Raw genomic sequence first — 223607 nt, 5'->3', positions numbered from 1 at the left:
CGCCGCACTTGATGCCAGCGACGTGGGCTCGGGACACAAAGGCAAGCTCAGTGCAGATGTCAAAGCCACACACACACACACACACACACACACACACACGCACACACACACACACACACACACACACACACACACACACACACACACGCACACACACACACACACACACAGATGTTGAATCAAAAGTGTGTTGTCTATTCTTGGTCATTTCAGGACAGCAGCTGTTTATGAAGCGTCCAATTTGTTCACAACACAGGCCTGGTATTATATCATATCATTAAAGACATTTGGAATTGTTTATATCTAATTTGTAGATTTCATTTGATAACTGATTCATCGCCGTAGCATAAATGCCGATAGCTTTTATAGATATGATATATTTCACGTTGAACACACAAAGCTCAGTAAAAAAGTCTCGGGCAGTGCAGATAACCTGGAAATGTAATCTGCAAAGTTCAAACTCAAACTTTAGATTTAATTACATCCGCTTTAAGCTTCTTCTACGCGGCGGCTGGAGACGTAAACGTGACCTTTAGAGGAGGAGCTGTCCGTCACAGCTGAGAGGCGGGACGTCAGAAGCAGCTCTGGCTTAGCATGATGCTAATGTACAGTGAGTGGATGATGGTATTTATGGAGTACAATGTGGAGTACTCTCTGTGGACAAGAACTTCATTCCAACGAGAGCAACAGTTTTGACCGTAACCGTCATGAAAACTCCTCCTGTGATCTATGGAACGCTGAAATGCCGTTATAAAAACTAAAACTATAATTATATGTGTTATACAATGAACTACTCAGTCTTATTAGTTACTAGAAGACAGGTTGTGTTTTAATTTCAACTGTTGGAAGGACGTCTCAAGACTCCAGGAACATGTGACAAGAATCTCTTAAAAAAAAAAAAACTTTTTATAGACCGATGAATGAAAGTAAATAATCTGCAGATGGATTGATAATGATATTAATAACTATCAGCTGCAGCCCTAGAGCTGTAAAGCGCTGATGCAATGAGTCAGTAAAGAAAAAATAAATAAATGTCAGAATAACAAATTATATAAACGTTCAGATGGAGACTGGAGGACGATGCTTAATGGACGTGTGCGTCTGTAATGTTTCTATTTCATCAGTTTATCCTTTATTTCGTCAGATGCCACTCTGTCCATCCATCAGTTTTTGCGCCCCGTGCAGGGGTCGTTTGAGGTCACCAAGCCGTCCATTCTGGTCATTTCTGGGTGTCATCACAAAAGGCTCAACAGCCAAATGGGCACCGGTACGCCAACAAAAGGAAGCCATTGTTATGCAGCGTACTGATGCTGCTGCTGCTGACAATGACAGAGGGGCGAGGAAGAGCTGCAGGGGATGAAGATGAGAAGCTTCGCGCCTTGGATGAGCCGTGGGAGCTAAACTGCCCACGAGCTGCACCGAGAAGATTTTCTGTACTTCAGTGCAGATCTCCATTCACATTTAGACCAATGACGGCAGAGGAGACCCCTTGTGTTTTGGTGTGTTTTTTGGGGCGTGCCAGCTCATGGGGGGGGGGGGGGGGGGGGGGGGGGGTCCCCACCTCTCTAGAAAATACAGATTATGTTTGATGTTTGTTAAAAAAAAAAAGCCTGAAATTGATCTGAATGGACAACGTGTTTAAATCACCTGCAAAGCATGACTCATTGTGCACAAATGGTTCTCTTTGATGCTACATGCAAGTCCTGCCTTTGAAGTCCTGCCCGGGCCTGCAACTCCCTGATCACTCCTGTGTGTATCAATCAAGACAAGCATGATCAATAATCAATGAACTGCACCGAGTGCGTGACTTGACAGAAGCATCTGTAAATGTTTTTTTGAGGGGCGGGGCGAATCGTTTCCCACCTGCTGACTGGCACCGGGTGGCAGAATGACGTCAGCGCCTCAACACGCACGAGGGCTTCAGGGCGTCCAGTGCGCGCGCACACGCACGCACGCTTGTTTCTGTGAACCAGGTCACGCAGTGGCGCGCTTCAGCCACCACAGGGCACAGGCGGCGGGGATGCCCGCGCACCAGCGGCGCTAAATCACGCGCGCACGTGGACGCGCCACCCACACTGAAAACATCTGCAACGACTTTCACAGATCGATGACAATCGGGTGGATGCCGTCAGAGTTTATGATCGCATCAGCGAACCGCGCGCGATAACCCGCATTGATTGCCAATGACGCGCACGGTTTGTGTGGCGCACGGAAGAATCCACTCCAGGACGTGACAACCGTGGAACATATATTTAACAGAAGCACACAAACGCGCACATCGTGCGCGTATAGGCTACCTGCAGTCTCCTATTAAAAGTTGCGTTAAAGTGCGTGGCGCGGTTCATGGATAGGCTGGCACAGCGTCATAACGCGACATGACAATGACGCGTGACAAGAACAACAACAACAACAACAACAACAACAACAACAAACTGCAGCGCCGCGACAGACAAGGCAGGAAATCGGGTTACCTTTGTAGCAAAGAAAAGCGGATCCACGCAGCGAGGAGAATGACGCACCTTCGCGTTCCTCGTGGCAGTGCCAACGTTATAACTCCGGGCGCATTCCGATCTGTCTCTGTCTCTGTCTGTCTCTCTGTGTGTCTCTCTGTCCCTCTGTCTCTCTCTCTCTGTCTCTCTGTCTCTGTCTCTCTCTCTGTCTCTCCGTCTCCGTCTCTCTGTCCCTCTGTGTGTGTGTGTGTCTGTCTCTGTCTCTCTCTCTCTCTGTCTCTCTGCCTCCGTCTCTCTGGCCCCCGGTAAGTCCTGGAGAGACGTAATGTTTTGACGCGCTATGATGCCCAGCAGAGATGATAAAACGACCAGCCGGTGAAAGAGCGTTCCCTGCCACGCACTTCCGTGTTCGTGTTTAAAAGCTCTCCGGTCGGGTTCTTCGTTGTAGAGAAGAGACAGTTGGAGTCTCCTCAGTGAATATCTGTTAGTTTCATTGAGGGTGATTTAGAACCTCTCTTGCAGTACTACAGATATTATCGAGTACCAGGAACTTCCGCAACTGTACCTCAATTAATATACAAGTAAGCTTTTTCTACGATTTGAAAATACCAAAATTAAAATAGTATTTTAATTATGTGGTTGTTCGTACATGTGACTAAAACTAGTGGCAGAAACTATTAAATCACAACAGGTCCAAAAAAAAAAAGCGAAAACTCATGATGGCGTGAACCCTCTGAGATCAAAATGAGAATATTTGGCAAAGTTTGATCGATAAATGACAGGTGTATAAACCAATCAGAAAACCGCTACGGCATAGCAACACTGACCTTATTGGTCGAGGGTGTAAACTACTACCCAATAAGATTACTGGAGCAGAGCTCGCTTTTTATTTTTTTTTACCTTATATTTTTGATCTGTGTGTTTGTTAAGCAGGATTATGGAAAAACTATAAGACTAATTTAGATCCCATTTAATTTTGAATTTAATTTGATTTAATTTTGAGAGCGATCCGGATACCCGTTTGGGTAAAAAAAAAAAAGAAGAAAAAAAATCCCAAGTTTTTGTATCCAGATACCCGGTCAGAGACCAAAAATAGCACCAAAAAAGTGTTCAATCACAGTTATATATATATATATATATATATATATATATAGTTGTAAAGCCAATTACGAGCGGGATTAATTGCTTGACGGACGATTGTGCTCTTCGAGTGTTTTTCTAGTTGTTTCTAGTTTAAAGAAAAAAGAAAAATCCTAAAATGTTCACTTTTGACCATTTGTAATTGTGTTGTTATGATAGAAGATAAAGCAGGATAATTAGTCGAATAATATTTTAAATAATTAAAAGGAAATTATACGGAATATTTATTTCATGCAACAAAACGTAATCAAATCTTCCTTTAGTCTTCAGCGCCACCTGCTGTCAGTCAACACGTCTGAAAGTAATTCGATAAATGGTTAAATGTGACGTGGCTGTTAAATGGGTCGATATATGCGGTTAGAAACAGTGTTATAAATGCATTCAATTCTAATATTGTAGTATAAATACACACGATTCAAATTGCATTATTTTGGAGTTTATTATTGATAAAAACGTCACCTTTAAACCATCAACAGAATCTCAGAGAATTAATTCATATGTAGTTTCATAGGAGCAGTAAGAGTTTACAATAGATCAAACAATTTCCTATAGTATTCTGGTTTTGTAAAAGTCAGAGCACATTCCAAAAATAATATCTTAACAAATGTCAATTTTGGCATTAACAAATTACTGCACAGACAATAAAGTCAACATATTCTACAGCACCTTCATTTATATCAGCCCTGTAATAATGTTGGACAATCACAAGCATTATGATTTTGAATGTGCAGGTATTCAGTCAAAATAAAACATGGAAATCATTCAGATGGTACAGAAACTAAATATCCAGTGGGATAAAAATAAAAGTTTTACAGTGATTTTGACCCAAACTCCACCAATTACTGACTCACAAGTTTGAGTTAGAGAACATTGGTGGTACGAGCATCCATCCATCCTCCATCACTCAAATCAGTACTCACACAGCTCAACTGACATCTGATATTATATATGGGAAAACACTTTAAAGATAAGGTGACTGAAAATTTCTCAACTGATATTGATGGATTTTGTGAAACTGCCACCAATATAAAGCTGAAATAATGTAGATAACAAACAAAAAATGATTTGTTACATATAGACAAAAAATAGATGCGGATCCACCGTTACAGACAAAAAAAACCACATTTTGTTTATATTAATGAAACCAGTGACGACAAAGAAATGCTATGAGCAGGTTTCCAGCGTCAAGGTGGTATTTCTGAGGAAGACAGCATCATCATGGTGACATCATAACAGTGTGTGCAATATCCTACATACAACAATATAACAGGTGACTAGTGAAACCCGTGTTGGGGGACGTATTTGCTCTCCAAGTAGGTTCCATATTTTTTGAAAAGTAAAAAATATATATATATTCTGCATCTGTTACAAAAACAAACTGTTAGTCTCTTACAGCCTTAAATTACTTCTGGTGAATTAATATGACATTTCAACATCACAGTATAACAGTACCTGATATTATTTTTTATTGCACAATACCTGAATGAAGTTTCAGAAAACCTGCGATTTAAAAATCTAAAACAGCATCTTCACATTGCAAAAAAGACAAAAGCCATCAATCTGTCACTGACAGGACTGTAAACAACGCATTCAATGTTTTTTAATTTCTATCAATAAATACTTTTTTTTGCTAGTTTACCATTGCCAGACAGGGAAAATTACTGAATGAATGTACTTCGTGAGTTTTTGTGTGTGATTTAAACACAGATGTATTTATAGGGCAGAGGGTGGAAGGTGAGGTCGATTTAAGGTCACTGGGGCTTGGAAATGCCATTCCGGTCCATGAAGTCTTTAAGCCTGCTGGGAAAATCCGTCATAACTCCTGTGGCTCCCAAATCAAACGCCCTCTGGAAGTCCTCGTCATCGTTCAGCACCCAAATGTAGACCTGAAATGAGTTACACACACACACACACACACACACACACATCACACACTCCGGCCTATTTTTGAACTTCTACAAACAGCGCGCCGCTGCCGCCACAACAAAAGAGATCCGAGGATGCCAGCAGGCTTAACTTTGATATTTCACAATCCAGAAAAGTAGTTCCTGGAATTAAAGGCGGCGCAGATCAAGCGATTTAACCGTGACACAATTCTGCGTATGCCGTGAGTCGCTTTTAATTACATTTAAGTCAACCTTGAATGCGCCGCCGTTTAAAAGAGGCTCAATGAATCGAATGAATCAGGTCTGGATCAGCGAGAAAAACTGCTCTGGCACAATGTTCATTGATCAGCTCATATCTACCGCCTATTTTTATCGTGCTTACGTAGAACGGTTGCGTTCATGAGGACTGCTATAGAGAGTGGGTAACAGCGTTTACCTGAATTCCCCGGGCGGTTAGATGCTCAAACAGAGCTTTCCTCATCAGAAGACTATAAGAGAGGGACGTATTAAAAAAACGCCACAAATAAAGAGAATATAGGTGCATTTGAAGTCATCTAAAAACATCGCTGATTTACCTGTCGGCGAGCCAGGCGATAAATCGTAGACTCCGATCAAATCCATGAGCATCAATGAGTCTGAAAGCAAAGAGAATATGTGACCCTGAGCTTTACATGAGAGCATTCTGTCCTCGAAGGTTCTTTATTCACTGGTTTACCGTGTGAGATTACAGATTAGATCACCAGCAGACAACAGATTTTAAGTCTTATTTGAACAACAACGAAGAAAATTAAAGTAAACGTTGAGTGTAACTAAAAAGCCACTCAGATATCCCCATCAAGGCAAAGATTGGATCCTCTTTTCACAAAGTTAAACTCAAGATCCATTTCCAGGAATATTTCATGAGTCAGCAACTTCCCTTGGCAAGTCATCAACTAATCGAGCCGCGTCATGCGGCTGAGTATTGAACAGGATTACCTGAATTGCCTCCCAGTTAATAGATAGTGTGCTACAATGTATTTTTTATTTTTTTTGCTTTGATAAGGAACTTATTTCCACCATAATTAAGGATCGAGGTGTTAATTTCCAGTAAATTAACTTCCAGTCTTTACGAATAATTGCTTTCACAACTGTTTGCTTCCTACTTATGTGACTTTTAAAAACGTTGTTCATTTAGCAGCTGCTTTTTCCTCCCGGTTCTGAGTGTCTGGGGCAGAATCCCAGTTCAATGGTGACCTTTGACCCTTTAAAACCTATGACTGACACCGATAACCTCTAGCTGAGTGTAGGATTAGTGCCACCTCAATGTAGACAGTCTTCTGAATCTTTAAAAAAAAAACAAATTATCCCATTTGTGTTTTTATATTTAAGTGTGTACACCTACTTGTTAACAATGGAGGGCATGGGGATCTCCAGAAAATGCTCCTTGAGGGGAACAAAGGGCAGCAGGCCGGTGTAATAGAGGCCCAACAGCTGCAGCACTCTGGGAAGGCTGAACAAGACCGGAATGCGAGGATTCTGCAAAACACAAATATAGAGCGTCAAGATAAACGTAGATGGAAGCAATTCAAGGACCAGCAGCAGCCGTTGTAATTTAAGATTCACATTTTAGCAAACGTACCTCTTTGTAACACTTCTTTACAATCTGGTTCCTGTGGTTTCCCCAGACAGTCAGATGCTCTCTGTCGTACTTCACCACCAACTCAGAGACCTGTGACAATTAAATCAAAAGACAAATAACTATTTATAAGACAGGAAACCCCTCAGGATCCCCGATGAACATAGTTCATCCACACGGTCGCTACAGTCTCACACAGCAACGCAGCGATTTCCTTGTCTATAAATACCACCCACGGTATTTCTATAAGCAGATACGATACGAGATAATCAAATACTAACGGTGCTTTTAACATCATACAAAGACCAATACCAAAAGAAGACACACACACACACCTTTCTGATGAGCTTGTCGTTGTTGACCTTGACGTCTATGTTGACAGGGGTATTAGGAAAGGCATCAAAAACGTCCCTGAGGAGAGGCATTCGTTTGTCTTCCCCCCCTTCACAGAAACACTCTGCAGGGGGCGGGGATAAGCACAAGCGGCTTCAGGTTATACCAGTTATCGGCAGCCGACGAGCGCAATTGTTGTGCAAATGAATGGCCAACCGCCAATAAACCATTAGTAACACATTATCGATGTGTTTATGCAGACACAAGACAATCCACATGCTGAACAACCGCCAATAAACCATTAGTAACACATTATCGATGTGTTTATGCAGACACAAGACAATCCACATGCTGAAAAGCCACCTGAGTTACACAAAAGGGCGGCGTTGGATTCGCCGTCGCCACACCGCTCGTGTGTGTCTGCAATGCTCACCCTTCTCAAAGGAAACGCCCAGCTTGCAGGAGTACGGCGGGAGCGCCTGCAAAAAAAAAAGCAAACGACGGTGACGTGTGACACAGCCGATCGTCGGTCAGCGTGGTCAGAGCGGGTCAGGCAAGACCACGTGTGAGCGGAGCGTCTTTATTCAGACCAGTTTATACTAAAAACACAACATGGACCTGCCCTTTGAAGTTTGACACATATTCTTAGCTTCGTGCTCTTGATTGTTTGGATACTTGTGGACGCTGACCCAGCGGTAACTCACATCGTACGCCGTGTCGGCGATGCAGGCGTTGATGCCCGTGGACCTCCGCAAGTTGCCGTCGTGCGAAACGACGACCTGCTCATCCTTCGTCAGATGGCAGTCCAACTCCAGCATGTCCGTACCGACGTCCACGGCGCTATGGCAACAGGCAATTACATATTTATTTTTTTTTGCTCTTATATAAATGGGTATCTATATCAGTTTTATCTTATCACAGGTAAGACGTTTGGCAAATATTAACTAACAGGGATTATTTTAGACGCTATGGCGACAGGCAATTACATTTTTTTTTTTTTTTGCTCTTATATAAATGGGTATCTATATCAGTTTTATCTTATCACAGGTAAGACGTTTGGCAAATATTAACTAACAGGGATGATTTTAGACACAACATATAAATGCTATTTTTGTGTACATGACCTTTGGCGTTTGTCTTGGACATATTTATTGGGTTTATGGTCGAAATATGGTTTCTTGTACACGAAAAGGTATTATTTATTTATTTATTTATTTTTATTCTGCTTGAAACAAACAATAAACTAAACTAAACATATAAATGTTACATCAAACAACACCTTCATTCACTTCCCACTCCATTCATATGTGAATCAGCAGTTTATCCCCCCGAGGCTTTAATATGAACAGACAGGGAACAACAATGGGCATTAACATGTGAATAAAAAGACCAAACAGACCCGGGGCCACGAGTGAGCTCAAAGGACACACATCACCACGATCACACGCACAAGCAGCGGTTATCACCACAAAAAGCAAAGCAACAATTGTGATTCGAGTTTCTACTCACTGCCTGAAAGCTGCCATGGTATTTTCCAGGTTTTCAGCTGCTCCTAAGGGGACGACAACAAAAACTCCACAGGCTTTTCTTCATTTTTACATTTCTATAAACGAGTCTGCGATTTCATTTTATTTAATGTTTTTGTTCGAGTGTTTTTCATTTGTGTGTTTTTTTTTATTTATGGAAATGTACACACACGATTGTGATATTGTGCTGTCTTTATAGCAGTGGCCTAAACATGAAGAGGAATTGAGAGAGGAACTGGGACTAAAATGTCATCTTGCAATTTTTTTTTTTACTCGGGGGATCTTGAAAATGAGTGATGCTGACTGACCTCCACGATGGGAGATGTGTCTGCTGAAAAACGTTCCTCGTTTCCTCCGATGCAAAAGAGACGGGCATCTCAGCAGCAGGGCAGAGGTCAGCACATAGCCAGTTACCGTTGACAGGACATACACGGCAGCACACATCTCCTACCAGGCAACCGGAAAGCAAACACACCAAGCTAGTGACAACAAGGAAGAAGGATCTGAACAAATAAAAACACAATTAATCAATAAAATATTTTGACTCCCTATATTCCTTTAAATTGTCCTAATCATGCTGATGATAATCCTCAACTTTATTTATTCTATTTTATCCTACCATCTTTATTTATGACTGTTTTTTCATACTTTTATTTTTAATGAGTTTAGTGTCTTGAAATATACATATTATTAAAATGTGAAAATTATTATTATTATTATTACTATTATAAAACAGGGGGTAAATCTTGACTGGATTAAAAAATACTTGGTGTGGTGTAAAAAAAAAAAAAAACTTTTCCTAGTTAAAAGCAAAAATAGAAAAACAGAAATATATATAAATAAAGTTATGATAGAGCCTCTAGCAATCATTTAAACATTTAGCAAGCCGGATTTCCTCAGGCAGTCTAAAGGCTTTAAAGGCCCTTAATAACTCAGGAACCTGAACAGTGAGCGTGCTTTTCTTTTTCTAGAGAAATACAAAGATATTATTTACATGTATATACTGCGATAATAGATAAAAAAAATGTTTTTGAAATATCCTGCTTAATTAACTGTGAACAATCATTTATTAGTTATAACCACAATCACTTCTTTCAGTCGCCTCCGTTGCTCCTCGGCCAACCGATGACAGCACGAATCGATTCAGCTTCGATCGGCGATCCCTAATTAATAATTATTGTTCACATTTTAACATTAAATATCTCCATTTCTTCCCGAGAATAAATAACAACAATGTTGTTGACTACTTTCCTGGCTGAAACAACGGTCGATCTCCGAAGATTAAATCTTACCTTTGTCATCAAATAAATGTTTGTTTGTTTTCTTTATTGTAGCGACAGATCCGGTAGAAGAGTGTCCGATAAATGAAGGGCGATCTACCGCGTACGAAGCCGGGGCTCTGTTAGTACACCGAAACTCTAGTCCCACAAAACACCGGAAGCAGTCACCGATTTAGCGCATGCGCAGTTGTGTACTTCCGTCTTTATGTTTCAAAATAAAAGCTAACAATGTAATTCACAATTAAAGAGGAATGTTGTCTGTCTCTATCTATCTATCTATCTATCTATCTATCTATCTATCTATCTATCTATCTATCTATCTCAGCAGCTACTATTGGTTACTTTTATCATTTAAAAAGACATAGGTATTGTAAATTCATATCATATCTTCTTTTTATAAATTATTTTTTAATTAAGTGTAAGTGTGAATTTGTCTTTTGTGGCATCAAACTTTAACAGCCAAAACCACGAAGACCAAAAAACACACACACACACACACACGAAAGAATCAACTGGACCTTCCCTGGCTAAAGCCTGGACAGCTAGGAGGGACCATCCTTGAACAGAGGAGGAGGAGGATTACTGTAAGACACCATCTATCCGCAACATACATGAACAAATATCATATGGAGAGATTTAAAATGCTCAAAAGCAACTTCTACCTAACAGGGAGCACGATAGGTGAGGCATAAAAGATAAAACCCAGACCTACAGGCCTTGCATATTCTATAATTTGGTCAACAAACATATCACCAAGAACTAAACCAAAGACTTTCAACAGAACAATGTCCAAGTCAAAATCTTCCTTATTTGTTCCAGTCAAAGTTCACTTCATGTCATAAACCGTTTGTGGAAAGGCTTCAACATAGCACTATGCGCTAATCATTTACTGAGGTTCAAACGAGCAAAAAGGTCTTGCTGGGTTTTCTTTTCAGTGTGTAGGTTTGAGTTTTAACAAAATGCCTCAAAGTTTAACAGTCATTCTGGAGGAGTGGAAATGTCTGGAAGAAGAGTATAAAAAGCTTCAGGTAAGAGATTGACTGTTTGCAGGGGAATCAAATTGCACGGAGAAATGTTTTCCACAAGTTAACCTTTGATTAAAATTATAATTTTTCTGCTCAGATTGATATCAAATAACCCAGTTCGTCTCTCGATTGTCATATACCATGCACCAAAATACGTAGATCTTCAATATGTACTTCTTTTTTGTTGATATCAATGCATTTTCTCATTCAGGAGACGCACAAAATGTACTTACAGAAACTGGATGAGATATCCGAATTACAAACCAGCTGCTCTTCCTCCATTTCCAGTCACCACAAAAGATTCATGGAGGTATCACACCTAGTGAACAAGTACGGTTACACATGCAAATGAAGTATATGCCCCCAAAGTAAGATGTTTCCACTCAGTTGAGCGCAGATGTGTGACTGACACAGACAATGGTGTCTACACTCATTTCATCCAGCAGGTGGCGCACAGGACCATCGGTGGAAGATGCTAAAACTTTGAGTGAAATCAAAGAGAAAATAAAGACACGACCAAATGCCTTCTTTGAAATGGAAGCTTTCCTTCCCAAGAAAAATGGGTGAGGAGTTTTTAATCCAAAAAGCAGAACAAAACAATATTACTGAAATTATGTAAAGTTAAGTTAGAGAAAATATAATTTTATTATATTGCAGATTATACCTCAGTCTGGTTCTGGGAAATGTGAATGTGACTCTTTTCAGCAAGCAGTCAAAGTAGGTGATGACTATCATGTAATCTGAATATCAGTCCTGTGTCTTGTTGCCTGGCAATATTAATCTAAATGAAAATATTTTTCATCCAATTAATCTTTATCTTTATTTTACTTCTGTTCAGGGATTTATCACCGAATCCTAATTCAATCACTGACGAGCAAATAAAATAAGATCTTTTAACTTGATTTTTAAAAAAAGTTATTTTATCCCCTTAGCTGGCATTTCATTGGCTCATGAATTTCTGCTGTTTTATTTTTTTAACATATATATGCACAGATATTTAACAGTGCAACCTGAATCTGTTGCATCCTTTCTAGATTTGCTTACAAAGATGAATATGAGAAGTTCAAGCTGTACCTTACAGTCATCCTGCTGCTGCTCTCCTTTGTGTGCTATTTCTTTTTCGGCTACAGGTGAGCGTCATCATCTTATCAGCAATCATTTCAATATGTGGACACTGAGTGCACTTTATGTCTTAATTAAAAGCTCGTCTTGTGTCTCTGACTTTAGATTTCTTGATGCAATCCTCAATTTCCTGCTGGTATGGTACTATTGTACATTAACTATCAGGGAAAGTATCCTCATCACCAATGGTTCCAGGTCAGCCGCATTCCTATAGCACAAATATCCAATCAAAATACTGAAGAAGAAGAAATGCCCTGAGTGCTGATTTTGTGTATAATAAGAGAATAAAGTATTGTGACAACCATCTTTAAACATGTAAAATGCATATAAATAATCTAATAAAAAGTGTTCTGCATAATAGAATCAAAGGCTGGTGGGTTTTCCATCACTATGTCTCGGCTTTCCTGTCTGGCGTGATGCTAACATGGTGAGTAGAGGAGGTTAAAATGTATACACCTAAAAATGCAGACAATGTAATTTACATTTCCCATTTTTTCTTGTTCACATCTCTGTTTGCTTTTTTGGGAAAAAAAACAAATCTATTTTTCCTGCTCTCTTTCACATCCAAGGCCAGACGGGAACCAGTACAAAGTATTCCGAAACCAGTTCCTTGCATACTCGCTGTATCAAAGTAAGATCAACATATTTAAAACACTTTTATAGTTCAAATGTATTTTTTTTGTAATCGGCATTTCTTCAATCTCAAATGCAGGTTTTGTTCAGTGTCTGCAGTGTTATTATCAGAGTGGGTGTCTGTACAGACTGAGAGCTCTGGGAGAAAGACACAACATGGACCTGACCGTCGGTGAGACAAGGACACAGAAAATAGACGCGCTCATTCAGCCATGTCACAATCAAATATTTTGAAAACAAAATATTGTTTTCTAAAACCCAATAATGGTTGATCAGGCATATCTATGGCTGCAGATCATCGTCGCTGCTGCTCATAAACAGGCTTTGGTGAAGGAAGTTAAATCCATGTCTGCACTATTTTCAGAGGGATTTCAGTCGTGGATGTGGAAAGGGCTGTCCTTCCTTTTGCCCTTCCTCTTTTTTGGTCATGTGAGTGAAATCCAAATTGTATGTCAAATTGCATGGTTAATGTTTTTCCAATCTGACTTGCAAAAGAAGTTGAGAAATGTTCCCTAACTGCTGCTTAGTTGGCAAAAAGAAATCCCGCTTTGTCACGGCTTAAACCGGAAGACACAGACTTGCTGATGAAAAAAGTAGTCATGATTTGGCAGCTTATCCTCAGACATGATTATGCATTGCCCACTACAGCATATTCATTCCGTTTTCACATAATAAACTTTTAACTCGTGTCTTGTCTTGTAGTTCTGGCAGCTCTTCAACAGCGTGTCGCTCTTCAGGATGGCTCGGTTCCCAGACTGCAAAGAATGGCAGGTCGTCAAACACGACCAAGTCCACAGTTATTTATTCAATGACAGTTAAATATTTACTGTATCAATTACTAACTGATTTTTGCCAGTTTTAAGCGTTAACATTTCTAAACTGCTAATAATATATTTGAAGAGCTTTCACATTTTATAGACTTTATATTACTGACATCAGAATATTACGTTTCGCATTACTTATTTTTTGCATTACATAATTATCCGCCCTTTGCAAAAATAATTTCTATATCTGATCAATTCCACAGACCAAGAAGTTGATCATGGACGGATGATTATTCACCTGTCGTCTTTCCATGTTCCGTGCGATGACAGGTCTCGATGTGTGGCCTCTGCTTCCTGATTCTATTCATGGGAAACTTCTTCACCACCGTCGCTGTGGTCCGCCAGAAAGTCAAGAGCCGGAATCAGAAGGCAAAGACACGTGACGCGTGATCCCAGACAACATGAAGAGAAATCATCTTTTGTCTTCCTCCAAATGAAAATATTATTCTACTGCTGCGTTTGCATAATTTGAAATGCTACTACACTATTAGATATTATAACTGCGTGTTCTGACTATTATTTTAACATTTATGAAAATACAAATAATACTCGTCAATCAGGTGAAAATGTACCTTGCAATGATGATGATAATGAATATATTTATTAGATAGAATGTTAGGGTACAAGTACAGTCACACAGTAGCATGTATTACAGTACAAATACAGTCAAACATCCTGTCTAAGAGGAGCATTTCAAAAAAGCCCTTGCGGTCTTGTTTCCGTTGAAAGTCCTTCGTACATAAATCATCGACAATACTGCCATGTTCTTATTTTTGTATCGTTGGTCAAATGAAAATGACTCACATGAAAACACAGTGAATAAAATCTTCTATTACATTCTTTACTCTTCACCTTCATCTCTAGCAGCATATATGTTAGCATAGATTTTGCTTTCCATCCTTAATGGCATTCGTTTTGCCAACCTCAAAATACTTTAAATATCTGTACTCCCAACACATCTCAACTGTGGCCGTCTGTAAGAGCACAGGCTTTATTAACATGCAGTATATTAAAAATGTCAATATGGAAAATAAATGTAGCTTTAAAAGTTCATTAATTCCTGACTGTATTAAAACAGCCCTTTTGATAGAGGCTAAAATTTGTTATCAAGAAGGGCATTTATATAGTGCTGAATTTCGTTTGACGTTTACTTGTAGTGGAGTATTATCAATAAAGCAGTATCAATACTTCACTTAAGAGTCTGCACGGCCGCTAATCGCGTCTATATAAACATAATTTAAGCAACGGAAGACATGTTCAATGCGTCTGTCTGATAGTCCAGCAGGGACGTCATTCTGTTCGTCACATTATATAACCATGACCCTTTACTCTGAACACCGCGGACAAGGGTTATTATTGCGTGTCTCACCCGCACGCTCTCATTAGGTAATACCTTTGTAAGACCAGTCCAAGTTAGACACGTGACCAAATTAAATTGAAATAGTGACGCTTTAATCTTAACAATCAACATTATTAGGTGTCTTCTATAAAACAAACAAACAAACACATTTTATTTCAGAATTAAAAACATTTTTGGCGAGGGGGGGGAAATAGTTTTTGATACGATTTATTTTTGTGTCGGAAGTGCAACAATCGCACCCCCGCGGCCACGACCGTTTTGGTTTGGTCCCCCGTCGCGTAAATCTCCTTCCGCGTTGGGCTCTGTGCGTGTGAGAGCGTGACACAAAGAAGAGCGACCAGGGTAAGTGCCTGACCAGAACTCTCTTCTTGAACTAGTTGTGCATCGAGCCGGGGGTCTGTGGCAGTCCGCGACAACAACACGGCAGCCGCGATGGATTCGGCATTAGAGCTGAACACTTAGCAAACAGATAAATATGTTTATTTTCAAGCGTTAAGCTCAAGCACTGACTTCTGTTACGCGACCTGAGGCTAACTGTGGAGGAAACTCTGTTGGGTTAAGAATGTTAGACTTTGTTTTGAGCAGGCCATGTTTAAGTCAACAATGTTATGTCTCCTGGATGCACCTGTAGCTCCGACAGGGTTATGTTTTCGTTGCAGCATTATCATGGTCCAGGTAATAGCCTGGGCCCTAAATTCCATCCCTACTGGCTGTTTTGTTCAGCTTTGCTGTCCGCCGATGGGATTTCCTCAGTCGGGGAGGACTTTTCTCAATAGTCGTGGTATTGCATTTGCTGTAATCTCTGACTTTTACAGTGTCTGCCACCATTTAGATGCGTATCAGCTATAATCACGTGAGGCGGGTTGAGGGTTGAACTTTGACCATGGCTCATTCATTGATTAGTTTCATACTCCATTTTACACTTGAGCAAATAGTGCGTAAAGTGTTCCTGGACAGATAATGGAATATAATTCCTTATGTGTCAGAGGCATTTGAACTGTTATTCAATCTTCTGTGCTTTTTGTATAGGTTTAAGTGTTTTATAAATTGTATGTCCGAGCAGCTGTCATTAACAAAAGCAAACATTATCATTAAAATCAAGTAACGCAGCTAAATTCAATGAAGTTGGAAAAAGCACCCGTCGCTTGCTCAATCGTGTATTTATCCTTGTTTGAATGACCCTGCATTGGCTCGTCCTCCCCCCACCACCAGCCGCTCGCATCATGAGACTGGCTGGTGTTGGGGGGCCTGGAGGACGATGCAAAGGGCAGGGTGAAGTGGCGAAGGCTGATTTGCAGTGGCGATCCCTCACGGGACAAGTCGAAAGTACAGTCGTAGTAGAAGCTAAAGCGTTTCGTGAGTCTATGTCTATTTATTGTGATTGACCTATAATGGCGTTGTTATTACACCAGCCAAAATGTTGTCCTGGGTCCCGTCTCAAATTGGTTAAAAATGGCAGAGACGCGTATTCTGGATCAGTCTTGAGATTGTACCCACTCTGGGTCTGAATTGAGGGTTGTGAATGAGAGGCCAAATTGTAAAGCGCTTTGTCCACCGTGAAGGTGGCGGAGAAAATAAAAGCGCGATATAAGTTCAGTCCATTTGCCACTGCTCTTCCTTGACCCCAAACCCGCCCATTAACACAATCTCACCGACAACTTTTGCCGACTTTTTGAAATATCTTACGGACTCTCAAACAAACGTGCGATCCCAAGATGCCCCCCCCCCCCCCCCCAGATTACACACTATGAAACTGAGATGGGAGGTTCTTTGTGGTTTCAGTCGGGGTCACTTCAGCCACGTTTCACCAAAGTGCTTTCAGTATCGTAGCCTTGGAAACTCCACAATAATAGAAGCCGCTCGTATGTCAGAGAGCCTTGTAGCTGTGGTTTCAGGGGTAGCCTTGAACGTCCCAGCAGTTTGGAAACTCATGTATCTTTCCTTTTAGTGTCTTTGTCAAGGACACTTTTCTGTGACACTTTGGAGAGTGGGGATCAAATCACCAGCCTTCCGGTTAGCCGGCGACTGCTTCCTCAGCCACGCTACGAGATTCTTTCTCAAAGATGATTGTTCTTCGTCTGACAGGACTGTTAATTTTCCAATGATAAAGTGTTCTGGTCAATAAAATCTCACTTTTAGTTCTTTAATAATTACTGTGATGTAGATTATTAAAATGTAATAGTAATGTCAAAAATACAAGTATTGGCTAACATATTGTTGGTAAACTATTGAAAGAAAATTTGTTCTCAATCATCTTTAAAGCAAACATCAAACATCCTTTTTTGAATGTCAGTTGCTGTAACGCTGGCAGGACAAGATCATCTTATTTGTTTCATGTCTTTAACCAAACAGACACCGGAGTGGGAAGTTCTTTCACGCTTTGTGTGAATGAAGCCGCTCTCAATGAGCAGGGAAGCCAGACGTGGCACAATGTGTTGCGTAACGCTTTGCTTTGTGCGTTAGCAGTCGTGTAGATCTGGGCACAAGTTTTGTTCTGATGGAAATCTCAACAAAGACTGTAGCACTGAGACTTAGTTTAACAAATGCCGACTCCTAAAATACAGGTAAATAAGAACTCGTGGTATGTTTGGGGAGAAGTACACAGAGTTTGATTTACATTGATTATAAATACAGAGAAACAAGTTTCTGTTTTTGTCTTTAAAGTAGTTAAACAGAAAGAAATGACTTCCCTTACCCAAGTTGGATTCCTTTGTCTTCGCTCATAACTAGTTTGAAACGTCACTATTAAATATGTTTTATATTTATTAATCGGATTGAATAACCTTTTCTTTGTTTTCATTGTAAATTGGTCTGACGTTTTATTCTTTTACCGCAGTGTCTCAACAAGATGGACATGGACGCCGAGACCACCACCCACACTGAGCCCATGGTGGATGAAGAGGAGCATCTTTTCAGCAACCTGGACCTCTTCCTCTTCTCCCTCATTATCGGAGTTGTCATTTACTGGTTCATGTCCCGCAAGAAGCCTGAACCCATCCCTGAATTCAAGAAGCTTGACGCACCGTGAGTGTCCATTGTTTTCGTCGGCTGGGTTATCTTCCTATTCAGGTCTCTCTTAAGTCTCACTGCTAGTTTTTAACATCAGACAGATTATTACATCCGATCTCATCACATGCAGATAAGACAATGCTACGCTAGCTCCTGCTACCCACGAGGCTGCATGGAGCAATAATCCCGTTCAAACTTTCATGCATGTTTCAATATTCTAGAATTTTCAGATATAATTTTAAATGCCAGTATCGAGACTACACTTTGCTTTTAGGGAGGTGGACATTCAAATTTTCAATTTCTTTGTTAATCTTGATGTTTGCCTGTTTTCAATATGTGGGGGCACGGTGGCGCATTGGTAAGTGCTGTTGCCTCACAGCAAAGAAGGTCACAGGTTCGAATCCGACTTGCAGGCTTTCTATGAGGCGTTTGCATGTTCTCTCCTCGTGTCTGCATCTCTCCGGGTTCTCCGGTTTCCTCCCGCCACCAAAAAGCATGTTACATAGGTTTCTGTGTGTGGCCCTGCGATGAACTGGCGGCTTGTCCAGGGTGTACCCCGCCTCTCGCCCGTTGACGGCTGGGATAGGCTCCGGCGCGACCCGGTAACGGACACAGCGGTTCGGAAATGAATTATGTTTTCAATTTCCTGACAAATAATTTAAAAAAAAACATTCAAAAACAAGGTGGTCAGGACAGATTTTTATAAATCTACTGCAAAGGGTAACTGGATTGTGTTTTTTTACTCTGTGGGGGGGGGGGGGGGGTTCTTGGGATCCATGATTCCTTTTATTATCAAATAACATGCAGAAAGTATTGCACGGTGAACGTGGAGGTTGGCGACACCTATTAAGGGATGATGACGCATTCACAATGATAAAGTGGAGATTTACGTTTTATTGGACACATTTTGCAACGCTGTCGTCAGGGAGAAATAGGCCGTCGCTTCAGAAAGGCCTTGAAGGCCACCGGCTGTGACCTTCGTTTCCCCTTTCCCTGCACTCCTCTTTTACCCAGACTCTCTCTGATCCGCCTTTGCCTGCTTCTCTTTTTGAGGACACAAGCCGCTCCTTACCCGCGCCCTCCCCTCATCACGTATTGGCGGCGTTGTGGAGGTTTGGCTTCCTTTTCAATGGACTCTACTTCTATTGGACACGTTTGTAGCCCCTCCCCAACCACAACAGAATCTCTTTAGTCACCCGAGTTAAAGACGTGGGCCAGGTCTTGTGTAAATGGAAACAGTGTTGGGGGCCGTGTGTGTGTGTGTGGGGGGGGGGGGCATTGGCCTGAAGGGAGCGCGTTCCCTGTCCAGCATGTGTGACCTGAGCAGGACCGAGTAACTGCAGAGTAATCCAGGAGGGGAGCACAGAGCTGCACCCCCCAGGCTGGGCTTTCCTCCCCTTAAAGGGAGCAGCGATGACCTAACTGTTATGAAGGGGGGGGGGGGGGGGGGGTGTAGTCTTCCATGTATTTCCTGTGCTTTTGTTTTTGGCTCCGAACCCATTTTAAAAGTTCCCTGGAGAGTGAAAGAGGAGCGCGAGCCAAGCTCCTTTTGTGAGACTTGTAAAGGTGGAAAGTTGAGGCTAAAGACAAGAACCCCCCCCCCCGCCCCTCCTGGGATTTCCTTTTCTGCGTGCGCATGAGGGTCTGTCACAAATGAAATCCGTTTATGATAAATGAGGTTGCCATAGCAGTGACATTCTCCCCTCTCCTCCAATAAGATGGGGCGGAGACTTGAGGGGGGGGGGGGGGGCTTTCACAGCCCCCTCCTCTTCAGCAGTCCACCGTAGGGCTGCGCTAATAACTAGCTAAATGCTCAGAATGGATCTTATTGTTTCCCGTACCTTCCACGCCAGAGAGGAATAGGAACGGGGATGAGGAGCGAGGCGTTTTCAGCCTGAGCGTTTCCTCTGCACGCGCCTGCGAGGCAAAATTGTGGGTCTGCAACTCGGCTGCATTTTATTGGGAAGTCAGTTTCCCACCATTGTGTCTTCAGTGGTTACTGACGAGGCTTGTGTGTGTGTGTGTGTGTGGTGAAGTTCTGTGTATGTGGAGAGCAGACGCCGCTGTTTCAGAGAGCAGCACAGCAAGAGGCACGACTCGGATCGCGTCGGTGCCTCCGTGCTCGAAGGCAGGAAGCTCTCCCAAACCTGAGAGCGTCTGGCTGCCTTTCTGGACTGGTTTAGATTTGTTTCTTTTTTATTTTTCTCCGTCTCCTGGCTGCGGAGGGGAGACGTCCTGCTTTCTGGGTTTGGCCGTGGCGGTTCCCGGCGTGGTAAGCCGCAGGGTTGCATGCCATGGGCTGCGTGTTCTCTCTACCAGAGGACAGAAGAGATGCTGCTGAAAGGTCAGTGAGAGTTTTATACCGAGAGCACAGGAAAAGGGGCTTCAGGGTTTCAGAACCAGGGTGTGTTTAACCCTCCTGGTTGGCGTGATGGGGCAGGTCACAGGTGGAAGCGATCCTTGTGCTCAGAGAACCGCAAAAAAAACAACATTTGTGAACGCTAAATGTGTTTCGGCAGAAGTTACCGGTGTGACCTTTTCAAAATAAAGACCGTTCAGTCCGGCCATCATGCTTATTATTTTACCATCTTTAATTGTGGCCAGATGCTATTGATTATAGTATTTTAAGATTATACCTCCAAGTCTGAATGAGCCTGCGCCAGACCGGCTCCGTTTGGGCAGGAAGCGTTCCTGCGTGGATTCACGAGGTGAAATCTTACTGTGTGTATAAATGATTAACTCTAAACTGTTTATGCTGACCATCAAAATGTCCAAACCGTGTCAAAGGGTTCAATCATGAAGGCGCTCGTTTCAATGTGGAACAGATCGACAACCTTATCTTTAAAAAAACAAAAACACAACTTTGTGTCGCACAAAAGGTCCGTTTCAGGTCTGGTCTTTCCTTCAGAACTTGCTACGATACTTGGTACCTTTTTGCGCCTCTGATACTTGAGGGGGGGGCAGCAGCAGTCTCCCTTCCTTCCTTCTGCACGCTGCTGTTGTGTGGATTCCTGCCTCTGTTTACAAGCTTTCTGAATGTGTGTCGGGCTAAATGGAATCAGATGCTCTTCGTACTTCGGTCTGGCTCAAACGGAGTTAACGAACACGTTGTCTTCTCCTTCTCTCTCGCGGTTTTGTTGCAGCCTTGAGTTTCCGGGTACATAAAGTCTCAACGTGTTCATCTGGAATAACATTTACGCTTTTGTCTGACCTTTTTATTCCCTGTTTGGTGCAGCTGTCCACTCAGACGTCTCATGCTGAGCGAGGCGGCATTGCCTTTTATTTGCCCCCCCCCCGTTTTTCATTTGTAGTTTTTAATCTCTCATTACTTCCTGGACAAATCTGAATTGGGGAGGTTGAACCCCTGGTTATTAGGTGGCAGCCAATTTACCCCCATTTAATTTCTCTTTTCAAAAACTGTAAATACAGTCCCTTTCCCGTAGAAGATTATTTAAAAAAATAATCTGTTCACGCCGTGCTTTATTGTGACTTAAGTTCTGAGATGTTGTGCAGAACAAACATTTTAAAGGTTGCTAAACCCTTTTTTTTTTTTTTTGTCTCTTCCCAGAGCGCCGACAACGAGGGAGACCAGTTTCATCGAGAAAATGAAGAAGACTGTGAGTGAACTTCAGTCTTTGCCCTTTCTATTAGTTCTGCCTCAGTCATTCTCTGTCAAGGTTTCAGGCTCTCCAATACAATAAAGCCATTGTTTGAGTCTTCCAGGCAGAGTCGTTGACATACGTTAAACAGTGTTCCCGTTTCCCTCGGAGAACCTTTTATCATTCTGACTCTCACCAGGGAAAGAACATCATCGTGTTCTACGGCTCCCAGACGGGGACAGCAGAGGAATTTACCAACAGACTGTCCAAAGACGCTCAGCGATACGGAATGAAGGGGATGGCAGCCGATCCAGAGGAGTATGAAATGGTAAGGGGGGGGGGGGGGGGATTTGTTCTTTTTCACACAACTCTGCATTTGTAGGTGTTGTTCTAGCTCAAATACCTCTGGGCCAGTGAGTCATGAATATTTTATGGATTTCAGTCACGCCAGTACAAAATGCAAATTTTATCACCTCAGGCTTTATCAGACAATTTTCTCCAACACAAGAATCGCTAGGGGCCATAGATAAGAGTAGTATTTATTGATTTTATTATTTCTGATATCATGAACGCTGCTGATGTCCGGTCGTTAAAGTGTCTGCTGTCTGACCCCTCTGTGTGGCGTTTCAGGCGGAGCTGCCCCGGCTCTCTGAGATTAGAAACTCCCTCGCTATATTTTGCATGGCCACCTATGGCGAAGGAGACCCGACGGATAACGCTCAGGACTTCTATGACTGGCTTCAGGAGAACGACGACGAAGACCTGTCTGGACTAAACTACACAGTGAGTCGTAGTTTAGGGCTTTGTGCACATCGTGACAGAAAGTACTTTGTTTGTTTGTTTGTTCTGTTTTCCGATCATTGTTGGAGAGCAGCGTCTCCGGCCTCATTTGGTGTAGAATTCAACTGTGGAAAACCTTTTTACTTTGTTCGGCATATCCTCTGGCCTTCCTCTGCTCTTTTTCATCTAGAACTTTCAAGTACAGCATGTTTATTTTTAGATGCGACTGAACCGAGTACTGATGCTCTGTCCCCGTGTCCTGTCTTCAGGTGTTTGCATTGGGCAACAAGACTTATGAACACTACAATGCCATGGGAAAATATGTTGATAAAAGGCTGGAAGAACTTGGTGCCAAGCGCATCTTTGACCTTGGTTTAGGAGACGATGATGGCAAGTAAGTGAGCTGTAAATTAAATGTTCCGGTTTTTCAAAAGTTCCTTTATGTCACCGGGATAAACGTAACATTTTTGCAGGAACTAATGTGAAGACAATTCATCACATATTTGTGTTACTCTGTCGCTATTTATGAAATGAGTACAGTGGAGTCTCGTCTCTTTTCTCTTCAGCTCAGTTTTCTAAAGAGAAGTCTAAATCGTTGATTTCTCCGTACCGTACTGCAGCAAGATCCCAGACACGGATGCCATTTATGTATTTGGCGATTATTTCCTTCTTGAATTCAACAGTTCTCACTGCGTTCCTCTTTTCTTTCCCAGTAGTATTACTGCTGCCTTTCTTTGGATCCATGACTAAGAGTTAAAGAAAGCGAAAAAACACGCACACAGAGCGAAACGTTAGCACACAGTCTTTATCCTATGGCAGGTCGACTCAAAAAAATGTGCTCGACCACGGAGTCGTTCGATAACTGAAGTTCCGCCGTATTAAGATTTTGAATTTGAATGTTTAATTTTTGTCTTTCAGTCTAGAAGAAGACTTCATTTCATGGAGGGAACAGTTCTGGCCAGCGGTTTGTGAGCACTTTGGCGTGGAAGCCTTAGGAGATGAATCAAGGTTCATTCCACGACCTGCTTCTCATCCTTTAATGCTCTCTAGTTACCATATGTTTGATAACTTTGTTTTCATGTCAGCTTCACGTGGGTCGTGTTGAGACTCCACCCAGATAGTTTCCTTGCTTGAAATGTCTGTATCTTTACTTGGATTAAAGAAAGCCGGATCAGGACCTATCCTGAAGTCTATCTGTATGTGAAATGAACGAGGACTACGTGTGATTCTGAGTCTGAAGCAGCTAACAGCCATCTCCTCTCTCAGTATTCGGCAGTACGAGCTGAAGGAGCACGCCGACATCAACATGAATAAAGTGTACACGGGAGAGATCGGCCGCCTGAAGAGCTTCGAGGCTCAAAAGCCGTAAGTGCTGTAACGGAGCTCATCGGTGCGCTGCTCTCTGCGCGGCCGTTGCTTAAAGTTCACTTCAGATCACTTTTCAATAAGTGACGCGTCTTGCCCTCTGGTGGACGCTGGTGACATCTTGTCCCTGGTGGAGTATATAACTGATGTATTGATGAAGAGTCTTTGAGTTCCCCCTTTTTTGTACTTGTGTTATAATGTTTAAGTGTTCTTTGTTTGCTTTTAGACCCTTTGACTCCAAAAACCCCTTCCTCGCCCCGGTCACCGTCAACCGGCGACTCAACAAGGCCGGCGACAGACATCTCATGCACCTAGAATTAGACGTAACAGGCTCCAAGATCAGGTGGGACCGGTTGGATATGCCTCTGTGCAGGCCCGGAGCCGTATGAATAGACTGCTTTCGGTGCTGCTTTACGATGTCGGGTGGAGAGTCTAATTTGCTCGCGCGGTGCGTTTTCAGATACGAGTCGGGAGACCATGTTGCTGTTTTCCCAACTAATGACGTTGCGTTGGTGAACAAGTTGGAGCAAGTCCTTGACGTGGACCTCGACGTGGTTATCTCTCTAAACAACCTTGACGGTATGGCATTGAGCGCGTGACACACCTTGAATGTACTAGTCGTCTGTCACGGCACCCCCCCCCCCCCCCCCCCCCCCTCGTATCTAGTCTTGCCTCACTTCATGCGTGCGATTCTGGCATTGATATATGATGGCAATTAGGAGTTATTGCTGTAATGAGAGTTTTGTGTCATCACCAAGGCCGAGCAGCCCTTATTAAGTGTCTATTATCTCATTTTACGGTCGCACTTTACGTTTTTTGGGACCTCAGGACGACCATAAATGGATAAAACATCACTACGTGATGATGGCGTTATGATTATCCGTTGGTCGTGACGTGTTGCAATCGTTCTAGGTGCCAGCATGATTTCCGCTGTTTTATTTTTCAGAGGAATCCAACAAGAAGCACCCCTTCCCCTGCCCGACGACCTACCGCACAGCCCTCACCCACTACCTGGACATCACACACCCTCCTCGCACCAACGTCCTGTATGAGCTGGCGCAGTACGCCTCTGACGCCAAAGACCAGGAGAACATGCGGAAGATGGCCTCTTCCTCGCCCGAGGGAAAGGTCAGTGACGGACTCGTTGATTACAGAAGCACGGCTGCAGCTACTTGAAATGAACTCGGTGCGCCTAACGTGTTTGCTGCTGCTTCTCCACAGGCTCTGTACCAGAGTTGGGTGTTGGACGCCAGTAGAAACATCCTCGCCATCCTGGAGGACATGCCCTCTTTGAGGCCTCCCGTTGACCACCTGTGTGAGCTGCTCCCTCGTCTCCAGGCTCGCTATTATTCCATCGCCTCTTCCTCTAAGGTATTTCCCCCCCCCCCGGTTTGGAAACTATAGCTGCCAGTCGCAATCGCAGTTGTTTTTAAAGTTGTCTTGTTCAGATCTGAGTTAAAGTCGAGGCTTGTGGGTAACCCCCCCCCACCCGTGTCGTGTAGGTTCACCCAAACCACATCCACATCTGTGCAGTAGTGGTGGAATACAAAACCAAGACTAACCGCATTAACAAAGGAGTCGCCACCAACTGGCTGAAGAGCAAACTGGTCACCGACAACAGCCACAAATCCACAGTTCCCATGTACATCCGGAAGTCTCAGTTCCGCCTCCCCTTCAAAGCCACCAACCCTGTGATCATGATCGGCCCCGGGACAGGAATCGCTCCCTTTATGGGCTTCATCCAAGAGAGGGGCTGGCTCAAGCAGCAAGGTACTGACATTGTGTGTGTGTGTGTGTGTTTTATTTGCTATTTGAAGTTATAGAAACTTCCATCATCCATTCATCTTTAAATTGAAGACTTGAAGGCATTTGTGTCTGGTATTATAGGAATACTCGTAATGTGTTAGTTTGTCAGGGAAACTGTGAAGAGGATTGCTTTTTTTTTATACATCCACTCAACTTGTAACAAACGTCGGATGAACCTCTCACATCCGACGTCGAACCTCATCACTGAGCGGGTTGACTTCAGGCGCACGTGACGAATGCGTGTGCGTTTTGAGGCTAAGAGTTACAAATCAGAAATCTCGATGGAATTCCAAATAACCTGTTTCGTTTCGTTTCCTCATGATAGGAAAGGAGGTTGGAGAGACGATGATGTATTTTGGCTGCAGACATAAGAACGAGGACTACATCTACCAGGAGGAGCTGGAGGACGCCGAGGAGAAGCAGGTTCTAACGCAGCTGAACGTTGCCTTCTCCAGGGACCAGGAGCACAAGGTACTCGGCGCTCTCTCCTCTCCTCGCCGCGGCTTCCGTCCTTTTGTGCTTGTTGAACTGTGAGATGCAGATTGAGGGTTTGAGATTAGATGAATCGCTATTTTCATTGGCTGTTCATCAACATTTTCTGTGAATATTTACGTACTTTTTTTTTTTAAATGTGCAGCATAGTGTCGATGGACTTGTATGTGTGTGTTTTCTTTAAAAAAATAAAGGTGTACGTGCAGCATCTGCTAAAGCTAAATAAAGAGAACATCTGGAAGCTGATTCACTCGGATAACGCTCACATCTACATCTGCGGGTAGGTTGACCAGAAAAACCTCCGCATTAATCGCCATTTATTCAAATGGAATTAATTCTTGCATTTAATTGTGAAGGAATCCCATTCCTAAAGCTATATGCATGCGTTTCCTAATTCCAGCGACGCGAGGAACATGGCTAAGGACGTGCAGACGGCCTTGTACGAGATAGCGGAAGAGCAGGGCGCCATGACGCGCACCCAGGCCACAGATTACATCAAGAAACTTATGACCAAGGGACGCTACTCGCAAGATGTCTGGAGTTAAAGAACCACGGCGTGCGCGCGTGGTGGTTTTCAGTGTTCTACTTTTAACTCTGTCTTGTGTTTTCAGGAGCGAATGTAGAAACGTTAGATGCCAGTCAATCACCTTGGTTCATTAAAGCTATAGGTAGCAGAATATCATGAGGCAAACTCTACCTCAGCAGGTTTGGTTCATTAACTCGTTCAGTAATTTCCTGTTATGTACGTGGACCCGCCGCCACACACACACACACACACACACACACACACCTGAGGTGGTGTTGGTCTGTCTGCTTTGCGAAGTCTCTGACGTAAATGAATGAATCTGTGTGACTCGGGTTTTGGCTGCAGCTTCGGGTACTGTAAGGTGGGGGTCGAAGTCCCTGGCTTGAAACTCGACAGATCACGTAACTTCCATTCCAAATACTGAATTCAACTTCATTTCAGATTTAATTTTGAATGGAATAAAGTCATGAGCCCAAAGCAGCCTTCTGAACTGATGAAGGGTCAGAGTTTTTTTCCTCCAACCTCTGGATGTACAGATGAGATTCCCACTGAACACGCATTAAAGTCAAATTGCATAAAGCGCATTCACATCGGCCATCTAGGAACGCTTTTAACCGCGTCTAAATGATAATCGGATTGTAATTGTAACGCGACTGCAGGTAGGATTGTATTATACACAAAGTCAACGTTAAGCTTTTGCCGTGAATGGAGCTGATCTAGAGGTGCTTTGGAGAAGTACTGAAAACATTAAATGTAATAGAAAACGTGAAGCTTTTTTTTAGGAACTTGTTTGGTGTAACAAACATGCGTCATAGGTAAAGTTACCTTTTTACCGTTGTATTTTTACAAGGGATTTTTCCTCTTATGAAGAAGCTTCTGTTCATTAATCAGTAGCAGAAACCTTTTTTTTTTTTTTTGAGATGCAAAAATGAATGCAAGGGGGCGGGACAACAGAAAAATGAGATTATGTGAATTTATCTTTCCTGTAAAAGCTTCGTCTTTGAACGTCACTACGTCGTTATCTTCGTCACTACGTCGACCAGACGTACCAAACGCCAGTCCTTTGAATGACTATGGGGCGGGGGACTTGACGAAAGCAGCCAACCAGTTCGTGCAGCCTGTGCCTTTTTAACACTGCCTTATACGTTGCATTAAAACTGCTTCACTGTCGGTGGAGGAGATTCCTATTTTTCCATGCTTGCCTTTTGATTGTCACTTTACTCAGTAATGTCACTTTCTAATCCCATTTTTCTGATGTCATTATTCACTTTTATCAAGGCATGCATTTTATTTTTTTAATGAATAGAATTGTAATGATTTGTCATTAAACTTTTAATGTTTATGCTTTGTGTTTTTTTTTTTACAAATGCATGCACAGAATGAATTCACACTTGAAACAGCAGCAGAGCGATTACGTCTGTCAAAGAACAGGCCTTTTTATAATTGGGGTTTCAGATTGCAGAAAATAGAAGAATAGAATAGAAGAAGCGTTTTTAAATGTATATATATATATATTTAGGAAAACTTGTAAAAACTGTTGCTTCAATTGAAGTGTTCTGATTTGGTCAGGGCAAATAGTAATGAAATGTCACTTTTATGAGGTTGCTTAATTTTCCTTCTGACTCTTCAGTGATCTATGAATTCTTGCAATCATCCATCTGTTTACCATCCGTCATAAGATTTCAGGTCCAGTGAGACTGTCACAAGACACAAAAAGGAATGATCAATATCCCACAGAACTGGTCAGCGGCTTCTTCAAAGAGGAAGAGGTTTTTTTTATACTTTTATGTATTCCTTAAAAAAATAATAGTCCATACATAATATTTAATTGTCCAGTAGATCTTTTCCATGGACATTTGAGCAGGAGGAGCACAGAATGTAGTAAATTGGTTACTGATGATAATTTCAGATGCAAGAAATTTGAGAACAACAAATGACAGATCCCTTCACCTCAGGATTGCATGTCTCAACATTTGAACTTTGATTTCAAGAATAAATACACATAATTAATGTAGCACATAAGAGAGTCTCGTTTAATTAGTTTTCAAATAAAAATGGAATGTGGACAAAGTTGACTTTCCCCCAGAGAAGTGAGCACCTAAATCGGATGGTGAATTCAGTTATGTTGGGTCAGTGCTTATAAGTCTATCTCATGTCATAATTATATTTTAAATGTAAGTAATAATCCAACAAATTGCATTTGAGTTCCTGAAGGTCTCTGCTTTCTCTGTGTGGAAATGCATATGTTTGTGATATGATTGCAAAGCATGGCTCACCATTTTGCAGGAAGTGACACACATTTTGCCAATATAGTTATATTTAAACAAAAACAAAAATGAATTTAGGCAACACAAATATAAAGAAAAATCTCAGATGTGGTCGAATTTTCAATAAATAGCGCAGAGTGTGAATATGAATTCATATTTATGCTTTCAAATACCAATTTAAACGTATTTTATACTAAGGGGCGCGCGCTCAACTCTGCGTAAGAGGGGATGGTGTAGTACTCGAATGTCGCCAACAGGTGGCAGTAATGCGACTCCCTGGATGTCAGCTGCGCTTAAACACCACAGAAGAAAGAAGAAGACGCTGCATAAAGGAAGTGTCGCAGTGTGTATTCTACGGTTTACTGTCGCTGTGTCAACTTGTGATTTTAATCAGAAAAGAAAGCGCTTTTTGTTATTTTAAAGTCATTAGATAATAGTGGAAAATGGCCACTGGTAAGTCTATGTCTTTTTCACATTGTTTGCTTATTTTCTGTTCCTACGTAAAATGAGAAGTAGGTCGACTAGCATCGGAGCTACATTATAGCGGACAACCTCGAGGCCAGAAGATGGGGATGGGCTATGTCTATTTCATGGAATATAATTTAGACGGTCCTGATTAGCATAAACATATTAGCTATCTGGAAAACAACTTGTTAGGTTAATTTATTGTTCTGAATACAGTTTACTTAATTGTTTTTGCTATATTTTAAACCCGTAAACGTCGAAATCGCGCAGATTCGGCAGGGCCTCGTCGCGGCTAGCTAATCAGCTAGCTAACATGAATGCTTCTTTGTTGTTGCCGATGCGATTGTTTTCCCGTTCACCGGCGAATCTGATGCGCTGTAGAGAATAGTCTAATTTTAGAGCAAGTTGTTTGTATACACGCTTTTAAATTGTTTGTTGAAATGTGTTTGCGTTTGTTGGTAGGATTTCTAAGCGGTGGTAAAGTGCTTCAAGAATTAGCTCGAGCCGAAATTCGCCGCCATTTTTGGCGGATTGCGAGTTGACTTGCCCGTCGGCGTTAGCTGTCATTTAAATCGAGTTTTTCTGCCTTCAATATTACGGTACATGATTGCTTAGTCACTTTAATTAGGGCACTGTTAAACAAACATGTTTCTCATTCACTATCTTCGCTTTGTTTTCAGATTCAGGCTACGGCGGTTCTCAAAGGTAACGGATAAACCTTTCAGTTGAATATCTCGTGTTAATGTCGTTAAACCATCACGCACACTCATTCAGATCTTTATTTGTAATTTGGTCACACGGAACTAATTTGACTCATTTCATGTCATTTCTGTAGCTATGGATCATATGGCGGCCAGCAGAGTGGACAGGTAAAGGGAATTCTTCTTTTTAATTACTGTTAGCTTTGATCAAGGATTTATTTTTTGTTTGATTAAATATCCAATCTGTCATTGGTTGTCAGGGCTATGGCCAAGGAAATGGAAGCAGTTCCTACGGTGGGCAGAGTTACGGTGGTAGCTATGGACAGCAAGGTGCAGCTCCAAATCAGGGTATGTTGTTTCTACAGACTCTGCTTGATGCGATGCACTTTATTCATCCGTACAGCTGATGGTCCTTGAGATGAACTTGAATACAGTTTAAGGACGTGCCAGTTTTATTTAAAAAAATTGTTTTAAATTAAAGCCATTTTCTGTTTATTGATGAAACTACTACTAAATATAATCATCAATGAGCAAACGCGTTGTGTGACGAATGTCGTATTCCCTCTTTTGTTTGACCAGTCATTGGATCTTTCTTTATTTTGTGAGCTCTGTTTGACTTGCCTGTATTTTCAGAGGGTTTTGGCCAGCAGCAGCAGCAGCAGCCCCAGCCGCAGCAGCCCCCGCCGCAGCAGCCCCCGCCACAGCAGCCGCAGCAACAAAGCCAAGGCTACGGAGGACAGGATTCGGGGTAAGGGGCTTATGTTACATCTACATTTTTGCATATGTGCATATTCTCTTATTTTAGGTCTGTCCCCGGCATAACATTTAATGGCGAATGTTGGGGAAATTCTAACGTGTCTTGTGATCCAAGTCCAAATTAATCATATGTGAAAAGACAAAAGCCAGTATAGAGTTAATCACTATCTGCTTGATGTTATGGTTGAAAGGTTTTCCTTCTGCTAAAACCACTTCAAGGTATGGGGACAAACCATCTTTTGGGCAGCAAAGTTCCTATGGTAGCCAGGGGCCAGGTGGAGACGGCTACGGACAGCGTGGATCCTACGGTGGCCAGGGGCAAGATGGATATGGACAGCAAAGCTCCTATGGTGGACAGGGAGGTGGAGGTGGTTATGGAAGATGGAGTGATGGTACTAATAAACTGGCCTCAAATTCATACAAAGTTCTCCCTATGTGGAGAACTTGACGCTGAGTCGGGTTGTGGAGTCAATCGAGCCTTGATGTCCAACAGCGGATGGTGGCGGTGGTCAGGGCGGGAGATTTGGGCGTGACCAAGGAGATCGCTCGGACGGAGGAGGCTACAGAGGTCGAGGTCGTGGTGGCTACGATCGTGGTGGAAGATCTGGACCTCCTGGTATGGGGTAAGTTGCATAGTGCCACTGCCCCCAAGGTACCACTTATACACTGAAATATGAACCGTCACTTATTGCCCATGACCTGAGGAGCTTTCACCTTCACCCGTTAGCCGCTTCCCTGCTCCAGAGCCTTAGATTGTGGGGTTTCTTTTCTCCAAAACGCTAAACCATAGATCACATGGGTAATATTCATCATTCTGCATTGAGCTCCAGGTTTGTGATTCTTGTATCTAAAGTTAAGCCCGACACTCCTAAAGTTGACATAAGAGACATGCTGGTGTGAAAATCGGCTTTGCTGTCGCGGTCAAATGGTGGGTGCGGTACTCGCACGCAAGTGGTGGTTGGAATGGGTTTGGGTTTTTGACCTTTTTTAGGATCCACTTATTTAGGTCCAAAGTAAAGAACTGGGCCGTGAACAGGCCTGCCTAAATGGGGGCTTTAAAGGTGTCAGTGAGCCAGTATCCACAACACTGACCGGGTCTGTCAGTCCTGAAACGAATGACGTTTTTATCCCCCGATAAACCGGGAAGGGCCATCTTAAAAAAACTGCAATAAGTAAAGCTGACTTTGGTAGTCTGACTATGCCACAACAGTGCCATCTTTAATTGTGCTTTTTAAACATGTACACTTCCGTTGTGTATGGCCACATTTCTCCTTTTATATCTGCTCTGCCCCCCCCCGCCCCTTTTTTTTTTTTGGGTTGAAGCGCTAGAGTTGCATCTTTATCCAGGTCTGCGGAACACTTTTATCCCAGGAACGACCTTTTTTTTATGGAAATGAAATCTTCTTTCTGTTGACTCTTTCCACCCTGGTGTTAAGACCTGTAAAGATGAAGCAAGATCTCCGCCGCCGTCTAACAGCCACGGATGTTTGTACGTCATCATTCTGCACAACCGCAAAACATTTGTGCTTTGCCGTTGATCCAACTATTGTAGTCTCGTTTAACTCTGCCGTGTCAAAACCTGAGTAGCTGTAAAAAGATGGCAGATGTTAAGTGTAGTAATCGTTATAAAACCTGACCCTTGCGGCCGCGGAATATCCTTCGAACGTTGCTTGAAGCTCCAGCAGCCGTGCTGAACACATTTTTGTTCCTTGAGATCCGAGGACCACAAGACTTTAAACGACGAATCTCCACTGAAATTATGTCTTTAAACCTGGAGCCCACATCTTCAGCTGCTTCACTTCCAACAGGTTTCATTCAAGTCTTGTGTATTTGACAATGGCGAGCATGTGTGTTGTGTTAACATGGATCTACGTTTCATACTACAGGTATTCAGAGTGATTGAACTAGAACTTGGACCTCAGTTAAAAATCGCTCTCAGTGGAAGATCGCGTATCGGTCGCTGCGCCCCGTTCACACCAATTTGACTCGACAAAGGTCTAAATTCAGCTCTCGGTATACAATCTGGTCCTGTGCAGAAGATTTACCAAATTGTGTTTTCACGTGGAGACTCTTCACTGTCGAGTCCTCTGTTCATTGATCTCTAATGTCAAACACTAACGCATTCCCCGTGTGAGACATTTCCACCATAGTTGCACACCCTGGCAGGAGTGCATACTGATGGGGGATGTAGGGGAGCTTTGAGCTCTCAGTTGGGACAAAGGAAAAGCCATCATATCTCCAATGTTTCCTCTGCAGAGGTGGTGACCGTGGTGGCTACAAAAATTACGGTGGTAAGTGACGAGCATCAGATCTGTGTCGGTGGGGGAGGAAAGAAGTTAAGACAACAAAATAGGGGATTAAAAAAAAAAAAAAAAAAAACCTCAGTGAATGCCACCATTTTCATGTCCTGATCCCGTGGGAATCCACCGATTAGTCTTAGCACGATTTCTCATACGTGGTAAAGAACGTGGAGCCTGAATTCTAAGATATGGTATTGTTGCATGAAGATGAAGGCTGATTGTAAATGAGACGAGTTCCAGGATGAAGAAGGAAAACTTTCTAAAACTGGTGACATTCTGGTGGTTTTCATTTCTGGTGTAAACTCGATGCAAAGAACGATTCTGGTCTCGCTGCGAGGTGTTGGTACGGTACGAAACGGTATGAGAACACCCGTCAGATCTGTAGACGAGAACATTCTGTGTAATTTTATTGATCATTATGCGACGTTAGGCATGAAGTTGAATAACTCTGTGAATCAATCTGGACTCTTGAGACTCTTTGCTCAAGTGTCGCCTTCGATCCTCTCGTCTGTTTTCCAGGCCCTCGAGACTACGGGTCAAGGGATGAACCATGTAAGACCGACTGGCAGCACAGAATCATAAGAGTGGCGTCTCTGCCCAGATTGTTGCTGATGCCCCCCCCCCCCCTCTGATCATTTCCACAGCTGGTGAGCAGGACAACTCCGACAACAACACCATTTTTGTCCAGGGACTGGGAGACGATGCCACAGTTCAGGAAGTTGGGGATTACTTCAAGCAAATTGGAATCATTAAGGTATCGGACTCGCAACCAAACTTGAGCTGAGCTGGGTTGTCACTTACGGAATAACGTGCAAATGCGTGTTTGGGCTTTTACAGGTGCTGCACTTCCTGTTTTTATTTATTTATTTTACCGGATAAACAATTGTGATTAATCTTTTACAATTGAGACCTGGCCAAGAAGGCAGCAAAGTTACACATTGAATTGTTCATGTATAAATAAGAAAACAAACAAGAACACATATCCTACGATATAGGCAACAAGGATTTCTGAGATTCTTTGGCTAAAATTAGTTAAAGAAATGATGGAAACTAACTTGAGTTGAATCTGCAGCTCATTCCAGGACCAAGGACCAAAATAGGAGACTCTTCTTTCCCGTCTGTCTGTTGAATGGTTTGCATTCATTTGGTGTCCTTTTTTTTTTTTTAGATCAACAAGAAGACTGGACAACCAATGATCAACTTGTACTCCGACAAGGCCACTGGCCAGCCAAAGGGAGAAGCTACAGTGTCGTTTGATGACCCGCCCTCTGCCAAAGCTGCGATCGATTGGTTTGACGGTAGTTACTGTCCCGGCGCTTCACATTGTGTAGTAATACTTACTTGGTGTCCTTTTTTTTCCAAGTCTTTTTTTCTTTTTCTTTCAGGCAAGGAGTTCAAGGGCAAACCCATCCAAGTATCATTTGCCACACGCAGAGCTGAGTTCTCACAGAAAGGAGGAGGAGGAGGCGGAGGAGGAGGAGGAGGAGGTAGAGGAAGCCGAGGAGGTGAGGATGGAGCTGACGTGTATTCTGATGATCGTGTTGATGATGCAGCGTACATGAACGGCGGTGTCTCTGTTAGGCTTCAGGGGGCGTGGCGGCGGCGGCGGAGGAGGAGGAGGACCCAACTTTGACATTAAGGGAGGCGACTGGCCCTGCCCCAACAGGTTCGTAGTAGGAAGTCACGTTCTCTGCAGCTGAAGACTTTTGAGTCTAAATCTTATTTCTTTCCTTTAGTTCTTGTGGAAACATGAATTTTGCAAGGCGGCAAGAGTGCAACAAGTGCGGCGCGCCCAAGCCAGGCGAGGGAGGATTCGGAGGCGAGTGCCTCAACTTCACTGTCGCGTGTCCTCAAGCGTGCACGTCTGACCAGTCGTCGTTGGTGGTTTGTGTAATTATCCACCCTTTTTGTTTGCAGATCGTGGCAGCAGGGGCGGTTTCGGAGGAGACCGGGGCGGCGGCTTCAGGGGACGTGGAGGTTTCCGTGGGGGAGACCGCGGCAGCTATGGAGGAGGCGCCGGCGGCGGATATGGAGGAGGCTACAAGATGGGAGGAAGGTTTGTAAAAGCTTTTTTTTTTTTTTTAAGCGCTTGTCTGCGTTTAACGGGATGGCATCATCTCAAACGGCTGAAGGGCTTCATCGGATCTGAGTGCATACAATTATTTTTCACACCAGGCCTCTCTCATCCATCCATGATGGAGGTCGTCTATCCGCATAACCACAGACATCCCGACTTCGTAGTTTGTCTTTGTTTTTTTAGTGACCTTCTGCTGATGTAGTTTTATTTTATGACCACAAGAGGGCGCCGGACAGTCTTTATCATGTACTTTGTGCAGAAAGTAAACAACTTTTTTTTTTTTTTTTTTTACTTTGCTAATGCATTCAGATGTAGATCTACTGAAAACCAAAATGGCTTTTCGGCACGCAAACCTCCACCAAGGCTCCGAGGAATGTCCGTCATCCGGATCTGCCTCAAATCTGATCACTTTCTCCGTTTCATTTAAATCCACGGGGAGCAATTTGAAAACGCATCGTCTGGCGGCGTGGACAAAGGGCGCTTGTCTCCGCCCCCCCCCCCCCCCCCCCCCTGCAATTGGTTTATTTTTCAACTGAGCCGTGCTGTTTCCTGCATACGTTTCTTTGTGATTGCAACACAATCAAAGAAGTTTCTTATGCAGACTTTAATTCTATTTAACTCTTAAAGCTCTTAAAATGATGATTAGCTGTGAAGCGTGTCGGGGGTCTTTACGCATTCGTGCTACGCTCTTGTTTCCGTGCCGTCGGGGGGTCTTTGGCGTTTTACTATCCTGATATTTTTCCGCTCGACTGAAGGTGAAACGCCACATTAGAGGAAGGACGTTCGCCCCAGAGCAAGTGATCTTATCCGTTTAAAGATTTAAAACACGAAGGGGCGGGGTTACACCGGTGTCAGTTTGTCTCCGCTGCTGGCGGTTAATGAAAGGCCGTTAACGTGGGGGGGGGGCGGTCCTCTTTGTCTTTCTACCCACAGAGGTGATCGTAGAGACGATAGAAGAGACAGGCCATACTAAACGCGGAGCAGATGGAAACCATTCCAGCCCTGGAGTTCACCGTGGACGGATTCGTTTGGGAGGGGGGACCGATCAGACGTCCCGTCTGTCTCCCCGTCTCCAGTGCGTCCCCGTCTCCAGTGTGTCCCGGCTATTGCTGCTCGTCTGAGGGGAGGAACTGCAGATACTGTGACGGGACTTTGGGGCTGATTGGCATGTCGGTGTCATGTTTGTTTGTTTGTTTGTTTTTTATTTTGTTTTCTTTGTACATCTTTTTAATTTCCTCTCAGATTCTAGCTGCAGATGTTTCGTGACGTAGACTTCGAACTATTGTTTTGTATGAATGGAATAAAATGTTTTACTTTTTTTCCAAAATGATATTAAACGCTGGTTTCTTCTCTGTTCCGAGTTTCGCTCTGAATCATTCGACAACGTGCAGATAATTCAGAGTAGCTTCCATTCGTTGATGTTTACGCCCCGTCGGGCTGGGAGGGGCGGTGTCTGCCCTCCTCCTAATACTCCAGATGCGCGACCGAGCGCAGCCACTCCTCGCAGGGATGGAAGCGGACGCGCGGCGGCGCGCCGGAGCTCAACAGGCTGTCCCGCAATGACGCGCGGAGCCGGACGGGCCATGGGAGCGGCGTGGGTCCTGACCGTCAGCGTCATCAGCGCCGCCCCGCTGCTGCTGGAGCCCGAGGTGAGGCAGCCGGACCCCGGAGGAGCCGCGTCCCCGCTGCGTAACGATCTAATCGTGATCGATCTCCCGCATTTGTTTTGGGGTATCTAATGGTTTTGATCCTGATTTAGGGATTGTTTTTCTGCGCCAAACCTCATTCTGGATATTTGTTATTTTGCGTTATTGTTTTGCGCGTCCGCGAGCGACGCACGGGTCGGTCCGTCCGTATAATAAAGGTGTGCGTGTTTCAAAGGGGCGCATTCCTGTCTCTGTCTCTCCGCTCCTGAACGGATTTCCACCCACTTGGAGCTGATCTGTGATCAGTTCTGTCTGAACACGAGAGGTTCGTAATAAAGCAGCATCAGCGTGTCTGGAACAAGACCCGAGGAAATGGGGGGGGGGGTCCCCGAATCCCAGAACGGATCCGCCTCAAAGCCGAATCAACACCTCCTTCATTCGGGATCCGCTCCCACACAAAGTTCCACCAGAGCGAAGTGGACCAATCAAACGGGAGGGGTCTGATCAGAGCCCGCCTTAATGAGTTCTGTCACCTGCAGGTGTTCCTGGAGAAGTACGGCTACCTGCATCAGGACGGCCAGGCTCCCAACGCGGTGGCGCTGCGGTCGGCGGTGTGGTAGGTGTTTAATGCCTCACCGGGTCACACCGTCTCTACTGTCAGTCCCCCCCCAATGTATCTTCTCCTGGGTCGGCCTCCTACCGATAGTCCCCATCTCTCCTCTGGACGTGTCCAACCCGAAGTCCCCCCCCCCCCCTTACCTCTGCTTTGCCCCCTGATGACTGTAGTTCTGTGGCAAATGATTGATCATCACTCAAATGTTTCCTCCTTTCTCTGCAGCACGTTCCAGTGGTTGTCTCGACTTCCTGTCACAGGTGAGCTGGACGGCGCCACCTTGAGGCAGATGTCGACGCCCCGCTGCGGCGTGTCGGACGAGGGCAGCCAGCAGATCTGGGCGCAGAGGGTGAACGCCGTCTTCACGGGGGAGGGAGGATCACGGCGCCGCAGGAGGCGCTCGGCTCTTCGAGGTATTTGGATTTGACTGTCCAGACTGACCTGAGGAGCTCGGGGGGGGGGGGGGGGGGGGGGTCTGTCCTGTCATAAAGATCCAACAGTTAACTGGGAGGGTCCACCTCTGTAAACTAAATCAGTAAATGGGGGGGGGGGGGTGTCTGGATGATTCCAGATGTTAGAGGTTATTCTGTTTCAGTTTGTGTCTCTTATTCACGAATCAAACGCTCCCGATGTGGGTTGAGAGTCGCTTGAGGCGAGAAGACTCCAGCTGCCCCCCCCCCCCCAAGTTTGTGAAGTAATTTACTTATCTGGATCCTTTGTTTGTCATTAATAAACGGATTGCTGCGATTTAAGCTGCCTAAAGTCTTCCTGCCATCGAGCACGGCGTCCTCGCCGCTTTGCAGAAAGCCCCCCCCCCCCGAGCATCACCGGGAGGGGCCGTACCTCCGCTCTAATAGACTCGAGGTTTCTGAGGGAGCTGGAGGTGAAACCCTTTGAAGTCTGAAGGATGTTTTTGTCATATCCCGTCTATTAAGACGTCTCTGTCTTGTCCGAGACCTTCAGTCGTTGCTGACGGAAGACAAACGGCTCGGGGGGAACGTCAAGATCCAAACGAATGTCAGTGGAAATTGGAAGTGAGTCACGAGTAAATGATTGTTTTCTCGTCTGGCCGTGGAGCCGCAGGATGCGTCTTGATTTCCTCTGTGACGTGCGTCTTCACACCTTTTGTTGCTGCCGGTCCCTGGTCGGTCCCTGGTCGGTTCTGGCCCTGTTCCTCCTTTGTGAAGCAGCAGCAGCCTGGTGCCGGCGGCCTGCCGATGTGGAAAGACTCTGCATTCCTTCCTGTCACTGACGACGTTGGCTGATGTTCAGGGAATGCAGCGGAGGCTTCGTGTCGGTACCTGACACGCTCCTTGCTGTAAACACGTCCACGACTGACTGACTGCATTCCGTTGCCTCGGCGACCAGATCTGACTGACTGTTTGGATGGATGACAGCCTGGTTTTTATATTTTATTGAAAACATCCTTCATTACCGGTGAATTGAGGAGTCTAAATTGACCATAGGTTTAAATGTGAGTACGGATGGTCCATGTTGGCCCTCTGATGGACCCTGATGGACCCTGATGGACCCTCTGATGGACCCTCTGATGGACCCTGATGGACCCTGATGGGCCCCATTGCTGGCCCAGGGACATGTATGTTGTTTCCTAAGAATAAATCCTTTCATGATCCCTGACCTTTCTTCCAACTCCCTCGAGTTGATATTTGAAACGATTTGGATTCCATGGAGTCCAGTGTAAATGAGGCTGAACTGCTCCTTCATCATCAGATCAAACTCACAACTGGTGCGTTGCTTTATTTTGTTGCCGCATGCACTCTGAAGCCACTCTGAAGCCACCCTGAAGCCGGGCGGCTGCACACTGGGGGCGACCGGGGGGGGTGAAGGCGTTCGAACCGGTGGACCGGCTGAACTAAACCGTGACGCCGTGCACCCGAGTGGGCGTGTCTGTTCCGTGTGGTTCTGTTTTCGTGTGAACGCGGCCGCCTCTCTGCTTCCTGACGATCTGAAAACAGACCTCGACTGGAGGTTGAACCTGATGGTCGTTCCGACTGATATTTACTGAGCTGACATTCCACCGCCCTTGTCTGAGATAAGAGCTGCAAGCGTAAAAGGTGTGTGTGCGTGTGTGTGTGCGTGCCCAGCCTGTGTGTATGGGCACATATGTGATAATTTTACACTATTTCACGGCTTTGCTCGCTAGAATTTTTTGTTAGATGACTGAAGGAAAAGGAACCGGATCGATCATTTCGATCAATCGTCGTTTATTCTGTCGCTACAGAACGACCAGTTCTCACCTATACATAGGATTCCATTGAGATAGGACGTAAAACACAAAAAAAGGGACTTCAGCCCCCCCCCACCCGTACTGCTTCCACCGTGCTAATTGCTGCCATAAGGGAAGTCGGGGAATGTCTTGCGTATCTGACTTCCTGGCTTCGCTGCCGTCCGTGGGGAGCTCTGACACTGAGGCGGTCTGAGAGGCTGAACTACACATCATGTACCAACAAGCCTGCCGCATATTATTCCAGGTCGGGAAGGACCTGGAACCCCCCCCGCCCCCCCCTTAAGGGAGGCATGTGAGCAGACCTCCCACTCATATTTGGCCTTCGCTTTGGACGATCATACGATCGGGCCACATGTTTAAATATTTGGGAGAGTGCTTGAGCTGCTTGAGCACTTTCTAATCTAGATCAACTTCAATTCCAACAGTATGCAAATGTGTACATCTCTTAATCTCAGTTGCTCCACCTCTCCCAGTGAAGTCTGCACACGTTCAGAACTCCAGGCTCAGACCTGGACCTGGACCCTCAGAGTGAGCGTCCATCCTCTCCGGCGCCTCTCCCTGCAGCTTCATGTCATCTAATGACTGTTTCCTTTGCAGCAGCCGCTCTGTCGGGCCTGACGAGACCTTTGTGTGTGTGTTTGCGGTGTCCAGATTGCTTACTTGTTATCTTACTGTTTTGTAATTTAAAGCACGGCTGTATTTTATTCCCCTCCTCCCGATGTCTCAGAACAAATGCGAGACTTTGAAGTTTGCACAGCGTGTGCAATTATGCGTAAGCCGAGAAACCACACGAAGCACGCTGAAGTAAACTTTAGCCGAGCGTGCGCTCAAAGTGCTGGCCGGGTTCCCCGGCCGACGGCGAACATCCCATCATTCTGGGTTGGTTTGGTGCGTCGGATGCAGAGAGGCTCTAAAGGAACATTCATAATATAGACACACTAGATGCAAATACATGGCTACTATGGTAGGTAATGATACATGGCTACTATGGTAGGTAATGTGAACTGTTTGTCAAACATTTTTTTGTATATCCCTTCATAGATCAGTTGTTTTATGAGATTTTATTTGAGATTTTAGCCCCGACCATAGTTAGACTTACAAATGACCTGAAATTAATGAATTAAAATGAGTTAAGTTAATCAATAAATAAATATGACGTGTAAAAAAACGTCTCTAAATATTAACAATAATGGTTTTAAGCTTTCTCCCAAATTAATTTTCACCTCGTGCAGTAAAACAAATACAGGTTGTACCTGAGCGTGGTATGAGCTTGATTTTTGTACCAGCGTGTCTCATGTTTCTCTCTCTCTCTCTCTCTCTTTCTCGCTCTCTCGTTCTCCAGCTGAGAAGTGGTACAAACGCCACCTCACCTACCAGATGGTGAACTGGCCCCGCCACCTGTCCCTGGGTTCGGTGCAGCTGGCGGTCCGCGCCGCCTTCCAGCTGTGGAGCAACGTGTCGGGCCTGGTGTTCCAGGAGGCCCCTGAAGGGCCCGCTGACATCCGGCTGGCCTTTTATGAGGGGGATCACAACGACGGGGCGAGCAATGCCTTTGACGGGCCAGGTCGGGGATCGCCCTGCGTTTAAATCTGCACTTTAATCTGCACGTGCGCTTCATGGGCAACAAATTAGTGTTTGTACGACAGACGTGTGATTAGCAAAACGCATCTTGATCCAGAATGACTGAATCAGTAAATCCCGGCGGTTCTGTGCACACAGTGAGCAGTAAGTCAACCAGGGCAAGATAACAGTTAGATTACACACGAGGCTGCAAACACGTGCTACTCATGAAGGATCGCCTGCAGGGAACGTATTTGTACCACAACTGGAGGCGATCTGTAGCTGGACTCACAAAAGGCGCTGTAGCCTCGTGAGAATGTCACGAGGCTACAGCGAAATTCTATTTCTGTTGCAATTTTTCTCAATATTTAGGATTATTCACGTGTTAAAATGCAATTCATTGTCGAGCCATCCACCTAAATGGTGTACACTAATCATAATCCATCAATCCTGGATGGACACCTGATGGATTGACTGGCTATTTTTAGGGACTTTTTTGGGAACTGATGGAGTTGTTTTTGCATAATAACCTAAAACCTAATAACCATAATAACCTAACCCTAACCCTAACACCTGGATCTGCCTTTTAAAACGGGCGTGCAATGCTTTAAGGCTTTTAATGGCTTCTTTCCTGGCTCGTCCAGTAGTTTTTGTAATCCTGCCTTAAAAAATATAAAGAAATTCACAAAGAGGGTTATAAATGAAAAATAAAATGCAATAAAAACAACCCTCACCTCTAACTTTGATGCTCTCTGTACGAGGCAAGATTCAGAGTAAAGCCTCAACTCGACATTCATGACATCCCTTTGACCTTTGACCTCTGAGCCGACTCCGATGCTGTAACCCCCCCCCCCCCTCTGACCCCACAGGGGGAACCCTGGCTCACGCCTTCCTGCCTCGCAGGGGGGAGGCCCACTTCGACAGGGCGGAGCGTTGGACGCTGAACGGACACAAGGGACACAACCTGTTCATGGTGACGGCCCACGAGATCGGACACACTCTGGGACTGGAGCATTCCCCCGTCCGCCACGCCCTGATGTCGCCGTACTACAGGAAGCTGGGCCGCCGGCTGCTGCTGAGCTGGGACGACATCATCGCGGTGCAGCAGCTCTACGGTGAGGTGACGGTACTTTCTATTTCATCATGGAACTCCATTCACGGATTCAAAAACCAGTAAAAAAAAATACACAAATCAACTCTGATTCACGTTTACTTTTCATGGTTGGTGTTTAAAGATGCCGAGAACCATTTAGAACCTTTTGTTGATGATCCAGATCACCGTGTGGACGGTTGTAAATCCAATCAGGAGGGGAATGAGCCGCTCGGCGGAGGTCTGCGCTCTCTGAGCGCTTTTCTCGTTTAACACTTAAAGGTTGAGGGAAACAAACACACTTTAGTGGACAGATGGCAAAAGTCTCACCGTCTGGCCTCAGGAAGGCGGAGTTACGACCGGTGGAATGAGGCTGCCATTATTGGAGTACGTAGAAAACAATTGGCTGACTCGATCCCAGGCTGTCTTTGAGGAAACGGAGAGGTGGAATGGTTTTCGCTCTGTTGCTCATTAAGCTGGGCGGAGGCCTCCAAGGCCGCAAGCTGCAAACACAGATTGAGGATGAGTGGAGCGGCAAAGCCTCCTGCTGAGCGCGCCCACAGGTCGTTAAAATGTGACCTTGACATTGGCCAAAAATAGACCGAGATCGCATCGAATACACATTTTTTTCCTTTCTTCCCATAGCTTCATGGATGTTTGTCTTTTATCTGCGGAGCACATTCAGTTTGGATTAAAGGACCGTGTCGACTGTTTTGTACGTTTTTAATTATAAGCCAGAGAGAGAAGGAACAGATGAGTTTTTACCTCCCATTTTAGTCGTGGAAAAATACAAGAGATTAGGCAGAGTGAAAAGGACTTTTAGTTCCGTTGCTTCAGAGAGCTGCTGCTCGGAGAAGCAGGACGGTGTGGCGTGTGTGTCCAAAACAATCCGGCCAGCGTGACCCCATCACCGACAGCAGGGCGCCGGATTCCGCTCCGCACTCCGCGACCCGTTTGTGCGTCGCCATCCTGCCTGTCGGTGGGAGCGTTTCGTGCGTCTTTGTGTTTGATAAATATACGGTAGCAGGTTCTGTTTACTTCCGTCTCCGTCCTGGCGAGGCGAGGCAGGTTCCCGCACGCACAGAGATTTCTTATTGTGTTTTTTCTCTGCTAACTTTATAACATTTCGCTGCAGCAGCTGGTGGAAACGTCTCCCTTCTTCTCACCTATACTTACCTGACTTATTTGAAGCGGAACACAGCAGGGTGCCTCATAAATGTAAACGGTGGCGCGCTCTATCATCGGATGTCAGGTATCAACCGGGGGGGGAATCCCAAGGAGACCGTGTGCTCTCATGCTTTCACGTTCTCCGAGCCTCACTCTCACCACGTGCAGCTTCTGCAGCCGCTCTGCCTCGATCCTGACGTGAGGAGTGAGCGAGTGAAGACACGGCGTTCTGCAGGAATGCTCGCATGGCTGCAGGACAGTCTCACAATTCAACACAGACCTTCAGCTCTGCAGACGCTTGCAGGCAGACTGCCGACATTTGCCTCCTCTCCTGATTAATGTCTGTAAAGGCCCATCTGCTCTGCCTCCAGACACATTCTGGCCTCCGTCTCCTAAAATGGGATTTGCCAGTTTTTTTTACTCCTCTCAGACCTCCTTAAAAAAAAAAACAGCAACAACAATCCTGCCGAACCACCGTTCAGACACGTATTTCATTTTCAGCTCAACCGGCAGCACTTCATGCAGCTTAGATGAACCTTTTTTGCCTTTAAGTCTGTAAACTCAATCTAAGTTGTCTCACTCTGTTAACATCCAGGATTCTATAGTTGCCTCTCAGGATGAGTTCAACGTGTCTTTTTTTTTAAATCCGTCTCCTTATCGACATGATTTCTGCTCTTATCAATAATTTTACTCCCACGTGAATGTCAACGGGATGAGAACTGCGAGGCGGTGTGTGTGTGTGTGTTGTTCATGGACTTGCATCATCTCATCTCATTGCTGGCCTCAGGTAAACCGGTGGGCGATCACCCCGTGAGGCTGCCGGCTCAGGTTTTGCACGCAACGCTGCAGGAGTGGGAATTCACGGAGCTGCACAACGAGCGCCGGACCGCAGGGCAGCCTCTCTACTGCCGGGGCGTTTTCGACGCCATCACTATGGGTGAGGTCCGAACGAAACAATGCATCAACCAAAGCGCCTCCATTCATCGCGTTCTTCTCTGTTTGTGTGCGTCCAGACCAGAATAGGACGGTGCTGGTGTTTCGGGGCAGTGTGTACTGGACGGTGTCGGCTGACGGAGATGTGAGCGGCCCGCTGGCCCTCCGTCAGCGCTGGGCTGACCTCCCTCTGGCCATCGAGGCCGCCTCCTTCTCCCCACTGGACTCCAAGTGGTATTTTTTCAAAGGTACTTAACTTAACTCATTAATTCCAAAATCTATTACCTGACTTCACATATCTATTAAAGCTAAAATAGATTGTATGGTGTCTGTTTAAAGCAGGGGTCCCCAAACTACGGCCCGCCTCCAAATTTAGCCCCCTGAACAATATACCAGAGACCAAAATGTAGCTTCTTTTTTTTATTTTCCTTTCCATATAACATGAGTAGCCAGTGGGGGATCAATAATGGTATTTGGTGCATTTAAGAAGGGTCATTAATTCAATCTTTTGTTTCCTAAAAATAATATTGATAGTAAAGAATATATTAATATTATGAAGAAAAGCATCCTTCCTTTCGTTTGGGACAATTTTAATGATGATCACCAGAAAGGTAATGTTCCATAGACTTTTTTTCTGTGTTGAACCCAGAAATGGTTATTTAGTTATTATTTATTTTATTAATAGTGTTATTTATTTCCTGACTTTTTTTTTATGTGACAAAGGGGTTATTTGATGGCTGTCTGAAAAACAATAAATGCTTAGGCACCCCTGTGTCACACTTTTCCTGTACAAACTGACCCCGGCCCCCCATCAGCGAAGGGAAACGTTATGTGGCCCTCACAGGAAAACGTTTGGGGACCCCTGGTTTAAAGCGTGCACAGCCCTGGTCTTAAAAGTCTCTTGTTTAAAGTTATTGCTCAACTATTTAACCTGTCAGAGGCAGTTTTATGCAAGTAAAACCTTTTACTTGACCAGTTATAGTGTTTAAAGTTACGCACAGGAGGACTTTTTGGAGATGAGTTGCTCAAATATAATGCTTTTAAGATTATTTCTGGAAAAACGACAACACCTCATTTGATGGTTTCCAGGGAAGCGGATGTGGCGGTACGCCGGCAACACGCTGGACCCCGGCTTCCCCAGGCAGAGCAGCGATTTGGGGCTGCCCCGCCACCCCGACTGCGCCTTCTATTACGCGCCTCTGGGCCACATGGTCATCGTCAAGGGCTCCCGTTACTCTGTGCTCAACCTGAGAAGCCTCCATCAGGAGCCCTACTACCCCCGCAGGCTGGCGGACTGGACCGGCGTGCCGCAGGGGACCAACGGGGCGCTGACCCGTCCGGATGGGCGCCTCTACCTGTTCAGAGAACAACGCTTCTGGAGATTTGACCCAGTCAAGGTGCGAGTCACCGGTGAGGGACAATGGGCGAAGGATTTGAGCTGGACTGGGTGCAGTGGAGCTCCTCGGAGTAATAACATCCTTTGACCAGCAGGGGGCGCGCTAAGCTTGGATAAAGTGCAATTCGTCGACGTCTTCTTCATCATGAAGGTGCTGTAACGCGTTTAAATGTGTGTGTGTAGCTCAGAAAACTCGTCGTGAAGCGATGAAACAAAGTCATTGTTTTAAATGTATTTATTTATAATGCAGGGAAATGGATATTGGCGTGTTTGGATCCTCATTAGTGAGAACTGAACACCAGAACCATGATTCCTCCTGGACCGTCACTAGATAAACACGTTAACGACTAACCAGCTGATCTTCCAGGCTGCAGCTGATTCGCTTTGATCGAGCCTCCTGATGCCGACAGTTGTGTGAGCGTCGTGAGGCTTTTTATTATTATTATTAAACAGTTGTAGAAGGACAACAATTTAAAACCTCCATCTCTAACTCAGTGATTTTTCATTAATTACCCCGGTCGCTGTAGATTACACTGATCCTACAGCCAATTCATCCTGACATCTTGAAAGCTTCTGTCATATGGAGACATCGCTCTCTTTCACACACACACACACACACACACACACACACACACACACACACACACACACACACACACACACACACACACACTTTACCCTTATAATCTGAACCAAACAGGAGGCGGCTGCTCATGCCAGACACTAAGGGATCTTACAATGCTTCCTCTGTTTCCAGTTACACAACTATTGAGTGCAGCGATACTAAAATATTAGGAAAGGTATTAAGACTGAGTTTGTACTGCATCGGTCAGACTTTTCTCTGATTGGCTCCTGATAGCAGAAATGTGACCCTAACCCAACACAGTATGATGTATTCCCTCCGTTTTCACTACTGTCTGTTGATCCTCAGTTTACTGGAGCTTTTTAGTAATTAACATTTCTGATGTCTCGGGAATCACGACACTTCAGATTAAGACCTTTACGTAATTAGGTACAAATAATCAAGCCTAGTCGTTACTATAATTTTGGGAGAATTATCAAACAATCCGAAACCACAAATCTGGAATCCAAACAAATAAGACAGAGAAGTTGTAGAGAAGTCTCGACCAGCGCTAGTGTCCCGAAAGTAGCACCGAAAACAGCCCAATGAGATCTAAATGAAAAGGGAACGTAAACATCCAACAGCATTCTCATCACCTACAGAACGATATCAATCTGCTTCTACTTCTCTTTCGGCAGCTTTGCTGGGTCTGGAGATTTGAAATGAATTTGACAAAGACTCGAGACACTCCTGTGTTAAATGTCTTCCCTGTGTATTCCTGCTCTTCTGAGATGAACGTCTGACTTCATTTCCTCCGTTAAGGGTTTCCTCGTCTTGTCCAATCTCTCTGGACGTCGGTTATCATCGCAGCGGCAGGGATTTAGATGAAGAACTCGTCCACTGGCTCCTCATTGTGTGTTGCCCTCCTGCCCTCCACCAGGGGGCTCTGTCCTGCTGCCCCCGTCCTGCTGCCACAGCCCTTACCGGCTGCTTCTGTGCAGCTCGGGGGTCCCCGCGTCCTGGAGGGACCCTCGGGGTGAACCTCCTTGTCCAGATCCTCTCCGGCTGAAGCCCCGACGGCTGCAGGTCTCTCGCAGTGGAGAGTCATCAGGTCTGTGGAGGGAGAGCGAGTCACTGGAGTGGGACAGCGTGGCAGCGAGACAGGGACTCCCGTGTCCACGTTCGTCTCTGGCTCCTCCTCCTCCTCCTCTTCCAGAAGAAGGTGGGAGAGGGATCGGGTGATGGAGGGGCGCAGGGGAGAGTCGGGGTGATTGGGGGCCGGGAGCAGGGCTGGGCTGCTGCGCTGGGATGAGTAGCAGGAGCTTCCTGGGGGGGTGCTGCAGCAGCTCCCGGATCCCAGGCTCTCTGCGCCCGCACTTCCCCCGTGGAGCCTCTCCAGAACCGGGTCGCTGCGCGGCCTGAGGGCTGAACCGGAGAACGCACGGAAGGCGTGTCAGAAATGTTCAATTTATTAGGACGGCAATTGAGCATTTATTGATGTTTAAAAAAGAGGAAAAGTCTTTTTCTATGGTGAGCCGAGTCAGATCTGAGCCGACTCCCGGGTTCTTCTGATCTTAGAGGCTTGTCCTCTCCTTTCTGGGGCTCGTGATGAAAGGCTCCACCAGTCTCACCTTGTTTGTGTGTTGCGCCGCTACAGGGCGACGGGCTGCGTCCCTGTCCTGAGCTCCTGAGCTGCGTTCCTCGAGAGGATGCGCCGGGGCAGGTCGGAGGGAAAGCACAGGTCAAAGGTCGCTGGGGTTGAGCTGAGGTCTTCACCTGCATTACAGGAGGACAGAGAGAGTCAGCATGTTACGTAACTTTGATAGAATTAACACACACGCATATAACACATGGCTCCTGAGTGTGATGCAGTAATCTATTACATTTTGATGGTTGGTTGTAATAGATTAACACCAAATTAAGACTAGATTGTCTTCCTGTGGTGTCAACAGACTGAAGTGTTTTGACTCTGTTGATTTGATCAGATTGCCTTTTATCCGGTTTTGTACAAAAAAGCTAACCCTGGCATTAAATCAGCAACAATTACGAAACCTGAAAACAACGAACGGTTCCCACGCAGATTTGTCAGAGTACTTTGACCACTAGATGGTAGCGTCGTTGTCGGTGGCAGGGGTCCCCAACCACCGGTCCACGAAGCATTTGTTACAGAAAGAATAAATCATTTATATACTTTCTGTGGTATTGATTATTAGAGTCTGATGTAACATTGTCTGTGAACGGTCACACGTCAAGATGTTTAAAAATAAACTATTAAATGAGTGAAAAACAAACGTCTTCTCGAGCTTCATTTCAAAGGGTAAAGGTCAAGTGAGGAGCCAGAAGAGGAACGACGACCTCCAGGAAAAGAGAGCTTCTTTCAACAGACAATACCCGGAACGATACCGGTACTTGGAATGTGGGTTTATTTACTGCTTTATTTACAAGCTTCCTGTAAACGTAGCGCCAGCGACTTTAAACGGCGCTTACTTGGAACAGAACCTTGTTGCCGTCCAGGTCTTCCGTCTGCCAGCGCGTGGTGCTGATGGGGGTGCAGGGGTTGGGCAACAGGGGGACCAGCTGACCGATTTCTTCCACACTGAACTGCAGCACGGCGGAGCTGCAGGGCTCCCCCCGAACCCCCGGCGACAACTGCTTCAAAGCCAGCTGCAGGCTCAGGCCCGGTTCTGTGAGGAGCAGAAGTACAGTCGAAGAGGATGAAGAGGAGGAGCCAGTTTCACACAGCTGAAACTCTGAATCCACTCGAGAGTTAAACGCGGATCCCAACGCAAAGGAACAACGGACCTCCTGTAACCTCAGCTTCCTGCCTACGTGCTCTCTTGTATGGAAAGATAAATCTTTTAGCTGAACCTGAGATGTTTCACTTCTACGTTACAAGAACCGAAGCGGCGTTGCCCTTCGTAGACGTACCGGTATGGAGGGTGAACCAGCAGAATCCCGTCTTCTGCTCCTCGGCCTGCCGCTGCAGCACCGTCTCGTAAAACCGCACGGCGTCCTCATAGTTGTCGTGTCCACTGAAGAGAGTCACTCGGAGTATTTCCCCTCCGCAGTGGACCGGTCGAACCCCCCACACGGGCATCCCTGCCCCCAAACTGTAGAAGTCCCTGCTGGGAAGGAGGTAGGGCCTCATCGAGGCGTTGGTGGGGGAGCTGCTGGAGGCGACGTGCACGCTCTCCGTGTGGTGGTACCGCCACGGCGGGCGCTGAAAGAAGTCCAGCGCTTTCAGGATCCGGTCCTCTCCATAGGCCTCGTGGAGGAAGAACGTGATGGCCACAGAAGGGTAGCCTGGAAATGTTTTTGGGGTAGAGCTCATGAGGGAGGATCATTCTGGGATGGCACGTTTACAGCATACACACCGTTAATGTAGCGTTCACTAAGAAACAGACCCTTTATTAAGTTCGTTGGCATGAATGGAAAGCTAAATGGCTTAAATCCCAGGAAGCAGGTCTTGTTTTCACATATGGAAATTATTACGATTATTATTTTCCTCCTAGCGAAGGAAAAAAAATAAAACCACAAAATGTGCAAGGAGGTTAAAACTCACAGGCACGACATGGGTTTGTCTCTCCGCCTCTGAAATCCCTGGCCCAACGCTACAACAAATAAAGTATGTGTAAAAAAAAAAAAAAAACGTCCTCACCTGCCGCAGGAGAGAGGCGGGCGTGGCTCCTGAAGGGGGCGGCCCTCTCCGACACGTGGAGGATGCAGAGGCTCGGGCAGAGCCAGCGGACGAGGCGGTCCAGGGTGTGCTGCAGCAGCAGCGAGTCTCCGGGGTCGGCCAGAAGATGCAAGTTAATGAGCAGGAGCTGCTGCCTGACCCGGCCGGTCATGAGCTCTGTGCACAGACACGCACACGCACGCACGCACACACACACACACACACACACACACACGCGCACACACACGCGCACACGCACACGCACGCGCACACACACACGCACACACACACGCACACGCACACGCACACGCACACGCACACACACACGCACACGCACACACACACACACGCACACGCACGCACGCACACACACGCACACACACACACACACACACACGCACACACACTCGCACACACACACACGCACACGCACACGCACGCACACACACGCACACACGCACACGCACACACACACACGCACAAATGACAACACACTCCTGCGTAATTACGACTCCTTTGCGAGACCGATTGGTCGAGATCATTTTTGCACCTTTCACAGTTTTAGATGTTAATTCTAGCAGCTTCCGCAGTAATCGGCGCGTTCTACCTGCGTCACAGTTCACTCGCTGCCATCGTTATAAAAGCGCTAAACTAATGTAGGAGAGGAGGAATAGTTACTGTTCGATGACGACATCCTGCTGCAGTCAGAGCTGAATGAAAAACAACAAAACAAAGATGATTAGTTTCCACTGAGTGGAGGAACGAGGACACGAATCTGTCTCCATCTTGTGGCAGTGGGTTTGGAAACATTGCCCTTCACGTCGGTCACCATGACAACCCATTTTTTTTTGGGCATAAGCTAACAGAAGCGTAAAAAGTCAATTTGTGAGGGGGGGGGAAACACCTTAAATAATCATAAATGACTGGGGGGGGGGGGGGGGGGGCAAGCACCAGGAGCGCATCATAAGCTACGTTTCTGCTTTCAGTTGTCAGCTTCTTTATAATTTCCCGACTTGGACAAAGTTAATTTCCATTTGTGGCTAAGGCTAACAAGGCGAAGTTGTGCTAGCGAGCGTTAGCTCGAAGCTAACGCAGGAGCAACAATTGACTCACTCGGCAGTTTCAGTCCCGGAATCCACGCACTCATCGTGGGCTCTTTTTAGACACCGCCACACTTCGAGACAGAGTCCAGAACCGTCTACCTCTGGTCGGCCCACCGGGCCAGACAGTTTGTGCGGCGTTTGTCCGGGCCGAGAGCGGAAAGCATCCCGGCTGACTTCTGCGTGCCCCACAAAAAGACGGCCCGCTGACGTCACCAGGCACCCACAGACGGTCCAGACGGGCCGGGCGGATTTAAAAGTGTGGGGGGGGGGCACCTCTGGAGGGGGGGCTCTAAAGCCCATTGTTTGTTAAGAGAATTAAAGTCAACAGCTTTGAGAAGCGAATTCCCAGGAAAGTCACACACATGCAAATAATAATAATGATAATGTTTAAATAAAAATATTAAAGCGCTTTACGAGTACAGAGTGTGAATAAAGTTTTATGATCGTTTTTGAATTAGGGGAAACAATGCTGATGAAAAGTTCCCATAGAAAAAAAACACACGACCAATATTTATTTGGTTGTGTGTAGAAAGTTTTGTGGGAAAAAAAAGTGTTTGGTCATATTTTATGTTTTAGGACTCAATTTAATAAAAAAAAAAAGCAGTCTTGAGTTTTGATTTTTTTTATTTCACACGTGTATTTTTGTGTGTGAAGGAACTGCTTTAAAAAAAGTGTTAAAAGTTTGACTTATTTTATATCAGAAGATAAATCTAAGAAAAATCTGAACTGAACTACAGATTGTTATAGACTGTTTTAAAAAAAACCTAAACATTTGAACTGTTCTGTAATGAAACAAGTTTCATTTAAATCTGAGGAAGTTAACAATGAACTTTAAAAGCAATGCTCATGTGAACACAGATTTTTGGCTGTGGCTTTGCATTTATATTAACCTTTAATTATGGTTAGGGGCAAGTATTTCAGAGGCTTGCAGAGGCCTTCTCGTGTAAAACGTAAAAAAAAGAAAAACCCATCTCTTCATGTTTTATTCTACATTTAATATGATGAAAACAAGGCCCTGTACAATCCACCTTTGCAGTAAGTACAATAATTATTTTACAATTTGTACACATTAGAACATGGCGTGAGGCTCATCCACCTGTTCAAAATGCAATCGAGAATGGAAAAAAAAAAAATCCTTTCTGAAACTTGCACCATGAGGCGCCGTCTTATCCAAGAGATTAGGCCTGAATGGATTGACCCATTAGATAAAAGCATGCTGTGAAGCTGCAGCTCTTAACCCCTTCAACCACCAGCACAGACCTAACCAGAATATTGAAATGGGACATTTCAATTATGAGAGAAATTAAAATAACCAGAAAGAAGACGTATTTGCAACATGGTTTAAGCATTCTCTGTGTTTATATGAGCTGTATTTTGCGATGAACACCAGTGCTGTACCAGTTAACACCATATTTGTTGTCGGTAAATGTAAAATCCTCTGGGACGAAAAAGCCAAGAGTATCCCGTCGACCTGTACAGCCAGCAATGTGTCACAAAAACAAACATAACACACTGACATCAACATTTAAAACAGGGGAGCGAATTTCAGTATTTTCCTCGTCTCGCTTGCTTTAACACGTTAATGCTCAACATTACTAATTGGCAAACAGGCTAGCCCAATTCTCTCCAAAGGCCACGAGATTTTATACAAAACGAAACCCTCAATTTCTCTCAGCAGAAGAAATGTAATTTGCATGAAGACTTCTCCGTCGTTTTTGTTTTTAAACACATTGTATGGAAGAAAAATTAAGCTTCCCAGTGTTTCCCAGAATCAAGGATGAACGAGCTTCCGAGTTCATCCGAATGCATTGCAGTCCACAAAACAAAAACAAAAAAAAAGGCTCAGAGTTCTGTCAAGCTTTCGTTCATTTCAATTGTTTTATGCCACGTAAGTGTACACTTTGCGGTCCTCTGGTGTTCGTGCCAAATATTCCCTCTCAATGAGTCCTTCAATGCGCTGCTTGATGACTACAGGACTAGGGAAGAATCGTGCTCGCAACTGCTGAGTGACCTGTGGAGAAACGGGGGGAATAAAAATCAGTTCAGTGCTCCTTTTATCATTACCACCTTGTTTTACAGATTCTGCATTCATCATCTGCTCTTTTCATACATTTCTTTATTATTATTTTATTGTTTACATTTTTATGATTATGTACAGCACTTTGGTTGTTTAAAGGGGTTTATAAATAAAGTTGAGCTGAGAGTCTGTCCTATGAGCTAACGTTAAAAAGAAAGAACGGACATGAAATAAGTATCCATCTCTAGGAGGATCAGTGAATGGCGTCAACACGTAAACGATGCAAACACATGACCATGCCAGATGACTGACCTCTGCTACTAGAACATTGTGCTGCATCTTCTTTCTGGACTTCATGATGCGAACAATGGCGGCTTCTATCTCGTGTTTCCTGTCGTCGTCCACTTTCTGTCTCGTCTCCTTCCTCTCCGGGTCCGACTCTCCCTGTTTGGCGGCCACTATGTGGAAGTAAAGGAAAATAAGAGCCAAGCAGGGAGAGAGAATAAAGAAACAGTCTTAGACTGCGATGAGGTGAACGCTATAATTTCCAGCTGTTCACGTGATGATTTTTCAGACCTGTCTGGATCTTGACACGGTGCAGTTTGGATGTAAACTGATCGTTGACGGTAAACACATGGCCGTTTTCTATTTCCTTGGACTTGGGCTCCTTGGTCAGGACTCTCTGTGTGGGTTTCCCACAGGCGAGCGACTGCAGCGCTCGCACTAAATCCCTTTCTGGGATGTCCGTCTCCTGTTGGATCTCCTACAGGGAGGATAAATCAAGCCTGGGGTTTTAATCATGCAAAAACTAAGACATAATTAGAGCAAAGCAGCAATGTGGAATTGCCATATGTTTTATCAGATTCCACTAGAAATCACCAGGCTGTTGGGTTTGTGCTGCTGCAGGTAATATAACGTAGCTTTTCTGTTCAACAGTGTCGGGCCGTTTGCCGCGTACCTCAAAGGTGGACTTCTCTCTGTTGTTGAAAAGCATGAGGATGGTCATTTGAAAGGTCGAGACCTGCAGGATGTGCTTTCTTGTGTTGGAGCCGGTTACCTGGGCTCCTCCTACTCCGACCTCTGACCCGTCCTCCTTTTGGGTTGAAAGATTCAAATCTAAAAACACGATTCAGAATGCCCTCCCACAAGAAATTGCATTTCTTGTCATTGAAGATCCTTAAGCATTATTTAAAACACGATGAAAATGATTACTTAAAGTGACCTAGAACGTCTAAACGTGGAAAGAAATAAACTGCAGTATCGATAATAAAAAACTTTATTTTCCACTGTCCATTTATGAACCTACGATTGTATTACCGTATACTCAGAAATCCTTTCAACCCACAAGCTGTCGTATCAAAATTATTTGTGAAACTGTTATTACTACGAAATGGACCTTTTTGATGTGTCCGTAGAAGGTGGCGTTGAGATCTGCAGAACCCATATGGTGCTGCAGAGTGAGTTGCCTGCCGCTGTGCTTGCCAAGATAAAACCTACAAGCAGAGAGAAGCCAGTCCAGGTTAACGTGGAAGAATAGTCGGCGTTAATCTAACTGCAACAGGCCCGAGGAGAAGGAAATGACAACGCAGTACATACGCCATAATTATACTCTTGGGGGGAAAAAGTACATTTTAAGAATGAGCCAGGAGCTAAAAAAAAAGCACTTATCTTTCAATGTAAAAAATAAAATGTGGTTTTATGTCTCTTTCAAATTACTCGTTTCAGAAATCCGTGGGCTGAAAAACAATCAAAAGAGCAACATGACTGTGCAGATGACTCACCGTCTAAAGACTTCAAATGCATGTCGCGGCGAAGGGGGGATGTTGCACTTTCGTGTTGCCGATTGTGTCGGCCAGTATCCTGTGGTCAGGACTCTCACAGTGAGATCGACTCCTCCGAGTGACACCTGGATGTAGATGCACGACGACTCTGACTCAACTCCATACACTGGTTCTTATTTGTGCAATTAGAGGGTTCTCCACAGATAAAACAAACAACACCGATGATGTCTTTAAACTGTTTATCTAAACTGGATCACCTTCTTGCATCAAAACAAAGTCACAAAAAAGTCGGTTTGATTACTTTAAAAAGGGAATTTTTAGATATTGACTATCTATCTGGTAAACATGAATCACATTTGCTTTGGTGCGTTACATATCGGATCAGAGACGCTGGTGTGAAATTAGCATTTCCATGGTACACACAGTTACATGCATAGTTGTTTTCATGCACCAGAACAATGCAACACACTGGCAGCCATGCAGCCGCGTGCTGATTGCGGACAGGAAAGTGGGCTCATTATTTCTGACGGTTGTGTTGTGCAGCGTCTGCTCACCCCAGTAGTCTGTAGATGTTGTCTAAACTCATCCATGGTGGTGTTGGAGATGCTCATGTCCCGGAACATGCCCTCCAGCTTGGAGGTGAACTGACAGCCGCACTCGGTCTGAGCAATGAAGACCATGGCAAGAAAGCTATTCCATGTTACGATAAATGAAGCCTAAACCCTTACAATGGCGTTGGGATACTTCTTGACTAAAACATCTTTTTTTTTTTTTACTCCATCTCACTCCACACTGACCTTCAGCTTTGAGATCATGTTCTTCTCAGAGTCATCAGAGACGCTCTTGTTTGTGAGCAGCCGGCGGGCGAGGTGCTGCTTATAATACCTCTCAAACACATCCTTCTCCTGCATGAAACGGAACAGCACCATGGCTTTGTCCAGTATAGTCTCCACCTCCTGCTCTGTCAACTAGACAAAGAGCAAAGCGACGCAGGTTATAAAGGATGGTGACGAATAATTAGTACGTGATGTTTGGTTTGGTTTGGCATCAAATCAAAATAGCTCCATGGCGGATTACGGTATCAAATAAGAGCATGGATCCACTTGTGGGCTCACCCCTTTTACTCCTTTCTTCAGCTTGTCATCGATAAAGAGTGAGAGGTACTCCGGCGAGCGGGAGTTGAGGTTAAGGAAGTACTCAAAGTCGCCAGCTATGGTTTGCTTGAAGAGCCGGTCATTATTGAAGGACTCCTGGAGGAAACGATCAAACCGCGATTTCAGGTCCAGCAGACCCTGGAGAAAAGGAGACGAGGATGAATGGAGATGAAACAGCAGCAGCAGATTAATGCAGCAATTATAGCTCTCATCGGGCTTCTTCTTGAAAGACATAGCGGTCTAAACAGCGAAGCCGCGCGGCGCTATCAGCGAGCCCTCCATGAGCGGCGGCCATTAAGGCCAGAGGTTAGGGAATGAGTCTCACCAGGTTAGATCTTTTCCTCATTCAGCTACAATACGCTTGGTTAGAGGCTATCAAGCGCCTCAATCGCTGTTAAATCTGCCTTCCCTTTCAGAAGTAAAGACACTCCTGCAGCATCACACTGCACCAGCTTACCTGGATGTAATCTACGGGGTTCTTTCCCTCGCCCTCCTCAGACACGAGAGCCTTGCCTTGCTCCCGCAGGTATGAGCTCATGCATTCGCACATGGTCTTCAGCCCATTGGGAACCCGGCTGAACAGCTTGTACATGCACGCCAAGTCTGTGAGAAACAGACACACCAACACAAATATAAGGGCAGTTACCAAACAGGAAAAAGGACTTCGCTGTGTGCTGAAAAATGTGTGTAGTTAACAAAAAGACCTCCGAGTGTAGCAACGCTCTATCGAAATATAATCATGTATAATGCATCCCTTTTATTGTACCGTGATATAAGAAAAGGAAACACTGTCTACAATATTGATCCAACAAAATATATATTTTGCAAGACATATTTACGTAGTTTATTAAGGTTTGGGAATTCATCTTTTCCGATTTGAATGGCATTAAGAGCACTGCCTACAATACGGTCAACACAAGACTGCAAAGTTCTTACCGTCTGTCTTGCCATTTTTGAGCATGTGAACCAGGCCAGAGTTCTCCATCTCCACGATGGTCTTCATGTGTTTGGAGATGAGCTCCCGTTCAACCACTTTGACAATAGGCTCCTCGGTAGATTTGTCCAGGCAGTGCATCACTCGCTCTATCTCCTCGTTGATTCTGGCTTCAACCTTCTTTATGTACACGCTGGCACTGTTTTCTGCAAGGAACTTTTGGCTCTCCATCTAAATGAAAAGAAGAAACATTGAGAAGGTGGTACTGCTTTTTCATTTGTCATCATTCTTATTTGACCGAAATTACCTACAGCGTATATAAATAATATATTGTGTTATTTCAGAGACTCTTCAAGGATCAGCTATTTTTACAGTTCCCAGAAAAAGCAACAACAACAACTATTCAAATATAATGATGGCATTTCTCTTACGAACCTGGAAAAATTCTGCAGACATTTCTAAGAACGGCGCCTCAAAGTCTTCTTCATAAACAGATCTCCCCTCCAGGCCGAGGATCATTAGCATTTGGCAGGCATTTCTAATGGCCCCCCTGGTGGAGATGAGAAACAGACCGAATGCTGAAGGCACAATCAGTGATGCAAAAAAACCCTTCAATGTTACAAGGAAAAACAAAAAACAGAAGAAAAAAAGTAAATATATATATATATATATACACGGTATATGCTAATTTCACAATTACTATGGTAACCAAATATCTTTTGATTAAAAGAAAATACCACAGAGCACGAGGTGCACAAAAGCCAGTTTTAAAACTCAGCGCCTGTTCGGCAGGCTTAATTATAGCAGACGCCCCTCACAGCTATCTCACTGTTCACAGGAGGCAGCCTGTCAGTTAACGAATGATTTTACACACTCCAGAGTTTTAATAAGTATGAAAGAAACATATGATGTGCTGCCGATTTAAAAAACAAACAAACATTAACTAGCAAGTCATCAGCTTGTCCAATCAGTGAATCTTGGGATACCTGTCTACCACCTCCCCCTTCCTCTCGCGTGCGATCATGTCCAGTAGCGTCTGCTGGAGGTGGTCTCTGATGCAGCCGTAACGAACTACCTGATCTCTAAAGATGATAAGACCCAGGTTGTAAACATTCTCTACGTTGTTCTGCTGTACATAAACCCGGTCCTGTTGGGGGGAAAACAGAAAAGGGAGAATTAAGGCCAGATTTTAGACAGTCCTTTAAAGGCCATACACTGTATGGCTGCATTGATCTAACTGGAACACTGCTGTCCATTGTTTATTCTGCAGCACTTGTTCTTCATGAGTAAATGATGCAATGCTTCCAAAATGGTTGCAGGTTTCTACTCGTCTGTGTTGGCACATGGGCAAATACAACCACGGTGCATGTCTGCACTATTTCTGGCACTGATAACATTAGCACCACCACAGTGCATCCCTCTACAGAGAGCTCAGGCCTGCACGGACCTGTTAGCATGATCTGAAAATGAGGCAGGAGTGGACTGCTTAGTTTGTTTACACACAGGTTAATCCAGTCACAGTTAAAGGCTGGCAGGATTGCTCCTAGCGGCGTTACAGCAAAGTAATTGACAGACTAGTAACTGCTAATATTTGCGACATTTGTTGCAGGAGAAAATTGAAATAACGTGATATCACTCCCAGTCACCCAAGAATAAGTAAATCTAGACCGACTTAGTATCATATTAAAGCTATAAACCTCATTAACGGCTGAACTGGACATGCAAGTCAAAATAACAGATACTGTAAGAATCATCCATCATCAAGCTCAGAGGAATAGATAGAGAGAAAACTGATCAAGCTCAAGGTGGATGTGATTTTTATCTCATTTTCACAGCCAATAAATGTTTCTGAATATTTAAAATCAACACGGGCAACAGTACGACGACAGCAGACATTCCTCCTTTACCAGCGCACACCTGAAGTACTCACCATATACATTAAAATGTCTCTGATCATCACCATCGCCGTTTGATGGTCATTCCAGGCTTGATTTAATGTTTGAAGGAAATTGTTGTTCAGGGAATTGAGGACATCTTCTCTTACCTTTGGGGGGAGACAAACACAAGCGCATGAAGTGTCTACAGCGTTAGACACCTTTCCATGAGAAGAAAATGCTTCTGCATCCAAGCGGACACCTTTCATGCATCTTATAAACCTCTTGCTTTGCCGTGTTTTTAATGCCGTCTCTCTACGAGTCAGACAAAAACAGTTCGATAACAGTCACCCTGCAGCATGACTCAGCACTGGAGTAACAGTCTTCGGGGCGCGCCGAGCTCACCTTTCGTTTCCTCCTGGACATGATGAATCATCACCTCTACTCTTCATGTACTGGATGAAGACTTATAGATGCCCAAAACGTTTCTCACACACAACCAGAATGAACATTAAACTTCAGGATGGAGGTCATTCCTCACTTTTGAACAGGACGTTAACTCCTAGCGCTGTGCGCAAACGTAGCTTACTTAAAAGAAGAAACTATGAGGTTACTCGTGGCGCTTGGTGCTGATTTGTGGCTCTAATGTCCAATGCTGTCTGTCCACCAGACTGGACACCTACAAGACAGCATTATAATTTTTACTGACTTTATGACTAATGTACAAAAATAGAAATGATCTTTAACTTACACTCATTGTAATAACTATTCAAAGACAGTTTAAATCTCCACATAAACAAGTTTTAATAGCAGCTGGTCTTACAGTGAATACAGACACAATGCAAAACACAACTGCCTCTCCATGAAAGGAATGATTATTAGATAATAAAAACATACTCTGGTATTAGACCTCTCTTCTTTGAAGTGTTGCTTGTTAACATTACCTGACAGCTCATTTACTAATCCTGCCAAGTGGAGAATGTGCATTTAATTACGCCGTAAACCCATTTGGCTGCTATTCAACAGCAGGCTGCTGAAATATTGCTCAGTGGGCGCTTGCATATTGCAAGCAGAGAAGAAACATTCAATACAGATAAAACGAGCATAATTAATTTGCTACTAATCATACGCAAACAAAAATGTGACTTAAGAGAATCCTTCACTGACTTGTCAGCATTTAGAATCTTTTTAACGTGTTGGCATTCAGATGCAATTTTTGTAAACAGCCTGCAGAAAAAATAATAATAATTCATTCAAATGTGACATTCAGCCTTACGATGGTATTAACTTTGTTTGGCAAGGACGACGCACAGGCCAAGAAGCAATGTGAGAGTTAATACAAAACTTGTGATGGATTCAATTGAGAACCAAGCAGGCGACTTCGATGATGTTTGTCTTACATTTCGCTCCATAATTCAAAGGAAACCCCATCGAGTTGGACTGTTTGCAAAGATGTATGAAAGAAAATTATGCAGCAATTAGCCTTTTAGAAGCGTGCCTGAAATAAGAGTTAAAACTATATAAACATTATAGTAAATAGGAGCATAATGCATGTTTTACCACTTAACTTTAAAAAATTAGTGCGTCATAATTTTCTTATTATATGGGGATAACCCCCCCCCCCCAAAGGCCCTCAATCAAATTAAATAATTTTAGGGGAGTTCAAGGAAATACAAACTTGTTTAATATAAGAAATGACATGCCAACATCTGTGTTGCCTGATGTTTTGCAAACGCCAGCCGTCTGTGCTGGTCTTACCTTGTTGATTAGGTGTTCAGTGACGACCTCCCTCAGGCCTGTGTACAGCTTCTCTCCATGCTTGTGGAGAACCATTGTGTAGGCATTTCTGTACAATTCCTCAAAGCTCAGGCCGCTGTTATTCTTCCTCTGAATCTCCTGGATGGCATTCTTCAACAGGTCCCAGATATTGTTGACATACTTCTCATCCATAGTCATCTACAAAAGGTAAAGAGTTAAGTAAGATGGTGATTATTTCCACTAACACTTCAAGCAGAAGAGCATCTTTCTAAACAAACTCTTTTGATGCAGACTATGGTTGGGTGTCTTCTGGATTTCAACGCGTCCAGCTTTGGTTCCATCATACGGCCCCGGTTTTTCACGTTTTTTTGATTCTCATTCCAACCTTGTTTCTCTCTGCGACACGTTCTCCTAATATTCTAAGATGCTCAAATATTCTGCCTCTCAAACATTAAGATTCTTCCCAATATTTGATTCAATTCTTTTTGCATGGAAGAAAATGTATTTAATAAATGAATATATTATTAAAAAAAGAATAATAACACGTGGCCGCTGGTGAATCAATTGATGATCAGCTAGCGTCGCCTGCATGGACGTTCCATTGTGCTCGCTATTATCATGCAAATAAAATATGACACTAATTTAATTTATATATAATTTATTTGACGCTTTTGTACTTTATGTCTGGATGTAGCGTGTTTATATAATAAATTCTGCATTATTTGTAGATATCACAAGTATTCAAGCTTCACATATCAGACATTTTTAACTGTGGCAAAAAGTTCAAGTTCAAGACTGAAAAAAACATCCAGCTGTCATTTGCATATCGAAATCCAGAGCAGCTTTATTTGTTTAAAAGTGCAGTTGATTTGTCAAAATTTCGTGTTGGAGTTTAACTGACTATCCAAGAAAAACACGTCATTAAAGAGCGAAATACTAACTGTGTTGCATCGTTACAACCTAAAACAATGGACGACCTACAGCGTGTGGTTCTCAATAGATGAGCCCAGACACATGCACGCCAAGCAGCCTTGCTCTGCCAACAGAAGTGGGTCACATTCAATGGTCACCCAAAAAAGTACCACAAGGAAGCAGGGAGACTGACACTAGCACACGACCAGAAAGTACTCACACAGGTGTATCCGAACCAGGTGATGTGCAGTCAGACACAGCCGGCCACGGACAGACATACCGGCTAGGCGGTTATTATTATTACAATCTGTTTTGGGCAGCATCCTTCAACTGCACTCGCGTAGAGTTTGCGTACAAATAGAAACGTAGAATCAAATCTGCAGCCAAGACATCACGACATCAGTGCCATTGATGAAGACAACAAGTGTCGGGAGCCTGGGCTAACCTCTATGTCGACAAATCTTTGCTGACTAACGTTTGAGTAGTTGGGACGACAATAAAGTCATTCTTCAAAGTTCATATTAAACTCATAAAATAAGAGAATGGCCACCTAAACAGCCGAGGAGCGGGGGTAACTTCACATCTTTTCGACCCGGCAGTTTGTTTACGGTCAGGCAACTCGTATCTGGTGCCCAACTGGTTAGCCTGTTAGCCAGTAGCCCAAACCACGGCGATCGAGTCACCGTCTGCCGGCCGGGCAGGGCACCTACTGCGGCGGACACTCACAGGAAAGGCCCGTATCCTCATTTTGGTGTCCTTCTTGGTGCCGCCTTTGCTGAGATTGGACATAACTGCCTCGTCCGTTGGCTCCGTATTCACATGAAAATGATCTCTAGGGAGGGACCTGGATGACAACTAATTAAAGGAGCGGCCGCCGAGCTTTCACTCGAACTCGTAGCTCCGCGGTCCCGGCTCCGCAAGTTTATTGTTGACAGCCAAACGCCAAACCCGATAGTTCTTCACACAGCAATGGCGGACGACCTGCTGTTCTCATTGCGCAGAGCTCGCGCAGTCTAAATCTCGCGAGAATTGAAACAGTAGTCATGACACCTGGCAGAAACGTTTGACAGGCGAGAAAGGACTACCGGTACGTTTGAGGGCCTGAATAAAAGGGGCGACTCCGACCGACCCCCCCACGACCTTTAACATTCTAAAGGACCTCCCCCCCCCCCCCCACACACAATTATCAAATATGCAGCGACTACTTGATTTTAGTGAAACTTGGTCTGAGAGCAAAGGCTCACACCAAAAATTTATGAATTTTAGATTAGATCCAGATCAAAGGGTGGATCCATTATTATTTTTATTATTTTTATTTACTTTCCTGGAACAACTGTTAGTGCACGTGTTTTGTTGGAATTCATATCAAGGTTTTAACTTAATTTAAAGTGATTGTTGTCCTTTTTGCAGGTATACACTGACTCGACTCGTCACATATTTCAATAGGAATACTTTCATTAAAGGGAATTGGTAGTACTGTATATCGGTTGATGGGTTTTGATGGGATCATTACCTTCCCACATAATTGTTGGTTGATTTGAAGAGCTTATGAAAAATAACTATTTGGACAAACAAGGAATGATTATTTTACTTCATGAGAGACATCGCTGTTTCATGGATTTTAGTCCCCAGTGCTTTAATATGGCTGTGCACCAATAATATGTGGGTTAGAGTTAGACCATAAGGATCAACAGAGATGCCACTGATGACTCAACTTCTGTGGCTTCATGTCACCCGATTGTTTTCCAGGTACACCTTCATGCTGAAGGGGGATTTCAGGACTAGCGTGAAGCTATACTGTATGTAATGCAATTTCAGGAAGAGCCACCAAGAAGCTTTTCATCATATTTATTTCAAGAAAGAAAAAAATAATCAAACTTTCACCCATTTGTCTTGTCAAAATGTCCTTATTCACTACATCTGAAGAGGAACAAGACCACCAGCACTCATGACCAAAAAGAAAAACTACCAGACGATTTGATTTAGTCTGCAGAATAAGCATCATGAATACATTTCATATTAGTTTGGATTCTCATTTGTAGCAGAATATCATATGTATATCCTAAATACATTATCTTTAATCCCCTCTGTCTAAAAGTCTAAAAGTTTGGGATTGTTCAAAAATGGCATGAAAAAAAAATAAGAAAAGGATGCAGCTGCTTTAAATACATTACAGAATCGAAATACTTCTCATTGTTTTAACAACAGACAATCAAGAAACAATTTCTTTTAAAAGTCTGATATTTACAGCAATTCTACTTTTTGCCACTCTTAATTATGTCACTCGTGATGTTTACCATGACATTATACCACAGATTAGAATCCTGCTGTTTTGTGATGAGATTGAGTGAGATCATACTTTTTTGAATGAGTCCCAATTTCAAAACTGGCCATGATGTATCAGAAAGTTTTACGTGGACACAGCTGTCGACTTCAGTCCATCAATAGAGAACAAAAACTACAATAGGTACGACAGGTTTCACTTTGCAACAAGGCCAGGAAGTTGACGATGTTTGCTTGGCACATTTTACCCTGCCTTTCTAAAACAAACATAAAGGGTCAGATAGTAGCTAATAGCTTTTTGGAATTAAAACCATGGCATTTTATTTTCTTTTTTTAATTGAAACATCCTGATCAAATGCCTTTTGGAACTCAGAATGTAATGATTTAACAAGAGGGATATTTACATATAGGAATCTATGCAACTTCATCGATGCAGACACTTCATATTGCACAATCAAAAGGCAGTTATGTATGAAAGAGTGGCTTGAAATAATAAAATTTGAAAACCAATGTGAGAGAAAGAGAGAAGCTGTTCTCCAAACATCTCCATTTGCCCTTTGAGAAAATTCGCTTCAAAAAATAGTTGGTATAGTTGGCATATCAAACAAATTCATACAATCATTCTAATGCATCCCCCATAGGCACAAACACAAACCAAACCACTGATACTAACCAATTAACCTTCCCCAGGAGAACTCCTGAGACCCTTTCAAAATAAAAAATAAAAAATGAAAAAAATGTAATCCTATGGCTGCAATATTTTTGCTTTCATCCACCTCCACTTACTCATGTTGTACAAAAGAGGACGTAATTAAAGTAGTTCTAGGAGATTATTTGAGGTTGCATCTGCATCATTCAATGCCAGCTTTGCAAGGGCCGGATATAAAACATCTCTTAAATCCGACTATGTTCACTCCTTTCTTTCGTCCATCTCCCTCACCTTTCCGCCTACACACAGGAGGTTATCAAATCAGTCAGGTTTCTCTTTTCCTATCTATTTTGCAGTCTCTCCTATTTTAAACGCAAGTTAAAACTGAATATGGCATATTGTTACACACAACCTCTCCTCTCCCACCCCTCTATGGTTTTGAAATGAGGCACAATCTGAGGGATCATTTTTTGGGATGCAGCAATTGTTATCCGTTGATGCTTTCAGGAAAAAGTCATATGATAGCTACATCTCTAGTTCCTTCTTCAAAACAATTTCCTAGAGCACTGATAAATGAAAAAAACAAACAAACGCTGTTGTATCTACTCAATATCCACTGGTGCTTATCTCATTTTTCTATAAGTTAACATAGGTGTGAAATGACATGAGATCTGAGGTCTCCACACAGGTATATCACAAATATACATATTGGTGATCATTCATTGTCAACAAACAGATGTTCAAATTATGTCAATAACAAATACAACATACATACCAAACAGATTGTTTATTTAAATTTTTATATATTAAAAGCTCTAAAAAAGGCAGCAAAGATGCGCAATAAGGCAGATCCATATGACACGGTCAATGACACACTCCATATAACGCGCTGTAGTCTGGCACATTTACACTAACAGATGAGATGGATCGTTTAAAGGGCTTCGGTTATTATCTATCTAAAGTTTAAGTAAGGAATTCAGTGAACTTATATATCAAAGTGAGGAAGGTGCAAATGAATGAGGAGGATGTCAAAAATAAAATTGACAAAATGTACGTTTTAGGTCATAATTGGCTTTTGTTTAAGGGGTGGATGCACATTTGGTGCACGAATATGCAAAGAGTGTTTGATCAGTGATTGTCTAATTGTCCCATAAACACCCCAAAAATGAGGTAAAATGAATGAACACAGATGAGTATTATAATGCGGTATAAGTACACAAACTGAATATCTCCTGTACAACTTCACTGATGCAATGAATAAAACAAATACACAGAGTGAAACACACAACTCTTCTCTGATGGCACAGTATAAAAATGGACCGTCATGGAGAAAGCAACGATTATAAAGAAAGGAATATGACATGAGGCGGCCGTACAGCATGCTTCATAATCATCACGTGAAGGACAATGGCAGCTGCTTGGAAGTGAACGAAGCTGAGCCATTGAAATCAACATAAGCAAGTATGAAACATTTTACAGCAAGTATAGCACTTTATCTCACTGTTACACGATGTAGTCTTTTTTCACAACGGCTATTTTCTGTGTCGTGTGTCTAAACAGTATGTGCATGTACATGTGTGTGACGCTGTGCGTGTGTTTTTACAATCTTAATCCTGATCAGTGCTGTATGAACATACACATGACTCTTGGCAAAAACGTATATTTCCCAGTGTAGCTTCTGGAAAAGGGTCGAGTTGCCACCTCCTGCCTTCCTGAACTGGTAACACAACATGTAGCGCTGAATCACGTAACCAGCTCTGATGGATCACATGTTTCGAACCACTTCTGATTCCAACAGTTGTCCTCTCCCTTCTGATTGGCCTGCTAAGTCATTGAAGACAGCCGGAAAGATCCCTCCCTCTTTGGCCGTCGTAAAGATATCCTCAGCCTCTTTGGACCACAAAAGATTTCATGAATCAATCAGCAGGCCGCTGGTGTCAGTGACCCCTCCCTCCTTCTGCATCTTCAAGGCAACCGTTGAGGAATTGGTCATCGCTCCCGAATGCACCCTGGGACTGCAGCAGCTCGTATTCCCGGTCAAGGAAGTCTAGGCTGTTGTTGCTAGGCAACCCACGGATGGAGCACTTGTCGGACACTTTGGTCCACTGCTCCCGATTTGCCGCCACTCTCTCGTACAACTCAGTGGCCCCAGGTAACAGTTCAGAAAGCAGCCTGACAGGATGGAGGGAAGATGTGTTTGTGACACGAGTTTGATAAGGTGATACTTTATGAAGCGCGGCTTCCATGTTATTATTTTATAGTACAGGATCCTTAACATCCCAGCCTGAAGAATGCACAATTTTTCTCAGTCCAAAATGAAGATGAATCTAAACAGATTTAGACTTCATTTATTTTCTATATTTTTTCCTGTTTCAGTTTCAAAACTAGTTTTTAAAAAAAACCAGATTTCATGTACCGGTAATTGAACCCGCCATAACTGAATTTTCTTTGGCCACTAGGGGGTATTGCAACAAAATGCAAGCACAAAATGTTGATTACAAATACCGTACATTCAGCAGAGAATAGGAAATATTTCACCAATTCCCGACAAGCTGCTAAATGCTGCACTAGCCTAATGGATGCTAACTGTTTTTGCTTTTTGATATTGGTAAGGTGAGGTGTTCAGAACCTCTGCCAATCAGAGTAAACCAGAAAGCGACTTCAAGGTGCTAAACTGCAATATTAAGTTTAGGGGTACTACATAACTGATTATTTTTATTTAAGCTTTTAAGCATTTTATCCATTGTTAATACAAAACATCCACAAAAGCAGATTTGAATAATTAAAAACAAAATGCTGAACAAAATCTGAAATCTGTGTTGCACATAAATCAATTCTTGGGAGCAACATAAAACAACAAAGTGGTTTCACAGGGTTCAGACCAGCCAGGATGAGACGGATTGTACGCACTTGTAAATGGGCATGGCGATATGTTCCATGAAGCTTATCTGTAGTTCTGGGATATATGCTTTCTCTCTGTCCATCATCTCACTGGGCCTGTTCCCCATGGCTTTTTCCTGCACACACACAAATATGATAGAGATCGAGTAATGAGCTCACTGTATTGGGAAAGGACACACACTTCATCCACTTGCTAAATAATTTCACATGCCATTTAACAGGTAGTGCACACTGACGCATACCAGATCTCCTTGAGAGAAGAACTCTTTATAGATCAGCTCCTGTTGACAGAGAGACAGGCATCTGTTACCGTTCACAGTGGCACCACTCAGCATTTATTTAGTGACGACAAAAAGCAAATAGAATTTGCTAGAAATTTGGAACAGCTATTAGGACTTCTTTTTTGAGATGGGCAAATAAACAGTTAGTGAGGATGTTTAGCTTTTTATATGTTTAAAATGAGCAGAATAATCTTCTCATTAAAACAGAAATATGAAATGTCACATGTTTTATCATAAACTATCAGGATATTTTACTTGATTCAGAACTGGTTTATCTCTGCAGTCATATTTGCAAAATTATTACTGTAATTTGATTGTACTCAATCACATGAATGCCATTGCCTAAATAAAGTCCACTCAAATGTTATTACATTTCAATATTTTAGATATTCTGACCAGCTAGAAAGCCAGACCCAAATGGAAATTTATTTTCTGTTTTGGGAGCGAGGATTATAATTCATTTGCTATAGGTGTGAAGTGTTTGTAGATTTAAGATGCTTGATTTGGGACAAGGGTCAGGGGTTTGTTGTGAAAAAGAGGGGCAGACCAAGATTAAACTAATCCCAACATGAAGTGCCATTTCACAATATGCAATATAAGGAATATAATGGCAGGCAGACTGAAGAGCTTTTTCCTGCTGCATAGCTAAATGTTTTATTTGGAATGCAAACCTTTGTGTGTAGCTGCTTAATTATTATCTACCTATTACTAAATAGTAATAATGTTGTTAGTATAAGCGTGATAAGGCAAACACTATATTTAGATGAATAAAAATAATGCACCACATTTGTCAAAGGAAGCATCACAGCGCCAACTGAGGTGGTTCACAGCAGCAGGATATAAATATCTGTGTGCGGATATTTCTTAAAGTGGTGAGAAGTGGGCGGATGTGTTTACATAAGAGCTACAAGTTCAATTAAAATCCCATTTGGCTAGATTTGTAGTACATAAAGAGCATTAGCATAGACTTGGAACTGACAGCAATCTTCCTTGTAGTTTTCCAACCCTTGGTTTGGTCTGACAGGTCACATGACGTCATCAACAGGCACAGCAGCATGGAGCGGTGGGTATGATTCTTAGGATTGTATCCGTCTAAAACACATCAACATATATGTTTTCAGTAAATGACAGTCTTATTGCTGGTTAAAAATACTTCAGTCATTTCAGATTGAAGCATTTAGCTGATTGATAACAGTATTGATAGATAGCGATGATCATTATTTTTGTCCATGGCTGAAAGTTACACACTTCGGAGACAGTGGCTTAACTCATTTAGACATTTTTAATGCCCTTGAATTGGTGAACAGAACAAAATTGATTTCCACTAAGGAGACATCCCCTTTGGGCAACTTATAATTGGTTGCATTCACGCATATCAAACAGCCAGACAGGACGTTACAGGCCATTACATTACCTAACAGTGCAGTAAGCGTCTGTCTCCTCCAAAGAGTAAATAGTCCAATCATGGAGAGGACAAATAAGATTGTGTGGAATTAAAAATCAATGCTTGAACTTAGATATCTGCAAAATAAGTAGCACAAGGAATTTTTTTTTTCACTGCTCACAAGGGAGAATTCTGATATCCATTTTCCTTGAGAAGTAAGTTTGTTCGAATTTAAGGAAAAGTATTTGAACAAGTCTCTATTTGCTGCTCGGGGTCGTGGGAATAGAGTAAAAGTGGAGACATGGCTGTGAATAATCCACATCTGATAAACGTACCATCAGCCATTTTCTGCAGGTCCTTGAAAATACGAAGGTGGTGCGCCAGGTCGGTGGCCAGAATGATGTCTCTGATCAAATCTAGCATGCGCTGGTAATCCTTAAAATACATTAAAAAACAACAACTTTAGTCGGCAAACGCAGAAATAAAAAGCACATAAAGAGAGAAAGACAGAAGATTAAAGGTAAAATATGTGAATCACTTTTATATCTCACCTTCCTGGAGAACTTTTCAAAGATATTGCAGCCAAAAGTGTTCAGAATGGCGATGGCTTGGGCGAAGTGATGTCTCTGTCATTGCAAACAAAGCGTGAAGGGAACATGAACGAGCACATCTGGAAGTTGCTTCCATAGCAACAAATAAAACTTTTAACAATATATAGGGCAGAACTGTTGCTCTGAAATGTAAAAGATTGTGCAGGCGTACCTATAGCCCCAGAGTGCACATGCAATATATATATTGATAAAGGCACACATCTTCAATGACGTTTAAAGCTCTTGCACACCCCTGTGATGTGATGCAAGTGGTTGAGAGTTTACCTCCATCACAGATCCCTCTGAGCTGTAGAGAGCAGCAAGCACAGATTGCTGAAAATAGAAGCAGATAGAATAAAAACAGACAAATGAAACAGCATCCTTGCAGTTTACATGTTCTATTGATTCAAATGGAGCAACATCCTTTTGACAAAAGGCTTTTGACTTCTTTTTAACCGGGCTTGTCGGCTTTAATGTGAATTTTCAAATAGAAAACATAAAATAAGCCAATAGAACGAGGCTGTTTGATTCATAATGAAAGCTGCGTGTGCCATTTAGGTGCTGCAGGTTTATGCTTCATTAGGGTGCAGCAGGGGAACATGCTTCTAATCACAATGACATATAGTGTCCCTCTGGGGCAACTTCAAAGACGAGGAGCCACAACCACAGATTCTGATTTCACCACAACACACTTTGAAGGCGGCTCCTCATCCGAAAGCCAATTTCAGCCTGCATCTCTAAAGTGCAGACGCGGGGCTGTTTGCATATACTCTACGTGTTTGGGGGGTTTAATCTTACCATCGCCCCCTTTTCTACTCCATTCACTCCAGATGCCTATCTATATGTCCTCTTAAATGGCAGAGGCAAAAATTTGTTTGCTCACTGAGGCGACTTGGAAAGAATTGTTTGTGCCACGGTGGTCCAGGTCATGGCACATGCAGGAGACGAAGAGAGCCAGAATCTCTATTTCCCTAAAAGAGAAGGGCTACACGTTAGCCCAGATTCAGTTCAAAGTGTCATTTCATGAATGCATAGTGGAGCACAGTGTAATGCATGTCCTCACTCGAGGTAGTTGGACAGCCCTGCTTTCTTGTAGAGCAGGTAGCAGAAATGTGTGACAGAGAAGGCGTGCATCCAGTTGTGGTAGGGAGGATCTCTGTAGCCTCTCTTCACCATCAGACAGAACCTGACAGGAAAGCAGCAGTTTGGTCATCATCTCAAACGCAACAGGTCTATTATTTACCTCTGCCATAGAGGTCATTACCTCCTCAATATCTCGGTTGATTATTTACCCATGTATATGGAATTTGACACAGTCATGTAGGGTGGAGCCCTCTATGTTACCACCTAATTTCATCTGGATTGGATCTGGATTGCGGATATATAGCAATTTCTCCTAAAATGGCGGTAGTGCTTGCATTCCGGCCTACTGTGCATTTTACGAGAGACAGAGATTTCTAACAAGCGTCGTCTTGTAGCTGAGTCGATTCCACATCGCAGCATGTCAACAGATTTGATCTATCTTTAATACCTGAGGAAACAGATCCAGTTTAAACCTGGGTAAATTTTAACAACAAAACAATGTTGTTTTTGGACCCTTTCAATAATATCTCTTCACAAAGGAGGTTCTGTTTCTGCTGGCCTTTACCAAGACACTGTGGAATTAGTAGTGGACAAACTGATTTGCTGCATCTTTAAAAGCTACGGCTCTAGATCCAGAAGAATCCGCCATGACTGAAAGTGTGATTTTTTCTTTTAATAACTTCTAACCTAATAATGACATCAATGTGAATCCAAGGTTTGTTTTCATGGTTAAGGAATCTAGAAATATAGATAAAATAAATGTAGGGCAATAATTTGGTGTAAATCACAGTATAGGAGGATTGGTGCAGGTCTGCGCTCTCTGTTTTTTCAGTATTCAGTATGTGAATGATGACGTTACCTGGCAAGAGTGTGCCGGTCCATCTTGTATGTGTTGATGAAACCCATGTCTTCAAACATGCTGAGGATGCACTGCAGACACACAAAGCACTGTCCTTTACGACGCCTCCGCTCCCGACTCCTCCACCCCTGTAATCTTTTTCTGCTCCATCATCAGGCTGGAATTTCAGTTCCTGTGAACCTCCGGTCCTTACCATGGGCGTGTCGTCATCAGGCAGCGATCGAGGTGTGTAAGTGAACTCGGCGAAGCAGGAGTGTATCTCCCTCACCGGCTCAATGCCTACGATCAGCAGCTTAGTCACCTCTTCCTCTGAAACCTGCAATATACACATACTGAATCATACGGAGTAAATAATATTGACAGTGTCAGGAATTGCAATTTTCCTGTGTATCAGGGTGAGTGCGATCCACAAATGTGATTTTACCTTCATGTGGTACATCATCATTTCATTGGCCAGGTGGGACCTGAACTGAGCTTCATGGACTCTCTTGTAGAGCAGAGACTAGGGAAACAAATACATGAGGAAATCAATAGCTGTAAATAATGCATTCACAGTGACCAGTCCACAACACGGTGTACAGTTCTGTTAAGTGATAAGAACCATCTTCTTTCTTCTTAGTGAATTAGTGGACTTAAATTGCTATTGATCTTTTGGCATCCCCTTAGATGCTTTGTGACATCTTCACAAAGTCCATTAGCACCAGTTGCATTCCTATTCCCTTCCTGCTTATTATGTCATCTGGTGGAGCTCGTTTCCAGCCCTTGTGTTAATTCCTCTAATCGCACAAGCTAGAAATACATTGCTGTGCACAAATGATTGTAAGTCAAAGTGACTGCTGCTTACATTTCAGTCTTGAGGAAGGTGCTTCTTGGAACCGGCAGCAAACAGACTTATAAATAATGCATTTGCTCGTGTTTACATGATTAATGAGATACCTAGAAAGCAATTATTTTCCCAATCTAATATATTATTTGGTCAATAAACGATGGATTTCCTGCAGCCACCGAAAGGTCAGATGCCACAGCGGATTAATGTGTAGGTGAATCAGAACGGAACACTGTGACTCACTCAGCTGTGTCTCTGTTCAGCGGCTGCAGCAGCAGGTCTCCATCACAAATTGAATCCCTTTAAAGTCCCTCTGAGACTTTGCTCTATGCTCTTCCCACTGAAGTCCTCCCAATTTGCCAGATCAATCCCCAACAATAGATCTAACACAGCTTCAAGGAAAGCAACCTTTTCAGCTTGCTGACACAGTTCAGAGCAAATCGCTATTCACTAGTCACTTTTAAGATCCCTAGAGTTTTTTTTATTTGTAATTTATGTGTGGATTTTAATTTAATTTAATTTAATTTAAACACCATTAAATGATAATACACTGTATATAGTATAACAATACAGTTATTTAAGGACAGAACTGACTGGTTGTGTTCAGAATACATAATTAGATTTTTTTTTCTAGTAAAGTGATATACTGTAATTAATGCATATACAAAAAAGCAGTTTGCAGGTGAATTGTTTTATATATAATTGTTCAAATTAAAATTAAAATTATATATGAATAATTCTCTATATGAAACTATATATATATATATATATATATATATATATATATATATATATATGGTATAGATGTAGCTTGTTATTTTAACTGATTGAGTATTTACTCCCATTTAATATTTTCTCCCTTTCACTGAGATATAGTTGGTGCACACAAGATACACCTGAGTGCTTTGTCTCTGACCATGAGCTTATTCAACTTAAAGAAACAGGACATTTAGAGGTCAACATTCATGTCTTCCTGTGGGATGAGGGCCTTACATGGGCTATACTGATCCCACAGTAGATGGAGAAAGCTGTGGCCAGGTCCTCGTCGAAACGGTTGAACCACGGCCCGTTCATTTTATTCACCAACTCCGCCACGCCGATGACCTCTAGATGGAGGAAGATCAGACAGGTGAGACATTGAGGGAGGCGATGAAAAATGGACGGAGGAGGAGAAAGTTGATGAAGAAAAATAGAGAGTGCACAACAGACGTTGAATCAAATAGGTTTGCTCATTTCAATTCCTTTCACCCTGGAGCTGGATGTAATTGCACAAAAAGAAAGATCTGAAATGAAACTTTAATCTGAGCTGCAAAATCACAGAATCTACAGTATATCTGCTTGGATACAGAAAGAGCTCTGCTATTTCTAAGTATGGAACACACTGAGGATGGGTGCATCCCCAAAGTGCACTTTATCATTTAGGGGCATTTAGAATGTGATGTAAGAACTCTTATGCTATTCTGAGAATGAGTACATGTGTGCAAATTAGGGTCAGGCTGTAGGAAACAGAAGAACACATGAACAACATTACATTATCCCTTTCAGTTTTTAGTTATTGGACTCTGAAGTGGTAACTGGGCACCTCCATTTACAGAGAATTATCGGCACCACACTTTGCTAAAACAGCTGGAAAAAAACACTTTGCTCAGCATTTAGATTTTCTGCTGTGAGTGGGTGAAACAGCAGCTGAATGTGTAATCTATCTAAACCAAGAATAATCACCTCTGCCGAGGGGATAATGTTTTCTCCACCATTGCTTTGTTTGTTAGAAGGATTACCTAAAACCTGTTCCTGAATTATCACAACACTGACTGAAGGCGGTGGGACAAGAATCCAGCATATTTTGTAGTAGATCTGGATCTACTGTATTTGATCAGTTTGTCTTGACAGGTTTTCATAAAACTTGGAATTTAATTTAGAATTTAATGGATTTGAAGGATTCTGTTAGTTATATTGAGAATATAAAATATTCTCAATCTTTTTCTCCTTGATTTAGTTTTTTACATATTTTGGTGAGATTTAATGTTCAGTTTGGGTAATTACTCATATGGGCCAATGACAATATTCTATCCGATTATCTGACTGAGAATGAAACAGCATGGTGGCCGATGCTTTTTGATGTCGGGGTCACCAATACCGTTGTTCTCGTCTTTGATGGGGAAGCAGAGGATGTTACGGGTTCTGAAGCCGGTGCTGTCGTCCACGCCTCGGTAGAAGAGAGGATGGGAGTAGGCGTCCTTAATGTTCAAGATCTGACCCGTGGTCGCCACGTGACCGGCGATGCCCTGATCTGCTGGGATGCGAAACTCCTTCTGCACTCACGCACACAAACACAGCCATATCAGTATGCATTCATTCATTCATTCATTTTCCAATCGCTTTATCTGTGACCGGGTCACAGGCAGTGCCAGAGCCTATCCCAACAGTCCACGGGCGAGAGGCAGGGTACACCCTGGACAAGCCGCCAGTTCATTGCAGGGCGGTGATCATTATATCATGGATAAATATCAATGCATGTGGATTAAAGATGTGCCCGGGTGTCCTACCTCCTCATCACTGACCACGCCCCCGTCAAACACCTTCGCCACCAACTCATGACTGACTCGATCGAGCAGGAACACCGAACAGCTGGAGAAACGCACGGACAGGGGGAAGTAGAGAGATGAACAGGAGCTGGCAAGTCAGTTAAGAGCAAATCGCCAAGGCAACCAGGCACAGGTGAATGAACCTGAACCATCCCTTTGCAGATAAAACACAGGGCTTACATCTCTGCGTCACTGAGGTTCCTGGCCTCCACTATAATTTCCTGTAACAGTACCGACACATCATCTGAAAGAATGAGAGAGAGTGAGAGGGGGAGAAAGAGGGTGGGAGAGGAAATGAAGGAAAATATAGCTATTCTCAGATGTGGTAGAAAGAAACAAGGGTGAGCAGCAGCACGTCATCTGTCCAAGCTGATAGATGAGCCAATTTGCTTTACCAGTGGATCAATTTTTTTCGACCGCAATAATGATGAGCCATCAGTGAATTTATCCTGTTGGTACTTACAGTAAGATAAAAATCTAAATGCCTCAGTGTAATTGTAGTATAGAGAAGTGCCATCATTTTAATTTTATGGTGATGATCCTGGGTGCAATCACCTTTTGATTTGAGAGTATCTCACTCACTTACGTGCGCTATTCATTTCACTATGCGGTCATTTAAATATCGGCCATTGAATGCAAATGGTCTCACAAGCATTCCTTCTTCAAGGAGGCAGACCGATAAAACTCACCCAAGTGTGTGAAGAGATTCTTGGCAACTTGTAGGAGCGCCTGTGAAAGGGAACAATGCACTCAAAGCGCTGATTAAAAGGGAGATTTGTGTTTACAAATAAATGCATATAGGTGTGTGTGTGTGTGTGTGTGTGCATGTGTGTGTGTGTGCAGTACCTGGCACTCCACTTTGAGTTTCTGTTCTTTCTGGAAGGCCAAAGTTGAAGTGAGGACAGTTGAAGTGTAACAGAAACAGTGCTGGATTGCATGCTCATCTGCCTTTGTGTGTCTGCATTGGGACACACACACAGAAGATGAATCTTAAGCAGGCTATTACATTTCAGGTTATCTATTCGTTATGCTCCATTTCATGTCATTGTTTTTTGTCTTTTTTTTTTTTTAATAATAAATAAATTCCCCTTTTGGGACAATAAAGCGGATCATTTCTTTCATTCATCGCTTTGGGGTTGATAACGCACCGCTACAATTAAACTAAGAATGTAGAAAAAGTAGTAGTTTTCATTCATCCAGGTCATGGTGATCCTCAAGGGCTGAATCAGAAGCAGCTGGACTCCTAGTTGGGTTTAATAAAAGTCAAATTGCTTCTGATTCAAACTTTTAGGATTCATTGAAATTGAATACACCAATTAGGTACATATATATTCTCTAGTCCTGGTTTCTCATTGGAGAGAAATTTGGCATGTTTTTCCTGACTAATTTTTGGTTTTGGATACATTTTTTATAATTTTTTTAAATACATGAAACATGGATAATTATGAAAAAAAAAGAAATTTCCTGCAGGTGGTGAATTAGCCTCCTTAAAATGAAGCGTGAGAAGCTCGCAGAGTCAACAGCGTCGGCTGCAGCTACCGATCTTTGCCTACAGAGGGCAGCACCACCTTGTTGTGTTGATGTAAGGAGCGGTTCGTCGCTTCGGGGTGTTTTGCCCTGAGCTTAGACTCCCAGGAATCCTTTTCAAAGAGGTGCGATTTAAACAAAGCTTGAAAAAGAAACGTTCATCATGATTGGCATCAGAAGCGACACACAAAGTTGTCGTCTTTCATGCTGGATGAATCACTTTTCGAGGTAAACACTATTCATACATGCTCACAAAACAGAAAATTGACTGTCTCTGCAGCGAGAATGAAAAGCAGCAGTAGTCCATCTCCAAAGACCAGAAGTCAAATGCACAGTGTGAAAGCATATAGCACTCACTGCGCACAATGGAATTAATGTGTGTAGCCTCAGAAATAAATCCTGACATACAAATAATTTGGTTTGTCAAAGCAGCTCTAACTTGTTTTGCCTTATCCTAAACAGCATGAGGTCATCAGGCTGTACACATCATCTTTAGTCTGCCATATTGTGCAATCTTCTGCACCCACAGGATAAGATTAAATGCTATCTTGTGATGTTTGTATGCGCTATTCTTATTTTATTCCACCAAATCTAAATAATGGACCTCTTTTCGTGCACCTACTGCAAATCCTGCACTTTGAGAAGCTCCCATGGAGCTATGCATATAAATATTCCATCTATTTGATGAGGAAATTTCTCTTTAAGAAGTAGAGAATGTTTCTACTAAAATCAAAATGACTGCGCTTGGAGCAAAGGATGCATTTATCACTTTATGCAAAGTTGTGACCGTAATCCTGCCGCTGCTACTATGCTAATGACGTGTCATTGCCACCGGCAGGAGCAGAAATGATAGGACATGATCCCTTTTCATCTATGCTAGTCTTCAGAGAGCGAGAGAGAATTGGGATAAAAAACAGATCGATGGGAACATGATAAAAATCTCAGCAGCAGATGGTTAAAAATAATAAAACAGGACACTAGAATAATACAAAATAATTTTCCTCAGTGTCTTTCTTTCTCCACCACATGGACGGAGTGATTTCACACGGCATCACAAGGCAGCATGCGTCACACGCTGCTGGTTGGCAGCAGATTGCAGTCGAAACAGCAGGACACACAGCAAACTCAACAAATCTGAGCTGTTGAGCACAACCAATCAGGCCATCCATCCCAACATCACTGTAAGCCGCTGCCAGCTAAATCTTTCAGTCTAACGTGACTCAGCGCTTCAGGGATTAGGCAAAGCCAAATCATAACCTGACCGACATTCCAATATTTCATATATACTCCAGTCGTAATTCACCAGCGGCCGGGAGGAGGTAGGAGGGCGAAGTGGCTCAGTGTGATCTTTTTCACAATAAGAAAATGGCACGCCATCACAAATTCATAGCATGAACACATCATACGCACCGCTGCCCACCCTGCTTGTTAAAGGCGCATGCCAGAGCCACGACCTGACCGGTGGCCCTGCTGGCCACGGGCACACAAAGCATGGAGGAGATCTCACAGCCCAACATGCTGGACAGCTGCCGCCGCTCCTCCTGGTAGGGAGACAGAAAAATGAGTTCAGCATAGACACAAAGGTGATAGATATGGCAGAGTGAAAAATTAAAATGGCCTTACAGTACTGATGTCCTGAAGGCTAATCGACTTCTTCTTCTCAACGACCTGACCAAAGCGTCCGAACATCAGCTGAATGAATGGAGAAGGGAAAACAGGAAAGAGAAAACACAACTGCTGAATAAGTCTTGAGTTTCTGCTTGAACCTCATGGGACCTGGTGTCCACATATGAGGACATCGGGTGTGAGGTCGTCCAGAACCCAATTTCAAATTCTGGCACCAAATAAAGAGTTTTCGCAGATCATTCCTCAGGTTATTTTTATGTTTATTACATATATTCTGAGTGAAATCCATCACATTCCAAACAGACCATCCACAAAGTGTTTATTTGTGTTCTAATGTTCCTCTCCACCAACTATTTCAAACATTATTTAGCCTGGGAACACAGTGCACTCAAAATTACTACATCTGCATCACATCCATGGGAAGAAGACTGAAAGGAAGTCATTACTTCTCGGTCAAAAGTGTTTTGAGCATAACCGCTGCAGGGCATTATAAGGGATTACATGTGGGAGATGAGTCAGTCAAAGACATGCATAGATAGATAGAAAATAGAAAATAAATAGAAAATAGAAATAGAAATATTTTATTGTCATTGTACAACAAAATTAAAATAGCATACAATCCCTGGCAGTCCCTTACAGCACCTGCATTTAAAGCTTCCTTGTTGAATCAATTGCAACAACCTGCTTGATTTGATTTCAGAGAGTCACATCAATAACGGGAAATTATGAACGTGCAAATGAATTTTTTCTATGAATATATCAACGTGTTTGCCGGCCTCACCGGGAAGCTGATCTCCTCCTCCAGGACTTTATCGCCAACTACCTGAAGGTCAAATAGATTGTTATACAATTGTTAATGTCGAAATTACGCTTTTGTCATAAGAGACACTTGTGAAATGGAACATTTATATGTCTTTGTTCATACCTGGCAGAAGAGCTGGTGGTTGTCCTCGGAGACCAGGAGCAAACAACAACACTGCGAATGAGTCTGCTGCTGCAGCTGAAAGAGTCCACAGATAAAAAAAAAAAAAAAGACATCAGTTCTGATATACGTCATCACAAATTTCTGCCTTTATCGGACTCAGTCAGGTTGAGTTTGAAGTCAGGTTAAGAGTGATAAGCTTTAATTATTGAAATATGTTCCAGCACAAAATCAAATGAAGTTATCATACTTTATGAAGGATGACAGAATTATTGTATGTACCAAATCTCATTTGATCAGATTCACACATAATCTCTTTACACATTTTTCTCTAATCCACAGAGTTGCCGCCTCCCCACCACAAACACCATACTTACAATACAGCACACACAAACGTAAAGCTGCACACGCATACAATAAATCATTTCCCAAATGCTGTTAATCCCATAAGAGTCACTTCAAGCACTTCCCACCCAACCGACGGTTGTTGAGAAGCAACAATCTCCAGCTCTATTCCTTCCTTTCCTTCTCCACTCCTCAACCCCCTCCCCACCGTTGTTTTTTTTTTACGACTACAACAATGCACAAGCAAAACAAATCACGTCAGATTCAAAATACATCTTAACACCCCTGCAGCCTTTTCAGCACCGCAACTCCCCCTCCTGCTTTCTTACACATGCAGGAAAAGAAAATAATCAAATGCAGGTTAGAGGCCTCGAAAGCGGATATTTAACATGCAGGCTGCTCTGCTGCAGCTGCACCAACGTACACAAGGACAGGAAAATCAGGGAGCTGATTTTCACGTAAATAATTGAAGGTTAAGATTGCTTTAACCATCTGGGGTCAGAGGTCACATCAGAACTCCGATCCTGACCCCACATCCTGCATTATTGGAGGTCAGTATGTTAGAGAGACAAAATAATTGTCATGTCATAGAGGCAATGTTGATCTGAAAAAAGATACCAAACATATATCATGTTAAACATTATTTAATGATAAATGGAAGAAGGAAGAAAATTAAAATTAAGCTGATTTATGCATCATTTTCCTTTCATTTATAATAAAAAAAGGGTTTAAGACACAAATATTATCCATTAAATCTGATTGTCATATTTTTAAAATCATATTGAAACAGGTTTATGTCTCTTAAGCAGGCCTAACCCTAACCCTAACCCTTTTCTGCATGGTCATCAAGTGGGCATGAGATCTCACTTATTCACAATCAATTCATCTTTGGCTTCGATTATTGTGTGCTTTGTTCCTGTATGGTGATACTATAGAATTAAGACACAATTATCTCATCAGCCGCTTTCTGATGATTGATGTTTTGGCTTATCAGCAAATTAGAAAAAAGTGATAATTTCTTACAGTCTAATAAGACATTTTCAAAAGGCATCATTAGCGACATTTGAATAAAACCCACAGACATTCAGTTTAATTTGACAAAAGTCAAGTCGCAGAAAATCGCACATTTGAGATAGAGGCAATGAATTCCATTTATGTTTTGAGACAAACATTGATATGAACGTTGAAAAGAAGTCCTTCGTGCTCAATTACCAGTACGTATACAATACATCCACCAGGATGCTCGCCAGCTCTGATCGACTTTGTCCCTTTGATGCCCAATAACCTTCAACTCTCTTGCTGCCTCCCTCACTCTCATATTTTCTGCAACTCTGAATAATTCTATACATTAAAATTGTTGCCTGGTTCCTGCTGAAGCTGGCCATCGTCTCTCTCTTCCTCTTCCTCATCAATCTTTACACTTTTCCCACTGCTTCCATTTCTTCTTTTTTTACAAAGAATTTAGACGGCAGAGCAGCTGATGAAATGTGTGTATGATGAAAATCCAGTGGTATAGGCAGTGGCAGGAAGACAGGAACTATGAGTCTTTATCAGTGTGTGTGTGTGTGAGAGCGATCTGGACCACTTACATAATTGATGACTTTGAGCTGGAGAGATGCTGCATCAAGGTCAAAGAGCTCACCTGAGAGAGAAAAGCAAGATAGATTGGGAGTAAAATCCAGAGAGGAGTGAAGGTAGATTGGCATTGAGGAGGACAGGGAACAGACAGCATATACATTAAGTATGCATGCATGTGGACAGAAAGCAGTCCGAGGAGGGATGCTCTGAGACAGCGAGGTCGGAAAAGGGTGAAACTAACAGAGCGTCTAATAATGAAGACAACCCAAGGGATGGAAGGCTGCTGGGAATGAGCCGGAAGCAGAGGCTGGGAGGAAAACACAGAGGAGAGTAAAGTCTATCTGGGAGTAAATAAGGTTCATGCATGAGCATGTATTTGCCAGTCCATTTTGATTATGCTGGAAATTTCAAGCAGATCTTGAAAAGCGTTTCCACACTTCATTTGTGCTGTTGACAAAGTCCATCTAAATTCATGGAGCTGTTTATTTAGATAGGCTTCCTCTATTAACGCACATCAACTCACAAACAGCAGTGCATGTGTGGACTGAGAATGTAATTACATTTGATTGCTTCGTGTTTGCATACTGTGTGAGGTGTTGAAACTGTTAGACGTGCTTGCAGAGTTTATTCAAAGTGCTTCTCATGTACGTTATAGACCGTCTATCCTCTGTGTGTGTGTGTGTGCGCGTGCATACCGCATAGCTGCAGGATGTTGCGATCCAGTTCGCAGTAGTCCTGGTCTGAGACATTGAGGTGCAGCAGTGCATTATGGGACTGCATGGGAGAAGGGCTGAGAGGAGGCCTCTGGTAGGACATCTGTACTGCGTGGACTCGGACGCATGCCACTGAGGCCTGTGACGTCATACATGTATATAAAAAAAAAACCCCACACACACACAGTTGAGATTAAAGACATAGAAAGAAGAGTTTAGTTTCGTTTAGTGAAAGTTCAGTCAGGAAGATCGTCATTGGCGCACTGAAGGAGAAGGATATTTTTCTCTTGGATGCTCATTCATAATCTCATCGCCTTGGGGGCATCAATCGTGATAGCAGCTGTTCAAATCAGCTGTTCGCATCACCACGCTGCTTCCTGTTGTAATGTGTCCCTGTCCCCGTCTAGTTTGCTCACGCTGTCACCTCCTGAACACTCCACCGCCCCATCATCATCCCTCTTCACATATTTTTCAGTTCACATATTTTTCGGACTGGGCCTGGGTCGAGGTTATGGGTTCTACTGAGTCTTTCTAAGGTTGAGGGTGTAAAACATCCTTGAAGTAAAAAAATAGGAACTTGATGAAATTATTTTCCGATGAACTTTCAGCTTACGGTCTTTCTTCTCACATTTGTGACCAAAACACAGAAAGAGGGTGCTTACATGCTTTTCCATCGTGCTAAGATGCAGTTCATCCTGATCAGATAGTGGATTACAACCCACCTGTAAAACACACACACGCACACACACGCGCACACACACACACTTCAGTCCAGTGTAGTCATGAAGTTGTCGTAGGTTCTGTTGCTTCATCCTTGAAGGTAACCTAAAGGTAAATGAATACTTGTGCATACGTATCTTATTTGGTTACATATTTCCTTTACTAATAAAGAAGAACCTCAAAAATCATTGGTGAGAACTTTTGCAATTTACGGCCTAAAACCTTTTTTCTATGCCTTTGAATGCGAGGACTCACCAATAAGACAGCAATGGCCTTGTGCCGCTCCTGGTTGAGAATAGGAATGACAAGAGCTAAAAAAAGAAAAAGAAAAGAAGCATTCATAATGAAGAGCATTTGGTCCTGTAATTTTCTTTCCGTGTCCTTGTCTGGGTTTGAATCTTATTTGTTCTCACTTCATGTTCCAATATCAAGGAAATTTTGGAGTGGAAATGAGCGGAACAAATAAAATCCACCGTCCTCGCATAACGGCATTCATTTGCTGCTCTTATCGATGTGGTGGAGACGGCGACTGAGAGAACTCATTTTAAGACAATAGGGAGATCTTGTTGCATGCGTGCACAACTGTGAGCAGAATGATTTGTTTACTACCAATCTAACATCTGCCGCATCATTAAATCATTCAGCGGAAGTTATTGATCCGCAGTGTGCAGAGCAGCCATGCATGTGTACTTTAGGATTCCTCCATGACTACAATTCTCCAGTTTACTCTCTCATATCTAATTTAAAAAACAAAAGAAAAGCCCATTCATAGAGGAATGCGGCAGCTTTTCATCCTAAACCATTTCAGCTTTTGCATGTTTTAGTCATCATAAACCTTTGATTGCTCTTGTTCAATTTTTCAGCCCACACAGCGCCATACCTCTCCCGAGGCAATCATCATCTCTTGTTCAATACTTCTGCTTCTCTGTACTTCCTCCCCCCCGCACACACAAAGACACACACACACCTCTTTTGTGCGTTGGTAGCGGTGCAGCAAGGCAGATTCTGTATGTCTCAGGCAGTTCGGGCAGAGGAAGGCCTGCGCACTGGCATCGCTTCAGCTGGTCCACAATACTCCTGGGACAGAAAAACACAAGTTTGACTCAGGTTTGAGGAAAACAATTACCTGCAACGCATTAGTCAGGGTGAGAAACAGAGAGACGGTCTGTCCGTCAGACACACGGCGGGGACGTGGAGGAAGACAACTGCAGCGAATGGGGAAATAATCAGAAGTGTTATAAAAGCAGACGTGTCGATACTGGCCGACAACATGCAAATTCATTCAGTGTGTCTGTTACACACGCACACACACACACACACACACACACACAGCAGCTTGTCCATGACATGATCTTTAATCCCCTTCAGACCAGTACCGCCAAAGCCCTACATGGTGCATTGATTTTAAAAGTGTGCATTCAGCTCACCGAGGAATAGGTACCTCACTCAAAAACAGTCTGAGCGTGGTTTACGGCTGTGGCAAATATATCATTGTGAAAAGCTGCTTTTCTGCTTGATCATGAAGTCAATTTCTAGCGGACATGGCAGAGGGGGAAAAAAAAGAATTGCCCTGAGGTGTGAGGAAAAATACAGTTATTTGGTTTTCTCTGCAAAAAAATCGATAAGATGAAAACAAAAGCGTGCAATGTGCAGCGGTTGGCGACAGATTTAAGGTCAGCTGCACAACAGCTGCAACAACAGCGCAAATCGAATGATGACAACTACAATACGCTAACAACTCAGTGATTGTATGAGCTTAAATTTAAATAAAATAATAATTGTTAATCATATTATAGTAAAAACTCTAATATTTTGTCATGGGCATAAAAAACAAGTGTCTCGGACTTCTGGACTGTACATCTTTCTAACAATAGATTGTTGTGCTACAAGCTATCTTCTGCACAACCAATGGTAGACAGGTTCAATGATCATGGGAGGTGAACTTGTTTGTGCCTTTATCTGAGTGTGTGTGTGTGTGTGAGTGAAACTCCTGTAAATGAACTCGTATGGTTTAAAAGTGGACTGAAATGCGGCACAAACACATTGGCCTTTTGCCTCTCAGATGGGTTCAATGAGAGTGTTTGTGCAGCTCTGTGTGTGTGTGTGTGCCAATATCTTGAAAACAGGCTTATATAATCAGGTGAGGGAAACAAAATAACAAAGTGCCCTGTAGTTCTTTTAATAGCCACTGCCTTTAGCCTGCATGCAGCTGCTCTGGCAAACGTGTACATCACTCTGTGTGTGTGTGTGTACATACATGGGCTCTATGCTCATACCCTTGCAGGTCTGTGTGTGGAAATCCGGTGTGGTTCAAAGGTTGTTGTCTGACAGACGGTGCCATTTATAATGTAGTGTTGTCTAGCCTTTAGCTGGAGCCAGGACTGCAGCCACACAGCAGCACACAGCATTGAAAAGCTTTAGAGGGCACTTAAGAGAGGAGAGGATCGCTCCATTTCGCTGAGGGCGCCATCAGCTCGGCTTATAAACCCCGCAAATCTTCCAAGGGAAGAATGATGAAAGGTGAAAGAGGTAGGCGGAGGAGTGAGGAAAGATGGGTAGAAGTGTTGGAGAGACCAAAACACAGATGCCCTACAGGGTGGTGGCTCTTGTGGGAGAGGGCACGCTAAAAGAGCACAAAGGGGAAGGATCGACTTGTGATGTGAGAAGGTGGAAGAGCAGATGAAGAGCGGGGAAAGGGTTTTTCAGATAAACAGAGATGCGGCATAAAAGGGAAAAGCGTGAACTCAAGGGTGAGTTTAAATGAAAAAGTGTGCAATAAAAACAAGAAAAGAAAGATATACTGAAAATGAGAGGGGCGGAGGAAGTCCTTGCATCTTGATGAGGTTTCAGGTGGAGGAAGGTGACACCTACACTTTCAAACAGAGAACACCTTTCACCAGCTCCCCTCTCCGCCTTCCTCTTGTTTCACTCAACATGCAACAGAAATACAAACCTGATCTTTCCCTCCGGTGGCAGTTCATGTGGCGGGTCGTCAGATAGCAGCCTCGAGTCGCCCTCCAGCATGTACACACACACGCACTCCTGGAATGAATCACACACACACACACACATGGGTACGTGCACATTTGCAATGCTAATCATATCACAATCACTGGAATGAATGATGATGAGTTTGGGACTCCCTGGTCTTGGATCAGGATGTGGGCAAGATTACCCTCAGAGCACCAACAGGAAGCCTTACTTCAGGTAATAATTCAAGGAAATGCCTATTAAGTTCTACGGCTAAGCAATTGTAAGTGTGTGTGTGTGTGTGTGAATACCGTGCTGGGTAGCAGCTCCCGTATACTGTCTTGAAGGGCCGCTCGCAGCGAGCGCGCATCGACAACCGCCGCCAGTCGCAGCAAAGCATCCTGGGGAGGGAGACAAACAGATGCCCTGATGTCTGTTTTGCTCTTTGTTTACGGTCCCAGTGTGCAGCTCCAATAACCCGAGGCCTTAGCTCTAGTGATTTTTGTTGCGAGTGCAATGTTTGTGTTGCCGCAGCTCGTCCCTCGATATTTAGCCTGGCAGACTCGGAAACAATATTTCAACTGTGCCAAGCTCGCTAAATGCATCGCGGTGTGTGCCTGTCGCATGGTACAAGTGAGGCGCTTCACAATGAACCCAGGCCTCATCGGGGATTACTGGAGTTTGTTTAACTCTTGAGGACACTCGATGCTTTTGTTTCGGTTCGGCTCTGAACAACCGAGCACTTTGCTAATTACTTGGGGTGCTCGTTCACTGATTATTCATGAGGTGGATCTACAGGAGAAGAGCTCGTGGCTCACACATTACAAAACAGATTTAAAGCCTTATCAGACTGGATAGACACGCTTAACTCAAAGTGGTGGTGGCGATCTTAATCACAGTCTGCCTCCTCTCAATCTGATCAGATTCAACATTGGCAGTGCTAAAACATTCCACATCAACATTCACTACAAATGAATCGTACAGACAGCAAGGCACGACTGTCGGAATGATCCGCATGGGGATGACTTCTCTTCCGAGTAAAACTTGGAGTGCTAAGAACATAAATTGGTCCTTGCTTTTGCAAATCACGGGACACATAGCCTTGAAAAAGCACTTCGGAACATAAAACGGACATCAAGATAAAAGCAGTTTGGTTTCTATTAGGCCTAATTTGAAGTCTTCTGAAAACAACAGTTTGGGAAGAAGATGGACAAGCAGAGGGATGAGAAAGCAGGAAAGCCGCTCTCAGATAAGAACTTCTATTGAAATATAAGATGATGCAAGTTTGGGATTGTACCTCAATATTTTGACATTTAAAAAAACAAATACTCCCAGGTGATGGCTATAATTTCCTACCAAGAGAAGAATATGATATCTGTGTGCTGTCTGTTCAGTTCTCCCGTCCGCACACTGCTTTATTAGGACATGGAAGCGTAGTCTGAAGGGAAAATCTTTACAGAACTCTGAGATTGGTTCAAAGCGCAGAAAAACACGGATTGAAATCGTGACGGTTTAAGATGCTGCATCTCGTAAAACCGTGCGCTGAATCTAAATTATTGGCTGTGACTACCAAATCATCCCTAAGCTTCCATCCACACAGCGAGAAAGTGGATTCCTCCTCCTTTATGCACACAGTTTAATACCACAAAGGACAGTGAGCTGTGGCTTCATGTTCAACTAACGGCGTCCATCTGTCACCCTTTCTTCAGCCTTTAATTATTTTTCATATATCCTTTCTAGCCGTTTCTCCAGCGTCACTCCATCCCATTCAGTCTTGTTTTCGACAGAGTCAACATTGAAGACAAAGGAGTTGTTCATGGCGGGATGAGGAGGAGAGGAATATCAAGGAGAGGAAGAGGAAAAAGAGAGGGAAAGGGACGCGGGGCGAGCCTTGTGATGATCATTGTTGGCTATAATGTTTGATCAGATATGATTAAAAGCGATTAGCTGCGATCGCTCAATCAGCCGGGCAGAGTGCTGCTGTGAAGTTGAAGCTCGGCCAGCTCGTGTGTTTGTCTGTGTGTGTGGACCTGAAAGTGTGTTTCATCTTAAGCTGTGGATCTTCAAATGTTTGTGTAAATCTTTGCAAGTTGTGTTTAATGGAAAGTAGATCAGAGCAGCAAACAACAAATGTCTGTCGTCCTCCGGCTCGAAACCCATCCTGTTCAAGATTCTGTGTTTTGACTGGAAAAGCAAATATATGTGGCTTTTATTGGGACTTTGTCATTACTGATCAATGAAACTTAATGTCAACACTTTTCCAACTTCATTTTTCAATATCACCAGAGCTGGCTGGGGTCACAGAAAGCCCCCGACAGCAGGGAGAACTAGACAGGACGATGTCATCCTATCAGAACTGAAGAATACTTTTAATGTAAATATTAACAGGATTTCATTAGAATAACAGTTTGTTTTCCTCTCAAGCAATTTCATTTGAAGTGAATTTGAATGAAGCTTTTATCGGAATTGACTTGACGCCATGGCAACACACAGTGTTTAATACAGGAGCCGACAAAACCCTCCCTTGACAACGGAGATCCAAAACAGCATGCCAGGACAATGTGAAAGTCCTTTATGATAATGAGCTTTATATATTCATTTGATTATTTCTATTGAATTTTAGAACTAACTCGATAGATTATTCCATTACTGTCAGTCCTTCATAATTTGTCACGGCAATTTTCTTATCCAAAGCGGGAGGTATTGTCCTGTAGATGTGACATGAATGTAGAGAGAAGTAAACGACATTGATTATGCTTGTCTCTTCCTCCAATCTACACCTCCAAGCCTCTATTTGAACTTCTATGTCGCTATTGATTCCCAGGTTCCTCTTCCCATTGCTCCGTTCATCAGATTATCGTGCTGTTGTCTTTATCTGCAGCTTTCCTCATCACCCAAAGCACCATGAAGGGCATCGGTGATCAGCATAACCAAACTGAAATTCCTCTCTCTGTCTTAATCAGATGCAACCTCGCACAGCACGCACGCACATTTACACGTAGCTCCACTGCTGACCAGCTGAAATTTTGTTCACGTGCACATTTGCCCAGATAACCTGTGCAAGCAGACACACAACGCAATCATGAAGTCAGCTAAACCAGAACATAGAAATGTAGGTTGTGTTAAAACCATTTCCATTGATTTCAGCTGCCTTTTATAGGACAAATTCAGATCATTCCAACCTTACACATCAACCATTACCGGACATTACCATGCGAGTAAGTGACACTGTAAAATATACAAATGAGGATCTTTACATTTTCTAGTCCTCTATCTTATTTTCCACTTTTCATTGAATCTTTCCTCACAACTACCGGCATAGTAGTCACAAATCTGAGTTAATCGAGTGTGAGGCAGACATTTGGAGAAGAACTCCAGGAGGACGGCTTAATAAAAAGCTTAATTAAGTCTGCATGGACAAAGCTGCAGGCAGCAGGATGGAGTAAGGCATCTCTGCAAATATCAAGACCGAAATAAACAGAACGGAAATATAACATCGTCACACATTATAATGTTTGTTTAAGGTTTCTTCGGCTGCCTTGTAGGCAGGCTTTTTGAAGAACACACTGTAAACATATTTTTATTGCCGAATTGTGTTTCTATAGGAATGAAAACTTACATGAAAGTGCCGTATTTGTCTACATTTTAAAATCCTCAAGTATAAAAACTGATTTAAAATATTCAAAGCTAACAGACTCAGCCCTGCAGTCTGGACGTCATGCTTGAGTTTTTGTTCTTTAATGGCGAAAACATAATTGCACAGTTGTAGTTGTAGTAATTGTCACCACTACCAGTTCACAACCATGTGGCTGATAAGAGTAGCTAAACAGAGTAGCGTGTCCAATTGTCTTATATTTAGCAGAACTGAACTGGATTAGGACAAGTTTAAATAAAAAAACAACCTGATGTTCCTGTTGTCTCCATAAATCCCAGCGTCACATTACATTAAATAGCCCTTATCTCTAAACATTTAAACTGGGAGAATAACTGGGAGCCTATACTGCAATAAAAAAAAAAAACCCCGCTGTGACATGCATGAATTACAGCCGTTTGTTTTTTATTGGCCGTAAACACTTTTAGTCTTGCGTATTCCCATCGAAATTCAAAAACTGCCATCATCGTAAAAATAAATCATAAATGTCCCCCCTTTCTATTCATCAGTAATATAGCCATTAAAATATATTACCCAGTATCACAACTACATGAATAAAGTCATTCTTAGAAGGACAGACAGAAATTTCTCATTGAAATAATTGTCATACAAAATACCACAGCGATAGTTTAGACACTATTCTTTAACGAGAACAGCGTATAAGTACGTAATCCAAGTACCGACACGCTCTGAAAAACCTGGTGAAAGATGCTACAGATTTCACAACATCCATTGAGTAATTGAATCAAATCGCAGTTGTAAATCAATTTCAATCAGTTATTGAGTATGGGACGCTTTGAATGACTTAAACTAATGCAATGCATACAGCTTATTTTACCATTATTCAATACAACCAAAACGTCTGCAACAGCTTTCTTTCATTTCAATGTTTACTCATTTGTAACAATTATGCAAAATAGCGTGAAAAAAAACACGGTCACATTATTATTCTAATGCTTGATTGTATTGCTGATAACACGTTGAGAGGATAATCACAGTAGATTAGCGAGTTCAATGAAATGGAATATTCTAACCTGACAATATCAGGTAAAGACTTAGGTCTGGACTGGGAGGATTGATTTATGGGGACTAATTAGAGCCTTTTGGGTAACTGCCATATTTTCTATCTGTTGCATTGTTCACTGCAAATCGAGCAATCTGCATTTCATGAGCTTTTGCTGTTCGACCTTGATCCAACAGCAAGAGGATCAAGCATAATGGCGTCACACTAGAAGATGATTAAACAAGTACACCCTCAAGCCTATAGATTTTCATGTAAAATCAACTATCTGCATGCTCCCTCGGTGTGTTTCAGCAACTTACTCCTTCACTTGCTGGAGGTCTAAGAAAAGGTATGTGTCGTACACTTGTTAACATTTCAGTCGAGTGGCTTTCTGATGCAGATGGATGTTTCCAGGACAGTAAAGGGAGAGAGGAGTGATGAAGAATGGTGATGGGGGAAGACTCACATGCACATAATATATATATACACACATGCACACACACACACACACACACGTCATGCACATAGCAAGTAGGCTGGTAGTGTTGCGGTGGGTCCTGGTTGTTATTCCAACAGAGCTGGGTCTCCAGTAGCATCACTAACATACTGGAGACACATGCACTGTAGAATACAGCCAAGCCATGAAGATAGGCCCCGCCTCGCTCTCTCTCTCTCTCTCTCACTCACATACACACACCACTGTTTCTATAGGTGTGAGCTAAAATAGCTCTAATCAAACTGTGGAGAGGGTAAAAGACCGTATTTTTGAATGGAAGTTATTAAACCAACTTGCCAACAGGCAAAGCCGTAAATATTTCCTCACTTTGACTCGAAAGGAGGAAGATGACAAGCCAGGCACATGCAGTATATTCAGATTTGAAAGAAGAGCTATGTAAGCAGGAGCTGACAGCCTAAACAAGGAGACTTTAACCCTTAATGACAGAAACCTGCATGGTGATGAAATCCACATGTGATTTAGAGGAGAGAAACAGGTGGTGAGTTATTGCAACAAACACACACATAGGCAAACCTCATAACCTCCGACCGTCGTTAGTGGTGAGGAACATTACAGTGTAGCATAGCAGACATTTTTCCATTATAATTGAACGCCCTTGTGTGAGTAAAATAATGAGCTCTTCTCGTGTGTCACACGTCTCCTCTCGTTTCAGACAGTGACTAAACAGCATCGTTATCTTTTGTCTTGTGGGATTGCTTCCTCATCACCGTTTTTGACACTTGTTTGTTATATTCCTTGACCTTGCGTACACAAATAAAACCATACAAAGTCTTGTCACATTTTGGGTGTTCTAAGCGATCAGTCCACACTTTGTACTGTGGTCCATAATGGACTCGTTGGTTCCCAGCTAATGTGTTTTATTGTAATCTTTTTGTAGTTTTGATTGAGAAATGTGTTTTCTTTCTATGCCCAAGTCTTTAACATAACTTTTATCCCTCTAGGATGATGATGAGTGACATAAATGCATTGATAGTACAAAACAATGGCTTATAATTCTTTGTTGCTACAGATACCCCTCCCTTTATTTTAAATCAAATACTCTGGAGGATGCATGCAGAAGGAATTCTGTTCCTGTGGACTCGTGTGAGATAACTGTCTGCTTGAGCATCTTTTAAACTGCATTTATTCATGTTGCCACTTTTATATTATAAGGTTAAGCAACATTTTCTCTGCAACTATGGAAACAAACCCAAAAGGTTCTAACCTATTGTGATGGAGATGCAATGTGTGTGTGTTTTAAACTTTTGAATATTACACTCATCCAGCCTCTGTGCTTGAGTCATGATGCAATAAAATGCTAAGCACCTTGTCCATTTTAAACTATGTCATCGACACTCGAGTAGCCTCTTCTCAAATATCAACAACCTCCAACCAGGTTTTTTTTTCTTTTAAATATCATGGGCACCCAAAAACCACCGTGTGAAAAGAGAGATGATGATACCTCAGCCTCAGTCTCACGACTCACAATGTCTAACCCCACCTGTTTCTCTGTGTTTTCCTTACGTCTCATTACGACCTTCTTTTTCTCCATTGCAGGTGTTTGACATTCTGACTGTCATCATATAGCTGCTCTATTTTAATCCGACTCTTCCATTCAGGAACAGTCACCCACATGCTCTCACCATCCTTGGCTTCATTTCACTTTTTGCTCACTATTTTTCCAATCCACTGGGCTGCAACGCAACTTGAGAACACCAAATTTCATTTCTCTCCAATCATCTTCCTACATCCCCTCCTCCCTACCTACGTTCTCACCCACCCATACATCTTTACGACTATCAGTCCGACACGATTGAAATTAAATGGCTGGAAAAACTTTTTTCCAAACAAGGTAACAATCAAGGCTGCCTAGGAAATTGCTTATGTATTTGACAACCATGGTCACTGATACAGTTGGCACGTAGGTCACAACGCAGCGCTGATAATGACACACTACATATCACTAGTTATTTTTGCATCGCTCGTTAAAAGTCTGGTTCTGCTGTAACTTTAAAAACATGAGCAATAAGAACATGGTGCATATCTCGCCCCTGGGGTCCACAAAATGAATTGCTATTGTGTTGTGTATTGGCATTAGTACAAGCTTTCGGTTGAGCACTCATAAATGTCAAAACTGTACCAATGAAAAATACTGCTATGTGTGATAGCGAGGCAGAGACCCATGCCACACTGTTGCCATGGAAACACAAAAATTAAGATGTTTGCAACATGTGGTTCAGAAAAGAACCTCACTCTTTTGTTAAGAAGCACAAGTTGTTGCCATAGAAATAAAAAAATGAACAAATAAATAAATAAAAGATGGTTCATGGAAGGAAAAATACGGAACTGTTTTTGAGTTACATCCCCAGACAATAAATATTTACAGACAGATGGAGAGGAAGACAGTTATATCTCCCAGCAGTTAATTTGTGGACAATTAATTTAAAAAGAGTTAGAGGATTTTTTCCTTGGGAGAAAGTCTGAATTTAAAACCTAGAAATAATTAAATTTGAGAATGCCATTCTAATAAAAACAAAGATCAGCAGCAAATGACCCTGAACAAGATATTTAGCTCAGTTAAAAAGCTCCCCAGTTGCTGTTGAATTAATAAGATAAGGGCTGAGAAATAGGTCCAGCGAGGCACTGATGGAACAGTTAAACAGCCATCCACTGAACAACTGTGTTTTTATTTACACAATGACCATGACTGGAGCAAAAATAATGTTTTCCTTGCATGTAATTGGAATCCTGCCGATGATGTTGACTTCAACATCTCCTGCTCTTTTTGCTGTTGTCTCTGCTTTCATGCTTTCTCCTTATTCCATAAGTGACATTAACTGCTGGTGGCCAGAAGTAGTATCTTTGAAAATAGTTGCAGTCGATTTAAATGTGTTTAAATAATTCATTTTAGGTTCACAGGGACATGGGGGACTTCGGCACCTCTATAGAGCACCCATGGGATCCAGCTGGCAACAAGATAAAGCGTGTCATCTGGAGCCGCCTCCGAGGCTGCGGTCTGTCGCGAGCACCTTAGCTTGAAAACGGAAAAGAGTGCAGCTTGCAGGTCCCTCCCCATCCTCCCCCCTCCGTGCTGGCCTCCAGCCATACTTACTAAGCTCCTCATGCAGAGAAGCCTGCCCTGATATGCTTGACCAAGTGGGAGCACAAGCGTGCTGAGGTGGCTGCCCACAGTGTACGCAGAAAAGTGATTGGCACTCTGCGAGACACGCCCCCTGGCTCAGATCTCAAACTCAAATTTATTTATAGAGCACTTTAAGGCAACCGTAGCCGGCACAAAGTGCTGTGCATGTGCAAGATTAAAGCATAAATAAGTGGAACAAACGAACAAGAAATCAAAAATGGGAAACAGAAGTATTTTTATTATTGTATGGGAGGCTTATATTCGCAGCTATCTATAGATTCATAGTTACAATATATACATATATATATGCACATATGAGAGCCGGGTCGTGTACTTGGGCTTATATTAGTATGTTCACATGAACCTTGCTACCAGGTCACACATGGCTACCAACTGCTTCTTGTACCACAGAGAAATCTGAAAGTTAAATTAAAAGTCAAGATTGACAGCTGTTTCTTTCAAAGGCCTGTGAAGTATTGAGCCTTTATACGCCTGCAGCCATATTGTCAGTCGCTCTCCACAATGGCTGTCAGAAGATTTGTGAAGCAACTTCATATGCACCCTCCCTCTGAGCGTGTCTCGCACTTTAATTGTCAACAACAAGTTCCTTCTTGGACAAGCAACAGGAAGTAAGTAATACCTACACGCTTGCACAAAGAGGAAGGTGCATTCCCATACTTCTTGCTTTGAACGCAGAATCTCTCACCCGGGAGTGCTCCTAGCCTTCTGTTTAATACATCGCTGCTGCGAAAGGCTTTGTGTGCGTGCGAACGTGAGATGCCGCTTCACAGAGTACACCTGGGGCAGCGACTGGACATGAATGCAGCCAATTAAAAATGTATTACATTTAATTTGTGACATGGTTCGATTAGTTCGCCAACCAGTGGAATTTATGCACAGCTGCAATGCTCACAGAAAAGGATTTTAAGGATCGAACCACTAACAAAAGCATGAAAATAAATAGAGTAAAAATGAACACGAGCAGATTTTAAGAACACGTATGCTCTACAGAAACACACACACACACACACACAGGGAAGCACATACTGTCCAAGGTGAGTGGTTTGATTGATGCAAATGTTTTTCTGTTCCTAACGAGACTCAGCGGCTTTGTGAGTGTGTGTTTGTGTGTGCACTCTGTTTTTGTCCGTTTGTGTGTGTGTGTGTGTGCGTTATGCCATTGTTTTGGGGTAGAATGAACTTCCTGTTGGATCAGGATGGACTCCCCTCCGGGAGCTTCCCTGTTTATCTGCTCAGGAACACATTTCTACGCGGGGCTGTGTAACGCCTCGCTCTGTTGCCGCTACCTCCAAGTCTCCTTGACATTTTGCTCACCTCTCCCTTTCCTTTCCGCTTTCTGACCCACCGCCTCCCTTCAATGCCATTTCCTCCGCAGGGTCATCTCATGTACATTAACTCACTTGCTGTCTTTCCCATGACCTCTTTTCCTCGAGTTCATCTTTCTCCTTTAACAAACTTTAAGTCACCTTCATCAGCATTTGTGCAGTTGAAGAGGCCCCACGGAGTACTGACTGCACACTCCCCTTTAGCAAAACCTGTAAGAGCCTTTTGAGATTTTCTGATAAAAAAATAAAAGTGGACAGACTGCAATGAAAACATGTTTGGTCGAGATAAAATCCTGGAAGGGTGTGAATGTGTGTTTAGGTTGTTGTATTTTTGTGAATTGCTTCACTCCTGTGTCCCGAAGAAGGAACTAGCCTCCGGGATTAATGTGTAAGACGAGGAGGAAACGAATGACTGATGGATGGCTTTGAGGAAGAGGCAGGCACCTGACGGCAGAGACAGGAACTATCCTCGCTCTTACCAGAGGACACTTTCCTCAGGTTGTAAACGGAAGAGTTTCAGATCACAGATATATTATTCATGCCAGTGAGCTGTGTTGTCCTATTGGGTGTACAAGAATTCGTCGTCTGATGAGACGTTGTGAAGTCGCTCTGATGGTCTCATAGTGATGCAGATGTATCATCCAGACACACAGAGGTACCTCCTGCATCTGGACGAGACCCAGAGGGATGTGCCAAAATGGCCCTGGGAATGAGACCGGGCTCAAGAATAATTATTAAGTCAGCAGAATTCTGGCTCAGTGGTTAGCGCTTTCCTCTGGATTCATGTGGATTTCAGTTCTCCGCCACCGACCGAGACAAGCAGGCCACTTGAATCGGAAACTCTGGATGTGAATCTGTGTTTTTTTTTACATAGCAATGGACTGGGCAGGTTCCCGCTTTCCTTCTTTCATGCTTTTATCTCATCGTGTCAGGTCTTTGGTGTTGGCTGGTTTTCCTGCTTCAGTCAGTCACAATGAACAGGCTGCAGCCATCGCAGGACGCTGCTGCCAGTTTTATCTGACAAATACTCTCATATCATCCTCATGACTGGCTGCCTTCCACTGGCTCCCGGTGAAATGCAGATTGGATTTCAAAATCTTTTTCCACTTCATATAAAGATAACATAATGAGGCTCGGACATTGCATTCACTGATTTATCGAGCCAACCATAAAGCACCCATCAACGTTTTGTGTATTTATGACTGACATCCAAATTAACCCTCATCTTCATAATTCAGCACCATGTTATGTAATTTGTATTACTGATTGATTGATTGGATCTATGCTGTGTTATAATACATCACCTCTTGAAAGACGCTTCTGTGAGTCAATTCAAATTGAAATTTCACTCTGCATCATCTTTCCAAAGAAATCTCCCACCTTTTGGCTGAAGTTGCATAAAAACGCCCCTCCCCCGAGGTAAAACTAGCATGCAGTCCAGATACAAATAGACAAAATCTTAAAAGACAAGTAAAACCCCTACAGCACTGAACTGCAGCATTTTAACTTTACTCCTGGTGTGCACACTGGATTAAATTAGACGCTCTGTGCTGTTTCACAATGTTAAATTCAGTATTCTCCTGCTGTTGCTCAAGGTGAAAAGATGCTTTTCTGCCAATAATTACACAAAATAGTATTTTGTTTAAATAATCCTCCATTTATCACAGCGTATTATTAGGTTTTCCCGGTCGAGTCTAGCGGCAAACTTCCAATACTCACGACAACAGTACCGATGCATCACCTGTTTTGAAAGGAGTCTTTAAGGGTGATGGTGGTGGAGGAAAAGGATGTGATGAAGATGTGTGAGGAGGAAAAGGAGAGGACACACACACACACACACACACACACACTGTGACATCGTGTAGCTTCTGCCTGAGGCCATCACTCTGACTAAAGGATTCCTGCCACAGACACACACAGCCAGTCGACTGGACAGGAAGCCCGCTGTGGCAGAACATAAATTACTGATAAAACACTCACACACACACACACACACACACACACACACACACTAAAATAAAAAGTTAGGAGCGATTGAGCTGAACCAACCCTGTGTTCAATAAACATTCAGCATCCTGTCTAATGAACGTGACGTCCTGTCATGACATTGGAGTCTCTGTCGCCATCTCCCCGAGTAATTTGCAGCAAGACCAGACTAGAAGATGGGTGAGTAAAAACTAAAGGTCCAGTGCCAGTCGATATCTCAAATTTACTTGACAAATGGATCTACTCTTATGAACATGGGGCTTGAAGTTCTGGCACTGCGATACTATAATTTTAACAGTTTAAATACATATCAGTGTAATTATCGAGGCTGCAATAAACGCATAATTCAATATTTAGTCTTTTATACTCTATTGATGAGACCAAAAGATTCAATAAGCTGCCTAAACCGTACATAAAGGCATCCGTATCTTAAGTATACCTGCTTCTTTTGGTCACGTTATCTCACTTTGAGCAAAAAGCAAGAGAAATGTTATTCTGTCTGCTGACTAAACAGAAAAAACTAAATACATTAGAATGAATTAAGTGAAGTCAAACGCATTTCACATAGCAGCACAAAACCCACGAGATCCACTTAGCTGATTGGACAAGAAATGATTGATAGATGTTGGCCACACACACACACACACACACACACACACAAATCTGAATATTTTCTGGATATTGCCCAAGGCTGTGTTATCTCAGACTTGCAGAAGTCTACTTTGAATTTCAAAATAACCATATCTCCTGCGTGCACAGGTGTGTGTGTGTAGACATTGTGTTAAATACATGTTTAATTTATAGGGGCCATACAAAATTATTCCATGTCAATGTCTATAAATCACAGCAACATTTGAGCTGACATCAACAGTGGAACTGCACACTTCATGACAGAAAGCAGCTGCACAGGGATTTCCAGACCTGAGCAGTTTTTGGACAGATTCATTTTTCTGTGTTCAAATTATTAGGAGGTTGAACTGAAAAAGGACACACAAACAGAAAACAAACATATCTCACTATTTAGCAATTCAGTAGCTTTAAGAGAGCGTATACTGACCAGACTTTCTCCACACGCGTGTGTATGTGTGTGTGTGTGGTGGCACTTGTGTTGACCACAAAAAAACACAGATTATAGGGTTACAGTGAATGAGTGAACCTTGCTTGGTTGGATCGTAGCAGAATTACATAAAAAAGGATGAATGGATTTCCATGAGGCTTGAAGAGCAGACCATGTAAAGTTCTAAAAGAAGCAGATCCATGAATTGTTTTCTTTAATATGATCAGATTTCATCAGGACTACAGTACGATTTTGGATAAGATTTGGGCTTTGGGTGAAGATGTGAGCTCAATTCAGCGTTATTCCAGTGTGATCTTGAAGAAGAAGAACATTAGGCCGGAGTTTAACTCTTCTTACATGAACACATTGCACACAGCTAACCAGGTGTAAAATCAGTCACAGGGGAAAACAGCAATAGTGAAACAGAAGGAGAGTGATTTTGACAGAATAATGACTGCGAGATTAATGACTGAGAAAGAGTAATTGCTTCAGGCAGCGAGGCGGGGATACACACAACGGGAGGGGAGATAACCATGAGGTTATTATTTTCTGTTCATCCGTTGTATTTTAACTGAACTCTTTTGCTGGAACCAAAAAGAGTAGTTATGACAATGATGTGTGCATTGTGACATCTTTTATTTGAAGGGAAGGATGGATAGAAACAGCATGAAGCATCCGCCTCCACATCCAAGTGCATTAATGTACCTGTATTGCATTTATAGAGAAAACCAACAGTTTTTTTTTACCCTACAGGACGTACTTTATGGTTCTCATATAAAGAGGTAAACTTTTGTCGTTGTTGTTTACTTGTTGCAGCTAAAAATGCGAATATCAGAATATCTTTTCCCCATTTTTACCGGTTGTCATCAGAAGTGCCGTTTCTTCAGTTTCAGAAATGTCAAGCTGACCTGTGAGCGCTCTGATCTCCCTAACCCCCATGAACTAACCATTGGCCTCAGTTTGTGTAGCTAAAAGGCACATTGCTATGCTTTTGAACTTCTGAGCAAAAGATTTATAGTTACAGAAGTACTAATTTATTGTTGCAGCTTAGCAAACGCAGATAATTGTTTTTGCTTTAAAAAAAAACACCATCATCAATCATTTTAAGCAGTTAGAAAAAAAATAAAGTATAAAAAAAAACAAAAAAAACCACACGCATCTACGTTGTGCAGCATGCATTTGCTCTAACAGTAAAACTTAACAGACCACAATGACATGGTCGACGTAATTTTCCTCTCTGCAGGGATGTGCAGCTGGTGTGTGACAGCGCTGTCATAGCAACAGAGGAAAGCCATCACAGTCGAAATGTCTGCAAGTAGACTTGTAGATGTGATGTCTAGATAAGTCCTTCTGTTTACCTCCTTATGTTTCGGTTTCTTCCCTCATCTATTTCTGTCTTTGTAATAATTAATGAATCTTAGCCTTATTAAAATACGCAGCCTATCTGACAGTCTGTCGATCCGTCTCCCTGGTTACCAACCTTTTCATTGATCCATTCTCATCTTAATGCTTTATCAGTCTTCTTGTTTATCACCAATCTCTTCCATCTAGCTATCCCTCACATTGATGACCTTCAGTGTTGTGATAGAGTACGTCGGCGTCTTACCTTCGAGAAGAACATCAGGGATTGTCAATGAAAGGGATGGAGGGAGAGCGATAGAGAGGAAGAGAGAGAGAGAGAAAAAAAGAGTTACTATCCAAGAATGTAATTGAAAAAATGTGAATACTACTTTTAATTCTACCTGATTTGGTGTATTTGTTTGACTTCTATTTACATTTAAAACACATCACATATACAACAGGACCTCATGATTTAAAGCGGCCCCCGTAGACACTTTTAATTAAAGGTCAAAGGAAACAGAGTGGCACAGACGGCGAGGTCATCATGTCATCACACACATTTCCACATTGGAGGGAACGCCACCCACTTCCTTTTGACTCCGTGACATCCATGCACACACTAAACAAACCCACTCACGCGTACGCACGCACGCACGCACACACACACGCGTATTAACAGCTGTGTGGATAATTACACTCAACACGTGATGAGGTGGTAATTATCATCATAAAAGCCAAATGTGGGCACATGGTTCTGAAGAACCGTAGTTCTCTCGGGCGGATATGCGTGTGTGCGTTTGTGTGTGTATAAGGTTTGTGTTTCTGTGTGTTTTAACACGTGTGCGCATGCGCTTGCTTTCATAATAATCTTTTTGTGTCTGTGCGCACATATCACTTCTGTATCCTGTTTCTAAACGTCTCATTGCAGCCCTATCATTTAAAGGCTGTTGTGTGTGTGCGTGTGTGTGCGTGTGCGTGTGTGTGCGCGTGTGTGTGCACTCCTCTACAGAAATTCAATATGGCAGGGTCAGCTCTGCAGAAAATGGTCCATTGAGCAGCAATTGTATTCTCCTGCCAAGGACTCTCTGCCTGACTCTAGATTCTCTATCGAGCTTTACATAAAACTGGTGAGCCCACACACACACAACACAAAACTCACACGCGTGTGCACAGACACACAAACACACTAATACACACTTAGGGAAGATGGAATAAAGGGAGAGACTGGGAGTAAGAGTGGAGGAGGTGTGACTAATCTTCTCTTCCTCTGTTCGGAAATACTGGAGGAGATGAGCGAGGGTTGTAAAATCATTTTGACGGGCAGGATTAAGACACCCGCGCCCGTGAACACACACCAACACAGAGGTGTGCATGTATTTGTTACACCCACACAAGATGAAACTCTCACATGGTGAGCTGGAGTCACATTTTCTCTCCAAATGTATTAAAATGAAACACATTTAGGCGCCGAGATGCTCACACTGTCCCGATGCGAACACATTTACAGAAGCGCTCTTTAGAGCTGGCCTTAACATGCATCTCCTCTCCAGATTGTGTTGTGATGATCTGATGCTGCAGTATTATAATTACATTCATGGAACGCAGCCGAGGGTATGTGATCTTTCCCCCGCCACACTGCAGTCTGTCACAAAATCATTACTTTGCCTTGTAATAATAACAACACCCTTAAACAGTCCATGTCATTCCAGTTTCACGCCATCAAACGCAGCTTGCCGCAGGATCAGACTAACATTTATTCGTGTAAATGGGGCTGGATATAAAAACTCGTTTGAAGCAGTTAAAGCAAATACATTTGGAGTCTCAACAGAACCAAATAGAACCGACTCAAAGATGGTTCACATTTTGTCCGACAGCAGCAGCTATTTGAAATCAAACTGATGACGCGACAGGCTTGCAAGAAGAGATGGGTTTCAGTAATTGTTTGGTAAAGCCAGGTTTTGATGAGGTCGCTGCTGTCAGAAACAATCTAGAAATATAAGTGATAAAACGGATCGGAACGAATAGAAATGTGACAATTTGATAAATTGCTTTTACAGCTTTTACATTTGGTGCAGAATTTCCAAAATTCAGCTCGAAAACTTTCCAAGAATTGAAAAAGATCTGTGAATCTGAACTTTTGGCTTCACAATATGATGTCATGGATGGACTGCTGACAGCCGACAGAACACACACGTATATTCACAGTCCGTTATTCACACACAAGCACACAGACACAGAAATACACAAGCACACACCATCTTGGATCCTGTTTCTCTCTCTCGATTACACAGAAAGCTGTTGCCAGGATACGGTCTGTGTGTCTGTTTCCTGTCGGATCACTCAAGAGAAACAGGCATAAAACTTTTGGATCAAGCTGTCACTTACCAGCCATTCTGCAGCCTTTGATATTCCATCTTTGTGTCTGTGTGTGTGTGTGTGCGTGCGTGGGAGTGATCTAGCTCCTCCTTCCACCTCACATTAGGAAAAGGCCAAATACATAATGAACATTTGTTCTACGTTCACTTGCATTGCGTAACATAATTCCACTGGCATTTACCCCACAAATCATCATTTCATTAATTTTCAGTTCTTGTGTGGCTCTTTTTGTGCGTTCTCTGCAACCTATGAAAATGATCTCGAGGAAAGAATTCCAGAATTAACAGAAGGTGATCAAAAAGTTGGAATATGCATCTTCTTTTGTAAAGGATTAGAAAAATAGGAGACATTCCTGCTCTTAGATCAAGATAAAATAAGTTTGTCACCTTCAGCGAACAACCTTTTCCAGACCTCTCACTTTCGGTCAGACCTCAACTCATTCATAAATGATATATTATTTTGGAGCTTATTTGGAATCTAACCCGGCTTGGCCTGAGATAGATGATGGAAAAGGAAAGAGATGATCGAGGGATCAGAAAAGAGGAATGCAGGATCAAGTCTGCTGCTCTCATTAGTGAAAACAATATGGTTTTATATGAAAACAAATATTCATTTCAAAAAGCAAAAGAAAGGATATGCAAATATCCCAACAAGTATTTCGTTCTCCGCAGACCGAAAAAGAACTCAAGTACTTGTACTCTCTGACACTCTCGTCTCTGCTGTACCAGGACAATCTGTTCATTTGTTGCTGGCTTTTCATCTGCGTGCATCACTTTGCTCCCCATATGTTGCTGCTAACCTGCGAGGCAGTGCGAGGGTGAAAGCGAACACTTGTGGGCTGCGTTCTCTCGCCACTCGTTTTCCAAACGCTGCACAACTCAGAAAAATATTTCACTCAAAATGTAATGCATAGTGTAATTGGGGAGGTTTGACGTACCTGTTTAAGGAATACACATGAATAAATGAGAACACAATATGTAATAGTTCTTTAGTAGACTTTATAGTGTTTAGACAGACATCTCAATATTCCTTTTGCACCAGAAACAGAACAATTACAAGATGGAACAACAGACTCGTATTTTGGGAGAATCCTTCAAGCAAATTACTTTGTGACTTATGAAGAATAATAATCCACCTTCACCTCGCAATAATCGCCAGAAAGTATCAAATCAACTATCACCATGACAACGCTCCAGCAGTAAACTCTCGCCTCATCTGTGCTGCGCTTTGGTGTCTGATAAGCCTCAGATTTATGAAGCTGCCGCTCGTACCTGCCTTCGATGGGTGCGTTTCATCATTTTACCTGAAATAACACGCCCACCACAGATGCCCCCCTCCAAGCAGGGGTTGTGGTCTGAATGTAAATTTTCAGATGTGAGCTCCTTGTTATTTTTGTGAGTGAGGAGAAAAGACAGATAAAGCTTGTTTTTGCACCAGTTGTTTGAAGAAGTGCTGAACTCCAGAGTTATGAAGCTGTCTTTTGTGCAGGCTCGGGGGGGGGGGGGGTCTTCCCAAACCGAGTCTGCAGTCTGTTTTTGGGGCATTCCTCCAAACTCCAAAATATATTGTTAGTGAACTTTTGCAGAGTTCTGCATTTAAAAGGATTATAGTAGCGACAGGAATTTTTTTGAAACAAGTGTTAACAAGTGGTTTAGATTAGCATAGAAAATCTCTGGGAGCCTGGTTTCAACCTGTAGTGGAAGTATAGCTCCATAGACTCAGAGGTCAGTGTAGATCACTCCTCTCATAAGGGAGCTGCTACTAAAACTTTACACCCACAGACTCTCCCCCCCCCCCCAAACTCAGATCTGCGAGTGCAGGAGAGCTGCAAGACAGAAAGCAAAATTAGGAACTGCAAATCAGACGTACGAACAATAACTTCCATAAGAACCGTATCCATCTGGGGGCTCTGCTGAAAGGATGAGGAGTACCTATTAATCCCCCCCCTACAGGTTAATTTCACCTTGATTTTGTCTTTGTTTGAATGACACCCACTCTTTCTTTCTCTCTTACACCTTATTATGCAAAGTACAACCTGTCAAAATGACATCAATCCTGGCATGGCCCGTGCCATGGATTTCTTCCATCGTGCTCTCTGCATCCCATTCTGTTCCCAAGGTGACAGTAATTCCACGAGCCGTTTCTACGGTTACTGAGAAATGAGACGGTACATGTGCCATCTTCTATCACAACTCTTTCCTTATTGCCTCCCCGTCCTCTTTAGCTTGGTATTATTACACTGCTGTGCTGATACTCTGAGTAAGTGTTATCAGGCCAGGGAAACGTACCGCAGCACACAACACACGTCAGTCGAAATCACAGGCGCCCTGAGAAAAACGTGAAAAAGGCAGGACTTATGTTTGTAATATGCGTGAAGTTTGGAGAAGGACACAATTTGAAAGATAGATCAAAATAATGATGATTATAGAATTGGGATATAGTTGTTATATAAATAGGTAAAAAAAAGAATCTGAAAAATCACAATTCTGAAGGTATTATGTGCTGGAAAGGCTTCTGAAGAGACTATTTCTGTCATTTCTAGTTAAATAAATACATTTCCTAAACTGGAGAGAAAATATTTGCAGAATAGCTGAAAAAGAGTCCGAAACTAAAAAGCATTTCTGAAGTTATAATTCCTCATTCCAGCATTTCAACAGGTTTCCTCAGTTTTACGAGCGAAACGTGAAATGTGAGAATTGGCTGTTTGTTATTATTGGATTAAGCCGAAGCAGAACATCCTCTATTTCCGACCGTACCGAGCATTCCGCTTTTGGATGTCGCATTCCTCCCTCATCTCTCTGACTGATAATTAAATGAATCTCATGTGTGTGCGTGCGTTATGAGCCGAGGGGCTCTAATGCTGTGCAGACTTTCCTTACTGTGGACCTATGCCATGAATCTACCGCGAGCACGTTGTCTCTTCTCCCCCTGCCCCGCCCTCCCTCCCTCACGCTCTCGTTCACCCACTCGCTGCCACTCACACTGATGGATGCGGGAAAAACATGAAGAGAATAGAAAAAATAACAAGAGGATGAGATGAAGGACGCAGAAGGTCCGGTCCAAGTATGCGGATTGGACCAGCTTGGACCTGATTCGGATGCTCTCTCTCTGACACACCTGGACATTCTCACTTCTTCTGTTTGCCTTTCCTCATAAAAAACACACACACATAATGCACTATATACACAAAGACTGTTTCACGCTCCAGAACGCCTCCCCTCAAGTAAAGTTCATTGTTGTATCTCTGCTCCGTGACCTTCCTCTCCCATAGCTCTTACAGAATATATTTTTATTGCCCGTCTTCTGTGTCCTTAGGAAGCACTTAGAGCTATAAAGGAAAAAGCAAAGAAAGGAAAAAACCGCATTCAAGAGAAATGGCCTATTCTCTCCTCGTTGTGGGGTGGAGTTTGTGCCAAATGGTGATGAATATTCACGCCTGCAGGCCTTTGTTTGAAGCGGATTGTGCTGAACTCGTGCCCTGGTTTTCCTGTGGGCTGCAGTTTTACTTTCACTTTGATCAGTGTCGGCGTGTATCATTAGGGAACAGCGAACAATGAACCCCGAGGTTAGGCGACTATTAAGAATCTGACAAAATAATTACATTGTAATTTCTCCGATGCCCACTTTCTGTCAGGCCATTTCCTCGTTGGATAAAGACGTACCTTTCTTACACTTGTGCTGCCGATGCTATCCGCGAATGTTCTATTATTTTCTGTGTCAAAGAAGTTGGAATAAGACTGGAGTCAAAGCTGCCATCAAAAACCACGAGAAGTCGGCTGGAAATGATGACACCCAGTTGTTGAGATCCGTTGAGCCTTACGTTCAGGATTTAAATAGGAAGACGACAGAATCATTGCCATCTTCAGGGCTCAATAACATTCTGGATTGTCCAGCAATCAGCTCTGTAAGGCTGCGGATAGCATTTTATTCTAACTGGCACAGCGCATGAAAATCTGCAGAGGCTGAGGAAAAGCTATTACTACAATTTAAACTTGCTTTCATGAAGAAAAAAAGAAAGAATTTGACTTGATGCTGATGTTAGATGTTAAATTATGGGATCAACAAAGCTACTTTTCAGAGAGACCGAATTCTGCAGCAATCTTTTAAATCATAAATAATTCATCAAAAGTATAAAAGGACTTTGGATTTTGATTTTTTTTTGTCCCAATTCATCAATTATTCATTGAGATATTTTATTGGATAATTAAAACTTGCTGGTGGTGAAATGAACATACTTCTGAAAATGACATAAAAAGTCGTGCCAAACCGTTCAGTAGGTGTTGATATTTCTGTTTGGACAAATTCAACAGATGTAACTTGTTTGTTTTTTAACCAGTGCAGGGATTTTTACTCATCTTTTTCAATATTTACCAGCCCTTCACAGCTGCACATTTTTCTCAAGGAGTCGAGGAAAAACAGTTAAATGAACCTCAACGATAATCGCATTCTTTTTTTATCCGCTTCCTCCCGAAGCAGCTGCTTCTCCTCAAGGTCTCCCAGCGAGGGGTGGATGGATGCACTGGAGGCAGAGGGAGACGCAGAGAGGCAGCAGAAAACAGCAGAGATTCAGGAAAGAGACGGCAGCGAGCAGATCAAACGGCTCATTGTCATCTAAAAAGCTTTAAAAGCTTTTAATTTCCTGGTCAAACAGAGTCAAGACATTTAGTCGCCAGGGACGCCACACCAAAGATGATATCTCAGCAGCTTCAATAACCAAAACAAACACTGCATGTAGGGCGAGCAAAACGACCTTTAAAATGATTTCCGAGACAATGCAGCTCCCACTTTTCAAAAGCTGAGCTAAAGCAGCTAATATTTCTTAATGCACACAGTCGATGTCTTCCTCGCTCACCAGAAATACTCTAAACTTTCAGGGAGCGCCTCTCTTTTACACAAATGATCCAAGCACCCGGCAGGTGTTGCTGAACAACGTGATTTTTACACAGCTGGTATTTATAACTCGTAACTTGGACCCATGTTGGACAGAGTTCTGCCGTTAACTGAACGGATGGAATGATTATCTTCACAGGAGGAAAGACCGTTGCATTAATATTTTCATGAAGCTCGTAAATTAGTTTCAGTTTCTCTACTACCTCAGACGGGCGTGTCTGTTTTCAGGAAGTTAAATTAATTTGTTCAATAGGCCTTTTTTTTTTTTTTGCGGCGTCTCAGTTCAGGGGCCACATCCTTCGAGGGATAAGAACACCGAATGCGTCACGGTGGCACGATAAGGCCATCAAAATTTGATGGCTGCTTCCCCCCATGGGACCGTGAAGGCACCACCCCATATCGGAGGGTTCACTGCACACTGGAGATAAAAAGAGTATCTTCTAAGAACACACCATCGCAGCGTGTGCTCCTCAGCAGGTGAGAAGTTAACTGCAGCATCCATCTTTCCTACAATACGGTACACACACATTACATTTAATTAATGTTGCTTCCATCGGTTCCATTTGGCTTCTTGAGACGACTTCTATGTCTTGACCGTCTCATCTAAAACCTCTGAAGTGGTTCAGTTCTTGTGGATCCATAAATCTGAAACCCAGTACATGTTTGTTAACTAAATGCAACACGTCCATTATCACAACGGGATAAAAAAAAAAAAAAAATTTTTATCCAGACATTGTCTGCAGTTGATTTGACATCCTCCCGTGAGCGCAGCGTTCAGCGAATACACCTCCTTACATTTCTAAACGGAATACACACTGCTTACCCACACACACACACACACACTGAATACCCACTGACACCCACGCACAAAATGCTTTGCAGCACTTACCCCTCTCTCCTCGAACAAACCAACAATTTGGCTCTGTCATTTCCATGGTAACACCAAAGAGGAGTGCTTGTCGACGCAACTGAATATAATTGCACGCGCGCACACAAAGATATACATATATATGTTCCCACTTAAAATGAAGAGTAGATTTGAGAAGAATTCTCACAGAAGAAGAGAACAACTGATGAAGGTTGCAATTTGTCGTTTGAACATCTCTATATTGTGTGTGTGTGTGTGTGTGCGCGTGTGTCAGTGGTATCCTATTAGGAAAGGCCATTATCTTGTTTGTTATTCACAAAATTTCTCATTACTGACTGAAAATTAAACTTGAAAAGGTTTGGTTTGTCGTTCAATGTCATTCACCTGAAGGATTCAAATTAATTCTCAGTGAATTAACGTCACAGGAGCTCAGAAAAAAAAGCACACGCAGTAATGTCTTTGTTGTGAGTACGTTTCCAGATTCATTAAGGCGATAAAGTTAGATGCTTTAAATCAGAGTCATTAGTCTTTCAAATCCGAGGTGCATTCCTGCGTCTGTGGACAGCACTGAGAACCTTTAAACAACGCATTCAGAATCAGACAAACAGCAACACGCCGCTGCCTTCCTCTTTACCTTCTTCTTCCAGCACCTGTCAGGAATCATGCTTTTCTTCCCTCCATATGTCTTTGATTCTTTTCTTTTTTTCATGACTTTAATTAAAAAGTCGATTTGATCCCTAAGGGGACGACTTAACCTCTCCTCTTTTCCCTATTTATCTCCCATCCTCCTCCTCCTCCTACCTTCATCAAATACCAAATAAGAGGAACCAGAACATTTTTAAGTACCACTTAATATGTTAATATCTAAAACCGAATCCCTTAATTTCAACGGTGTCCTGTCTTTAAAGTGCAGCGAGGAATTATTCGGCGTCAGCTGTGCAGTAAAAGTGCGGCCTACATTTAAACTGGAGAAACCGGTTGAAAAAAACAAGTTATGCATGCAGTGTCTTGAAAAATTACTGCCTGAAAGTCCATCCTAATTTCTCCTTTCGTTTCATCCTGCAATGCATAAATGTGGATTAAATGTCAGACTTCGCTTGCAGCTTCTTCTGGAACAGATAAAAAGTTTGAGGATGGAAAAGTAAAACGGTTAAATCAGTTAAACGCACACAGATTATACGCTGCTTTTAATTACATCACCTGTGTTTAATCCCCATATTCTGTTGAGTTACAATACTGGAAAATAAGAATAATCTAAAAGAAGCTGAAAATGGCATTATCATCTATCGGTGTGTGAGATGGGAGGTGGCTGCAACGTCATTAAGCGGCCCCTGTGATTAAATCAAATAATTGCCTTAGCTCAGAAGCCCTGAGCTAAGGCATGAGTTCAGATGCAGCAGGTGAGCAGACTCGGGTAAATCTTTCTCCAGCTCTTCCTCTCCTGCGTAAATCGAAGCCGGACTTGCGCTTCAGGCAGAGACAAGCGCGGTCGACTGGAATCACGCAACGGATGCAGCTGAGAAATTACAATGCTTTGGTTTGGTTTGGTTTTCCTCTGTCAGTAACTCTAAAAGTCGTCTCTTTGCTGCGACTCTCGGTTCACTGGAATGCAATCATCATGAGTACGGGAAAATCTGAATACTTTAGTGGGCGGATTGGTGGCAAGTCGGCGCTGAGAGTTTGAGCCAGTCGAACCACAAACAAAATACAGAACAAGGCATCAAACAGAGTTGTGTGAAAGCGAACCCTTCCTTGCTCCCCACATTACAAGCCTCACATGCAGCCGTCGAACACTGAAACGCCAGCCGGCGGGCAAATGCTGAAACATCTGCAGTGTTTCTTGTCATGCTCTTTTTGTTGTGAAGTTTCTCAATGTGACACTTCTGTTATCGCCCTAAACTTACAGTCTCTTCTCAGTGTTTATTGTCGCCTCTCCTGCTTCTTCTGGTGTTAACAAGCCTGTCACTTTCTTTGCGCCTCCGCTCTTCTGCTGACTGTGCAAGGAAGCATCGCCCTGCACTTTTTTACTTTTCTCTACCCCCCCCCCGTGCACATTCCTCCTCCATCTCTCCTCTGCTCCCTTCTTCTCCAGCTCTCCCTTTTCCTTGTTCCATCCTTCGTGTCCCTTCATCTCTGCCTGTTCTCTTTCAGGGCTATGGTAATCTCATAAATCTAATCTTAATTTATCAGGTCTACGTTTATTCCTGCAGGGAAAACTAACACGTACTTTAGTAGATATAGTTCTGTGTGTATATATAGACATAATAATTTCAAAGTTTTACATCCTATTATATTTGCATTCATTCACAAGCTGCACACATGAAGGCTTTCTCTCTCATAAACGCATCCCTAAATAGATTATGCAAAACCACTTATCCCAATACCGATGCTTTACCAGTTCCATTCTAATCGTGGTGAAGTATGGATAAAGTCAGGGAGGTATGGCAAATGTATTAATAAACATGACGTGCAAGGATCAAAATTTGTATATTGTATTTTTTCAGAAATGTGAATGTTTTATTAGAGAGGAATCAATCAACCAGTCTCCCTGATGTAAGGATACAACGCCCCGAAAACAAAACGTTATTGACTCAAAGACACTAACCTCATAAAAATACCAATCAAGCAGGAGAAAATTTTGAACAAAACAAACCCAGTGAACGTTGCAAAGACCATTTTGGAGACGGCGCTAACGGATGGAACAAAAGCCTGGAGACGGTCTTTGAGCGGCGGAGTGCACAAACAGAAAGACACAGACACTCACGCCGCCAAATCATCTTAGCGAGACACCGGCTCTGCCCGTTGAGCTCCCCTCTCATCCACGCACCGACACACACAAACACAATGGAAGCGTCTAATCTGACACGAGGGACGCGAGTGGACCCAAAAGGGAATGAAGTTATTGTTCCTGCACCAAGACAGAGAAATATATCACCAAGCGCTTCATCTTGCTGCTAGTGATGGAGGCAGGAGATACAGGAGAAAGTAATCGAGGTCCAGTGTCTCTGATGTGAGGAGTCACTGGGGAGCAGAGCCGGAGGTGAAACCTTCCGTGTTTCAATCTTACAGATATTACAAGGTGCTCCCAGAAGAGGCTCGCTTGGCTTGTAAAATGACAGACAAAAAGGTAAGACAGGAGGAGAGCAAAGCTCCCATTCACATCCTGGACACAACCAGGGTCTTTTAGAAGTAATTGTAATGGTGTTTTTATGTGTGTGTGTGTGTGTGTGGGGGGGGGGGGTTCTGCTTCACACATTAGAATCAAGAGCCCCAGAACTTTACTTGATGGATTGTCCACTTTCCAGGCAACAACTGGCACCTTTTATTTCAGCACATTTCACTGCAAACTTATACCGAGAGCCGTCACGCGAAGCATTTACACCACAACTTTTTGGCTAAAATAAAACTTTCAGTGAAATGTAAATAAGCCTCACACTTCATTGGAGGCTCTCCGAATTCATTTTTTGTTGTGATTGGCTCAGTTTCTATAGGGGGAAATGTGCAGTTAAGATTTTGAACACATGTAAGATGGCTGTAGAAATCTGTGTAAACGCAACTACATGCGTGTTTTCATGAATTCTGGCTAATTTGACTCATCTTGTGAAGATCAGGTGGAGCCATGTTGGGCGTTTGCTGAACCGTGAATGAGAACGTGCCTTTTCCATGAAATAAGGAAGCACAAGGGGTAAGAATGCCAGAGAGTGCCACAGTCGATCTTACCCTCTAGTTTCAGGGTCCTTCTGAATAGGAAGGGGAGTAATCAGAAAGCAGCGCTCCACAATCCCACTGAGCACAGCTGCTTGCGTTCCGGATGGGACGCAGTTTTGTTCCGTTCTCCACACAGCTTCAATTTCCAGAAGGAGGCTTCCTGAAGCGGAGCGCTGAGTTGATTTGTTCTCGTCCTCGCTGAAGTTGGATTGATGTTTCTGATTCTCTATTAAGAAAAACCTGCTTGACGATTTTTTTTCCTTTTAATAAAACTTTGGAACACGACGGAAGAACCCTTTAAGTTTCGACATAAGGAGCGGCACATCCAGGATTTTATAAAACTATTTAACTTTGCAATATAGTGACCCCCCCCCAACAATCTGTTGCACAAAAACAACGGATTTTGATGAAAGTTCAATGGATGGAAGATTCTGGGATTGCTATGGACAAAAGGGGCGGAGTCAGGAACAACAAAACATTTTCTCTTATTTGGGGTATCAAAGTTACAATAGTTTCACAACACTTTTCCTCGCCTGCAGACGCATAAAGTGATTCTGACAGTAATAAACACGCCGACGAGGCTACACGTTCACTGTGACGGATAAACTATGCGAGTTTCTCTGCTCTGATTTTCCTAACATGACCTGAAAGCAGCTGCTGCCTTTAAGGTGCTGCATCAATCTTTGGGAGAATATAACGCATACATCTTAGCGTCTGCACTTTATGCAACAAAATATGCAAAACCGTCGAGTTTCTTCACACCCGAATGACATTTCCATTTATAAACACTACGCAATGAATATGAAATATTACATTAGCTAAGTAGCGGTTCCCAGCTCACCGCCCGCGTCTCAATTGTCGTCGAGCATAAAATTATTTCCCGACACATCTGTTTCACTTTATCTGCATATTTATGACAGGTATTTACAAAGAGAAATCAGCAGAGGAGAATGTTTTACCTGTTTCAGCTCATTTATTCAGTCGTTAAGAAGAAGCGTCTGATAATCATAACAATAAAGTACATTCATTCGGCTACAGCTCATTACCTTCCAAGAGACACTTCTTAAGGGTTTTCCAACTTCCAAAGTTGCATCTGCGCTTTAAAGAATTACCTTCGGTTGCCATTACATTATCAACAAGAAGGGCCCCTGGAAAGTCTCCGCTTCAGTCCCGGTTCAGCAAACCCAAAAGGGCCGAAAATGTTCTGATTCCACACTTCATTAGTCTTTTAAAGCATTTTCCCTTTATACCAATTAGAAGTCAAGAAAAGTACGGAAAATACATGAAACGGAAATTAGAATGGAGGCAGCATAAAGAAAAGTACCACTTCCAACATTAATATTATTAACCCCTGTGTCACAAAATGCCTTCAATCCTTTCACAACTCTCCAATTCACTTTTCTCCATCCTTCTTTCCTCACAGCTGCTCCATGCCCCCCCCCCCCCCCCTCCCCCCCCTCTCTTGCTCCCTTTGCTCCACGGCAGAAAAGAGATTGACTCAATGTGGCAACTTGGTAGGAATTCTGGATCACCCTCACCATACTGGCAAAGACCACCTCAACAAAAGACCTCATTAACCCTGGCAACACACACACACACACACAAACACACACACAAACCAACACGCACTGCTCAGCTGCATGAAGGACCGCTGATGTATTGAAGGAGTCAATACTATACGTCTGCTGCAGGTTCTATGTTGTGTGTTAGTGTGTGCCTTTTTAAAATCCTCTATTGCAGGGGAACATCTTTGCACCCCCGATCTGACAGATGCCATGGAAGCTGAGAATGGGCAACGACTCTTTGCACACACTAATTTGTGCCTCATAATTCATACGACCAACAGCCAAAGGGATAGACCTGGGACTGAGGAGGCAGATGACAGAAACGCCAGGATGGAGGGAATGGAAAGAAAATGGAGTGAGGCTACTAAAAAGAAGTGCATTTTCTGGGATATAATTGTCACCTGAGGTTTCACTTTATTGATCTGCCCTCCTGTTTTCACCGCCTTCCTTCTTTCTCTCTTTTCTATGATGCCTGTTTGAGTTGTGGTGTCAGATCCCTCATCCATATTCAGCACAGAGGCCATCTGTGCACCTCCAATTTGCATGGACCAGCCCGTTGGAGTGTCGCTGCCAAGCTCCGCACCAGCCAGCGTCAGAAGAGAAACCTGTTGTCATTTGGAGTCAAAGTGCAGCCCATTTACTTCTCTCTATGCAGTCTGAAACGTGCGTCACGTTTAATGACATTTGGTTTTACTGCTCTTGTCAAACGCGACGTGAAACCGCCGGAGCTGCTCCCATCGGAAATGCCGCCTTGAAAAAAGATGTGAGAAAAATTTGCAAAGTGTTGTGTGAATTCTTTTGCGACTCTTGTGTGAGGTGCTGACGTGTCAGAGGGCCACAGCAAGTGGTGCAAAGTTTTGCAAAAAAAACAAAAAGGAAACCTTCCCGACATCACCCTGCAGCATCTTTCACTGGAATAAAGAAATATGATTTGGTCCAGAGCCTTAAGACAGTGACTCTAGGGCTGTAAGTAAGGTGTAATAGAGGCAAATTGGTCTTTCTGAGTGAGGGGAAAACAACCCTGACATCTCCTGTGTGTGGAGATATCAAGGTATCTGCGGAGCACACACTTACAGACACACAAATCCAACGAAAGAGTTGCAGGACAGATGCCTCAAGGGATTAGTTGGACAATTTGATAAAAACCTGCAGTCAAAGTACTGCCTCGCTACTCATTTTTCCAAATCTCTCTTCCATTCCAAGGTTGTCACGATGCCAGGATTTAAAATGTATTACACATATTTTGTAAAACATAATAAAAGAGTCCCTGGTACAAAGAGCAGGATGATTTTTCTCTTTAAGAACAGCCTACACACAGCGCTGGCGCGCTGAAAGTCAGTAACCATCACATCACATTTGTAATAACGCCATTATCTGTGCAGCCTTGGGTTGAAAATCTGACGGCACTTTATTTCTTTTACAGCTTCCGTAGTTTCGACATTATGAAACATGGTCAGTCTATACTCGTAAATATGTGGTATTGAAAAGGCATCGATGCATGGATATTTTTGAGGTGGTTCCTAAAACCAGGAAAACATCTCCGGCCCCGTTGCCATCTCTCTGCTAGTTCGACACGTACCCACTTCTCCTTGTTATGAAGCCAATTAGTGTAACTGAAATAGTTTCCATGGCGACAGGGGTGCTAATAATAACAGACACCCCCACAGCAAGCGCTCGCGAAGAACACACGCACGCAAATATGATGCACACACGTAGGCACGCACACACAGATACCCACACACACACACATCAACACATTACTCAAAGAATCAAAGGAAATAGTGGAAAACAACCAATTCAAATCCGTTACCAATTTAACGTGCGCAAAATAAATCTGAATGCACCAGAATCTACAAGTATTAATGTCTGCATGATTAAACAAAGTGATACAAATAAGTATTCGTTCACGTTTCTAGTTGGCGAGCCGCAACACTAATGGTACGATCTGATGCTGAGCTGACTTGTCGAGCATAGGAATAGTTTATATACGATCTGACAGCTCATTCAGACGTCAATCAGTCCTGCAAGGGAATATAAAGCACAAACTCCAGTGCTCATTGGTGTTTTTTATAAGGCCGCAGCACACAAAGTTGAATTAAAAATGTCTGATTTTTTAAATCATTACCCAAGAGATCTTCTCAAAGTAAGTAAAAAAAAATTGCGCTGAAGAAAATGGCTACAGCTGATTGGTTTGTTCCCAACAAGCTAAAACATTTGCGCTGCTGGTGGAAAATCAAATTAGCTGCTCAATATTAGTCTTCTGCACGAACAAATCTTTCTCATGCGACAGTGAACCTAAATACAGCCAGAGTAAAACCTTGGACTGTGTCTGGGAGAGAATTTTGTTGTTCAGGTTGGCTTGTTTTGTTTCAAGATGGGCAGAACAACAAGGAATCAGTAATTCCGCGGTCCGATCCGTCAGACAGGTCTGTTCTCACATCAGTATAGTGAGTCTGCTACCAATGCCTGGTGACGTCTTGCATGATTGACTCTGCCATCAGTGTGTGAATATGCGTGTGTGTGTGTGTGCGCGCGAGTGTGTGTTTTCGTGTGAATGACTCCAATACAAGCTGGCTTTCATCCAGTCAGACTAGAAAGCTGCTACAGTCCATTTAGCAATAAAGGTCATCCGACTATTCCCAGTGGTGCCAAACGCATCTAAATCTACTGGTGATGCAGCTCCGGGTTCTGTCAGGAGATCGAAAATGGGACTAAAATTCCACTCCTGTGATTTAATCTGTATTCGACACCAGCCTACGGGGACACTTCTCTTCAGCTCTATTAGGAGTGCCAAGAACTATAAGGCTTAAAGAAAAGTATTGATTCAAGAAACTCACCCGTTTTGGAACTCAATCTTTTAAAGGCAGCAGCTGATCATATTGTTGAAGCCAGTGCTTGTATTTTTTAACCAAAGACTTTAGACCAATTTCTTTTCCATTTCTTTTTGGCTCCTTTATTATGATAGTGGGAGAATACAACCCTGTAGATGAAATGGACAGAGAGCGAAGGGCTGGGCTGTCAAGGTTTAGAAAAGAAAATCCTCAGATGACTTCAAATCTATACTTATACTGGACCACTCCAGCAGTTCTTCTCAAACACACAGACACACACACACACACACACACACACACACACACACACACACGGAGACATGATGGCCGTGTTGATTTACTGAGGATGAAGAAAGTTGGAACTTTCTAAACTCGCACTGAAAATAGACCCACACGCCTACATGCAATCAATGCATTTCCCTCAAAACCATCCCTCTCAGCATAAACTCCTTGCTTGTGTGTGTGTGTGTGTGTGTGTGTGTGTGTGTGTGTGTGTGTCCATGCGTGTGTATCGGTGTGAGTGGGCGAGTACATGATCTCTGACACTAAACACCGAAAAGAATCTCATAATGAAAAAGCTCGCGAACTCGAAAAGAAAAGCAGACGCTTCACATGCACGCCCACCACGCGGCGCACACAGTCGTTACCTTCACATGCACACAAACACACGCACACACAGGCTTTACACACAAGCTCAGGTACACGCGGCAGCGTTAATAGAAAGACAGATGAAGAATCATCCAATTGCCTCTGGGTACCATCAGGAAAATACCAGACACTATTATGTGTGATGCTGCATTATGTACGGCGGCGCGTCAAAGGGCCACTGCACACTTTAATTATTAAAACATCAGCTTCCAATCCAGCTGAATTATATGCTTCTGGTGGATTGCACTTGATTTGACAACACAACGATTCACACACACACCTTCCTCATTCAGCTTAATAAATACATTTCTGTCATTTGATTAATATTATTTTGACCCTTCTTTAAAAATAATTTGATTTCTGTGGTAAAAACAAAAACACCCGGCGGGATAATCTCTACAGGTGGAAGTGAAACAGAAATATTCAGTCCACCATGACGATTATTAAGCATTTCCACATGATTAATCTGGATCCACCTTCTGACCTATAATTTAAATAACACACCTTCACTTCCTGTCGGCCTCACATCTCACTGACAGTTGCCAGAGTGCTAAACGGAAAGCTGCTAAAAAAAATGAATAGAAACAGTACAATGTGCCTCGTCCCCCCCCCCCCCCATTTCCATCGGTCTTATCATCTACATTTATTTATGTTATCTATGTTGCTGCAGCAATCTTAACATTTATTTAACTTTATTTCCATCCCTTCAGCTTCTGCCACCCACGTTCTGTCTTTAAAGTTTTGTTGGAGTCCAGGATTTTGCTGAGGAATGGTGTGTTTCGTCTCTATTTGCATGCGTCTGCTAGAGGGCAGAGATGTTTCAGTGATTTCAAGGGGTCTAAAGGCTAATGAAGGGGCAGCATGGATGTTAAACGGGGACCTCCTGTGTGGGTCTGGGCTATAATGATGGGATGTAATGACGACTCAGACTAAAATGTACCACACTGCACCCACACTTCCATGCGCCAACAAACCCAGTAAGGACATTTAAAATAATAGGGGACAAGGATTAAAGAGGACAGATTAGAAAAGTCCAAATGAATCACTTTACAAGCAGTTTAGAAGATTACATCAGAAGGTGACAAAAGAAACGAGATGCAATGGATGCTGTTCTGAAGGAATGTGTGAAGAGATGATGAGAGAATGTGTGGGAAAACACACAACAATGTGTCTCTGCTCCACAGTAATGTAGAGATTTAATTATTGGACAGAAGAAGAAGCCCGTGAACAAAGTGATATGGGAAGAGCTCCTAAATACAACATCACCCAGAGGATGAATCACGAGTCTAACAGTCACTCCTGTAGCTCCGTTTTGTTTCTCCAGTAACAACTGAGGAAATATTTGGCTTGTTATAGTTGCCACCATGTTAACCAGCTAGTTGCTATAGTAACTGTGTCTGCTGTTTAGTGCCGTTCAGATTTGGTGTACTGAAGCATTCTGAGTGGGTTTGTAAAAATCATGCCTGCTGTGGCCAGAAAGGTAGGGAGTGTAATGAGAGACAAATTTAGAACTGGATGTGCATCATTAGTTAAATTATTGCAAGAAAATATTCCCCTCTAGTCTTTTAAATATCGTCCCAAACCTGTGCTATTATGGAAAAACAAATCTTTATGAAAATATACAGATTTTATACTAATGGTGTGTAATAAGCTCTTTTTTACATTAGCAAATAATTTCCTCTCAATGAACTGATGAGACATTATATATTATTATTTTCATTTCTATTATGGTTGTCAAGCCTCTCTCCCCGCTGCCTCATGGAGCCGTTTGATATATATTGAGATTTATGCGCACTTATGTTTTACAATCTATATTTATCTCTATTTCTGTTATCAAAAATTGCATGTATAAGGATATAAATATAATGTACACTATAAATAATAAATGGGGCATCTTACAGTTGGAACATCAGGTCAGTACTGCTGTGGAAAATGATGCTATATGGTGACATTACTGCAATTACTTGTTACACATCAGAAGACATACTCACCAATAATGAGCTGCAATAAACTAATATTAGACTGCCTAATCGATCATATATCAGCTTTAATGAACTAATCTGTCAATTAGAGAGACAAACCTGCGAGGGTTATTTTTGAATCAAGGCAATTACAAAGGGTTAAACAGATTTTAAGAAATCAAATCCCTCGTCCCTCTAGAGAATTCTAAGAGTGTTTCATCTGTGCAGTGATGTTTTATTACCGCCGCCATGGAGGTCATGTTTTTGGACTGCATTGGTTTGTTGAATTGTTTGTTGGCATGATGAATACGGAAAAACTGCTGGTTGGATCTTGATAGAAAAAATAATAATAATCTGAATATGAGTCTTGGTCTAACTTAGATCCCATCAAATTCTGAGTGCGATCTTGTTACCCGTCTGGATACAAAAAAATAATAAAAATCAGGATTTTTCCATTTACTTATAATGGAGGCTTTAAAAAAAATCATATCATGGAAAATATGCATTCAATTCATTCACCAAAAATCACAGTCCTAAAGGTGTCTGATATGAACCATCATGCAAAAGGTCTTCTGGATCTGATCCAGAATGAGATCAGGAAAAGAATATTACATTTTAACATTGAAAACTCCATTTATGGATTAAAAAATCTGCTAAAAATAAAAATAAACCCAGATTCACTTTAGCTTTTCATGGTTGTTGTATAAAGGTACCAAGAACAATTTAGAACCCTTTCATGATGATCCAGATCACCATGTGGACGGCGTAAATCCAATTACCAGGCCAATAAACTGATTTTCGGAGGCTTACGCTCTTTTGAGTGCTTTTCTAGTTCACTGTGTAAAATATTTCTTCATGAAACTCAAAATCTCCACTGGAGTTTTGTTCCATCACAACTGGTGGTACAGGTAATTCCAGCCCATTTCCACCCCTGATAAAACTGCTGTTGCACTATAAAGATTAAAATTGTCCATTAAAATGTGACAAGCAAACAAAGCTGCATGTTCTGATAGTCTCACACTGGCAGGTTAAAATAATCTGCTTCGATCTGGTGGGGCAGCAAAAACAGTGCACCTTTGTTATTGGCTGCTTGATGTCGGATCTTATGGAAAACATAACCTGAAGGCAGAAGGAAGCGGAATACAATAGCCATTGGCACAATATTGTGTGTGACGTCATTGAGGTCTGTGCTTGAAGCTGAAACAGGCAAAGAAGGCTCTCGGTGCCAACAGGGAACGTTTGAGGTGAATACATGTTGACTGTTTAAATTGTTGTTGGCATTGAGGCAAAACAGGGATTAAGAAAGTGACAGGAAGCTCATTTTATCAGAGGGTTCAGTGCACGTGAATAGATAAGAAACAAAAGACGAACGGAACGGAGCAGAAGGATGGAGAGGAGCAGATTTAAAGATGAGAGCAGGAAAGTTGGACAGATGCTGGGTAAAAAAAACAAGCGATGGGACAGATGGAGGGAGAAGCAGACGAATCACTCAGGAGGAAGAGTAGAAGAGGAGGGAGGGGAAGTAAGGAAAGGCTTCAAACCCATGCAGAGACATTTGGGTGGGATTTCAAGATAAATAGGTTCAGAGGAAGCGGGAGAATCTGGAATGTCAGGTGATGGAGGTAGAAAGGAGAGAACTGGAAAGAAAGAAAGAAAGAAGAATGAAAAACTTAGAAGAAAAAGTGCAGGAATAGCAGATGATGGGAAAAGGCAGTGATGGGAGGAGTGATCAGGGGAAGTATTGTAGTCCTGATTGATAAGCAATGTCAGCTTCATTTCCTGAGAAGCAGAACAAGACGAAGCTCATTTAATAACTGACCCCCCCCCCCCCCCACATACACACACACACACACACACGCAGCATGCTACAAAGCAAGCCTGATGAGAATGTGACATTTGATCTATTCTAGCCGCAATCTGAAATCTTAACACAATACACCTAACGCGCCATACACTTCCAGTGTGTGTGTGTGTGTTCACTCTATTAAGCACAGGTGCCAGCAGGTTTGTGTGCATTTGATTTGATGCATAAATGTGATTTTGCTGGCATAGTAATAAGGTGCTGTGACAAAATAGCATCATAAAACAACTTAATTTGATCACGATTATTATATTGCAGGACGCCTCTGTCGGCTTCGTCTGCGTCTTCCTGTTTTATTGTGATCGGTGCATGCAGCCTGCAGCCCGGCTGTCTGACTTTCTTCCTGCATACATATGTATTTAATAATGCTTACAACTGTCCTCGAGCCCAGCTCTCCAGAGGGCAACACAGCTGGCGCTTTCCACCAATGGCCTTTCTGCTACCGGCTAATTAACGCCAGGATAAACGTTAAGATAAGCCTTTTCAGGAAAATACAGATAACAGCCTACAGGCTCGACGGGCGGGTGACGCAAAGTGTTAATGCATGCTGGGAGAAGGGTAGAGAGAGAGAGAGAGAGAGATGTAGAGCATCAGATGAAGAAATGGATGAAACAGACTTCAATGGAGGAAGTGAAAGAGGAACTGGTGTGACAGGAAAGAACGGTGAAAGACGACAGATCTCAGATTAGGCAAGAAAAGGTTCATTGACCTATGTGATTACTCAACACTTAATAAACTACTAAATACTTAGCAGGAAATCGACTGCTCCGTAATAAGGTTGCAGCTGCAGCTGCTGGAATAACAGAGCTCCTTTTCTACTGATACCGATGAAACGGTGGCGGATGGATCCAGATCCAGATCGATATAATTAGAAGGGGACAATATTGAGTCACAGAAACTGTAGCTAATGTTGCTAATAATGCATAGTGGATTTCATTATTCAGTGAAAGAGAATAATTTATTATCTACTGTAGATGAAAAACGGATCCGGATCCAGCATTATGGAATATCAGTTTTATCGATCGCTCAACAAGCGTGTCACGGAAAGCAATGACTCCGATCCGCAGCAAGGAGAAGGAAATGAGGATGAGGAGCAGTGCCATTTGCTCCGCCCCTATTGTTTTATTGGCAAGCCTGCTGAGTGTGTACTTTTTTAACGCCTGCAGACACTCAACATTGAGTTTTCACTTAGAGTCTTATCTGATTTTCACGCTCAAACTGAGCAGACATCACATGGGTTTAAACAAATTTTATATTTATTGATTTTGTGTGGCGAAGCCCACATGGTGAGATTTCCTTGTGCGACAATCTTCAGAACATTTTCAGGCCGTCTTGTATGGCTTCCGGAAAATAAATGACAGCTCTGTGACGGCTCTCGTCACAAAATGCAAATTCACAGTTTTAATTAGATGCAGAAATAGGTCAGAAAAAATGAATAAAGGCAAACTTAACCAGCCAGCGTTGGCTTCTTGTTCAGCCGTTCATACACACTTTTTACGTTATTGTATAGAAGAAAAAACATATTAGCTGAAATATGCATGAAATATGCTTCATGGAGGAAATTCATGTCACTTTTAAAATGAATCTTAATTTTGCAATGCCGTTAATGCTACAATTAAATAAAATAATTATTGCAGGCGCCACAGAGAAGGCTTTTACTTGATGTAATTTGATTATTTGTCAGGCATTTCTGACTTTATTAGATCGCATAAAGAACAGAGATTGACATTATTAAATTTCATGGCTAGAATTAAATGGGATATACTGCAGTTCAGTGATATTCACCCCCCCGAAAATGAGAACTTTATTGGTTTATTGCCAATAAAGTTCTCTTGCATGGAACAATAAGGCAGAGCGACAATTTTTATGCATATCAATATTCATAAAGTGCTTTTCATTAAGTTTTAATAGTTTCTTGTGTAAGTTAACAGGGAGGATAATGTTCAAGTGTTTGCACAGATATTTATTGTTATTTATATTTAGAGCACATGGAGTTTTAAAGTGAAGATATTGATGCTTGGCCAACACCTCAAATGCAGCTGAAATTGCAACTGCATTTGCAGTCTGAGATATATAAGCTCAGTTAACTGTCTCCCCATGGGGAAGTTCTAAAGCCCCTCACATGCCTCAATGTGCCCTCAGGATGCAGCTGCACTTTTAGTGTAAAAGGTACATATTCCAGAGGGATGCTGACCTCTGTGCCAGTGGAAGTGCACATCTGAGTGCCTGCATGTGTCGACTTGTGAGGGCCGGTGTGTTGCAGTGGAGAATGGAAGGGGATCAATGTCCATTATTTGTGTGAATTGGATCGAGAAGGACATCCCGACATCGAACAAGATGAGTAAGAAGTGGAAAAGTAAGGCATGCGCAAAAGAGATGTATGCATTTGACACACACTAGTGAGGGAGCCAGAGAGAAAAGGACACCCCCCCCCCCCCCCCCACCCCCCCCCGCCCTCTTTTGCTTCCATTCCTCAGGGAAATCACACATCTGAAACCTCTTCTCTCGCTGTTCTTTCACCCAATTCTTTGACTCTTTCTTCTCTGCCTTTTATTCGAGTCTCCATTCAGTCATGCTCTATTACCATCGAAGACCTCAAATTGAATGGGCCAGAAATAGAATGGAGAAGAAAAAAAATGTGCAAACATATAATACGATCTAATACAATGGCGCAGAGTTATTAAAAGGAATTACGAGTCAAACCCAAAAGGGCCGCTTTGACGCCTACCTAGCTTCTCTAGAGAAAAACACAGCTACTCTTAGAAAGAGGAGTGTGGGCAGGCCACCCAACTTAGGTTTTAAAGTTTAAATCATTAAGTGTGGAGTAATAAAAGTCTTTCTGTGGCATTGGAAATGGTAATAAAGGATATGGAAGAAATATTTTTACTACTCTTAATTTTCTGTCAAATGAAACACATTTACATTAAATTCAAAATATTTTACATTTTGTTTTTGCCTCAACTGAATTTCTTTTAAAGAAATGTAGAGTCAATGATGCGCATGCTCTGTCACCCCACATTTCTCAGGGAGTCAACATGACAATGATTCTGTGTTTTAAAGGAAACTGTTGACCTACGTTGAGATATTTTAACATAAAAGGAGATAAAAAGAATGACTAAAGAATTTATAATAATTGTTATACAGGCTATTCTCTGACCATTAAATTGGCTTGTGTCTGCATTTCAGATCTGTTCCACTTTTACTGTGACTCTTTTGATCCCAATCTTTAAAGGCGTAAGAGAACTTTGAGAAGACCGAAAACGTGGGTAAGACTTTGTCTTACTCTTTGGGAAAAAGATGAAAAATATTCCTTTTCAAACAGGAAACAGTAAATAAGCAAACTGGAGACTGAATTTAGAACATTCAGTTATCAAGACCTTCTCCTGTGGAACCATCTTTCAGCTCAGTCCAGGATGCAGACACTCCTGGCTTGTTGAGGAGGCTCTCCCTCCCCTCCTCTACCCATTCATTCATGTTACTAGTGATCTACACGAGGCCTGGATCCCTATAAATGCAGCGCTGGATCTATATCTGCTCTTTCATTAGACCTTTTGTTGTGATTTGGTGACTCGAGCTCTGACAGATTGTCTCTCCACACACTTTTTATGTAGATTAACGGGTCAAGGTGACCACACGGTGAGAAGAAACTTTTTTTTATGGCTGCTTCACCTTTCAAGCTGACAGAGGCATTTGTGATGCTCAGAATAGATTTGGGGGAGTATCGTCTTGGGACCGAGTTGCAGAAGATGTCTCTCTGCCTACATGAGATGAACAATGACTCATCTGCCGTTTCTCTCCTCTGACTTTACGTGGTGTGTTTTCTCTCTGTCATGACGTGGCCACCGCACCATTTCCTTATTGTCGTTGCATTTAGGCAACAGATTAATTAGCTTACGACAGACGCTTCACTGTAAAGCAGTGAGACATTTGTCCTTCACCTTGAAGACCTAATCTACAATTTCGGGATTTTAATTGGGAGTTAATCTCACTTTTAAACGTAGTAAAACAACTGTTTTAGAAAAGTTTGTTAAAGTTCTCCCAAACTACAATCTGGGAAAAACGATATTGCCGAGTTTCAACTGTTCTTTATGAGGCTTGTAGGTCTCAAGATGTGACAAGTTACATCATGCAGCAAAGGCAGGTTTAAATGCCCTCTGTATTAAATCATTTACTAGTGGTTAGACAGGGAGATTTTACTTCATCTTCATGTGGGCCAATTAGGTAGTCAGATACGCTGAAAGACTAAAGTTAATGGGTGATATCCATGCGCAAGGATTTTACAGAGCAAAGTTGACATTTATAGCCACAGGAAATGTATGTAGTTACCTTTTGCAGAATGCGAAACTGAGAGGGGCAAAAAAAAGGTAATGGAAATTTTACCTTGGAATGTGTATCGTGCAAAGAAAAAGCCAAGCAAATGAGCGTGTGACTCATCCATTCAGAGACAGTTACACGCTTACACAAAGCAAGCTACAATGCAAGGTAATAACTGGACCACTGGGAGCCATTTGGATTTCTGTCTTCTTAAGTATTACTTGGACTTGCAGGAGAGAAGAAGAGAGGATATGGGTCCACAAACAGTCCAATTCATCTATGATCCATCCTCCTCCAGGGCACACAGCGGCCGAAACAAACGCAGGTCTGCGTTACGACACCAAATGGAAATGGATCACTTAGCTCAGCTAATAAGCGTGATCCACGAAGTGGATATGGAGCAATCGCAGTCAAAGTATGGCAAATAAGCAAGAAGGTTTTTCATTATCGAATATACAACTGCACCGTACGTAGCTGCAGACGGATGTGCAGGGTAGCGGAATGTGTAGGCACGGACGCACAAAAAGGTGAAAGCTTGTTTGATAGCCTGAAGGCATCCACTTAAAATAAAATTCAGCATCAGTGAATAATACATTCCATTTAGCAAGGAGAAAACACTGACCCCGACAAACGCACACCCATTTTATATATATCATATATCCACATGCACACACACACACACACACACACACACGTGTTCAGCAGCACCCTCAGAGTGCTGCTGGGAGTGAAGGTGTCCTTGTGTCGACGGTCATTTATCAAACTGTGCATTTCAAACTGCTGTGGCAGATGAAACCACCGGTCCCGCTTTGTGTGAATCTCCTCCCGTTGCTTTGAACTCCACAGCAGAGAACGCAACACGTGCGCGCCTGCATAATGTGCAGCACTGTGCTGTCTGTGTCTGCATTTGCATCAGTGCAACATGCAGCAGGAAGGTGGGTGGTGTTTTATCGGCCACATTCAGCTCTCCCATCATCACATGGAAGGAAAAATGTGAGAGACCTCTCAGTCGAAAAGAAATGTGAACTCCTTCAGATCAAAACACAAAATCAAACACCCTGGAAGCGAATTTCACACACAAGCAGTCAACAAGTCATCGCTGCGCTGACACAATGATCCCCCCGAAGGTTAGAGCTGTCAACTCAGCACAAATTCTCTGCTGCTGTGGCGAGTACTCCGGCGTGTCACGCCTCATCTCTAATCGAGCGCCCCGCCATTGGAAATTGAGGAACGAACAGAGATTAAATGTATGAACGAAAGTGAGAGAGCATTTTGGAGCTCTATATGATCAACAGGAAAAGTGCACGGTTTGGTGCAACACTTGGACCTCCAAGGAAACACTGCTTCTGCGTGTTTGCATATAATAATGGTTAATTGGTTGTGCAAAATTAATTACAAAACATTTCCCCTGTAGTGGCGTCTCCATCGCTTGTCTTGTTCAGCTATTGTTGATATTTTTTAGTCTTAAGCACCGAGTATTCACATAAAAAACGCTCCCCTGTTGTGCCTGCTTTATTAAAAGTGCTGAAAGTCATCATCTATATTTGCTGCTTACTGACGCATATCAGACTGCTGACGCTCCCATTTAGGATAAAAGCAGACTAGACAAGACGCAATAAACACTAAACACTCTTTAAACAACTTAACATAAGGCGGAAATGACAAAGTTACACCTTCTGAGGACAATGCTGCATTTCTTCATGTCTTAAAGTTGGATATCGGTGGAAGTTCCAGGTTCGTGTCACCAAAAAATAGATTTTTCGGGGGAGTATCACCTTGGGAGAAAGTTGCAGGAGAAGTCGCTCTGCCTACATGAGGTGAAAGATGACTCATCTGTATCTTTCTTCTCTTCAAATTTAAGTGGTGAATTTTTTTTTTCTTCAGGATGGCACTTCACTTCTCATGTTGGTTCGGCATGGCAATGACAAGAAGAAATCCATAATAATAGAGAAAGAAAAAAAAGACGTTGGGTTATGCAAGGCTGGACTCCAGAGAATGTTGCAGAATTCCTTCACGTCTTCACACGTTGGGATTGGTGGGAGTCGAAGGTGCTGTTATTTAGATTTTTGGCAACCTTGGAAATAAGTTTTCCTTTTCAACATGATTTCAAATAAATATCTGAAAGGATATCTGTTTGACTTTCATTTAAAGATCCTTCTCTTTGATGCAGCAGCTTAGAATGTGCAGTTTTGCCCTTGAGCGAAAGAATGAACGCCTACCTGCTCATATAAGTGCATATATCGATAAAAGGAAACACCTGCTGGGTGCACTGCAGAAGAACGGATAAATCAAACGGATGCGATGATGAAGCGTCACATAGTGCGGAAGACCAAATAAATGATCTTACAACACAATCTGAAATGCTCGTGGAGAGAGAAGCGTGAGGACACGCAAAGAAGGTAGCTGTAAAGACACAAACATGCCACACATACAGTGTGTATATATATATATACACAATAGTGTATATTTTTTGTTGGTTATGTCCCGATGCCCCCCCCCCCAATGCTTTCACCAAAGCAGCATTTTAAAATCAGCAGTGTGGAAATGTGCAGAAAAATGATAAGAGACGGCGAATGAACGCACCTGCCTCCAAGTGTTGCTTGGAATTTTAATGTCCACACTTGTTGCTTCAGAGATATTACATCGGTGAGGTCTCAGGCTGTGTGTGTGAACGTGAACAATTGTGAAACAGAGAACACATTTGCATTGACACACGAATACTCAGAACAGCAGAGCTTATAAAATATGTACATGAGAACCACGCAACGACTCGTTTCGTTGCATTTTTAGTGGAGCTAGGTGGTTTCTACCTCACCACAAGCATCACCCTCGATTCCCTGACAAAGTAATCCTCGCATCTGTTCTGCTGGATACTGAGAGCGGATTAACCTGCAGCTTTTACAGCCTTACGGACTCACATGCATGAACAAAGGAACACACGCTCGCACACGCTTGCATAGAGCTGTACAAATTGTACAAAAGCATGGGTTCACACAATTATATTCTTTTACATTCATTTACATAAGACACCTCCGATCACAAAGATGCTGGTAAATGCGATCTTTCATATCAAAGGATAAGAGCCTAGACGGCAATAAAAGCTTCTAATGGTAACCGAGAGAAGACCTCTTTGAGCGATGCACGAAGAGAAAGGCTTCTTCCAAGATGCACCTTTGAGATTGGAACAAATTATTTCAGGCAGCTCCTGCAGGTGGCACTGCACATGCTGCACAAGCACCAGCAGTCACATTACAGAGAGCGCGACGGTTCTGGTGCGACTGGTGAGACTGATAATGAGTCATCACCAACAACCACAGAGAGGGTGTAAGAGGAATGCAGTTAGGCAAGACTTTTCACAATGCAACCGGACTGACTTTGCACGCTGAGGGCTGATGCGCTGCAACAGACACACACTGCAAGTGTGCGCGTGTGTGTGTGTGTCTGGTATGTTTAGAGTGTTTATTGTCAAGTCTCATTCATATTGAATGGAATTAGATACTTTGTGTAAAGGAACAAATGCCACACTGTCCCCTTTTACAGGTGAAAATTATTACCTGTCAAATATGTAAACATAAGCAAAGTGATGGAACCAACAACCTGAGATGATCTTTAGAACTCTTACAAAGCATCTGTGAAATTAAACTCAGTTCTGTACATCAGTTTTTGAGGCGATATGGAAAGATGATAGATCCAGGTAACTCTGTTATCCCCTTTGGTCTGGGCATAAAGATTTGTGAATGTGGGACTGTGTCGTGAATGTAAGCTCACCTGAGCCCAGGTTAATGTGGCTGAATTAATGCAGGAGAAAATGTCTCGTTTGCTTTCAGAAAAAGACCAAACGAAACAAAGAAGCTGCATTTTTACATCCCCTGTATCTCTGCCAGTGTTGCCACAAATCATCCAAAAGATGGAGCGAGACACAGCAAAACGACATTTAGTGAAAAAAACAAACAAACAGAACACAATAAGACACACTGCTCTGGGGACGGCAAGAGCAAATTGAATCAAGTCAAATGAAAAACTGTAAAACAAACACACACACACACACACAAACCTGCATGTGACAAACGCAAATAGACTGTTTTGCACTCATTGGCCATTCAACAAAAACACCACCGCCTTTAATTTCCTACCTTTCATGTTTATTGCTGTTTTGTGTTTAATCTTTTCATATTCTATCTGAGCCCTGAAACACACACGCACACCTAAACACACACGCACACACACACACACGACAGACGCCCCAGGCAGGTAACAAGTATCTCACAGAGGAGAACAGGAGTTAAAACTTACCTCCTCCATCGTTCCCAAAAACAAGAATGGTGAGGGAATAACAAGTGGCAAAGGACAGAAGAGAGCGCACGAGAACGGAAAACCAAACAGGGGATCAAGGAGCCAATAGAAAGCTAGAAAAAAAGGAATTTAGAGCTCAACTTGTGAAGTTTAAACCAGCAGAGTTGGAAGTACTGTGGTGAATATATCCGTCTACTTGCCACAGAGCGTGCAGAATAATAAAAAAAAAGAAGAAGAAAGAAAGAAAGAAGAGGGCAGAGGGCGTGAAGCAATGAGCATCCTGTTTTTCAGACTCTGAGTGCAGGATGGAATAAATAGAGTAATCGTACCTGAAGTTGCTGGGACAGCGCGGTGGGCTGCCTGGTCGTCAGCACCGGTGCTGAACTCTCTTCAGGACGCAGGAACGCTTGCTGACCGCGTCTGCAGGCATCGAAAAAACTAAGTCAGGACCCGAGTGTTTGTCTGAGATGTCTCCTGTGCGCGCACACACACACACACACACACACGCGCAGTCAGGTGTTACCGTCTGATAGAAAGTGTTGGAACAAGAGCACTTCCTCACACACACACACGTTGAGCACTGAGGAGTGCAGGAATTTAAAAGTGAGTGTGTGTGAGGGAATGTAGGTGAAAAGGTGAACATGTTTACAAGTGTGTGTGTGTGCGTGTCCTTACAGGTCCTTCCCTTTGGTCCTCTGCAACGCAGTCATGTCATCTCCACGTGTGTCACATGCAGAGAGCGCGCTAAAGTCACTCACACATTCACTCACACACACACACACACGCACACACTACGATGGACTGATGCACACACTCCCGCCGGCAGGCTGAGGCACACACTGGAGCGCCAGCACCACGAGCTACAACGATAGAGCGGAGAGAGAAGACAGTCCCTCCCTCCTCTCTCTCTCTGCCTCTCTCGCTTTCTCTCCCTCTCTTTGCTCCTCCTCTAGGTCTTACTGCCTATCTCAACCCTTATGTGTCACTTTCCTACTACCAGTACATGTAAAGCAGGACTGAACACTTGTCATCGGTGCATTTTACCTCTAGTTGTCTAAATCCTCTCTGTTGATCGGATATAAAAAAAAAAGTGACATTTTTCCAAAAATACACGCACATAAAGTTTTGTGAAAATACAGAACAGTTTGAGTCATGGCCCCAGAGACCATCATCCGAGACATCCCACTCACAGAATGAGCCAAAAATCTGTGTAACCATGGAAATGAAACAATGACAACAGCTCCTAAATGTCAAAAGCCATCTCTTCAGTACTTTCTTGTTGCGCGTAGAACGTTTGTGAAAATACATTGAAAAATATTTCAAGTATATTCCTGAAATAAACCATCCAACAACATTGAGCCCAAGTCTATCTTATAACCATGGAAACGCAAAGACATTACAACCACCAGCATCCTCAAACTGGTAAAGGAACCACTTGAGTGCTTGGATGTTGTGTCTAGAACATTTGGTAAAAGAAACTGCCTTTTGAGAAGCGCATTGGATGCAAAATGAAGCAGATGCCACTTATTCCAGAGTTCTGCTCCTGATTTGTAAAACTCTTTTTCTACATAAAAACAACAAATGTCACCCGGAGTTTGACTGGCTCGAGCATTTAAAATGACATTTCTTAACATTTTCAACCTTTCATTGAAATGCAAATAGCAACATCACGCAGAGGTGGGAAAACCATGTAGATGCTCAAAGACCGAGGCGTCTAGATGCTTCTAATGGATCTGGCTTCATGGTTCACATCCCACCAGCAGCCCGTTTGATCATTCTACATTAATGGATGCGATGCTGTTTGGAGACTGTTTGCATCCTCTCTTCTTTCAGCAGCCGTCTCACATTTCATTGAATCCTGACCACAATTTAATCCTGATTATTTCATTGCATTAGCAACTTAGCTTTAATTTGCATGAGTGACATAAATCCATCCTTTTATCAGGGTGCTGTAGGTCAATTTATTCTCAATAGTTTTGCCGAGTGTGCTAAAGGCATCTTAAAACATTTAAAGGTTAAGGTGAGAAAAGAAAACTTACTGTAATAGAATCTGAAATGAAAAACGAGCTAAATAAAAGGCAACCATGCCCCAGAGTCATTCAGAGTAATATAAATCATGATCACCGCGAATGCCTGCAAATGTCGTTTTCATAATCTGACTTTCAACCAGACTTCAAATCAAAACACAATGTGTTTGAGGAAAATAAATAAAGCCCAATTTATGCCTACAACCCAACACAAATATAGTTACATGCATATTTATGATGCATCAAAGATCTAAGATATTCATCTCTGCTGCCACTCCTCCGCAAATTTAATCAGCTGACAGATTCATCATATCAGTCCCAATCTGCTGCAGAAAGCATGCGGCGCTGACAGCAGAGTCTCTCAGGTGACATTGGTGCTGAAAGGACATTTAGCATGAAGCTGCACAACAGGTTGAACGGGAGCGTATCACGTAGTCCATCAATCTGACAGCAGACCTCAGAGTCATTTACTAAAAACAGGCGGGCTGGCAGCTCCAACGTCTATGTCACATCAGCTGGGTGATGCATCTCTTGAGCAGCTGCATCAAGTCAATACTGCATATGAATCAAGACGCTGACTGTTATTTATTTTAAACGGTGTTGATCACGGATATCTGATAAGTGTAATAAAATAAATCGTATTTGATCGGCGACATCCTTAAGCATTTCTGAACATTTTAAAGCACCTTCTCTACCCTGAAGCTTAAGATTTCACCGGAGCGCGCTGCACTTTCTTCTGCACTGATTTCCATGAGTTTGCCGCGTCAGAGTCTTTGTTTATTTCATCAATGCTTGCGGAGATGGAGGTTAAAAGGTGTGTTTTATTATAATAAAAAAAAAAACACAAAGCGAAAGGTGGTTCCGGTGCGGCATGACCTCAGATTGTATTTGGCCGTGTTGGTAATAGTAGAAATATACACAGAATAGAGGTCACATGATCGCAGCTGCTGGATCAGGAAAACGCAAAAGCAGAGAAACCCAAACGCACGCCTGAAACACAGTTCAAAGCAGATTCTCCACTCATCGTCTCTCTTCATCTGCTGCGGACATTGTGATCTAGACGACTCTTTCCCACACTAGATCAGCCAAATAGAGTATTGATCCTGAGTTTGTGATTAAAATGGGGCTGTTGGTGCTGCTCAAATACGATCACAAGCATCATCACTCACTCAGCTGTTCTGAGTCGTACATTTCCTGTACCTGTACAACAATGGCCATCATACACACACTCAGACTAAAACATGCACATTGACAAGGTCATGGGTTGTATCCTCATCAGATTCCAGTTTGAATCTGTGCTAATTATGTTCCTCTCTGCTGCATTTATTCATGCTGCAGCACTGTGTGTTGTGTGTGTGTGTGTGTGTGTTTGTCCTGACTCACATAAAGCAGGGAGTGATTGGACACTCTAAATGGTGAAGCTGCACTCGGGGGAATAGGGCTAATATACATAATGGTGGAGCTATATTAACAGGATCCAGACTCACCCCCACCACCCTGCCCACCCACACACACACAAACACACCCACACACCTAGGTGTCAACTGAGCTGCAGCCTCTCTTCCGCAACCATTTTTTCTCCTGCTGATCAGACAGAGTCGATAAAAACGCACTGTGAAAATCAAAACATCCGAGTCACACGTTTTGTAAAGACGTAATGTAGGATAACGTTCTCGTTTGTTTGTTGCATCCATGCAATCACTGATTAATGAGTGGTAATTACTGGATGACCTCTAAAGTAATAGATTACCTCCACCAGCAGCTTCCTCTACAGCCATTTCTCTGATGCGAAGATTTTGAAGCCCTTCATATCAGTGTGTCTTTCATGATAGGGAGAGTACATGGCGCACTTTGCTAGCTCTACAGGAATAAGAATTATGACATAGCTCAAGAGTCATCTAATTACGTCTCTGTGAATGTAGCGACTGCTTGAACTAAGATCAAATTGTCGCTGTAACTGATGATGCAGTCAGGTGTCAAATTTCAATCTTCAAACGTTAGTGAGGGAAACTGGTTACATTTTTTCTTTGGAATAATAAATTCTAGGTTGTCATGGTAAAGGAATCTTATTATGGGAACAAACTAACATGGGACTGTTGCCTTCAGGTGCAGAAACAAAGCGTGTAAAATTAGCAACTATGAAGGTTTGTGCTATTACTATTAGCAAGATGTTTATGACAATATAACACGTGCATGTATAGTGCATGAATCCGCCACTGCTGCTCATGGGTATATGTAGAGATGAAAAATATCTACGCACTGTCAGAGTTGTTCTCCCCATAGTGCATGGCTGATGTCGCAGCAAGTTGAGTGCATGTGTGTGTGTGTGTGCGTGTGATACCTTATTGCTATTTGTAATTTCCTTAAACAAAGCCAACAGTAAAACAACAGCAGGAAAGCGCCGATGGCACGCCCTACGTAGGAAAGACTCACTGATATAAGCCATCACTTGCACTCTAACAGGGAACTGCATGGCTTACAATTCATTTGTTAACTCTATAACACGCAACAAGAGGAAATGTGTCTGAATGCAACAGGCAGAAAAACAGTTAACTCGATGCACTATGTATAAAAAAAAACAACCTTGCATTAATATATTTCAGTTTGTATTTGCAAAATTTTTACATCCTCATACTTTGATGGGGGGAAAAAAGAAAAAAATATATGGCTCTGTGCACTCATGTGGAAAGAGGACTGAAGGATATGGCAGCCTGGAGCCATTTGAAGGCTTTTATTTTGACTCAGATCCATTTGTGTTTAAGATTAATCAAGTTATCCAAAAAGCATGAGGGCTTTTGTAAGCAAAGGTCTTAAGATGACTCACTACTTCTCACTACTGCAGAATGCCATTCATTTCCACACCAGTGAATTTTAGGGACGGTGCATGGGGGGGGGGGGGGGGGGGGGGGTCGTTTCATTAAAATGCTAATGGAATATCACCTGTTCTTGAGAAACCCACAGCATCCATGCATCCAAGCAGAATAGCTGCACATCAATAATAATAAACCCTGCTGGCTTCTAGTCATCAGAAATCACAAAGCTGCTTCATGTCAACATTTGGAGGTTGGTGGTTGCTATGTGAGCTGGGACGTTGGCAACCTGAGTAGTTCATAAGCCAGTTTCCATACCAACACTCACTGTCTCCCAACTAGAGTCTATCTTCAGCAGCATTCAAAAGAGTGGAAACGGACGCGCGAATGAGGGACATAAAATGAGCAGAGGAGAACAGATTAGGATTAGCTCATTCAGGCTTTCGACGTCAAGATGGGCTCAATCAGCGTGTTTGCGTCACGGCGCTTAGAGTGAATTGATGCTGTATCAATTCATTATTGTGCAATTTATAGCAGTGCATGGTAAGAAGGTTTACTCTCATAGAACTGTGGTTATACTCCTTTATATTAAGAGTATTGTTTATATTAATATTAGCAGCATTCGTGCACTGCTCCACTTCCTTCCAGGGCAACCGCTGAAGGATCTACATCCTGGGATTAACACCTTTAAAGGATATCAGAGAGAAGCCATTAATAGGCACAATAAGGCCGTGAAAAATCCCTTTAGGTTGTTTTGCAGCAGCTTCACTCTTCACAACTCTCCATCAGAGCATCTGGCCCGTAATCCATTTCAAAATCAACAATTCCAACTGCAGACTTGATGGATGCAAGTTAAACCCATTACTAATAGCGCTGCTAAATTGACTTCTCACAGTCCTCAGAGCAAAAATGTATGGAGATATAAATATTAGCAAGTCTTTTGTAAATCTCCATCAAGTCTGTAGTTGTTATTGAGACGGTAATGGTTCCTTTTGATGGGGATATGACAGCCAAGAAACCATTAACTTTCCAGATTACGATTCCAGATAAAGCAGCATTCAGGATTTTGTTCCCCACTTTAATACAGAATAATGTTTTTTCTATGGACTATTTACAAACTTCTTTAAATTTTTAGTGGGTCTGGGTTGACGGGAGGGGCGTGTGCCATGAATGCAACGATTAAATTCTTGAATGGGCCCCTAAAAAGAGAAATATCCTTTAGTATCGGGAAATGTTTTCACTTTTTTTTGCATAATAGCCAAACATGGAACACTTAAATATTGGTTTAGATACATAGCTGGATCCCTGATTCATTTATTTTTGGAAGATAGACGTTTTGATGGTGGACATGTCTTCTTGGAATTCGGGTGGCAGTGTAATTTCATTAAATGGGACTGCTGTGCGTTGGCAGAAGTGTGTGTTCTGTTAAGTGTCTCTCTGGTAAATAAATGGACGTTTGGCTCTGGAGCCTTTTCCCAGAATGTACAGCAAGTGTTTACACCAGGAGGATGGAGCGATCGCCTGAAGAATGATGGGAGAGGAGGAGGATCACCGCTCAAAGGGATTCAAGAGCAAACCACTTCATGAAAAAGAAGAAAGCCGGTGGCAGAAAAGTTGAGCAAACAAATGTTGACAAAGGATGTAAACAATAAAGGTGTTTATGGTGTTTATTGTTTGTGGGCATCGAGGAGACCTCTTCTCCTGTCAATCAGCGGCTTCCATTCTTATTTGTTCCTTATATGTTCAGGCACACATTTCCTCCCTTTAGAATTTGGCTAGCGCTAGCTCTTCATGACAGTGGGAAACAGTGGGCGTGATGTAATCCAAAAGATAAGCAACTGTGAGAGAGATAGTAGGATGAGGAAGGAGGAAATGGTGCAAGGAAGGGGACACACCCAAATGGAGGCTAAAAGTTGAGGCGGAGGAAACTGAGTTCGTCAATCATTGTCGACGCGAGCTCGAGGTATCGTCAGCATCGGCTAAAAAGCCGCGGCTGACACAGAGTTCTGTTACCTGAACACAAGTGTGGTAGCATGGAGAAAGAAAGGCTGCAGAAGATCTAAGGCCAAGGTTAAAAGATGGACGTGAAGATAACGCAGAGAGAGCGAGAGAGAGAAAGAGACTGCAGCAGCTTTAGAAAGAAACGACGAGAAGGACAGAAGTCATGAAGGGGCAGAGCTACACAAAAGAAGAGAGACAAAAGAACGCCGCCACTGCTGCTGCAAAAAAACAAAACTCTTCTCACTCCCTTTGCCGTTCCTTTTCCATGTGTTGCCCTCTGATAGATTTATGTCCACCATGCAGGTCTGGAAATGCAGACCTGGGGTTTGTGTGGCACAAAGAAGGTAACGGCAAGCATGTTCTTTTCGGTTCCTCAGTTCTGACTGTTGTAGGAAAAAAAGAGGAGGCAGAATAGATGCTACAAGTGTGTGTGTGTGCGTCTGCGTGTGCATGTAATAACCAGACTGACTCAGATTTGTTGCTATGGCACCCCATCTTCCTGAGGTACAAATATCACAGAACAATTCATATCCACAATTTCCCCTGTATAATGAAGCAGTGAATGCGTACACGCACACGCACACACACACACACAGACACACACACACAAACCTTTATTGTATACGCAGATGGTAGTTACATCAGGAGTTACAGCAACAGAAGACTTTTCTGAAGGGGTGTGTTCATTATTTTTTCTGGAGTTAAATCATAACACTATGGTATAAACTATTACCGTAATGTACAAATGATTTCAAGCAGGGGTCTTGGCAAAATACATCCCCCTCCGCTTGTTAAAGTGCCCTCATTGCCCTGCCCCCCCCACTCCAGCGGACACAAACCAGAGAGGCCGACCACACCAAGTAATCTGAAAAACTCATCATCAAAAGTGTAAATTAATATAACCCCCCCCCCCCCCAAACTACAAAACCAAGGAAATCAGAATCTGTCAGAAGTCTGTGGTCACTTTTGATTTTGTTAGTTCTATTCTGCAGCTGCAGGAGAAAATCAATGCAAGACTGCAGACAGATCTAATGGGAACTGTGTGTGTCAGCATTTGTATTATAATAATGATGACAGCACAGACAGCAGCAGCAGGGAGTGAAAACACACACCTGGATTCTGCTGGAGTCCATGGTCCATCTGTGAAAAAGTTTATGATGTCTTGAAAGGAGACAGATTTTTGGCAGGTCGTTGCAGTGGCAGTTTTACAGTCAGTGTATGTAACTTTATATCATGGAAATGTGTAGAATTTTAAAAGTTCATTTAGGGTTTTTCTTTAGGCTCTTTATCCATGTTGATGAAATTACAAATTAGAACTATGCCATGCTATTTAAATTCAAGTTGTGTATCTGATTGTCAGCCAGGACATTTCACAGTGATGATGAATGGAAGCCGTCACAGACGGAGGAACGTTCACAGCAGAAATGGAGTCTGAAGCCGTGACGCAGGAACGGTCGACAGGTCAATATGACGACACTCTATGTGGGTCTGGACGCACTACGGCAGTCGTAGGTGTGCTAAAACACACACACAGTGTCAGCATGTCATAAACACACACCACAACTCCACGTGCACACACACTCACACACCCTCATCACACATCCACGCCTAAACACACAGTCCCACATGACCTCAAAGGATCTCTGGCCTCTTCCTTCCTCACTTATTTTACCATTTTCCATTTGAAATCAATCATTTCTTATCTTTATTGATATCCTCCCTTCCGTTTAGAGTTCTGGCAGCAGGCTTCACATCAAACAAATTAGTGCTGCCATCAGAGTGCCCCCAAGTGTACAGATAGATGAACTACACCCAACAAACAGAAGTTTGACCTCTTAAACGCAACATTAAACTGTCTGAAATCGTCTTTTTTTGGTTTTCTCATCTTTTAACCTTTTTCGTTTGTCTCATATCTATCAGCTATTTGAAAACGAAATGGAAAAATTGCCTGAATTTGCCTAAATCCATAATCTTGACCAGTCAGCACAGAAAATTCCCACTCCTTGAAGACACCACGCTTCACTGCTTTCAGGCTTCACTGCTTTCAGGCTTCTGTGAATTACTGTTCCAATCTCTGCTTTATGAAGCCAGCCGACCAAAAATGGAAACTGATTTTTGTATTTTATTGAGGCGTTTTTCTCAGGGGCGCTGTAACCATACAGCAACTGCTGCAGAGAGGAAATGAGCAACTTCTATTCCGACTTAGTCTGAATGCGCCACATCAATTACGACATCAGTCCACCTCCCAAACACAAACATCAAAGTCGCACGAGCCGACTCTGTCCCGCTCGTTCTTCTTCATGTACACTCGTCTCACTCATCTCAATAAGGAATACCAATGAGCTTATTGTTTCCATTTCAAAGGGAAGACGTGGCCTAAAGAGTAAGAATTAAAACACAGCATCTCTGCCCAAAAGTGGGATAAATGGGACAAAGACGAGAAAGGAGGAAGTCTAATCCACTGAGAGGAAGCAATGCCAAGCAGGCCAGACTTACAGTACACAGTAGAGAACACGCTATCTGTGTGCGCCTGTGCAGACGTCTTCACCGCAGATGCATGAACCTCTGCTTCCCCCAGGAAAGCAACGCTCGTATTCATAAGCTGTCCAGACGTCCACCTCAGCGTTCACCGCACAAATGCTGCAGGGCTGAAGATACGGCTTAGACCTGAGAAAATACCCGCCATCTCTGAGGCAGTTTCTCTCTCTCTCTCTCTCTCTCTCTCCTGCCATCATCAGATATGCGAGGTAAGAATAGCATCGTTTGTTAAAGGACAAAATAGGCTCTCAGCAGGAAATCAATCAATCAACAGGTACCCAGATAACAGCCATAACACATGTAAAGCACGCGCCTCTACAAAGCAGTCAGAGCTGCTGATTGCAGAGATACGGGTGAATGATTGAATCGCCTCTGATTGCATGTTAATGGGATCGTATGGCGTGGCCAATAACAATTCCAATCACAAGTAGGAGACCGAGGGAAATTACATTTCAAGCTCAGAATAACTGATTAAGCACATAAATGTTACTTAGATATTGAAGCAAAATCACAAACCACAAAGTTTCATTTATCTGCCGACCACTTAACCCGAAGCGACTGGCCAAATAGAAATATGTAAATATGATATTATATATCGTCATATTGGCCCCCTTTATTGTGTGTGTGTGCTACTTGACTGTAGTTCAGCAGTGTGTAGGAGGTCACACATTCCCAATCCTGCACATCAGAGATTAACGGATAAGAGAAGCCTTTCTGCTCCACGATTAAAATGCTTCATCCCATGATTACTGCTCCAGGCCTTCCTCACAGCACGAACCATTTAAGTCTGGTAAAGTGTAACAGCCACCCAGTGTGTGTGTGCGTGCGTGTGTGTGTGTGTGTGCGTGCGTGTGTGTAGCAGTCCATCTCAGCTTCTGTGCTGCCAATCTAATCGAACCACTGCTAAGAAAGTCAGCCTGTTCTATTAACTGATTCCATGTTCTTACCACCCCCCCCCCATTGAACGTTTCGCTTCCGCCCTTCGTCGCCCTCGAGTGTCTTCCTCATCCCAGTGCTAACACCTGTGGTCAGGTACACACAAACACACACCTAGTTGTACGTCAGACACACAGACTGCACAGAAATGTGTAACGCAATACAACTGCAAAATAAATGTTATTTGCACCAACACACTAGTTTGCTCCTACACTGATAGGATTACTGGACACAGACACACAAGGCAATCGCCTTCATCTCTATCACATTCACTGATTTAGAAACCTGCTGTTGCCATGGTGATGTGTCCATAACAACCTCCGCTTCTCCTCCTGGTAAAATCAGAACCGTCTTTCCTAAAGTATCCCAGCTGCTCTCAGCGCTTCATCTCCCACTCTTCATTCCTGCATTATTGTCACAACTGGCTCTCCAGCTTTCTCACTTAATGCCTTTCAGCCTGTCTTGGTAATGTTCTCGTCTGTTCCCCTTCTTTCATCGACTATACGACTACTTCAGGGCCAAAGACAGAAACCAAAAAAAAAATGAAGATCAGAAGACAACAAGGAGAACTGGAGTCTGAGAGGCGTTTAATTATAAATGCAAAAAGCAGAATATGGATGGCCTTTTACATCATGAAGCATTTACAGGCAACATATAAAACAATGCACTGAATCTCAAGACTATAAGAATAGTATGCTGCATTTGTAACTGCATGGATGAAATAAGTGCATAAGGAAAAGATGCTGTTGGAATTCTGTGAGAAGTATAAGTTGCAGTGCTAAATTATTTAGACTGATAGAGCCTTGGCTCCCATAACCTGCAGCGTTATTTGCACCCGAGGTGGAAAAAGGCCCGTAAATATCACAGCGTGCCTTCAGCCGTCAAGGCACACAGGCGACGCTGTTGAACACGGTTTGCTGAAAAAGATTTGATACGTTTGGAGATATTTTTTTTACCCACGGAAGCTCAACAAAGTCATGCTGCGTTTAAGTGCTACGAGAAAGCTAGTGCATCTGGCTTTTCTCTGATCAGGATGACAATCTCTCAACGATAGGCTCCACCGTCATAGAAAATTAATGCATGCTGCTTCTGCTAGGTGCGTCGTTTGTGCAGGTAAGCCGTGGATGCCGAGGCTGACAGGTAAAGGAATTTAGCATCGTCGAGAAATAAAAGCATTTCCAAAGCATCTAGCAGGAAAACAAAATCCAGATCCCTCCTTTTAGACCTCCATATCCAACTACCTCACACTTATCAAAATCATAAAGCTAGCGTGTGAGTAATGGGGAATTTGGGTGCACTTTCTGCTATTCGACTGTGACTGGTTTTCCAGTGGTCCCAGCTGGCTTACAGTGCTCATTTCTCCCAATGTATCCATGCCGTTCTGCTAACTCACCTGTCATCTCCAATGCTGCCATTCCAGCCATCATCTCAGCCTCTTAAACCGGGTGTCCTTGCCCATCTCCTCACCCCGAAGCTCAATATTTCCCATTCTCACTCAATCTTTCCCGGCGGTTCGCAGTATTTTCCATGATCATTTCTGCCTGTTTTTCCTCCCTTTTGACTCATTTTTTTGCTTTTTCCCTGTTTGACTAATTTTCTGGTTTTTGACAATTTGAGGTAAACTACTTTATTTCATCCGATTGTTGTGCTTTATGGGTTTAGATCTGCCTCCAGCCATTATGTGCTGAACTCACCTTAGCAACAAATGAAGTGATTGGATGGACTGGCCCAGCCATAGATTCTTTCATTGATTTCTGTGTGTAGATTGGATTTAACAAAAAAAAGCCTCTAAAATGTTTTACCAACCCTACTTTTAAGATCAAGCTAATGGTGGCATTTGTGATGACACTTAATGCTGCCAGGAAGAGGGCGACAAAAATAATTCTCATGTCAAGTTGAGCAACCTGACAGCTTTGATCTTCGCAGGGTCACCGAAACCCTCCAGGGTGTTAGTTCTAAAATCTAAACTTGACAAGTGGAAAGCAATTAAATTTCCACATCACACGTGTGATACTGACACACGTTTTGTTCAGGTAACTCTTTTAATGGACCGACTGAGCAATTTAAATTGTTCAAATATACTTGAGCCTGCTCGCCATAAAAAGGTGACACATTCATCTGCATTCTCAATTAAATTTTGATATAACTTGAAAAAGGGGGTGATGGATTCTGCACGTTTAACACCGACACATACGAAAGGTGTTTTCAATTCATTTCAAAAGGCGGGAAACACGATGATACAGGAGGAAATCGTTGTTGCACTAAATTCAGCTCTGTAAATCAGTAAATCTTCTTGTAAATCAGTGTAAGGGAGAACTGCTTGTATCTGCAGGCTCATGCATGAACATATTTACTTGTGCAGGAGCGTGTGAGATAGCTGATAGATTTCTCCACGAACTCCTTGTCAAATTCTCTCTCTGCCCCGCGTCCCTCCCTTAATCCCCTCTATGCATCCCTCTCACCCATGTACATTTACTGTTTCATTATTTAGCCGACACTCATCTAGAGTGACTTACATTAATGCAAGGAGTGGAACAAGTGAAAGCTTAACGGCAAACATAAAGCAGTGTGATTTTGACACACTGCGGTATACACTCTGACTTTACTACAGATTAATGAAGGCAGACATCTAAACACAAAACATGATGAGATTACTGTTTAAATTCAGTCTAACCTTCGCTGTGCAGAGACTTCCTAATAAGGATCATTTACCATTTTCATTACTGCAGCGTCGCAGTCATTGTGACCTCTCATCAGACATCAAAGTCAGATGCAGCTCATGTTTGTAGCTGTAAAATCCTGATCTATGCGTGGATTTAACTGGATACGCAAGTGGAAAAGCAGATGAAGACCACCACATACCTCCACCAAGGTCCAGAAGACTCAAAGTTAAACAGATCCCCTAATCTAAAATGTAATTAATAACACAATTTATTGGAGGAATCATTTAATAACTGTGACCATCCCGAGGAAATTTTGGATCCAACTGACACATCGGTTCGAGAAGCCTGACGAACTGACATGGAAGAAGTTCCTATAAATACACATTTAGAATATTTTCCATGTGACATTCATTTGTAGAGTGTGTTCTTGGAATTCATTAAAAAAAAAAATCTGGGTCTGTAAATGAGATGTGATCTCTGGTTCAGATTACAGAGCACAAGGTGGCAGAAATGTACCTGATAGGCTGCTTGGAAACCACCGTTGTGAACTAAAGACGGTAGCGGCGGCTCTCTCATGCACCTCATGGCCTTTGTCTGTCTAACAGTCATTAGCACTGAGCTTGATGGGAGACATTGGTGTGTGATGTCACCAAAATTCAAAATACACTGACTAATCATAGCAACGATAGGGATGAGACGCTAGTGAATCATCAAGTCTGCAGGAGATCCGAACACCAGCAGAGTGGAAGCAGTGGCCTGGATTAATAATTCCGTGTCCATAATCACTACCGATCGCTCACCCTCCAATGTGCTTGTTACTGTGTGAGCTCTGAGAGTGAGAGCCGACCCCGCCTGCCATCACCTTCCCATTTATTACCTCAGTAATTAACTTCCCTGGGTTTTCCTGCGGGAAAAAAACGGCCAAGTTCAATTACACTGTTCCTTCCAACTTGAAACACAGTAGGCTGAATGCAGCAGCAATGGACCCAGGCTAATGATGCAAAGAAAGTGTTGACGTATTCACCAATCATCATCCAATATGAGGTGATTTGAGTATTTCATATCATTCATGTTTCATGTTTAGTTTAGACCGATGTGGGCGCTGAGTCATGAGCGTTCCTGCTGCATATCTGCGCAAGTTAATTAAGTCAAAAAAGTGACGTTACAACCATCTGTTGCACATTTCATCTGCATAACTGCAGCCTTTTTGTGTATTATTTTGACACAGGTTTGAAGTCAGACTCGTACGCTCGAAACAAATGTTATGTAATTTTGGCAAAGGGCATGTACGGTTGGGTCTCAGGCACGTTAATCAACCACTGGTGGCCCACTAAACAGAACCGCAGTCGCAGCATTCATTTCGCTGCAGGCATTTTGTCAACATATCAGCAATACTTTCCAATGTCTCGCCCGTGGAAACAGAACGCTTCTCCGTGATTTCCTTCCCGCAGTTTATTGTTTGAATAATCACAATTACACACAATAACACGTGATGATTGAGAAATATGTCTTCAAGGCTTAATTATACAAAAAAAAAATATATGATTAGACAACGCCGGCGTCTCCCTAACGGAGCAAACAGCTGCAACTTTGGCATCAATAATATAATATGCCATGGACGCTCAGCTTTACTCATCACACCCCGGATGCGTCTCCAGAGCATCGCGGGGCTGCACAGTCGAGCAGCTCATCTGCAGACCACATCAAACCCATTTATGGGTCAATGACAGGGTGGATCAGCAGAGCATGGATGGAGACGCAAAGCTTGTCTGCATATTCAAACATGTTTGATGATCCCGCTTCTGCAAGAAGGCATTGAAGGTCAAAACACTGCATCTGTATTTATTTATTTTTCATTACATTTTATTTGTGTGACAACTGAGTAAAAGTTCTGGAAGATGAATGTTGTTGTTTTTTAGGTCCCAACTTAATGTTTGAGGAAATCCATCTCTCGTTGTTAAAAGCAGACGTGAAACACGTCTGTCCTGCTATTTAAAAGAAAAATCGTCTTTACCTTGAATGCATCTCCACAAAAACTGAGCAGATACTGCATCTAGACACACACCACACTCGTAATCTGGCTCACAGCTGCAATTATTCCCTCCACACATGGAATCTGACCTTAAACCGATTACATGCATGAACTGCCTGCATGCAGTATTTCACTGTTATTGCTCGGCCTGTTCTCAAACAGGCCTCTACGCATGCAAAACAAACCACACCACACAGTAAACACAGAGCTTCTTCTCATTAAGCCAAGCGGATATTCCAGAGGAAAGCAAAGGTGCGAGTGTGTGTGCTTGTCTGAGCAAACAGTGTGGTGGTGTCCACGGCGATAAGGCTTCCGGTCATCTGTTAGTTCAGTTCCTGTGTGACGCTGGAGATAAGAGAGCGCCGGCCGTGGGGCGCACACACAGGCAAATAGAAGGCATACGATTTACAACAGTCACAGGCATAAACACACAAACACACGTGCGTGAAACTGTTTAAAACAAAACGTCAGTCTCGTACGACACGTTTGTCTCACAGGAGATCACAACAAATCATATCCTGTTCACACCCGGACATTCACACGAGGGGATGCGTGGGCGGAAACCTGACTGGAAGTAACCTCCGGGGGAAAGCAGGAAAAGGAAAGAAATGAATGTCACGTTTCACGACATAAACGGAGTCCGTTTCTTTCCATTTCTGTCAAAATCACAATTTAGCTGCGTCACAATATCAATGAATGATTTAACAGTTTTATATAGGTTCATAAAACATTGATGACCACCGGTTGGCATCAGAGGAGTGACGTCACTGCAATTGAGAGTTGATTTACTTTTGTATGTCCAATTAGAACCAATTGTGAAAATCTATTCTGAATGGCTTCTCATAGAAGCATAACGGCCTCCAGCTTCATAAACAGGAATTCAGAAATGTGAGAAAAATGTGGGACTATAAAAGAGACAATAAACCAAACTGTAGGCAGAGAGGGTGACAAGGCAGGGGAGAAAATTTAACAAACAAAATGACGAGGAATCAGACAGGAATACAAAAAGAAGAGAGCTAATTAGAGTTTATATGAAGCAAAGAAATAAAGAAGTGAAGAGACAGAAAGAACAGAAGGTGAGGAAGAGCAGACAGCACGAAAGAAAAGGAGACCGTCAGGGGAGGAAGGGGGCAGAAACCGACTTGAATAAGCACAAGCAAAATGATAAAAGGCTTTCTCATATCCACACACAATCAGTCCCTCTGTCTCCCACGGTGCATCCATAAACACACACACACACACACACACACACACACACACACACAATGATTATTCATGCAGATATGATGACATTTAATCCAGCACCTCTTCCAGTGCTAACATGATTTTCCATGGCAAGGTAATTAAGCCACCTGTAGACGCTCACACAAGCACGATTTAAAGAGGCCAGTGTAGCTCCACCCTTTTAAATACTGCGCTATATATTAACAATGACAAAGACAGAACCAGTGTGTGTGTGTGTGCGTGCGTGTGCTTGCGTGTGTGTAATTACATTTCCAGTTAAGGCAATTAATGCTTCATCCTGAGACAGAGTGCAGCAACTTACTCCTCTTACCTTCCTACATGGCGGTATCTTAGCATACGAGTGTGTGTGTGTAAACATACGCGTACTCGTCACATCATCTGACATTAGCGCTGTGATATGGAACAGTATTTTATAGCAGAAGCAACATGACAGAAATATAATAAGGTCATTGAGGGGCTGTAACGTTCAACGAATAGCCTGATAACATTTTACCAACAGATGCAAACACAACACACAAACATGGCAACACCAACACAAGGACATTTACAGGTTGGTAGTGTGCTGAATGCCTCATGCTCCCAGTCGTCTGTCAAACCTGAGCTCTATAACAGGAACAGTTCAGATAGGCAATGGGTTGGCATTTTGCACAGCCATTCATTATTAATAGATGTCATAGATGGGGGGGGGGGGGGCAATCATAAATCTGTTATGACATCAGGAACGCTAAAGTCATCCCAGTCAAATAATTACACCGTGCTGATTGATGGTATTTCACGTAATTGTCGTCATGCTGTCCAGGAGTCACAGATGCAAAGCAGCAGCCTGCAGACTGAGACACATCCAGACACGTCAACGTTTAACACAAGTGAAAGGACTTCCTGGAGGTGGTCTAGATTAAGCCCGTCTAGATTAGTCCAGCAAAATAAACACAATCATTACAGTTTTATGGTGATTATTAGCTTTTTTCGTTTCCTTTTTTTGCCATCAGGCCCACAACTTTATTGTTTTGGTTCTCGCTCGACGCTCGCTAATCGTAGTCATTTACAGCCTCAAAAGCAGCTGTTTCAGTGAAAACGACTCTGAAAATCCACCGTCACACAGTTAACAGCAAGCTGGCAAACTCAGTGGAGCAGTTACGAGACAGAAATGTTCCCAGGCATAAGCAGAGTCCAAAAATAGAGATAAAAGAGTCAGTGTTGGACCTTGATTCATCAGGTGATGAGAAAGACACGGTCAGATTGTTACAAGCCTGGCTCAAAAACCAAACGGCATGTGTGGCTACTACTAATACGATAAACGTGGTCTTTTGCAAGGTGAGGCCAGGAAGCTCTGATGTCCCACCCCCTCCAGGAACAAGAAAGGAGAGCTGCAAAGAAACACACACACACCAGCAGGGCCGTAACAAAATGAAGGATAATGCTGCCGTCTCCCCGCCCCCCACCCAATGTTTTTCATTTTCAAGTCATGTATTATGTGTAAAATGACAGCAAACCTAGAACGAGCAGGTCTGGGCCGTAATCTTTATTTTACAGAGACCCAGTCATTCCCCCCGACACGATCATTTTGTTAGAAGTTAACTTCTAATATAATCAAAAAATATATATTTTCTATTATTCAGCCGGGATATTTTACAATCCCTCCTTCTTATCAGACACGTGACGCACAACTTCCTCCCCCGCCTGAATCACTCAACTTTCCAAAGCTCTTTTCCGCAGCAGCGGGCCAGGATGGATGGATGTGTGACGGGTTCAGGGTGGGAACCTTCAGCGCGTGTCGGCCCTTACGCGTGTGTCCATTTGTTGGTCATTTAGCTTTCGGCCTCTAATGGATCTGTGCATCCTCTCTCTTTGGAAGCAGACGGACGACACACCTAGCAGCCGGCTTCAGAAGATGAACACGGACATTAGTCGCAAGCGCCATACAGAAGTACACACTCACCCCACCAATACACACAATGACAGGAAGCAATCTGGCAGCTCATTGGGCAAACTGGTGGTTACTGGACAATATACTTTAATGGTCATCTCACGGGTCATCCGCCACTGCAAACACCATTTCCCATAACACATCCATAATATAACACCAACCGTGTAGAAACAATATGCCCTGCCCATCACAAGAACTGCTTTCTGATTGGATGCCAGGTGTTGTTTGACTTGGAAAAACACTTTTGATGAACTAAATCTTTTCAGATTGTTGAGCATGGAATGACATCATGCTGGAAACCATTTAGTATCGTATAATACGCAACACAATATATTGAACACTCGCTCCGTCATCTGATTAGGACTGCGTCACTGGATTCCTGCCAGGAGAACCCTATTCATAACAAACCTGCTCATCAGGACCACAAACCTTTAACCCACTCACACAAGCCTGCAAATCAGCAGACGATCTCGAACTCCTGAGCCGCAGCCGCCAGCTGCTCGGGAAATAGTGCAGCCAAACAAGGTTTAAGCAAAAGGTCACTTCACAATTCTGCACAAATGCACCCCAAGTTAAATGTTTGTTCATGTTTTGACCTTTGAATATAGAGCACAAATATTCATTATTGGAAATGTTGCCATTTTCCATCATCCAACTCCTAAACTAAAGTTTTAACTTAAACATACTAAACTTTGATTTATCTGCTTTATCGCAAGTACTAATGGTGAGGATTGTTAAAAAATATATATCTTCCAAAGCCAGGAACAGGAAATACTTTCCTATCTTTTGGTATCCGTCTTTAATGACAGTAAGATTTAAAATAGGAACGCTTCCCCACGACAGACGAACACTGCTGTGGGGGGAAACTTTCCACACATATATCATTTTGCTCGGACCCAGGAACAGTAAAAATATGCAAAATACATTTTTGAGCAAAGACGAAGCGCAAAAAACGAGAGCAAAGACATCACATAAAAAGAATATGCACATCTGTATGTGGAAAAATGATGTCTGCAGGAACAGGATAAAAAAAATACAAAAGATATTTCACTGTGGAGAAAAGCCAGAATACATAATCAGAACATTCCCATCTCACTCACATACTGTTGGAATTTGAGTCTTAGTACGTTTCAGCAACTGGGAATTTAACAAAAACATTTTGTAAACACCTTCTCGGAGACTTATGGTATTGTGCGACAATATTCATCAACGGGTGCGATTTCATTTTGCACGAAGGCCATACCTTGGAGGCTAAAGCCTTAGATGTGACGTCCCTGTCATCATATTTCTCATTTTATCCACCATCCATTCCTTGAAAGTCCAGCCAGTGTGGGTCAATAAATAAATAACTACTGGGACCTAATAATACAGCAACACATTGCAAGATGGAGAGGGGAGGGTGATGAGAGACAGCAGCTGAGGAGGGGTGATGATTGAACATCAGCGCTGGGAGTGGAAGTGGGTAAGGGCAAACTAAAATGTGGGATGAGGTGGAGGAGAGAAGCAGGGAGAGAGGAAGGCTGCCTGGTCTCAGCTGTAATGTATTATGTATCAGGATGGGCAGACCAGCCGGGAAAAACACACATGAGAGAGAGACAGAGAGGGAGAGAACAAATGTGTGTGTGTGTATCTGAGAAAGAGACAGAAATGTAAACGAGATCATTTTATGCATAATAAAACAGAAAAACTATGCTTTTGTCATTCAAGCTGTTTTTATGGAGTGTATATTCAATGTAATCACTGATATTTTAAAAACAGCATCTGATATTAAATTTACAAATTTACAGAAAAACGTAAAAGTTGTGTTGATCTCCGCGGCCGCCCAATCACGTACCTTTCACAGATGCAGATTCATTTTGACTTCTGACAGAACAAATAGTCACAATTGCTGAATGATCTGCGAAACTATTTATTTGGTGCCAGAACTTGGTATTGGGGTCCAGACGACCTCACACCCAATGTCCACATGTGTGGACACCAGGTCCCAGGAGGTAAAGATCCACTTCCACACAAAATGTCACCAAAATCCATCAACGACTTTTGGCTTAACAGTTGAACATTTTCCTCAGATGACACAGAACACCGGGACTGGAGCCCATGATAAGTGACACCAGCGTAATGTACCTCTAATCACCACTAAAAGTACGTCCGGCCAGCCTTAATGTTCCCATTAAAAGTGATATTTGGTGACAAGTAAACTGGAATAATGACAAAATCATCTTTTGCGCTGACTCAAGTATGAAGCATCATGCTTAGAACTCACTCGTTAGATCAGCCTAATGGCCCACGGCTATGTCGCTTCCGGCATGAAAACGTTTGGAAGACAGAAAAACAAAAGGGCAAATTAAATAGATTTGCTGGTTAAGAGAAAATAAAAGAACGTGCCGATAGATTCTTCTGCATGGAGCCCTGCATCCTTACAGTGCATACATTTCATCGCTCTAATGGACGATTTCTGACAGCTGACGTAAACGGGAAGAAATACAGCAGTACCACTAGAAATCACAGGGGGCAGTGTCACCACTTGTATACTGCAATGAAGAAGACATTTCTCTAGAAAAAAAAAAGGCCTCAAAGATTACCGCCGAGGTCTTCGAGCCTCCACTTTTTATTTACGACTGCGGGTAAACCCATCAACCTCATCTTCCATTTTTATTGCTGTTGAAACTTTTGCTCTCCACTGACATCTTTTGCTTGGGTGGGAGGATAAATCAGTCTTTAATTCAAAATGCATTTGAGGTTTGTTTCATTTAGTATACATTTTGCTCAGATCAAGAAAATAAGAAGCCAAAATAGCCCAAACTCATCACACACAAGGGAGAGCTGTGACTCCAAGAGGACTGGCCCCAATTGGAACTAAATCCACCTCCTCATTACCGATTTCAAATTGTTGGTGACATCGAAGTAGCCTCCCATTCTGCTGAGTTAGGCACCAGACGAGCTTTGCCCAATGTAATCTCACTAGAGAGCGAACAGGCAACAGTGCGATGGAGGCAACCTCTCATCCTTAACAAAAAAAAAGGCGATGGTTGAGGATGAAAGAGGCAGGCAGGCAAGGAGAGAGAGAGAGGACAATAAACAGACTGATGGAGATGCAAAGAGAAGAAAAAGAGGCAATTTTAGGAGCGATCAAAAAAGACAAGAGACATGAAAGCAAATGTGTCTCTCTTCGACATCAATCAACTCCAGCGGGCGAAAGCTTCTCAAAAGACTTTAAAAAGGCTCAGTGGGCCTCTCGCTGACTTGAACTCTGCTTGCTCTCCAGAGAACACAGCTAATAAAGATGCGCACACACACACACACACACACACACGCATGTAAAAAGATTGTCTATTATCTATGGGACAGGCGTGATTGAGTAAGGGTGATAAGCTGGGGTCATTGATGACAGAAGATAGAAACACACTGACAGATGGATAATGAAAAGGAGTGCCCGATAGACAGCTTTTCACACACACACACACACACACACACACACACACACACACACGGCTCTTATTCGTCTTGACAGGCGATAAACTAAGCATAAACTCCAATAACAAAACTTGGGACTGCAGAATAGTACACCAGTGTGTTTGTTCATGGCGTCCGCCTCTGTGCAATCATTTAGCGGTCAGCGGCGTTTCGGAGACCGAATTTATTGATGGGATGACTCCTAAGCATGTAATTAGCATATGATAAGGCTGCCGCTTTAACAGCCAATCAAAGCAAGACAATACTGTCTGAATGCAAATGAGTGCCGCACAGTTCTACAAGGCTGCGACGGCAAAACTTTCAGACAATCATGTCACTGTGTGCAGGATTTCTCTTTTCTTTTTGAAAACTCATCTGAGGGAGCCTTTGAGGTGAAATGGAGCTCTGTGAGGCAGTGGGGATATCGATTCTTCCTGAATTCCTGCTCGAATGACCCATCAATGGTCCTGAACTTGCTTTAAGTGCTGAATTTATCAGCTTTGTCACAGCAGAAAAACTTCATCCACAGAATCAGGCAGCGGAGGAATTTATATTCGATATATTTGGATTCGTGCGGCTTAGAAAAAGGTCACAGCGACGCGACAATCTCAGAAGTCAGCTTCACTTCTAATAAACAGGCATATTGCTGGCTGGCACTACTTTGATAGAGCCTTTTAAGCAGGTGTAATAGTATTACCAGCAGTGTGTGTGTGGGTGTGTGTGTGTGTGTACGCCTGCATATACACGTTCTTCAGCACACATACAGCAGTGGCCCAGGGCAGAATATGTTCCATGTGCAAACAAGCATGGGTCAAGGGCAACCTTTGTCTTTGTCTGGGAGCAGTGAATGCTCCCTCCACCTCCGGGTTCACTAGCATGTGTGCAAAAACGTGACACAATAGGTGAACCGAATCAAATCAACCTTTATTTACGTGAATTATTCACCTGTTAACACACTCGAGATGTTAGCAATCGCAAAACCCGCATCCTAATTCCCAAAGTGTTGCAGCTGACGACCGCTAAGCATCTTAATATTTTATAACTTAAACTACTGTATTTAAGTGAATGCATCCAGTCTATGCAACGGTTCAATTAAATTGACTTGCTCTCTGGCTGTCTGGTGTGCATTTTAAAGTCTCTGTCCTGGTCAAGAACCCTCCAGTGTGGTGTACATAGCTGGTTCTGGGTTTACACAATGTCCATCCAGTGTTTTTAAAAGCACCCATTTCAAAGAGGACATATTTGGTCTCCCAGTCATGCAGACTGAGTCTGTCTGCAGCTCAACATCCAGCGCAGCCTCGTCGTTTAACATAAACTCACTTCAGCATGCCATTCTGAGATAGAAGATTTGATGTTCTGTGGACTCGTCTTGCTTTGAGGGGTTAATTCTAATGCCCCTCTTTTATCCCGCTGCCTCCATTTAGGTCTTAAGGTTCAAGGGAAATTCTCATGACAGCACATTATATCATGGGGGGGGGTAAATTTAAAGCAGTTGGCTGCTCAGACTTGAGCATTCATGGATTCTTCACTGCTAAATGCGCCGACCCTCATCTCTTCCGTCAAATCACTAAAACAAGACGACATTAAACAAAGCATTCACTTTTCTTGAAGTCCTGATTATTGAATTACTTTAAATAATCAGAAAGATGAAATCTTTAAAAATGTCATCTTTATTTTCATATATAAAGAAAACTTTTTTTTCTCTTCAAATCTTTGTGCTACTTCCCTCCCAATAAAACATTTGTCTTCCGAGTGCTGACAAAATAAGTCATCTGAAGGCGTCACAATGCGCTCTGGGAAATCATAACAGCAATTTGTACAAATGTTCTGACATTTTGTGAAATTAACTATAGTTTGAGGCCTTTGTCATGGATTTGTGACTGTTTTGTAAACCTTTGTTGTCTGTCAAGACAATAGTTTAACGAGTCTGACTTTAGCTTACTTCTAATTAAACAACACAGTGAGGGGAAGACTTGAGGACAAGAAGGCACAGCATCATTAAGTTACAAATAAATATTGCAGAAACAACTACACAGACGTTTGCCAGCCTTGTATCTATTGCCTTTGAATATATTCATTAGATAGAATGTTAGAGCAGTACAAGTACAGTTAAACAATAGAATGTATTACAGTACAAGAACAGTCAAACATCCTGTCTAAGAAGAGCATTTCAAAAGAGCCCTTGCGGTCTTGTTTCCATTGAAAGTCGACATCACATCCAATCCAAAAGGAACAGCAGCACAGGAATCCCAATCATTTATTGTTTTGCTGCATTTTATGACATGACAGACGGAATCATGCATCTATTTACCAGAACCTAACAGACCCACATACAAACCGCCCTATTATACAATACGCAGGAACAAAAGAGGAAACGCCCACATGTCGGACCGACGTAACGGCCCTTTATGTTGGTAACTTATGAGGTCATTCGTTTCCAGGAAACCTGGACTAGTTTTAGATGAAGCACCTGCCCTTCATCTCTCAAGCCATCACATAAGCCTCTTCCTCTCTCCACCACACCTGTTCCTCTCCATCTGGAGGGTAGAATTTCAAAGGCGAAGCGATGGAAAGATGGGACAGAGGTGAGAAAACAAAAAAAAAGGAACATAGACGGATAACAAGAGATAATGACGCAGGTGAGATATCTAACAAGTAAACCAGGTTGGCGCAAGCGGAGCCACATTTAGACATTTGGGATGCATTACTGCCTCCTCCATTTGTTCAGTTTTATCATCACCATGAATGGATTTTGTCTAAAAATATATCAAAAATACTGAGAAGACAGAAGTAGCCTGCAGACAGAAACACAATCAGCCTTTTGTGAATCCCATCGTGGTATTCAGTCTGAGCTGTAGTGTGTAGGTCTCTACCGTAGTGTGTTTGTGCCCATACGCTGTTCAACGTCATTCCAGACACTACAAGCAACACAAAATGTAATCATCCGTTTCTGGTAACATTACCAACATTTCCCGAAAATGTTATCAAGATCCGTCCAGAACATTTTGAGTCAGACGAACAAACGCCGGCGATTACGTGGCAGAATCACATCTGCAGCTGCTGAACATCATCATCTACAGATTTCAAAACAAAATACATGATGAATATAAGAATTTCAGAGCATGATGATACCCGCCGCAGCGACTAAAGTGACAACACTGGAAAATTAAATCCTTTCAGCTTAAATGGGTCATGGGATTCACTGCACACAACATTTCTATCCCTTTATCTGCTGAAAAACACACCAATGAAAAGCAGCGAAGGTTTTCTCCTCACCACGACAAGTCCATCCTCTGTCAAAGTTCCCACAAACTGAACTAACCACAATTGTGTTTTTTTTTCACATTATGAATTTATGTTATAATTAACTTTTTTGTTTCCATGGAAACGGGACTTTTTTGGGTATAAATCTAAAGGCTCTTAATGTCGTTGCATAAACTCTATACTGTAAATCCATTCGTGTGCCTTCAATGGAAACATCCAGGTTGATTACAAAGGTCATTTTTGTCCACAGTATCTTTTTAAAACACTCTGGCTTCAAACATTTCACAACAAATTAAAACACGAGTATGTAAGAAGAACAATCCTAAGGTGAATCTGAGTGGATGCTCTAGAAGTACAAACGGAAATGAACATGTGTCATTTTGTGATACATTTGTAGTGCAATGTGTTGAGGGCATCTCCAGCGACTCGTACTGTCGCAATGTTGTGAAACGAGTCGATCCATTAGTATCACATCAGCGCACCGACTTCCCAACAAGCGCTACAGCCAGATGTCAATATTAATTTTCCGGATGCTGTTTCTATGGCAGTTTATTCAAGGTTGTTTAGTCATCAGGCTACACACACACACACACACACACAAAGTACTGTACACAAAAGTCTATTGCCAAACAATTACTACCTCGCACATGAGTTCCTATTTCCTAATTAAAACAAGCCTCAGCGTCCCAAAGCTGTCCCACCTTAATGTTGTACATGCAAAACATTTCACACACAAAGTAGTGGCCGCCCGTTGAATTACTGACCAAACTACACACCTACGCGCGCGCGCACGCACACACACACACACACACACACACACACACACACACACACACACACACACGTAAGAAACACCTGTCTGTGGCAACAGTCCATAGAGAGGCTGACAAGAGCTGCTGGAGCTACAGCTAGGAACCATGGGAGCTGTCAGGATCAATATAGTGTGACACCTCCAGGCTCCCTCACACACACTCGGGGTGGCGTTGCAATGACTAATTAATTCTCTAGTGGCAAATTCACAGCCTTGTATTGTCCGTAATCTAAATTATCCTGTAGAAGTAAAACTGGTCCAGTCCCAGTTCTTGCGTAGACGCCACAATAGAAAGAACAGCGTGAGAACTAGAGGAAACCCCAGAACAGAATGTATAAGCTGCATAAGCAGGAAATGAGAGCAAAAATGTCAAAAACTTTTAACAGAAATGATGTTGTTAGTTGTTAAAATGTATGTAGATGCAGATTTGGGACTTTTTTTTCCCCATGTGCAAATAGAATACAACTAATTTGAAGTACTTTAGGATGCTCTGGTGGGAATATACTTTTACAAAGACACAGTCAATCACTTCGAATGAATGAACGTCTGTCTGAAGTAAACATGCCTTCATGGGTGAAAAGTTAATTTCTAATCTATTGCAACTGTGTCATATAAAATACGGTTGTGTAATTGTCTGACAGCCACGCCTTCTCCCAGTGTAGAGGATGACACTGAACAAACTGCAATCCATTATGGATGATCCTGACCACCCTCTCTACCCCCGACCGGGCACGCGGCAGAGCTTTCTAAAAACTCCACTGGCAAAATAAAACCCAATACATTAAGTATTGACTGTACAACTCAGCGGTTTTGGCGGAAAACTCTTTCCTATAGTCTCCTATCCATCTCTGAAACGTAGAAATGATTTGTGTTCGGCTTCGTGGCTCAGATCCTCTCTGGGGTTCTTCCTTTCACCTCATTTGATGGGAATTAGGAGAGCAGAGTTGGCATAATCCTGCTGACAAATGAACTGACAAAGTGGAACAAAATACAAACTCTCTCGGTCAGGGTAATGATGCTGGGTTGGATGCAACGTGTGTATTGATCCAGAAAAACACAATTACGTCAAAAAACATGCGAAACCTTTAAAAGAAAAACATGAATTTGTTGAATATAATATCTCTTCCTATTATCTCTCTATCGCAGGTCTATTAGTGCCGACCTAGTATAGGCTACAATATAAGAACGTTGTTTTATCTTGTATTATTTCATATCTTAAAGTATCAATATCTTTATAAATATAAATAGGAACTACAAAAATAAATATGAGCTTGTCATAACCAATTACCCATAACAAGTTGAGCAGTTTGGTGTGTTTTTCTGTTGTCGTTTTACGAGCCGTTTATTTTGTGTGTTTTTCATACGTCGTACTGCATTCGAAACCAGTGCCTCTGGTCTCAAGTCAACAAGGCTACAGTCTATTTATCATAATGTTTGACAGGGTAACATACAGGTCTCGGCGGGGGTAGCACACTTGACTGCAGTCAGAAGGTTCCGGGTCCACCATAATGACATCACCTCGAGTCTATTCAAAGCCAAAAAGCCGCACTATTGATTTTTTATTAATTATATTGTGCAGTTTTAATGTTACGATTGCGAGATGGGCTTCTTCTCTCCAGCCTATAGCACAGCCAGATAAATCAGGCCTGTTGTGAGTGAAGAGTGCGTCATCCTTTTAAACAGGAACGAAACACTTCTGTAGTCACCCAGGAAGCGATTCAGGAGAGGGTTTGATATTTTAACTTCCGAACTCAGAATCCAAATGTAGCTGAAGCAGTGGCTTGAGCCAAATGGTTTGTTAGGGCGCGCCCTTTCTGTAGACACAAACACAAACACATGCAAAAGCATGCAAACACGCCTCGAGGGTTCCTTTCTGCTTTCACTTCCCCCTCGTCTCTTTCCTCTCTGTGTCTTTCTCCCTGAATATTTTAGTATTGATGAGCCCATTACTGATAACACACAGTGCAATGTCGGCATCCTTCCTCCAACGCACACGCTTATAGGGAGTCGGGTTACAACTCTGCTGCTACTGTGTGCTTCTATGAGGGCGTGCAGCAGCAGGCTGGCGGATCTGACCTGACGGCATCAATCCAGTAAATTGCAATAGTTTTCAAGCTGTAAGCGACTCGCGTGCATGAATGCTGGATCACAAATACACACGTCCACAAACGGATTGTATTGGTAATGAATTCTGGGTAACAACATGAACATGTCCCCCATCAGAAATGGAAAGCGATAATGTAAGGCGACTGGACGTGGAGCATAGCCAACCAAAACTCCGGGAGCTTTACTTAGACAGGCGCCAACCCCCGAGAAGCATGATCTGTAAAGCCGTACGGCTAACGCTAACGATACAGAAGGCTGCTGCTGAAATTAGTTTGACCCACGAAGATGAATTTCATGCACGAAACCCCCCCTCTTGTGACGAGGATCTCCAGAAAGCAGGTGAAATCAACTACTAGAACTAATCGTCGATCGCAGATCACCGACGTCCCCCCCGGCAGGTTCATCGTTCCTCAGCATCGGATGCCCGCCGTAAGAAGCTCAAGTCTTCTCTGCAGCACCATGGTGGGGAGAATAAAAGCCATTATTCTCCAGTAAGTTCTCTTATTGAATTATGCCAATCAAGAATGGCATGAAGAGAGATAAACACGCCGGGCGGGGAGTGAGTTTTCAATTTTTGAGACAAAAAGAGGCTGAAAGTCGATACGAGGGCGACGTTTAATATTTGATCTGCTGTTATTACGCACAAATGAAGCCATTCGGCTGTGGGAAAATGGGAGGGAGCTAACAGGATTAAACAATTAAGTAATGACATCAATACACGCCCCCCCCCCCCCCCCCCCCCAGGGACGCAGTCGTTACGCGCCGATTCATCAACATGCGTCTTGATCATAATCACCTGATCAGCGGGAGACGCGTCACTTAGACAGCAGGCGCCGTTTGCTTTAATGTCAAACTTTAATTTAAACTTAAAGGCGAGCTGATTCATTAGCAGGGGCGGGTCTAACAGCAGTAACCAACATTCAGCCACAGAGAGCGGGTTTGTGCTGATCCAGAGCAGGTGTCGCTGGGGAGCGCGGACAAACGGAGAGAACCGCAGCGCGTCTCTAACAATTACCATTCACTAACAACTCTGAGACATTCCCAACAGTGAGCAGCCATTAAACTCTCCTCCTGATCCGCACCCAAAGCAGCCTCGGGGACGAGCGCAGCCGTGATTCAAGCTCCGTCCCTACGGTGGGTTCGTACAGTTGGGATTCATGAAGCCAGCCAGTCCCTTTTAAAAGTATTTGTGCATGTTGTCATGGTGACAATCAGAGCCAAACTAAAGAGAGGTGATGCCTCAGGTGATTTTATGATACAGTGGCAAAGTAAGTCCAACAGGCTGCTCTCTGGATAGAAGACTAGACGGAGAAGAAAACATTTAATGGCACGCAGGTGAGCTGCGCGCACCGCTCACATGCACGGGGGTCTTCGCTGGGGGGGGGGCACCCAGCAGGTCACGCTCAACGCCAACTGTGTGCGTGTTTTTTGCTCGATTCACGGCGACTCTGGAGAACCCCGGTTTATGTATTAGAAATATCAAAGTAAACCAATGTTTAAATAGAATATCACGGTAAACACCCGCCGTTATTAAAGACGCGCACTTACATCTCGGAGCACGGCGGCTGGCTACGGCAGAGGAGCGCGTGTCCGCACGCTTGTCCCATCGCGCATCCTGCCCCGCGCCTCCCGGGATGAGCCGAACAGTCGCAGTCAGGACGACCTGCGGGAGAAGCGAGGGAGCCGGGCGCGTGAAGGAGGCGCGATGACAGGCAGATGTGTGTGTGTGTGTGTGTGTGTGTGTGTGTGTGTGTGTGTGTGTGTGTGTGTGTGTGTGTGTGTGCGTGTGCGCGCTTCTCTCGCCTAGTCTCTTTACGCTGCTCTCTCCTCTCGAGCTTGAGGGCACCCGGTAACCGACACTCGGAGCTGCGGCGAGCGAGGCTGGAGCGGTCCGAGAGAGAGAGAGAGAGAGAGAGAGAGAGAGAGAGAGAGAGCGGTCAGTGCACGTGGATCCCAGAACAGTCAAAGCGGAGCTGAAGGACTTCCTCCGGTCATGCGCGCTCCTCGATCTCCAGCTGATTCAAGCGTGGAAATGAAAGTTGTGTTGCGTGACCCCCCCCCCCACGCTGCAGGTCTAAAGGTCCGGCACGGGTCCACTACCTTTTACGGGGCTTCCCAGCACACACCCGAGCCTTCGGCTTGTTGACGTTCAGCGGCTTTAAATACCCTCCGAGCGGCCTCAGATGTCAAATGTTCCCGTTCAGAGGGTGACTGGGCGACATGCGAGACCTGGAGAAAAGCAGCGCCCCCCCCCCTAAGAGAAGAAATCTCATCTCCGCCTCACCTGCGCAGGTGTTTTTAATATTAGTGGCCTCATTACCCCGCGCGAGCTACCCGGATGCAGGTGATTGACGTCTATGACGCGATACCAGCACGCGCTTCACCTGTTCTTCATCACCTCCATCAACGAGAAAAGCGCTCAGAGAGCGCAGACCTCCGCCGAGCAGCTCATTCCCCTCCCAATTGGATGTACACCGTCCACATGGTGATCTGGATCAGCACCAAAATGTTCTAAACTGTTCTTGGTATCTTTATACATGAAAAGTAAAAGTGAATCGGAGTTGATTTGTGTATTATAACTGATTTTTGAATCATTAAATGGAGTTTTCAGTGTTAAAATGTGATATTTTTTTCCTAACGTCCTTCTGGATCCGATCCGGATGCCATTCGGTGGTGAAATACAGCCCCCCCCCCCCCCCCCCCCCAATCACAGACCCTACATGACTGTCAAAATCCATAAACATCGTTCAATAATCGTCCGAGATATTGAGGCTCCTTTGACTGCAACGTTAACGAAAATTTCAAAGTGATCCAGAATCCAGGGTCTCTCCTGGATCGTCACCAAGATTTAATCATCTGTTCCTGGTAACATTCCCAACATTTCCTGAGAATGTCATCCAGATCCGTCCAGAAAATGTTGAGTTATTTTGCTGATGGGCGGACGTACAGACAAACAGCGATTACCTAACCTCCGCCTCGCCTTGGCGTCGCGTGACCCGACGAAATCTAAACCCTAAACTAAAGTAGGATTAATCACCCCAAACTGCAAACGCCCGTGTGAATCCGGGCCCACGCTGATGACAGCACGCTTTCAAGTTGCGAGTCACTGGTGAAAAACCTAAATTTGACATCCTGGACGAACCCTGTAATCACGCAGTGCTGATTGGCTCGGACAGACTTCCCATACACACACCTGGCAGAAGAAGAGTCTGGGAAATAACAGATGTTAGAGTTTCACAATCAGAGTTTAATCCATTCGGCCATTTGTGATCATTCAAATAAATGAAGGGATAAATCAGCTGGGGGGGGGGGGGGGGTGCCTATATTACACCAAAAGTCTGTCCAGCTGCAGCAGTGAGAATATGATTCCAAACCAGTTTCTTTAAGATTATTGATTAGTCATCATTTTGTTTGCATTGTTAATGCTCATTCTTCATTAGCATGCGTGGCAGTGAGGAGGAGGAGGATTCCTGAGGGACCGAAAACTCCCCGCGTGGGAATTACTCTTCCAAGAAATATGGACAACTGAGTTTGGCCAAGTTCCATTAACCTTGAGTTTTTTAACGACACAGGGCACACACTCAGGACAGAGGAGTGGTTCAAGTGAAGTTAATGTTATAAAATAAAGTTGGAAAATGTGCTGATATATGACAAATGCTGATTTAAAGACGTAAAGATGTTATTGTAGATCCACAAGATGCTGTCTTTCTCATACATCATACAGCGATCACTAACCAGAGGCAGGTGTGACATAATATTCTTAGAATGTCTGTTTTTTGGTAAGTAAAGAAGCTCTGCGATTTTTGGCAGGCAACTTCGGTCGTCTGGCAGGAGCTGTCAATTATAAAGGAGGATAAGATGAGGAGGGCAACAAAGCAGCAGAAGATGAAGGAGACGGGTCAGGAGGGGAGACGATAAACCTTGTTATTAATTTGTGGGGGTTACTACTATGTGTGTGTGTGTCAGCCGTGCCTCATCAGGCTTTTGTGTGACGTATATATATAGCGTGTCATTTTAAACTTTTAGCGGGACACTTAGTTCCACCTGCATTTCAGGTGGTTTCGACCTGCAGCAAAGGGGACGTCACTCTGGGACCTCCCGTCGTCTTTGTCACCTTTAGGGTCACCGTTTACAGCGCAGACATCTTGAAGAACTCGGTTTGGTCTGGCCGGAGTCCAGCGAGCGGGTTAAAACAACTGTAGTTCAGCGTCTCCTTCAAGGTTCCCACACTACACGGTCCTTGGGGGGGCGCAGGTCCTGGTTTCGCATGACCCAGATTACGCGTGTGAACTCTCTCACCCTCTGTCACTTGATTATTTTTTTTTTTTTTAATGACATTCGCATCTTAAAAAATGATCAAGAGAAAAGCTCGACGCAGACGCCGTTGAACGGCTTAAGAAATGAAAGCGTCCTCTATGTAGCACATTGTTCCTCACAGAGGTAAACATGACGAAATGCCTTCCAGCTCCAGGGTGTGTCAGCGAGCAGCAGCAGCTGTAATGTGAGGTAGTGTCACCAGTGTTTTTATGATGGGGGGGGTTCCCATTGTTCCAGTCTGCACTTAAAGACACTGAGCAGAGCCGCTGCTGTGACTAAAGCGAGGCCGGAGGAGGCAGCTCTTTTCATTTAAAACTCTTTTTACCGACGCGACCCATTAATGTGTCCGATGGGAGTCTTCCCCTCGTTAACAAGTGATTTGTTTCTTACGTAAGATTAGAATTAGACACAATTCCCCCCCCCCCCACCCCCTGCTGCATGTGTAAGGCAGTGATTTATATTGTGATGAATGGTTTAGTAATAAATAGCCAGGTAGTTTGAGATGTGCTCTGTATGGCTCTGAAGGATCGATTCCAGTATAGTGCAAGAGGCGATGTTTGTTTTGAGTGTCCCAAGGTCTCATCAAGGTCTGTGAATTCGATAAGAGCAGCAGGACAGGACGGCTGCTCAGTGGCATTGAGATTATAAAGCTGTGCGGATCAAATGAACCTTATTTCCATGCCTGCAGCTGATCCGAGTTCCACGCGGCGTTGCTCCTGGAGTTGAATGCAAAAACCCGATTAGACTTTCCACCCTCAATCCAGGAGTGTTTACTTACATTTATGGCCATGCATGCCGATCCTTAAAACGTCTTGGAATTTGAAAGTGCCGACTGAGCGGACACTCGAGTATTTATGATGCTCTTTGTGCCCGTTGGCCTCGTCGGTGAAGAGCTCTCTGTTGAGCCATAAAATCCTCCGTGATGCCACTTCCACCAGGCTGCGATCCATAAACAGTGTTCTGAGCCGTCACCTGCAGCGCATGAAGAGACATTATGGCTGTAAGTTGCCATACTGGTGGGCAGAAACAAAAAAGCATATAGGCCTGATTAAAGGCTCCCAAGCTGCCGGTGTTTGTCCTTCACATCATTCACGTGGAGCTTGGAGCGGATTCGACTCGCGCCCACTGGGATAGGCGGGTGAAGCTGTTGATTTGTTTGTTTGTTTTTTGTGTGTGTGTGTGTGTGTTTGTGTTCCTTGTTCGGCTTGGTCCGCATCCCTTTTTAACAAATGGGTGCAGACATCTCCCCTTCCTGGCAAAGTCTGAGATGGTTCTTGATTTTGGCAGGAAAACAATCCTGATCTGCTTTTATCTCGGCTAAACAACCCAACACTGCTCTTTCTCTTCCACTTCTTTCTGCACACAAGCGTAGGCTGGAAACAGCAAGCCGGTTTTCAAGCTGCAGCCGTTTCAGAGGCATGCTTCGTGGAGAAAAAGAGACGTGGATTAATTAATTAAGGAATCGTCAACGGGCTTTTGAACAAATGCTTGATATGAGCACTTTGCATTTGCCTAATGAGACGTCTTGTGGCCAAGTAAATATTGGCTGTACATTTAATAGCAGGCGTTCCTATTGATTCCAGGTGAGTTTATGGAGCCATACTTGACATCATGGCGGCTTACTGGCCAGTCATCGTGTCTCCTAGCAACAACAATTGATTCTTTGCTCGGGCGGCACGGTGGCGCAGTGGTAGGCGCTGTTGCCTCACAGCAAGAAGGTCACAGGTCCAAATCCAAGTTGCGGATTTGAACCCAAACTTCTGCGAGGAGTTTTCATGTCTGCGGGGTTCAGACACCCCTACTGGATGTTTTCAAGCCCATAATCCCAGTTTCTTCTTCTTCTCTCCTCCTTTCTCTGATGCTTCCCTTCTTTTCCTTTCTGTCATCCTCGACCACGCATAATTAATCCTCTTCTCACGGCCATCCAAACACAGAATTAACTGGGAACCCTATGGGCATGCCTATCTTCATTTGATCTATGGCAGCAAGTTGTAGTCCGGCGTCGGACTCTGCCTGAGGCTGAGTTTTCCCAAAACTAATTAAAGTGTTTCACCCTCTACATGTCTGCCAGAGCGGGGCTAAACGAGATCAGTTTGATCAGGGCTAAAAGTCGGTCTGCAGGAGCACGCCTCAATGTCACACATGAGCAGTAGGTGTGTGCATCTTTATTGCAGTTTTGGCTAATTCATTATGATCTTTATAACCGAATAAACCGAATAAAATAGGCCGTGAGAAAATGATGCTCGGTTAGATTATACATACTGTGCATATTTTGATCATTTCGACAGTCAGTGTGGTCTCGGTGCATAATTTATCAGCCTGAAAGGGACTGAAAAGTTTTGTTCATCAACTTTCAGAAGCTAAAAATATAAGCAAAAAGCAGATCACGGGTCGTAACGGATGAATGACTACCGTGTCATATCATTTCAAACTGAATCTCAAACGAACCCCCCGGCCTTCGCTGCACAGTTCCTGTAATGTGATTATAGTAATGTGATATGTTTTGTTTGTGTTCGATGATTCGTTTCATATTCGTTTCCTTTTGACAGATTTATTCTGATATAGATTTTGATTGTCTTTCTGTGTTTTGCATAATTGTTATATCAACGTATTCGAAATAAACAAACAAACAAGCCAGCAAACAATAGTTGTAATATCTTCAGATGAGGCCCGGGTGCAGAGGGGCCACAGATTCATCCAGTAGTGATGCACTCGAGATGCTGTTTCAGGATCATCAGTTACTCTGGATTAAAAAAAACAGTCCCTCAAATGTAAACTCTTGACTGACTGGTTTGTGTTGGAGCAGGAGCCCTTAAGACAAACACACCACACAACGTGGAGTACTTTAAAATGGAAACTTTTCCGAGGCTGTGCCGTTTAACAAACATTACGGTGTTGGAGTATCTATTTCCTCACCGCTGGTCCAAATCTCTACATGAATTTTTCACAATGGTTCATCATTTAATCCTGTCCCAGATTTGTTTTTTTACGTCATTTTTTAGGGTTTATTCGGAGGGATCAGTGGAATCTTTTAAACTGCCAGGCAGAAACATGCAGCTATCAATGGTCTCTGACTTTATTTAAATAGTGGATATCAACAACATCTGATCAAGATACAGAAAGTAAAGAATAGTTCGAGAATAGCACAGTTAATGTTTTATCTAAATATAATATATACTTCAAGGCCTCAGCATGCAAACAGAAATATTAGTTTGAGTCTCAAAGGAACAGCTGATCACAGCTGATCACATGCAAGAATGATTCAGCCTGTTGCTGTTAAAAAGATGCAGGTATTTTAACAATTTGGTTAAGATAACATAAAACATAATATTCTGTGGGCCGTATGAGGAGCTGTGGTGGGCCGGATGTGGCCCTCGGGCCACCGGTTGATGATCAGCGCAATAGATTGTCTGTAATGTAGTGGGTTTACTGCACTCAGCCATTCAAGAGGCTCAGATTATTTTATAAATGCCTGGAAGAAGATTAGTGGATTACTTTATTCTCCAGGCTGACAAAATAAGAGATTTTACGCACTGCTTTGTCAGTCCTGTGGAAGTGTGTGTGTGTGTGTGTGTGTGTCAGCGAGAGTCCAGTCTGGATATGGCAACAGCTGGGAGTGATGGTCATTCTATCATAATATCCTCCCTGCTTGCCCTCCGATCCCGCTGAGTTTGGTTTGCGTGGGCGTTTGGGCGAGCCAGATGGCCAGCGTGAGCTGAAGGGAGTCATGTCAGACAGTTGTGTTTCTCTTTCCAGTAACACACTTCCAAAGGAGCGCCTGCCTCACTCATGTTGATGATACTGTGTCGAATAGGAAGATGTTTAAATATTTTATTTATGCTTTTTTTAAATCTTTCTTTTTAGTATTAAGATTTCTTAAAAGTAATTCCACTAACGTTATTCAATGTCTCCTTAAAATCTGTAAAATTCTTGGATTTTTAGCAACTGTTTCAGGTTTTTTGGGTACTTTGTTTGATCTAAATACCTTTAATCTTATTTATTTAAAAAGGATCCCCATTGGTTGACACCGTGGCATCAGCTCATCTTCCTGGGGTCCACAAATCATTTTTCAAAATGAGTTCCGAATGAATCTGATTGCATAAATGATGTGAAAAATGTCTACTGATACACAGACAGAGTGATAATTATACTCTCGCACATAATAAAGTACACGTATGCTGTTGTTCTGACATTATGTTGTATGACAGTCATACCTGACTTTAACGTTGCGCCTTTATCACCATGACAACAGAGACTGAGGGAGCATGAAGGCTCGAGTCCCAGAACCGGTTCACTGCCAAACAAGCCCTTCCAATGATTTTTGTCTCTTTTCTATTTTACACTTCTCTTAATCCCATATATCGTCTGTATCAGGCGTGGGGATTATACCTTAAGTGCAAACCGACATGCGTAATCGCACAACACATTCACTTAGCCGTCAGAGCCTCACACAGATGGCAGCGTCGGTTGGAAAAAGCTCCCATTTTCCTGCAGCTTAGCGGCGGCCTGGTGCATCAGGCAGCGGCGTAGACAGCTGTGCCAGCATGCGCACCAACTGCTGAGACACACATCAAAAAAAGAGAGGCAAAATTATAATGAAATTGGGAGAGAGTGGAATGGAAGAGAGAGAGAGAGAGCGATGAGGAGAGCAAAGAGGATTAAATAACTAGAATGCTGAAAGTTCTGCAGGCCTAAAATAAAATAAACACAAACAAACAAACTGGCAGACAAGTTTGCCGGATTCATTTTTCTAAACTCATCATGACATTGTGGGATTAACTTGTAGCTTGTTTGTATTTTTGTTCGTGTGCAACTTGAGATGGAATCTGGGTCCGTTTCAGGTTCAGCTTTTGATAACCTCCTCCATCTCATTTTGCTGGGTGCAGAGTTTAACCGGTTCCCAAGCTGATGCAACTCAGAGGGCATAACCCAGGACTGTGCACACACACACACACACACACGGTCAGGCAACATCATCTGAACAGTCTCTCTGTCTGGAGTGGGCAGAGCATTAAAATGCCAGTGAAATAGGCAAACACAACTCTGATCTGTCATCAGTGCGCTCCGGGGAGCAGAAGGGGAGACAGGAGACAACGTAGACGAGGAGAAAAGGTCGACTCGCTGTCGAGACGTTCACAGAAAGACGTTTCATTCGTGCCGCTGCGTCTGGATCGGCTCGCCGGCGTGAGATCAGGGCATGACTGCTGCAGCTGCCTCTACAGTGTGACACGGTGACATCATCTGCCCTCCAGCACCTCGTGTGTGTGTTCATCAAATCAATCAGGTTTAATTACACTGTACCGCGATAAAGAGGAAGATCCAACACACACACACACACACACACACACACACACACACACACTGGTGATGCTCTGGCCCCACAGCATCTGTGGCGAATCCGCTATTAGCACTTGTCTCCCAGACGCTCCTTTCCTCCTCCCTGCATCCTTCTCACCACTCACTTTGCTCTTCCTCTGCTCCGTCCTCTCATCCAGACATGTCAGATAATCGCCAGAAGTGATGCGAAACAACAAAATCCCCTCTCCTCCGCCTCCTCTTTTGTTCTTTCACATAGAAGATCAAGCTGATTCCTCTCCACCGCTTTCTCTTTTTGCTCATCCCTCCTTACCCACCGGTTACCTCCTAAGTCTTCCTCCTCTTGCTCTTCCCTTTTCGCTCACAACACCTGGTTGTTCTCTCGCTCCCTTTACACCAGCCCTCCTCTTTAAGCACCACCTGCCGAGTCCCTTCGTGGCGATTGGATCTATTTGATAAGCCGGGTGTCAGACACAAAATGTTCTCCAATTTCATTGTGTCTGCCGCTGTTGAAAAATGGACAGACGGAAAGATAAAGTCAAAGAAAGACGACGGAGATGGGAGGAAGCTGGGGAAAAAAACAGAGGTCCAAACATACTGGCGCTGTCGAGAGGAAGCCAGGGGCAGACATTCGATGAGGAAAGAGACAGGAAGGCATTTATTTTTGAGATCTTTTACCAACAATCGTCCGGATCGGATTGCGAGGTTATGATTGAGTCTAAAATAATCATTTTGTATTTAGGAGAATGCAGAGACGGATGCTGTTTTCATATCTAAAGCTACAGCTATTAGCTAATTTTGGCGCGAAGAATGGAAGCGGAGCGAGCAGCTAGTCCAGAATTTGAAAAAGATTGTGCTAAACTAACCAGATTTATGGATTCAGAAGGGAATCAGTGGAACTCTATGCCTCAGGGAGTATTATTAATGAAATGTGTTATGTTGCAATAGGCAATAGTCAAAGACATGCGTGCACGGTGGGGATACGTTGAGCCATCAGTGGAGAAAATAAAGACGAGAAGCAAACGCAGGGATGGGCAGACCACTGAACAAAAAAGAAAATATTTACTTCATGCACCTTTCCTCTTTTGTGAGGCTGGGGCAGGACAGCTGGACAATCACGCCGTGATTGATTGTACAGAACAGGAGACGAGGAGAGCAGTTGCCATGGGGATGAGGATTTTTCTTTTTTTTTTAGGGACCGGTAATTGGTAATTGATGATGAACGCGAGAGAGGCGGCTCAACGGTGGCGATCTAACGCAGCAGAGCTTTCGGCATTCACGGAACTGAAGTTGTGCTGCGGCACTTAAACGCGTGTGGAAATGATACGAAAGTTGCTTTGTGTGCTTGTGGAACAGTCAGATAAGTTTTCCATTTGGAAAATGGAAATGGGAACATTTTATTCATTCATTTTACACTCATTATATTAAACAACAAGTATGGTATATGATCATCGTTTGCTCTTCTGAGCAGCTTTGCGTGACCTCACTGGTGACATCACAGTTATTATAGACGGAGGCGGAGGAGGTTTTGCGATTGCTCACGTTTGCTTGTCTGCAGGAAGACTTGGAAATAGCATCAGCAGACTTTGATGAAAGTTTGTAGAAGGGTGGACCTTGAGCCAAAGGAGAGTAGAGTACATTCTAGCTGAATCCGGATGCAGAAGGATGCAGAAATGTTATGTTTGTCTGTTTATGAAAGAACAGGACACATGCACCAAATCCTGATATCTGCAGCTTTCCAATTTTGGATTTACCTCAAGATGAGATGATTTTGTAGCATCTCAAGAAGGAAGATCTGGAAGTCCTCTCAGAGATCTTTGATGGTGTCAGGATTGTAAAGAGAAGTCTCTGGTTCTGCACAGAATTATTTTATGCTGCTATACTTTCATGTACTGTATTGTCTTGATAGTCTTAACTTTTTACTATGCAGCCTAGATTAACCTGATAATTAGACTCATGTTTGTGTTTAGAGTCTCTTTATTAAAGACACAAAAGAAGCTCCTGATTTTTGTTCAAGACCTCACAAAGCATGCAACTCCAGTGATAGGCAGAAAGTTCAACGTGTTTTTTTATGCTACGACTGTGAGCATAATTCTGGACGTAATATCAACGCGTTTGGCGCACTAATCCTCAGGTTCACATTATCTTCTGCACCAACATGAGTTCTGAGTAAAAGGCGGAGCCATTCTGACTTTTTAAAGATCTTGTGTCTCATTATCGTAATCTAAATGACAAGTCATTCGAGGATCCGGTACAAAGAACAAAAAGCTTGGCAGGAGGTGTCTGTAGTTCAGTCTCACCTGCACAGGTGTCATCACTGCTCCTCAATCTCCCCGACAGCTGCCTGAATCAATGAACTCCAGCACCGAGGCAACAGAGACCCTTCTGATGTCGCTCAGTTTCACCGGCTCAGTCTCGTGCTTTTTATAGTCAAAAATCCTGCAAGGATCAACACCCTTGATGTCATTTGTGTTTGCTCGGCTCGTTTCCTGCCACAATAAAGCAGATGTAGTATTTGCAAAGCCCGTCTAAAGCTCGTAAGTGCAGGATAAAAAGTTCAACAGGGAGAGTGGAGGAAGGTTCAAGAGTCAAAAACGCATTTATGCAGAGGCGAATTCAAAGAATGTTCAGAGGTAGAAACCCAGTAAGAAATTATTTGGGGGGGAAACAGACTTAAAACCTTGGAAGCAGCCCTGAGAAAAGGTGATTTGCCAAGTGTGAACTGCTTTTATCTGTGTTCATTAGATCAGCTTTGCCAGCATGGGAAGTCGGTGGAACTAGTTTTCTTTTATGCAGAAAGACCAAAATGGAAATTCCATTAAATTTGAATTATGCAATGTTGTCAATCAGAACAAAGGTATGTCGTTAAAAAAGGTTATTAAAGAAAAGTTAGGAAAACTTGAATATTTCTTTCATGAAAGTTTGCTCAAAGTTTTTCACCAATTTGTATCTTTTTATTTTTTATTCCAAGGATAAAGATCATGAAAATACTTGGAATAAGGATGTTAACGTTTTCCACTTCGTCCGTCCAATGTTTTTGGGATTACACAAAAAAACGGCTTCTGAGAGGGGGTTTGATTTGTGGTACGAGACAACCATTACATTTTGGAGAGAATATGTTTGACTAACACACCATTTGTCTTTGTAATAATAGTGAAACGGAGCTCCTTTAGCAGGTATTTGAGTTTTACCAACTGTCCTAGTCGAAGGACAAAACAATCCCAACCGTGTACGGGTCAGAGAGAGAGAGAGAGCGGTTCTCCGATCAGCTTCATCACAGGTTTCCAAGATGATATTTAAATAGTTTATCTCCCTTTAGAAGTGAACTTCTTCTCAGTCCGTAAAAGGAACATATTCATCAACATTTATTTTAACATTAAAAACTTTCGTTTTGCTTTTTGAAAAATGTTTTCACTTGTTAAAGTTGTAATCCGAAACATGAATATGGACAACAGTCATGAGATAAATGAGAGTGAACGGAGTAAATGGGAGCCTTTGCCTCTCAGTGGAAAAGAAGCATAAACGTTTAGATAATGAGACCCGGCTGCTTCCATCCGTCCTGTTCTTTGCTGTTGTCATCATTTGTGGCACAAAGTGCTCCACGAAAATTTACATGCGTTTGTTGCTAACTGGCCGGCCCCGGCAGCCGGTTCGCCCCGAGAGGCCGCTCTTGAAAAGCGTCCCCTCGGTTATTTTATCTCGGCCTTTCATTCCCATCCCTTCCCTGAACCCGACCCACCCATCTCCATTCTTCTGCTGCACTGACCTACGACGTAAAGACCTTTTTGGTGTGGGTGTGTGTGTGTGTGTGTGAGACGAGTGAGGGCCTCCTATACATGAGTCCCTAGTGGGGCCCTCCGGTGTGTGTCTCGAGGTACAGAGTGACCCTGATGTGTCGGCTCGGTTTAGAGTGAACAGATAGCTGGTGGTCCACCATGACTCACATTAAGACACACACACACACACACACACAGTGGAATCTCCTAAGGGTTATCTCTTTAATTACTGCATCCCACCTAACCACATAAAAAAAATTATTGATGCGCATCTACAGTATAGGCTTCGAATTTACAGCCATAGCACAACATCGCCGTGAAACCCACAGGCCCCACAAAGTTGTGTGTGTGTGTGGGGGGGGGGGGGGGGGGTTACACTGCAGGGTATATCAGAGTATTTCATAGAAGCACTGAATAAAAATAAGTGGATTAACATGCAGGGAAAGCACAAACCGGAGAGCATCAACCTTTTGGAAAAACACTTAAGGGTAACAGGAACTCTGACTCTCGTCATTTTCATATTCAGAGACGCCGCGCACACACACAACCAGCTGAATGCGTTTATTTCAGAGGAAATCAGTAAGCTGCAGAGTAACACAAGAGACAGATTTAGACATTATTTATAGAAGTTTTCATCGCCTCCTCGTAATCAATTTTGGCGTTTCCTCATCATACCGGCAAGGGTTTTCAAGAAGACCGTTTGTTATGCAGCAGTGGAAATCTAACTTGGGTTAACACACCTACAGTATGTGAAATGTGAAATCCAACAAGTTGTCAACTTCTAAAAGGCTAAGACAAAGGAACATCGGAATGAATGTTCCCATTAGGGATATGTGCACAAAGGATACTTCAAGAGAATGAAAATAACTTTAAAAGGTTCAGTGAGATCCTACATTAAAAATCTTAAAAAAGTGTAAATCTGCCTCCAACAACCGGGAAATGCATGATGGGAGGAAACATGATGAGAACTGACAGCTCAAAACTTTGAGTGGCAGACAGCTGCAAAACAAAATCCAGTAAGAATCTACCCATCTAAACTTTCTGAAATCTTACGTTTTTAGTTTTGAACTTTTGTGTTTCCCAGATGATCAATGCAAACAGAGCGTTACGGTGCAATCACCATGACTACACCGCTCTGGACTCCTGCTGGTCTGAGGCTGGAAGGCAGCTAACAACACACATTCGTCCGTGTATAGTGATTAGACATATGATTTATACCGTGCTTTAACATTTTGCTGAACATCATCTCACCAGCAGGGCCGGCTGGCCTCCCCCCACTGTCCAAATAAATACATTTTTATCACAAGGAAGACCTACCGGTGACTCGCAGACAACGGTTGTCCTTACAGTTAAAACAGATTGTTGACAAAATATATAAAAATTTGGAGCCAAATAGAAAGATTGTTATTCGATAGCGTACATTAGTGAGTTTATTCTTCCAGATCGGGAGCTTTGTGCCCCATTTCAGGATTTAATGAACGTAAACTGCTGTAAAGATTTTATGTCAAACACAGAAACAGTCCTAAACTTCACAAACACTGGATTAATGGTAAAACTGCCAGGTACTCAATATTGTCTCCGAGCATCACAGGCTTCAGAGACGAGGTAGTGCTGAATGCTGAGCGCAGGACGTAGGGACAACATTTAACTAGATTAGGGCTCAAAAATCTCTTTGAATATTGTTTGAAATGTGACCTACATAAAGTACACTGACTTTATTTGATTTAAAAGACAAGCGCTTCTGTTATTTTATCACAAATCTATCATTCAGCTGTCAGCTTTCTTCCCTTCATCTGAAGCACGTCTCTCTTTTCTGCCTGAAAGACATGAGTCGTTACAACAAATGTGGAAAAACCTGCCCACTTATAACAACCCCACACATATTTTACACACGCTTGAGAGCAGACAAACAGGCAAGCACAAATACGAGGAGTTGCACGGTGTCCTGCAGAGTAACAGTCAGGCATCCATCATCACTTCTCGGCTTTTCTGTCAGACCTGGTTTTGGTCGTTCGGGATAAAGTGGGAAAGAAAAATATCATTGCCTCCGGTATAAAGCATAATTCTGAACTGCAGGATCGGAAGTCTTTGCGCTATAGAATACAGAAAAAAGTGCAAAAACAAAGAGGATAAATCAGGTTCAACTGGAACTGGAAATCATAAACCATAATCTATTTAACAAACACGCTAAGCACTGTATGTTAGCGTCTGGAATGACACTAAGGTCTCCCTCGGGATGTCTTTCATGCCTCTGTCCCATAATGCAACGCAATTGGGCACAGACTTGTCACCCATCAAACAGGAAGTGGGTAAATAACTTCCGACTGATGCAATGATCAGGTGATTGTAGTCCATTTACAAGTCCAATAAAATGCATTTGTGCGGGGGAAACCAGTAGAGGTTATATTTTGCATGTGATCCCCTTCTCCGAGATTTTTTTTTTTTTTGGCCCAGTTCATCAGCGTAAGGATATAATCCACATAAGCTACAGTCCTCGCAGTCAGAACGATGATGTGAAGGGAATGTTCCTCTGAAGCCGACGTCACCCTGAAAAAGGACAGAAAGGTCAGGCATTCAGATGACGCCATAATTCTTCTCGTTTATTGTACTTTATCTGTTTAGTGCAACTAATATGCAGCTTTATCTCGTAAAGATTTCATCTCGACTACGGAGCCATGGCAACCGGATGCGAGGCTGCTAACAAGATGCAGATTCAACGAGCAGACAAATACCGAGGCGCGGCCTGACAGGTGAAGCAGTGGCAGCAGAGAGAAATGATGATGCAACAACTTCAGCAGACGACGCAATACGCTTTACTTTAAGTTTATAATCCATCTAATCGGTATCAATAAAGAGGTTTTTTCCATTAATGCATACAGCCGCGGCCAGAAGTTTTGGGACATCCAATGCAGTCCCATAGCTTTTCTAACCAGCTCAACTGTTTTCAGCTCTGCTAACATGATTGCAAAAGGTGCTTTCTAATCACCCATTAGCCTTCTGACGCAACGAGCAAACGCATCGTACCATCAGAACGCTGGAGTGTTGCTGGAAATGGGCCTCTCCGCACCGATGTAACCAGACATGTGCAGCTAGAACAGTCGTTTAACGCATTAGCAATGTATAGAGTATTTCAGATTAGATTAGTTATCTTCATTGACAAAGAGTGCTTCTCTTTCAAAGTAAGGACATTTCTATGTTTGCTAAATGTTAGGAATCATTGAAAACCGTTGTTGTTTCATCCACAGTGCAAAAATAAAAGCCACACTTATGAAGACATGGAAAACACACCGGCAGTCGTACTAACAGCAGATGTTTGGGACTTTAGCTCAATGACTGAACCGAACGAAGGAATGACACAAAAACACTGAACTTGAGTAATTAAATTCTAAACATATGTGTTATATTATTAGGGGCCTTGACAGCAGGCGTGTAAAAATACCATCATTTACTCACATTTCCAGAATATACTTTTGACGTTCGAATCAATACATTAGCCGTGCGTGTGGTTAGCGTTTGTACGGCATCGACCTCATGTGTGAAACTTTCTTACCCTTTGTGCAGCAGCCATTATCGGACGTCTCTAAAGAGCTGAAAGAAACGATACAGCGAGTTAGCATAGAGGGAGCGACACGGGCCGATAGGAGGAACCGGAGGGTGTCGAAATAAAGGGAGGGTGACGACAGTGATTACCTGAGGACAGGAGGCAAACGTAAAGTGAACAAGTGAGGCGTGAAGACGACCGTGAGGCGCGAGAGACAGTAAACTATTCATGTTAACGTCCCAAAAAAGCATCAGGACACGCATCATCAGACTCACCTTAAGAGTCAAACAACAGCAACACACAGACACAAAGTTTTCCACACTCTTCGGCTTCACATTGAAATGCAGTCAGTCTCTCTCTTCCCCCCAAACGCTCACAAACACCCTGCAAATTCCTGGCTTCTGCTGCCCCGTCGCCCGCTGCCCAAAAGGAATGTGTACAGTCAATGTGCTGCACAGACAAGGGTAAAAAAAAAAGATAATCTGGAAGGTGACAGCACAGCAACCCTGGAAGTGTGATTCTTGTGTGCTGCTGCAGTCGGCAGCAAACCGAGTTGAATCTGATAACTACAAACAACAGGAGGAGAAAACTGCATCACAGCATTTTGGAGATTTGGTCCCACAAAACACAGATTGAGGAGAGACAGAATTATTTTGGATGGCTGTAATGAAAGCTTCTATAAAAATGATGGAGGGGGAGGCATTGATGCCCTTAAACAAGTCAGGTTTGAATTCAGAGGGCTTGAAATGAAGTCCAACAAACCAACGGTGATGTTTGTTGTACTCTGGCCAAGCACCCAACTCTGTAGAGCTGATGTTTTTTTGCTGCCGCCATCGGTTCGTCTCAAATGAGCTAGTCTTTGCTTCTTTTGGTCCTTTGGTTTTCTTGCAGCTTTTGGCAGAGCCTGGCCAAAATAAATCATATTGAAATTCTGTTTTGTCGTTTTTCAGTCTGAGCCTACCACGTGCGACGATGCAGACGTCTCTTCCTCTTTTCACGTCGTCTGGATTCTTAAACTATTTTTGACCCGGGATATGAATTAGTTATTTATTTTCTTGAATTCAAAATCATGAAAACACTCGAGAGGAAGAAAATAGAAGAACCCAGATCCTGTGAAGATAATCAATAATGAATCAAGCAACAGAGATGATTAATCCTGCACAGGTGCAACCCCTCCCCCAACTTCTGTTTTTCTTTTTGGCAGGAATAAATCATAAAAAGAAGACAAATAAGGAATGTGTGCATAGCTTTTTTTTTTCCTGCACAATCGTGTATTTAAAATATAAATAACATTAGAGATTTGGCCTTCTAATGTAAAGAACACGTGACACCACCAGGTGAGGATTTCGGGGGGGGGTCTGGACCACCTGTGCAGCATGAATGGCTCTATTTAACCAGAAGCTTCCCCATTGAGCTTCCTGGCCCGGCGTTCCCACTTAGTTAGTTAGTCCCACTCACAGCAAGCGAATCCTGGCTGAAAGCCGCAACGCTGTTCCGCATCTCATTCTCGCTGCCGCGTAGAGGTATGAGTGACACGTTACCGTGTCGTGTGTCCGGGAACACGCGGCTCACCCGAGGCTGCTGGAGTCCATGCTGAGGCCACACGTTGCCGTCGTACTTTGGTGAGGAGAGGGGTGCGAGAAAAGATCTTAGAATCTCACACAACTGCCGGGAGGTTTAGGGAAATCGTTTTAACGTAATTGTCGAATGTTCCTCTGCTGGTTCTTTTAAATCGTCTCGTATAAGACGGTCCTGCGTTATTACTAATGCTAATGCACGAGGAATCATTTATACATGCATTATAATTAATGGTTAATGGAAAACAGCACACTGTCAAGATTAATGAACTATTGAATTATTGGAATGGAGACCAGCAGTCCATGAAGTGTGTGTGTGTGTGAGAGAGAGAGAGAGAGAGAGAGAGAGATCACACCTGGATGCTGAGGAAAGTGGCATACCACTCCCTCATCTCTGTCTGAGTCTCACAACAGAGATACCTGCAAAATAATAAACAGAGGTCAGGGAGGGAATGTGTGTGTGTGTGTGTGTGTGTGTGTGTGTGTGTGTGCGCACGTGCAAAGTCCTAATCAGTGTTTGTCCTCAAGGCAACCTGTTAAATCACGAACCAAATATTGAGAACTGTTGTATAATTTGTGAACGCACTCTACTGCGTCTCCACGATCCCAGTCCCATGCGAGCATGAATGAATAATTAAAGTGGAGCGTATGCACATATTTGATGCCGTCACACAGTCCTGCGGGTCATCAGTCGTGCTGCGGAGCTGAATAAATTGCCTATATTTGAACAATTGTTATTGTTTTGAGAACAAATCTGGACTCCAGCGGTATCTGAGGATCCTTCATCGCAACAACGCCAATGAAGATTTGGGGATGCGACAGGATACAACACAGACTTTACATTTAGACCTAATGGAGACATTTGTCTTGCATGATCGCACAGCACACACTCACAGCTCCTCCTCCTCCTCCTCCCTATTCTTCCTCATTAGAGCCAGCAGACCTCATTAGTGCTCCTTTAGATTTAAAAAGGGGGCAGCGCTCTCTTCTAGCAGGCGGACCTACAGTGTCGTACTCACTGATTGTTCTGCAAGGCATGGACTTTCACCGTTTATGCGCTGGCTGCTAATCTAAAGCTTTATCAGTAGCGGAAGATTAAACACTGCCCATTTATCATCACGACTTTCATAAAGACAAGGAAGAAAATGTCCATAATATCCGGAAAAAATGATCAGTGTTCCTCTGAACGCAGGTAAAATAGTGTGGAAAAAATGGAACAATTAAGAAGTATTGACTGCTTTAAGTGGATAGAAGCAATAAAATGATAAAACTAGGCGACAAGAAGTGCAGGAGGGCAATGACGTACGGGGGGGGGGGGGGGGTCCTCAGTCGTGCAGGAGCCTCCTCATCCATTAATTTTTCCATATTTTCACTCTCTTCCTAATCTCTCGCCACTCTTATCCTAGCTAGTTTTTCTTTTATCAGCAATTAATGAAAATGTCTTCCTTAGAATTTTCCCCTTCAGCGACACTCTACTTTTCACTTCCTCCTCCTGCTATCTTTTCCTCTCTCCATTTCAAGCCCCTTCTTTCTTCCTCGCAGGTGTGTTTTTATATTTGCTAGTGATGTGAGGTTGGATATGGTGCTGCCCAGACATCATACAATTGCTGCTGACAAAGTGAAGCCCATTGTAACACACACACACACACACACACACACACTCACTGAGGGTTAGGGCTGTATGAATAGACCCAGATTAGAATAGACCTATGCTTACAGGCGTATTCATGTGTGTTTCCCTCCTGGGTGGAGTCGACCTTTCATATGCCTCGATCTCCAAACTGTCATGCAGGGATCTGACCTGTTTTCTCTGCCTGCAGGGCAACTGCCAGCTTTTTCTAATAATGGTTATATTTACACGCAAATAAAAAAATATGATGATAGTGCTACTAAGGGAAAACGTCAGAGGGCATCAATGCCAAGCATGTTAGAACGGCTGAATATGTTCGCACTGAAGGCTGCGAGTCACTGCAGGAAGATAAAAAGCTGATTGATGACCTATCAGAGTTCTCTGCTTTAAACGCAGAGCTACGGCAGGAATTAAATAACTGAAAGGGAAAATATATGTATATATATATATATATATATTATTTTGCTCCATAATCAAATAAGGAGTTTACATGACAATCTGCCAAATGTATTTCTAAAATGTTTTATATTCATGAGTATGTAGCACCACTTGGACAAAGTATTTTATGGTGGGGTATTTTATGGTGCGCAACATATGTTTAACAGTGAGGATAAAATATAGTGCATAATATATACACGCCATCACATGTAGCTCACCACAGCTGCTTCTCTACCTTCTCTTGTTTCTTGCACTCACACAACACCGTCAGTCCCCAACTGAAAACCAGACAGAAAGTTAGCTTAGCAGCAGCACTTCTGTTAATAGACATGTAGTTTATGGTTTTTATGTTCACTCTGCCCCCTAGTGGCCACTCTACTTACAAGTCCTCGAATCAAAGCAGAACCAAAGCTCGTTCCATTTAGATCATCTAACATATTTATTTTTCAGTCATCGTAAGGAGCTTTGGAACTGAGATGAGTTCAAAGCAACGTGTTCTCACCCCGTGGGAGGACGTAGTCTCTTCTTAATACCCAGGTAGACACTGAGGCTTTTCACTGGCCAATCACGTTCTGGACGATTACTCTGAGAAACAGTGACAGAAACACTGTGAATGAGTCGGTGAAAGCAACCCTGTCACGATAGAAAAAGCATAACAGTTGTATAGGGTAACCTTACTCTGACCTCCTTGTACATCCTAAGAGAATTGGAATTTAGGATAAAATATCGGTCCTGAAAACCTCCAGAGTAAAGTCCCAATCCCAAGATGCTTCGGTCTGATCTGAATTTCATCATTCCATGTTTGGTTGCGTCACCTTTCCAAGAGGCTAGAGGGGAAGATTGAGAGATTTTCAAGAATTAAGTGACAGGAAGGACTTACGGCAGTGAAATCAGAGAGAATCGATTAGCTTTTTTTGTTTTTACCTAGGTAAACGATCATCATGTCCATAGCAGCGTGTTTCTTAATGAGCAGATGGGAATCAGTGCCAAAGGAGTGGAGGATGGGTAAGACTCTCTCCTGATAGTGCAGTGGCCGTTCTGAAGGAAGAACAGTGCGGTCTCAAATTGTTCATATGGTCAACGACACAAAATAACAATACAAGATTTATTATTTGTGGTTTACACAGTGCCCCAAATATTTTATGAATTAGGGTTTTTGTTAAACTGAGGAAATATCAATCTCTCAATCACTGAGTTTATGCTAGCAATTTCTACACAAAGACTTTGTGCATCTATTTTAGAGAAAAAAATAAATCAAATGTGGATGTTGTTTCTTTTTTTTGCTTTTGAACTTATATACTTAAAACTAATACTTTATTATTGGAATAAAGTACAGTAATAATAATGTGTCAACATAAGGAAATTCCAACCAGTCACATCCTCCTCTTTTCCACTTCCGTTCCTTTGTTATCTTTCTGGAATCATCATGTTGGTTTAAGGGCCAGTGGAAATTTGCCACATGACATGTCCTGTTTTTTTTTTTTTTTTTGTTTGTTTTTTTGAGCGCCATTGACGTCTAAAGAACATTCACTGCCAACCCAGACATTGAAATCTGCCTCTCTTCAACGGCCAATAACTCCAGAATGAAAAATAGTAGGAGCAAACTTTTTTGTTTTCTAATGAAGGAAGATACTTTAATATTTCATTTGGTAGGTTCAGTGTTTGCATAGTCATATATTCTGTGGGGCTTTGAAAATCAGGAAAAATACGCAAAAACTGGGGCACTCAGCGTATAGCCGAGCTGAAAATGGCTGGCACTCAATGAGTTAATAAGGAACCTACAGGCTTCCTGGTTTAGAACCAGATGGCCCACATACCAGGCTCAACACATAGTCACATTGCTGAGGATGATCTCTTTGCCTCTGGAGGGTGCGTGTCACTTTGAGTAGGTCAGGGTGCAGTCTGAGTGGAGAGTGCTTCATGGGTTTTTGGTTCGCTGTGGGCCTTGTCATGTTGATCCATCTCCTTTACCAAACCAAAAGAGTTATAAATAGAGTTGTGTTGGACCCTGCTGTGCTTGATCGAGTGACGCTGTGCCAGGAAGAGGAGGGTTGCCCGCAGCACGAGCTCAAGAGTGACACTCGGTCAGACACGCCTCCTGGCTCTGATTGGTTTTAGATTTATATCTAGGCATGGTGGATTCTTGAAAATGGAGTTAGGAGCACTAGATGGGGCTAAAGGAAGATTATATGTCTCAGGTGCTACCTGAAGGTCATAGTGGCAGTTTTAGTAGATCTGACTTCCTTTAAGTTGCAGCTTTGAATACATTTTCAACAATCTCCGCCTGTCTCACCCATTTCTTCCTTGTCGCAGATCTCCCAGCAGCTCCAGTACTCTTTGTCTTGAAGCGGGATGTTACGCCGGTCCAGGATCTCACAGCACAACTCTGCTGCTGTCATAGAACCAGGGATCTGGGGGGGTGGAAATAACCCAGTCAATAACCAGAGGGGCAAAAATGTGGTTTTGTAATAATGTTTTCTCCTGTGCTGAATAAAAGGCAAACTGGGCCATAAAAATGTGCAATAATTTCATGAGTTGAAGTCAGTAAACCTTGACGTGTTGCTCTGCTGTCTCCGTCTTTTCCTCCAGGTACACTGTGCAGATGAAGTGTCCTCCGGGTTCACTCTGAAATGTACAAGTACACAAAGAGAGCCGAGGTCAGAAACTCATCAATGTGAGGATCAAAGCAGGTGTAGATGTGAGCAGACATGCTCATAAACACAAGCATGAACCCGGGAGCGGTTTGTATGCAAGCATTTACATCATGAATTTATCTTGTAAGGATTTGACAGTGACAATCTCAATAATTTTCATTACAATAAATGTCTGTCAGGTTGTCGTCAGAAAGTGTTTGTGGCTCACAGGAATCTTTGTGTTGAGCTGCTCCCGTACTCGGATGATAACTGTGATTTCTTCAAGCTGCCTCTTTAGCTGCTGTTCATCCACCTGCAAACAAATATACGCTCATTAATTCGTTCTCGCAAAATGACAAATCAATAACTGATATAAAACTTTAACTAGAGCGCCGTGCTCATCGTGAGATCTCAAGCAGAAATCTCCGGCAGCAACAAAATGTAATCTCCTTGTGCAACCTTTTATCACCTGGGAGACAAATAAAGCCCTTAAAAATAAAGCACGAGGGGACTACACACTCATGCTTGATAAGACAAGATAGCATATTTTGTGATTTGTTTGCCAATTTCTGGTCATATCCAATGAATGAACCAGACGAGAGAACGTTCCCGTCTGACAGCGGTGACTTCAGACCTCAAAGATGGCCGTGTAGTACTGGATGAGGTCCTCTACAGCGCGGCCGGCATTGTAGTCCTTGCCGTCGGTCTGGAACAATGTGGGGCCGAATACTATGGCCAAGTTATGGAGGCTCATCTGGTTCATATCAGAAAATCGCTGCACGCTGGAAACACATGCATGTAAGACAGGTATTAACAGACACACACGGAGATAAACCAAGAAATAGGCGAGCGTGAGTGATCGTGTTTATCTCACCAGTAGAGATGGTTGACGAGGGCTTGTAGCGTAGACTTGTTAACATGTGGCAGTCTGTCCAATAGCGTCTGGTACTGGGAGATTTTCACACTTTCATCTTTAATGGCTGCAGTAAGAGAAAAAAATAGAGAGAGGGGCGGAGTGTTGGGCGAGAAAGATGCAGAACACAAGATCACAGACTATGGAGCGGTTATTGGTCAATGGGAAGGAGTCAAGGTACAGTATACATTTCCCACGCATTTTATCTAGCTGTCCTATAGAATAAAGACAAAAACTGACTAAAAAATGTCGACATGAGCAGTAAGAGAAAAGAAGGAAAAGTTATCCGACGGAAAATGCAGATAAAAGAGAAAAGAGGGATATGAAACACGGCTCTCAAATACAGTTTCCAGGGCTGCACAGTAGTAACTTGAAATGTGTTGATTTACTTCCATGTTTTTGTTCTAGAATTGTGAGCAGGTTGTTGATGGCAATATAAAGATCTCCAAACCCCATCAAACAAAGATATACATCTATTTCTATGATGAAATTAATGATATGCTTTTTAGCACTCGTTTGAAATGACCCGTACTTCAACCACAGCTTTGTGAAACTTACCCGCAGTACTGAGCCAGGTGCTGGAGTCCTCTGCTGTGAACAATCCCTCTTTTAATTCCCTGAAGAAGCGTTTCAGCGCGTTGGCGACATCGTCCACTTGGTGCTCGCCCTCCCTCAGACAAAGGCTGCGAGCATCATGACGGAATCTCCCACACAAGGCAGTAATGCGAGAGTTCACTCCACTCTTACGATAAATCCCCTCAGATGTAAGGCCTAGAAAACGACAAGCACGCAAAAATGTGATTCATAATCGGACCAATCGGAGTTCGCCGCAAAAACAGGTGGTCAATAAAGCCAAGAGTATCATTTCCCAACATGACCACATTACTGCCCTCAGGCTGCCGCTTTATCGCCCCCTGTAGGAGAACAAATCGTTACTCCAAGTCTTTCATTCCTTCTGCCATTAGGCTGTTAAACTCTTTTAAATGTGCATTATAATCATCATTACTGAGCATTTGTCAATATACTGACTGTTTTTTTAATTTATTTATTATGTTTGTGGATGGTTGTATTGTCTGGTAGACGGCGTAAACTGAATTGCCCCTTGGGATAAATAAAGAAGAAGAACAGAAGAAACTGCTGTTGGGAAAATCGACTGTATTCCCAAATTGATATTCCTATTTGAGCCTCTGCAAACGGATCATCTTTCCAGTTTTCTAGCCTAAACCAGAACAATCTCAGATATTCAGTCCACAGTTGGCTGGAAAAAAAAAAGACATCGATAAAATATCTGCTGTAATAAAACTGATGGTGAGTGATGGGAAGAGAACAGAGAAACACACACACACACACAGAGAGGTAGTGCCAAGTGTATGCATACAGAAACAGAAAGGAACATCACAAACCATATTTAGATGTCAAGACTGTGAACATAGAATGCTGGAATGTAAATGTAGGCATATTAATGAGGCAGAGATCTCGCTGTGTGACTCGGTGGTTGTCTCTCACCGCACTGTGTGATGTAGTCGAAGCAGCTGTGTACTATGACCGGTATGTCTGTCTCCGTCAGCTGCTGCTCGCTCAGTGTGTCCCCTCCGCTCCCCGCTGCCGCCTTGATGGCTTCACACCAGCCGGCAAAATGCAACTTCCTCTCTCCCTCTATGTATAGAGTTCTAAATAAAGAGAGGGAAACAATGAGTTTTAAAGAAGATGGAACCAAACTTACATCCTTTAAACACGGTTCCATATTTAAAAAAGAAATGGCTTCACCACGTCACCGTTTGAACCTGTGATCTCGCTCACCTGCCTTTCTCCACCAGAACCAGCACCTCATTGTTTTGTCTCATTGCTGTTAAATAGGACACACATTATTATTTAAGACAGCCTAAACTACGCATTATCTCTGTGGTTCAGGATTTATTTTTCTGACTCGTTTCCAAATGACTGTTTTGCCGATCACCACCTTGAGAACTCCCACCCCCGTAAGTACTCGGATTACAGTACATATGCAGTAAAAATGCAATTTTATGCCACTCACAGAGCTCGTTCAGCTTTTGCAGGTGGATCTCCTCTCCCTGACCGCCAGCCAGGTATGTGTGAAGGTTCGTCCCCACCAAAGCAAACCAACCAGCCTTGAATGTTTGCAGGTTCAGGCCATCTTTATACTTCAATCTCCCTATCCGGTCAAAGGCCAATCTCAGTAAAGGCTCTGCATTGATGGGGATGATGCTCTACAAAGAAAAGGGGGACAACATGGTTTTTGTAACACATTGACAATTAATCTTTGCTTCCCTTCCCTTTTTTTTAGCACTTCATTCGGTGCATCAATGCTCAGTGAGACTGACGTGACCCAGAGTTGCAAGAATAAACATCTACACCAACTGCTGAAGAGAAGCATAAAGCCAGCAACAGATTGTTGCTCCATCTTCATCATGAAAGCGTATGGATTAGTATGTCCAATCTTCCCTCTGAAAGGATGCCGGCGAGGAGAGCGTAGGCAAATTTGGTCTCGTCCTTCCAGCTCCCAATCTGTATTTGGTGGTTACCTTGGCGATAGACTTGACCCACTCCCTGTGGCTGTCCGGGTCATCAGTGCCAAACAGATAGAGACGCTCTCCTTCTGTGTAGACTTCAAAGGTGTGGTCATACCTGAGGGTCAGGAAGGAAGATGAGGTGAAGGAATAGGAGGTGAAGAGGGACAACGATATTGTTTCAGTTTGTATACCCGTGCTTCTCAGGTGTGTTGACGGCCAAACAGACTATCTCTGAAGCCTTCAGAACTCCGTTAGGGTTCGAGGTCTTGTCACTCTCATAGTAGCTGAAAATGCCATCACTCAACGTGCACCAGCGACGACTGAACTCTACATGGTCAGATTAAAAAAAAAAAAAAGTTTAGGAAGCATGAAAGGTAATATCTGCAGACACTGCAGATGTCTGTTTAGCGTATTGTGTTCGTCATTGCATGCGGCAGTTACCCTCTCTGGCTTTGCGCTCTGGGACAGCACGACTCATGGACGCAGTCTTGAACAGGAAACCATTGTGAGACACATTAGGTGGTGGATAGTAATGTACCGCCTGCATGATCCCATCCACCTCGGACCGTGGTAGTTCTACAGCAGAACAAAAGAACAAACAGGAAAAGGTCTTTGTGAAATAAGTCAGCGGTAGGATGCATCGGGTGAAAAACACTCCCGTGCATGCAGTCACACCACCATACCTGTGTTGAGATTGTGGCTGATCAATTCCGCCTGTAAGGGTTGTGTGTGTGCGTTGGCCAGGGAAAGAGGGGAGGGCCAACTTGCATTTCCAGTGGAACAATTGACATCTGCACCGCAGAAAATGAGGCTTAACGTTTCCAGCACATCACTGCTCTGCACATTTATACATAGAGCCTATATGCGGGAAGGAAAGAGAAAGAAACATATATTTATTGTAAGATAAAGAAGGACACTGATAATAAACTGATGACTTCTGCACTGGGATCCTGCAGCTGCTGGCCTGGCTTTAATCACGTCACGGAGGCCTCTGTCAGCTTTGTTTTGAAGGAAACCACTAAGGCCAAACTCAGGGCTCCTGAGCAGGCAGGCGTGAAAAGCTGCAGCGAGCTCTCTGATCTAGAGCCAACTATTATCTGGAAATAAGCAGCTTGGAGTGATTTCTCCGTTATTGTCGAAAGACAAATACACTGTTGAGTACACTGTTCTGATTTGTCTCGTGTCCATAGTTTTTTTTAGAGCTCTCAAAATCCACAGCAACAACGAGAACAAAGCAGCCTGAAGGAATTTTACGCCGATTTGTGTAACCGGGAAGGTAAAGGAAACTGTTTAGGGAAACTTATTCTGCTCTTAGCAGTGGGATGCAAAATGATTTATTGTATTTCATTAAAAGGAAGAATTTCTTATATTTAGGCCAATGTTTTATCCAATGGGGCTAATGTGAAAGTGAAGCCAAGTCAAAAACAAGAGATGGGATAGAAAGGTTTAGTCAAAAATAAAACATCTTGCATTTGGAAACATGGACATAAACATCAAAACGAGTTTCGTTTTTTACGATGAAAAATACAGAAGAACCTTAAATGAAAATAGAGCGTTGTCTTTAGACTGACTTTACCTTCAAAACAAAAAGTCTGCACATTTTGTCTAAACACTGTAAATCTGAATGCAAAGAAAGAGGGAAAGAGAAAAAGAGCGAGAGGCACGAAGAGAAAGAGCAATGAGAAAAGGAGGATGCAGTGTTTTTACAGCTGAGGAACTCAGTTAAGGAGACTCATGAAATAACACCCACCCCCCTCCACACACACACACACATACACACACACACACACAGACCTTTGTCAAATTAGAATCCATAAACTTAAATTTATTTCCATGGGACTTACCCAAATTCAAACTCTACCTAAACTGACCGTAACCACCATCCAAAAAAGAAATAAGAAACCTGTTTGCACCAGCCTTTCCAAAGGTACTGGTCTTGAGTTTGAAATGTGTTCTAAGTACGGTACCCATACACACACACACACACACATCTCTTCTGTACAAACCAGTAAGCTCTTTCAGATATGATTGGGAAATTCCACAACACTGTGAGAAATACAGACAGAAGCCCTCCTTCATTTAAGCACTGTTGAGCCTCCACACAAAGTATATAGACAAACAAGGCAAATATAAAACAAGATTCTAATTGCTCAAGAAACCGCGACACAAAATCTCACAACATATGAACAAAAAGTTCGTCATCAGCCACTTGAAGTCTGAAGAGAAATACAGCATGTGCCCACCAATAATCTCATCATACGGATGGCATGAGTGTCTTTTTGTTCGACTGTGAAGCAAATGACACCGTCAGGAAGAAAGCTTGTAAACTGTCAGAAGCAGAAACGTGAAAAATGACAAAGAAACAACCAATGGAGGATGATGTAAATAATGTTAGCATAGATAGAGCATAACGCCAGAGCCTGTCAGAAAAACAGTTCACTGTGTTCCACTCTCTTGCATTTTGTCTTCTGTCATTTCATTCACTTTCGTGGCTGAAAGATTTTTTACAACCTCGTATTTGGGGGGGGAAACTACAGACAGGACTGTGGCTGTATTTTGCACTTTAATCGCATTCACCCGATCAAATCTGGTTCATCTTGAAGTGGCTGATGCTCCAAGTCAGAAAAGCCAAAATTTCACATCAATCACTGCCAGGCTGCAGGCAAAGCCATAACGTAATACACTTCTCTCTGTCACCAAGTACAAGGCAGATCAGAAACAACACTTTACGGCAACAGGAGATCAATGAGACATTTTGCATTGACACATTCATGATCACAAGTGTGACAATAACGGTGCGTATGTAGGTCAGTGGCATCCCATATATCAATAGCCTACCACGTTCCTTCTGACAGAGAGAATTGAGCCAATCAGAACAAAGTACAATGAGGAAGTAGTTTGTGAAAATCACGCATCTGCCGATGATGAAATGTGGGGTAAACACACACAAACAGGGAAGAGAATTCAGGAATTTTGCCCAATTTCTCCTGAGAGAGAGATTTCAGCTGGGTGTGTCTAAAATCACAGGCCTCCATTTGGCCAAAGTGGAGGAAGCAGAGATGAGAGACACTGGAAAAATAAAAAAAATATTGTGAGAGAGAGAGATGAAAATGGTTTTGTGAAGCACGTCCATCTGAGCATGAGACTAAAACACTTTGGTGCCGTCAGGACAGACAGGCGTGGACACATGTCCAATTTAGTAAATACGGAATATCCAAGGGATACATCAACATTTACATACGAGTGGTAGTGTGTATGTTCATGTGTGTATGTGTGTGTTCATATATTAAATCCAGATGAGCAGCTATCCACGTTTGTTCCATTATTACTTCACCAGGGACAGTTTACGTAGAGAGGTGAAAGTGAAAATCCAGATGCACACAGAAAAAAAGACAATCAGAGGAGGAGGAGGAGGAAAGTAAAAGCAGATCCCTGCAGACGTCCTGCAGTTTGAATAACAAGACGAGGGAGTAGAGATGGAAGAAAAGAATGAGAAACAGCAGGGAGTGGCAGAAAGGACGGGCAAGAAAGGTGAAGTCATTGTTTGAAACTGTAAAAAGCAATACATTACATTGAATTGAAATACCAATAAAAGCGATTAACTGCTTTCACAGCTACAAAATAATAGCCTTTTTCTGAAATATGATTTAATGCAATGTTTACAGTCCAGTCAAGAGTCAACGTGGACGGTAAGACAGCGTATGTGAGACGTGTCGAGCGATTACACGAGAGAAATGGGTTTTATACCCTGTAGAACAACTAACAGCAGCAAGCCTGACAGTACAAGCCAGGCTGGAGAAACCTGTCCAGTAATCAAATCATCATCCCAAAACAAACCGAAGCTTCTTTATCTGTTAAGTAGTTCAATGCCATATCTTACCATTTATACACTTCTGTTGTCTCACAATCAATGAAGCATTCAAACAGGACTAAGAACTCAAATACCAGAACATTACACACTCAAAGGTTTCCGGCGACACTATTAGCACACGGGTTTAGCAATCCAAACAGAAATGCCAAGTTGAGGGTTCTGAGGGAGGGAAATATGGGATGCAGGCGACCGTTACATTGAGAGTACTTTCAAGAACTAAAACAGAGGAAGAAAAAGAGTGAAGCAGAACGAGAAGGGACACAGACAATGGCGTCCATTGACAGAGGTGAGGCTCTGATCTAACACACACACACACAAAATACAAACAGAGCCAACATGCACATGACTATGCATATTAGCTTGTCTCTCTACTGGAAAACAACACACAGAAACTCCAAAGCGCTCGTTGACATAGAACTACAGTTCTGCAGTCCTTTTATAACACAAATACTTTTAAATGCATCGCGTTCACATACCGTCAGAGATCCAAAGTCCACTGACACACATTCAGATACTTGTGCTGATCGAGTCTCATTAAAAACACTTCCTCTCTTAGGAGATAATCTAAAAGATCACAGATAAAAGCATATTTTCACTTCTGTCACACAAACCTAAGCAGCACAAAGTACAAACAACCTCACCGGCAAGTTTTCAGTAACTTTCAGTCCTGCCTTGTTTGCTTGTCTGTTGTCGCTGACGCTCGCGTAAGGCTGCAGAGGCAACGCAGTCATAAACACCTGGTTTGCGAAACTAAAAGGAACGCTAGACACTTACAAATGAGGGAAGAGGCAGGACTTTCCTGAGCAGCTCCCGTCAAACAACGAGGTGGGAGAGGCAGAGAAGAAAGAGGAGGGAGGAGTTACAGCACATTCCAGCTCAAGAAGCGAGTAATGATGTCACATTCACAGAAAAGGAAAAGAAAACAGAGAGGGAGGAAACACAGAAGAGGAGATACAAAGCCAGGAGTAGATAAAGAAAGATGAAAGTGACCCAAGATGCTCATATACCCCTCCCCCCCCAAAAAAAATATATATACTCCCTCTTTCATGCACACATGGCCCCTTTACACTACCTGGTTAACACAAACACACTGCAGATGATTATTCCTGAAGACACACCCGAGTGGAAAGAGTTGCATTGCAGAGTAGAAGAATGTCAAGCATTTTATCTGAGACGTATGAGAGCAGGTCGATGAGGAACAACCAGGGGAGAGAATATATTTCAGAAATGAGGAAAAGCTCTGGTTTCAGAAAATGAGATTTTAAAGAGACAGAATGTCAATAATAACTAGAAAGACAATCAGAGATTGCAGACCCTCGCCTCCAATAGACTATTGGATCTTGTGAGACAGTAAACAGGGCTTCCGGATCAGAGGGGCCAAACCTGCTCTAGCTTGCTGCTCCGGAACGTACTACAAGACTCCTTCTGGACTCTTTTTCCCATCATGCCATTCGTGTCCCTCCCTCTTAAAGTGGCAGTTTGCAGCAGAGGCACAATTCCAGATGTAAAAATAATCCTAGAATCTGGATCCAGATCCGGATCAACGCCATTCTCGGGGAGGACCGAGCCACGGACAGAACCTTGCTTGTGTAAAATTTTCAAGTCGATTGGGTTCCTAGTTTTTGAGTTATGCGCTCGGACAGACAAGCAAACAGACAAACATACAAACAAACGGACCCAATTGCAATACCCTCGCCTCCCCTTCGGCGAGGGTAATTACAGGAAAAATAGATAACCATGACAGAGGAGGATGGAGGACCTGCAGAAACAACTGAGTGTCTGCTAGTGTGTGCGTGTGTGTGTGTGTGTGTGTGTGTGTGTGTCCGTGTGCGTGTGCGAGACAAAAATAAAACTTGTTTTTATCTCAAACTGCCATTCCCAAACGCAATGATTCACACCCACACACCCACACAGACCAGATTGAATGCTGAAGGGAGGAAAATAGAACTCACAGTCAGGTATGTGACTAATTCAGACTCGCAGTCCTGTGAGTGGTCCACATTGTTTGTGGTAAGTGGGTCAAGCTGCTAATGACCACTAAGACATTTACCACACACAGTGGCATACGTATGAAACCTTGCACTCCAGCTGAAATGTTTCACTTCTGACGTATTCTGACCAACTTTATCGTGTCGATAGCCGCGTCTTGGGCTCCCACTGACAAGGACACAAGGAGAGATGCCTTCATCTTCCCTCCGGTGAGGACTGCTGAATGCACATAGTTTAATTCCCACTCTTCAATGAAGCCTCTCCAACACAGAGATAATCCTCTTACACCTCTGAAATGATCTTATCTTGAAGACTTGAGCGAAGAGTCATTTCACCTTGAAATAAAACCTTCAAAATCATTTTCATCCCCTCTCCAGGTTGTCAATAACATGAATTGGTATTATTTCCAATGCTGCTGGTAGCTGCAGCTAATTGTAGCTGTTGTTAGCTACCGGTAGTTGAATAGCTGATCCATCGAGATATCATCATTCCGGGATTTCCCTGCACATTCCAGGACAAGGTATAACCACATGTTGCATGACAGAGAGCTGGCTTCACAATAAAAAAGATTTTTTAAAGTACCTTATTGGTGCTTAAACCTGTCTGCCAGGTGAAGCCCAAAATAGAACAATGAAAACTTTAGGCTGCTGAGAAACTGAATCTTCATCAGTTCCCAGTTTTCATGTGCTTACCGAGAATTGTTGTAAGGAAAAAGTAATGCAATAGTTTTTGGAATGTGTTACAGGCATTAAAGTTTGAATAGGTGTAAATATTATTATTATCATTTTAAACCTCATGTGGAATCCCTGCATTCTTTTAAGTTTCAGAGCGTCGTTTTGTTTGGCTGTAGTAATAAGGATTCTGATCACTGGTAATGTAATATTAACAGCTCTTGGAATATACAGCTGTCCATAGTTGTGACAGGAAGTGTAGGGGAGTAAAACAAATGTAATTCCCCTTTTCACATGATTTTAAACAGGATTTAGCAGGTATTTGAACTCTTGAAACCTTAGTTTCAGTACAATTGCAGTGAATTCACTTGTAGTGAGCACTTTGTAACATTTGCAAAAAAAAAAAACATTTAAGCTTTAAACAAATGTTCTGTCGCTTCTTTTATTTTTGGAATCTTAGTCATGGTCTGAGTCGTAAGCGTGCAGACGGGGTGGGGTGTGGTATGGTGTGTGTGCGCGCGTGCGTGTGTGTGTTGCAAATACTGTTAAGTCATAATAGATTGATAAACCAAATATCACGGTTGCCTCTAAATGCTTCGGCTCCTTCTCACTACAAAAACTATTTTTACAAAGATATATTGACCCACTCTACCAGATTTTTCAGTGTGTTTTTGTATATTAACGTTCTATAAAACAAAAAACCACAGCATAATGATTCCAATCAAAACATCAGGGTACCACAGGCAAAAGCAGGGACTTGGACTCACGTTGTTGAGCTCTCTCGGGTTTCCGTACAGCGGGTGGTACTTCCTGTACTTGCCCTGGCGATATTTGTTTGTGATGAAGTTCCGTCTCTCTTCGCTGCAGCTGGAGGGTGTCAAAGCTTCACTTGGTGGCACATTCGCTGCCCAGAAACTGTTTGCCCGCTCATTGCCTAGCAACAGGAACACCTGAATCACAGGTAGGTTTTAGTTTTGTTGGGGGGTTTTTCATATGAAGGATAAAATATGTGACAACATGTGTGTGCAAATAAAACTGTGCACCTGTATGAGTTCTTCAGTCCAAACTTTCCTGTCCATCTTCAGACTGCGAACCTTTGAGATACTAGGACCCAAGCTTCGGTGCTCTCCTAAAACACGCAAATGAAAAATGAATATCCAGTAATCTGATAAGATTTTGTTCTTGGTTCTTATACCAGGTTAACTGATATTTGGGTTACATTCCGATGCTGTCGCAATCAGTATATTCCCTGCATGTGGTTTTAATTATCCAAATATGTTAACGTGAAAAAAAAAAAAAGGCCAAACATTTTCTGAATGCTTTTAAAAAAGAGGCACAGACCACAAACAAACAAATACAAATACACACAAATCCAAACTCAGCCAAACCAAACCTGCGCATTGTTTGCAGATCACGACACACAAGTTTATGGCTGCCCATTCTGGCCTGGGGTCCCCACAGTCAGCACAGAGGATGTTGCTAGGCTCCGCCCACATCCGTTCTGCAACCTCGCTATTGGACAAAGCCTCACTTATCGCATTCTGCATTGCCTCTACCCACTGTTTACGTTGCTGCTCCGACTCTGCAATGAAGCTGCAGAAAGAGACAAACATGTTAACATTGACATGATAGCGTCAAAAAAAACAACCAAGTCATAGAAATGAGGAAGACCGTTTGCCTAGTGTGTGTTTTTTACCACATGCCAAGTGTTGACACGTGGCTCTTCTTTTGCTAAATATACTCAAGTCAAAGACAGGAAACTATAATACGGATTCCCAAGTCTGAATTCTTCCTCTTTTCATCTGTCCCTCATCACAATGGACAATCCGTATTTAGAATAAACAGAAGCGTCACAGAAGTGCTCGCTTCGACCGATGCCCGCACTGACACGCTGTCCTTTAACTCTTTTGCAAATACACAAGTCTTTTCAGATTTCCCATCCTGTCAATCTGAGCTCTTGCACATTCACACAAAAAAGCACACACACATACACCATACAGATATACAAACGTCTCCCACTGTTCTTCACACAAACACAAACAGTCCAAACTGTTAGTCTAGCTCTAGCAAGACCAACCCACCCTGAGTGTAACTTACATTTAAGTATGTTTGCTTTTGTTTTTAAATTATGGAAAAACAATCATTGGCTATGTAATAAAACAGCCGGTCTAAACATCTAAACATGATATGCATGCAGAGCGTAATTAGAGTCATGTAAAGCAGACACTTTAACTTGCGACAAAGGTTTGTGTTGCATTTCGATGTAAATGAGCTACCTGAATGTGTGGTAAGGCGTTTTGAGATCAAAACTACGACGATCTATGTCTTTAACATTTCCTACATTCATGTCAACTGATGTGATTCCCATTCCAAGATGATAGAGCTGAAAGAAAAAGAAAATAGTTTATTTTCTAGGTTACCGGCTTTTTTTTTTATTCACATGAAAACTGCATAATTTTGTTGTATTTACATTATATTTAACGTGGTCTAAGATGGAAGAACCTGCTCTAACTCAAAGGAAATTCTAACTTTACATTTAGAGAATGGTTTGATAAACTTGTTTAACACCGTAATGCGGTACTTAAAATATTCAGCATGAAGGAAGGATGAAATTCAAATGTGCATCTTTCAAACAATTATGGATTGAAGAGGTTTTAATGATGTCTATTATTTAACACTCAGATTTCATTTCTTCTGAAAAACAGCCAACGAAATGTAGAATGATAGAATCAATTTATGTGTGTGTGTGTGTGTGTGGGGGGGGGGGGGGGGGGGTGTCAGAGTGTCCTTACTTCTATGTTTTTGTAGAGGAAGACTTTATCTAAAGCAACAACTGTATAGCATTTGGAGCGCGAGCCTCTCTGTTCCAGATAGCCCTGATATCCTGGACTCAAAAGTGAACTAGAGGTCATGGCACCGCTCAGCTGGCGCCCTCTGGTGCAGTCCTGCAGGACAGTCACCCAGTTGCTTCTCTCAACTGGATGGACATAAACACGAAAATGAATAAAAAATGTTTGATTAAATATGCATGTACAAATACATGCAAACCAAAAACATTAGTACATGCATGTATTCAAGAGATATGACTTACAACACCCAAAATATGTATCCTTAGTGTACAGTGCTGTGATAGGGTTAGGGTTAGTATTGGGTGAGCTCCTGGTTTTATTTATTTTTATCTTACAGAATTTTAATGAAATACACCACACGAAATCAGGGAATTCAGGAGAGGGTGAATTGCTTTTTCACTGTATGACACACACACACAAACACACACACACACACACACACACACACACGGATAACCACAAAAAACAGTCAGACCTTCATTTTCAGCCCTGAAGGTAAATGTTCGTTGGTTTGTGATAACCTCAAACTTCACGTCTCCCACACTGTTCACATTAGTGATGAAGGCAGTCGAGAGGATCCCCTTAGAGTACACATCCTACAGCACAACAACAACAACAACAACACACGGCAACATTTAAGCAATTAAACAGATCCATATTTCCGATGCAATAACCTTTACATATACGTGTACTGCATATATAGTGTATGTTTTTTTGATGTCCTAGGAAGAGTGGCTAAGAACTGTTACCTTGTCAGTGTCAAAGTATCTCAGGTAGTCGACATCCAGCTTTACCCATCGCCTCTGATAGTTAAGAGGCCTGTGTTCAAACACACATTCATTAATGGTATGTCAAAAGGTGTAGCAAATACAAATATCACTGTAAAACCAAAGGATGGTGTACTGATAGAAATACTTCATGATAATTACTTTTATTAACAGGCCCAGAAAGCCCACACAGAAATTCTACCTAAAGCAGACATCTGTATATTATCATGTGCAGTATATGAAGTATTGGGTGAGTGTGTGTGTTGTCATTTATACCCCTGATTTGAATGCTTGTCCAGCCAGCCCATCTTGATGACAGCGGTTAACTGAGAACTGTCTTCTTTCGCGGCCGAATTGTTGTTGAGACTGTCATCCTGCCACAGGTTAGCTCTGTAGACAAGAACACAAACACAATCAGCAAGAAAAATAAATGTGTTTTTATAAAATATGTTTCCAAATAGATTCTCTGTTGTAATAATAAAATAAAAATAAAAAAAACTCCACACACTCTGTTTTAACATGACAGTGGAAAAATAGGATTTTTGTCTCAAGAGCTAAACTAAAAGAATTATTCACAATTTAAAAGGGTTAAAAAATACATGTTAAGAATTATGAATATACACTGGTCAAAGACTTTTTTGCTGAGGTCATTATGAAACAGAAAAGCTAAAGCAACAACGGCTGCTTTACTAAAGGACTTGAGATTTGAACATCTCTGTGTCTTGTTATAAACTGGCTTTTGTCTGTTACAGCCCAAATGTGTTTTTAAGCGCGTGTGAATAGCTTGTGTGTGTGCGTTTGTAACAACTCACTCATCATGCAACACTTTATCATCAGTGCACATAGAACTGTATGGCCCCTTTGACTGTTCAGGAAAAGGCAGGGTCGTATTCTGTAAGATGAAACAGCTGGCATAAACAGCGATGGAGGAAAAGTTTGAAAATAGTTGAACACAGTGGAACAATCTCACTCACCCGGTCTAGAGAGTTAATTTGATGAACACTTTCATAAAGCATACCAGGATCCTCATACTCATCAGAACTATCATCGGGTAATTCACACGCTGAGGTGAGGGAAAATAGAATGCACTGTTTATAAACAGAACATAATGATAATTCTATATTAATAAAACTACTCACTGGAATCACGGAGCGGTTGGGAGACGATCTCAAAAAGCATACTTGGCTGAATATCAGGTGGAGTGGATTGTTGCGAGGTCTCTGGGCCCGGTGGAATCTGCAGCCTTTTGTCTTTCTGCATCTCATCAGCAATCGTCTGACCCGGAGAAGGGCTGCGAGATTCAAGGCAAGATTGAAGAGCAGGAGGTGAGTCCATGATAGTAATCTACCATCAGAGGCAAATTCCCAAAAATTAGTTTTGCTTCCTCTTGTCTTTGGCCAAAGTTAAAACTGAAAAGGCAACGCCAAATGACGTTTTATTCCACCAACACGGAACAAAAAGAAAACACGTTAGAATTTGAGTGAAACCAAAAAGGGTAATCACTTTGGTCCCCAGTCAGCATTATTAAACACTGCTCTGACAGAGGAGTATACTTTCGTAGTGGCAAACCGTGGCAAACCGGCCCACCTGTGTCACCTCCTTGTCTAGATTTCCCTCCCTAAGGCAAGTCTAAACCTGCCCCACCTTGCAAGGCATTCATGTAAACAACCATAGCTCAGAACCTTCAAACACAACATCAGGGACATGCTCCTATACCGGTTGTATAAAATATAGGGTATACACACATGCACACACTCTGTATTTGATGCTTGTTTTTTAAACTAATTTTATTTCCAACTTTCCTTCTTGTTGCAACTTTGAGTAAAATAGATACACACACACACACACACACACAGAGATCTACCGGTATATAAACTCTTACACATAAGTGCCACTTAAATCTGATTAAAATCCAATCAGTATTGTGAATGTTCCTCTTCATCTGGCTACATGTTATATATTTCCTTCATCACAGTTATAATGCTCTGATTTAACACTTGCAAAGACGTGAGCGATAACAGTCACACACACGACAAAACATGCTTGAGCCCAAACATGCAAACATGCACATAATTGTTTGAAATACTGGTTTTGTTCAAGTCAGAACAAGGAGAAGATTGCATCACTGAACAAAAGGATACAAGTCCTTTAAGGTTGTGCCACCGTGTCTGTATGGAATAACAATAACTTGGTTTATACAATATATGCAATAATTGCTTAATTGATTTATTCCTGTACACAGTATAGTGTATATTGTACTGTATAGTGTAAGTATATATTTGTGCATAGTTTCCAGAAAGAGACATCAATTTATATTTGACATTAAAACCGCAACTCTAAAAATGTACTCAATAAAGATAAACAATGATGGCCTGTTGAGATATTTCCTCTTTTCTCAGAGGAAGATTTCTAGCTAGATGCTATATTTAACCTGGCATCTGTTAACAGTTGACAGCAGCCTGAAGAAATATTGAGCACTTCTTTGTCATCCTACACGCTGCATTTGCTGAAATATTCTCTGCAATCCTTCACACTTTATCCTGAGATGAGATGATCATGAGCTAATGAGCATTTTGTTGACAGTGTTGTTTTAAAAATCAGAATGATTTTAAGGTAGCATGAGGGTTTACTACTCTCCTTCGCTGTCTAATACAAGCAACAAATATACAGATAAACCAGCTGTAGGTCATCACTGATAAGAACAGTTAAGATCAGAGAGCAGTTTTCCTTTAAGAAAACATCTGACTTCTATGACAGCTAAAGATTTCCCAGAATGCCTTTGCAAAATCTGACTTTACTGGTTTAGTCAGAGACACGCAGTTAAAATACACCATTATCATTGCAAACGAGTACAGCTTTAGTAGAGCGCACCTTACTCTGGTCAACAGATTTGTTTGGTAACACCTGGAAATGAGCATAACACGGCTATGACACAGCAGAAAACGTTAAAACGGGTGAGAAAGAAAAGCTTCCTCGTTTGAAATAGTAGCACCGAACAAAAAGAGGAGGGGAGGGAGAGGGAGAGTGCGTGTTAATGGCAATCACAGAATGAGAAAAGACATTCACAGATATGATTTGAATAAATATTACCTGTCCCAACATGTTCAAGGAGTCCTCTTCTATAGCGATGAAAAACACGTGTGAAGGGGGAAAAAAAAAAAAAGGAGGAAATGACCAGACAACCAAAAGATGGGAGGAGGCAACAAAGCACACCGACAAGGAAACAACATCAACTGAACTTTTGTGCTGGCTCACACACACACACACACACACCACAACAACAACCGCACAAAAACTTATTTTTAGTTTTCATTCTCTGAACTCCCAAAGGATAATAACTAGGGGCGCTTTCATGCGCTGTATGTTGTTCTCCATTGCAACTTCCTCCCTTTCTCTCAGCATGTTTCCCTTTGAAAAGCAGACAGAGAGCATTTGTCACGGCTTCTAACCCTGAGGTAAGGCCAAAGTTTCCCTCAGCGGTCACAAACCACCAGAAAAAAAAAAAAAAATTCATTCTGATCTCATTTAACATCAGGAAGAACTACCGGTACACAAACGTAATGAACTGAATCAGTAAAAGTCATTTAAGAATTATAATCTGCTGTTAACAAAGGTAAACATAATGATTTTTATCATTCGTTCACACATTAAAATCCTGCAGAATGCGTCGTATGCAATGTGAGTGTGTTAGTAAAGAAAGGACACCACAAAATGAAATTGGGGGAAAAAAAGGTACAAACATGCCAGTCAAATATGAGCAACCACAAAACAGACCTCAGATCAGGCGCAGTTTATTTGTGCATATTCACTAAACGGGTCTCATTCACGTATTTCAGAATGTAAAAGGCTAAGAGCTTCATGATCCTCTCCAGTCAGCCGGAGAACTTGAGGTGTTTGGTTTCAGGAAGTGGAATTTCTCAATTTCTCCAGTAACAGTTTCGGTTTCTAAACTGTAATTGAGTTTAGTAAAAGATGTATTTTCCATCTCGTTCAATAGATGGTAGCAGAGTCGTTTTTGAGACGCAAAAAAATACAGAGTCATTTCCTGGCCCATGCACCATAACATGAGTTTCATGGAAGTCCATACAATAACTTTAACACAGTGGAATATACAAACAAATATGCAAACACACAAACTGAAATATGAAATCTGCCCCGTCACAGTATTGCACTGTACTATCAGATATTGATATGCTACGTGCAGTAAAGACTTACAGCATCTGCAATATTCATAATCACCTTTATAAAAAGAATAGCCTTACCTGGGGCTTATGCAGGACTGTGCAGGGAACTGCTGTGGGACTGGTGGGGGGCTTTTAGGTAATGCCCCTACTTTGGGAGGTAGCGGTGGAGCATTTCCGATCCTTTTGGGGCTTTTAATGGGAGAAATGAGTGAAGCTTTTCGTCCTCCATCGCTACCCGAATGTTGGTCGTCTGGCTGGATAGGTAACGTCTGTGGCCGAGTTTGAGTGAAGGAGAAGCTGGGGGGTGAGTGGAGGGGTGAGTGTGTTGGGATGTCCAGTTTAGGGGAGACTGGGGTTCGAGCAGGAGGTACGGGGCTAAGAGGAGAAGCGAAAGGCTGGGGAGGGCAGTTTGGGGTACTTCGTGGGGGAACAGGCGGTAACGCTCTGTCACAAAGTGGAGACGTGGGATAGTTGGGGTGACAGTCCACCGGTGTTGTACAGAGAAACTTTGTCCTCTCTTTAGGAACAGGCCGCTCCCTCTCTCCTTTTATTCCTCCATCACTTTCGTCCTCTTTTCTTTCTATAGATACTGTTTGTCTTTGTCCAGGAAGTGGTTTCTTCTCTCCTCCATCTCCATCTCCCCCTTCCTCTTTCATCCTGGAATCTTTGCGCTCCCTGGGGACTGGCTTGTCTCTCTCTCTAGGAGTAGGTCTGAGTGTCTCTCCACCTCCTTTCATCCTTTCCTCTACTGGAATGGGAACAGACCTCTCTATTTGACTCGCATTGTCCTGTTCAGTTCCCAGCAATCCCTGGTCTTTCTGAGACACTGAGTCACTATTACGAAGCGTTTTGTTCATGCTAGCCAGGATGCGTCTCTGGTGGCCCGGGAGGGTGATGCCCATCAGCTGCAGATGATCGGGTGTGAGGCTGCGGCACTTTTGTAATGTTTCCAACCCAGCATTCTGGAATGCCTCTGAATACTGCTCCAGACGAAGCACACATAACCAATCACACACGGCCACACAGGATTCTGATTGCGACATAACCGATGTGTGAAGGTAAGTCTGACTCCCTGGAGACAATGTAGATTTCAATACCCCAGATCAGAGTACACACAATCTGTGGAAGAGAAAAAACATGGCTGTCAAAAATCATTGCACCCACTGAAGGAAATATCTTGTGTAATCAGAAGTTATCACGAGGAATATTCGAAAGAGAATGCGTCAGCTCAAAACAAATATTTTTTTCAGATTGAGATGAAGTCACATCTTTGTTTTAGTTCCTAAAATGGACATTTGTGCATCACATGAGTCTGATTATAGACTAGATTATGAAAACTTCCTGCATACCATTTTGAGAAATAATAAAACTATCCTGGTGACATTGGTATGAATCACAGCAGAAACAGTAATCTCAGATTTCTGTGTGACAAATGCTCATCAGGGCGGATGAAGTCATGCTCGTACCTCATCATTTGCAACATCTGCTTGCATTAATGTCTACAAAAAAACATCACAAATATATTTGGGCATTCAGAAACTGCTCCGGGCAGTTGATTACGTCTGCAGGAACTTGCAGGTCCCTTCGTTCACGCGGTGTGCACCTACCGGTACATGATTGTGTGATCTCATTTCGAAAGAACAATTCTCCTACTTTGTGTAGTAAATTGTGCACTATTTCTAAAAAGATCCGCGACAAATCAAGTATTCAAGGGTAACAGCGATATTACCTACCATTCAGTTTAGACCTCTGAATTAACTTTAGAATCTACGTCGTATCGATTTATTATTTATTCCAGAAAGATGACATGGGCCTAACAGCGGCCGGGTGTGTGGAGACGTGTGTGTGCTACTGGCAGCAGCTCACATGATCCAGTCCGAGAAATACTCTCCACCAGGGTCTGTGTTGAAATTAGTGCATGTCATTTCCTGTGAAAAGACAGTACACATCACAAGGCACACTCTCGCCCCCCCCCCCCCCCCCCCCCGCCCCCACAAAGCAGTTCCTATTTTTTCAAATGTGGAAATCAGAAAGACTTCAGTAGTATTCTGCCATTGTTGGACTCGCACTCATAACAAACACACACAGTGATTGGGTCCGTGTGTGGGTGTTTCTGAGGAACGTCTTCTAAAACAAGTACCACCCGAGAAAATACTTGGGTCTCCAAGTACCACCTAATGACCAACATTAAAGTAAAGTAGCTAAGCTCGTTGTATATCCAGTATGCATTGACAATAATCAATAGTCAAACCATGCTCCCTCCCTCCCACCCTTTAGCTTCCAATGACGGAGTCTCTGTGCCGCCTGCGCAATGAGGCATTCAGACAAGGAGGAGGTGAATGCAGGGTGGGGGCCCGCTGATGGGGGGGTACGGTCACACTACATGACATTAATTCTTAAGAAATAGTTAAAATATATGAATATGGGGTGTAGTGTGCATGCATATGTAAAGAAGTATGGTCTGTGTACATCCGCTCTAACCCCCCCCCCCCCCCCCCCCCCAGCTGAAGTCTGATGAGTCTGATGATAATAGAGTTGAATTATTAACTCGTTTTAACAGACTAGAAATAGAGTTGCAGGCCAAGAGGAAGCATGCACAACCAATCCACCTGATACGAATCACTCAGCAGAGTGATAAGAGGGTTGGGAACACAAATTGGGTGCCAAACATATGGAAGGCATAAGTCTGATCTAATTAACTTCCTGAGCTCCACAGATAAACAGCAAGCTAAAGTTAAATACCTGATGTTTGGCTAGTTTTGCTGAGCTGTATAAGTGCTAATGTTAACTTTCTCATTACCATGTAGCTCACAGTTCCATTGGTGGTTGTTCAAGCATCCTTTATTGTGATATAACAGCTGTTGCGTTTTGTAATCCTAGTTGAGGGTTACAACAACGATCTCGAAAGATCGCAGAATCATCCGTGGCCATTCACACCAGATGTGTAAAAATAATAACCGGATGCATTTGAAATCTACCTCCTGCTATTTTTTCTCTTTCCATCTTGCACTTGGCTAAAATCTGTTTACCTCTTAATGGAGCCGTTATAATTTTATTAGGGTACTGTTAATAATTAAGTACCTTTGGAAAATTATTCCGATTAACCTGGTTTATTTGGTAAAATCACTTTATTGAATGGGTCCCATATAGTTTGTAAGTTATACTCTCAATCATGGGCTCATCGGGAACCGATGCTATGTGATGCATAGCAGCGAAGTTCAGATCACATGTCTGGTCCAATATTTCACTGAATATTAAATCAAACTTTTTAAATATTCAGCAATATTAATAATCAGACATTTGAAACTTTAAATTCCAAAATATTTATAACTGACTTAGACCTCAACATCAAGTATGTTATGCAACTCCACTGATCAAAATAAGATTTTTACGAGCGCTTTGATGTTACTAAATAAGCAGACAGTTTAAATATAATAATGAAAATAAAATCTCAATGCAAGAGATATTGGAAATGTTTGATAAATGCAACACCGAGACGTTATTTGAGACAACAACTGCAGTTTGAAAACTATTGCATCCCTTAACGAAGGGTCTTTGCAGAGCAAACATTTGCTGCTCTGACCTGCTTCAAAGATGACGCATAGCCATAAACCACATTCCATCAGTATTGCCGAGGAATGGCCTCCATTTCTGGAATATTGCTGGCTTTCCATGCTGAAACCACCTTTTTCAACAGTCACCGGAGATTCGTTTGGCGACTATAGTTGCCACACTGGAATTATGCAGACTTACGCCCAAGCTTCAGCTTCCTCACAGATGACAAAACGCTTTCTTCTCGATCTAGGATTTCCCGATACAATCCATCTTACCTTTTCACCACTGCAGGTTTCCGATACCTGACAAAGGGAAGTAGCATCAGAGCACTGAGCTACCGTGTTTAACTGTAGGCAGGGCCTTCTTTCTGCATATGCTTCGTGCTTCCTGCTCCGGACCCAAAACCTTGGCTGGAAAAGTTCCACTTTTGCTTCATCTAATTTTTTCAATTAGTAATTTTGACACTGCAGTATCATTTAAAGCATAATTATGGATCAAATGTGGCAAAAATGTATGTTTTTTTTTTTTAAACCGACCTTTGGTCACCCAAAACAGCTGAGAGATAGCATATTTGCCAATAAACAAAAATAATTTTACTTCTATCATACACACAGTGGATACAGAGCAAATTAAGGTTAATTAGTTTCTATTAAACCCTCTTCATTAGCATTCATTTCTCAGGTTACATGCAACTTGATGCAACAGAGACTCATTTCTTACAATATTCACCAGTCGACTTCGCTTGCAAAGTCTGCTGAAGACTGCTTGCCTCATTACTGTCCGATATGCCCAATTTATCATATAGATTATTATTCCGATAGATTTTCACTATGCTTCTTTTGAATAAGTAATTCAAGCGACTCACTCACCATGAAGTAATTTTCCCCAGACCCTCAAACTTCCCTCAAGGTAATGTCCTTATAAGCAGGCGCACACGGAGCATGACTCACAACCATCACCAGACACGCTGCTGCTGCTTTCGGGCCCATTTTCAATTAGAACTGAGCAGTGAGTCAGCCCTGCCAGCAAAGAAATGCATCTGAATAACGTCCGCTGGTGAATGAGCCTCTGTGTGAGCGAGCGTGCACACAATCGCCTCCAACTCTTCACTGTGCAACATTTCACAAGAGGACGTTTCCCACGGTAACCAACCACAAACTACCGAACACATTTAAAGAGGCCATTGGTGTGAGCAGGGTCGTAAGGGGGGGGGGGGGGGGGGGTGATTATTAATCCTGAGGAGCATGTAAGTAAGAACTGCATAGCTCAAAATATTCGGACTATGCCTGCTGTATTTGCTCTCGTCCTCATATGTAAAGGACACGAAGAGTTAAAATCTGACAAAATGTTAAGAAGTTAGTCTGATTTATACTGAGAGACAAAAGCAAGTCAGCTTTCAATTATAGGAAGTGTTTTTTTTTAAAGAGGGATTAAGACAGAGAGACCGCTAACGGCATTCTCGTTACCATTATCTAATAATACACAGAACAAGGTCAGTAAAAAAACGTCATGAAGTAATGAATTGCTGCCTTTTTTTATTTTTATTTTTTTATGCACATACATTGGACTATGCTTGATCCATGCTTTAAACGGCACAGACATGCCCATCGCTATAAATCTGATCCAGCTGTAGCAAAAACCAGCGGCAGGGCAAAATAACATTCGTTTGACCACAACAGACGGGATTTTCATAGTTCGGGGGGGGGGGGGGGGGGGGGGCTCTGTCTGAACACTGAAGCCTCCAACCAAATCCTCCTGTGACTCACTGGGAGGGTCGCTATTGTGCAAGAGGTCGTGCAAAGTGTCGTCTATAATACGAGTGCCGTTAACCCACGTGGGAAACGTCTTCATTAGCATACTAGAAGAAAAAGGCACACGCACACGCACACACACACACACACACACACACACACACACACACGCACACGCACACGCACACACCTACCTACCTACCTACACGCCTACACACACGCGCGCAAAGCATGCTGGTCTTGGACAACCCACCTGCTACAGGTCCACCTGCTGACAGATAATGAATGATGAGGGGGGGGGAAAACGGGCATACGACAAGCTCTCTCTCTCTCTCTCTCTCTCTCGCTCTCTCTCTCTCAAACTCAAATTATTAATTCATTGAGTTTGAGAGAGAGATAAAAAAAAAAAAAAAAAAAAATTAAGTAATTAATGCCACTCGGGAATCGGCAGCTTCCTCTGTTTTTAACAGAAGTAATGGAGCTGCCGCCTCCAGCAGCTGACAAAAACGCGCCCCAACAAGTGAACGCTCATTTAGGATTTAAACGTAGCGGTACTGACGTACTGTCGGATTCACAGAGGTGTAAACGCGTAAATATTTTCATCTTAGTTTGCGGTTGTTGTTTTTTTCTTCTACCAGCTAGAGGTCAGCGCCGGAACCTAACCCCGGTAGAATAGTTTGAGTATGTGTGTTCTTACGAGAAGTAGAACTAGAACAGAAGTTTTAAATTACTGTAATTCGCTTACCTTTTTAATTATTTCCAAAGTGCCAGACTGACGTTTAAACCTTCCAGGAGAAATTAGTCGCTATAACTGCGACGCCAAATAGCGGATAACACGAAGTAGCAAGTTACCCTTAAAGACCTGCATCGTGTCCGGCTAGGATTTTCAAAATACACACACGTATGGGCTAATGCTTCATCCTACTCCTTTTCGGACATGTTTTGTTCGTATTATTACTGTTGTTGTTTTGACTTTGTTATTGTTATTTTGACTATTATCATTGTTTTCGGTTTGTTTGTTTTTCTATTTGACTTCTTAAATTGCATGTTCGAAATAAAGCATTCAAAAGCATTCAAAGCAAAAAAAATCTACTCTGTGTTGGTTTACTTTTAAGCACAGGAAATGCGAATTTTTGTTGCTACTCGTGCTAGCTGCGGCTAACTTGACGCAGCAAAAATAAAATCAACTTCCGGATGGCGTCACGTGACCAATGAACGGTGGACAGGCTGTTCTCATGCAAATCGCTGTTTATTTACTCAAGTACTTCTCCCTCAATAAAAACACGTATCATTCTACAAAACTACTACAGAGTCCCACTCTGGCAAAATACAAAAGACCGTCACTAAATAATAGAAATAATAGCTTTAAAAAAATGTTTTTAAAGAGCATAAAATATTGGCAAGCGTGATCATATCTGAAGATGATATATTTTATTAACAAGGTCTTTTTGGAAGCAGTTCCCAAAACTTGTCCCATATACAGACAGTTATTCACAATATTTAAATACATGTAAAATGAGAAATAAGCGTTCTAATAAAGTTCTATTTAGTCAGCCAACTCACCAGGTTTATTAAAGGGTGTACTTTTGTCGGAATTGTGTTGGAAAATTTTAGATATTTCTAATATTTTCTGGGAGGCGTTCAACAGGTTGTCCGAATTGTTAGTTGTAAGCTCTCACAGCAACCAGAAGAGGGTAGCAACTGATCAGTAATTTCACATTTCAAATTCTTTATTTTTTAAAAAGGGACAACGTGTATTAATCAACAATCCTCAACAGAAAGTAAATAGACCCGAGTTAGCTGAAAAGATCATTCCCATCGGTAGTCCCTTCGCCAGTTGTTAATAAGCACAATCAATAATAATAATGATAAAATAAATAAATAAAAACAGAAAACAAGACATAGACAATAAATAAAACCTGCATTACATAGCACCAAAATGACAAATACTATTCAATCATCAAATGAGTCACACTGTATCATAATATAGATGACATTCATTCATTCACTACCTGATACAGGTCAAATAAGTAATATTTAAGTAATAATATAATAAGTAAATAAGGCAATACTTATAACCAAATGGTTACCATTACCAGTGGAAGAAGAAAGTACAGTAGGAGAGGAAGAGAGTACAGTAGGAGAAGGTGAGAGTACAGTAGGAGAGGAAGAGAGTACAGTAGGAGAAGGTGAGAGTACAGTAGGAGCGGTGAGGTGATTATGGGTCATCGCCGGGTAGGAGGTAGTAGCATAACACACCGACGGAGGGATTCCAGGCCGCCACGCTGCTTTAAGTCTCCTGCTGTGGAGGTTGGTTTAAGTCAAGACAATACAGAGATGCCACTCGGACACAGTTTATACACACCCATGCACAAACAACCTCCTCCTCTGACAAACACATGTATAATGATAGGGGGAATGAGAGGCCTCTTTAAGGCTCTGAAGATTGATGGTTATAAAAAGGGCAAAGGAAAGAGAGGAAGAAGAACACTTCTCCTGTGTGTACCTCACGCATCGTTGCATCTCTTGTATACTCTTCCCTTTATCATTCATATTTCATTAGCTAGTGCATAAGCACTAAGCGGAGGCGGACGTCGTAAAGAGGGAAGTCAGTAAGCATGGCTTGCAAACCAAAAATGGCATGGCAAAATGTTCCGCCTACTGAGGCAAAATCTGATCAATGTGATCAAATCCAATGTGTTAAGCATGCTTTAACATCCATGCTACTCTGTGAGCTTGTGTTACGCTACACGACAGTTATGCTTTAACATCCATGCTACTCTGTGAGCTTGTGTTACGCTACACGAGTTATGTCATCTAATTAGCTCAGGCAGACAAACCTTAGCATTGAGCACGCGGTGCATTTGCCATCAACCTGATCCGAAGGGCCGAACACCACGCAATAAGTCACCTCTCTCCACGATGCTCAGAGTCGAGCTCAGGGTTGCCATGCCAACAGATTGAGGGATTCCTAAAACTGATTTAGACTACTACACACACACTAACGAGCATGTCTGCATGCAAGTAAACGCACATGCGTAAATTGTGTTTTCTTCATGCAAATGAAAGTATTTAAATGCTTGGGCACACTTTGGGCGGATGACTCTGAATGGATGCACAAATGGCAGTTGATTAATCCGGTAATCAGGTCAGCGCTTCTTTACCCATTTCATCATCATCATTACAACACATGAGCAGGCAGCCCCATGAAGTCACGGACACACACACACACACACACACACACACACACCCAGAAAGAATGACTCAGATCTGCAGTGAAACTTGAAAACCTTTGTAGGAATCTGTATTTAATTTTTTCAGCTCTACATACATTCATACATCTCTCAAATAGAGGAGCAAAAACAGTACGCGAGTGTGAAATCTGTGTGTGCCGTCCGTGTGTCTCGAAGAGTTGCAGGTAGAGATGGGAGGTTCCAGCTGCCTTCTGTACACCTGCGCATTTACAATGTGCTTAAAATAATGGGATGGAAACACGCAACGAGTAAAAGAGCGACAGCGTGGGTAGAAAGAAACAATGAGTATGTGTGAGTGCACAAAGGCTGAATAAATTAATGGGATGGATGCCTGTGTCCATACTTGTATTTTCTACCAAGTATTAATTAGACTGAGGTGCGTTTCGACTGTCCCGTGCTGCAACGTCAGTCGCTGGATATTTCAAAAGCGATTTTTGCTTAAAATATATTTTATAATCTGCATAGGTCCCGATTAGAAAACTTTGATATCACTTTAACCGGTTTACTGACATGCTAAGAACATGTCGACTCTCTGCTTGTGAGCAGGCGGTTGTGTGTGTCTCTGTGTTGGTATATGCAAATGTTTATGCATTATGTGTGCAAGTATGACATCGAGTTGGTCGTCTGCGCATGTGAATGCTTGCAAACACGCGCCTGTTAGCATCCCTGCATATGTAATGTAATGTGAATGTGTGTGCGTGTGTGTTAGTCGCTGTCGTCTCTCTCCTGGGTCTCAGCCAGGGAACTCTCATCAATGATCTCTAGGCTCTCAGCACGCTGGATGCTGAGTTCAGAGAGGGGGATGCTGGGTAATGTAGTCTGTTCAGGATAGAGCCAGGGCTTGAAGCCAGGGTTGTTTCTCTGCTTCCAGTCTGAATACTTCAAACAGGCTTTATTAATCTTCATCATTGCCTAAAAAAAAGGGGACAAAACAGGTAAAGACAGAAAAAAAACAATTTCGTTTTTCATAGATTCAAGATTCATCCTGTGTCAGGGTTAAATTATCAAGGATCATCCTCTTTTTTGCTTCATGAATTAATTCTGGTTAAGGGAGTCTAAAAATACCAGAGAGATCATTCTTGCATTTACTATGTTGAAGTCATGAACCTTGGCCTTTTTGCTCATCTTGCTCAGCTGCTATTTTCTGACTATCGTCAGGGGGCTCTTCCATCCCAGGATGCACCCCGGACAATATTTGCCCCATTTATTTATGCTATTAAAAACACACTTTTTACACAGACAAGCTTTTGTGTTATTCTTTATTATCTCTACCCAAATATCTCAGTCCTACTCCTTAGTATTTCCTTTTTTTCCCCATCTGTTATATCCCTTATTAAAAAAAGGAATAAAAAGAAATCCCTGCATCGACTTACACGAGGAGCAAATATGTGGGAAGACTTGTTGAAAACCCACTTGGGTAATGAACCTGCAAGGAAAGAAAGGGAACAAGAGAGAGAGAGGGAGTGGGTGGACGTGAAGGGATTCAACGTTTGCGTTATAACACATCACCTCATCCTGTGAAGCTCTGTGACTGGCTACCCTCTACCACCATATGGAATAGATTTTCATGGCTAGCACACACGCGAGAGCAACAATGAAGAGAAATGGAGGAATCAGATTTAAAAAAAAATAGAACCCAAAACAAGTGCAAAAAGAGAGAAAAGAGTAAGAAAAGCTGGAAAGGAAGCGCCAAAGAGAAGGGTAGCAGAATGAAAAAGACTGTCCTTCATATGGTTACTATGGTGACTCTTTTTTTTTTATAAGGAAGGGCACAGCAACCTAGAACATACCAGAAGTACCTGGGCATGAACAAGCTTTTACATCTCAATTTATTTTATTCCTCTCTGTATGAGGTTGTCCTTGTGTTTTGGTGCTGTTGAGTGTGTGCGTGTGTGCGTGTGTGTGTGTTAGTTACCTCGTGGGTCTACATGGGCCATGTATGTGAGGATACAGTGTTTGGGTCCCTGGCACTGGACCATGTAGCCAGTCTGAATTGACACAGCTCGCACCAAGTCCTTTTTAGGAGGGTATTTCTGAAGATCACACACACACACACACACACAACATCATTACTATTAATTGCACATAATATCATCAACGAATATCGACTATAAAGACATTTCTTCTTCCTGCTCCTTTTTCCTGTTTTGCATGGTATGCATTGTTATTTTGTATTGCTGTGCTGCGTTTTGTATCGTTGTTGATGCATTAGAAAGAATAAATACAATGAAATAAAGATATTAAAAACACATGCTTTTGATAGTTGAGAGAGAAGCAATTCATGGGCTCTGTGCAAAATTGAAGCAAATTATATTAAGTTGTGCCCTTTCAAAAATTCTCTTTCCAATACCACCTGAAATGTTTCCTGCTGCTGTCGACTCCGTGTTTAAAGTGCGTCATACCTGCTGATGTTTTGCAGCCGTTTGAACTTCATTCAGTCAATGGCTGATTTCTGTCTAGACCAAAGTACCAACCCGAACTCAACAGGCAAAAAAAGGTCTGGAGCCAAGCAGACTGACTCCTCAGTGGACGCGTGAACCCAAGCCTCCATTCAGCATCCCCTCAAACTGCACTCTGCGTTCTCAAATTCTACTGTCAAAGTCCAGAGGGACCTTTGCTTTCTCACACTAACAGCCACAGATTTAGCTTCACTTATGGGTGCAGGAACAGCGAAGTGGAAGCCAATGGATTGCAGCCACATGACAGGTCTTATCTTTTTGTAAACATATTATGAAGCAAAACGTGGAGTAAAAAGAGATTATTTAATTATCGTCAGAAGATGCATCGCTGATGAACATTGTCGGATTCTGGAGGATTTTCCAATTTCCTTGCCTTCGTTGTAAAAATGAATTTCCTTTGGTTAAAGATGATTTGGACATTGTGAATGAAATATTAATAATTTATCGGGGGAGGGCAGGCAGGAAGCAGAAATGCAGCCGGTCTAAAGTCTCAGAGTCCAGGCGAGGTTCCAACGTCACTCACGCGGGTCTCCAATCGGTCAATCTGACATTTTGAAATTCCTCTTGAAACAGAGGACCGGAAGCCAAACTAAAACAAACTAGGCTAGGAGTGAATGAACAGGGCCCCAGCTGAGCCTATGGGGGCCGTGTGTGTGTGTGTGTGTGTACTCACGGCATGTTTGACAGAGTAGTTCATGATGATGTAATCTTTCCCTATTGGCAACCAGGAGCGAAGCGTGACGACGTCACGGTTCCGAAGAGGGCCCGGACATTTCCCTGGAAAGGAATGGGACACGATCTGGTGAGCAAATCGCTGCTTCGCGTCACAAATCCCATTCCTGACAAACGATGCCGATGCTTCTTTCGAGCGCGTGTGCGACGTACATGCGTAGTATCCCACATCCGTGTTGACCGTAAGTTTCCCGATATCAAAGGTCTCATAGACATTCTTGTCCCATTTCCTTCTGTACTCGATATCGTGGAGAACATCGTACATGGTCTCGGCTGAGATGTCCTTACACACCATCAGACACTGAGAAGAGAAAGGAGGACACACACACGGGTCATTTTTTTATGCAATGAAAGAGAGCTGAAATGGCGTAATACAAAGTTCAACCAAAGTGAAAACACAAAACTTGCTTTATACTGAATGGGTAAAAAGCCTCGAAGCTATGAAGCAGGAAACCCCATGCATCCATCCGTGCATCCATCCGTGCATCCATCCGTTTTCTCCTGTTTAACCAAGGTCGGGTGCAAGCAGGATGAGCCCGCTTGCACCCGACATCAACTGTGGTGACGGCTTCAAAGCCAAGTCTTAACCACCTTCACTCCCTTGTTCCCTGAAAGAAAATGATAACCAGCGTTACTCAACCTTTGACAGTTCAGCTGCTTCAAAAGAGGGAGGGCTCCTCTATAGCCTATAATAATATGCTCGCATTCTGCGCTGTGGCATAAAATACCCGCTTTGCCACTTGATAGCTTGAAAAACCTGAAGTGGGCATTTAGCGCTTCCATCATGCAAAAGGTTAAAAACATGAATAAGGGTGTTCGGGGTTGCTAAGCGGCTCTGCCAGGCTGGTATTTAGAGACAACAGTACTAACATTAACGCGCAAACATGCTGTCCTTAAATGCTGCTCAAGACTCATCGTTACAGCAAACAACTTCAAAGCAAAGGCTAAAATTAAATGACATGAACCCTTCTGGAAACTCTCAACACTTCCAAAGGGCTTATGCAAGAGATGATTTTGCAGCCTGTGAATTTAAAGGGAGCATAACAAGGTCTTTGGCCGGTGCCAGCATTCGGGCCTGGATTATCCACAGGAGTGAGGCGTTCACTGACTTCCTAAAGTCTCGTACCTCCTGATCCGTTTGTGGATCCTTTAAGTTCTACTTCCTTTAAGACTCCATTAAGCTACCAAACCACGACGATTTTGCCTTCATCCATTTTCCCCATGAGATCGCGCGAGATCGGGCAACACGACGACCTTGAAAATACCTTTTAGTGATTCTTTAACATAGCAGGACATCGGGTCAGAGGAGGAAGGCGGCGGCAATGAAATGAAGACGTGCGGTTAGCTAAATGTGCCTGATTGCATTAAGCTCTCATTCAGTGAAGTCAACAGACGAAGGACGGAGACGGAGCGGGAGACTTCAGGACGGTGAAACAACAGGAAGAGAAAAAGGAGGACCAGTAGCTGCAATAAAGGCGTGTGAGACTTGGGGCGTCTGACCTCCGTAGATCTGTTGAAGTTGAGAAACACCGACGAAACTTCATGTGGAGCCACAGGCAGACAGAAAGATGCAGAAGTCATTATGAAGCTGACTGTAGCAGCAATTATGATGATTATGAGACCTCTGACCATAATATCGACTGCCTCTCTCTCTCTCTCTCATATAGTATTGCCCTTTTTTTACCATCAATGCAGCGAGGGGGGGAAACTGAAACGGAAGGAGAGCGTCAGGCCTGAACACTCACACTAATCATTTGACATGCATCAGAGAAGATGCATGCTCTTATAGGAGACATAAATAGCCCGGGTCCATCCGAGGCATCGCTGCCTTCAGCTCTTGCTCACGCTACACCTATGAGAATGATGCAAGCTACCAATCATTTGTACGTAATTATAGATAACGCCGGTCTTTGTGGACTGGTGGATGCATCTTTTTACATTTGTGTTACTCTGGCTCTCCGTTCGTAGCAGAATAAGTGAGCCAATGACATCATTAATAAGTAAAGCTTAAGCAGAAATAGTGACGGGAATGTAACATTTCTGCTTCACACGGCTGAATGGAAGCGGTTCAAACGGCTACGCAAATAGCAGCTAGCTCAAATAACTGGAGCGGTTATACGATAAAAGGGGCGAAGCTTCAGATAATGCCAAAATCAAGCTCCTGTAACTGTCATATTTACATAAAGATTACATAGAAATACAACAGACACCCCACCCCAACTCCAAATGGGTGTCTCTGTTTGCAGAACTATCAGGAGGAAGCACAGGTCCAAGAAAAATAACCATGAATAAGCTTTTACGCACACACACACACACAAATCGCTCTCCTTCGGCACGGACGGGACATGCCCTGAGGAAAAGCACCCAGACAGGACGTTGATTCGGGCCAATCCTGATTGGCTCATTCAGAGACAAGGACGCCCATGCACGCAAACACGCGGCGCTTTGTCAGGCAAAGTAAACACCTGTTGGCTAGCTCATGCGCCCCACAAGCCGGATATGGGAGCCGGAAGGCAAACACACAGTTGCACAGAGGAGAATGTGCCCGATCCTGATGCAGGAGGAAGAGGAGTCGAACACTAACAAGGAATAACTCATGACTGTAGTCCAACATTCGTTCGCTGGATTAAAAGTGCCGTTGCTTTCCTCGTGAAGCGTCCACACTCACTCCCAAGACAAATAATTCCTGCTTGATAGCAATGGCCACGCCTCCTATTTAACTAGTTTACAAAGTCGACCGATCAAGGACTCTGGCATGGCTGTTGCATCATATGACGATCAGGAACTTCAGCGCTTTAGGCCAGAGACAAACGTTTCTGGCAAAAAGAAACGAAGGCCTCTTTCGGGTGCAGATAAGGGGGGGGGGGGGTCCAGGCCTCTCCGTCTTGTACATTATGGTTACAGGGCTCCGAGTTTGGTCTAGGGTACAGCTTGGTTGAATCACAGAAGTGTTCTTGGTCTCCTCTGAAGGGCTTTCGGCTCGCTCGCTCCCTGCGACGCTTGGTCATCTCCAAAGGAAGCCGCCACACCGATCAAATGGACACGTTTGCTTTTTGGCAGAATATTATAAAGGTCCCACCTTAATCCTGTGGATGGACTTGCCCTCCTCCAGATCCTGGACCCACACCGTGACGTTCCTCTTACTGCAGGTCATGCTCCAGCCCTCCTCGCACAGACACTCGGCCTTGAAGCTGGCGAACGCCCGGTCGTCCGGAATGGTCACAGCCTGTCCAGACATCGCCTGTTTACAGAGAGGGGGGGGGGGGGAGAGGGGGGGTAATTAGAGACTCCGGGTGGGCCCGATGGATGACAGGAAGCTGACGGAGCCTTTTTTTCCCCCCTCCTCCAAGTCAGCGTGGATAACTTGTGTAATTGAATTTACTCTCTGGGGCAAGAAGCTTTTTGTAGGCGGCCTCGCGTCTTGTGATAATCCGTGTGCGTGCGAACGTGTGCGCGTTCAGGGAGATAACAACAAACGCAATCCAGAAACCGACACAAACTAATCAAACATGGGGGGGGGGGGGGGGGTCTAGCGCCGACGCACGCAGGTGAGAGCGCGCAAAGATAAAAACAACAAACTGTCCAAATGAATGAATCAAACGCGCCTCGTATCTGATCCCGGCGATGGAATAAGTTTCGACCCGGTTCCCGAGGAAAACCAGCCTCCAGACGAACCATATGTTTCCGCTTCTCGCTCGCTCTCCCCCCTGCTGGCTCCGTCCGGTTCTGGTTCCCCGCAGCGGGTCTCCGTCCCCGCACTTGTGGTCTCCTTTTGGTCCTCCTTTGAGATTCCGTTCATTTGCAGCAGCTCTCCATTGGCGAGGCGCTGCCTTTGCAGGTGGAGGAGGAGAAAGGATGCGGTGAGGAAGAGGAGGAGGAGGAGGAGGAGGAGGCAGGTGACGCATCCACGGCTACAGCGGAAACGCCTCCCGGTGCTGCCTTTGAGGGTCCCTCGTAAAGTTCCCGGTGCTGCCTTTAGGGGTCCCTCGTAAAGTTCCCGGTGCTGCCTTTAGGGGTCCCTCGTAAAGTTCCCGGTGCTGCCTTTAGGGGTCCCTCGTAAAGTTCCCGGTGCTGCCTTTAGGGGTCCCTCGTAAAGTTCCCGGTGCTGCCTTTAGGGGTCCCTCGTAAAGTTCCCGGTGCTGCCTTTAGGGGTCCCTCGTAAAGTTCCCGGTGCTGCCTTTGAGGGTCCCTCGTAAAGTTCCCGGTGCTGCCTTTAGGGGTCCCTCGTAAAGTTCCCGGTGCTGCCTTTAGGGGTCCCTCGTAAAGTTCCCGGTGCTGCCTTTAGGGGTCCCTCGTAAAGTTCCCGGTGCTGCCTTTAGGGTCCCTCGTAAATCTCCCCCTTGAGGACGTTTTGTTGGGGTTTTCTTGTGTCTCTTTTCCTCTTCCACCTGGAAGGTTTAAGTCAAAAAACGAAACTTGAAATAAATGCTACCATATCATGTTATTTCAAGCGATGCGATTAAACTTTAAACATATTGAAAACAGGGACAAACCAGGATTTTAAACGCCACATAGATGATTCAATTAATTATTAATTTTGGCCTAAATTCAGAGGTTTTTTTTGTAGACTACCGCACTTTCGTCCAACCTATCCCAAACAGCCACTCCCTGGTCAAACAAACCACCCCTGTAAAAAAGAAGAGTGGGCCGGCTGCCACAGGAGGAGCAACATGACCTGGATCATACCAACTCTGCGTGCAGGGTAGTCACAGGGGTGTTGAGCGCTCAAGTCGTGACAGACCAGCTGTTCCGGTTTGAGTTTTTTTTCACTTCCTTTAACCGTGCAAGCTACATCTTTATTTGCAGCTTTTAATCAGTCATGCATAAACTAAACTCGAACCAGAACTGCAGATTATTTCGAGATTAAAAAAGGAAAATATCAATCAAGCAAATCTTTATTTGCAGACACAATGGTCCAATTAAAAAGCACATATATTCCACCACTCTAAAAATTATAAATGAAACGTTTGCCTGCAATTGCTATATCTATGCCACTGCGGACAAATTACACTGAGCTTTCACGCCATCTAGAGGCCATGAAGAACAATTAGTGAACTATCCGTCCATGAGCAAAACGCCAGATTGCGTTTGCGTGTGCGTGTCTGCACGCACGAGAAAAGACAAGAAAACCAAGATCGTTCTGTCAGGATGCGACTGTTCCCACTGCAGGTTTTGTGTTGTGCAACAAGTAGTACATGGCAGGTTTTCAATGAATTAAAAAAAACATTCTTTAGGCAAAAACAACTATATTACTAGAAAATTGCTGACTCATGTCTGCCTCAGAGCAGATCAGTGCATCATTTGGTCATTTGATTTTCATTTTTAAAGGGAGAATATTTCACTTTTAAAATGTAATTTATCTGTCTGCTTGAAAACGGTTAGATCTTTTCCAGAGATGCGAATCTGGCTCCTACAAAACATAAATTGAAATGGATGGGGGGGGGGGATCTCACCCGGGGTGTAAGTTCATGTGTATCATTGTATGAAAAATCACATAACAACTCATTTTTCGTAGATATTTTATTTTAAATGGCAAAAGATACAGGATGCATTCGAAAATAGAATAGAATAGAATAGAACAGAATGGAATATAATACAAATGTTGCAACAGAACCTGGCCGACATTTCAAATGGAACAGCATTTCCCACAATGCACTTGGCGTTGGAGCGATACCCACGCTGCAATGCGGTTGTTTTCGTTGCGTTGGCTCTGAGCAGCTAGCTGCCTGCTACTCGTGTTTACATCGGAGAGTCCTCTCTGTCTATATGGGATTACTGCCAAACTCGGGGGTTCGCATCTCGCCTCGTGTTTGGTGAGCTCATCGTCATGCTATCGTCTGTTCCCACCAGGCTCTTTGCGCGAAGGTCGCGCAGTCTGTCTCCGTGTAGCCGTGTGCTCCAGACCAGCGCGAATGGGCCCGCATGGCAGAATGTCCGCGAGCAGAAGAAGGAGACTTCTCGCAACCCCATCGTGTCCACCTCCCGGGTCTCCAGAAGGGGCATTTTGGCGGAGGAGCCCGCTAATGCCAATGTCAATCCGTCGGTGCAGTACCACCATCTGGCCCCTAGATGGCTGTCCAACTTGGAGAACCGCCGCAGCTCCTGGGCCGCGCTGGCCACCAGAGGGCGCCACAACAACAAGTACTGGGAGGAGAGCGGCCGAAGGGATGAGGGGGAAGGCGGCGGAACACAGGGAGGGTTCGGCCGCGCAGGTGTCGCCCCTGCTGGTGTGCTGTCGGCCGCAGCTGTGGCCTTCTGCCTGAAGAAAGATTCAGATAGCAAAGGTAGATTACAGCAGCTGTCATTGGCTTGTCTGAAGTAATTGTATTACTTACTGTTTCCATAGAGTATATTGAGCAGCTGTTTTTATCCATTGTTGAAAAATGAATGTACCATAGTGGTCAAATTAAATTGGAAAAACAAGAAAATGCCATCTAAGATTATTTTTATTTTTTTTATGCCATAAAGCATTTAAGTTTGGCTGCAAACAAAAACAGAATTGAGAAATTTCAAGGGCATTTGCATTTTCTGTGTTTATTTGTAATATCTTATGTATCTTTCTCTATTTTTGTAATGTGAAGGTGATGCCCTTCTGGAAGCAGCAAGGACCAATAACGCTCAAGATGTAGCCAGGTACCCCTCCACTGCACACACAACAAACACAGAGTCTTAATAAATGTTTCACTGACTCTTTTATTGGCATTGAAGTTTTAATTTATTCTAAATGCCTATGCCTAAAGTAGAAATTTAAAAAATCTGTGTACAGTACAGTTTACTGTTTACTTGGGCTATTTTGAGTGGTGTTTGAAAAAATGCATTTCCACGACGGAGCATTATTTTTAAGCGCACTTCCGTGGTGCAGATTTGTCTCTGTTGCTTTACATGTGCATGATGTTGGTGAAGTCCAAGACCGTGTTTAATTTTGCAGAGCAGGGAAGGATATGGTTGTTTTTGGAGCATCGTTTGATGAAGTTGAACTTGACATTGTTATTTTTGCTGTTCCTGTTTAAGAGAGAGGAGGAACTACCTCTTGATCGTTTTTTTTGTGAGGTCAGATTTCTAAACGTGTTTAGTACGTCCTTCTACCTCAGTAAATAATCACCAGGGGTGTCTGGTATTCCATCACTAATGCTTTACAGTTGAGATGCTTGGCTGTTACAATTAATGTAAGTGATAAATAGGAGCATATTCTGCTCCTGTGCTAATATTAAATTACTTATTTAACCATCATATCCACATCAGAAATTGTATCGGATATAATTTATATAATCACTGCATTGAGGGAAAATAATTATTGCACTTCTTTTCAGTTTCAATCTGGATTAAGTTTAAATGCATTCGGGTACATAAAACAATGATAAATGTTTTCCATCCTAAGCGCTTTGCGGTTTGATTATGGTATTGTCAGCCTCTATTGATCCCTGAGCTCTACCGCCGGTGGCCACCAGGGGGCAGAAGAGGACCGTCTCGGCGTAGGACTCAGATGGGATGGACTCTCCATCTGAGCTGTGTGCCTATTAGGATTTTTGATTTTCAGACATTAAAAAGGGGGCTTGTGCTCCACAGCTAACGTCGCTTAGCCTCTTTACAATTTTCCTCAAAAAAAAAAAAAACCCAAACGAAGACGGTCAACAAGAACCATCCAAACATTCATCAGCAGTCACGTCTGACCAGAGTGTACATAAATGTATCTGTGTGCGTATCTCCCTTTGCCAGCTTGGGTTACCTGTGCCTGCGTGGCAGATGGTGAAGGTGAGCCAGCCAGCCGGCGGCTCAGAATCAGAGACGTGTTAAGTGCTTTGGTTGAGTCCGTAGAAGTGGCGGTGTGTGTCGGGCGGTGTCTGCTGAGAGGCAGTTGTTGAGGATCAGGCTTCTTTGGGTTCAATATTTAGTGCTTGGGTTCGATTTTATGAATCTAAATAAAACGTTATTGGTAAAAAAAAATGCTGAATCACACGCTTCTGTTTTTTTATTGTTGCTCAGCTTGTCAAACAGCATTTGTGTCTCTGTGAGATCACCGTGAAACGGAACAGGTAGCGCCGTTCTTCTGGTTTAATTCTTCACATTCTGGAAGACCTGCTTTCTCTTTCGCTTTGCATGCGAGGACAAAATGGCTGAAACGTTTCTGTTTAAAATAAATGCAGGCAAAAAAGATCATTTGCTGTCCCTTATCTGCTGATTATCAGCATTAAACAAGGTGGAATGTGACCAAAACAAGGCTAAAAACACCTGAGTGAAACCTTTAACCAATAAACAGGTGACCTGAGATGAGGTCATAGTATCATGATTGGGTAAAGTACAAAAACACATTTTCTACGCTGGTTTTTACATTGAAATTGCTATAATTGCTGCATCCGGACATGCTCAGATAGCGCTAAGCTAAGCTAAGCTAAGCTAAAAGCCGATGGAAGCAGTGAAAACAGATCCAGAGAGCTGCAGACCAGACAGAGGCCATCATGTTGACTGTAAACACACACACTGTCTGCCGGCTCGGCACAAGAGACGACATACGATCACACACACTCACACACACACACACACACACACTCACACACACACATACAAGCACTGTGCCACTCCAGTACCTGATGTCATACCCTCGGGCAGAAAGCTCAACACACACCTGGCGCGCACGCACACACACACGCACACGCACACACACACACATTAGCTGGTCAAGGAGCAAGAGAGTGGCTTTGGGAAAAGACAAAGACGAGCTGCTTTCATGCTCGTGTGTCTAACGAGGCTTTGACGGTCATCACAAGTAACGGGTGCCATGGTAACCAAACACATCCCTTGTACGGACACTTGATGCATATTAGAATTATAAGACTCTCTTTTTGTCCCCCCCCCCATCAGGTTATTAAAGCAGGGGGTCGACCCGAATCACCGGCACCGCCTCGGCTGGACGGCTCTAATGGTGGCTGCAATGAATCGACAGCACAGGTCTGTACGGGACGGGGGTGATGTCACAACAACAACAACAACAACAACAACAACACAGGTTGATTTGTTCATGTCGTGTGACGCAGCGTGAGAAGGGGGGGGCGTCTGTGTCGCTTTGCTGGGACCCGGCTCGTCTCCCCATCCTTTAGACCCAGACACTGTCCCCGTCCACAGATCCGTCTTCGTGATCGTCCCCGTCGCACCAAGCTTTTGTTTGGTTAATTCACTCATCAATGGGGGGGGGGGCGCTCAACCTCTTGCCGTTTTTTTTTTTGTTGCGGGTCACGAGCCAAGCCTTGACGCAGCCGACTCAACCCACTGAACAGATCATGTGCTTTTTCTGAGACCCCCCCCCCGGCTGAACAGTAATGTAGTGTTTCGTCGTCATGCAGCCGTCCGCCCCGGTTAGCTTGTGGCCATATGTCATCCTCCCCACTCTGGTTGTTACTGTAGGTCTTCAGAAGTGCAAAGTGCGACTTGTGGACTGACAGACGGTCCCCCCCCCCCCCCCCATCTCTCTGTCCAACAAATTAAATTAGCCTCCTGGCCCCCAGAACACACACACAACCCATAGAGGGGGCCGAGGTTAAGGCCAGGCCAAATCCAATTTACAGGTTTCTTTTCTTTTCCTCCATCAAGACGGCGTCGTCACTTTTTTGTTTATTGAAGAGCCTCATGTGGCAACGAGAAGCTCGATGCGACATTTGAATATGAAAATTCTTGAAATGAGATCGCTTTAAGTCTCGGGGGGGGGGGGGGGGCGTCTAGAAACGTCCACTGCAGGTGATGATCTGGGATTTGATCTATTGCCTGAAAAACCGCTGAACAAGCATTCTTTTTTTTGTGCATCTCATAATTGGTTCCGGCTTTGTGTATTTTAAAATTTAAATGATCATTTGCTACTTCACTTGATCTGTTGAGTCGATCATTTAGATTTTGAACAAAACAAGTGATTTGTGGGCATTAAGTTTGACTCCAGGACATTTTGATGAACATTGTTTACAAAATAATGAGAAAAATAACTGGAAGTTTGATCATTAATAAAAAAAAAGAATTCACTTTCAGCTCCGTAATTATCTTTAAGAGTCGAAGGCGACGACGCGCCTGCTGTTTTTCTGGCCGGTTGAGTGTGTGTGTGTGTGTGTGTGTGTGTGTGTGTGTCGCTGTGTGCGTTATGAGTGCTATAACTCAGCGACACAGTGACACTCCTCTGTGTTTAATCCCGTCCTCCAACCCCCCAGTGAGCCGTCACTGCTGCCAGGAAGACAAAACATCGCTTCACACGCATCAGTCACACACGCACACACACACACACACACACACACACACGCTCCAGATGCATGTATGCGCAGAGAAGGGGAATTTATACCAAATATCTTGAAGGCCATGCGACTATTACTCAGTCGCATGCAACTTTATTTGCTGCTGTTAAGTGAAAACCCAGCGAGCGTTTCTCTCCCAGATGTTTCAGCCCGCAGCAAACATCAGCCTGGATCTAAATGCTGAAGGGGGGGGGGTCGTGTTCTTAGCAGTTGGAGGATTTCGCCACACTGCCCCGCCTGCATTCAGGGGTCGGATGGGCGGGGAGGGATGTGTGGACGAATTAAGAGTGAGACCTTAAGGCGTTTTCTGTTTGCTCATCTTTGATCTCCACCTCTCATTCTGCCGCTCCATCCCTCCCTCGCTGCGCTCACGACAATGAGCGCCCGGCCGAGTGAAACGCCCGACGACCTGTCGGCCGAGCGACTCCACGGGGAGGGGGAGGGGGGCGGAAGCGGCGGAATGATGGTACGAGAGGACGAGAGACTTGTTGGGGAAGAAGGGAAAGAATTGTGTGGGCGTGAACAGAGAGTGGTGTGGAGTGGGATTACGGGCCTGGGAGTGGGATTACGGGCCTGGGAGTGGGATTACGGGGATGGGGGTGGGATTACGGGGATGGGGGTGGGATTAGCTGGATCTGAAAGCACCCGGGGAGTTCCCAGTGAAATATTCTCATCATTTGATCACGATACTGGCATTGTACTGGTAAGCAGACTGGTTGAAGGCCTCTTCAGCGATCCCCCCCCCCCCCCACCTGACCCCAGGTGTGCGCCAGGTGAATCGAGGTCAAGTGAGGCCCAGTGTCTGGGCCAGGTGGTCAGAGACATGGATGGACAGTTCGGCTCAGGTGTCTGTTGGAGCCCTGCAGAGACGGAAGCGTCTGTTTCCCGTCTTCCCTCCGGGGCAACGGTGGAGGAACTAAAACCAGCCTCAAACGGAGTTCTCCCGGACGTCTGGAATAAAGTTACCCACTCGATTATCTGTTGATTAGTAAAACTATAAACTCTTTTCAAAAGGCTTATTAGTTTTAACAGTCGTGTCTAATTAAATCTCCATCTCTTTCATCTTTGTAGCCGCACCTCCCTCCTTTCATCCACTCCTCCTCCTCCTCCTCCTCCCTTTCTCCTTTCGTGTGTACCTTTCGGATGCTGTTAACCCTTTCCACGTTTGTTCAGCACAGTCCTGCCCAGCCTCGCGTGACCAGAACCTCGCTTAAGTTTGCGTCTGTACGAGTCTCGGAGGATGCGTCCACGTGTTTGTAGAAGTGCTTGCAAGGGTGAGAGAGGAGCCCTCCTCGGGGTCACAGCCCCCTACCCCCCCAAGGTGATACAGTAACAATAGGGGACCCCCTGATAGCCTTTTGTACCCCCTCCGCGAGGTCAGACACAAAGACCGGCTCTCCCACAGGAAAACAACCCAGCGTTGCTATCGTATTAATTCCCTTGATATTCCCATCAGTTTCACTTCCTGGACTTCCTGGTTTTGGCTGGAATACTGAACTGTGACATTTTCTTTTCCCAAACCAAGGAAATCTTTTGGGTTCTGGGATACGAAACATTTCCCCGTGAAATCTACTGAATCCACACGTGCATGTGTTGAAAATTCTTCTCCTAAATTGGCTGTGTTTTAACAACAGCGCGGCTTTTTTCTGCCGTCACTGCTGACCTGACATCTGCTGTCGGTACCACCGTGGAGCCCGGAGCCCGGAGCCCGGAGCCCATCGGGTTGTTGAGTCGAGTTCAGGAGTGCGCCGTATCCTCCGTGAGCAACCCGGTTCTCTCCACCGAATCCCTCTCAGGCGCCATTCCATAACCATTTAGCTGAAAACCAGCCGCCCCCCCCCCCTTTCCCGGGCCGCATTACACAGTCACAGGTTTAATGGCAGCCGGCAGCGAACCAGCAAGGTTCACATTTCGGCCAACGCCCCCCCCCCCCCCCCCCCCGTACCTGCTCGCGTCTGGGCCAGACGAGCGAAGTACGTACTTTAGCGTGAATGTCTGAGTGTCAATGTCAAAAGCGAATGTCTCACGTTCATGGTGGCAAGTGTGTAGCGTGTGTGTGTAGCGTGTGTGTGTAGCGTGTGTGTGTAGCGTGTGTGTGGAGCGTGTGTGTGTAGCGTGTGTGTGGAGCGTGTGTGTGTAGCGTGTGTGTGGAGCGTGTGTGTGGAGTGTGTGTGTGTGGAGCGTGTGTGTGCAGTGTGTGTGTGTGGAGCGTGTGTGTGTGGAGCGTGTGTGTGCAGTGTGTGTGTGTGGAGCGTGTGTGTGCAGTGTGTGTGTGGAGCGTGTGTGTGGAGTGTGTGTGTGTGGAGCGTGTGTGTGTGGAGCGTGTGTGTGCAGTGTGTGTGTGTGGAGCGTGTGTGTGTGGAGCGTGTGTGTGCAGTGTGTCCCGTAGACGGAGAGACGGTACCTGGAATGTCCGCCGGGTCACAGTGACTGGTGTTGCCGAGGTACTTGGGTTTGTTCTATAAGGCTGTACGCTCCAATGAAGGGCTGCACACGAACACACAAACCACCTCCAGTGATGCCGGAAACCGACCCCGACCCTTGCACGCCCCCCCCCCCCCTCCCCCCTTCAGTTTTCACATGTGTGTGCCGGGCTCCGGCTTGCAGCGAAGGAGACGGGGCGCGGCGAAGCGTCCACTGGACGACATCCGTCACAACAGAACGCTGGAAATAAAAGTGAATCTTGCAAAAAAAAAAAAGGGGGGGGGGGGGGGGGAGGTGTCATTGTCTCGGTTGTGTGATTCGATATTTGCATCTGTGTGCAGCTTGTTTGTGTTCAGTCTGTGAGGACTGTTACAAAAACTCAGGGTCAAAGGAAGCTCATCTCAGATTCTGCTTATTTCACAGAACCTAAAAAAGAAAAGGTTTTTATAAACTGAGATTGATACTCCTTAAATCATTCTCTTTGTATTTGGTCCTGAAGGAGGCTGGTTCTAATCCGAAGACTGCGTTGTTATGCTGGATTTACACATATTTTAACACTCTGGACTCACGAGACCCGGCGATGCTCCATTTATAAACCGCATTATGCGTATTTCTCATCGGTGGGTTTGGCCCCTGCCGTTTCTACGCAGCATCTATTTAAAACGCCTCCTACTGTTTTCCAGCGTGGTGAAGGTTCTGCTCGAAGCCGGTGCCGACCCGAACCCCGGAGATCACTTCAACAACGTTTACGACACGTCACGGGAAAAAGGCATCCACTCTCTGGAAGGTGAATTTGGGGCAGGGAGGGGTGGGGGGGGTTGTTATATTACACGTATGAATCGTCGGCGTTGAACCAGACATTGTGAGACATTAGCATTTGCATATTTGTATCACATTTATTTTATCCGTTCTCTGACAAATAGCGTCTGTTTCATTTGTTTTTCCTCCCAGCACCCACACACACACACACAAGATGGCAAAGGCATACACACATACAGGAAAACTTCACCCCCCCCCCCTTCCGCCCAGTCTGTGTTGGGTTTCTGCAGACATATTTATATGGGATATGTATATTGCAGACATTTATATGGCTGTCAGGTTTCGGTCCACGTGGGGCCGGCATAGCGTGGGGAAGCGTTTCCCAGACGCACCCTGATGGATGGGCTAGGGGGGCCTGTGTGACGCTTTATTGGGTTAGCTATGATTATCCCGCCCTGTCTCCCTCACACACACACAGTGCAGAGAGAGATGGAGGATGGATGGGAGGAAGGGAAAGACTGATGAAGGGAGGAAAAAATGAAAGGAGGAAAGCAGTGTGAGAAAACAAGGGGAGAGTAAGGAGACGGGTGGAGTGAGGCAGATGGGGATGTTTGGACGGACGGGCGAGGGAAGGATGGATGGAGGGAG

The 223607-nt window shown here is 43.2% G+C and overlaps 11 protein-coding genes across 15 annotated transcripts in view; 5 read left to right on the top strand and 6 right to left on the bottom strand.

Moving 5' to 3' along the window:
- Positions 1–4018: 4018 nt before the first annotated feature.
- On the bottom strand, positions 4019–10297 carry gdpd1 (glycerophosphodiester phosphodiesterase domain containing 1). The gene is made up of 11 exons (XM_068745444.1): positions 10243–10297; positions 9259–9453; positions 8934–8976; positions 8129–8264; positions 7858–7903; positions 7427–7548; positions 7095–7184; positions 6858–6991; positions 6052–6111; positions 5913–5964; positions 4019–5476 (listed from the first exon to the last, which is right to left on the bottom strand). The coding sequence occupies exons 2-11, from the start codon at positions 9392–9394 to the stop codon at positions 5342–5344; spliced, it is 954 nt and encodes a 317-aa protein (XP_068601545.1). The 5' UTR covers positions 9395–9453; positions 10243–10297; the 3' UTR covers positions 4019–5341.
- An 892-nt stretch (positions 10298–11189) lies between these two features.
- LOC137901691 (ion channel TACAN-like) lies at positions 11190–14224 on the top strand. The gene is made up of 12 exons (XM_068745734.1): positions 11190–11258; positions 11467–11585; positions 11702–11818; positions 11913–11972; positions 12290–12385; positions 12483–12572; positions 12739–12804; positions 12947–13008; positions 13090–13182; positions 13375–13439; positions 13713–13781; positions 14105–14224. The coding sequence occupies exons 1-12, from the start codon at positions 11190–11192 to the stop codon at positions 14222–14224; spliced, it is 1026 nt and encodes a 341-aa protein (XP_068601835.1).
- Positions 14225–18039: 3815 nt separating this feature from the next.
- Positions 18040–28113, top strand: porb (P450 (cytochrome) oxidoreductase b). Its single transcript, XM_068745131.1, has 15 exons — positions 18040–18218; positions 21772–21820; positions 22002–22130; positions 22433–22585; positions 22852–22976; positions 23501–23590; positions 23849–23947; positions 24174–24290; positions 24408–24526; positions 24894–25075; positions 25169–25318; positions 25450–25717; positions 26079–26224; positions 26440–26525; positions 26646–28113. Exons 1-15 carry the CDS (start codon positions 18043–18045, stop codon positions 26788–26790), a joined length of 2034 nt encoding a protein of 677 aa, XP_068601232.1. The 5' UTR covers positions 18040–18042; the 3' UTR covers positions 26791–28113.
- Positions 28114–29350: 1237 nt separating this feature from the next.
- On the top strand, positions 29351–36691 carry taf15 (TAF15 RNA polymerase II, TATA box binding protein (TBP)-associated factor). Of its 5 annotated transcripts, none has more exons than XM_068745332.1 (16): positions 29351–29491; positions 30184–30208; positions 30339–30372; positions 30465–30552; positions 30838–30952; positions 31180–31328; positions 31454–31583; positions 33217–33251; positions 33780–33812; positions 33905–34014; positions 34429–34558; positions 34646–34765; positions 34842–34926; positions 34997–35079; positions 35178–35316; positions 36271–36691. In XM_068745332.1, the coding sequence occupies exons 1-16, from the start codon at positions 29482–29484 to the stop codon at positions 36308–36310; spliced, it is 1326 nt and encodes a 441-aa protein (XP_068601433.1). In that variant the 5' UTR covers positions 29351–29481; the 3' UTR covers positions 36311–36691. The 5 variants fall into 5 exon arrangements, with proteins under 5 accessions (XP_068601433.1, XP_068601434.1, XP_068601431.1 ...); XM_068745333.1 differs by having other exon boundaries at positions 31180–31352; positions 34646–34747; XM_068745330.1 differs by having other exon boundaries at positions 31180–31352.
- A 205-nt stretch (positions 36692–36896) lies between these two features.
- Positions 36897–46078, top strand: mmp28 (matrix metallopeptidase 28). The gene is made up of 8 exons (XM_068745733.1): positions 36897–36986; positions 37523–37599; positions 37822–38009; positions 41187–41408; positions 42274–42519; positions 44449–44598; positions 44675–44842; positions 45684–46078. Exons 1-8 carry the CDS (start codon positions 36897–36899, stop codon positions 46076–46078), a joined length of 1536 nt encoding a protein of 511 aa, XP_068601834.1.
- A 1354-nt stretch (positions 46079–47432) lies between these two features.
- LOC137901689 (protein FAM124B) lies at positions 47433–51631 on the bottom strand. Its single transcript, XM_068745732.1, has 7 exons — positions 51342–51631; positions 50907–50938; positions 50211–50405; positions 49481–49855; positions 49040–49236; positions 48184–48328; positions 47433–47977 (listed from the first exon to the last, which is right to left on the bottom strand). The coding sequence occupies exons 1-7, from the start codon at positions 51629–51631 to the stop codon at positions 47433–47435; spliced, it is 1779 nt and encodes a 592-aa protein (XP_068601833.1).
- A 613-nt stretch (positions 51632–52244) lies between these two features.
- Positions 52245–62718, bottom strand: cul3b (cullin 3b). The gene is made up of 16 exons (XM_068745156.1): positions 62488–62718; positions 60850–61047; positions 59148–59261; positions 58204–58364; positions 57653–57767; positions 57220–57448; positions 56741–56886; positions 56245–56421; positions 55927–56097; positions 55684–55791; positions 55130–55254; positions 54745–54841; positions 54307–54441; positions 53925–54111; positions 53661–53806; positions 52245–53342 (listed from the first exon to the last, which is right to left on the bottom strand). The coding sequence occupies exons 1-16, from the start codon at positions 62548–62550 to the stop codon at positions 53211–53213; spliced, it is 2304 nt and encodes a 767-aa protein (XP_068601257.1). The 5' UTR covers positions 62551–62718; the 3' UTR covers positions 52245–53210.
- A 3912-nt stretch (positions 62719–66630) lies between these two features.
- On the bottom strand, positions 66631–158361 carry LOC137901688 (cGMP-dependent 3',5'-cyclic phosphodiesterase). Its single transcript, XM_068745731.1, has 31 exons — positions 158303–158361; positions 129271–129361; positions 85915–86004; positions 85587–85675; positions 83601–83710; positions 82889–82944; positions 82576–82635; positions 81896–82052; positions 81212–81264; positions 79281–79355; positions 79137–79178; positions 78353–78421; positions 78140–78270; positions 76049–76160; positions 75892–75931; positions 75383–75446; positions 75164–75245; positions 74755–74929; positions 73611–73723; positions 72216–72293; positions 71985–72107; positions 71792–71862; positions 70913–71035; positions 70733–70820; positions 70135–70182; positions 69811–69885; positions 69595–69694; positions 68855–68967; positions 67837–67875; positions 67604–67710; positions 66631–66865 (listed from the first exon to the last, which is right to left on the bottom strand). The coding sequence occupies exons 1-31, from the start codon at positions 158359–158361 to the stop codon at positions 66631–66633; spliced, it is 2868 nt and encodes a 955-aa protein (XP_068601832.1).
- Positions 158362–171840: 13479 nt separating this feature from the next.
- On the bottom strand, positions 171841–203882 carry LOC137901083 (arf-GAP with Rho-GAP domain, ANK repeat and PH domain-containing protein 1). Its single transcript, XM_068745084.1, has 34 exons — positions 203809–203882; positions 197836–198876; positions 194713–194864; positions 194548–194636; positions 194386–194465; positions 193850–193963; positions 193556–193625; positions 193282–193402; positions 192750–192934; positions 192234–192340; positions 191351–191550; positions 191001–191086; positions 190725–190907; positions 184110–184284; positions 183868–184002; positions 183618–183753; positions 183439–183541; positions 182931–183123; positions 182696–182741; positions 182402–182565; positions 181454–181666; positions 180857–180962; positions 180617–180764; positions 180212–180295; positions 179900–179974; positions 179643–179760; positions 178274–178387; positions 178028–178176; positions 177852–177934; positions 177568–177627; positions 175638–175701; positions 175163–175321; positions 173714–173751; positions 171841–172710 (listed from the first exon to the last, which is right to left on the bottom strand). The coding sequence occupies exons 2-33, from the start codon at positions 198798–198800 to the stop codon at positions 173731–173733; spliced, it is 4698 nt and encodes a 1565-aa protein (XP_068601185.1). The 5' UTR covers positions 198801–198876; positions 203809–203882; the 3' UTR covers positions 171841–172710; positions 173714–173730.
- Positions 203883–206363: 2481 nt separating this feature from the next.
- Positions 206364–212746, bottom strand: stard10 (StAR related lipid transfer domain containing 10). Its single transcript, XM_068745435.1, has 6 exons — positions 212588–212746; positions 209662–209809; positions 209450–209553; positions 208233–208350; positions 207691–207743; positions 206364–207229 (listed from the first exon to the last, which is right to left on the bottom strand). The coding sequence occupies exons 1-6, from the start codon at positions 212744–212746 to the stop codon at positions 207023–207025; spliced, it is 789 nt and encodes a 262-aa protein (XP_068601536.1). The 3' UTR covers positions 206364–207022.
- Positions 212747–215265: 2519 nt separating this feature from the next.
- Positions 215266–223607, top strand: part of clpb (ClpB family mitochondrial disaggregase) — a 20496-nt gene continuing 12154 nt past the window's right edge. Inside the window, 4 exon segments of the mRNA XM_068745324.1 lie at positions 215266–215792; positions 216090–216141; positions 218368–218454; positions 222884–222987. Of these exon segments, the coding sequence (XP_068601425.1) occupies positions 215336–215792; positions 216090–216141; positions 218368–218454; positions 222884–222987 (700 nt within the window). The 5' untranslated portion in view covers positions 215266–215335.

This window comes from Brachionichthys hirsutus, chromosome 11 (genome assembly GCF_040956055.1).
Source record: "Brachionichthys hirsutus isolate HB-005 chromosome 11, CSIRO-AGI_Bhir_v1, whole genome shotgun sequence".
NCBI lineage: Eukaryota > Metazoa > Chordata > Actinopteri > Lophiiformes > Brachionichthyidae > Brachionichthys > Brachionichthys hirsutus.
The sequence above is the reverse complement of the archived record's forward strand: the minus strand, read 5'-3'. Positions and strand labels throughout refer to the sequence as shown.

Excerpts from the sequence above, each read along its gene's own strand:
- taf15 (XM_068745330.1), top strand. Across the intron at positions 30,373-30,464 it reads GCGGCCAGCAGAGTGGACAG|GGCTATGGCCAAGGAAATGG; the intron begins GTAAAGGGAATT and ends ATTGGTTGTCAG. Across the intron at positions 33,813-33,904 it reads CGGGTCAAGGGATGAACCAT|CTGGTGAGCAGGACAACTCC; the intron begins GTAAGACCGACT and ends TCATTTCCACAG.
- porb (XM_068745131.1), top strand. The coding sequence starts at position 18,043 with ATGGACATGGACGCCGAGACCACCACCCACACTGAGCCCATGGTGGAT. Across the intron at positions 23,591-23,848 it reads GCCTTAGGAGATGAATCAAG|TATTCGGCAGTACGAGCTGA; the intron begins GTTCATTCCACG and ends CTCCTCTCTCAG. Across the intron at positions 24,291-24,407 it reads GTAACAGGCTCCAAGATCAG|ATACGAGTCGGGAGACCATG; the intron begins GTGGGACCGGTT and ends GTGCGTTTTCAG.
- LOC137901691 (XM_068745734.1), top strand. The coding sequence starts at position 11,190 with ATGCCTCAAAGTTTAACAGTCATTCTGGAGGAGTGGAAATGTCTGGAA. Across the intron at positions 11,973-12,289 it reads CTTTTCAGCAAGCAGTCAAA|ATTTGCTTACAAAGATGAAT; the intron begins GTAGGTGATGAC and ends CATCCTTTCTAG. Across the intron at positions 13,009-13,089 it reads TGCATACTCGCTGTATCAAA|GTTTTGTTCAGTGTCTGCAG; the intron begins GTAAGATCAACA and ends TCTCAAATGCAG.
- gdpd1 (XM_068745444.1), bottom strand. The coding sequence starts at position 9,394 with ATGTGTGCTGCCGTGTATGTCCTGTCAACGGTAACTGGCTATGTGCTG. Across the intron at positions 7,904-8,128 it reads TCGCCGACACGGCGTACGAT|GCGCTCCCGCCGTACTCCTG; the intron begins GTGAGTTACCGC and ends TTTTTTTTGCAG. Across the intron at positions 6,112-6,857 it reads ATGCCCTCCATTGTTAACAA|ACTCATTGATGCTCATGGAT; the intron begins GTAGGTGTACAC and ends CTTTGCTTTCAG.
- cul3b (XM_068745156.1), bottom strand. The coding sequence starts at position 62,550 with ATGTCCAATCTCAGCAAAGGCGGCACCAAGAAGGACACCAAAATGAGG. Across the intron at positions 55,255-55,683 it reads AACATCTACAGACTACTGGG|GTGTCACTCGGAGGAGTCGA; the intron begins GTGAGCAGACGC and ends ATCTACATCCAG. Across the intron at positions 53,807-53,924 it reads CCGTGTCAAGATCCAGACAG|TGGCCGCCAAACAGGGAGAG; the intron begins GTCTGAAAAATC and ends ACTTCCACATAG.
- LOC137901688 (XM_068745731.1), bottom strand. The coding sequence starts at position 158,361 with ATGGGACAAGCGTGCGGACACGCGCTCCTCTGCCGTAGCCAGCCGCCG. Across the intron at positions 79,356-81,211 it reads AGCTCAAAGTCATCAATTAT|CTGCAGCAGCAGACTCATTC; the intron begins GTAAGTGGTCCA and ends GGACTCTTTCAG. Across the intron at positions 72,108-72,215 it reads TGATGATGTACCACATGAAG|GTTTCAGAGGAAGAGGTGAC; the intron begins GTAAAATCACAT and ends TGTATATTGCAG.
- LOC137901083 (XM_068745084.1), bottom strand. The coding sequence starts at position 198,800 with ATGTCGCAATCAGAATCCTGTGTGGCCGTGTGTGATTGGTTATGTGTG. Across the intron at positions 181,667-182,401 it reads CGACTACATCACACAGTGCG|GCCTTACATCTGAGGGGATT; the intron begins GTGAGAGACAAC and ends GTCGTTTTCTAG. Across the intron at positions 180,296-180,616 it reads ACTACACGGCCATCTTTGAG|GTGGATGAACAGCAGCTAAA; the intron begins GTCTGAAGTCAC and ends ATTTGTTTGCAG.
- mmp28 (XM_068745733.1), top strand. The coding sequence starts at position 36,897 with ATGACGCGCGGAGCCGGACGGGCCATGGGAGCGGCGTGGGTCCTGACC. Across the intron at positions 42,520-44,448 it reads CGCGGTGCAGCAGCTCTACG|GTAAACCGGTGGGCGATCAC; the intron begins GTGAGGTGACGG and ends TGCTGGCCTCAG. Across the intron at positions 44,599-44,674 it reads TTTCGACGCCATCACTATGG|ACCAGAATAGGACGGTGCTG; the intron begins GTGAGGTCCGAA and ends GTGTGCGTCCAG.
- stard10 (XM_068745435.1), bottom strand. The coding sequence starts at position 212,746 with ATGTCTGGACAGGCTGTGACCATTCCGGACGACCGGGCGTTCGCCAGC. Across the intron at positions 209,554-209,661 it reads GGATGTGGGATACTACGCAT|GGAAATGTCCGGGCCCTCTT; the intron begins GTACGTCGCACA and ends ATTCCTTTCCAG. Across the intron at positions 207,230-207,690 it reads CCCACATATTTGCTCCTCGT|GCAATGATGAAGATTAATAA; the intron begins GTAAGTCGATGC and ends CCTTTTTTTTAG.
- LOC137901689 (XM_068745732.1), bottom strand. The coding sequence starts at position 51,631 with ATGGGCTTTAGAGCCCCCCCTCCAGAGGTGCCCCCCCCCCACACTTTT. Across the intron at positions 50,406-50,906 it reads CAGGATGTCGTCATCGAACA|AGCTCATGACCGGCCGGGTC; the intron begins GTAACTATTCCT and ends GTCTGTGCACAG. Across the intron at positions 49,237-49,480 it reads CTGGTTCACCCTCCATACCG|AACCGGGCCTGAGCCTGCAG; the intron begins GTACGTCTACGA and ends TGCTCCTCACAG.